The following is a 288,358-nucleotide window of genomic DNA, read 5'->3' on the forward strand; positions in this document are numbered from 1 at the left end:
TTGATGCAGCCCAGGATACGGTTGGCTTTCTGGGCTGCAAGCACACATTGAAGCCGGCTCATGTTCAGTTTCTCATCGACCAGCACCCCCAAGTCCTTCTCCACAGGGCTGCTCTGAATCTCTTCTTTGCCCAACCTGTAGCTGTGCCTGGGATTGCTCTGACCCAGGTATAAGACCTTGCACTTGGCATGGTTAAAATTCATGAGGTTGGCATCAGCCCACCTCACAAGCGTGTCAACGTCCCCATGGATGGCATTCCTTCCTTCCAGCGTATCAACAGAACCACACAGCTTGGTGTCATCGGCAAACTTGCTGAGGGCGCACTCAATCCCACTGTCCTTGTCACTGACAAAGATGTTGAACAAGACCGGTCCCAACACAAATCCCTGAGGGACACCACTCATTACTGATCTCCAGCCGGACATTGAGCCATTGACCACAACTCTTTGTGTGCGGCCATCCAGCCAGTTCTTTATCCACCGAGTGGTCCATCCATCTGTCGTGGTTTAAACCCAATCAGGTAACTCGTTCACTCACTCCCCCCCTTCTTTCCCTGCCCCTACTCCCGGAGGGACAGAGAGGAGAATCAAAAAGAATGCAACTCCCACAGGTTGAGATAAGAACAGTTTAGTAACTAAGGTATAACACAAATCACTGCTGCTACCACCAATAATAATAATAATGATAAGGGAAATAACAAGGGAAGAGAATACGACATCTCACCACCAGTCGACCGATAACTCGCCCCCCCAGCCCGACCAAGCTTTGCCCAATACCTCCTCCAACCCCGCAGTCCCAGCCCTTCTGGCTCACTCCCAGTTACATCCTGGGCATGACATGCTGTGGTATGGAATACCTCTTTGGTCAGTTTGGGTCAGGTGTCCTGTCGCTGCTTCCTCCTGGCTTCCGCTCCTCCCTGGCAGAGCATGAGGCTCACAAAGTCCTTGGCCAAACCAAAACATCGCTATCAGCTCTGTTCCCAGGCTGAAAGTCAAAACACAGCACTGCACCAGATACCAAGAAGGAGAAACATGACTGCTACTGCTGAACCCAGGACACCATCAAATTGATGTCTCTCCAATTCAGAGACAAGGATGTCACGCAGGACAGTGTCGAACGCTTTGCACAAGTCCAGGTAGATGACATCAGCTGCTCTACCCCTGACCATCAGTTCCATAGCCCCACCATAGAAGGCCACCAAATTGGTCAGGCAGGATTTCCCCTTAGTGAAGCCATGCTGGCTGTCACCAAGCACCTTGTTGTTTTTCATGTGCCTTAGCATGCCTTCCAGGAGAATCTGCTCCAAGATTTTGCCAGGCACAGAGGTGAGACTGACTGGTCTGTAATTCCCCAGGTCATCCATTTTCCCCTTCTTGAAAATGGGGGTTATATTTCCCTTTTTCCAGTCGTTGGGAACTTCACCTGACTGCCATAATTTCTCAAATATGATGGCCAGCGGCTTCGCAACTTCATTTGCCAGCTCCTTCAGGACCCGCGGATGGATCTCATCAGGTCCCATGGACTTGTGCACGTTCAGATTTTTAAGATGGTCTCTAACCAGTTCCTCTCCTACAGTGGGCCCAAGGTCTTCATTCTCACAGTCCCTGCATCTGCCTTCCAAGACTTGGGTGGTGCGGTCAGAGCCTTTGACAGTGAAGACCAAGACAAAGAAGTCATTCAGAACCTCAGCCTTCTCCTCATCCTGTGTAGCCAGTTCTCCTGAGAGCTTCCTGAGGGGGCCTACATTGTCCCTAGTCTGGTTTTTATTTGCTGCGTTCCTATAGAATCCCTTCCTGTTATCCTTAACATCCCTAGCCAAGTTTAATTCTAACTGGGCCTTGGCTTTCCTAACCTGGTCCCTAGCTTCTCGGACAACATCCCTGTACTCTTCCCAGGCCGCCTGTCCTTGCTTCCACTTTTTATAAGTCTCTTTTTTCAACTGAATTTTCCTCAGCATCTCCTTATCCATCCAAGGAGTTCTCCTGGCCCTCCTGCTGCACTTCCTTCTGGTTGGGATGCAGCACTCCTGAGCCTGTAGCAGGTGATCCTTGAATATCAGCCAAGAGTCTTGGGCTCCCCTGCCCTCTAGGGCTGTATCCCATGGAACCTTCCTAAGCAGGTTCCTGAAGAGGCCAAAGTCTGCTCTCTTGAAGTCCAGGGCAGTGAGCTTGCTGCACGCTCTTCTCACTGTCCTGAGGATCTCAAATTCGAGCATCTCATGATCGCTGCATCCAAGGCTGCCCTGGAGAGTCACATTTCCAACGAGCCCTTCCCTTTCCTGGATTGCTTGTGCCGGGCCATACCGTCCTTCCAACAGATGTCAGGGTGGTTGAAGTCACCCATGAGAACAAGGACCTGTGAGTGTGAGGCTTTTCCTATCTGTCTATGGAGTGCTTCATCCACAGGTTCTCCTTGATCAGGCGGTCTGTAACAGATCCCCACAGTAATGTCTCCCATAGCTGTTTTCCCTTTAACCCTGACCCACAAACTCTCTGTGGACTGCTCACCTGTCCCCAGGCAGAGTTCCGTACTCTCCAGCCTATCCCTAACATAAAGGGCAAGTCCCCCTCCCCGCCTGCCAGGCCTGTCTTTTCTAAAGAGCCTGTAACCTTCCATTCCAGCACTCCAGTCATAGGAGCCGTCCCACCATGTTTCTGCGATGCCTATTATATCATACCCCCGTAGACATGCACACATGAAGCCCTCCTTTTCTGTAATGGTTTAGTGACAAGATCAGGCAGTCACAGGCTTCTGTGGGAACTGAGGAAGTACAAGCACAGTTTTATCTGTATTTCTTGTGTTACACTAGGATCAGACACCAGGAAGAATGAGTCCATGAATTTCACATGAGTGATACTTGTTGAGCTGGGCTCAGGGTCCAGGAGCTGGTGACCGGAGTGCTGCTGAAGGCTGCCACTGAAATGGTAGCAGAGGGGGACAAGACTGGGGACAAAGAGATGGGAGACGAGACAACTGTTAATTTTATCTCTCTGCTGTAGGTGGATAGTTCCTAATGGCACTCTCTTATGTGTCTCTTGCTTGGATCTTGGAGGAAGTCTTCTTTGGAGGCAAGAGTAAGCAGACTAGCAAAGATACACCCATGCTGCTTGTTGGAGCTTAAAATGTTAACGTGCCTCACCCAAGAAAGTACTGGCCTAGTGTCTTACTGGGGCTGCTTTGCTTGCCTGGATCCAGAGCAAGTGTAGTACTGCCACAGGAGAGGCTTGCCTCTGTCTCCCTGAGCCTCTGTGTTCACAGCCAACAGGCTGCTGGAGTCACTTCCCTGTGAAGACAGGATGCTCAGTCAGCTGACCAGGGATTGCTGCTACTAGCCAGTACCCAGACCAGAAACGGATGAAATATCCAGCCCCTCACTCCCAGCCTCCAGCCCATGTCCCAGCTAAACATCCTTGCTGTGCCAGTGAGCTCCTGACTCTGCCATGCTCCTCTCTTGCCTGTGGAGGATTTTCCCTGGCCACACTGCACATAGGGGATGGTGCAGGTATGCCCTGGGGTTTCAAGGAAGAGCCTTGCCAGTGCTCTCCCCTCTTGCGTGGACAGGTTTGACACCTTTGCAGATGGTAGTTGCACAACATAGTGTAGTTGTCAGGGGTGTCTGGGTTAAGCAGCAGTGGCCTCAGCTATCTGAGGGATCCCCAGGGTTGCTAGTACTCCTTAATAAGTGAGAGAGATTTTGGAGTATTAAATATTGTTACTGAGAAGCAGCACTAACTGAATTCTCCAGCTTGTGCACTGCCAGAACCATGTTGGGCTTTTCCTGTGGCTTGAAGTTGTAGGGGATCAAAGGGAGAGTGGGTTGTGACTAAAATGGCAAGGGTTTTTTTCCTGACTAGAAGAACAAATGGAAGGAAGATGGCAGTTCTATGAACACTGAAAGTTCTGAGTTGGGCTCTGTGTTTCATACACCTAGATTCATTGCTAGCTTAGATTTTCAAAACCTTCAGCACTTTTATCTCTCTGCATTCAGATCTCTCTATTATCTGCACTGGACTCCCAAATTACATCCCTCTCTCACTCCCAAAGCTTAAGCACTGCTTTGTCTTCCCAGATACTGTTTTCCATGTTCTAATTTGATTAAGGGCTTGCCTGCACAGGAAAGTTGCACTATTAATTTGCAGTTTGCTTTAAAGAAATTATGTTAAACCTGGGCAAAAGGCCATGTGGATACCCTGGTATTTCTTTGCAGGAATACAGACAGTTTCTTTCAGGTTAGATCAGGTCAATTAGGAACAAGAAGAACTTGCAAAGCAATAAATTTTCCTGCACCAGAACAAAGAGAGTCCAGCAGCTTCTGCAGATTATGTCCTTCAAATGTGAATAAAGGCTGGCAGCATGGTCTTGACCTCAGCAGGAGCCACAGTCTGATGGACAGAGGTAAAATACCACCAGTCAGTCTCACCAAAGCAGCAGCCATTAAGTTCTGGGACATGCTGTGGAGCAGGCTGTTTCACACTGCAGCAACTGCCTTTTTCCTACCCAAGCCAGGCTGGTGCGCAGCACTCATAGAGCAGGAGCAGGGACTGCTGCCTCTGTGCAAGTATTGGCCTCCACTGCTTTACTACAGGTATTAAAATGTAGTCCTTTGCCAAAAACCTACAGTACCATCTTGCTCAATAGGAAAAAGCCATGTGTATCTGCCTACTGCCCCTCTTTCAACACTGCATGAATGCCTTGAGTTCACTGTGTTGGTTTACAAGCAGACCGTAATTTTATGAGTGTGCTTTTAACTTGTAGGCAAGCTCAAAGTAACAGAAGGTGAAGACAAAAGAAGAGAGATTTATAACAGCAAGAAGAAATGAGAGAGACCCATCAGTAAATCTTGGATGCTGCACATTCTTACTGTGAACTGGTTTGAACTGGTAAGCTGGTAATTGCATAAATCCAAATAAGCACGTAGTCAAGATGGCTTCTATATTAAGCAACATTCATACTATACTTTGAAGAAGGCAATAATGTTTCTCACTTCGGTTTCTGTAAGCCTTTTCTCTTCCAATCACCATTTCTAAATACCAAATGTAACTTTTATGTCACATTAGGGTTTTCTTTGGAAAAACATCTAGAGGGTCACTGACCAAATATTAGAGTGATTATAGCTCAGAAATTCCTATGGGATTGTTAGGGCCCTGAGGGCACCACCAGCCCCGACTGCCCTATCCTTGTCAACCTCCAGGGCTTCCCCCCCCTGCTAGTGTCCCAGAACCTTATGTCACCCTGTGGGGCCACCAGCCCCTGCCCCAGCAATGTCTCCACCTCCCCACAGCCCTGCCATGGGTCCTGCTGAGCCAGGCTCACCCATGGGCCAGCAGCTTGGCCCACCCTTGGCTGTCCTCGAGCTGGAGAGGTGCCTGGGGCTGAGGCTGCCCTGGTACCCCCAGGTGGTCCTGACTGGGGAATAGGATGGGCCCCAGGCTGCCAGGCCCTGCTCTGATGCCTTGGGGAGAGCCCCTGGAGTCCCAGCCCCAAGGGAACTGCTGCCCTTGCTGTGCCCTGCCAGGAACTAAAATACCTAAATCATGAAGACTGAGGGACAAATTAACCAAACCCAATAGTGGTTTTCAAGAGAAGGGGGAAAGAAGGCCCACCTGCCCAGTTCCTGTTGCTGTTGAGTATTGATTAGGTCTGTCCCTTAGCCAGAGAAGGATCTCCAGGGAGATGGAAGTAGTGTAGAGGTTTATAATACAAAGGTTCATACAGGTGTGAACAGAAAAGGAGTGGGAAGGCTTGGGTGTTGAGGCACCAGCAGGAGCACTCAACAGGGGAAGGGCTCTCTGAATGGCCTGCAATGACACCCAGATTAGCAGGTCATCAAGACCACAGGGCATCTGTCTGCTGTTTCACAAACCACTGAGATCTGGAGACAAAGTGATTAGTCCTGCTGACTGCCAGACCTGGGACAGGATGAAGATACTGCCAGTTCCAGAAACATAACAGAAAGACGTCCAAAACCCTGTGCATGGTCACTGACCCAAGAATAACCCAGGAGACATGAAGATGACTTGATAGCTGGCATCCCTTGTTCTCCGTGGCATTTCAGCAGATCCTGGACCTATTACCTGGGCACAATCTTCACGTTGCCTGGATTTTGGATGGATGGCTTGAATGAGCTAACCTGGTGCCTGCACCTGTGAGACTGTGAGTGCGGCTGAATGAAAGCTGGTTTGTTTCTGCTTTTATTTTAAATGAAATCACTTTCCCCCCCACCTGAATGTTTTCTTCATTGTTGATATGGTGCTGGAACAGTATTTCCTACAGAGGAACAAGGTGTAGTAAGTAGGAGCACCCAGCTGCATAATCTTTCATATCTCCGTGATGGCAGCAGAGAAAGAACCACAAAAAATTATGTCAGGAGAAAAGAGTCTTTTCATTCTAGATGGGTTCTTCAAAGACCACACTATCCCTTTTGCTGACTTTGGTCAGCAATGGAGGTCGTGCAGCTGGAGCTCTGGCCCACTCCATTGGGAAGATTAACTCAAGCTTCAGTTTGTACATTGCAGCTTTTCCACTTAAATCATATATGGTTAAGGGGTTTTGAGACATTTAGTCCATCACACTGTTTTAAGATTATTCATCCACTCTGGATGGGTGCTCATTGGACTGGATCTCCAGAGCACAAACTACATTCCCAAACTGGGGGAGGCTCCCAACCCTGGTAGCAACTGGCTTTTCCTAAGAGGTGGGTCATCAGGCTGTCATTGTGTCAGCACAGCCACCACTTCTCAAATATGAGGCAGGAACCCCTGCTTCAAGCTGAGACTGAAAAGCCGATCATCGAGCCAGGGCCCCTCAGCTCCTTTCAGACACCCACAGGCTCCGCAGAGGCGTAACCCTCCCACCGCATTCAGAGGCAGCCGGTTCAGTGCCTGCAGGGAAGCAGGAGCTGCCGCTGCCTCCCTGTGAGACAGCAGATCCCACTGACTTCCCCTTTGTCTAAAAGATCTATGATGCTGCTGTTCAGCTCCAATACGTGGCTGCATGGCTTGTTGTTGCATGTCACCTCACCCTGGAATAACTTAAGTCTCCTTGTACTGTAAGCATATTGCTTTTTAGCCTATTCATAGTAAACAGGAAGAGTAGTTCATTTCCTTCCTCTTTGCAGTTACTTTTTATATATTCATGTACTGCTATTTTGGCTCTCCTCAGACTTCACTTCTTGAGAACAAATTGTTTTTCATTGTGCCTTACAGTTTGTGTCTTCTGAGCTTCCAGTAGAGCAGCAGTTTAACACTTAAAATGAATATAGTGTTTATGAAATGAGCTGGACTAACAGGTATGGAAATGGAAATTTATGTCTTCACAGATTACATGCCACAGTGGTAGGAGGAGTGAGAACTCCATACCTAACTTGTGATCTGGAACATCTCTAGAGGCAAGAAGATAATACAGTAATGAAATTTATCTAAGTGGTTCAGATTTCCTCTTCAATTAGTAGCCTCTAGGCTGTTTCAGCCTGCTGGGAGTCATTTGTGCCAGATGTGGTAGTGTTTTTGTGATACAAACAAGACATTGCAATAGCAATGAATGGCGTTAACCAACTTATTTCACATAAATCACCAGCCTTTTGGAGGCAGGGCATCCAGGCAGAGTTCATCTAATCAGCTGTAGTTGGCTACATGGAAGACTCTCCAGCCAAGCTAGTCACCTCAGCCCCCTATTTATGGCCACAGTGGAGAAAAAGGCACTCTAAGGTCATGAATCATCTCATCTCAAGGTAGATATTTAAAATAGATCAGATAAGACATACCTTTAAAGTGCCTATGGGGCAGCAGGCTCAGATGTAGAGATAGACACTGTAGATATCTAAAATTAGCTGAGCTGAATCTCACCTGTGGAGTCCCTCAAACTGATGACACACAGGTCAAGTGCCCCACTTCCTGTGGTGCATTTTCAGAATACACCTCCTGCCTTTTCTAATTTACAGCCAGATGTAATGGGTGCTGAGAGACTTGTGAGGGTCTTCCACCAAATGGATAAATCTTCTTACGGATTTAAAAAGAAAATCCTTAATTTTTTAAATTTTTTTAATTTTTTTTTTTTTTTTAGTTTAGTATTTAAATAGCCATTTTTCAGAACAGGAATAGTTGCTTTTCCACTTCTGCTCATGCCACCATGTGGAACTGGAAAAGTAAATGCTTCAATTAGAAAGCACTGATGTTTACTATGGCTAAAATAATGATATTCACGGGGAGGGGTTAGGCTGATTCATCACATACAATTACACTGTAAAGATTAATCTCACAGAATCCTTGGAAAATATGTACTTCAAAACAGTCTTTTTTACTACCACAGAATTTCCCCCTCCCCCAATTTTTATTCCAGAATTAATAGTTTGTAATTAAAGAAAAAGCTTCTCTTGATACTATAGCACATCCCCTGACCTACTTCAGTGCAAATGCAAACATAACCACTTGTTTGTTTGTACTTCTACAGGTGATGGTGCTGTTCAGATAGGAGCTGTGGTTAAAGTTTCATAATGGAAAATCTGACAGGCAGTTAACTAATCCATGAGTCATATTTCGTAATAGCCTAAAGGTCTCTGATGTTCGACCTTCATTTGATACCCTTGCCATCAGGGAGTTATACATAATCCATCTGAAGAACATTCTTTATATAGATGACTGCATGCTACCCTTTTATACCTGCAGGAATGGGCATGGCACTTACTGAAGCAGAGAAGTCTTATCTGTCCCTTTCCACCTCTCTCTCTCTCTCTGTTTGAAGGGCTGCAGAAGTGCAGTGGAGGAAACTCACCTGATGAATGAGGACAGCACTTTGCTTAAATCCTCCATAGGGCCTACCAGAAAGGTAAGGAGAAGGGTGGAAAGTTGATTTTGGATTCCATTCTCCCTACCCCTCAGAAGGGATTTCTGATCTGTACAGCTCCAGTAATGAAAGTATCAGTGGAACTACCAGTACTAATAGAGCTTTGCTGGTTTCACCTGTGCATGGCTCATTTCTGCTTAAGGCAGGCCAGACCGATACAGAACAAAGCATCCTTTTGTCAGACCATCCCAAATGGGAATCCTACCCTTGCTGACACCAGCGGAGTTGAGCCAGCATTAACATGCCAAGGTGTTTATAGGAAGATTTAATGTGGAGAGGGCTTGTCTGGTGAATCTACCCCTCTATGTTCTAGCCAAAGAGTGAAAAAACAACAAAATTGCTTATTAGGGTACCATAATGTTGTCATTTGGGAAATCTCAAGTCCTCCCTCAAAGGCAACAAGGAATCTTGGCATTGCTGCTGTTTCCAAAGCTAAAATAAGGCAGACACATGACTTCAGTAACTGCATGTGAAGTTTACATACTATGACTCATTGTAATAAACCTAAATAAAATCCCAGTGTGCTATTAAAGCTGGAATGTGTTTTCCATACTAAATTATTTTAGGTTTGATTTGGCTTCTTTTTTACAGCTGTAGAGTAGTAGAATATCTCAGGGATATAAACTCTTTGCCATTGCAGCATATAAAGTTCTGGTCTTTGTGAACAGACCTACTGTAAACTACAGCAGAAGATTGTCTTTTTTTTTTTTTTTTAAACTATGGCACTAGAACTTTTACAGCAGTGCCAAATGCTAGACAACGAGAGCAGCTGGGAAAACAAATGGAAAGAAGAAAGCATCTCAAGCTTTAACCTAGGCTGTCTTTTCAAGAAACTGCCGTTTCCAAATAACTATTTTATAATTGTGCCATAAGATACCAGCAGATGCCATGAGTGATGTATGTGTAGCATGTGAGTTGCCTGCTGTATATGAAGAACCACCTAGTGAGGATCTAGCACAGTGGGAGGGGGAACATGACCAGCCTGATTGTAGGCATCAGTGAGGTTAGTCATCCCGGTGAGTCAGCCAGAGACACAAGCACCTCTAAAGGGTGCTTCTGCCTACTTGTCATCTAACATTAGACAGATAAAGTTACATGGTATAGGCCTATCATTATAGACTCATTTTCATGATCATTTATGCATGAAATTCATCTTAGGTGGATGATCTGGATTACCAGATCCACATCTCTTCAATGTGAAGTAAAGCTGGTGTTGGACTGGGCAGGGTATTGCAGTGGGTGTTCTTTTAGGGCTCTCCTTGCAGCCCCTCTCAAACAAATGCAGTAGGTAAGAAAAGACCAAACAAAGGTCCCAGTAGAATTCATGTTAATGCAGATCTAGTACCAGAAGTGGGCCACCAGTGTTTGAATTCTGACAAGAAAGTTTCTAAAAAGGGGGTAGGAGAAGGGAATGGATTACACAGCAGATGTATCCAGCCCACTGTGAGCAGTTCTACCTCTTCATCCACCTCTGCCTTCAACTTGCATAAGAACTAATTCTTGGGTGGTATTTCAGTGGTGTGAATTCCCACTTACCAGGACATGGTAATTTTTAATACTCCTTATTTACACAGGTATTGTAAAGTTTCTGTCTAGTCAGTCACAAATTTTCAGGCATCAAGAGTCTGTTCCAACAGGCAGGAAGAGTTGGGTTTCTTCTGTCTTCACAGATAACTTTCCAAGAAGTCATCACCTGAAGTTTGATAAGCACGCAGTTATGCTTGTCACACTCCAAGCAAAATGACAACATAGCTAAAATCAGAAAGTCAGAGTTGTTTATTGTATTTTTTCTCTGATGTGTATGTATGACTAGTACTGAAATAAACCTGGCAGAAGCAGTGTAGTTTAGCTAGTTTAGCTTTCGCTATAGAGGACTTTCCATCCTGTTCAAATGCTTACTGTGTTCCACTGCCTCAGGCCACAACCTCGTAGTGTCACCCTTACTCAAAGATTTTTGTTGCTATCATTTAGGGTCCCTGCAGGAAGAAGGGCCCAGCTGCACAAATCCCACTGTAGGGTTAGGGATGTTAGGGATGCTGTAACAAAGGTAATACAATGCATGTAAAATGCGTTACAGTCTTGTACAGCTCTTGTCTGATGATCTGAGGGACTCAGCTCCCAGTTTGGCATGCAGTACCCACTGAAGTCAGTGTAACTATCATCTCTAGCAACTCATCCTGGCACTGGATCAGGATATTCATAACACAATTTTGGTTTAAAGTGCCAAGAGAGGAACCGTATTGTATGACTGTTCACAACTCTTCTTGTGAACACTCTGCACTCTTGTTTTGACTGATTTTTTGTTTCTTTCGAAATATTTTTCTTTTGTAAAAGTCACCTGAATATCAGAAGAGAATTTTCCTTTTGTCCATCTTTCCTCTTTTTATTGCAGTATTAGCTGTAATTAAATGTCAAAATACAGGGACATCTTTACCTGACAGTCTTCTCTTTCCAAACAATTCCTGGAACTGAAAATTAATAAAAAGAGATATACCTTTCTAGTTCATTGTCTTGTGGCTTATTTTCAGCTTTTGACAGTGCTTTCTGTGAGCTCAGTTTCACTGCTTTCTCTCTGGTTTTTGGTTCCCTTGCTTGCGTGGAGCCTTTGATGCTGAAACAGGATAAAGCACTGAAAAAAGAAAAGTAAAGTACTGTGACAAAAGGACAAGCATCGCCCCAGGGATTCATGTACTGAAATATCTTTAAAATTCTGAAAAACTGATTAGTTGGGAGTTGATGGTATCTATTTATAAACAGTTTATGCTAAGAAATCCTGGTTAGTCTTATGAGCAAGTTCTGGCTGAGCAGAAGTGCTGATGACTTTTTTGAAATGAAAAACATTTCTAAAGACAAAAATATCTGGTACTGAAATCTCTCACAGTCCTTGTTTACAATTTCTGTGTGATCCCTTTTCCAGGTTTATAATGATTGCTTGCCTTGCCAGCAGAACTTACAACTTTGTGGATTTGTCTTTAATGCTGTAATTAAACCCAGGATGATTTTCATGGGCCCAGAATAATCTGTAATTTTTGTGAGAGCTCTGTCTTTCAAGTGGCCTTGCATAAGATACAATCTTCACTGACCTAAGCATGCAGACACTATTTTTTTTTATATACTCACTGATGTTTTCATCAAAGACCCCTGTACCTTTGGGGTTCTTTCAGCCTGATACGTTTAGGTAAAAGTACAATTTTTCCAGCCTTTCTCATGATGTTTTAGCATGTTTAAGTTATCTTTCTAAAACACTCCTTCTTTTTTCTTCTGCCAGTGTGCCTCCAAACAGCTTGTCTCTTTTAGTCCTTCTATAAGAGTTACAATCCTTTCATACTGGTTTTCCTCCAGCATGACATTTTCCATTGCACTCTCCACCCACTCAGGACACAGGCTGGGGACCCTGCAGTGACTCCTTAGCATTCCCAGAGCTCGGCAGTCTAAAGACCAAAACCTTCTTGTTCTTATTAAATAGGGGATCATTATGTAGTGTAAGACCCAAAATCCGATCTCCTACTTTTTCTCCGTATTTATAGAAGGAGTGGATATTCCTTATCGCACAACAAAAAGATGAGACCGGAATCACACACACACTCAGCAGGGCAGAAATGTACTATGGCAATAGTCACTAAGGGGTAGTAGAGGCAGAGAGTTAGCTCCTTAAATGTGAATTTATTCGTCTTGGAACATGTAGCTATTTTTGAAGTCTGAAGTTTCATTAACATGATTCCTCTACGGATAACTTGTCCTTTTAACTTGTCCTTAAAGCTTTTGTTCTGGGAATATTTCATGTAAGGAGTTTTGAGTCTTGAACCAGTTTGTGCCTGGTAGTATTAATAACCCAGGGCAGAGAATGTTTATATAGTACTGAGCGCCATGACAGCTCTTAGAAAATAATTAAATAAATCACTGGCTTTGTTTCTGTTTAAATACAGTGTTTGCCCTCTGTAGATACAGATCTTCTGGATCCTGCTCAACAACCTCATTTGGGTAAACCTGAATACTGTGCCAATTTTATTCCAGCTCCTTTAATGCATGGCAACGGTACAGACAACCCATTGGAGTTCCCCATCTAAATGCCTAAGAAAAAGCCAAAGTCCCTGGAACCCACACTAAAATTATCTACCAGGAGTCTTAATTTTTATACACACACACAATTAAAGTAGCAAATGAAAGGGGTAAATACATCCAAATCAACAATTACAGTACGCAAGAACCATTAGGGTCCAAAGTGACTGCCCATTCCAGACTTCTAGAAGTGTGCTGAAAATAATCAGGACTGGAAAGTTACTCTGGCTGCTACTGAGGGGATGCCCAACCATATGAGAGCCAACATAAAACTAGCAATGTCAAAAACCCCACACTAGTTTACAGTTTTAAAGCACTGAGCAGAGAGAAATTGAGAAGACTGGAGCTATTGCAGTCTATGAACTTGGCTTTTGCGACCCACACACACATGCAGAACCTGTGTGCTATAGAGAGAAGCTGTGTGTTTTACTTCAGAACACCTTGAAAGCTTCTCAGGAACCTAAGCACTTAAGAGACATTTCAGAGAATTCATACTGTGGTTGACTGTGCCTAGCTCACATACGTTTTCAATAGAAACATTGAAAATCGTTTCAAGAGTGAGGTGTATCCACGTTAAACTTTGAGTATAGGCTGAAGAACATACAGAGCTATGCTAGACTGGTTTCTGGTACAACCTGGCAAAATACTTAAGATGCTACCTAATCCCAAATGATCCCATAAAACCCACTGGTATCTGTGTAATCTCCTACCACCAAATCAGTCTTAAATTAAAATATGAATTTTCCATCAGGAACTGGCAAAGCTGAGAAATACTTTATGGCTAAATTCAGCATATTTTATGTATTTGTGATACTTGTAGTTTCTGATTTTGAATATAAAATATAAGCAAAGAGAATCCCTATAAATAGTAAAATCATCATGCATTTAGTATGGTATCATAATACATTAATCAAAATATTTGTAACATTTGTCTATAACTTCGTTACTGCAGAGTGAGCTGCACTAAGGGGCTTTGAACTGGTACAGAAGACAAGAAAGGACAAAATTCAACTCCAGCAACCAGGGAATAAAGAGTTCAGGTATTACAAAGTGAAGGTTCTGCAAAACCAGACCGAAATGCAGAGTTAAAAGTCTCTGCCAGTTCTGGAACAGAAATTTAGTCTGCTGCTACCACTAGGAAGCAATAGAATCTGGGGGAAAATGGGAAGGGATCAAGAAGTGGGGTGAGAGACAAAAACTATGAATGATGAATTTGCTATCCAAGACATAAAATGAAGGCTGCATGCCCTGTGAATTTCAAAGGTCCATCGTAAGTTTTTAGGTCCAGCAGTGGGTCTTTTAGTCAGTTACACAGGAGGCCAAGCTAGACAATCTGGATGGTTTAGGATGTGCAGATGGAGTTTCAGCACTGCCTGATGCTTGCTTTCTAACAGTACTTAGCAGTATTGAATGGTAAATTGGCAACTGAATAGCAGCATGCTGGCAGCACAGCAGTTGTAGTGAGAGATATATGTTTATCTTGGTGGTGCAAACATGCCCCTTGTCAGCAGTGGATTCTAGAGTTTGCGTTAATAGTAGAAGTAACACCCATGGGGGTGGCCAGCAGTCAGGCAGCCTGTGTGAATGGTAGTTGTGGGGGCACTGAAATGAGGAGCTGAAGGTATCATCTGAAAAGAAATCTCTCTGGAAAGGATAAAGGGAGTTACCATTCTGCATGCCTGGGCTAGTGTGAATTCATCAGGCTCCGTGTTTGAATGGGAGCCAGGTATAGCATGCAAGTAACTCCTGTTTGCTGTGCCTGACCTAAATCCAAGTGTTGCTTTGTCAGGTTTTGTCCGACACGCGTTCTGTTTCCCTACTATGTAGGAACGCTGCTGGAGACTGGGTGTTAGCATTGGAAACATGATGATTCAAACACACAAGTATGAAGGCTGTGTTGCAGCAACAGGGAGGAAGTGGGGACATGTAACCCTGCCTTGTATTTTATGGAGGTCAGAGATTTCAGTTCATGTTAAAAGAATTCTTATTTGGGAAGTTTCAAAGGATTAAATATAGACCATGTTCACATGCTAGATGGCAGTGAGGCTCCGCAAGCAACCCGCTTCCCTGCTAACAATGCTTGTGGGGATATAATGTGTTGTTTGTTTGTTTGTTTGTTCATTAAATGGTAGTTTTTCAGGATTGACATCTCTCAGAGCCCAGCCATGCAACTCCATTGCCTCCCCATTCCTTGGCAACATTACCCCTAGCAAGAGCGCACAGCTGGCACAAGTCCTTGAGCTGCCCTGATTCCTTCCTTATCTTCAGTCTCACTGGTTTTGAGGAAGATAGGAGCATTACACAAGGGGCCTTAGGGTGATAAGATAAGCATCTGCTATTTGAGCCTCTGCCTTAAACTACCACATTGCCATAAATGAATAAGTTCCCAGTAGCAAGAAGACAAGAATTACACTTGATAGGAAGACTGCCAGCTGCCAGCTCTTCTGTGATACCTGCCTCTGGGGATGAGAGGTGTTTCCCTGGTAGGATATCTGTGTGAATACTGAACCCTACTCACCGCTGATACTGATGACAAGGCTGAACAGAGCAAATGCACTCTACCCCCAGATGATGCCAAGGTCCTTTTCTCAGTGGAACAGTAGGTGAGCTTGGTGTTTAGGGCAGAGAGGGTGATGGTATCATCAGTGAGAAATAAGAAGACAACATCTTTTTATTTCAAAGATCCATGTTTAAAGCCTACACACACAAACAAACAGACACATAAAAAATAAGCAGTAATTAAATGGAAAAGAGAATCCACAGGCCAAAAAAGGGATGCCAAGAGTCAGCATGGGGAGGGAAAAAACCAACTTTTGGTCTAATCAGGTGAAAATTGCATAAAGTTGCTAAGAAGCAGTGGTTTTGGTGCAGCAAGAAACTCTGTCTCAAGTTATGAAGTAGTGGAAGTAAACTCAGCTTGGTGCACATTCCCCCTCATGCTCTTTGCACCAAGCATGGGGTACCGTGTATGTACAGTTAGCCAAGCTCACACACCCAGAGTGCATGTGTCACCACAGTGCAGTGGTTACAAATGCTGTCACTCAAAGAAGAACAAGGAAAAATGCAAAAAATTACCTTTTTGGAGGAGGGGTGACGGAGGAGGCGAGAAGGAGGTGACTGTATCTTGACAACCCCAGCTAAAACTGACCTACTGTTTGGACTATCAGCATGACTGTCTATTCCCTCACTTACAGAAGATTTCAAGACAACATGACAGATGTGAATTTGTGAGAATGTGGAATAGTCTAAACCAAGAAACAGTCTTTGGCTTTAATTAGGCCACTACTCTTGTCCTGCTGGGGGGTCATCAGGGCTCTGAGTGCACCAACAGCTCTGAGGCACCCTGAGAAGACCACCCTGGGGCCCCCACCCTGTCACTGGCTGGCCTAGGAGCATCACGCCTGGGGCTACCTGGGGCTCCCAGCTAGTCTTGCCATGTGGAACACCCTGCTCCTGCTGCTCCCTGACATATACCTGAAAGGAAAAAACAAAACCATCTCAAAAGCAGAGACTGTATTTATGAATGAACGTGAGACTTGCAAAGCAAAATTAAAATCAGTGCTATTGCAGGATGACAGACATGAAATAATAAGATGTTGTGGTTTAAACCCAATCAGGTAACTCGTTCACTCACTCCCCCCCTTCCTTCCCTGCCCCTACTCCCGGAGGGATGGAGAGGAGAATCGAAAAGAATGCAACTCCCACGGGTTGAGATAAGAACAGTTTAGTAACTAAGGTATAACACAAATCACTGCTGCCACCACCAATAATAATAATAATGATAAGGGAAATAACAAGGGAAGAGAATACAACATCTCACCACCAGCCAACTGATAACTTGCTCCCCCCCCCCCAGCCCAACCAAGCACTGACTGTTACCTCCTCCAACCCTGCAGTCTCTCAGCCCTTCCAGCTAACTCCCAGTTACATCCTGGGCATGACATGCTGTGGTATGGAATACCCCTTTGGCTAGCTTGGATCAGGTGTCCTGTCTCTGCTTCCTCTCCGCTTTGCCTCCTCCCTGGCAGAGCATGAGGCTCACAAAGTCCTTGGCCAAACCAAAACATCATTGTTATCAGCTCTGTTCCCAAGCCGAAAGTCAAAACACTGCACTGCACCAGCTACCAAGGAGGAGAAAAATGACTGCTACTGCTGAACCCAGGACATAAGCCAAAACCAAATTGTGAAGGAAGAAGAATACATGCTTACAGTACCTGAATCAAAATCTCAGTGTATAAGGGTACAAGCAGAGAGGCTGTACAAAATCTTTAGATATTTAATCACTTGTGTGTTTCCCTGTAGAAAGGAAATAGACAGATTAGTTTTCCTATGGAGAATTCATTAGTATTCTATCATTGAAGAGTCAGTATTTTTAGCTTAGTGAGTTTAAGATGTATTGTGCTTTGGGCCTCAGAAGTTACCAGCTCTGAGTAACAAAAGAAAAAAATGGAGTGTGTTAGGAACTGTACAGTGATTTTCTGAGATCTTTTATGAACCATCCTCCTTGCTTGCTGGTTAGCATTAAGTGCCTCAACTCCATTTCAGGAAGGCGGTAATTAAACTGGGTCAAATGGAAGTGATTAGATTGGATTACCCATGTCATGGAAAAAAACACTGGAAGATCCAAGAGGGAGGAAATTGACACACACATCCCAGCAAGTTCTGCTGGAAGGTGTATGAATTTACTTTTCCGTCTGCTGAAGAGCTTTGGCACACCCAGGATCCCTCTAAATGCCTCAGACTCAGTTTAATGTAATTGTTTTCATCTTGGAAATTCCTTAGGACTGGTAAGGAAAGCAGTTGTCCTAGCATCACTTCCACTTGTGTGGCTCACCCCAGGTCTACCTGTGCTGGGTTTTGGAAGTGTCCTTGAAGCTGCCTTTACTTAGGGGTCTTTAATGAATAAAACTCTTTTTCATTTCTGGTGCTAAAAATTACTGTGGAAATGTTCAGGTGGACAAGGAAGAATAACACCATGCCTGCTGGGAGGGCAACCTCTGGAAGGCCAGCAAGAGGACCCAAAATGGAGAAAACAAATCTTGTACTTGAGACTGGGTTGAGAATTGTGAATGCGCAGGCTGCTGTGGGTATTCACCAGCACATCTGCAACACCTCCAGTGCTTTGGATTTGCCCAACACAAATGCCCATTGGCCTTGAGATGGGTCTGTGTGTAGCCTGTGTAGCAAGGCCAGATGCAGCAGCGTGAACCTCAGATTTGCTGTGTGCTACAAACAGGCTCCTGAGAGCCCAGGTCAAGTACAGTACCAAGTGTTGTACTTGAAATCAGCCCTATAGAAGCATCTAACCTACACAGGCAACTTGCACATGATTTGTGCAGCACTCCTGAGGTCTGGGGTAGAGCTCAGAGTACACAGATACCCTGGCAAGCCTCTCACTCAGCACAGCCCCAATTTAAGGCCGCCCTCCATTATGTGATCCTGCCACAGAGAAGCAAATATTTGGTGACTGCTGTAATTACTAAGACATAAGCAGTATTTTATTGCAGGGTTTCCTGTTGGCCAGCAGCCGAGTGGTTGCTTCCTCCTGGTGACATCTCTGAGTGCTCTCTGCATGCCTGGCTCCACCACTCTATTTTACTGAGATTTTCAGCAGACACCATGTCACCAACCCCTCAGTCATAACCCTTCACCCCTTGTGCCACCAGAGAACTGATGGCCCTGGGGGAATGGGGCTGAGACGTGTGCATGTGTATGAGCATGTGCATGTGCATCCGCTTGTGCACACAGCTGTGTTTATTTGATGTTGCATATAGGAGAAAAAGAGTAGTATTTATGTTCTAATCATGATGTGTTCCCAAGCAAAATATTTTCTGCTCTGATTTATTGCTCTCTTTAGGCCTGCCCTCAAGCATTGTTCTTATAGTTGGAGCCAGTCACGTTTTTTCCATTTGGAAATGGAAATCTTAAATGGAATGGCATATTTAATGAAAAAACCACAATAGTTTCACTTCTCTGTTTTCCCATTTTATGTTTGCTTTCTTTCTCCCGTCTTTCTTTTTACCCTTTCTCTTAATTTATCTCTGGAAAAAAGAAAGAGAAACAGTATCTGGAGAAAAGGCAGAAGCAATTCTTTTTTCCTCATTTTTGGCTAAGGAATTAGAAAAGTTCAAAAGGTTTTACTAAGAAAAAGTCCACATGAAAAGTACCTGTCATTTTCTGATTAGCCCTGTTGTACTGCTGATCAAAAGTATCCAGCCAAGAAACCAAATTAAAAATGCTTGTGCGCTATACAGGGCCAGCACTTCTTTACTTTATAGTGCTTCACAAAGCTTACGCAAATGGCCTTAGAGCTTGGTTTTCTTTTTATCCCACAGATATCAAAAAAGAGAGGTCCCCCCTACCCCCAGCCTTCTTTTGCTAGATGACTTCTCAGAGAACCAACAAAATCAAATTAGTTTTGTAGGCTGCTCTTAGAAGATACAGGAGAAAGCAGATCTTTAACAAATTAAGCTTTCTTCCCATGTGCTGTTTCTCACTTTTGATTCAAACAATCTCAGAAGAGTTTTTACACAGTCAGAATAAAAATTCTTTTAAAATCCTGTTTAAAATCTCCACTTTTAATTACCCTCAGTAGCTTAGGATTCATTTCTGTTTTGAGGCATGAAATCCCTTCAGCTCTACTGCCTACACGGCAAAAACAGCAAGAACAAAGCAGAGATTATGAAAAAAAACCCAACAAACAAACTCAAGAAAATAATGACATTTTTAAAAAAGCTCATCCATCCTTATGCCATAAAAAAAAAAACAAAAATACCAAAACCATACACTTTTTTCCTCCCTTGTGCATCTCATCTATCAAGCAATAAAAAATCCTGTGCTATTGTATTTGGTTTCTAAGCTGGATGCACAAACTATAGTGGCTGTAACCTCCAGGGATGTTGTCACCAAACAAATGTTGCCATTAAAGTGTTAGTAGGAGGTCCATTAGGAAGTACAAAGAGAAGAACAATTTTTTTGGTGGGGTTTGGTAGGAAAAGCAACTAAATCTGAAGTACAGCTGGGTGCTCTTAAATTAGAAATCTTAAGGAGGTCTCCCACACATCCGTGTAAGATGGCAAGTTTGAGCTGTGCATTGCTGCAGATACGCTTCACCTCCTCCAGCTTCTCTGTTTCTTACTAAGCTTCTCTGGCTGTAAGCCTCTCTTGGTTAACTCCCCAGTGGCTTTCTGGGCAGCGTCTCACTGCTCTTCCATCTCTCCTTCCAATTCTCTTAGTTCCTCAGTATGGTTTCAATCCCATGTCTCAGCGGCTCAAGAGGAATGAAAATCAGCTCAGTAGATTCCTCCCCTTCTCCATTAGCTGCCCCTATTATTTATCTCATTAAGAAAAAAAAGCTGGTCCAGATGTGTAACTGAAACAACACAGTCTTTTTCTTTGACATTTCCTTGCATTGATCTTCTCTCTGGGTAATTTTATTGTTTTACAATACAGGTGGAAGGTAATTTTCCAACATAGTGTGTTGCCTGGCCCCAAATCTGGTGGGTTTGCTGTGAAAATAATTTTCAGAAACCACAGTCATAGTCCAGTTTGAGAGGACTGGCACAGTATTTGAGCACTCCTTTGCAAGGGCTAGTCCACAAAGGCTGTGTTCTGCAAAGGCATCTTAATGCATGTGTAATGCCTGTATCTTAAGCACATGAAACTTACATGTACATAAGCAACTGGATTATCTCACCAGATAGGTGGGCATTTTTTCCAGATCCAGTGGTTAGTCGGATATATCATTTGAGATAATGAAGAAAGAGAATAGTTCCTCTCTTATTTGACAATGGACAAAGCAAATGTCTTGCATAATAGGAATCTCGGGAATAGCTACCACAATGACTGTGCAGACTTTGAGGTTGCTGCACAAAGAGAATTATTATTACAATGTTTAGTGGGAGGAAAAGAACACCCATCAATTACTATTCTCCAATACCTTCCCCACTAAGGCTAAAATTAATCTTGATTTGAAACTAAAATATAGCAGAACTCGTGTGCTCGTTGTTGTGGAACAGGAAAGCTCTTCAGAAATCAGGTGCTTCGGGCTAGAGGCCTCTAGAGGTCACCAGAGCCTAATTAAAAAGCATTGCTAAAGCCATCTGTGAAATGTAAATTGCTTTGTTTTGATTGGGACTTTCCCCCTCTGCAGCTCTGGGTCTCCCCTCTCGCAAGGAATCCAGATTCTCATTAGGTGGCGATTAACATAAAATGCTTGCAAACCCACACTGTCCTGGAAAAGGCCGGGCCATACAGGAATCCTCTCCTTTTTGAGTACGAAAGCAGAGTCTCCTGATTGATTTTCTTATCCTCTGTGCACAGTTCCAATCTTACCTTCGTGCTTCTGTGATAAAATCTGTCCTGGCACAGCTGGAGCCCCTTGTGTCCCACAGGCAAGAGCTTTGCCACACCTTTGTAAGTCCAGAGAATGCCATGAGCATTACCAAAGTGAGAGGGATGACAGTTCTTTCTCTTGTGCTGAACTCAAATGGGAGCACAGGCCAAGTGTGCACATAGGCAAGGATTTTTCTATGTACGTTTTTGCCTTGCAAATTATGACTTGCAAACACACAAAACCCTGTAAATCAGAAGGTATCCTTTTGGGTCACCCAGTGCTATGTCTACAGGGAAGGTTTACAGAAGAGCTGCAATTTAATTATGATTAAGGGGTTGTCATGAGGCCAGAGACCTCATCTGCTTCATGCAAGAGCAGAAGGGAAAGCTCAAGTAATTTTCCTGGAGCTCTTTCCAGTGTTTAGGAATGAGACAGGCTGGGGCGGGGGGAAAGGAAGCTGAATACATTTGAGGGAAAATATTTATTTCAAGACAGCAAACAGAAGCTGGTCCTTTCAGGAGAAATTCCTCAGAAGAGAGCAAAGTTATTTATTTTAGGAGCAGTCACTGGAATGCAGGTCTGTGGTGTCTCAGCCAAGTGATTTTTGTCTCCTGTGGAAAGCCAAAAGAGTTAAATACAGATGAATGGCCTGTGGCTTGCCAGGATGCTGAATGGGAGGGGGGCTACCGTGGGGGGATCCTCCTAAACAGTTCCTTTGCTTTTATATACAGGATACCGCAGGCCCAAGATGTTTCCTCAGAGTCCAGGGAGTTTTTCTGGATGCACAGCAGGAGCCAAGGCTCTGCCCCTTCTAATAAGTCTATGCGGTAGCTCCTTCCCGTGAAACTTCCTTTGCCATAGTGGCAGCGGATGGCTTGCACAACTTGTGGTCTTCCCTGGGAGCAGCAGCCCAGGGTGATGGGATCACCCTGAGTGTGTTTGCTGGGAACGGTGACACTGCAGCCTGGCTGGAGTCCACACATGGGCTCCTAATCCCACGCAAAGACCTAGAAAGGTCAGCAAGACCATAAACAGTATGTGCCCACCTGAAAGGAGGTCAGGGATCACTGTCATTGTAGCACAGCACTCCCAGAGAGGAAACCCTCATATGAATCTTACTTTTAAATCTTTATTTCCTTTCCTTTCAAAAGATGCCTTGTAGACCTAGGGCCATCCCTCCTTGGTTCCCTTCTCAAGGCTACATCCTAGAGAAACCTTGCTCCTTCTTCTTTCCCCTCTCCAAACAGCAATCTCATCAAAATTTCTAGGTGGTTGCCATCTGTCACAAGCAAAACACCACCCTTTTTGCTATTTACAGTGCAATTAACCTTTACTAAATTAGCCTCAGACTGTCATGAGAAGATTTATTAAGGCAACACACCCTTGACTAATTCCCACCATGGAAGCAGTGTGCTGCATTTGCAGCACCTTACCCACGACACTGACAAAACTCTTTCAGAATTGCATTGTGGCAGGAGGGGGCAAGGTGGTTTTATCCTGTCTGCGTCATCCCAGCAATTTTGCTAGCCCTGGGGAGACGTGCAAGGAATGGCTCCAACAGACAGAGTGCTGTGGAGGTACCTGTGGTGATGTAAGACCTGGTCTTCCCCAGCAGTGTGTGTGGGTGTTTCCCCACTGCTGAGTGTTACTGCTCTGGTAGCCAGGATGCGGGACCCCACCACACGCAAGTGGTGTAGTTTAAACTGCCAAAGAATGAAGTTACTGCCAAAATACTGGGCTGTGATATGCAGCAGCTGTGCTTTGGAAACATACCCTGTTTTGCCTAGCACCATCAGACTTCCATCCAGACTTCTGTACACATGTCTAAGAGGCATAAATCATGCATAATTCAATACATAGTTCAAGGCTTCCCAAGAGCCTCAGACCTTTGGCCTTGTATAGTGGAGCTGATCTGTGCAGGGTGTGCCTGGGTTATGTGGACATCCCTGTGCTTGCTGCCAGGCCCTGGAGAACCCAAGGCAGATGAGCCAGTTCCCCCAGGCCCAGGACAGCATGAATCCTGGTGGAAAAAGAGGTCTTGGCCAGGGAAATCCAGCATGCTGGCCCTGCCTCTGTTGTTCTTCCCACACGGCTGTAGCTCCTGGCAGAGAGGCAGCGCAGCCAGTAAAGGCGGTGATGTCTTAAGCCAAAGCAGCTGCAGTCACCAGAGATGGTATCCTGAAGGCCAAAATCTCAGGACTCAAAGCTGCAGCAGAGAGCAGCCGCTGCACAGCAGCACTGTTGGTAAGCAACAAGGTTACAATGCAATACCTATATTGGTGGGCAATGCTTTTGTTGTGCTATCAGTAGTTCCAGGTGTCCCACCGTGTTGTCCAGCACAGGATTGTCCTGCTGTACCTATGCCACTGCCACCTTCTCCTCATGCAGTGAAACCCCCCATGGATGGGTTCTGGGGAGACTGTGTCAGCCCAGGGAATGGGGGCTTAGTGAAGAAGAAAACAGCCCTGTTTCACACCATGGCACTGCCTCTGCCTCCTGAAAGTTTAACAGAGTAAGTGATCATTAGTAGTGCCCAACACTTGCATTTCTTCAGCACAAAGATTCAAAGTGTGTGACCCATAGCAGCACTGTTCTGACAGACCCAGGACAGTACTTATTAATTGCAGTCAGGTGTAAACTACTTCCTTACATTTATTTGGTTTTGTACCCATGTGTGTACCTAAGGAACTCATGGATGGGTACAGAGGCAAGACCTAGGTGCATACTACTGCCATCCTCCTCCTGCTTTACTCTGATGGGAAAGCACTTAACAACCAGCTTGGATGATACCAGCACTGGAACCCTGGGCATGCAGCATGCTCTGATCCAGAGGTACATGCAAACACAGTCTGAGGTAATCACATTCAGCATTACTGGGAGGAAAGGCTGAAACAGCATCTGTTGTGATGGTGAACTCCTCACACTGTTATGGTATGGACACTTCTAACAACATTCATAACATCCTAAAAGCTGTCAGGGAGGAGCAAGGGATTATTCGTTTTCCAGCCTTACCTTCCATGTTGCAGCCATACCTCAGCAGCAAGGAGGCTGGCCAAGCCCATGATACACCTGAAAGGCTGCAGCTTCACAGATGGTGACAGCAGTATGCAAGACTGCACCATCCATTAAATAAGAATAAAATTAATACAAAGTATAGCTGATACAGGATAATAAATGACTGTACTGAATCATCAGACAGCCACTTATCTTCTTATGTCCTTGCTGAGAACATGAAAAAGGAGTGACCAATGCAATCTGCTGATTAATGGGCATTATTTGGAAATTCAGATATTCTTGATATGTCTGATTCTTGTCAGTTATAGTAGCAAAACACTCCTGCCCCAACTGAAGCCAGTAGGAATTATAAATCAAAGACACTCACAGTTTATCACTGTAAAGTGAAGTAAGTGGCAGTCTATCGTAAGCTGAGCTTTACCATGTCAAGCAGAGCTCAGGCCGAGGAGCTGACACAGCAGCTGTTTGTTGGTGTGACAGTGATCTCCAGCAGACAGGCAGACTGGGCAAATGGCTATACTAACCTCTTTACCTGTGGCAGCTGATTCTCCCAGCCCTTAGGATGAGGACTTTTTGCCTGTGCTGAGGGCATGACTCCCATTTGTCCCAAGAAGAACTATCAAGAAATGATGCTCAGGTTCTGCTCAGTTCAAGGCAAGGAGAACCACTGCCTATATGGCCTACACCGATGAGCTTGTCCTATTCCCATGAGTCAATCTAGAGCCAATCCAGTGAACTAGGTCACCAGCAGTGACCCACATCTTCCGCAAGAAGAGCCTCTGATGCTGAAACCCCAGCGGGCTGTTAAAGAACTTAAAGCACTTTTCGCTTCCCCTTCCGGGGCGCAGACGGGCTGAGCAGGCGCACTAACACGATTACCTCCGCTTTGCGCTGCTCAGTTACGCCCTAATCAGTACGGATAAAAGTCTGACAAAAGCAGCTTAGAGCAGCGGTCTCCTCCTCAGGTCTTGCCGGAGCCTGGGGGCGTGGCAGCGGCGCCGCGTGACGTACGTTCCGGCAGCGCGACAGCCGTCAGTGCTGCCCGCGCCGGAAGGCTTCTGTCGCGCTGGTGACGTTGGCTCTTCCTCTTTCCGGAGTGAGGCCGGAGCGCAGGTATGGTCGCTGCGGGCGCGAGCCCCATCCGCCGCCATCCGCCCCCCGCCCGCCGCTGGTGCCCGCCCCGGTGCTGCCCTCGGCCTCTCCCCGGGGTTGGGGGCGGGCCGTGCGGGTTCGCGGACCGCGGCCTGATGCGGCCGAGTCGGGCGCTGAGGGCTGCGGGGACTGTGGGGGCCTAGGGGGAGGGAATGGGGAAGGGGCGTCCCCGCTCGGGACGTTGCTGACGGCGGGTGCCGGCGCGCTGCCCTCTGCCCGCAGGGCGCCATGGGACGTGTGATTCGGGGCCAGAGGAAGGGCGCGGGCTCCGTCTTCCGCGCACACGTGAAACACAGGAAAGGCCCGGCCAAGCTCCGCGCTGTCGACTTCGCCGAGAGGCACGGCTACATCAAGGGCATCGTCAAGGTAGAGGCGGGGGCCTTTCCGCGCGTGCTCTGGGCCCCGTGCGAGGGAGGGTGGGAGGCTGCAAGGGCTCTTAGCGACCTTGTCATCGGGTGCAGGGACCCTGAGGTGCGCATCGTTCTGCCTTCTGCAAGGTAGCTGAAGTCCTGTCAGCTGTGCTGAAAGCCGTTTGGCTGCTCCTTGTTGGGGCTTCTCTTCGGTCGTTAAATAAGTCACATTTCTTGAAATGCTAACCTGCTTTGTGTTTATGACAGCGTTTAAATAAACTGGCAGCACATAGATAGCAACGTGATCTGGTAAGAATTTTGCTAACGCAGGAATACCTGTGCTTTTCTATCACCTAAGAACTTCTCTGTACCTCCTGAAACATGAGGGGGGAGAGTTTTCCACATAGTTTCATCTTTAAAAAAATAAATCGATGTTCATTAACACTAGGTAGTATCCATCATCTTAGCCCTGAGCAGTGGGGGCAAGGCAGGACTGTTATTTGGGGTACAGTGCAGTGTTTCAGGTGTGCTGTAGGTATTTTTCATGCATCAGTGACTTAGACTGCAAGCAGTGCCACTGGGTACCTAGCTGGGTGCTCTGAGCATCAAGCTGTCTCTTCAGCCTGTCAGAGCGGGGTCATCTTCAGGCTGGAGAAAAAACTTCCTTCATGCTCACTGTAATTGAGTTTTACTATAAAAAGTACGTAGGTACATTTGTAGGTATGTAATGCGTGGGGGGGGAAAGGGAGGTTGGGTTGCCCAACAGGGTTGAAAACAGCAGAAAAAAAACACTAATACTGCACATCAGCCACATCTGAGCTTTCCTAGAAAAGACACATATTGCGAAAACCTTGAATCACTTGGCTGTGGTCTAAATATGTGTTTGTGTGTTGGAATGCTGGTGTAATTAAGGATTAGAATTAGCATATTTTTCCAAGAAAAAAAAACAGTAAGCCTGTGGTACCTCGCTTTGGGTTTGGGTAACTCCAGTGTACTTAATACCAGAAGGTGAGAAACCCTGCCATTCTAAGAAAACACTTGGAGAAATTGCTGCTGGTGTCCAACTTTGTCTCTCCCCAAAGGTGGTTGGGCAACTAGTGGTTGGGGAGTTCAGGTTAGATATAAGGAAGAAGCTCTTTCCTGTGAGGGTGGTGGGTCACTGGTACAGGTTGCCAAAGAAGTGGCTAATGGTCTATCCCTGGCAGTGTTCAAGGCCAAGTTGGACAGAACCTTGGGTGACATGGTCTAGTGTGAGGTGTCCCTGCCTATGGCAGGGGGGTTGATCCTAGATGATCTTAAGGTCCTTTCCAACCCGAATCATTCTAAGATTCTAACTACTGAAAGTGGAACTATTCTAAGGGGAGATCTGCTATCTGCACAATGTCAGAAATAAGCCAGTTCAGACTCAAATTAGTTTCAGGCAGCACACTGAACCAGAGTGTGGTACAGATACTTGTTGTATTCTTACTAAATGTCAATCTTTAACTCATTCACATCAGGAGAAATCAAGACCCCCCCCCTGAGAATTACCTCAGTAGTAATCATCTCCAGTTTTCCCAGTTCTTTGATTTCTGCAGAACACATGACAAATGCTGTCCACTTTTCTAAAGCACTCCTGTGTTCCAACAGGACATCATCCATGATCCTGGCCGAGGCGCTCCACTGGCCAAGATTGCCTTCCGTGATCCGTACCGGTTTAAGAAGAGGACAGAGCTGTTCATTGCTGCGGAGGGTATTCACACCGGGCAGTTTGTGTACTGTGGCAAGAAAGGTGAGTTAAGGTTGAAGCTGTGTGCTCAGTGTTGCCTGAGCAGTTTCAGAGTGCTGAAAGAGATGTTGTCTGAACTGGGATGGCTGAGTGTGGTTGTGAGCTGTGACACTGGAGCAGCTTCCACTAGCTTTAAGCAGACCTGGATATTTTTCTTGGAGATTGCCATCTCCTCATGCAGCCTGTTTTGACTCTAACAAGGCTAATTGCAGTCTTCAGCAAGTTTTTGGGTTGTTTTACCCAGACGCCCTGTTACCTGCCTTTCTGCTGCACCAAGGGTGGGACTTGGGTTTCAGATCAGACACCAAAAAGTGCTTCTGCTTGTCTCTGCTGAAGTGTGTGTGCGGTACCCTTCTGTGTACGTTGCCCATGTTAAATAGAATTGTAATTCAAGTAGAGGAGCCTGAATGAGGCTGTGGATGCTCTGATTGCTCTTTGCAGCTCAGCTGAACATTGGCAATGTCCTACCTGTTGGCACCATGCCAGAAGGGACCATCGTGTGCTGCCTCGAGGAGAAACCGGGTGACCGTGGGAAGCTGGCCCGTGCTTCTGGAAACTATGCCACCGTCATCTCTCATAACCCAGAAACAAAGAAAACGAGGGTGAAGCTGCCTTCTGGCTCCAAGAAAGTGATTTCTTCTGCAAACAGAGCTGTTGTTGGTAATGAGTGACAACTATGCACTTCTCCTGTACCTGAGTTGGCATACTGCTAAGCAAGCTTTCAAAAAGGGCCCCAGGTTCTAATCTTGTCTTGAAAGTAGCATTATTTACAGGCTGGACTGGGATTATGCACCAGTACGGTCTGTGCACAGGTGCCTGACTTGTATCTTTTGCCTGCATTGCTTTTGGTTAATGATAACTTAAGTCTGGAGATGGTTTGAGCAAGTGAGAGGACATAAAAGTAGATTCCCATTGTCCTCAAGCTGTAATGGAGCTGCTCAGCCTGTAAAATCTACAGTCCTTGGGAAGAACTGTAGAAAGTGTTGATGATGATTTCCTGCTTTTGGTACACTGAGCTTTTGGGGTAGTACTAGGGAGTGTTGTCAGTAGCACAGTGTTCTGGAAGGTCTGGCAAGGAAGTAAAATAACCATTGTCGAGAAGCAGAGGTTTTAGCAGGTTTGTTGTACCCTTGACTGACAGCTGAGATGGAGGCTGTGCTCAGCCAGCAAGTGACATGTGCCTGCCTCTCAACAGAAGACACCGAATTTAATGGCCTGTTACTCTAGTAAAATTGACTAAATTAACCATGAAATAACTAGATATTAAACCTTAAAGTTCTTGAAAGGCCCCTGAACTCTTTCAGTTCACATTTTCTTTAATTGAAAAACTGTTGTTTCCATTACCCAAGAAATTGCAGCAATAAACCTGGTAAGGTCTCAATCCTGTACGTATGGATGGAGAAATGGTGATTAAGGTGTGTGTCCCCTTGCAGAGCACTAGGTGTATGGCTCGTGGCTTGAGTCCCATCTCCCTGCTAGTGTTGGCTGGAAAATGAAAGTTTGAATACACACCTGGGATTGTTTGGTATTTACTGCTTTGGGTTTATGACAGCATTTAAATTGGCAGCACATAGATAGTATGAACTGAGATTTAGAAGCTCATTCTTAGAACCTGAATATTATTAGGAGTTAGTCTTGTTCTTAAACACTCTTTTGCATTCCTGTCTGTTGTATTTGTGTGTTACTATTCCTGCATGCATTTTCCCCCCCCCCCCCAGGGATTGTTGCTGGTGGAGGTCGTATTGACAAGCCTATCCTGAAGGCCGGCCGTGCCTATCACAAATACAAGGCAAAGAGGAACTGCTGGCCACGTGTCCGTGGTGTGGCCATGAATGTGAGTCCATTCTTCATTCATTTTCACTTTTTTATGCTTTAAAAGGGATGTGTTTGCTGTGTGAAGCAGCCTGCCACATATCTGAAAGAAGGCTTTTTTGTTCCCTTAAATCAATTTACTGCTTTTAAGCATCATTACTAGTTTCTGTTATTTATATTGACTACTTGCTTTCCTTTTCCACAGCCTGTAGAACATCCCTTTGGTGGTGGTAACCATCAGCACATTGGCAAGCCTTCAACCATCCGGAGAGATGCTCCTGCTGGGCGCAAAGTTGGTCTCATTGCTGCCCGCCGTACCGGAAGGCTGCGTGGAACAAAGACTGTGCAGGAAAAGGAGAACTAAAGATCCACTGTGGAGTTTACAGAATAAATTTTTAAAACATAGCTTGTGTGAAGTCCAAGTTACCTGTTACTGAAGTGTGGCTCAGGTAGGGATAATGCTCAGTAGGGGAAGTCGGTGAGTGAAGGTAAAGTTGGGTTTGGGTTTGGTTTTTTTCTCCCCACCTTGAAGAGTAGGAATTCTTTCAGCCAGCAGTTCAGTCTGTGAGCTGATGCTGTAAGCTGGAATAACACTGTAAATGCTCTTGTGCCCATGTGTGATGTAAACACTGGTCTGGTTACGTGGTTACTTAGGTCTGACAGCATTACAGACTGATCAGGTAATCCTTTGGTTACCAGGTTTATTGGTATCAGGTTTATTGGCTGAAATGGTTGAAGGGTGCTCAGTTTTCCAAGTTCCTAGACTCTTAATAGTTTTCCATTTTTTACCTGCTGTGTTTTGGAGGAAGAGCTTGTGAGAGTTGTAGAACTTACAGGAGATACTTTCAACTACTGTTAACTGTCAAGTTTGGGACTCTCCTTGGAACCATCCATCTTCAACAGAATCAAAGGTGCTTCCCTGTAAAACTCAACCTGCCTTTACTCAGCAGTATTTGGAATTGGGAAACAGCTTCAAAACCCTCTCCTTTGCAGGCCATTCTGCAGAGTGGGGTCCAGCTTTTCCTGACTGGATACTCCTAGGTATTGTGATAACAGGTAATGGCAGTGCTGCTTCACAGTAGGGAGCTGTATTCTTGATGGCTCAGCTGAGACTGGTGCTGCAGAAGCCTGGGTGTGTGCGTGGGGTGACAGCACACTTTGTTGAGGGGGGTACCCAGGGGTAAACCTGCCTGCTGCAGCTTCAGCAGAGTGCTCAGCCCTAGCCTACTGTCTTGACTTCATGCAGCCCCACTCTTGTTGCAGGCCAGCAACAGAGGCACATGGTCAGGTCCAAGTGCTGTATGCTGACTTGCTCACAGACCCTTTAAAGGTAACATTTCTTCTGTTGTGATTAACTCCTGCAGAACTGGAAGTGTTACAGGAAGACGTGGATTCTTCTACTGGCTAGATATTCCCAAACAGTAAAGCAACGATCCTTTGGAATATCTGACAATATACATGGAACACAAAAGCCTATTTGCTCTTTTGAGCAGACTATTCCCTTGAGGTGTAGGGTAGCTCATGTTCACATACAGAATCAAAATAATGCCTTTGATCCCAAAATGCTGGTGCCAGACCTCCACATATGAGTACAAACTTGTACTGATAGGAATCCAGTGGAATGAAAAGCAAGAAGAAAACCTACCTTTATCCACCCATTATAACGTAGCTGGCCACGCATGCCTAGGGAGGAAAGGGATTAAAAAATCAGAGCCACATACCTTGGAAAAAAAAAAAAAAAGGACCATATCAGTTGGGGAAAACCTAAAATGCAATGGCAAGTGTTCCTGTTTATATGTACCCCCAGTGCCACCAAGGTAAGTGAAAGTGATCTTGTGGTTTTGCCATGACATCAGAAGCTCTTGCTTATACACCTGTATTTTCCTGACATGGATCTAAATATAACCCTCCCAAACTATTGGAAGAACAGTTAAAGTACTTAATGTTCAGATTGTTACCTTGATGAGAGCCAGGTTAAGACAGATTCCACAATGCATTTTCTCCCATGAGAGCTGTACTTTCAGGCTGTCGGTACAAAGAACTTCCGGAATAATTTGCATTCAGTACACCTAAAGGACCTGCTGAAACCATGGTTTCTAGTGGCTGTTGGGTTTGACTCCATACACTTCCTAGAAATGGGGAGATCCTTGCTGACAGCACTTGCCTCCTTTGTTGCCGATCCCAAGCTTTGGCTGCGTTCACAGCCAACAGTTGTGAGTAACAGTGCAATCTAGAGGTACGTAGTAATTGCACAGGTAAAGAGGTACCATGTAACAGTGCTGAGTGCAGCTACAAACACAATATAAATACACAGGATGCAAGATCTGAAGTATTTAAATTCATACAGCAGTGAGGATTTTGAAGGTTTGATTCCATTCGCCAAACAGAGGTACAATTGCTTGTGTTGCAAGTAAGTTACTAAAGTACAGTCTCTTGTTATGAAGTGTACTACAGATTGGAGACTTGCCTTTCACATTTGCATCCCATAGGCCTGGTTGCGCAGCAAGTTCTAACCTCCCCTTTGGAAAGACTACCTGAAAAGTGAAAGCCAGGATTGTGAAAAAGCCCAGGGCATGTTCTAAATGTTACCCCATAACTGCTGAGCAGGGGGTTCATGCCAGTCAGCTAAGGGTGCCTATCTGGCCACACATGGAAGATTTAAGGGCATAAATAGGTAATAACATGGTGCCTGGGGCAACGCATATTCCATTTTAGAGCAGGACAGGGCTATGCAAACTGAGTTGCAGGAACAGATAAAGCCAGAGGTGGAATTTTACATGAGACTGTGTTTGGAAAAATTTCAGGGAGCCCAGGAGCGCACGTGTACATGCAGAGCAGGATTTACAATTGCAAGCATCGGACTAGAAACCCTCATGCTGATGGGACTGCACCACAAGCATGCTGATGGTGGCACAAAGGCCACCAATATCCATGGGAATCCAGCCTCGATGGTGTTGAAACGGATGGAACAGCCAGGCTGCTAAACGAGCTGACAGGGCAAAATACAGAACAGCAATACCAGAACTTGCTTCAGAGGAGAAATTACTCTAGACAGACACTTTTAGTCCGGTAACGTAACTTACATTAAAAAAGCCACAGTGATCTTAGCAAGCAGCACAAGACAAACATTCTCCAGGGCAAAATGCTTGCCAGTCCTAGCACTAAGGGTGCTAAAAAGTTCATGAAAATAAATGTGAAGGGAGAGAAAATTAAATAAAGTGAATTATTAAAACAGCTCTAAAGAAACCAATCTACAAGGAAAAATTGCAATGAACTGAAATCTGTTTTCCAAACTGAAGGCCTAATTTAAGACAAGTGGGTGAACTCCAGCAGATTACACAACAGGAGAAATAACTGTTATTATGTTACCTCTGTGTTATTGAATTAATAATGTGATAATAATAAAAACCCAAACATAAAAATCCATCACTCAGCATCAACGATCTAATTTCAGCCTGTAAGAGCACTGAATGGAAAATGAAACTGTGATTGAAGTTAATGTCAGTCACTGGACTCTGCACGGGCCGAATGGAGCATCAACCACCTGCAGCAGGCAGGAGATTCAGCTGAGCAAGGTGGTGGCTCCTTCTGGATTTACACCGTAAAAAGTGGAAATTAAAAAAGATGGGGACAGTGCAAAGATGCCAGCGCCTTCCTTTACCATCTTGTCTGGCAAGATCCTCAATGCAGGCTTACTGCTTTCACACAACAAAGATGCAGTGCAAACATGGCAATATTGAGTGGGACAGTGTTTGGACACTTGATAAATGAAGAGCATTAAATACACCAGGATCTGCCATATTTAACCGTGATCTATGGCTGGTCCTGGGATTCACAGGTGAGAGATTTACTGCAGAGTAAAGTAAACAGATTGGAAGTAGCCCCCCTAATTTCCAACCTTGGTTGTACACAGATGGCTGCTGCACTGTGATGTTACACAGCCTGGGTACCACTGAACCCACAAGGTGCCAACAGAAGAAATGAAAGCTGCCTCCTTCCCCTGTGTCTGCACGAGGCACCAGCTGGCAGGGAGGTCCCTCCACCTCAGGCTCCAAATACCCCTTTGTAGTGAGAAGTTGGTGACCACAGACAGTAGGAAAGAGGTCTGCTGATCTGGTTGCGAAGCGGATGGACATCTGAGCTCCCAAAACACTTTCAACTGTGAGTTAACAAAATAAACCTAAACCATGGCTCCGTAGAAAGCACATGGCATCCTTGCATGGTCCTGTGCTTCTCCTACCCCCATTATTCATCCCTAGTAATTATATTTTAGATGTGTGTCATATTAAACAACCTTTTGCTCAAACCAGCTGTTCTTATCAACATGACAGAATACACAGCTGATGTGCTTATATAGTTTATATCAAGGATACTTACTTCATGGATGGGTGTCTCAATTCTCAGCTCTTATGCTGCACAGAGGACACGAGCTACTATACATACAGTCCAACTTCAAACATTACAGCCAGGCTTAGTACTAAAATAGTAATAAAAATCATCATCATCTCCGTGAAGATTAGCATTGTTACAGGGACATCAGAAACCTTGGAAACGAAGCAAACTGTTGTTTTACAGAAAGACGTTAAGTGTTCTTGAAGGAATTTCAGTGGTTGCTTCCAGTGTAAGGCTTTGTTTGCTAAAAGAAAAAAGAAGGAAAAGGATAAAAGAAATAAAAGACAAACCAGTGAAGCACTGAAGTCTTCCTTTAGAAGGGCTTCAATTTCCCCCCTACTGAAAGACCAGCCAGCATTTTCTTTATACTTTAAGGGTGTACTGAGATCCATCAGATCCTACCTAAGCATCGACACGTATCACGGATTCTTTCATCATAACAGAATGCTCTCATTAACATCATTATCCCTTTCCCACCTCCTGCTCCTCTGATACCTCAGCAGCCTGGCTAACGTGTGCCCAGACTCACAGGGCAGAAGCCAGACTACACCCAAAGGCGGACAGGGCTGAGGCTCACCCTCCGGTGCCCTTCTCACTGCCACCTCACCAGGACACCCACAACCTGAGTGCCCACCCTGCAGAGGATGCACAGCCTGCCATGCACCAGTGCAGGGAGGGAGGAAATACGAAGGGAGATGTGAGGAAACCATGTGAGATAGAACAAGGTTGGAGCAAGCCCATACAGAGAGTTTTTGCAAAAAGAAGAGAGGGGAAACAAGCCTCAGCAATAGAACTACAACGCTGACCCTTGTGTTGAAGTTATCAGGTAAGCAAGTACTAAACCCAAGAGAAATGCTTTGGGTCATGAAGTAAAACCCATAGGAGCCTACATTCTAAAAGGCTTCAGGTGATTGATGAATCATGGCATGTTTCACAGTCACCGTGGAAATTAAATTGAATATTAAATTAAAAATTGGGAGAAATGTGAGTACAGAACACATCTGTGTGAGGCACTTTTCACCTTTTTGCTGTCCTCATCAAAAGCTTTCTTCTCCCAGTTTATAACAAACCTCCCAGCCTGTAATGATCCAGTGGGATGCGTCCAAAATTTTTCTTGAATTCTTATTTTTGCTAACACATTCACATGCACATCCATCTGTTCAGATGGGTGACATCAACTGAACAGACCTGTAATAAACTCAGGTGTTACCTGCTTCCTTGGGTGTCTTAAGTAGTTTGTTATTTGATGGTAATACTATAAATTCCCGGTAATTTGCCATTGTTTTGTATTTTTCCTTACGTCTTCAAAACCATGCTAAGAGCAGACAGTAAACCAGAGGCTTCCATTAGTTCTCCATTACACCCACTTTGAAGTCCTTTTATGTGGTGGCCCTTGCTCTGGTGGAGCAGAGCAACTGGATCATTGGCACCTAGAGTGTGAAAGCGCACCTCTCCCTGGAATAACCACTTGCTACCAAGGAGAGGCAAGTGCAATTTACAGGAGTCATTGGCCCTCAGCAGGCATGAAGGTGGAATGACCCCTGGGAATATTCACAAGCAGCCAAGTCTTCTCCAGCAGCTACAGTGCAGTCGAACCAGTCCTTATGTGCTATAACAGATTCAAAGGCAACAGTGAACCTGATTCCTTTCCCGAATTGAGGACATCCCAGCTTTATTCCCCTGTCTTCACCACAGCGAGTCTCTTCCATCCATAACTTCATTACATGGTATTTTAATAAATTCAGCACAAGAGGCCTCCGGTGGCCAGTTCTTCAGTTAAGTCCACATTTTATTTACGGTTTGCTGTTGGTACTTCAACCAGATTTGTATATACACATAATCCAAAGCCTACATCAAAAGTCATGTTGACTGCTCTGAAGACCGAGAGAAGTGACACGACTGGAGTTTTCTTCCACAGCTACATGGTAAGTGTACATTCCCACTGCAGGTTTTTGGTGCAGGCTGCAGAAGTGTCCACAAGGACAATGCCAGGTGTCGCTCAGCCTCGGCCTGGGAGGGTTACACAAGTCTCTTTCAGCATTTCAGTCTTACACACAACCACAGTAGCAACTGGAAACATTTCTTTCTGGATGAACACCTGGGCTGATCTGCAGAGTACTGTCTTTTCACACTGACCTCTCATTTCTAAACCCTCACTGTATCAACACAGCTACAAGCTGATACACCTCCCTGCACTTGCACTGCTTGAACAGTATTGGTTGCAGACAGATTTCATGCTACTTTGCATGGGTAAGGAGGTAGCAAGAGAGACTGAGCAGAAGCATCTGTGAGTCCACATGGTGCCACCTGAAAAACACCAGTCCCTTCGCTTGGATGCAAACCATCAGCACCTACTCTGAGTCACGCTCCAGACCATTGCACACATCCCCGGGGAGGGCAGGGAGCCCTGTGCCAGCCTGACCAGCTATTCCTGCACCCCCGCTGGCCTGACCCAGAAGCTGTCACACTGCTAAAGCCGCTTCCTGGCACATCAGCCTGCAGCAGCTCGGCAATGAACGTTAAGAGGTATAAACGGAACAAGCTCGCAAGGCCTCTCGCTCAGCTCACTCCTGTCTTTGTTCGCCCAGAGGATTCAGCTTGGTACAGATCTTAGAGCAGAAGGATAAAAAAATGCTTTACATGCTCCTTAACTTCCTGCCAGAAACCAATTCTTCAGTGCAAGGGGGAGGCCTGAGGTTCAGGAGGGCTCACACTCGGTGTGTGCAAGGCCAGACAAAGCATGTTCAGCACTTCCAGTTCCCCAGGGGCTTCACTCGGTGTGACCTCCCTCCCTTCAATGAGACATCTCCATTTCTGCCCTTCACCTGTCCCGAGTCACACAGCAGGACAGGTAGGTGGAATTTGCGAGTATCATTAAACCCTAAAGACCTGGTTTTGTGTTTCTAAGCTTTTGAATTGGCTTCCAGAAGGACTCTAAAGCACCTACCAATTTAAATACAATCAAGTGTATTAAGAAGTGTCCAAGTTTTCAAACAGCCTTATTTCCAAAGTAGATTCCAGTGAAACCTATTGGTTTTATTCACCTGTAGGAACTAACTGTCCAAGACAGAAAATGAAGCAAAAAAACCCAAACCTAAACCCCAGTAAGTTACAAGCTGTTTGAATTCAAGACTGCCACCCACAGCATAAAGCTTTCATATCCTACGTATGTTCTGAGAAGATTTAAGTTCACCTTGTCAAGGCTGTGACTGCTGCTGTTGCCCTGTAAAAGGCTCTGCTGCCTGGTGAACATGGCTCTTCTGTAGCAGCCAACAGCAGAACAGCAAGTGTTGGCAGAAACAAAGGTAAAAGCCATCATGGCAAGTGAAGGGATTTGATTCCAAGAAAATACAAAAGTATTACATAGAAAATGATCCTGGCAATCCAGAGTGAAAAACTTGGTAAGAAAGAATCCTAAGAAGTGATTGACAGGAGTTTAGGAGTGAAGGACAAGAACTGAGCAGAATGTCAATAAATAAAACTACAAAAAATGCAATCAATGCCTTCAAAAGCTGCATCCACAGAGGTATCAGTACCAGAAAAAAGACTATAACTGCTTGTTTCATGGCTTAGGTGAAATCACACTTTGACAGCATTCATCCAGCCCTGTGGCCATGTGGCTAGTATGGGAAAACCAGACATTTAAAGACTTTGCTCTGGTAAGGACCAGAGGGGACATAACTGCAAACACATGAGGAAGCTGCAAACTACACAGCTTGTGGCAACATAAACCAAGTTACTGGAACAGCAGCTGTAGGTTAAGAATAAAAATTATCAGACATTTAAGATAGTATAGATACAGAGAAGAAGGGAATGGTCTTATTTTCCTGCACTGGATGTTCTTCTATGGTTAGATTTTGGCCAAATTCATAGAACCTGTTTTCTTTTTCCTCCTATTTTCATTATTCAAGGTTAGCTCATTGTTAAAAACCAGAAGACATTTGCACATTATTTTGACCACTGAAGAACGATGCTGTTGTTTCAGAATTGTGCTAATGTAATTAAGGCTACATGAAATTCTTCCATGGAAACAACCTGTAGGCCAGTTTTATTATTAAGAAGCAGCTTTAAGGAATTATAAAGCTAAAAAATACAGAGTTGGGTATTTAAAATCTGATGAAAAATTAGCCCTTACTCAGGAGTGGTTTTCTCCCTCAGAAATAGGCTCTCCTGTGCTTGTTTTGATTTCATTGTCGCAAACAACTGTAAACAAAGCCAAGTAAGACAGCCATCTTTTGTGCTACCTGCTGACTTATCTGTCCTGATCACTTCAAACATCACCAACTTCAACTCTTAGGGTGTTGAAATCAACAAGACTCATACAAACACAATTGAAATCCAAAGCTCCACCACAGCTTGCATTGGAAAAATCAGATTACGGGAGTTCCTCTGAATGTAAGTGCTGGAATCTGTGTCAACAGTTCTGAGAACAACCTATGGTGAAGACGTGGCAGGGGCAGGACTGAACACTTCTCTTGTATAAAAAGACAGAAGTATTTGATGCTTTAAAAGTTAGTCCCAAGGAAATTCTTATAAAGGACATTTATAGTATGAAACTTAAGAAGTTGCGCACTGTAAAAGCGACAGTGCTCAGACTGAGTTAAAGCCCTTCTAGTGCAGCAGAGCTGCCTGGTGTGTGTGTGGGGGGGCAAGTTTCAGTGTAAATGAATCTGTCAAGGTGACAATCCCCACAGAGCAATGGAAGGAAGGTAAGCGAACACCCTGGAACAGTATGGAGGGCATAGAGGGTGTGCTGCCTGTGCTGCTGCTGCCCAGGGATCTTTACTGCACTACTAGAGATCAACTCTAGCTGTGAGCCAGAAATGTACATGCACTGCGCTTTGAAGAGCTGTTTGCTGTCATGTTCCTCAGGAGACCACTTGCAAGAGGAACAGAAATCATGCAGAAGGATGTAGCTGCGTTTGTTTCACTTGCTTTCTGCTTGTTGTAGTACCACTGTCCAGCATGCAGCATTTTTACAAGATGGTTCCTACTTCTCTCCCAGAAAGCCTCGCATGTCCTGCTCTAGAGAGAAGTCAGGTTTACTTTATTCCTAAGATCTCATGGCTGTGACAAAAGCGGTATCATGAACATGATGGAGAGCACAGGAGGCAAGAAGACAGGGAGCAACAATTAATTGTCTTAATTATGCTGTGCTGGAGCAAACAGGAAACTCCCACACCTGTCATCAGAAATGTACAGTCAGCATCAGCATCTCACCCTCCCAAAAACTGAGGTTTGTGTCCTTCATCACAGAGGTGAACTTGCTTTCAGTGTGGGTTTGCAAACGTGGACCAACAAGGTTTAACAAAGATATTTAAACACTTAATTGGTTACCCTGCAGATCTCCCAACATGCCACTTCTTCCTCTAATTTTTATAGTTAGCCTTTAACTTTTGTTTGAAGCTGAAGTCATTGCATGGAAAGCCTCACTGCAATCAATGCCTAGTAACTGAAACAGCCCAACAAAAACGCTGAGCCACTTTGCCTCGACACAGTTCACCAGCCTATTAGTTTCTGGCAAAAGACACAGAGGTAGACAAAACTGATTGAAACAAAAATGAAGTTCATTGCTACAGCGGCCAATTTTTCCCCTTTTTAGCTCTGGCAGAATGGCCGATACCATTTTCTCCTGGAACTTAGGAAATACACAGAAAGTTTTGGAACCCTAAGTGCTTTTTCATGACACAAGCTAAACCACACAAGCTAGGCACAACAAAGTGGCTGAAAAGGCATAATAGCAATGACTGTAACATAATTTTCTCATATTGTCTACAAGTCTCACTCTGGAGAAAAAAAAAAAGGAGTGTAATTGTGGAATTTCATTTCTTCCTGGCTCAATTTCAGCAAGAAGCACTCAGCTTTAAAAACACAGAACCTCAGTTTTCAGGGCTGGTAAGTTAGCAGGGAAAATAATCTGAAAAAAATTTAAGTCAAGCTGAGTCCTTTCCTGCTTGTGCATCACCACAGAAGTAGGTTCTGCAGGGCAAGTAAGCTTTGACTGAACCCTGTGCAATCCCATTGTTGTCAGTAGGGTAACACAGGTGTAGGTGACCAAAACTTAGGTCAACTATTGATGCACAAATATTAACTGAATTCCTTTCATATATGGCTGTACTGATTTTTTTTTAACACTAACAGCAGCAAGTGTTAAAAGCTCACTTTAGTCACTAAACAACCTAAATCCAAATGTAGTAGAGGGAGAAATTCTGCTTAGCAAGGCTATAGTCAAACTACACATTAGCCACCATACACCACCACCTAGGAATTCTCAGTTTCTATGTATTTGATGTTACATCGTCAGAAACATTACTATTTATTGGCTCATTTTGTGGAAGACCAGAGATCCCCTAGTAACTGTTCTAAACAGAAGAGAGGACTGAAATTAGTAATGGGGAAATCAAATCTTTAGGCACTTTGAGGACTAGTATTTTAAAGTGTGCCATCAACACTGAGGTACTGTGTAGTGCCTGAAAATGACTGCTGCCAAAATGCTGTGACAGTAACGTGCATATGAAACTTTTTACTGGTACGATATTCATCAAGTACAATTCAAACTTGTTTTGCCCAGAGTGAAGAGAATGTTGCACCCCTCACTGTAGCCAGCCTTTTAGAAGCAGCAGCTGCGACAAAGAATACAAGGCTTATCCTTCTTCAAAGTCACAAAGATGCACAATATTCTCCATTTGCCGCCTGAAAAACAACTGCCCCTGCAGTCATTCTCAACTCAAGGACTGGGGGTGTATGACTGAAGAGTCCCAGCCTTGAAGCGTCACAGGTTTGACGTGTCTCTACAATCACTGCACTGTTAAAAGCAAACACATGTAGCAAGGCTGAACTAGCACTTTACATATTTTACCTATTAGTAAAAAAATACAGAATAATCACCTCTAAGATAGCTTGTTTAACAATTACTGGTCCAAATAAATATGAACTCTTTCAGTTAGAGCACTTAGGGTAGAACTTTTGAGTTAAAACCTCCAACAAGCATTCCCAAACATAAGTGGGGGTGCTTTATCCAGATTTACTAAGTCCAGGTAAAATGGAATCACCAAAAAAACTATGAAAAAAGAATTAACTTGAGCACGAGGGAAACACAGAAGCATAAAAGAGATCACTGAAACACAGCGTATTCAAAAACCTTCTGTGTCCCTTCCTTGTTACACTAAATGCGTAAGAATTAACTTGCAACCGAATTTCCCTTTGTCTATTTCAAAACTAGACCTTTAATTTGATAAGCAACTTTGTTTCTATCAACTTTTTTGTAAAAAACACCATCAAGCTTGTGCTCATTAAATATATATATGTATATATAAAAACATACAAAAAGTACAAGATAAATCACATTAAGAAACTTTTACAGTGTAATTGTCCTGGTTATTTTATTCTTAAGGGCCAATTTTTTTTTGTGCACAGAATCTCAATGTGACTGTTGTTCCAGAATTCAGCATCGTGCCACTGCACAGAATTCACGTTTCTGTGCAGTCCATTAAAAAAAAGCCAAAAACAAAACAAAAAAAACCAACACACCACAGGACAAAACATTCTTCTTAAATCAAATTCTATTTGTGAATTCAGCAAAATAATTTCTATAAAATAAAACAGCAAAATATTTAAATAGTATAGGGTGGGCTGTATCTGTTTTGCAGGGGTATTTGGTTTTTAGACAGGTTCCAAAAAAATTACACACATTCAAGTTACCAATTTTCATTTAAATACAGTATTTACTGATGCGGTTCTTGAAGTCTTTAAACAAATGTTTATTCTGGAACAGAGATACCTCAGAATTGTATTTGACTAACCAGTAGTTTCTTTTATAATTAAACCCTGCTTCTAATGTTAAGATTTCCTGTATAATGGATAAAGAGCTAAGACAATTCTCGCTTTCAAGTAGAACTGTGAACGAGCAGAAAACCAGCAAGTTAACTTGGTGCAGTGGCACTCACAAGTACTGTGTGATTTCGTTGACTTCCACTTCACTGGGATGCAGTAGAAGGAAAGTGTTAGAAGTTTATCTAATAAGCTCTACCAAAGAAACAAAACAAGCACACCAAATACAGTCTATTATGCTCCAGGCATCCTGGCATAGCAAATTTTTGCATATTTGTTTTAAATCTTTTAAATTCCTATTACTGAAAACTAAGTGTTCTTTATCCCACCCAGAGACAGAACTGTCAAACATCAGATGTGAGGAACATATGTGAAACTGAAAACCACTTGTTTGTCACATTTTCCCTCCCCATTTTATAGTCTAGGTGTAAGAAGAGAAAGTTCTGAGCAATGCAGTTGTCACACTGGGACAACTGCTGTCACCACTTTTTTTTTTCCCCCCTCATTGGCTACACTAACTTGGTGTGAAGCCATGCTAAATGTTACAGCATAACTATAGCTTCAAAGTGATTAACCTAATACCAGAATGAAAAAGGCAATGAAAAAAGATCTAGAAACAATGTTACATCACCAATTTTCCACATCAACCAAATAATTAAAAGGTTACCAGCCATTACGTTGCTCATAGTAAAATCGACTCCAGTGGCAAAGAATTAACATGAAACTATTCTTGTGGTTGACATGGATAGGCTTTTTCTTAAAGGAGTTGATCCAACTGCCATGAGGCAGGCAACACTGGTTGCAGAGCGCAGCAGATATATCAAGATTTTTTTTTTTGTTGGTTTTTTTTTTGTAGATCTGTGAGTCTCATCAAGACAAAAAAAAATGTTTCTTGCTCAAGAATTAACAGTCAAACATTAATATACTATATACACCTTTGCCATTTACACATTAGCATCAGGCCATTTATTACAAAACACTATACACTTTCCACTGCAGGCGGGTTATATATTGACAGCAATTTTCTGCAGATAAGACAGTGAATAGACTCTCCACTCCATGTTGATTAGGAATAGTTTTTCTAGTTTTAAATATTAGCCAGACACAGAGAAAGGTTGGACTGTAAGGCCTGGGTGCACAGTCTTGATGGAGCAAGTTAATTGATTATGTGCATTTCACTAATCTTTTGTCTGAGGCGGGGAAACTTCTTCACTGCCCTCATAATTTTCTTGTGCTCGTTGGCCAGTTCGCTGAGGGTTGTTCATATGATGTGCTGCTGGGCCTGTATACGGCTGTCCATGCACGTGGTTATTCTGCAATAAAGCATAAACATTTTAAAGGGACATTAAACTTATGGGCTGTTCCCAACTAATTGCTGTGTTTGCTCCTTTACATTCAGACCATTGAAAAGTATCTTCAAGCCCAATGAACTTCTCATGTAGCAGTATCTGTATGTACACGCACTACAGTTCCCTTCATTCCCCTGGATGACGCTTTTCACTTACCTTTTTAATTTACACTGAAGGAAAACAAACTTTCAACTTGTAAAGATAAAAGGATTTACTTGAAATAGTATTATCTGCTTTAGAAATAGCAATCTCAGCTTTTGAATAACAGTTACATGCAAAGCAAAGGCAGCAAAAAAGAAAAAAAAGGAGATGGAAAGAGGCTGCCCATATGCTGTGGACATTAAACTGCACGTCTATCAAAAGTTTCAACCACCCTGAATTCTTTTCCTAAGTCAATGGAAAAAGCATACCTGCATCGAATTTTTGAGAGGAAAACTTTAATACTACAGAGTTGAATGAAATCTAGACCAATAGTTTTCTGCAGATGTTCTGCCCCAATTTAAAAAGTCATACACACATCTGGCAAAAGAAAACAACTCATCTATCTACCCCTTTGCAGAGTTTAACTAACTGTGGAGAAACCAGGAATACGAGGATTGTGTGTGTTAGTGAGAAATGCCATCTCTTGCAAGAAGGTGAACACATCAAACAGGTAATGGTGAGGTTACGGTATATGTCTGGATTCAGGAGCTCAGGAGTGGGAAAATCTGCATGACTTACCAACTGCTCTGCTGAGAACATCAAGTAGGGGAAGCAAGATGGAGGGGAAAATGCATTTGGGCAGGAAAGGAAATTAAATTAGCAGATTTGGAATATATAAAATGAATTGGAACAAAAAAAAAAAATCACAACTAAGTGGGGGATCTACTATTTTAGTCAATTTGGTAAGAAAACTGGTTACGATTTTTTTCAGATCTGTCTTTCCACTGAAAGATAGTAACAAAGCAACCATTCCACATAAAACCAGGTTTAGATTTTATATGTACTTAAGATTTAGAAATCAGTGTTCATAGCACAAGTCATATGTAACAGCCACGTGGATTTTTCTGAAAGCCTTCCAATTACCCAAACTGAAATTCAGACCTTGAGGCTTGATTTTGTATTTAAAAACAAGAAAGCAACTCTCAAAATATTACCAACAGCAACAAATATGACATAATCAAATTCAGTCCACACTAGACTGTGATAGCATCTGTCCTTCTACTCTTTCTATGGACAATTAATCCATGATCTGATAACATTAAAATTTTCATCTGAAGCTCTAATGGTGAAACTGCTGCTGGCAAAATGGAGGTGCATTTATATCTTTATCCCTCCAAGTGTGACAGTGGACAATAACATGCTTCTGGCTAGATGCCAGTAATTTAATTTACCATAAATGCTAAAAAAAGCTAACCTGGAACTCTGAATAAATGGTTCAACTATGAGCTTTTACCTGTTGATACTGGGAACCAGGTGAATGGGGATACAGTGGGGCATCTTCAGGTGGAGAAGATTCATGTTCATCTGGGGCATCAGGATCATCTGGTTCCTAAAGTTTGAAAAAACATTTTATTTACTTAGATAAGATGTAGTTATTTTATCCAGAGCCAATTCTACATCCAAATGATCCTTTCACTCATGCCTGAAAAATGGAAAAATCTCCACCCCACTGTGTCATCCACAGCTTGCACTGTACTACATAAAAATTCTCACTATCAACGTATTACTGGAAAAACAGACCCCTTCATAATCTACTTTAAATGGCCACTTTCAATTTTATACTGCTAATTCTCTAAGTGGTAGATGCCTACAGAAACAGTAATAAAAGTAAATGAACATAATGAAATTATGTGAATGAACCACAAAAATAGAAATCCAGATTTATAAAATTTGGTACCTCTATAATGGCCAGTAACTGTTACTAAGGTTCACAATTTATAGAAGCACTTTACTCAGATTTATTTTTTTTTTTTTTAACAAGTCAAATGAATTCCTTACCTCCTCTGGACAGAGTTCACAAGCTTTTGCAAGAGTCATTCTAGCACTGTGTGATCTCTCTAGGAAGTAGCCATTTGATGTTTCATTGCTTTGTATTGGTGGAGACCAATTATTATAGGTGTATTGGGGATTCCCAGTGTATGGTCTACGCTCAAGTTCATCTCCAAGCCATTCTACTGCCCACGTCCATTTTCTCTTCAAGTCCCCATTGCTCTGCAGGTGGAAAATTAACAATTCAGAATGGTTTTCTGTATTCTTCAAAATAGAAGGATTTTTCTCTTCCTATACATCAGCTATCAGAGAACAGACCACTAACACACATTTTGCTGTTTAAAAGACTTCCTGAAATATCCCTCTTTTGCACAAAGAAAACTTTGAATTTGAAATGAAATCTATGGATTTGCAGCTGCATCACAAAATCATGAGTCTGAATTTAACCAAATTGCTTTCAATCCTGTATACTGAGCTTCTGATACAGGAAGGTTCAACTGAGTTGTACTCAAAAGTCATAATTTCTTCAAGGTGATGAAAACTTAATAACGGTGGGGTATTTTTTGCAGGGCTTAGATCATTGATAGATTGTTGTTTTTAACATAGAACTGGGAAAAAAAGCAGCAAGAAACAGAACAAAAGGTATCACCTGAAGGATCTGGTAGGCTACAGGACAGTTGCTGAAGAGAGCTACCATGCACTTTATGCACTGGTAAGCTCTTTTCTGATAATGGTTCTTAGAGCGCTGAATGGTGTCAAACAGCCCATCCCTGTCATCTGGGATTCCTTTAAGTGCATTGTGAATCCTACAAAAAAGAAAACCAAAATAAACCCCCAAAACTTCAAGAGTTAAAGAGTTTTAGTATTTAAATTAGTCAGTATCTACAATAATTAAACCTTTTTAATCTCAACTTTCAAAAGCCTTATTCCGTAGACATATAAAAGTTAGGTTTGAAACCAGATGAATATTTAATAGATTTAATATACTAAAGTTAAAATTCTCTTGAAATGTGATTGCATAGAGAACATTTATGTATTAAATACACTTTTGCCCCCAAGTTCACACTTTTTTCATGTCTTAGTATCACTGCTACGACTGACATGCTGCTGAGTCAGTCCAGGCTATCACTGGACTCTCTCGAATGAGATGTTTCTATGAATCAATCTAAGCACCTCACAGTAAATACCAATGAGTTCAGTCCAGGCTATCACTGGACTCTCTTGAATGAGATTGTTTCTAAGAACCAATCTAAGCACCTCACAGTAAATACCAATGAGTTTAGCCTAAATGGCACACTCTTGTATGTGAAAAATCTTGGGTTTACGGGACTAAGAAGTAAATTTCCGACTACTAAGGAAGGTCAAGGTGAAAAATTGTAGGTTTATCATAAAAACTGAGGTTTCTGAATTATCTCAAAAATTGAGATAAAAGTGAAAAAATGCTTTATTAATTTAATATAGATTTTGAACAATCCTCTTGAAAGGATGAGCACAAGAACCACTGGGGAAACAAGCTGTACAAAACATAATAATGATGAATTATAAGAAAGACAGGTACATACTAACCTGTGAGTTTGCCAAGAGTCCTCAATTAAAAGGATTTGTAGAAGCAGATCCAAATAAGGACGAAGCTCATATGTATATGAATATGCAACCTTAAAAAGTAAAAGTGCAGAGAACGTAAGAAAGCATTCCTTGAAGCATGCAAATTACATGGTGCAACACAAGAATACAATTAATCTGAAGTGAACTTCACTGTAATTTAAATGATACCCCAAGATATGATGCCTACTTTTCTTTTTTTACGTTGATTGTGTCAGTTTTTCCAGGGGTTGTGGTTTTGCTGGGTTTTATTTGATTTTTCAATACAGGAAGTTTTGCAAAGGACAAAATGTTTTCTGATGAATTTTTAACACAACTAAAATGAAGCCCCAAGTATGTCCATGCTGAAGAAGCTACCTTAAAAATTATCTTTAGAAAAGCAAAATTACAAAACAGTGTTTTTCCCTGATATTGCTACTTTTAGATATTAGGTTCAAAGGTTATCCTAAAATGTAAAACACATGGCTATCAAAGTATCAGTGAAGCGATTTTTATTCTGATTCTTTCAATTGCCAAACAAAAGGACATAGAAAAATGTCACGTTTACATGGGGGGGGGGGGGGGGAGGAAGGGTGAATGTAAAGATGAGCAATAGTAAAGTTTTATTTGGTGTGGGAAAGTGTAAGTACTTTATAGAGATTGAAAAAGGAAAAAACAAGACAGTCTAAAAAGGCTTTCCTGAGTCTGAAGCCAAGCATGTTCTGCAGACTTGTAACAAAGAACCTTATGAATGTACTTAAGCACAAAGGAGATCTTATAAAATTATTCTGATTTTCCACACAACGTAAGAAGCTCTTTTAGGGATAATGATGGAAAAGGCTGAGGAAATGACACTTTCACAACACATAAAGAGCACCTCAGCCTAGTTACTTTCCATCTTTAACACAGCGTTCCTAACTCAGAACAGGTTGACTGCTTTCCTAAACTTGTAAAATGACTTCCCGTACTACTTCAAGTACTTAGTTATAGACCTAAGAATGTAAATACTGACAAAGGATGCCATCTTCAGAAAAGTTTATCAACCACCTGTTAATTATTTAACATAACATTTCTATATCTAAATACAGAATCATGTGCCATACACATATGTATTCCCATCTTTCTCCTAGTTTTTTATTTTTACCTGCCAGAGAAGCTCACTGAGGACAGTTGAAGAGAACTGAGGATTCTCCCAACAGCAGAAACGAAGCAACTTGATGGTCTCTTCAGAGTTGCTGCAATCTTCAATAATTTTCTTCACATAACTAGTTCTCACAAACAAAATGTCTGTTACGTTCTGCTGAAGTGCCATTATAGGCTGAGATAAATTAGGATCACCATAAGGGTTGGCCAGTGGGGGATTACCTAGAAGAGACAGTTACTACAGATGAAAAGGTACTGAAGCACTTTCAATGTAGACACAATAAAATATAAATTGGTGTAACTTAACAAAAAACAACAGATAGAGGAAGAAAAACCAACCAACCACACAATCCAGCTGATTTTCTTTGAAAGATACTGTGGTATGAAATAACTAAGTTTTCCAACTGTGAAGCTAGACACCTGCTGCCTGAGAGAGCTACTTCTCCTTCTCAGGCAAGATTATGCAGGGACAATCAAAGCAATCCAGCTGAAGGCATGTTCATATGCAAGATGAGAAATTATGCAGTTTTCTTAGTAAAATCATCTCCTGAGTTTATCTGCTTTGCTGATTGTGTAACACAGCAAAAATCTATCATATTTTAGGACACAAGGTCTATTTGCTGCACAGGCAATGGGAAACAGTTCAGAGAAATATGTATGTCAGAACAGCCCTGTCTGAAGCTCTAGAGCGCAGAGAACATACTCCTGAAACAATAATAAAAAAGAAGTATCTTATTTAGTAAGCTTCATTTTGTGGAAGGCAAGACTGCTGATTTGCTCCTGATGTTCCTAAATTTAACAGTGTTTTGAGTTATTATTTGAAGATGCCCAGAAGTCCAAGACAGAACTTTTCTAGCTTAGTACGTTGAAGCAAAAAATAACTTTACTCTGCCAATAGCAATTATAATTAGTTACAATAATGTTCATACAAACTAAATATTTCAGTACGACATTATGAGTACAGTGAACGTATTTTCATAGGTAGAATACCTTTCAAGTTAAGTCTCAAATAGTGCACTGGAAACAAAACCAAATCAAAATTGTCAAATGGTTCTGAAGCTTATTATAGCAAATAGCTATAGTAAAATTTTCAGTTTGTTAATCTTACAATAACACATTCTAGCCCCCACTGACTTCAACAACCTGACACATCAAGCTGTAATGAGCCTGCCATTAAACAGCTTCTCTACAAATTCCTAATTAGGTTTTCTAGAATATGCTTAACAGAACATGTATATGCTAGCTATAAAGCCAATGTAGGCCAATATTCTGTCACTGTTTCTCAAAAATAATAGCACTACTGGGTATATTAATGCTTCATGCTATGGTCAATCAATTTCTAGCTGATTCTTTATCTGTTTTAAGTTAAAGTGCTGGCGTGCTGGCTTCTTTGTTGTCTTGAGTGCAAACAAGCACCAAATAATTTTTGAGAGCTCTCCACAACAATGCAAGGTCTCTTTACTGATAAGCAGTATTAGCTGTTTTTAAAGCCTGCTCTAGTGTTTCTCCTGTACAGATTACTTTTGTACTGGTAACATGAAAGTGACCTATTATTTCATTTCCTATTCAGAATCAAAAGATCTTTATGCAGTTCTTTAAAATGAGCTTAAACTATTCTAAAATCATTACTATTTTATAATCAATAAAATACTACTTTACTACTTGGTTGTCTTCCTGTATCTTTAAGGAATAAGCCAAGAAGCATAAGCTACAGAACAGATTTCCATCTTGTGCATTAGTACAGCAAATCAGTTTTGCTAATGACAAAGAGTTTGGTCGTTATATAAAAGGAGTTGCTGAACATGAAAGGCAAATATTTTCCCAGCTAAATATGCACAAAAGACATTTACTGATATGTTCAATTAATCTAAGGAAACCTTAACATTCACTATACCATTGATAGAAGACTGCATCCGTGATGACACATTGCAACAACGGATCAGTTGCGACACAACAGTGTACAGCTTCCCCAATTCAGCATACTGGTATTTAATTGGAGGACCTGGACCTTCATCCAGAGCCACAAGCATGAAGGTTGCAGGAACACTTAATTTCAGAAGTTGTGTCTTCTCTGCTACACCTTTACAGGGGTGGGGAGAGAAAAGAAAAACAAGATGTATCTTATTTGTTTACATGATATTGCAGGGTTTTATCATAATCATTTATGTTTTCTGAGGAAAAAAAATACATCAGCAAAGATGCACAAGAAAATTATGTTCAGTTGAAATATCACACTGAAGGAGAGTTGTAAATGACTACAATTTGTTAACTGTGCTCATGAGCACTTTAGTAACTAACATTTATATTAATAGCAAAGCCTCAGAGAAGTCTTTTGGACAAAGAATTAATCTTATATTTGCAAGGCCCAGGACAGGATGAACAACCAACCCCACAGTACATTTTGTTATTTTTCTATCACATCCTAGATACTTCAATTACAAATTTAAGACATTTCCAACTGTGCCATACTATGCAGTAAGTGTAAGGGTGACAAATCAATTTAAGACAAGACATAAAAGCAAATGAGAAAGCCTCCAAAACCAGCCAAAAACCTAACCAAAATATCCAAACCATACAGCTAGTTTCATTGCAAGAACACCTTGCATGTACTACATTAAGTACTTACTTAAATTTGGTATGTCCCTTCTGATCTTGTATTCTGTTTCTCAATTAGGTAGAAGTAACGATTTTTCATACATATCCAAGTTTTTTCTTATTCTGAAATGCAACTGGGCCTTACCTACCATCTCTCTGATAAGGAGGAATCTAAGCACTCTTTTATAGGATCTTTCTGATCATTAGATAGTTCTGCGGTTACATCCTTTGTATAACTGATCTCTCACTTGTTCCGATGTGAACAATATATTGATTTCTCAAACTATCAGACAACTTATAATCTTTTTCACAGAACATGAGGTGGTGCAGGAATGATGCATTTGTTGATTTTGCTGAATCAACACCCTACACGCGTAGAGAAGCCTCCAGGTAACAGTAGTAAGACAAGCACAACTGCTTAATAATTTCATGCTTTATCTTTGCAGGTAGATAATGATCAGACCCACAAATATAATTTAGTTACTCTTTTCCATCTGGCTTCTGAGTGCTTTCCTAGTCAGAAGCTTCAACTGCACTGACTGACTATGAAAACCTAGTGAAGGAAAAAAGGTAGAGTTAGAAGATCTCTCTTCTCTAATTAAATCCATTATATCCACTTTGGGGGTCATAACAGACCTCTGGCTGACAGAGAATGCTTTGGCAGATGAAGTATATGAAAGCAACACGTATTGAGTGAAATCATGTTAATTTAATTTCCTAGATTAATTTTACAGGTAGGAAATTAAATTACTTTGAAACTGTCTACCCACACAAAATAGCTTCCAGAGGAGTGAATGAGAGAGTGTGTGTGTCACTGAATTCTATGTGGAAATACTGAAATAACTCCCATCTGGACTAATGCATATGCTTAATATTTTAGCCACAAAGTAATATAACAGAAATTCATATTTATAACTTGTCTGTATGAGCTGATAACCAGTAATAGCTGAGCTGCTCAGTATTATGGGCATTCTGTAAAATTTCCAAGGGAACTGGATCTTCTAGTTTCATACCCTTTTATATAAAAGGATTAAAATACCTTGTATTAGAATATGAGGAGAGTGTAATAGACTACCACTATGGAAGAATATCATGTCTTGTTTAGAACTTGCTTAAGAGGACGATGCTTTGTCACTTAAGCTACCATGTGTGAAGGAGAAATGGGCCTCCAATAGAAGACACTAGTATCTGGGGAAAGTAAGAATGTAGAACTCTGTGACTTATCACTAGCTATGAAACTGTGACTACCCTCATCAACCTGAGAGAGCAAAACCAACCCTTTATTCATTTGACATTTATTCATACGATGTCTATGGTAAAAGCATTCTGCAAGCAATGATGTCTAAGAACATATACAGATTGACCTATTTCCTCAGCCTCCCAGAGAGTCTTTAACAGGAAGAGAGATACAACATCGGTGTTCTGTATTCATAGCTATGAGCTTCAAAAGTGAACTGAAGAAATTAATATTGAAAGGACACAGTAGGAATATATAGATAAAGCACAACCATCCCTATCAATATTTTCATAAAGGAAAACCATGCATCTCTCTCTTATCTTCACCAACTTCTTCAGGTTCAAGCCAGGTGAGAGCCCCACATGCTTCTGGGGTCTCATGACCCCCTGTGAATGAGCCCTGAACAAAGCATCATCTCTCTCGCCATTTTTTCACCACCACACCCTCCCAGATGGACACTGCCTTATTCCTCCAACCTTATCGTGTTCATCTTCCAAGTATGCTAGGAAGACTCAAACCTCAAACTCCAAACTGGAGGAAACAGACGCTCTGGTGACCATTTATATGACACTTAATCATACCAACCTGCCTGAGGCTGAAAAACTGGATTCTCCTGCTGTTACCTGTGTAACTGGATTATTAATAAAAACCAGTTTATTACAGTGTCATCAGCAAAGATCTGTGTAATTTCCTTACCTAGATTGGCATACATCACAAACAGATTGAAATACTGTTGCAAATGGCGCCCATGTTCAGATACTTCCCTTCTTAGAAGATTTAGTACCGCTCTCAGCAAATGATCACTTAAACTCAAGTTATCATATGCCTAAAAGAAAAAAGAAAAAAGGTTTTCATATTCACAGCTGAACCTATCAAATCTTTACTTTGTTTATACTTTTTACTATGGCAGAAAACAGAACTGGTTAAAAGGTACGGGATTCATACAAGCTCCAAAATACTAGCAGCTGGTTAGTCTTCTGCATCTCACACAGACAGACATACAGAAATGACTGCCATCACTAAATACCATGCAGGACCAAGAAATTACGCAAATACAGAAGCTTTTAATTGAGCTTTCTCTCTAATTGCAGCTAGGCTTAAATACTCCAAAAAGCATATGTAGTTCCACTGTGAACTTCACAGAGTAAGACAGACAATCAAATCACCTTTACAAGTGTATCTCTAATACCTTGGGAAACAAACACTGTCAAAGCATATGTAGCTTTAACTTAATACAAATTCTTTTGCTGCATACAAGAGCGAAAAACATTCTGAGAAGGGGAACAGTACAAATAAAAAATGTCTTGCTGTGGACATTAAAAATACGACAAAGCAAATGCCGCAAAAGGTTGATATTTAAATTTTAATACACTACAAATCTCCCCCACACCCATTGTTATGACAAGTACTACATTAAGGTTACTGGGGGTTTTGGTGTCGGTGGTTCGGGGTTTTTTGTCTGTTTTGTGTTTTTTTGTCAGTTTTAGGTGTATAAAATTAGTCAAAGTTTTCAACAATTTCAATGTTGCAGGATACGGGAAGAAAACTCGGGGACCTTCTGCGTGCTTTCATAGGGTTTGTTTGGTTTTTTTTTGGTTTGCGGGGTTTTGTTTGTTTGGCTGGTTTTTGTTGTGCTTTAGGGTGTTTCCATTTGGTTTGAATTCTAAATGAAAAACAAGGGTTCACTCCATTCACATTATTTTATTGTAAGCCACTGCTTTTATTTTGCAGATTTCACATGTGCAACCCAACTCAAAATTCTCACTACTTACTTTTCACAGAGATTTACAAATGAGGTGCAAAACGGACTGTACAGATTTCCTGTCAACACTGATGTATCTAATCCAGAATTTACATTAAATGCTTATAACGAAGAGGAACAGGTTTTTAAAGTTTTTCATTAGAAAATTAAATACCTGACTGGAAGGTCCAGGAGAGGCAAAAGGTGAAGGACATGGTCCATCTTGCAATGAAAAATGTGCAATAAATACTATAAGTTTTGCAAATGCACCCCTCACTTCTGCACTAGGGCATTCCAGAAGATACTCAGAGAAGCGGTTTGAAACATTAAAAAGGACATTGTGTGCAAACCAAAAGCGTACATTCTTGCTGTGACGAAGAAGGATGCATAATGCATCATACCTGAAACAGAAGATGATGCAACTGAGAGATTACGACCACATGTAGACATTGATGAATTTTGGCAGACATATTCTTTTGCAGAATTTGAAGAAAATACATATTAAGGGTGATCCCCAAACATATTTTCTCACAAAAACAATCAGATAAACTATAGTTCCTATAGTGATATTAGCTATCACAAATTAAAAACATCCTTCAATTAAAAACCTAACATTTAACTGTAGCACTTTACTTCTGTCACCCATAGGAACTAAGACAGGATGATGATCCCCTAACAGTAAAATAACTGTTCCAGAGAGGCTCTTGTGTGACTCTGTCCTCTTTCCTGCAGCAATATTTGAACTTCTCTTGACATCTTAAAATAACAGGAGTAACTTAGCTACTCTGCAAGTTGCTCTCTCTAATAAGAGAAAAACTCAAGGTATATATTTGCCATGTATTACACAACTGCTTATTAGTAGTAGGTAAACTACTGGTCATCATGAAGATCATGTAAAGACTAGTAAGCTACTGGTCGTCATGAAGATGTGGTGCTATAAGTAAGATGGTATTGTTTGTTATATTACAGATTTGAATTACAGGCCCTGTAGCAATATATATAAAAGCACTCTGCTAACAGTCTAGAATACTATTACATACATGTTTCAGAAACAGAATATAAATAACAAGCTACAAAAATGGGTTGAAAAGAGCTTTGTTTAAAACTTCCCAAACCATGAACAAACCACTCTGATTTAGTCAGAACATATAGCCTATTAGTTCTGCACTAGTAATAGACTCTAATCCTTTATTCTTAAAAAACAGATAAAAGGTAGATTTAGGCTCTGTCTGAAAATGAATTTTGAAGCTGTTCAGCTCAGCAGCTTATTTTAAAGCTGTTTCACCCCTGTATTTTCTGTTCACATTTCCCCCACTTTTCATATTCACCCTGACCACGCATCTGGGGAAGAGGGGAAAATGAGACAGACCACTAACACCTTTTATTGTCAAATGCATATAACTGGGATTTTTTAACAGACATCCGACTTTCAAAACTAATTGCTCTTAAAAGACAAAATACCAATCACTCGCAGGGCCACGGACTATTTTCTTCGTATGAAATCCTGTGGTAAAGAGAAATCTGGCAGCGAGCTGAATACTAATCATAGTTATTTCTTCTGCTTCAGGCAACAGATGATCTTGTCCTAAAGAAAAATCAAAATACTGACATGTAGACAAAGTAAAAGCAGTGTACTTTTATCAATTTAACTGATTCCAGATTACTGTTTTGTCTTGACATCATCTTCCAATTTTAACCAGAAACCTGGATCAAAACAGCCTCTAACTTCTATAATGTATCATTTGAAAATGTAAGCTTTAAAACAGGCACCTGGGAGGCTAACCAGTGTTTGATTTTTAGAAATTCAGCATCTCACCTTAGAGAACTGTCTTCAGCAGAACACTGCACAAACTGAAATATTTTAATATGACTTAGTGCATTAACTGAGTCACAGTTGATAGTTTATCAAAGTATTATTTGCTAAATATTCTGGGATATATCACTGATGAACAACTCAGCAACAGATGTTTAACTGCAGAAGTCTGGATGGACAGAGTATTCAAAGCAGATCACTCAAAATTTCACTGGCAGACGAATTGTTGACAACACAAAGTTTCCTTCAAGAAATTAATCCATAATTACCACACTAACATACTAACCTGGAGGAGGATTTAAGTAGACACTATTACAAGTAAGCAACTTCTTTATGAACTGGAAATATTCTAGGCTGTACTGCATACGATTATGCATGAATTGCACGTTCTGCTTCCGTACGCTTCGTTCAATGGCTGATGGCATTTTAATCTGATGGGGTTTAATGGTGATAGAGAGTTCTGAAATATATTTTATTAGTTCATTGTCTTTGTCTATTGTGTCCATACGTTCATAAAAAAGAATATAAGCATTCCACCACCTCTTCTGGCGTCTGTAGGACATACGCTTCATCATGTGATCAAATACTTCTCCCATGTATTCTCCACCAAAACACTGATTTTTCATTTCTTCATCATCATCCATTTTACACTCTGTCACATCTCCATCATCAAATTTATACCACCGATTCTTCTCACCATCTCCACCATTCCTCTGGATAATGTAGGAGTAATAATGTCCACCACTGGCCTGGCCACTGTGTACAAGTACACCAACAAGCCTGTATTTTGTGCTCCCAGAGTGCTCATTTTCGGACTGCTCATTTTGTATTATCTGATTTTCAGGATTTACATCATCTCCTTCCAGTTTAGCTACACCTGCCACTGTGTAAGGCTCCATGTCCAGCTCTCGTGGAAATTCAAAATAGTCATTGAACTTGATTGCACATTCCCTTTCCCAGTCATAATCAAATCTTTTCAACTGGATTGCAAGAACTGGAGGCAACTTCTTAATCAACAAGCGTTTCACTGTATCGACCTAGAAAAGGAAATGAATAGTTATTAGCTCTTAAGTTTCCATTCACATACTCCTAGCAACAACTGAATTCAGTAATTAAAGGATTTTATTTTCCCTGAACATGAACTAAGACTAACCTTAGTACAGCTGTAACATCACAGTTGTATGCAACTGTAATATGTAAGGAATCATTACCTTTTTGTTGCATTTTTCACAATGATATGCATTTGCTCCTTCCAATAAATCTCCTTTGACGTACTGTTCCAAAGAATCAAGAAGGTTTTGGTGATTTCTTATATCTACATTCAGAGTTGTGAAGGATTCCTCGCATTCGTACCTACCAATGAACAGACAAGTGTAAAAGAAAGGTAGTAACATGCTCAACTTTTATGTTTTACAGTTGCTACACAGCACCTTACTACAAAAGTTTTATTCAGCACTTGATGTCAACTTCTGGCAAAAGTAGCTAAGAAGTGAAAAAAGAACTCTTTTTTTTATTGCAGTCTTCCTACAATTACCTTACAGTATCTGCACACTGTACTTTTTGATCTGCATTAATTATAGTTATTTTATGAACATCATAGAAATTACCTGTATGCCTCAAATTCACTGAAAAGATCATGGAAATTAAATCTCTGGCACATCTTGTTTTTAATGCAGTTTAAGTAGCATGACAGACTCTTGGCTAACTTAAGCTGGTAGAGAAGCACAGACAGCAAAGTAGAGTATTTTTTCCAATCACTTCACATATTCTTGACTGACTGAATTTAATTTATTGTGTTATGACACAACCTTTAAACCATTGCCTAGCAATGAAACAGCAATGCTGGAGACAAAACCAGTTAAAACATCTTGGAAACGTTTTTTGGTTGGTTGGTTTTTGTGGGTGTTTTTGTTTTGTTTTTGTTTTTAAGGCTAAAGAAGTGATAAATAAACTTTAAAAGTTGCATCTATTCCAACATAACCCTGCAGGGCTTGTTTCTCGGATATGCAATCACACATATAAAGGGTTCTGTAACAGTGAATAAATTAATATTTAGAAACACTTCAACCAGAACAGCATTATTCATTCATCTATGAAATAACTTACAAATTCAGAAAGGCTTTGTCATACCCCAAATCCAATAGTTTAGTTTGCCATCAGTTCTGTCCTCCCTAAACTATCAGGGTAAAATTTTTATTAAGAAGTACAGTTACACAAATCCAGCAGAATTCTGTAACGATAGATAATATTTGTCTATCATGTAAGCAGCAGAGAGGATCTGAAAGATGTTGTGAACAGTAAGAAGGCCAACTGTTAGTGATACAAAACACGATTACAAAAAAAGCCAACTGCTGAAAAAAAACAAGTCCATCATTAGGCCATCTTGAACCTTGCACATAATTTTAATCATCCACCTCAAGAAGGACAGAAGAAAGTCTAGAAGTACAACTGTACAATGCCTAGTTCTATTCCTCCAGAAAGCATTTGTCATTGATCACCATCATCAAGATGGTGCACCAAAGAACTTCAGTCTGATTCGATACAGGTGGTTTTTTACATACCCTGTATGAAGCTGAACTTCAATGTTCACATTTTAAGTTATTTAAACATATAGCAAAAACCTTAAGATAAACTTCTTTACACTATTATTCCTAGTTACAGCTTACATAGTGAGTATGAACAGGGTTTCACTCATTGGAATTAAAGATTCATACTTGGGTCAGCATTATCCACACACTGTGGGAGACAGAAGCCAGCAACATCTGTTTCCTACGTCTTAAAACTTTATACACTGCATGGTCCCTAAACTGTTTTCACTCTCAACATGGAAAAACTTTATCTTTTCCTCTGCTGATCAATACACAACACTTCACATAGAACTGTTAGGTAGAAGTAATAATCAAGTATTTCAAAGCACCTGAAGCCAAATCAATGTAGAAAAATCAATGCTGTAGAAAAAACATACCGAATTCTATTAGCTTTAAAAAATCCCCAACAAAACAACAAACCAAACCAACACCAAAACCACACAAAGAACCTACTCTTGGCTCTTTACTCATTTTCATAAGGATAAAAACACAGGTTGCTTTTCCTGGAAGAAGAATCTTAAACACTTACCGATGTGGGCATCCTTGACAAATCTTCTGATCAGCAAAGGACCCTCCTAGAACTTTACTTAACATTGCTGGATGGCCCAAAGCTTTTAAAGCTTCATCTAAACTGTCCACTAAGGAATTAAAAAATTCTAAAGCATCATGTTGTTCACGTAGATTTACAGGTTCACCCCAAAGTCTGAAAACAAAAGCACATTCTTGTCAAATATTTTTGGGTTTGTTCCCCAACAATTTATTAAAAAAAAAAAACCAATCACTATTCACACTATTCATCCCTCTTTCTTACTGACCAAGACTATTTGCTGGTTTGTGATGTAGGATACCACCTCTTACACTGTCCTCAACACTTACTGATAAGTAAAAGCAAGCTTTTGTGTATAACATCATAGCTAATTCACTCTCGATATCAAGCTCAAGAACTACTAGAATTCCAAATAACCATCTTGCTGTAAGCTTTGGTTTTTCAAGAGACTTCTACAGAATGGTAAAAAGGTAGGATAACAGATGCAAGGCTCAACAAGTTCTGCTAATTTACACTTAATATTCCTGTCATTTCTTCTATTACAGTTAGTTTTGTGGCATTTCAGTGGCCCAGTGAACAAACATCAATACTAAGTTTTCTATTTACCTAAATTGTTTCCAAAACCCTCTTGGTACATAGTACTGTAGCCTGGAAGCCGCTAAATGACCAAAAATTACTTGGAGATGTCTCAGAACTCCAATATTGTACTCTTTTCTATCTTCTGTTTTACTCAGTGCTGGTTTGTCTTCATACTGATGTGGATAACCAAACACATCATCTCTTGGGTCAACATTGCTCTGAAAAGCAGAAGAAAATTTGTGCTATTAATTTTGATACATAGCTGTCTTATAGCCAGTTGTATCCCTTGTTTAATTTAACAATCTAAAGCGCTTCATATTCTCATCTGAAGAAACAAGTGTCTTGGTATGCATTAACGGAGTTCTGTTGGCAGAATTAGTGTATGGTGCTTTCAAGTGAAAATCCATGAGGAGGAAGTCTGCAAACCCTGCTACCTGGAACTTTTGAACTGCCTCTCTGGCAGTGAGCCTATTCAAATAAGAAACATTATGCCACTGCCCCCACTGCCAGCAGTGGAAAGAAAAGTGATAAGAAACCTGAATTTGTTATAACCTTTTCCTAAAAAAGAATTCTATTCCAAAGATAAGCAAGTTCTGAATAATTAAATTTACCTCATTGTCCTGCTTTTCATCCCCAGACATGTCATCATCTACATCACTGCCTGTGCCTTCAATTGCAAGAATCCCATTCCTGATGGCTGGAATCATGTACAGCTGCTGAATGACTGAATTCATGTAACAAGTGGCACCAGCATTTTTTAGCCCTACAAATCCCTTTGGTGGTCGAGGCCCAACAGGTGGTAGATATTCCCATTCTGTGAGCGCTTCACAAGCTAGAAGAAAATAGCAGAATGTGATTAGAAACAATTTTATTACAAAAGAATCAGAATATCAATGCAATACAAAGGGCAGTTGCACAATATTAGTACTAGTCTGTATCACTCTGCAATTCAGTAAAGCAAATGTTTCACCGGACAACTTAATTGCTAAAATAAACACAACTTCTATGATCAGTATTTCTACCTGTAATCCTACCATTAAACTATTTTACCAATTGCATAACTCAAAAGGTGGCCAGACAAAAATTCAGTCTATTTTTGTATCAAACAGAAGTCTTCTCTCAATACCAGCAAGTTTCTTAGCTGAAGAACTCAGCTGAATGAATCTAGAGTGTATAGCCAATTTATAATGCCTTTCACAAATGTGCAATGTTTTTAAAATCGGAAAATTTCATGTATGCCTCACTTTCCCTTGCCAGGATAGGAAACAGTGTTAGATAATGCTATTTATATGACCTTGTGACAGATTTTTTTTTTTTTCCCTCCTGATTCTTCTCCCTCAGACCTCTCACATCTCTTCACAGTACATTTACAATCACAGGTTTACTACATTAACCTTTTGTTCTGTGGTTTTAACACAAAAATAATACGAGATCATGCACATTTGCAAGCAAGCTATATTTGGTATATGACAGACAGAGCATGCACAGTTCATACATGTGTTCCCTTTTCTGTCTCATACCATGGAGAACTGGTGTTCTACTGTGCTTACCAAATAACTGAGTGCAAGGAAATGCCATAAAATCTTTCTAATTGTGAGGTGATAGGAAACAATTCCCAAGAGAAAAGGATGAAGAAAAAAGGATGAGGCAGGGGGATAAACCATAAAGCTGCCCATTTCATTTATTCATTTGAGATGGAACTGGACAGGGAGATTGAAAAAACCTCAGATGACTCAGTGATACCACCAACTGGGTAAGTAGCACTGCCATTCTGAGAGGTAGCGGACAATTCCCACTATGGGAAACTCTTTGTAGTTGCTTATAATTTTGCTAAACTCTAAAAGTTTAAATATATTTTAATCATAGAATGGCTTGGGTTGGAAGGGACTTTCAAGATCACCCAGTTCCAACCCCCGCCATGGGTAGGGACATCTTCCACTAGACCAGGTTGCTCAAAGTCCTGTCCAACCTTAAACGCTTCCAGGGATGGAGTAGTCACAAGTCCTCTGGGCAACCTGTTCCAGTGCCTCACCACCCTCACAGTAAAGAACTTCCTTCCTATCTAAATCTACCCTCTTTCAGTTTAAAATCATTGGCCCCTATTCTGTCACTACAGGCCATGATAAAAAGTCTCTTTCCACCTTTCTTATAAACTCCCCCTAAGTACTGAAAAGCTGATCTCCCCAGAGCCTTCTCTTTCACAGCTGAACAACCCCAACACTCCAAGCCTTTCTTCCCAGACAAACTTGGTTTTGCTTGTTTTCAGTTGTTCCACTCACCTCTTCCCCCTCTCCCTATCTTTCTTTCTCTTTTCCCTGTCAATATTACAGCCAAAATAGTTACTTATCCCATTTAGGGCTGCAGAAAATACTCTTTTCATTCATTTTTTAAGAAAGAAGCAAGTCTTACATGCTTTTTATTGGTAACAAAAATCTACGTTAAGTATGAGCCTTTTGTCACCCTTGTGGGTATTAGCTTGCCTCATTTGAATACCAGCTTTTGAAACACTTAATATTTGCAAGTTTCTGTACATACTGCAATTGCTATAATCTTTCTCCAGTGAGGAGAAAGTTGCTTTGAGTGCAGAGCTGTGCTGAGACAAGGCCAGAACCGAGAGCACAAACATCGGAGGAAGGACCACAACAAGCAGAGAGTAAGTAAAGAACTAAATAGGACAGTGGACCTGTGTCTGTGTCTGGACAACGATGACAAATTAAGTGAACAACCAAGAGACTGGCACTAAAACTAAGCCAAAGATACCTGATGAGTTTCTTGGATTGGTTAGGCAGAGCCTGAAATGATGAGGCAAAAGTAGAAGATACAGACAGAATGAGGTTCCTGGGAGCTGGCACAGACAAAGGGGAGCAGCCAGGTCGGGGTAGGTGGGGGTCTGACTGCAAGTGACTGGGTCTGGAACTTGGATGCAACTGTGTAATGCAAGTCAGTACATTTGCCACATAAAGAAGAAAAGAGAAAGGCTACACTGACAAACTTTTCTAGATTTTTGACAGCTTGATGTTGCAACATTAAAGCAGCCACAAACATGCCACAAACTAAAACATATAGCATCTAGTTCAGTTGACAATATAAACAAAACCTAGGCATAATATATACATTAAAAAGTAGAAAACAGATAATTAAAAATATTACATACTAGTGATTGCTGTACCTATGTAATACATTTCAGTCAACGTGTCTACTATCTGTTTGAGATTTCGTACACATCCAACTGCTAATGCAACTAGTAGCTCAAACCCAGCGTTAATAGTAGCTGGTGAACTACAGACTGGTATAGCCTGCTCAGCAGGCAATTCTCCATTTCTCATGTATTGTAGATAAACATTTGATGCTGGAAAGATGAAATCATCTATCAACTCCTGCAGGGAAAAAAAACAAAACAAAACAAGGAAAATAAATCACCTGTTACTGTATAAATTTGTATTAGCAACAGAGTAAGTATTATTATGTAAATGAATGTCTGAGAAACAGAGTAGTACTTAAAACACTCGAGTTAAAATTGAGACCAACACCATCATAAGCTTTTAAATTTAGAACAGAATAACTCCATTTTAATGTGGTTCCCTGCAAAACCACCCCCCACTACAAGTTAAAAATACATCTGTTATTTTTCTTGATTGGTAAAATTTTTGTTTTGTCCAACCAATATTATCTACAAAGCTCTTTACCAATTACTGTTGGAAAAAACAACATTCCTGCTGTATAATATCAAAGGTACAAAGAAGACATGACTGTTGAAAGAGACACTCAGACATCATGCATTTGTTCAAACCTGCCATAAACGTTAACAGCACTAATTAGGAACATGTGACGAAAAGACAATACAGGGGTAATGAGAGAAAACAGTCCTGTACAGGACCATCCTGTATCTAGCTCACTATCCCTGTGTGATGTTTGCTCTTGGGATAACAGTTCACAAGGTCACAGCGACTCCATATGCCATGGTTCCAAAGAATGAGAATGTTAAGTGCTCTTATGAATGAAACATGTATTTTAAAAAAAATTTTAAACCCCGACTGGAAGCCCTTTTCAAATACTTAAACTGAGATCTTTTATGGTTACAGACCACAAGACGCAAGGCTTGTTTTTACCTCTTTGTATTTAACACCCTCCCCAAATATCATCAAAAAACTCCATACATCAAAAAGTCTGAACCTACTTTAATGAGATTTGCACCTCCTTTTTCACAACCAATATGGTATTTCTTTTCAGGTGTCTGGAATGCTAACAACTCTTTTGTTACTCCAAGGTGACCCTCTAAGATAGTTTCTTCGACACCAGTTTCCCCTGTTCTTTTCACTTCATCCTGTAATTAAGGCAAAAGTTAGCATAATATATATATATAAGCGTAAAACTTATTTCACATCAAAGTAGTAAAAAAATGATTATTAGAAATAAATTGATCCTGAAACTTACCCTAATCCTCTTAAGCCAGTCAATTTCATTATTGAGAAGAACTTCAGCATTGGGTACGTTAATACTACTGTTGTAAGCATAGTTAAGAAGATGTCTTAAGAGAGTGAAGTAATCTCCAGAATGCTTAGCTCGCTCTCTTGCAGTACTCTATGTAAACAAGAAACAAATAATATGCAATTCAAACATGCTTCTACTTAAGAGTGCAACCCTAACAGAAGCCTAACTCTACTGAAGCCTTTACCTCTAAAAACTTACCCCTAGGACAGTAAACAGCAGGGTAATGAAGAAAAGGAGAGGTCTCTGCCCCATGCAACACCTGGTAGCCATTAAAAAGAATTGCTCCTGTGCCATCTGACGAACAGTTCTGAAAAATCATTTAACAGAAGCATTAAACTCAACCTTCCGATCCAAACAGGATATTAAAAAAAAAATAATATTTCTGCTTATCTGCTCGATGCCATTCTCTATAACTGCACATAATGTAAGAAATGGGAATGCTTTAATTATTGTCCATTCATCATATTGTTTTGCCTTGCAGTGGAATTTTATATAATTTGAATTACTATTACAAAACCTGTTCCACAAATCAAATATTTAAAGGTAAAAAGACATTTATTAGCAGCTAACCACTAAACCTTCACAACTGCCACCAAATACTGCATAATGCAACAAGCAATATGCAACCCTAAATAATTCTTTTCTGTGTTTTTTTAATTTTCAAGCACCAGCTGTGCCTGAAAGACACACTAGAACTGCCCTAGTAAAACTGCTCTTACGTATTACTTTGGCAGCCTGCTCAGCATCTGAAGCGATCAAAATTTATCATTAGTAAGAAATCAGAAAAGATGACCCCCTGAAAATTCAAGAGGCTAGAATTAAAAGACATTTTCCACCTATAAACTTAATCTAAGCACTGGCATAATATAGGAACAGATAAGCTTGAGGAAAAAACGTAATTTAAGGCAAACCCTATTCTTTCCAGTTGCAAGACTGCCTCAGCATTGTATCTTGTGAAAATTTAGAAACAACTCTGCTTGTGTGGGGAGAGAACACAAATTAATGCTGTGCTTTATGAAGTATCTCAACATAAGAAACCGAATTTTACAGTGTACTTCTGGTTGCGGCTGTCATTGTTTTCTACCCATGAGGTCCCCGTGGCAAGCACACAAAGAATCCTATTTCCCTCAGAGTTCCTTCACCTGCAGTTAACTTCACCATGCTTCAAAAGACATGCAAGCATGATCAGAGGTCAGAGCAAAAGATGCAGGTAGCTAAGCACTCTGCCTCTGGTACACACCTAGGAAAGTGCACAAGAACAGGGAAGCATGCAGTGACAGTTCTCCAGAATGTTCTCTCAGCTTCTAACAATCTGTGGTTCAGGAAGACTAACCAAAGCAGTATTTCATAGCCCTCACTGGACAAATTAATGAACAACCCCTCAAACTATTTCCAAACTAAAGGTTTACACTGCTTACATGTTATGCTCATGAAATTCTCATACACAGAATGTTCTCTTTCTTCTCTCTGCTACGTCTGACTTTAAAAGTCTCTGTGGTATTCTCCTCCCACCATGGATCTCTACACCAATACTAAGTGCCCCAAGCTATTCACCTGTTCCTCAGATGGAAATAATTTCAGAGCTTTTATCTCCCTTGTCACCCTTGCCTGATCACTGCAAGTTCTACTACATTTCTTTGAATTGCAGAAGGCCATGGGATGTATGGGGTCTGTTTTGTTCTTCAGAATAATTGACATTTTATCTGATCTGATTGCTGAGCTGACATTTCCATAAAACTCACAGAAATTTATTTTCAGATATAACCCTTCAATTGCCTGGGACAGAACACACAGACATTCCTCAGGTTCATGCATTTCAAGGCAGAATGAAACACATAAAGGTGGTATTTTCCTAAAGTAGAAATGTGACCAATGAAACACAGACTTCACACTGTTATGTCTCTAATTAGCATGAAATATTTGAACACAAGTATTAAACTTTCATGAGGCTGTAACAATCTAAGTGCTCTTAAGAAGCCATGGGATGGATATAGCTGCCTTAATATAGGCATTTTGTGCCACGTTAAGACACCATGACAACAGCATAGAACTGGCAGGACATTTGCATGGTGAACTTACACTCATCCAACAAAACAGCTGAAGGCCAAATGCCTCCGATCAAGGCAGCAGGCAATTTGAATCCCATCTCATTGACAGCCCCAGGATACAGACTTCTGCCTAGTTAGCAGAAGTCAGCCTCTTCAATGGATATAGGTGCCACTGCTTTCCACAGGCAGTAAGAAATTTTATTTATGTGGGCCACATATGTATGACCACTGAACAGTTTGCAGCCATCAGCTGGAACACTTCTGGGTTCCAGGGTCATTTTAGGACTAACTGTTCAGCTGCCCAAGTCATTCTTATATTCAGGCGTTACCACTATAAAATCAATTACCTTAGAGTGCAAGAACTGCTCTAGTATTCAGTATTAAGCATTTTGCATTATGTTTCTCAATTTATAGGTAGCATGGTTATGCTATGAGGAAACAGCATTAGGCCCGTAAAATCTTGAAGTCTGAAATAAACAAACAAAACCCACCAGTCCATCCAAATCTTTTCCAGAAAGACTGTATTTGTGAGATCTGAACTTGACCATCTTCCTTGCCTTTTATGGTTCACCAAAAACATTTTCTCACATGCATATTTTTTCTCACATTGTTTTTCAATTGATGATACCAGATTAGAGAACAATAGTTGAAAGGATATTCAGAATTCTGCCCAGTATTTGCTAAACTTTCTCTACACTGTAAACACTGATTTGTTTCCACATTAAGTCAGAAGAGCTTTTTTTTTTGATTACTTCACAGTCTTTATTTTCAAAGCAGTCTTCTGTTTCTACTCATATTTAATGCTGTTCTATCATGTACTAATGAACAGCTGCATTCAAAGTGAGATTATCAGATGTATCAAAAGTTTTACAAGCATATGAGAGAAGACAGCTCAAAGGTTAGCTTCTACTGACAATATGAAGCATTTCTCCATACAATAAATTCAGCTCATTTCCCATTCTGGTAGAGGGAAAAAAAAAGCAGAGATAAGGAGCTGAGCAGCAGTTCACTTGGAGAAGAGAAGCCCTTAAAAATTTTATCCCCTCCGACAAAACAAACCAACCACATCTATTAATGCTACTCTTATTATTAAAGGGCAAGAAGCTAACATATCCAGGGAATTAAAACACAGCTGTTCAGACTTGGGCTGACATGCCAACACACACGCGGAAAGAGAAGCCCACACAGATTGTTTCTTCCAGTATTTTAGGAAGAAAAGTACAACAATTAACTATTCAGTAGGCATAATATCATCATACAGCTGGGGTTCAAATTCAGTCAACAAAGCTCAAATCAGCAAGAGTAATCATCAGAAGAAACTGGCAAAACCACAACAGATATTCCAATCTTTAAATCAAGACTAGGTTTTGCTAAGATGCCGTTCTATCTCCATCACAAACTGTGTTAGATGCAATCTGCAAAATGAAATTCAGAGACTAAACTGTTTAAGACTTATAGAAGTTCTGATTAGAACCAAGAGTCCACTTCATTAAAGAAATACAACCAGAATAGAAAAATCCTCATGAAGAGCGTCTGCAGTTTCAAAGACAGAAAGAGTGGTAAGTGTTGATACCAAACACTAACTGAAATATAAATAAATGCTGGTGAGCACTTGAGAAATGTCACCTTAACTCCAAATATAAAGCACAAAGTCAAATAACTACAGTGACATTTATTATAGAAATTATCACTCATTACTTGTATTTTCACAGTTAAGATTATGTTAAAAGCCACAGATCTTATAAATCTTCAGACAGATACTAAAAATTAAAAAATAAAAAAAGAAAAAAAAAAATCAAAGGATGGGGCACTGACACTTGCCCATGCTATTCAGTTGTACTGGTGCTCCAAATGTGACATGTGGCCAACATACACTTACTGTCAAAATAGTAACTTGGTATCAACTGTTGATGTTTTTAAAAATAAAATGTAGTGATTTCTTACTCATCAGCCTTGAAAGTTACCAAAAATAGTGAAAGACAGCTTGTTCCATTTAATGTGTAAAGTTACAACGTATATTTGCCAGCATGTTTTGTTAAACTTGTCTAACTTCAATGATAATAACAAGCTTCAGTGAACCTGAAAATTCAACATCCTATAACACAGGTTGCAAACTAATAAAGCTTGTGAGATTCCAATAACAACACTCCACGGTTTCACCAGAATGTGCAAATAATTCATTATAAAGAGATATTCTGATGATACCACTGATTATTTTGTTATGGTGAATATTCCTGAACATAAGACTTATCAACCTATTTTACCTAGAAAAGTAAAACTGCAAAACATGTTTCTTGCTAGAATTTATTCAGCACTTCACTGTTTTTTCAGAAACACAAAGTAGCTGAAACAATTTTCAAACATAGTTGCTGTGGTGATTTTTAAAATAGAATAGTATTTCTAATTGGTACACGCGTTACTCTTTCAATTAAAGATTTGACTCAAGCGTGTCGATTTTGATACATTTCTCTAAAATAAATACTTGAGAATAAAAGCAAGGCTCTTCCTCCATCTAAGCCAAAACTAATTAAATAGAAGTTCTGAAAAAACTGAATGTGAATATTCCTGAACATGAGACTTAGCAACCTGTTTTACCTAGGAAAGTAGAAACAAGAAAACATGCTGCTGAAATTCTGACCCTGTTCACCTGAGAGCATCACAATCTGACTCCATTTAAAATGTACTGAAAGGCTTATATAATGCCACTAATTTCTGATCTCTGTCATTTCTCAATGAAAAGTTAACATAATACATATCTGACAAAACTAGAATTAGATCTTTAGTAACAATTCAAAGCACCAGTAACTAAGTTTAATAGCAACATACCAAAACTTTCCACCCGGATAGCTTTGAAAAACACCCCCCTGCCCAATACTCCACAATTTTAGATGGGCTAAAAGTCACAAGACGCACATTGCACAGATGCTGTATTGCGCAGATGCTGTCTGAGCAGATGTGTAGGAAAAGCCTGGAGATAACAAGAGATCCCCTAACTCCAAGGGGCAAGACTGCAGGGCAACAGACACACATAGCTCCTGGCAGCTCCTGATAGTTTTTCCTGTCTCTCCCCAGTGTGACAGCTCTATGTAAAACATGTGTCACATGAGAACTCAGAAGTGTGCCACTCCAGTACAAAAATCAGAGGATTAATCTTAAATTCCCCCTCTCCTCAAACTGCTAGTACTTAGTACTGTGTTTTGCCTTTATTTAGCAGAAGTATAAGAAAGTTCTTCTATACCTAAGTTACTTAAATGTTCTAATGTAGTGAGTATTCACACAACTTCTGAAAAACAAATTACCTACGATTTTAAAGTTGTTCTAAAGCCATCAGTAACACATTATCTGGCATCCATCTTGCTTCACAATATCCTCCTTATGAGCACAAAGAAGATGGAACTGATACAGCTGCCACTTTAGGACAGGTATCCAAATTACAGATTTATATTGCTAAACAATAAATTAAAACAACTGCAGAGAAAAATCACTTAAATAAGAAGTCACTGCTCTGTGTTTAGGCTTTATATTAATTTTGAATTGTAAAATAATTGCTCCTCATCCAGCAAGAGGACAAGGAGAGTTGTGCATAAACTAAAACACAAGACATTTCGCCTCAACATGAGGAAGAACTTATTTACATTGAGGGTGGCAGAACACTGGAACAGGCTGTCCAGGAGGAGTCGTGGAGTCTCCCTTTCTGACAGCATTTAAACCCCACCAGGACATGTTCCTGTGTAACCTGCTCCAGGTAGCCCTGCCTTGACAGAGGGGTTTGGGTTAGATGATCTCCAGAGGTCCCTTGCAACCCTAATGACTCTGTGATTTTGTGATTAAAAAACCAACCAAAACACCAAAACTTACTTGCTGTGACAGTGCAATAGCAAATCAATGATAAATGTCTGCCATGCCTTTTCTTTACTGAGTGCATCCAGTGCTGTTGGAATCAAAGCAAAACACAGGGTCATCACCTCCAGTGCTTCACAGCAAACCTGTTCATCTTCTATGTCTGGTTCATTTCCTGCATTTGTCTGTGAAGATAAAAAAGAGAACACAAAGTGGGTATAGAAAAAAAATATTCAAAGAAACCCAACTGGCTCCAAGGTACATACTCTTAACACAAACACAAACCACAAATCTGTATACTAAGTGATTATCAGTGCCAAGTATTCTATGCACTCCACTCAGATGTGATTCAGAGCACTCTGTGGAATGACCTGAACTTCCAGTACTGTGCTTCTCAAAGGAGGCTTCCAAGCATGAACTTAAGGAGCCAGAAATGAAATAGGAAGCTCATAGGCAAAAGTTACAACAGTTAATAATGTTAGGGTTGGTTTTTTTTTTTGGTTTGTACTTGGGTTAATTCTTAAATAAGATGTTTTTCTTTACTACTCAGAACCTGAAGTTTAAAGCTTTGGAAACAGTTACTACTTAAACACAGGAAGGCAACAATGCTGTAAAACTCTTCAAGAAGTTCAGTTTTACAAAGCTTTGACACTCACAACTTATTTAACAGAAGTTTCTTAATACTGCTAGAATTTATTCAGCACTTCACTATTTTTCAGAAACGCAAAGCATCTGAAACAATTTTCAAACAGATTCTATGGTGATTTTTGAAACAGGAAAGAATAATATTTTTAATTGGTACATAGGTTACTCTTTCAATCAAAAAACTGAATCTAGCAAGTTGATTTTAGTACATTTCTCCAAAATAATACTTGAGAATAAAAAGCAAGCCCTGTCCTCCATCTAAGCCAAAATTAATTAGCTTGAAGAAGTTCTGAAGAAACTGAATGTGAGTAGGTTTCAATCTTAACTCACCAGTAATCCTGGCTGCAGGTTAGCAACATTAACTACAGCCATTAAGTGTTTTATACATGGAAAGGTATCAAGAATAAGTAGGCAGAAAGAGGTGATTACAATGTAGAAGAGATAACTAATTGTAAACAGCAGTAGAAGAGAATGAAGTATGTCTCAGTCTGGCAATAGACACTATTTTATCTTTGTGCAACAGCTAAAAATCAGGGACAGTCACTACCACGGCAGCAGGAGGCCACTGTAATTCTGACATAATTCTGACATATCTCAAGACAGGAAAGTAAAAGCAAAATGTTTTCAACAAGTTCAGGACTGCACCTGCTTCTGTACTGAAGCTCTACGTAGAAAGAAAATAATTTTTGCATGGGTGCAGAGATCTAGTAGAAAGGAAAAGTGAATTTTCTACTCAATGAAGTACTTCCCTATACACAGGCACCAAGAGCTCATGAGTTTGTGCAAGCAGCATAGTTGTGGTATTTCAGGTGGGTATGAGCCTTCTCTGAGATAATAAGAAAATGGCAGTTTGACACCACTGAAAGTCACACACAGCCTTTTTCAACCACTGAGTAGACTCCCATACCAGAATTTTTAGGCAGAAGGCAAAAGAGACTCCATAAAAGTTATGCTCTCAAAATAATTTATCTTGGCTTTAAAGTCTAATTGAATTCACCAGTTAAGTTCAGAAGCTTCTTAAAGCGCTCACAACACTGTTGCATAAGTCATACTTAATGAGACTACTCTTAAGTGCTCATAGTAAAAAAGTTTACCATAGTTGCCTTTGATGTTTTCAGGAATCCTGACATGACATTCCTGACTTCACAAAGATAAGTCTGCTTTTGTTCTTAAACTAACATTTAATGATAAATCTCTGCACCATAGACTCAGCAAAATACTCCTATGACCTAAGTCTAAGATTTAGTGGTAAACTCAGGAAACTGAAAGCATTTTTCTTGAAACACTTTTTCCTCTAAGCCAGTGTTTGTCAGTCACTGGTTTATTCAATCTTTATAAAATACCACAGGAGATATTTTCTGTCATCTACAACCAAACACAGTTCTCTTATACTGAAAGTGTGTATTTTCATGCCTCATATTCCTTTTTTTCTGCAATAATTTCTATGTTATTTTAACAGTGTTCTTTATCCCCCCTTATTATTTCTGCATTTTCTTCCTCTTTTTATATTTTTCACTACCATTTTTACTTCCTTTTGCCTAGCATAAATCAAATGCAGCTGCCATTTATTACAAATGTCAAGTTAAGTGTCAATAATAATCATAAAAAATAATCATAATCATAAAAAAGTCATCTGAAGGATGACTGATCATGTGCAGCTTAAACTTCAACTATTTTAAAACTTCAATTGTTTGAAAGTATTCTTATAGAACTTAACTGCAAAATTTTCACCCAGAAAAATACCCGGAGGACATTTAGGTGTATTTTCCTTTAGGTGTATTTTCTCTAGAACAATACTGCTGAAAACACTGGGGCTGTTCAGCCTGGAGAACAACAGAAGGCTGCGTGGAGAACTGAGAGCAGCCTTCCAATATCTGAAGAGGGCCTACAGGGATACTGGGGGAGGGACTGCAGTGATAGGACAAGGGGTAACGGGTTAAAACTTAAACAGGGGAAGTTCAGGTTACATATAAGGAGGAAGTTCTTTACTGTGAGAGTGGTGAGGCACTGGAATGGGTTGCCCAAGGAAGCTGTGAATGCTCCATCCCTGGCGGTGTCCAGGGCCAAGTTGGACAGAGCCTTGGGTGACATGGTTTAGTGTGAAGTGTCCCTGCCCATGGCAGGGGGGTTGGAACTAGATGATCTTAAGGTCCTTTCCAACCCTAACTGTTCTATGATTCTATGGATGTGTAGATGTAGGAGCACATCTTCATATGCCTGGACTGTCATGCTAACTAAACTACATTTTATATGCAAGTTAATCACGTCAATTAAAAAAGAAAACAAACCAACTCACAGAAACACAACCACCCCACTCCAACTTATTTCATGAAGCTGTCATTCCCACAGCAATCAAAGCAGATACCATTATATCCCTATGTAAGCTAAATGAAAAGGTGTTGCAATTTGCTGAAGTAAATATTCTTCCTCTAACTGATCATTTAAGCACAACCCTAGATATTCCTTTCCCTTTAACTCTGAAGCATTAATTGATTTTACAAGATAAACAAGAAGATACTTAAACAACAAAATTTATTTCTTAAATCACTTTCAGAATACAGATCACTATTTCCTAAAACTGTAAGCAAAGTTCATTAAACATGAGGTATGTCATAACATACATACAACTCCCAACTCCAAATGATTTGCATAAGCCACATGTGAAACCATGAATATGTTTTACACATCTACATAATAAAAGAAAAAACCCATAAAGGATTAGCACTGAACTTTCATTTTACCAGTGTTTCAGCGCTGATTTCAAATCAATTACTTTGTTTCTCATTCTAGACTGCACATACACTTTACATCAGCTTTTGAGGAATATACCTTTAAGTTCAAAGACCAGAAAACATTTGCATTGCAAGAAACGCTTATTCCTTATTTCAACACAGAATCTAACTGGGCTGAAAATATGTTAGCAGCTTACAGAACTGGTGCATTTTTGAACTGACATCAGATTTAGGTTACAATTAAATAGTTACTGAGAAGAGTAATTTCAAATAGAGAATTAAACTGTGGTATGACAAGCGACATGTTCTAGACTACAAGTACCAATTACTAGACTCCATCACGAAGACATCCACCTAAAAGCTCATCACACTAAGTCTGACCTGGTTGATACTGTCTCTTCTGTAAGAAAAACACCAGTTAGAAAAAAGAAGTTGCTTGGGAGTTCTTACCTTTTCATAGATTTTACTAATTTCCTCATTTGAGCTGAAAACCAGTTGAACTGACCCACAACCTGATGCCCAAACAATTTTTTGTACTGCCCTAATAACACAGATATCAGGGATGTATTTTGAAGCCTGAAAAAAAGAGAAATAAACCAAAGCAACATTAAAATGCAGTTGCAAATAACATTACAATGGATTCTGAACTCTTACAAACATATTTTATAGAAAGTTTAAAGTTTTAAAGTTTAACATAGAATTTTTCTTTAAATAGAAAAAAGATGATGCATCTTGAAAAGCATTTGTATGTCATATTTTATTTTTTAATAGAAGTAGCATGTAAATTAACATGTGAACTTAAAATCTGCAGCAGTTTTCATAACTTCAGAAACTTACAGACACAGTGATAATACTGTCAAAGAAATTCAGATTTTGTTTGCTTTGACGTGCCTGGTGAAAGCAGAAACTTATTTATTAGAAGTCCTCTAAAAAGGGCAAAGGCACAATTAAAACCCTTTTTTCATACCTTACTTCAAAGACATTTCTTCTGCATAAGGAATCTAGTTAAATCAGAGTTCAACTGTCTGATTTTACAGATAGAATTCACTAACCTCATCAGATATTTGTTGTGCAAGACGTATTGCTACATTTCTTAGCATGCATTCTGAAGTTGGATTAGGAATGTTTTGTAGGGCATTTTGTAGCACCACTGCCTGGTCATGCGTAGCCTGATTTATCTGGAAGAAAGTATATTTATACATAGAAAAAAGAAAACAAGAAGATATGAAAAGCTAATGTTACTTGGAAAGGTTTGGTAGAATTAAGAAAGATCTTGGAAGGACAGAAAATGCAAACACCAAGAAAAATAAGCCCCCTCATTTTCAAATAGATACCATCACATCTGAAGACATCGCATGCTATCCTGGACAATCACAGAACACAAGCAGTTAAGAGGCACTTGCTCAAAACTATGTTGTAGGTTTGGGGGTTTCTCTACTGATCCAATTATTTCAAGTTAACATTAATATAACGTTTAGATGCCTTCTTCCCTTCCTGATGATGTAGGAAAGAATGGGTATGCTAAAACAGTGAGTCTCCCTCTGGATTCACTACTAGTGTCCAGGAAGAACATAGCTGTAATTTTCGTTATAGTTAAGTATATTTTACGCATCTGTGTTAAAGCCCTGTTGAAGAATTCTGTTCCGAATTATCCCTCCCATTCTTTATCACACTTTCACAACACGAACAACAGCAAGACAACCGTTTTTTTTTGTACTGGTTTGAGCATGGAGCTCGTTCTCATGAAGTTCCTTTCTCTGACAGAGCTTCACAGTTTTAACAGGTCAAATCCAATATGGTTGTTTCCTTCCCATAGACAAACTTACTTGAAAGGACTGTATGCCATGGTCTTGCACAAAAGAGTTTCCTCAGTTTCTATTACCATTTCAACCAAAACCCCTGTCTCAAATGCTGCTCAAAAGGTACTCCATGAAATTGTTCTGTAACACCTGACGCTGGTCATATCCCTTTGCTTTAACAGGTTCACTAAAGACACTTGATTCAGGGAGCAAAATTACAGAACTTCCACTGATGACTGACAGAGCTTAGAGTTAATTTAACTATTGGAAGCAGGCTGTAAATAATCAAACAATATATATGGGGGCAAATCAGGACCTGTGAACCAGAATACTATGCTTAACATTACTGCTTCAACTTGCTATGAAAGCAAAAAAAGAAAATAAAAATCTAAAAGGTCCTAGTGACAGCAGCAGACTGATAACAGGAAGACTGCAGACATGTAATAATGGTTATCTTGTTATCTTAAGTACAGATGGAAAGCCAAGACAAAGTTATGATGTGGTACTTATGTTTTAGACAAGAAAGATGCAAAGTGTTTAAAAATCTCACCTCCAACCCAATGCGTAAGCTCACTGGTGCTGCAGCAATAAAAATTATCAAGACCAAAGTCCTTCAAACAGGATGACGATGACAGCAAGAATAACAGGTTTTTTTCCAACAAAGCAGTTAACAAATTGGGTGTTTGAAACATTAAACATTGAATGTCAGTAGTCATGGACAAATGCTGCTTCCTCCTAAGTGGGCAGCATTAATCTGTTTCAAACAGTACTTCAAGACTGTTGTTTCAAACAGTACTTCAAGAATCAACTGTTATCTGTGTTCCAAATAATCGTAAGAAAATAGGGCAGTAACATTTACTCATTTTAAATAGATGAGGGACAGGGCAGGAAACATGTTTGCTTGAAGATGTTTTTTATTATATTCTAACATGAGACATAAAGAGGGATATTCACATTTTTGCAATCAGGACTTTTGATTTCCTTGAAAAAGAATGAATTAGGTATCTTCTAATAGATGCTGCTAACCAGAACAGATACTTATTTTTCAGACTTAAGTGGAATGTACTTCTCTGATTCAGAGATGGATCTTAGTACAGATACTGGAAAAAAGTGCTCTGAAGTGGGGCCCTGTTATGTATTGTTAAGCATAAGTTGATAGCTCAAGCAACTATCTGGGACAAAATCTCACAAAAAAAGAAAAAAAAAAACAAAACAAAATAAATAGCTGGAATACCTGGAAGTAATTGTCCAAGAAGGAAAGCAGCATTTTTTTCTTTTTGGGTCTACACTGTACGCCTTCTTTAACAGGGCAGAAATAAAATCTTGGCCCACAACATATTTGTCCAGATGCAGACAAGCTAGCCAGCCATATTAAACATCAAAAAATCTATTACTACGGACACGTTAGATCACAGTTCAGAACTTCCCTTTCCAACTCCGAGAAATCTTAGGGTAGAACACCTTTCAACTATCAACACTCAACTTTGCAGTGTACCTAGCTGGTCTCTGCAAGAGCTTTCTACGAGCAATGGACAGAATTAAGAATCTAGCAAGCCAGGAACTTATTTTTGTGTACAAAAAGGGCTAGCAAGACTCAGTGTCAATTCTGTTGTTTTATGCTCTAAATAGAAGATAGAAGAAATTCAGAGGCACATCCAATGTAGACTCCACAGCTCAAAAAAAAAAAAATAATCAGAATTCACATTTATGGGATAGACGTACTTGCATAGTAAGTACATACATAAAAGCAAGTGGATCTCACATCTAACTTTTCTACAGTCAGAAAGAAACAGAATTTGTTTAGTAAGTTGATTTCTTTTTTTTTAGAATTACAAGATAACATTATCTGAAAGTACCACGAGTTCTTGATAGGCAACTCAAAGATTGTCAACAGAGAGTAGAGAAATGTTGCTAGAGACAATATAAAACCAAAGTAAGCTGGTATTTGAAGCAAGGAACATTTGTATTACCGGTGAAATTGTACTTGTGCCTTCCACAACTGGCTGACAAGCTTCTGCCACAGCTCGAACATGGCCATATCCAATTGCTGTTAGCAATAATTTGGCTATTTTTAGAGCATTAAGGTAGGCACCCCTTCGAGTTTCCATATCTGCATTTGGGAGGAAGTTATTTCTAGTCAGCATGCTCAATACAAGAGGCAAGCCACCACTTTTTAAGAAGTTGTATTGAAAGTCGCTGGCATCTTCTCCCAGAGGTGCACTGGCAGGCATTAACAAGGCATAAACCACCTGCAGAACAAAATACAGAGTTAACAGAAATGCACTAAACTGAATACAGATGACTGAACATGAGTCTGTGGTGGAATATTACTTAGGCAATGCTTTGACAGCATTTGTCATACACCAGTTTATTTCAGTAAATTGTTAGGTATCTTCAATTGTTAATTTCAAACCAGAATTTGGTCTTAGGCTTCCATAATGTTACAAAAAGGATTTCCAAAGACAGAGTTGAAAATTTTTACATAACAGCAAAGCATCACAAACCTCTGTTAGATACAGCACTTGTGAGGCAGAAGGACCAAAGAACAGAGAATCAAGGGATGGACTAAGGCTGCTTTCCCCAAGCTTTGCATGATCTAAACAAATAGCTCTTAGTTTCTCAACGGTAGTGTTATCTGCAATAAAAACACAACTTATAAATATTTTGAACAAACCTAGAACAAGACAGTAATAATATTTACGATTAATTATTTACAATTGATTAAAATCTGAAGAATTTTAAGTGTAAGGTTGCACAAAGTGTAACTGATAGAAGATCAGACTATGAAGTGTTCTGCAATGATTTTTTCTGACAGTACAAATGTGATCCTATTAAAGCAGTGCTACAGAAACATTTCCAAGATACAATGCTTCTCCCCATTTTCACTGCACCGAACCCTACCAAAACCAAACTTTACATACAGGAAATAACTATCTGGGAAATACATTTATAATCCCAATTAGAATAACAGTCATAAATTACATTATCAAAAAATTACCAAGAAGTGGAACATACTACTCTATCCTCATTTTTATACAACAGGTGAGAAATTATTACACAGGATTTTGCAAGATAAAACAGGATAAAATTAGGTTTTACCTGGTGGCATGAGCTTCATAAGTACACGTGCTCCATCTCTAAGAGGTGGCATATTTAGGCTACTGCCCAGGTCTGCAACTTGCCAAAGAAAAGAGATGTACCGAGGATGCAGGGACATGATCTTAAAATAAGCAAATAAGAACAAAAAAAACATAAAATAACTGAAGACAAAGTATAGGGAAAAAATGCTTTTAACTGTTCATTTCAGAATATGCGTACCACTCCAGGCAAACAGCTTTCAACTTCTGGATTTGGACCATCACTGTAGTGATTGCCATGGTTGCCCGGAGAACCAGTTGAAGAGTCAGAAGAACTATCTGGACTTGAGGGCATATTAGAATTTATCTGTGTAAGCTTCGCAGTAATTAGCTGAAAAACACAATCAAAGCTTTAATACTACTGAAAAATGAAGATTCTGTCCTAAATAAGCACCTGATACAATGCTGATGGCATAATACAAGGAGGAGGAATGGAACTATTTCACATAACTAAGCAATCCCATGCATGGTATTTTTCAAACGTTTACAAAAGGGAAGATGTAAACAATCAACCTGCAGCACTTACCGTTTTATCTTTGAGATTCAACTGCCCGATTAATTTTCTATCGTCTGCAGGGTCCACCAGCTCACCACCAATGAACAGTTCTACTTTTGTATGTGCGCTATTGGCTTTAATACGATTGAGAATGCAACGCCGTACTTGGCCAATTGTGTCGTTTGTATGAGACCAAATATCCAAATCTTCCACTTGTCGGCCTTGGTTTGGAAAACGAACCACTAGTGTGATATGTTTACCACGGAAAGCTCTGAAAACACACAAATCAGATAAAGTAATTTTCATCCTCACAAATGAAATTACTTTTCCTGCTGAATTTTGTGCTGTGGATATTTCAACATCAGATCTTTACACATGATGATATACTCCAGCATGAGATTTTATGCAAGCCCCAGGAACTATGTGGACATAACACACAAGAGAAACTCTGAAGAAGCCACACTCCACACAACTGCACTACGAATATGGTCAACTTTACAGACAGATTAGGAACTTTAACAGAATTCTGGGAAGTCTTTTATGGAGTTTTAGACCTTTTCTCTGGCTTGCAATTTCCTTATGAAAACATGTAAATAAAGCTCAATCAGACTGGCAACTATGTTTTGCTCTTTTAGCAAAACAACTTAGTTTTTAACACACCAAGATCAGAAAAAGCCATCAGGACACCAATTCTTAATGCCTTCTGTCAAAAGCCGTCAGAAGTTTTATATTAGGATTTTTTTTTTTTTAAATTAGAGTCCTTTTAAAAAATTTAAAGAGGTCAAAAAAAGAAGAAACGCTTTCACACTTAGCAGTGATCACGCTTTGCACAATGGCAGAGAATTCATTAGGAAAGATGTGCCCAGAGAAGCCTAACAAACTACTCCTACGCAAAAGAAGAAGGAAAAAATTCCTCATAAATGCTCCTTGCTAACAAGACCTGTGAAAAAGTTAGACTAATCAAATAAACAGCCTATATAAAAGAGATGCTCCTGTAATCAACAAGAGAAGTTCATCAGGACTAATCAATTATATAAACAATAAAAATGCTGTAGGAGTGCTGCAAATTACTGACACATCACGAAGAAACAGCCATCTCTTCAATTTTCTTGACAAAAAGGGCATTTAAAGTAAGGGGACAACAAACCCCCATCATGTCTAAGAATATATTAGATGCATCATAAACCCATAGCAATCTCAGTGTATTCATCATGTATTTTTGAGACTTGCTTCCCACAGAAATCAGCTACCATCACTGGAGTATTTAAACAGTTTTCTGTTCTGCTTTTCTCTCTCAGGAAATAAAGTATTTTGCCTGTGAAGACAACCACATAACACTAGATTTAAGCGTTTCCTTTTCCTTTGTACCAAAGACAGTTTTGAAGAAGGAGCAACTAGGATTTAAGCTGTTTTTACTCAAGGATATATTTAAAAAGAGTGAAGGTATACAGAAAATAAATACATCTCAGAGTGCTATTCTCATCTTTCTCTTTTTATGAGCAACTTACACAGAACATTTCACTTAGAAATAATGCTAAATTTTAGTTTGCAAAGTAAGATTAGCATCTCTGTAAACAAATACAGAGGAGGTTGAAGATATACATTACCACCACCTTTTTTTGTGGTTGACATGACAGGAGTATGAAAAATAAGGAAGCTTTGCCCACGGTAACTTAGAGAATGGTACTGCTTTTAAATAATTATCGGGGGGGGGGGGGGGGGGCAAACTTAAAAAAAAAAAAAAAAAAAAAGCCCATCTAAAACTATGTAGCCACAAGGTACACTGGTGCTAGCTACAGAATAAACCACCAGAAACAACTTTATTGTCGGGTCTGCTGTCCCTCTCATATATGCCTGTGTTTGCCTGATTTTTCAGATTTATTATTTTTTTAAACTACAGACCAGTTTCATGTGTGAAGAAAGTAGGATCCTGAAACTCTATAAGTTTATTCCCTTAACAGATGCCCTTTAGACCACAGAAATCATAAAGAGATCAGTAATATTCTGGTTAACAGAAATCAAGATCATAGTAGTGCGTTTTCACACATACCTTGACATAGGTAGAATAGTTCTCTCTTCATGGTAATCACTGTCACATTCATTTATATACTCTCTTAAAACAGTCAACACTCTCACCATTCGTATGGCTTCTTGTCTTGCACAATTGATACTGTCTTTATCTCCATCCAACACACATAATGTATCATAGGAGGCTTTTAGACGATCAAAACAGGACTGAATGAAGTCTTCATGAATCACTACCTAATTACATTGAAAAATGGTCCAATTACAAGAAATATTAAAAAACATCATTTCAGCTGGATAAACCAATGGCAGATGTAAAGAAAAAAAGCAACAACCAAACAAAGCCAGGTACATGACTCTGGTTTTATTCCACTTTAGAATAAACTCCTGTTGATAAATAGCTCTAACTTCGTGTGCGCCTCAAAAATCTTGCATGTCATCAGTAGCTGTAACTGTACAGAAAAAAAACTTGCATTTACACAGAAAAAGTGAAAATCTGAACAGAAAACACTAGAATTTATTCTCTCTTACTTCCTCAGATGATGTTAAAGAACCTGTAGCTGACAATCTAGTGTACAGGTTAATTTAAGGAGTGAACACAGAACACTTACAGACCACTATGTCCCCCCCCCTCCAAATCACATAACCCAGTTCCAGATACACTCTATGCATTCTTCTCCTGAATTAACTCAGAAGTGAATTTTGAGCTAGATTCAGTATAGTGGCAGCTGCAGCTAATCTTTTCCTTCTGTCTGATATCTAACATCTCCTTGCTCCTGACAGATAACCTGTACTTTTGCTATAAAAAGTTTGCAGTGTCTCCAGGTAGTAGCCTGCAACAAAACATCATAGCTATGGCAGTAAACCATAGTCCAGTATGCAGTTTTCTTACAGGCAACTCAGGAGCAGAGGAATTACCATCACACTGAAACAAAATACTTGTGTGCATGTTATATAAATCCAACACCTCCTGTATGTCAGATCTATCAATGTGCACATGGACAGATCTATACATGCTTAGCAAGCACAGACCTATAGCAAGAAGGAAGCACAAAGCCCATTTGCCACTACACTTAAGTTATAGCTCGAATGGCTGCAAATGCACTACCTAGAACAGCTGTGCTATATCTATCAGACTGACAGCTCTGAAGCCTGTAAGAGTGTTTTTGAGGACAGTACGAAAATTGGAGTTTTAAGAAATACATATGAAAAGCTACCAATTGAAGACTGCCTGAAGGACAATATCCCCCCTAAAATTTGTGAAATCCCAACACTTCATCTCATCTGAACTTTCAGAAATTCAGCATCTCTTTTCCCTGTCCACTGAAACATATCTCCCAGAAAATATTAATGCAGGGAGGTAATGCCTGGTTTGCTAGAGCTCAGCTTGACCATTATATGGAAACTCTGTGACCCTTTGTAAGGGACATAACATAAAGATTAGGCGAGCTTATGACAACACTCAACAGACCCACCCACTGAACATACTGCAAATTCAAGTCTTATTACTTAAGCATACTTACGCATATGATACCAACTTTTTCTGAGTAGAAAGAGCACATGACAGATCAATTAAATGTAAAAAGTTTATCAGAATTCAGTCTGAAAGTATCAGAAAAAACTCTCAGTTCTGCATCTGACCAGAACCTGATGGCTGGACTCAGGCCCATACTCTCCAAAACATGAAAACTCTTCCGTTTTCAAAGCTTTCAAATATGCAAATATCACCAAACTTTATTTTATCACTATTTTTCTATCTCATTACATCCCAGTTTTCTTGTTGCTTGCTTTTTTTTTTTTACCTGATTAACTTGTAACCTTGGGCCAAGATTAGTATAGATCTCTTTAAGAAGATCTATTGCTCTGTTTGCGATGTCATCATTTCCCTGAATCACAACCTAGCACAATAAAAAAAAAAAGAAAAAAAAACTTTTAGAACAACTTCCAAACATCTAGAACATCTAAACATTTAGATTAGAACATTCTAAACATTTAGAACATCTTAAAACTTTTTGGTGTAAAATTTAAAACCAAAACATCTATGTAAGTATCCTGATACAACAGTACCTCTACCTATTTTATGAGACAAAAGTGACTAAAATGCTAGGTTGCAAAATACAATCAATACAATTTACACAGAAGTTAACTACGTAAGAGTTAAAATTAAGAATTAACTAGTTTAAAGGAGTTCAGAGGGAGCAAAAAAAGTTGATGCTTTATAAACTGAATAAAAGCAGTGTTTATGTATTAATATTCACATTACATTTCCATTTTCACTAGTTTCAGAGAGTAAGACAACTATTTTTTCAGATGCTTGAACACTCTACATTACCAAAGACTTAAACCCAGAATTTTAAAGTATTTAAACGGCTGTGAGTGGGGGGCAGGGGAACAGGCAAATGAGTTCTGTTTCTAACCTGATAATCTAAATTTTGTTTATTAGCCACCAGGTCTGAAAGCAGCCCTTACAGACACGCCCTGCAGGATAGTGAGCAGAAGCTTCGCAAGTTCTGTCATACTGCCAGCAGCAGGGCAGATCTAAGTTGATTCCCATAACTAAAACATGCTAGCATTAAGTGTGCACTTTGTAAACAAACACTACGTGAAAACTTACTTGCATAAAAATTGTGATCTTCTTTGGTTTACCTGTCATCACCAGGATTAAAATACCTAACCCTTCAACAAGCCACAACCAAAATTACTGAAGACCGCTGCTTTATATACAGCACATTTTACAAAACACAGCCATGATAATCATGCCACAGTGTGGTACTGTGGGTTCCAATGCAGCTCCTGAAAACTAGAAATATTCTGAAAAAATTAAGTATCAAATTAGATATTGGTGTTTTTCACTGATATATTTGGCAAGCTACAAAATGCTACAATGTTTCCGTTAAAAACCTATGACCATGTTCAGGTGAAAAGCTGGGGATATAAAAATCAGACCAGTCATCATTTGGTCTGATCTAGAATCATTCCAGTTTACCATACTAGAATGAATGACATGAATTAGCTTATGAAGTACACAAAATAAAGTTTATTTCTAATATGCATGAGAAGGAGAAAGGAAAACCTACAGATAATTCAAATGGAACAAGCCTTTCTTCTTGAAAAGCGTACGTAAATTTTCAGTCTCATGCACATACACAAATATACTTGATGTTTCAAATAACCTTCCATTAAACATCAGTCTGCAAATGTACCAGCTTGCATACTTGCTGGAAAGACACTAGACTCAACATCCAGGCATTTAGTAGCTTTTTTACCAAGCAAAGGAGCTTTTTTTAATTTCTGTCTCAATTAACAATTTATTAATAATTTTATCAATATATTTATTAATTTATATTTAAGTATTATTTAAATTTTATTATAAACTTATTAATTAAATTACACATTCCCCAAAACACAAAAAAGAGACTGAGAAAGACTTAGGAGTTAACCTTTCACATGTTTCCTCCAGTTAACTCACCCTCCAAAGGTAGTCTAATCCTATTAATTCCAGATCGTCCATCATATAGGCTCGCCTTTTTGCTACTAGCTTTCCTTCTCGACAGTTCACAGCTTTGAAGAAACGTTCAAAACATTTCATTCCATTTTCTGTTAATAGGGAAGGATCCAGCTGAAGCACATTATTTTCAAAGAAGTCCTTATTAATGTCAGGGTCTAAGTCTGGTTCATCCCCCATTAGTTTGGAATACCATTTAAAACAGGCTTCACGATCACAAAGATAAACTGCATTTTCAGCTAAACACTTCCATATTTGCTTCGCCTGCGGGGCACAGAGCCACAGCTGACCATCCTTCAATAAAAATCTTGAGCAAAACAAAGAGACAATTAATAGCACTGTCTAACAGACATCTAGAGTTACAATTCAGTAAAAAGTACAGGCAAAAAGGTGAATATGCACATTATACACATATGTATCAGAAGTATGACCAAATAATAAAAAGCTGAGAGAGACACAGCTTAAAGAAAACGCCAACATAGTGCAGCTCTGTGATGAGCACAGGTCCTTTGTTTTCTTGCTTTACTCAAAGAGCAGCTGGTCAAGAGCCATTAAGTTTTTTTACTCCAATCTCTTTTTAACACTCAGTTTCTGACAACCTAACATCAGTGTCTGACAAGAGTGTTTGTTCGTTTATGATCACGGAATTAAATCTGACGTGGTAGAACACATGGACATATCCCCACAGAAATATTTTTAATTTTCAGCTAAGTTACAGCAATATGTATGTAACTGTATTCACATGCTAACTGTATTCAAGTCAGTAGGGTTCTGCACACTAACAGACAAAGCCTATACAAATCTTAATGCATAACCACTAGCATGGATTGCAGAGATCCTAGTAAATTCTATTTGAATATTCCAATAGTAGCATAGAAGACCTTGGGGGAGGCGGTGGGGATGACAACAACAACAAACTAAAACAAAAACATTCAGTGCGTTTTTGCATCTGTGTTTTGGAAGAAGTTAACACAGGAACTTAAAGCTAGATAAAGATACAGAGTTTAGGGTTTTGCTTCTCTTTAAAGTTAACAGAAGTTGAACACATGATAAGTTAAAACTAACCGTAAAAAGTTAAGTCGCTCCTGTACTTCCTGTACATGACTGTATCTGCTTCCTGGTCTTACAGTTTGAGGATCATATTCACCATGCTCTGAAAATATAAAAAGTTTTATTAGACAATACATTCAGAAAAAGACATGCTGATCCTAACAGACACATTTGAAGACTTAAGTCTTGTAATTAAAACCACTCAAAACCCAATAAATTTTCAGTAAGGTGTATGAAAACAGTTTTCAGCAGCCTGCTACCAGTTGATATTTAATCCTAAATTAAATGCAATCCTGAATACAAGCAAAGACTAGGAAGGTGTATAATCAAATCAACAAACAATTACATGCAGATACATGTGCTTATCATTAAGTATAACCGAAGTGTTAAAGAACAATTAAGAATCCACATTCTACTTATTCAGATCAATTTTCCCTGATTTCAAGTAGTCAGTTTGAAGTCAGAAGTCAGAACAAAAGTGTACCAATCATATAATTCGTATTACCCAATGCTTTTTTTTTCTGAGGATGCTTTAGTTTCATTACAGAGCATCTTTTCCAAATTTCAGTTTTCCCTCTTTAGGGTTTTTCCTCTCCAAACGAGATAAATCATGACTCCAGTTCTTTAACACCTTTTAAGTAGCTATGTATGCAATATCACTTAGAGGAAAAAAGTATATGACAACTTTATTTACTGCAAGTTTTCAAGTACAAAAAACCAAATGCCTTTAATATTGAAAAGCTTTAAACAGAAGCCGAGTAATTTGAAAGTAATGCTAAAAGTAAAACTTTTACCTGCATGTTATCAATTCTCAGCATAGTATTTTATTTAATAAACAGCTGCTTGTTGCATAGGAACTTTGTTTTGGTGTTTTGTGTTCATTTTGCTTCCTGTTGTTGGGGTGGTGTTTTTTTTAATTAGAGATACAAGCTAGATCTGTACTTGCACTACCTTGACCTGTACTAGTAATATTTCACCATGACACATTCATTATGACAGTTCTGTTAAACTAATTAATGCTGTATTTCTTATTTGCAAATATATTATCTGTACCACAATGACATCTGGACTCAGTAAAAATTATCTTCAGAACTGAAAAATCAGTATCTCCTTTGATATCAAGGAACAAGGAAAACAAAACAATAAAATCTAACAGCCGATCTATCATCATCAATGTTTCAAAATTAGGAGAAAAATAACTGTAATAAATGCTGCTCTCTACACTAGTGCAAAACGTACATTAGCTTAAAAAGATCAAGTAAAAGGAAAAACAGAAGTGTAGTAGTTAACTGATGTCTACAACACTGAAGAAATTAGGTTCACCAGAATTTAAATCATGAACCTTATGAAGTAAGCATAAATGGGCAATTATAAAAAGAAGACGTGAAAGAAATTCTGAGGAAAGAATATAAAAGTAATAGATAAAAAAATTATTTAAATATTAGAAGCAGAAAATCTGAAAAATATGCTGAGGTCCTCGCAGAAGAAACAACTGCAGTACACAGGCAATTACAGTACTGCAGAGAAAGGAAAGCTGTTCACTTCAAATGTTGGGGTTTTTTTGTTTGAATTTGTCTTGGTGGGGGGAGGTGGTGGCGGTGTTCATTTCACTATGGGGACTAACTGGGCTTTTTTTTTTTTCCTGAGTAGAGATTAATTCACAGACACAAGTGTCAATAGTGGCCACAAGAGAAGAACTCAAGTACTAAAGGTCAGTCAGTTGTTCAAAAGCAGCATGTACTTTATAACTCTGAAAAATTGTGAACTACAAAAAAAAAATCAGTTTCCCTAAATATTCTCCATCTCAGCTTTTTTCTACATTTGCCCAACTTATTTTCTACACTGTGCATCCCACAGCAAGTTCAAGTGTGATCTCCTTAAAAATTCTTTCTACATACAGAAGCAGAAGAATGAAGAAATTATACATCAGAAAAGGACTGGTTGAAAATTTAAGTGTAACTAGGGATAAACACATATGGCACAATTTCTACAAATAATTATACTTCATTAACACTCTAGATTTTATTTCTTCAGAAAAAGATAAGAACTGGCTAGCAATCTTCTAAGATTTCAAAAGGCTTTGATGAGTAACCAAGGAGATTAACTATGACCTCCTCCTTCAGGACTACACAATGCAGTAGTAGTTGCCTCATCTCCTGGAGGACTTCGCAGATTTGGAGGAAAGGGTAAATTCAGTAGAAAGTCACAGAAAAATATGAATCATAGATTAGGCTTTTCTTCAACTGTAAAAGGGCAAACATATAAAAGGTAATATGATAGAAAAGAATATGCATTAGCAAGTAACAGGAGCACAGGAACAGTCTTCTCTGTCACAGGACACAACTATGGAAGTCTTCAAGGAAAAGGAAAACATGGCAAAATCAAAATTAAAAATGTTAACTGTAAATAAGAATGATGCCAAGTGAATTCTTGGGTTTGTTTTTTTTTTGTCTGTGGCATTTGTTTGACCTGTGCTATTTGGACCTTTGCCTTGAATTTTCTCCTTCTGTCTCATTCACCTTCTCTAACTAAGCTTAATTCTACACATGTCCAGTTCTTTCTTCTGGACTCACAATCACTATCTTCCTTCTTCTCCTTTCATTATTCTCTTCCCCACTTCTGGAATCTTTTCTCCAGGAAGGCACGGAAGGCAATCTTCACAGTGCTGTCTCTGTGTTCTGCTCTACTTAATATATAAAACTGAAACTGAAACAGAAGTTGCACAGAAACTGTATTCCAGTTTAACTACATAATCTGAAGGATTAGGAGGTATTTTCTGACTGCCTTTAATCATGTACTAAACTATCTAATTAAAAAAATCCATAGTATTGCTCATCTGGTTTTGTACTTCAATGCAAACAAGTAGAAGTTCTGTAGCAAGTCTGTCTCAAGAAAGCACAACATAACTGCTTTGTAATTAGATTCCATTAAACTCTACACACTTGTAATTCCTACTGCGCTGAAGATGTTTATATTACTGCTTTACTGAGTCATTATAGTTGGGGAGGGGCAGGGAATGGGATGTGTCTTTTGGCACAAAAGAATCATGCAAGACAGGCATCAGCCTAATTCTTCTGCTAAAGTCATCAATAATTTGATAGGTACACAATAGTATAAAAAATGACCTTTTGGCTTCAGAAATCAAAATTACTGAAATTAATGATTAATAGTTCATACATTAATAGTACATACAGGCTACTTTTGGACGAAGATAACACTGCATTAGAATATAGTTGCTGATTATGTTTCCTTCCTAACCCTGAGGCCAAACCCTGGATTTCATATGTGGCCAAAGTCCAAAAGAAAGAAGAACCACAGATTCTAGCCTATTCATTTAGTTAAGATGCAAACTTTGTTACAAACGAAAGAGCATTTCTGCATCACTTTTGCAAAATTACAGAAGTTGTAAGAAATCATACTTGTTTTATTCTACCTTTCTGAACAAGATTAAGCCTAAGACTGTATGGCTTCAGAACAGACCAAAGCATTCATTTTAACATTAATTAGTGCAATGCTGTGATTAATTAAGGAACTTAAGGTAACCCCCCTCATGTATTCCTGAAGAGAGAAATATAGCTGCAGCATACAGATTTAGCTTAAATGTCATTCTCATTGACCTATTCCTGGCCGAAGCTATCATCTTCATACAGCACCACTATTCAAACAAGTCTTCAAGAATGTATTTTGGATACCTGTTATCAAATACTCCAAAATCAAATGAACTCCAAAATTAAAGGTGTCTAGGCAAATTACGCAAGCATTGCACGACATGCACATGTGCTTTACAATGTGCAAGTATCTTGTCCTCTGAACAATCTACACTGAATTCCTGCATAACATACTGTGTCATTTTTGAGATTTAACTGGGAAGCTGGCAGGATGTTAAAATGCCAGAGCAGTATTTATGTGTGTGTGTGTGTGTGCGAATCTCCTCACTTCTGTTGACTTAATTCAGTATATAAAGCACTGCGGTCTAGTGTAAGAAGTTTCCTGGATGACCATTTTCCTTCACTTCCCTACTCTCATCTCAGCAGCTAGAAAGCTAATCCAGAGTAAGAGTATAAACTCATCAGTGAAAGGTTGAGTTTAGCCTGAAATACATAAATACTAACACGATGTGCTGCAAAAGGGTTGCTGATAATAAATGCAGTGAGAAAGCAGCTGAACAGAAATGAGAGTTGCATGGCAAAAGAAAACGGCATCCCTGTGATTTAAAGTTCTTCTCCCTGACAAATTCCAGACACTGGCTTCAAATTGAGGTGATTAAAAAACTTCAATTTTGAACTTTTGTAGGCTCATTTGTGAAGTGTGACAAAATCCAAGATGATTATTAGGCCTTTCCACAAAAATAGTGACCCTAGCCTCAGTAAGGCAAGATGATGTTTACCAATCCACAGATAAACAAGAGCTGCCACTTCCCCATATTCTGCTGCTAAACACAAATAAACTTGACAAATAAAAGTTATTTCATTATCAGAATTTGCTTTTAACTCAATTTTCAACTGGAGCTTACATGCAATCTATTTCTGAGGCAATTCTTATTTGAAAACTTACCTTTAGCATACTGCCTCATGCTTTCCATATAGGCAGAGAGATTTTCTGCAACCAATGTAACTAGGGCGTGATTGTGCTGAAGTTGATTGATTAAGTCATGCCGGTAAAACACATGGGGACTTCGCTGGGTTTGACTGAAATTAAAATACAAATATTGTAAGATATGTGGAGAAGTCTTGCACCTAATAGTTCAGAAATCAGTTTAAGAAACTCATCTTTGATACAAGATCCAAATTTTCCTAGATCTCTAACAGAAAGCATATTAAGTCTCTTGCAATATTTTTTTATTCTGACACATCAACAGTTCTTACCAGTTATTAAAAGTAGTTAATTTATGAGGATTATACAGTTACAGTATGGATGGAAAAATATCAAAGCAATCCGAGAAGCTCAGTATGCTGGAGGGAGAATTAGCTGCAACAAGACGGGAATAGAAATACTGGCCCACAAACTTGATAACAAAGACAGAACATAAACTGTAGTATACCTACACTATGCATAATCACAGTTTCTTCCACATCACCTGATATTGTTTTCAAAATTTAATATGAAAACACTAAATAAAACTAGGTCAATTTTCAAATCGAAAGCCTGTGGTCTTAAAACTATAGTGAAAGAATACTAGCTAATAATCACGTCATTTCTCTCAATACTTCACACACAGCTCTGCATTAGCGTTTTTTAATACTATCTATATGAAAAAATGTTGTTACAAACATAAAAAAACCCAAGACTGTTATGCAGAGCATACAGCCTAAGAAAAATCACAAAAGTTCAAGAAAATAATTATTCTAAATAATCAATCATAATTTTAGCCTATTAAGCAAGATCTGACAAAAATGCTGCTCTTAAACAATACTAGATATATTTAGATTACAGAAGTAAACTCCACAAGAAAATACAGTGCTTTGGTCCAAAACCCACACAGCCATGAACACTGTCAATTTCTACTAATTACTTCTGCACAACAATCTCAAAATGCTTCAACTTGTGTAGATAAGAGCACTGATCCCAGCTGCATAAACAATGCAAATCTGCACTGTTCTTCCACCATTAACAAAGGAGGGGGGGGGGGGCAGAGAAGAGGGAAGAGCAGCATTCCTCATTGTTTGCCACTGATATGATACTGTAGCCTGCCCTGAAGAGATAGAGATGGGATTTCAGAACTGTTCTCCTTTCCTTCAATACTTAAGAAGGCAGACTCCACACTCAGCTGAATGGATTACAGGTAGGAATTCTCACCCTTCTTAGGAAACACAGTCTCCATACTACAGGACCTAGAGTACTCTACAGTATCTCCACACATTTTGAGAACAGTAGGGAAGGCAAGAAATCCCAGTTCCAGCACCAGCTAACGATCTTGCTGCAGCTGACAAACCACATTTCACTGCAGATGTAACAGGAACTGATAAACCGATTCACTGGGCCAAAAAGCACTTTCAATTTGAGCTTAAAAGACAGAAGCCATCAAGACCCTGACAATAATTTTATAATCTGCAACCAACAGAATTTGGCCTGCTAAGTACAGAGGTGTTCAAAAGATTAAATTTCATAACATGCAGAGCTTTCCAAAATAGCTTAAGAGGCACTTAAAGCACAAACTGTGCTTAAAAAAAAAAAGAAAACAAAACAGACAGAAACATGAAAGAAGAAAATATACAGGACTTCAGAAAGCACATCCTTGGTTTTGCTTTGAGAAACTTTCTAATTACACTTTATTCCATCTCTGCCAACCGTCCTTGCTCAGCATAAGCCAGCAACAAAACCAGCAAAAGACTGGATGTGTCTCTTTTAATGGCTATCTCTAGAGAGATGCATTTACAGAACATAACAATAAATAAGAACACTGACTATTCAGGAAAAACAAATGACAGAACAACTAAAGGAACAAACAGAAGCAAGACAGGATATTTTGCAAAATCAAGTTATTGGAGTATTTATACATACATAATATTACACATTTGTATCAGTCTTACAAAGCATAGAAAAAAGCTTTACTGGCAAATGAAGTTGCGCAGCCGCTGGCCATGATATTTGAAAAATCATGGCAGTCAGGTGAAGTTCCCGATGACGGGAAAAATGGAAATACAACCCCCTTTTTCAAGAAGGGGAAAATGGATGACCCAGGGAACTACAGACCAGTCAGTCTCACCTCTGTGCCTGGCAAAATCTTGGAGCAGATTCTCCTGGAAGGCATGCTAAGGCACATGAAAATCAACAAGGTGCTTGGTGACAGCCAGCATGGCTTCACTAAGGGGAAATCCTGCCTGACCAATTTGCTGGCCTTCTATGATGGGGCTATGGAACTGATGGACAGGGGTAGAGCAGCTGATGTCATCTACCTGGACTTGTGTAAAGCGTTTGACACTGTCCCACATGGCATCCTTGTCTCTGAATTGGAGAGACATCAATTTGATGGCTGGACCACTCGGTGGATAAAGAACTGGCTGGACGGCCACACACAAAGAGTTGTGGTCAATGGCTCAATGTCCGGCTGGAGACCAGTAACGAGTGGTGTCCCTCAGGGATCGGTGTTGGGACCGGTCTTGTTCAACATCTTTGTCGCTGACATGGACAGTGGGATTGAGTGTGCCCTCAGCAAGTTTGCCGATGACACCAAGCTGTGTGGTTCAGTTGATACGCTGGAGGGAAGGAATGCCATCCAGAGGGACCTTGACACGCTTGTGAGGTGGGCTGATGCCAACCCCATGAAGTTTAACCATGCCAAGTGCAAGGTCCTACACCTGGGTCGGAGCAATCCCAGGCACAGCTACAGGCTGGGCAGAGAAGAGATTCAGAGCAGCCCTGTGGAGAAGGACTTGGGGGTGTTGGCTGATGAGAAAATGAACATGGGCCGGCTTCAGTGTGCGCTTGCAGCCCAGAAAGCCAACCGTATCCTGGGCTGCATCAAAAGGAGCGTGACCAGCAAGGTAGAAGGAGGTGATCCTGCCCCTTTACTCTGCTCTCATGAGACCTCACCTGGAGTACTGTGTGCAGTTCTGTTGTCCTCAACATAAAAAGGACATGGAACTGCTGGAACAAGTCCAGAGAAGGGCCACGAGGATGATCAGGGGGCTGGAGCACCTCCTATATGAAGACAGGCTGAGAAAGTTGGGGCTGTTCAGCCTGGAGAAGAGAAGGCTGCGTGGAGACCTCCTAGCAGCCTTCCAGTATCTGAAGGGGGGCTATAGGGATGTTGGGGAGGGACTCTTCATTAGGGTCTGTAGTGACAGGACAAGGGGTAACGGGTTAAAACTTAAACAGGGGAAGTTTAGGTTGGATATAAGGAGGAAATTCTTTCCTGTTAGGGTGGTGAGGCACTTGAGTGGGTTGCCCATGGAGGCTGTGAATGCTCCATCCCTGGCAGTGTTCAAGACCAGGTTGGACGAGGCCTTGGGTGATATGATTTAGTGTAAGGTGTCCCCTGCCCACGGCAGGGTGGTTGGAACTAGATGATCTTAAGGTCCTTTTGAACCCTGACTATTCTATGATTCTATGAAAACTAAAAACTTCTGTGCTAGACATTTTTTACTTCTGTCTCAACAATGCATATAAACAGTAAATTTGTACATGGATTTATCTTGGTTAGCAACTACTTCTGAAAGTTGAATAACTGTAATTACTGGAGTTATCAGCTGTGAGTTGTTACACACAGTATTTCTGAGCAAAATTTTAGACGCTATTTTAATCCTTTGCTGGATGAAATCAAGGGCAAGACGATTGTCTTTAAGCACAGAAAAAAGCCTGTCTGATAAGACTTTCTAGCATGCTTTCTAGAATTAAAGCAAACTCCATACTCAACTAAAGAATTATTCCTTAAGTATCTGAGGTTAAGCTATATGATGATGTTGCCACTGGAACATATTGCTTTAGTAGTAACTGAGGAACATGAAAAATTTAAGTTAACAACAAAACTCATCTTCTCACCATGCTTCTACGAAATGGATATCAAAAGCCACTGTATAAGAAAAAAATATGTTTTGAGATGGATGACAAAGTACTTTGGAAATACTAAAGACGACACTTCATAGTTAGAATGCATGCTTATTTGCTAGGAAAAAACTGGCAAAGTGACAAAAGCAAAATTCCAAACTACTTCATTTACATGAATTTTAAAATAATTACCTCTGCACAAACAATTTGCTCAACACAGTACTGCACATGTAACTCATGTTTTGAAGTCATGAGTTCTACTACATGAACAGATGTTATATACCATGAAAGCAGACATTAAAGATGCAAACAGCAAGTGAGTAAACCCTGCAAATTCTACTATTTGGGCTAAAATGTGACATGAAGCTAGCATCACTGCTGCTTTAAAACACTAATGAAACCCCTAAACACTTACAGAAGGTCCTCTCAATGCTCAGTTAATTCTTCTTGGAAAGTAATTTAGAAGACCAATCTTACACTGCTTGAGTAGATACAGGTCAAATTAAGTGCTTGAAATTAGTATAAAGGAGGCTCTACCTTCATCAGCTGACACAGAGAAAATTAAGATGATTCATTATCTGTACATTAAGAGTCAGTATGTTGAGTAATAAAGTTGACTATTCCCTACAAGTGTCCTCGCACCCAAAGAGGAACTATTTTTTTATGCTGTTATAATTGTGGTTAAGTTAAACTTCCTGAAATATGCTGCATTTCTTTGTGATCAGGGAGTTAAGTTTTGCCAAAGCTTGTGTATAACCTCTTTGTCACTTTGCTCAACTGCATGAATAACCAGCAACAATTAAATCCTCTTCCTCCTCTCAAAAGGATCTCTACGGTGCCAATGGCAGAAGATAATTTATACTTATTTCTGCCAAGAATAAGCCACCTTAGTTGTTCTGAACTTCTAACTGCTATTGACAATCAACTGAATCACCCCAAAAGAGTCACATACAGATTATAGGATTAATGCTGCACACAGAAAGCTCTATGAAATATTTTTGAGGCACTTGTCAAAAAACATCTGGTTTGATCTACTTTCAATCCAAATTCTAGAAGGATGTTACAGATTAAAATTTAAGTCAGATAAGTAACCTGATAGGAACAGGTGCTAGATGGATGCGTTGCAATTTCCAAGCCGCATCAAGGTTGTAAGAAAACATCACATTTTACTTCAAAATGATGTTTTCACTTACTAGGTTTCCCAGTTGACTGGGAAACCTGACTACCTGACTAAAATAACTCCCTCACCAATATCTTGCTAACAAAGACTTCTCCACAGAAAGAAGTCTTTATAAGACCCTTGAGTAAAACCTTTAAATCGTTGCTTAATTTCCTGCAATATGTGTTTTAAAATTCTGCATAAAAGAAGAGGTATTATCACACACTGCAATACGGACTTCCTTGAAATGTGAGCAATGGAAGAGATGATCTGACAAAAAGATATATTCAAGCCATCTTGTACTGTACATATACCATACTGGGAACCTGCATTTCCATAATCAGAAGTAGTTAGGTTCCTCCCAAGATTAACTCAGAGCACAAAAATAATAAAGTGCCTTGAATGAGCTCTACTTCAATAATTACTTAAAGTAAAGCCTTTTGTTAAGGCATTGTTCTAAGAAGCATTCAACTTAACAAGTACCATGAATAACCAGGTGGCTACAATCACCTAGACCTTATAGCATGTAAAAGGTTATGGATTCCAATACACACAAGGGAGACTTATCTACTAAATAGCAAGTACGTTTGTGACCTTACTGGAAAAGCCTCAAACAATAATTAATGTGAACCTTTAAAGGATTAAAATATCGTGAAACATTAAAAAAGATGTGGCAAACTAAATTAATAAAGAAACCTCCAAAAGCCAGGAATGCAGTATTATCACTGCTCCTTAAAAACGCTCTTTATCATTAAGTAGATAGTGTTGAGTAAACTGAAGGCTTACTTTGCCCATCTTTTCCTGCCTTGATCCTTCTTGTAAGCAGCCTGTACTAGCAACATTGATCTGACTAGTTTAACTTCTTACAAGAAATAAAACAACCCAGTTATGCAACACTGATAAGCAAACAACATTTTTCTAGCATTTATAGAAATTTTGATGAGGATATAATAACTTTTGGGGCGCAGAAACTCGTATTTCTGTTGTGAGACGACATTTAAAATAATGAAAACAAGCACATGTATTTTAACAAATCCAAACAGACAATAGCTTTTCTTTTTTTTTCCTTCCTTTTAAAAACAAACAAAACAAACCGCCATAAACCCAGAAAAACACACCCAACACATTCCTAATCTCATTCATTCAGGAGAGAATCAGTATTTTTCCCCCAGACAAAAAAAGAAGTCACCTTTGATTTCAAGTATATAAACTGGACCATATATATAAATTTATCATCAAAGAATAGGGATGGGCGGGTATGTTTGTGTGTGTGCCTACATACATACATGCACATAAGATGTATTTGTACTTCGTAAGTGTCCTGGGTTCAGCAGTAGCAGTCATTTTTCTCCTTAGTAGCTGGTGCAGTGCTGTGGCTTTGACTTTAGGCCTGGGAACAGCACTGATCACACCAATGTTTTCAGTTACTGCTTAGTAATGTTTACCCTGACCAAGGACTTTCTGAGTCTCATGCTCTGCCAGGGAGGAGGGGAAGCCAGGAGGAAGCAGAGACAGAACACCTGACCCAAACTAACCAAAGAGGTATTCCATACCACAGCACATCATGCCCACTATATATTATGAGGGCAGTTACCCGGGAGGGCTAGATCACTGCTCGGTCGGGCTGGGTATCAGTCGGCGGGTGGTGAGCGGATGTATTCTCTTCCCTTATCATTATTATTATTGGTGGTAGCAGTAGTGGTTTGTGTTATACCCCAGTTACTGGACTGTTCTTATCTCAACCTGTGGGAGTTACATTCTTTCGATTCTCCTCCCCATCCCTCCGGGAGCGGCGTGAAGAAGGGGGAGCAAGTGAGCTGTGTGGCTGACTGGGCTTAAACCCCAACAATAAGCCAATTCCATTCACAGGCAGGGAAGTCCACGGATAACAGAAAAAAACAAACCTGGATTTTTTCACAAATTGGGCTACTGTTCTAAAAATGAATAAAAGCATGTTTGAGGAAACAGTTAACTTTTACTGTTCAGTTCTCTTACTGATCCTGGGCGTCTGAATTTTTAGAGTCTATTTACATTAAATTCAAGAACATCTTTAAACACAGGTTATGATTTTACTTAAACCTTCCCTCCCTCATGTAAAAAAGATTTGAAAATTTGCCTCATTCCAACACATTCAACTTTTAACAGACAACATTTTTTTTGCATTTCATTCTTACCTCAAGTTTTGTGGCGCTTCACCAAATAAACTACAAATTTCTCTAATTTGTTTCAGTGCAGGAATGACCCATTTGTCATTTGTGCGAAGCTCTTCTATAAAACGATCTATCCACTGGATCTTTTGTGTATCTCGATCCTTAAAGAACAACCATTTGTAATCAGAATCAAGTATATTGCAGAAACTATCATTATTCCCTTACTTTAGTTCCAAGACAGGACAGAAAGTACAAAGCCACACAAATACTAGACCAACTGAGTTCTGAAACATACAAGCATAAGAAACATATCTGAGCAGCACTACATGTTGGCAGAAGCCATCAGTGTGTTTCAAACTCTCTGCCTTCAAGCACTCAAGCCTTCAGTACTTATTTAAGAAAATCTGTAATTAGACAGAATCATCAGTGTTTAAATAATCCACTCTTTTCCCTCTTTCATTTAATTCTACTCACTGGCACTCAGAGTAAACTGCTATCAAATATATATTTAAGGAAAAAAAAAAAAAGAGAGAAACTGTTTCTTAACAACTAAGAAACAAAACCTGACAGTGGCTACCAAGACAGATAATGGACTATTCTGAACAACAATGAATTATTATTCTGGCAGACTTCTACAGAAATTTGGGTGGGGAAGGAGAGCATGTAATAGTTTTCACTGTCCTTTGCTAGGTCCTTTCTAATATTACACAAATAAAAACCCTACCCAAACGAATCAGACTGAGTTCAGAAAACACTCAGACAGAAGGGAGATGCTGCTTTTCCTTCCTATTTACTTTGGTAGGGTTCTTTTCCAGTTCCTTCAATATGGTCATTACAGTATGTCACCAATTGCAAGAAGACAGGAAAACTGATGTCTTTCACTCCAGTAAAAGTGCAAACTGTGTTATTTAAAATATATCCCATAACATTTTAAAAGTACCAGAATGTTGATAAAGTAATACAAATCTATAAGGAACACTTCTGTTAAATTACCAAATCCGCTGAAATTTTTATGGGGGGTGTAACTGACCGTGACTGATTTCACAACAGAACATACCAGATTACTTACCTGTGAACAGCTGTAATCTAAGATTTTAATATGGGCGCTAAGAGCCTGGTCCATGATATCAACTGGTACATCATCACTATGAGCCAAATTCCACAAAAGGTTCAGCACTTTGTGTGCCATCACACCATCCTTGTCATCCTCTGCAAGACGACGAATTAACTCAAGAAGCTTCTCACGCTGTTTCTTGCTTGCATTTGTCCAACTTGCCTGAGAAAATATTTTATTTGATATGAAAGTCAGTCTTATTTTTTTTAAATTCCACACATAACCTGCACCATTAACAAATGAAGCAACAATAAAGTGATACAACTATGTAAAGAATGTTTACCTTAATTTGATTAAAAATAAGTAGTACATTAGATCAATACTTAATGGAGACACAACTGAGTGGGTCTTTTAGTGTTTACAACTAAAGTATTTTCAACTTGGGCCTTAAAAAAAAAAACAAAACAAAGATCTTTAAATAAAGACCACAGATGTGCTCATAAAAGTTAACAATGCTCCTGACACGTTCGTCAACAGTCAAAGTAAGAGTGGCCTCAGCTGTTTCTTGGAAAAGCTATGTCAAAACACCTGTGCTTACACTTAGACAACTTCTTAAATAACTTACAATCATTAAATGAGTAAAACTTTAGTATCACTTGTGCCTCTGAAACTGACTGAAACAAATGTCCTCTGCAATAAAGTTAACCTTTTTCTAAGTTCTGAATTAACATTACTTCATGACCATAAGGTCAGACACAACTCATGACAGTTTACACATAGAATTTCTGACCTTTTAGTTCAGTATCTGGATTACAGAACATTAGATTTCACCAAACTAGAGGACTCCCATTAATCAAAGCATGAATTGCATGTAAGCCAAAACATGACTATAATGTATTCATCCAAAACCAGAAAACACAAGTCTACAAAGGCAGTTTGCAATTTCTAGTACAGCAGCTTATCTGCTAAAGGCGAAACAATAAAACAAGTTTGATCACACCACTACTGGCAGCTATAACTGTCTGCATCCATTTCGTATCCATGTTAACTGGAGAAATATTATTACACAATAAAGAGGAAGTCTGGGAATAGGGTAACAGAAGTCCTTGATCTCCTCTATTTAAAGATCAAAAGTAGCAACTTGAAACCTACTCTAATGCAGAAGGAAAACATTATTCATTATATCACCAGCACTTAATAATTTGACACAAATGCAAAAAAAGTATAGAATAAATTACTTACTTTATTTGAAAAATTAAATATCCCTAGGATTGCTAAGTGTCACTTTAACATGAGGGGCCTTCACAGACATGCGTTACTACTCAAAAGTTGTTAAACCAGAAAACAAAGCTAGTGATTAAGCTAGCAATACTAACTAGTCTTTGCTTTAGACAAGAAGTAAGAAAATCTCTCAATGTATACTCATTAAATAGCACAATCTAGCATTCCTAATATTAAATAATACAGACAGTTGCTACACATTAAGAACACAAGGAAACTACCCGTATCAAAAAAAAAGTGGAAAGTAGATGCTGGTAGAGTCACAAACTGTATCCAACTTCACAATCCATTTCCTGAATACAGTCAAAACATGCACAGTTACCTTAAAACAATCAAACAGGTGATCAAGCTGTTCAGGAGAGAAATCCCAAGCTAATTTTGCAAGGAGATCATGTACATTTTTTACAATGGCTTCATGTTTTCCTGCCTGTCAAGAAGACAAAAAGAATCCACCAACATTTGCAGCAATCCATATTGAGTTAAGCAGCAAGACATCCTACATCATTTTTAAAAGAAGACTGTTTGAGGTGGCCAGCAAGAAAAGCTGATGCTGTGGGAACAGCATGGCAAACTGAGCATTTCACTGGGAAGTCACAGTATTTAGCTTCCTCTTGTATGCTTTAATTTTCTGTTCTTTAAACAAAATCAAGCTTTCATAACAGACAATAAAGTCTAAAAGTTTATTTTAAATTGCAGATAAGTATTTTAATCTAATGCTGTTGTGGTTTTGCTTGTTTTGTCTTTTTTTTATGAAAAACCTCAAAATCTACCTCCTCAATGAATTTCATTGGGGTGCCTTAAGCTGCAAAACAACTTTTAGTACTTCCACATAGTTTATCAGGTTGAAGTACTTCCTTCATGCAAGTCGATTCATGGGAAACTAAAGCTTTCTATTACAAACAACTTATTGGCAGACATTTTAAAGTCCAACAGTTTATAAACTTATGAATTCTAACAATCAAACAACTAATGGCAAGCTCCTGAGTCATATATACTAGCCACAGTTTTAAGAGAGTCTGGTGTATATCACAATTTTGACATTTAAAGAAGAAGAGAGTAAGAAGATACCAGCAAGCTCAGTTTTAACTATGAGTGAGAAGAAAACTTCCTTCCTACATGCCCAGGCGGGAAAATGCATCCCATACTTTAAATCTGCACTTGAAACCAACAATTTTGGACTATGTGAATCAATAGCTGATCTGCTGCAAAAAAAGTTCCCTGTAAGTGTAGAATAAAAAATGCAAAACAAACACACAGAAAATAAACTCTGATGTAACCTCATACAGTATTAAAAATACACGCATGAGCAGTTTTGAAATGTATTTCCTTCTAAAAGCTTCCATCAGTAGTTCACTTAAAAACAAAACAAAGAGACTAATAGCTGTTACATGCTGTGCTGCAAATTCTTTATACTGTGCCATAAATCCTTCAAGAAGAATTTAAGCAGTTACATTCATTTTCATATTATGTGTCAGATTATGAGAGGGGGAATTACTAAACCACTTGCATCACTTGATTTTGCAAAACATAACATAATTTTTTCCTCTGACCAGACCATTTCCTGGCTAGACAAGAAAAGCAGAGCATACAGGGCAAGAAAGAGCATCTACAAAACAACAAATGAAAGAAGCATGCAGAGCTGCTGGTGGGGTGGGGTAAGAAGAGTAATAAAAAGTCATATAACAGCACAAGATAGAGGGAGGTAAGGAAACCTGGTGTGTGAACTGTCATCTTGCTGTGCAGAAACACAGAAGGGCTGTGAAATTCTAGTTAAATACTCCAGAATGTAAGTAATAAGACTGCAACACTAATCTCTGCAATTTTATTTCTTGTCCAGCTGGATCTTTCCCTGCAACTTCAACAGGCTGCAACTTAATGCTTGTCCAGAGATTTCCAACATTATTCCCTCAATCAAATATACTTCTACATTGTGAACACTGGCTAAGACATGAAAACACATCAAATAAAACTTAAAATATATGCTGCCTTCTAAAGGGAAAAGCAGTATGATTATATTATTTTCCATAAACTACTTATTTTTATTGTAGCTGTATACTGAGATTCTCACTGAGATTCTACACTGTCAACTGTAAATTTGCTCATGCTCACTCTCTAAACCCAGGCAGCAACATAACAGCTCTAGCTTAAAAGCAAAACCACACCATTGCTGCACGGAGCCAGAGCTAAAATAGCCTGCCTGTTATATAAAGCCACACAGTAAATCAACTCTTCACTACTGAACTTCATGCTCCAGCTGCTCTTAGAACCAGTCATTTAATAAGAACTTCTAAAAACTACTAAACACAGGGAGTAGCAAAGTTGGTAAAAATCACTCTGTATTAGCAGATTTTGGTATTCTTATTTTTTAGTCTACCTTAATTTCAACAGTTTGGCTTAAGTGGACTTGCCCAGGTGTCCCTATTTTCAGGCATGCTGTTTTCAGGCTGGCCAAAGCCACAGCGAAACCATCTTCAGACTTAATGAATTCAACTTTCACACAAAAAATGAAAAAAATACAGGGTAAAACTACAGCAGGTGCAGTGTGGCAACTACCTAACTGAAAGCATAAGAAGGGAGCAGAGTAAGCTGGGTATCTGAGCACATGGCAGACTTATTCCTCAATTTTTGTTTGCAGCTGTTGGGTAGACCATCCCTATCTTTAAAGGATGTACCACTTTGAACACTTTTCTTGGAAGGGTAAAAGGTTTGGCCTAAAGTAGTTTATCCACATGTTCCAGTTCCAGGCACTAGGAGTAACATAATTGCTTGGATGACTTTTTTTTCCGGATTTCAAGATTCCCCCCCCCCCCCCCGCCTTCCTTATAAAAGGTGAGGCTCTAATATTAATATAGTAATACAAGCCTACCAACAGCAAACTAACTTCTCAAAGTCTTTTTTATCTGCACAGACTTCTTACAGTTTGGAAAGATTTACAGACCACAAGCTGAAAAATAACAGCATGACCACAGAACTTAGTTCAAGTAGTCTGTGCACCGCTGTTACATGTAACTTTCTAAACAGGACGTAGAGGTAATGAGAAAATAAAGGCTTTCTTGAATTTCAGCCTGTACAGTTACTGTTGTGCCAGAATTGAAGTCTAGAGATTATAATGTTAGTTGAAATATTGGAGATCTCAAGTCAACCTTCCACTGCATCACCTGTCATCTCAAAGTGTTTTAAATGCAACCTGAAAACAGCATGCCTGAAAATAAGAACCCCTGGGTAAGTCCCCTTAAGCCAAACCGTTATTTCAGAAGAGTGTGAACACACATAAGATAGGGATATAATACTACCCAAATCCTATATTAGCCCTTGTAGTGTAACCCCAGCTGGCAATTAAGCAGCACAGAGCTACTCACTCTCTAACTCGAAAGTGGGATGACAGAGTAAATCAGAATGGTACAAATGAGAAAATTCATGGGTTGAGATAGAGTTTACAGGTAAATCTTCTGCCTTACCTACACAGAACTATATAAGCTACTACAAAGAAATTTAACTCTATCTCTGCCAAAACCAGTACATAGTTTATTTTGGAAACCACATTTAGTCTTCCCACACTCAAAAGACTGGCCTGAGGGCTTACTTTTACAGTTAAGTTAGATTTTCACTACCCATTACTGATGAACAAAGATATATGTTCTCATGATTGTTTCTACCCTAAAACGACCCTTTATTTTATGTCTACTCATTAATTAAAGATGATTTTGTTTCTTCAGCTGCCCATTATGTGTGCTAAACTCATGCAGCCGACAGCTAGGAAGTCCAGCTTCGCCAGTCATTTAAATAAACAAGCCAGTATTGCAAAATGCATAATTAAAAAAAAAAATAAAAATCACTACAACACTAAGGAAAGAATTTGCTGTTAAACAACTTCTAGAACAGTCATTATTATTAGCCTTATTAACAGAGCTCTGCCCAGGAAAAATATACAACTGTGGTGAACTCTGAGATTAGCAATACATATTCTAATGCATTCTGACACATTAACTCATCATGTATCATGTTCTTTCATAATCCAGACTTTGTTCAACATTGAGGGTTCCTTAGTACTTAAAATGGATAATCTTCACACCATGTTCTGAACTGCTCCTTTAGACTTTACACACACATGTAGTTGACCCCGTTTCCACTAGACATCCAAAAAGACAATTTGGAGATGCAGGACCCCCAGGAAGAACACTATTTGATTTCAAATTTTCTTTAGTTTTATCTAACACCAAGCAAAAGGACAAGTCATCTTCTCTATATATGACATACAACAAGATCCCTCCTGCACAGCAGCAGAGAAGCAGTTGAATCCTTTACCTGTGCAGCCCAAATGTTGTCAAGATCCTGCAAAGTGAGGGCTTTCTCTTTGATGACAAAACGGAGGATTTTCTCTAACTTCTCTACATATTGAGGTTGATGAAGACTATCTCTCAACACAATTGATAAAATATTATTCTGCTGGATCCATTCCTGAATATAAAAAGAAAGTAGTGCCATCTCAAATTACTGAAGTGCTATCACTGCTATTTAAGCTAAAAAGCAAAACGTCAACCTGTTACAGATTTTATATGCAATATTCTAATTGAGAAAAGTGAGGAAGATGTAGCATAAGAGGAAACTATTTACTTCATTTATATTTCACCTTAGAAAAAAACCCGGCACTTTAAATAATCCAATATGCTAGTCATTGTGATACCTTTCAGGCATATTAAAATCATGAACTGAAAGCATAAAAATGTTCAAGCAACTTCAAACCTAAAAAGCCAGTGGAAAAAATATTTCCTATTCAAGGAATAAAAAAAATTTCTCTTCCAGTTCACAGTCATTAAGTATCAAAACGAAATTGTTGAAGTCACTTCTAGCTTTACTGGCATGCCTACAGCACATCACATAAAAAGGGCATAAGCAAGGACTGAAATACAAAAGGGTTAGATTATCCAAGTACTGCCACTTACAGGTTTTTTTAAAAATGCTTCCAACTAATTAGAGGCACATATTCAAGCCATAATTAACTAGATGCAATTTTTTCAGTGGTGTCATTGACACAGTCAAGTAGTGTACTGTATTTTCTTCTTTTGACCGAAGCAAAGCAGTGTGTGCTTTGAGCAGTGAAAAACAAATGTGCATAGTATCATACCTTCCAACAGAGTCCTTGATTACAGACTTAAAATATTACAGCTAGTCTCATGAAATACTTAAATCTAGAAGTTTTCATTTAAAAACAGAGTTCTTGTCTGAGATGCCAAACTACAGGGAATATGTAAAAAAAGAGACCTATTTCCTCCTAGTGCTTTAAAAAGTCAAACTGCAGTTACTCTATTTTGTCAGCGATCCTTTTGCAGATTATAAACCTTACATCAGGTAGCCAGTCACACAGATAAATGCTCCTTTTAATAGTTCCCTACATACACACTCAAGCATGTAACAGTATCACAGAATGGTGAGGGTTGGAAAGTACCTTAAGATCATCTAGTTCCAACACCCCTGCCATGGGGTACTGATCACCTCACACTAGATCAGGTTGGTCAAGGCCCTGTCCAACCTGGCCCTGAACACTGCCAGGGGTGGGGCATTTACCACTCCTCTAGGCAACTAGTACCACCCTTACGGGAAAGAACTTCTTCCTTATACACAACCTGAACCTCCCCTGTTTAAGTTTTAACCCATTACCCCTTGTCCTATCACTGCAGTCCCTGATGAACAGTCCCTCTCCGTCATCCTTATAGGCCCTCTTCAGATACTGGAAGGCTGCTGTGAGGTCTCCACGCAGCCTTCTCTTCTCCAGGCTGAATAGCACCAGCTTTCTTAGCCTGTCTTCATGTGGGAGGTGCTGAGAGCGTGTGTGCATATGGGAGATGCTCCAGCCCCCTTATCCTCTGGACTTACGATAACAGCTCTATGTCCTCCTTATGTTGAGGAAACAAGAACTGTATGAACTACTAGAATTGGGGGAATCACAAGAGCAGAGTAGAGGGGTAAAAATCACTATTCCAAGTATGTAAATATTAAATAAAATAAAAATGTGATAACTAGAATTTTCTGTACCAAAGAATCCAGCTTTTTAAATGTGAAAAGCAGAGTAGTCACTTAAGAACTCTGAGAAAAATTTACCTGAAGCACAAAATCTAGACTACATCCTTATTTAAATGAACATTACAGTATTTAGGTACAGTGGCATGAAAGTTTCAAATGAATCACACCTGTTTTACACCAGTGTTTTGGGGTTTTTTGGGGGGTAGGGTGGGGAGGAATACTGTTCAAAAACCTAACTATTCAAGGATTCCTTTTTGAGAAATCATTTCAGCAGAACTGAAAATAATTTTAAACAGCAGCTTGGAAACAAATACAGCCTTTTTTTCCCCCCACAGAAAGACTACTATCAAAATTACCTATTACCATGACATGATACCTACTGTTCATAACACTAGATATGAAAACAGCAGTGCATGCAAGATGCATAATATATAACAACTCCTACAATTAAAGTAATAAGGAGAAGGAAAATCTAGTCAGTGCATTTCAGTGAAGACGAGAACTTACTGCCATTCTTTCAGCTGTAAGCCATTCTTCCTCTTCAGGATTACCATGCCGATGAGTATAATATGACACACTGGATATTACTTTGTTAACTTCATTTAGTGCATTCATTTTACCATTGAAAGAAGAAATTTGTAACAACCTGTAAGAGAAATTAAATGTAAGAAGTATGAAAAACTTGTCAGCAGCAGCCTATCCCATGAGGCATATCTTACCTAAGTATCATTTTTAACCTAAATATTTCTAAGTTTTTTACAGTTTCTTCTTGTCCAGGTACTCTTGAAGCTAAGTTCTTTAGAGATTTGATTATCATTGAGAGAGCATCATTTTTGGCTTCATTCTTTGCTTCTTTTTTCAGTTCATCATCTGTTAAATTTTCTAAAAATTGTGGAACCATTTCTATAATTGGAAGGAAGTATTTCTTCACTGTATGTAATGTTAGAAATTCATAACATTGTCCAAATGGCCTAAAAAGAAAGAAGAAAAGGGATCAAAGTGCTGTAACTGGCAGTTGTGTAATATTATGATAGTAAGCAGCAACTAATTCAAGGATCTCAAGTCCATTTACAAGTACATGAAATGCTGAAGGTAAACAGGTGCTAAAACTAATTAAGAGATGGAGTGAGGGGAATTGCCTCAAGAAAAGACTAAGCTTTGCACTCACATATTTTATACTTAGTCCAACTATTCCAAATATATAAATTAATAAGAAAAAAAAACAAACTTACTTGATGAGAGCTGCAATTATCTGAACATTCAATGCTGATCCACTCATGAAGCGATCATGTAAGATCTGAAATCCATTTAATGTGCCAAACTTGTTGATAAGATCTACTAGCCAACCCTACAATACAATAAACAGTTATTTTCTGGCATCTACAATATCCGTTCAGGAACACTTTCAAGTACCTGTTAGTAACAAAGTTTGTCTTAAAAGAAGTCCTTACACAACTGTTAGGAGGCAACAGATCTGACAGTGGGCTTGCCTTTATAGTTTAAATATTCAGTTTTAAGGAAATGCTCAGAAATGAGCAATAAGATCTTTCCTGTTATGTCAAAAAACAGATGCTGTATATTAGTTATTCAGAGAAATTTATCACATATATAGAAATAAGAATGATTATACTTCAGGCTCAGCTTTGACTGCTAAGTTACTACAGAAAGCATGATGATTCTGGGCTCTTTTATTCCTCGTCCTGATGTGATAATGCTTCATATAAAAGCAGTCAGAATGCAAAACAACATTCTTCTAAGCACAGTAAGTAGTGCAAGGAAGTCCAAGGACACTGGAGTTCTTTATCCGTGGTTCTTATGTATCAATAGCTAGCAGTTCTACTAAAAAAGGAGGAGGGGATTAAAAAGAAAGATAGCAACAATAATATAATTCAGCTACATCCTGAAGTTGTACCAATGCCATTTGGGCACAATTCCGAAAAATTCAGACCCAAGAACCAGAACAGATTACTAGTCTGCACTGCTGGTTCAAAAAACCCAAACCAAATAAACCCCACAAAATCAAAACCAAAATAACCCAAACCCCCAAAACCACACTAACTGTAACATTCCATGTCCAATTAAAAACATTTCTCCCATTACTGGGAGCTCCAAGAAAGGGGAGAGAAAATTCCTACTTTATCACATAATCTCCCTCTCAAAATATGCCACCTACAAAATCATGTTGAGTAAGAAGGTAAATCCATCAACTAGCAAATACAAGCAAGCCAATTAGCACAGTAGGAACAGCATTCCAATAGAGCTGTGCCAGCTTACCACAGAAACACGTGACAGTTTGACTGTGGACCAAAGACTGAACGAGTGAGAAGGAGAAATGTGCATTGTTTTCATTATTGGTCAAGAGTCAAAAGCAGCAGAACATCTTAGTGATATAATGAAGGGGTTTTTCCCCTCCTCTAAAACCACCTCTCTACAGCTACTATGTAATTAGCTAACACTGCATAAAATACAGGCCTGAAAATGGTCTCACACCTTTGGTGATCGTGGGTCAGGAGGACGGGCATAAAGTTCATCTTCAGCAAGCTGGACTCCTGCAGGAACTGTTTCTGAGGGACGAGTACCGTTGTATAGATGGAATTTGCAGTGAGGATTTAAGGCCATTGCAAGAAGTTCAAGAAGGGGAAACCAATCCTGGGACAGCTTGGCCACACATAGTTCCACTAGTCGATGAGTGTTGTTAATAATGCATCTCTATTAAGAAAAAACAACAACCAAGAATGTGGTGACTGTACAATGAGTATGAACTAGAAACTTTGAACCATTTGTACTCAGTGTGCAGAGCTGCATAAGAGTTTTTACAGCACTGTATTTTAATTTGTACTTCTCCCAATAATGGCTTTAAACAAGCTTTAAACAATCTGTTTTCAATTAAAAATTAAATTTAGGAAAGAGACACAAATATTTTTGGTGGAGACATTCATGACTTTCCAATGAACTATTAACTTCTCCTTCTTTCACCTATTTTTCTCCAGATACTGATTTTCTTATCAAGAACTTTACAGTTTCTCACTAGGCACTTGACTAGCTGTCCAACAGGCAGTTTTTATATTCAAGGAGCTGCTACAAACATTCAGAAGTTAGCAGACTGCTAAAAGCTTTTACTAACAAAACCAAGTTTTCATGCCCTAGCATGCACATAAAAATAAGCAGGTCGCTAGACATCTGACCAAAGACATCCTGCCTAACAAGAGCTGCACTACTGAACATACAAAGTTCTGGTCCTCCCCAGATCATCTCTGCCATTTTATTTCCTTCCAAAAGCACCAGAGACAGTAAGGTGAAACAAGAATAGAAGGATGACTCCCCTACCACCCACCCAGAGCCACGTGTAAGAGTTCTCCCAGTTCTCTGGTGAGTTTCAAAATTGAGATTCAGTCTCTGCAACCTCTTCATAGTCACAAAAGCAGTCTCCTTCCTCATTTAAATTACTATGCTTCTCAGAAACACAACTTTAAAAACTCACATGTATCTCAAACTTCCAGCCGCTAACTGCCTCATCTGTAAGGATTTTTGTGAAAGATATTGTCAACCCATCTCGAAAAAATCGCTGGCATGCTTCACTTTTGACATCAAGGCCTATTTTAAAATAGAAAAGAGAAAAACAAACTATTAGATATGCAATTTCATTAGTTGGTACATGAACTTTTAGATATTGAAAGCAGTGATCTGGTGTGCTGGTTTGGGCTGGGACAGAGTTAATTTTCCCCACAGGAACTGGTATGAGGCCATGTTTTAGATTTGTGCTAGAAACAGTGTTGATAACGCAGGGATGTTTTTGTTATTGCTGAGCAATGCTTACACAGAGCTGAGGCCTTTTCTGCTTCCCACACAACCCCACCAGTGAGCAGGCTGGGGGTGCACAAGGAGTTGGGAGGGGACATAGCTGGGACAGCTGACCCCAACTGACCAAAGGGGTATCCCAGACCATATGGGGTCATACTCAGCATAGAAAGCTGGGGGAAGAAAAAAAAGGGAGGGGTGTTTAGAGTGATGGCATTTGTCTTCCTAACTAACCATGATGTGTGATGGAGCCCTCCCTTCCCTGGAGATGGCTGAATACCTGCCAGCCTATGGGATGCAGTGAATGAATTCCTTGTTTTGCTTTGCTTGTGTGTGTAGCTTTTGCTTTACCCTTTTGTCTTTATCTCAACCCACAAGTTTTCTCACTTTTACCCTTCCAGTTCTCTTCCCCATACCACCACAGGAGTGGCTCTGTGGCACTTAGTTTCTAGCTGGGGGTCAAACAACAACATTTGGACTTCAAAGGTTTGGTGTTTACAGTTTCAGAATTACTTTAAAATAATAAACCTTGGATGAAGACAAACTTAACGTACTCCTGAATAGACTAAAACCTGATGGATTCATGTTCTAGGAAAGCTACCTCCTTGCACTCCTTGGATAATTTTAAAATTATTTTTAAAACATGACAGGATTGAGAGAAGTTGGAGAAATGGGTTATGCAGCAAGAAAAAAAAAAATGAACAGGAAAGGAGAAGGTGATGTGAAACATAAAGTATATGGGAGCTCCAATTAGGGGATTGAAGAAAGAACAGAGGAACACTTCATTTCTGTACCTGGGCTTAGAAAGTGGTCAACCTGCCAGATAATTCTGTGTGGTTTAACCCTGCCTCAAGAGCATAAACACCCTGGTCCATAAAACTTGTCAGTCTAGATACAAATGTTTATGAACAGACACTGATGCATCTGAGTATTCAACAGTAAATGGTTGTAACACTAAGGCCCCATGCAAAATCACCCACCTTCTCTTCTCCATGACTTTGGACTACACAGTTTCATAGCGCAACCCCACAGCTGAGCTGGCTCCATGCACTGGTCATAGAGCTGTGCCAGTGATCCCCCCCCTGCCCAAGACCTGGAGCCTTAATAAGGGCAATGCAGAAAACCTTATGGTGGGCCGGTAAGGGCTGGCTCAGACCTTGTAGAACTGACAGTGACCTGGGGCTAATATTCCCTGGTGAAACGCACGCTTGCCCATGGGCACAGTGGCTACACATGGCACTTACAGATTCTGGCAGGCTTTCAATAACTCTTACTGATCAAATCATCAGGAGTTTAATAGTTCTTCTACAACAAGACACTGCACTGACCCTACTGTAGTTAATTTTCACTGCATTGATTCTAGCCCAAATACCTGGCTAAGAAACCTTGGAACATAAGGACAAATACGCTGTCCTTGCTTTAGATACATGGCAAAACCCAACCATTTCAAGAAAACGCAGAAGATACCTTTTCAATAAGAAACTCAAGAGTGGTCCCACAGAAATGCAGACAGATCATTCAGAGAGAGATGGTCTTTAAAGGATACTCAATTCCCATTATAGGGCTGCCCAGCTTTTGAAAGCACATGGGCTCATGCACACAAACTTTGTTTTTTTAAGACTCTAGAGCCTGCCTCTTTTCCACTCTGTAAGCCTTTCAATTAATCAAAAATAAAGACTTGGGACCAAGGCTGATCAAGGGTTTGGGTTGGAAGGGACCTTAAAGATCATCTAGTTCCAATCCCACTGCCATAGGTAGGCACACCTTCCACTAGACCAGGTTGCTCCAAGCCCCATCCAATCTGGCCTTGAACACTTCCAGGGATGGAGCAGTTACAATTTCTCTGGGCAACCTGTTCCAGTGTCTCGCCACCCTCACAGTAAAGAGCTTCTTCCCAATAGTTAATTTATACCTTCTATCATTCAGTTTAAATCCATTCCCCCCTGTCCTATCACTACATGACCTCACAAAAAGCCCCCCTCCAGACTTCTTACAGCCCCATTTAGGTACTTGGAGGCCTCCCTGGAGCCTTCTTTTCTCCAGGCTGAACAAGCCCAAGTCTCTCAGTCTGTCCTCATAGGAGAGGTTCCCCAGACCCCTGATCATCTCTGTGGCCTCCTCTAGACGCGCTCAAGCAAGTCCACATCCCTCTTCTGTTGGGTGCCCCAGAGCTGAGAACAGTACTACAGATGGGGTCTCACAAAAGCAGAGTAGAGGGGCAGGATCATCTCCCTTGACATGCTGGTCACGCTCCTTTTGATGCGGCCAAGCATACAGTTGGCTTCCTGGCCTGCAAGTGTACACTGAAGCTGGCTCATGTTCAGCTTCTTGTCAACCAACACCCCCAATTTCTTCTCCGCAGGGCTGGTCTCAATACATTCTCTGCACAGCCTGTAGTTGTGCTTGGTATTGTTGCACAGTGAAATCACATTTCAGTTTAAATAAGCTACAAATTGGAAAAGTTGCCTTGCATCTTGCTTGCGTGTATGTCACACTGGAAAGTTTCAGCAGCATATCAAAAATTGAATGAAAACATCAGAAGCAATAACATCCACAATAAAGATGGAGCAATGCAGAGCTGTTTAGGGAAATTTGAAAGAAAGAGCGGAGAATATTCTTGCCTATAAAAAAAACCCAACAACTAAAACAAACAGCTTTTTTTTAAACTTTTATATTTATAGCATCCAACTCACTACAACATTTCTTTCTGGAGCAAATCTCACTACTCAAAACAATTCATAAGTATTGCAGAATTACTGTGAATATAAATATCAGTCTTGCTATTAAATACTATTTTTCAAGTAGGTTTTCTTCTATTAGCAAGTAACTCCAGACTATGGTTTGATACTCTCACAACTTGCTTAATGAAGACTAATACATCTATGCCTACACATAAAAAGATAATCTCCCATAAATAAAGGCATCTGCCAGGAATAATGCAAGTCACAGTCTAGACAAGATTCATACTACTCTGTCATATTTGCTCCTTGCACTTGAAGGTGGTAATGATGACATTTAATTCTGATGACTGTTTTCAATTCAGTGATGTCTCTTTCAATTTCAGTTGCTGAAAAGATTTATAGAGGATGCAAATACCACTTATTTTATAGACAGGGTCACAAAGACAGCAGCTACACCAAAGTCACTCCAGAATGCTGATGGCAGCTGGCAATGGTAGGAATAGAAGCTATTTAAAACCCCCAAACACTGGAAAACTGTGCTTGGGAAAAGCTTTTCTTAGGTTTTGTTGCTTCATAATACAGATGAGTTACAAACTACAATATAAAATGTAAGTAATTCAACAGCTGGTTGTTTTTCTATTTCTGCTTTAAATTCTTCCATTTGAAACAGAACTCCTCAGATTAAGAAAAATGCCCACAGACAGGAAGCAAGGTGTCCTATTTTAGATCCTACTGAGATAATGGAACACATATTTTTCAATCTATTAACAACGGTATCATTTATATTACTTCTCTCTATATAAACAACTCTGAAACAGCATCTGCCAAGTTTTGAGCTACCAGAACGGTGTCAGTTACTCGGTTGAGTACCCTATCATTCCCTCAAGCACTGAAAGGTATTTAAAGAAACCCATCTTTTTACAGAGAAGACCTCAGGCCACTGCAGAAGATCAGGTTCAAAATCAATCTTAGGAACCAGAAAGTGCACAAGAGTCCATGGGACCTGATGAAATCCATCTGCAGGTCCTGAGGGAGCTGGTGGATGAAGTTGTTAAGACAAAGTTGTTTGGGAACTTTTAACTAAGTCTGATACTTTGGAGATGTACACTGATGTTAGAAGCAGCTGAAAAGCTTGTTGTGTTCTTATTACTTCATTCCATTGACCGTTTTTTGGGGTTTGGTTTGTTGTTTTTTTTTTTTTAAGGATGACTTAACAGCTGGCAGTACATACATCTCTCACAAGCAGAGAATTTCTTTTTACTGCACTGTTCCATTAGCCCAGACACATAGATGGCTGCATTCTTCTTTCATAAGTTGACATTTCTTTTGCTCCTGAACAGATGCACTGACTTGCAAATTCTACAGTTACCTGAGGATTCCTGCCAGACCTAGCTACATGCAAAGAAGCAAATTCCAAACACAAATACCAATAAATCAGTGTTGGCAACATCATGTTATTATCCTATCCTGGACCACAAGGATGTACCCTAACTTTAGTTTCTCCAGAGAGTGCTCTGAAGCAAAAAAACTTACAGAAAATATTCAAGATAATCCAGAATATTATGATCACAATCAACATTTTATTCTTAGAACTCTGTAAGAATAACCTTTATTAACATGAAATTGAAGTCATCCTTGTACAGCTATGCAAAAGTAATGAAAGGGTACTCTGTATGTCATTGTATTTAAAACATAACTACCCGGTAAGTGTAGATCCCCTATAAGAATATTTTGATCTGATTTCTGCTGTTACTGAAATACTAGGGCAATAAATACTGACTGGAATAGGGGACCAAAGCAACTTTCAGGAGAACTTTCCAGAACACACAACAAACTTGTCAATCTGACTAGTTTAACAAACACATACACAAGTCATGTTTTTTAAAATTCTACCTTTTCTCTGATCTCAAAAGTATGTGTGTGCAAAATTTGAACAAAAATTTATGGCAAGACATTTGGAAAACTATATAAGTATCTTAATTTAAAAAACCTAGAATTCTTTGAGTTCTAGCATCTATTAAAAAGACCAAACCCACTAAGTCTGATATCAAAGAGAATACAGAAAACAGGTAGGACAGGAATAACATGATTTTTATTGCTGTGAGCTTATTCAACTTCCCCACTCATGCTAAGGCACCTAATTTCTTAACTACATTGACGGCTTTCTAAAATTTCCAATCTGTGAGGGTTCTGCACACCATTCTGACACAATACGCAAGACCAGGGTTATAAGAAATAATTAAGAATTTTTAAGCCTCCTCCAGGGATTCAACAGAACAGGAAAAGACTTTACACACTGGCCCGATAATCATTAATTGTCTTTTCAGCTTACCTTTTTTACTTAGTTCAATAGCAGCTTCTAGAAGAACTTCTAATTCCCCTTTCGGCAATACAGGAACCACCCATCGAGGCCTATATTCAAAAACAAAACAGCTCCTTTGTTAATGCTTGTAATATAGGGTAAAAAAATAATTTTTTAAAAGCCTTGATGAGTACTCCATTAAAAAAAAAAAAAAGGGAACAGAAAAACCTCCCCACAACAACAAACAACCCACCAAAGCCAAACCAGGCCAAAATAAAACAAACCCATGATTTGAGCTTCTTTTTCCAATTCTAACCCAATAAAATAAGTATTTAATGAAATCCAGCAAAAAAAAAGGTGCAAGAACCCTGATTCCACTATCAAGATATTTTGCACAAATAACCTACACCCTCTGAAAGAAAGTGCGAAAATACCTGTTAATCATGTCATCCAACTTTGCCAGGTCTGTGTGTGGAAATGCAGGCTCCTCATCTTCAAGCTGGGGTGGAGCATCTGCTTGGCCCTGCTCATCAGGCGGGGTAGCTGGGGAGTTCTCATTGGAAGAATCAGGGGAGGAAGTCTAAAATTGGTATGGAAAATACTTTAAATACTGCCTTTTGGCATTTTTCCTTCACACTGTGTTTCAAAGAATCACTTGAAGTAAGTACCTGTCATCATAAAATATATAAAATCATTTGATTTCAGATTAAAGAAAAACAGAGCATTAAACGTGCTATTTGCATTCTATCTTGACAGTTTAAAAATTACGCTACTTTCCCAGAAAGTGTGGGGCTTTTCTGCAACAGTCTTCTATTTCAGCAGGCCACCTATACAGAAAGTGAAAATAAATCCAATATTGATGTGCCAGTTTTTACACATCTTCTCCAGGAAAAAATGACTATTTTTACAGAGAAAGACAAACTTCAGCAACAGCACATAAGAAAGCAATCATGAACAACATCTAAAGAAGTTTGCTAAAAATGAGTAACAACAATTACAGCTGGTTATTCACCAACCTCCAAGAACATGATTAGTTAAAGCCCATTTTGATGGGCCATGCAAAATACACTGAATTCTATAGATACAGACTTATCCGTATACAGAAATAGTATGAAATGACAAGAATAGATTCAAATCAGAACAGCAAGATTTAGGAGGACAAGGAAGGACCAAAACCTCAACAATATTTTTCAGATGTCACACCATGTCTGGTTGACATGGAGTTTTCTTCACTGCACCCTGTGTGGTGCTGGGTTTTGAATTTCTGACCAAAACAGTACTGGTAACGCACCAGTGTTTTGTGTGCTACTGAGCAGTGGCTGCACAGATTCAAGGCCTTGTTTTTTCTCACTCTGCACCCCAGCCATAAGTAGGCTGCGGGTGACCAAGACGCTAGGAGGGGATTCAGCAAGACAGCTGGCCTAAACTTACCAAAACGATATTCCATATCATACAGTGTCACACTCGGCAATAAAACTGGGGGGGGGGGGGGGGGTCCAAAGGTAGCTGTTGCCTGGGGACTAGCTAGGCATCCACTAGCTGCTGCTCAGTCACTGCATTTGCAGTACTTGTTTCTCTCCCATACCCCTTTCACTTATTAAGCTGCCTTTATCTCACCCATACAATATTCTACTTTTCCCTTCCTATTCTCTCCCCCATCCCACTGAGGCGGAGGGAGTAAGCAACAAGGTGGCCACTTACCTGGTAGTCAGAGTCAACTCACCACATGTGTTCCAAAGAAAATTAATTCTCAGGAAGTAACAACCACTAAAACCTTATAGTATTTAACAACTGTCACCTTCATACTGAACTAAATGACAAAGTGTAGTTTTTCTTCCAAATGGGTTTGGCTTCACTGTTTAAAAGCATCTTTTCTGGTATTTTTTAATCAACAAAAAGAATCATAACATTATGATACAATATTTGAAAACTTTTGCTTCTGAAAGCAGGACAACCTGTTCAACAAACATATTTTCAGGGAGTCTAGTACAATGTACTTAGATGACGCTAGTCTTAAAGATCTGATACCGACATACAAGCTGCTTTATCTGAAAAGTGCTTTTGAAGAACTAAGCATAAACTGAACTCAGAGAGTAGTTTTATCAGTCAGTAGCAGATAATTCTACAACACAGTTCTGAGGAAGCTTCTAATACTACTCCAAGAAAGGTTCTTATCCAAAGTACATACACCTTGAAAGGGAGCATCTTTTTTCAATGCAGAGCTCCCCAGCTGTATTTGCTTTGCCAACAGCACTGCCTTCATCCCTCAGAATCTTTTTGGGTTTTCAGACACACACAAAAATATCAAACTTAACAGACATCTCTAGAAACATAAAAACACAAACAACTCAGAAACACTATTCTAGAAGAACCCCTGTTAATATCATACCTGATTCTGCTGGAGGGGAGGCTGTGACTGTCCATCAGGAGCCTGGCCCTGGCTATCATTCCCTCCTACCGGAGAGCCACGAGTCGTGGCTGTCATACTCGACACAGGGCAGATTTTTGCAATTTTGTCTGCTTATGTAGTTGTTGCAAGAGAAGAAATTATAGTCCACTTAGTAAAGCTGAAGTACCAGCATACGCTTGCCTTAAAAAGCTCCAACTCAAGAACACGCCATCTTGCAGAGACCATTGCATAACCTGAAAGAAAAAAAAAAAGGGCAATATGCTATATTGACACATGCATATGAAAGTAATCCACACCTGGGAAAGAGCACTACAAAACCAAACATCGCTGCTACAAAGAATCCTTCATTTTAGACTTAGTATTTCTTTTTATTGAGTACACTGACACCCGAACATTACATTTGAAGTATTTAAGACGATTTTAAATGTTCTAAGTAAAAATTACACTGATATTTACCTCTGTACCACTGAGAAACTGACAGATATCCAAAATTCACAACTCACTCTTCTCTGTTGTGTCCGAACTGCTACAGTAGGTTTTAGATTTTAATTCAAGGTACTGATTTAGGTCTATACAGAAATTATCTAGTTAAGAGTATGAACAGCCAAATTCATAATCTTTTCCAATACTATTCTCGCGACACTATCTAGCTGCAGATGCCTGAGAGGGAGCTAGAGATTGATTCTACCTCAGCCAAGCCTCTTCTATTAGCATATCCGTTTTTACCCGGGGCATTTGACCTGTATTCCCTTCTTCTACCACATGTCTGGGTCCATTGGCCTTTCAGGCCCACTGCAAATCCCATCACAACTCCACAAAGTACTTCAGTAGATTATATTAAGAAAATTCTAACATCAGGTTTACTTGTTGATCTTGTAACCATGATACACAAACAGTTCAGTAGTCACTATGTGTTTCAACTTCACTGTGTTATATACAGAAATAAAAATTGTATTACTACAGCAATTCCACTCTATGCCACAGGGCACTGTGTAACCACAGAAGACACAACGCAAATTTTCCAGAACAACTCAGGCTTCCAAGGACCACATAAACACCAAGCTTTTTGAACTCAGGAAGTTCAAAAGCCAGGTACAGTGGTAGACTGTATGAGCTTTCAGCAAGATTCACTTGGCAGTGCCAAGTTTCTGATTCAGTCAGCAAAGGTTCAAATTATCAATTTAGACTAAAGTTTCTGCTGTAACACTATGCACATTTTTAAGTGTTTAATTATGACATCTCATCTCAAGGTATCTTTCTTCTCCAAGACACTTAAAAATCCTTTCCTAAATAACACAGATTTGCAAACCATTACATATACAATAAAAATTTTGACTGAACACACCACTATCCCTCCTCTGTGCAGTCTCCAATATTAACAGCACCAACAAACTCGGAGATCTCCACTAAAATAATGCTCACTTTTGAACAAAACTCTATTCTTTGAACACAGACAACTGTAATCCACCCCTGTCCTTCAGAATTCATATTCACAGTGAGCCTCCTAAGTCCAGAACAGACATTATAAACTCCAACTTTCTTCTGGGGAGAAAAGATAAAAAAGAAATAAAATAAATTAAATGCAATTTTGAAAATGAATATATTTTAATTGGTATTCCTTTTTAAATGCCCTCCTGCATATTTAATATTTTCTATTGATGTTTAGAAAGATCACTAGCCAGAAAGTATTAGCAAGATTAAGTTTCCTGTCTTTTATATATATATACATAAACACACACACTGCAATCTAGCAATCTACTGCAGTTCAATGCAGTCGATTCCCCACCACTACCCAACTGAGGCTTCCAGGTAGTTGCATAAACCAATGAAATCAAACTTCTGCCACCTTACATTGTATTTTTCAACAGCCCTAAACCAACTAACACCAGAATAAACCTTCCTTAATCACAATCATTCTTCCTGCGCAAGGAAACGATGTAGCAGAGAGGCCAGAAAAGGGTGAAAATGCTCCTTTCAGAAGCAATCCTAGTCTAGGTTTGTTTCTATTGCAGAAAGAAACAATCCCTGGCAGTTATGGTTCCACAAAATCTTACATCAAGTGCAAGCAGCTTCAATTTCATGTCTTTCTTATTCTGATGCTTTTGGCTGAACTATCATGAAGTGAGCCAGTCCAGAGTACTAAAGGAAACAACACCACAGAAAACTCCAAAAGACTGTGATGATCTTTCAGTTTTTTAATTACCTGAGCTGGTGTACTACAAGGCAAGAGAGTTCTCATCCTAATGCCAGCTAGGGAGCCAGGACAAAACTGCAGCTCTCCTGTTAGACAGACTTACACTAATGTGAATTTACCTTTCAGATATTGTCTGTGTTTAGCTGAAGGGTCTGGGCGAAGCATTCTTGTAAACTCATTTCTGCTCAAGGTAAGAGACATAAATTAACTAGGACGTACAAGAAAACTACTACTGAAATAGCCTATTTATTCAAAAGCTTGTAAATTCACAGAGTAAACCAAAATCTGTATAACAGAAATATGCAGAATTTTGTAGATGCTAGTAAATACAGAACATTTACAGGCCAACTTCTTAAGTGAGTTCATCACTTTTCCCCCGCAAATTTGTGTGATGTCTTCAGTGATACATAAGTAACTTCAGGTTATGCTGCAGCTAACTAAAATCACTCTAGTAAATGGTCTCACTGCTTCTTGTAGTATCTATATATTCTAAACTGCAAGGATATCCTTTTCAGGTATTTCCCTTCTAATTACAGAGTATACAAACATGTTTTTGTAATGACAAATTATATTCCAATTTATGGTTTTAAACAGCATTAGAAGGGAGTAGTTCACCAGTCCTGTTTTCAGCCACTGATTTAACCATTTATGTTTCAGAGAAAATGCCAAACTGCACGCCCACGGAGAACACACTACTGCTTTATTGACTTTAGAACTGATTAACCATGGAATTTCAAATTCCCATCACTTCTCTAATTCAGACTAGTCAACCTTTTACTTAAAACTCACCATGGCACAGTTTGATTCAGCTCAAGAATAGCCTTTATACCTGTTTAAACACTGATTATTTCTAGACAAATGTGAACTGATACATTGACACCTTGCTTTTAAGCATACAGAAAGGACAACAGTATATCCAGCTGAATTCTAATGGAGACTCTATTTTAATTTTTATATATGGCTCATCTCTACTATATTTGATTCTGCATTCAGCACGCTAAGACATGTTAAAAAGAACCCTATCTTCTTTACCCAAAGCTTTGAATGGATGTTTTGATACAGTGTCAAGATGGAGACAGATGCCTGTTAAATGACAAACTAACTACTCCATTGTTCATCAAGCGACATTACGAGGCTACAAAGACTGAGCCAAATGAATCTCACTGACATTTGCTTTCGATTACCAACCAAGCAAATTCCGATTTGCCATGCTTCTTCTATCTCCTTATGTCACCCTGATTCACCACTAAATTACAAGCAAAACTCAGCTTCTGCTTTACCTGACTCCTTGTAACTTTAGTTAACACCAGGCAAAGCCAGCTATGGGGTTTTTGACTCTGCAAGCTCCCCACTTAGAAGACACCCCTTGCTGCAAGTAGCGTTCCAACACCACCAGCACACCATGCAGAGGATGCTGGATGTGGCACTGCCCTCCGGGAAGGGCCTCTCCTTCCAGGCTCAAGCATTTAGTACAGCTGCACATCAGAGCTTCACCTCAGCTTCCAATGCCAGCAACCTCCTGCCTATGTGGCAGATAGGTTAATTTTGTTTGGGTAAGGAAAGTAACCAAGCACCCTCTCAAAAGGCAGGAAAAAAAAACAGCAGACATAGGTTCCCAGGTAAGTGCTAGACAGGAAGCAAGTATGTACATATTGCTCTGTTACAGGATTAACATGTAACAGCAAATACAAGGGATGGCATTTAAGCATATAATGGCCAAGAGACACACTCTTCTAATCCAGCTTACTTCTCGCACAGCTTTCATCTGAGTCCCTCAACGTCATCTCTTCAAAAGTAAATAAAACACCCCAACACATACAGCCTTTCTCCTAAATTAGCTACTTAGAATCATCGAATAGTTAGGGTTGGAAAGGACCTTAAGATCACCTAGTTCCAACCCCCCTGCCATGGGCAGGGACACCTCACACTAAACCATGTCACCCAAGGCTCTGTCCAACCTGGCCTTGAACACCACCAAGGATGGAGCACTCACAACTTCCCTGGGCAACCCATTCCAGTGCCTCACCACCCTAACAGGAAAGAACTTCTTCCTTATATCCAACCTAAACTTCCCCTGTTTAAGTCTGAACCTCTTACCCCTTGTCCCGTCACTACAGTCCCTCCCCGGCATCCTCATAAGCCCCCTTCAGATACTGGAAGGCTGCTAGGAGGTCTCCATGCAGCCTTCTCTTCTCCAGGCTGAACAGCCCCAGCTTTCTCAGCCTATCTTCATATGGGAGGTGCTCCAGTCCCCTGATCATCCTCGTGGCCCTCCTCTGGACTTGTTCCAACAGTTCCATGTCCTACACAATACTCCAAGTGAGGTCTCACAGAGCAGAGGGGCAGAATCACTTCCTTCGACCTGCTGGCCACACTCCTTTTGATGCAGCCAAGCATACGGTTGGCTTTTTGGGCTGCAAGCACACACTGAAGCCGGCTCACATTCATTTTCTCATTGACCAACACCTCCAAGTCCTTCTCCACAGGGCTGCTCTGACTCTCTTCTCTGCCCAACCTGTAGCTGTGCCTGGGATTGCTCCAACCCAGGTGTACCTACAATACCAAGTCTCAGAAAAAAAGCAAATGCAAGGTGACAGGTGACAGCAGCAGATCTCAAAAGACATATTCCTGTGTATTACGTAAGCCCTATGTAGGGACACAAACCCATCTTCCTTTATTTCAAGTTTTCTGGTTATATATAAGAGAAGATATGGGCCACAAAATCTACTTTAAAGTGTGGTAACAATGTATGCCGGGATACTAGTCTACTCAATATGTAACAATAGAGCTTTCTAAAAATCACAGAATCATAGAATAGCTAGGGTTGGAAAGGACCTTAAGATCATCTTGCTCCAGCGCCCCCTTGCCATGGGCAGGGACACCTCACACTAAACCATGTCACCCAAGGCTCTGTTCAACCTGGCCTTGAACACCACCAAGGATGGAGCATTCACAACTTCCCTGGGCAACCCATTCCAGTGCCTTACCACCCTCACAGTAAAGAGCTTCCTCCTTATACATAACCTGAACTTCTCCTGTTTAAGTTTGAACCCATTACTCCTTGTCCTATCACTACAGTCCCTAATGAAGAGTCCCTTCCCAGCATCCTTATAGGCCCCCTTCAGATACTGGAAGGCTGCTATAACATCTCCACGCAGCCTTCTCTGCTCCTGGCTGAACAGCCCCAACTTTCTCAGCCTGTCTTCATGTGCGAAGTGCTGAGAAAGTTGGGGCTGTTCAGCCTGGAGAACAGAAGGCTGCATGGAGACCTCATAGCAGCCTTCCAGTATCTGAAGGGATCTATAGGGATGCTGAGGAGGGACTCTTCATTAGGGACTGTAGTAGTAGGATCATACAACTGTGCTAAGAAAAAATAATTACTAAGCATTGTTTCCAGAAGAACATTCATATCTTAATGGGATCTCACAGAAGATGTGCTTTTTCATCCTAAGTGCTGTACTGCAAAGAAGTTTAACTGCAGCAACAGAAATTTTCAGTTGAAAGGTATCACAGATCTGTTTCATACAGGATTATGGGAACTGCATTCTTAAAATCCAAATAAATACTGACTCATCACAGTGGTTATGACTTGATTTTAGTCTAAAAATTCTAGATTTGGGAATCTAACCTTCTACCCTATTCCTTTATTTTAACCAAAACGCCTTCTCATCTAGAAATACCTCCCCCAAAACTGTAACACTGACCTAATTCAGTAGCTATATCTATGCACACCCCCACACATTTATCATTTTCTTTCTTCTCTGTTCCTTATGTCTTTCAGGAAGAGAAAATTATTTATATAATTGGAATAGAAAACTGGTGGCCTCAACAATTCGCTCATTAACACTGGCATGCACTGAAACCGAAATGTATTCAATAATTAATGAAAAACTTGTCATTAAGCTACTATTCAGTAGAGCAAGAAGTGTCTAACTTTAAATATTTAGAAAATACCTGATAAGCAGCAATCAATTCAAATAGCAGCAATTAGTTCAAATAGTTTATATTACAAAGACAAGTAATTTAGGTTCCTTCTCCTAGTAAAGAAGTGAATGTAATGCAACTTAACTGCATCAGGTTCCAACACATTATTTCAAAGCAAGAAATTTCTAAACAGTAACAGCAAAAAAAGACAGATTCTGAGTAACTGCAATTGCTGCTGTTCTGACTGAACAGAACTAAAACTGTTCTGACTGAAAAAACAGGTTACTTCAAGCAGCCTTTTTGGTTTATCTTTCCACATCATACATCTCAAGCTAACACACTTGGCAGCGTAAGTTTCTGGAACACTGGAAATATCCATGAAAACATACAATTTATTTGCCCCCGATATCATATAACACAATAGAGGGATGCCCTGCAACACAATAGAGGGATGCCCTGAGATCTTTCAGGATTATTTTTTAACTTCAAAGCTTAGTGTTGAGACGTAGTTTAGCTAAGATATACCTTCTTAACAGTATGTGACTTCACTTTGTACAAGATGCTCCTACACCCACCATTCATGTGAATCTTACTGCATGTTCTATGCAATAAAAGCACAGAAAGTGAACTTCCAAGAGAAAGTATCACCACATGTTGTCAGGTCAAGGACAAAGCAGAAAGACCACAACTATCAAACCCATAAATTTGGTCTCAAAGAAGTCATCTGCATGCATTCAGTATCTTCAAGTACCAGCTACACAGCATTCTAGGCTGAAGTCTGTAGAGAAATGCTGCAGAAAATGGTAGCTTTATGCAATAAGGCTTCCTCCTCTTTGAACAACAAATTATGGATATTACCTGATTAGAGACTTACTGTCTTACTTCAAGGCAATAATCAATGAAGGTCAGCCCTTGAAAGGGAACTGGACAGCAGCAACAAGTGTCTTTCTCTAAAAGACATTCACTTGCCAATAACTGTTGAGGCATGTGATGGTTAGATAGTGTACCACTGGTTACTTAAGGTACATGATGTTTTTTCACAAATAATGTAACAACAGGTCAGGTCTTCAGATCATACGCTTAGTTCTGGCTACCAAACAGGAAAGTCAACTGCAGGTCCTATTTTGACGGTAAAGTGCTTTGCTTACGTGACAGAGAACATCATCAAAGATACAGCATCAAGAAACCAAGCAGTCAATGCCTTACATACAAAAGCAGCAAATGTTAAGTCCATTAATGGTGTTCCCTGAAGTGAGCTGTGGCCTTGCTGCCATGCTTTTCCCTAGGCATACGTTCCAGGTCACTGTCATGGACAAAACACTCAGCAAGACTGAGTGTCTCATCCAGTATGACCAGTCCTTCACTCCCAGGAACCTTCAGTGGGAGTTACATTGGCATGAAACTGTACCCTCAATGATACTCAATACATCTCAATGACAGGAGGAGAAGGGATGTAGAACTTACAGCCCCTGCAATTGTATTAGTTAAATTCTTGTTTCCAAGTGAGTAAGAAAATACATTCAAAGATAATGTGAGGTTTTATGTTAGGAAATCAGAATTCAGGTCACGACAGTAAAACAAACCAGGCTTTCCAAAAGCGAGAATGAAGTATCTGTATCAGAAATAGCGTGGCCTGCAGGACCAAGAAAGTGATCATCCCCACTGGCGAGGCTGCACCTCAAATACTGTGTTCAGCTCTGGGCCCCTCAATACAAAAGAGATATTGAGGTGTTGGAGCGGGTCCAGAGAAGGGCAACAAAGCTGGTGAAGGGTCTAGAGAATAAGTCTTACAAGGAACAGCTGAGGGAACTGGGGTTGTCAGCCTGAAGAAGAGAAGGTTCAGGAGGGACCTTACCACTCTCCACAACTACCTGAAAGGAAGCTGCAGTGAGGTGAGTGTTGGTCTCTTCTCCCAAGTAACAAGTGATAGGACAAGAGGAAATGGCCTCAAGCTGTGCCAGGGGAGGTTTAGATTGGATATTGGGAAAAATTTATTCACAGAGCAGGTAGTCGGGTATTGGAACAGGTTGCCCAGGGAAGTGGTGGAATCATTGCACAGACAAGGCCCTAGGTGATATAGTTCAGTGGTGCTCTTGGCAGTCCTGGGGTAATGGTTGTACTTGATGATCTTAAAGGTCTTTCCCAACATACTTATTCAATGACTTTAAGTCAAGTGAATGAAAAGCACATCAGTAAATGTATGCACTAAACTAAGAAATGCAAACTCAACAAGTCATTTCTATCTGGAAAAATGCCGAAATCTATTTTAAAAATTGCCTGAATGTTTTGAACCATAACTTTCACTTACTATGCAGCCTTTTTCTTGAATTCACAATGAACATGCAAAGAAGAGGGCAAGACTTTCTTTCACCTTGGATTAAAAGAAAAAGCTACAAGAAACAACCTCAAAACTAAAATTAAAATAAAAATCAGATCTAAGAACTTCAGTATGCACGTTTCATACAGAGATCCAATCTCATGCTGCTAAGCAACACAATGCTGTACTTTTTTCCAATTATGCTACAGTTCATTTATGCAGGAGACTGCCATTGGGCAACCCAAACTCCATGTTGTTGCCAATATAGCCAATCAGGATTTTGATATTGCAGGTAAAACTGCAACCTCAGTCCTTTACAGGCAGGCACAGAACACCAGAAAGCAAGGACAAAGCATAGTTTAATATTTAAATTTAAATAATGTTCTAGATTAAAACTAATACGCACATTTTTAGTTGATCCTCTATCATCTGTGGAGTAATTATTATTGTATCTTGTCTACTTTTCATTATTTCAAGAAACTAGCCCGCCTAAATTTTGTACCAAAGACTGACTAAATGCTCTAAATCTAGTCTGGTCATGGCTATACCAAACACTTCAAGCCATTCATTCCTTTCTAAAATGGATGTAATACTTACACCTCTCCAACCTGTATAGCAAAGTCTACTGTCCAGAACACTTTAAGAACACTGTTTCTTCCTTAAAGCATTAATCCAAATGCCAAAAATTGAAAGATGTGACACTATTAAGACTTTATAAAAACATTCATTCTTACTTCATTTTTAAAAGGGATAATTAACTTTTAATGTTACTTCATGTTCAACTTGACTGCTCTGCTTCTTCTGCCAGAAAGAGCATTACTGTATGCTCAAAAGTCAATGGGGAAAATCAAAATACATTCTCAGTATTATGGGTGGCAGAAAAATACAGGCTTAGTTTCACCTAAGTAATAAAGGCTTTTCTCAGCAAGACATGAATTTTTACAGCAAAGCAATAAGAAATAGAGGTAATTAAAACAAATTCTGAGCACCGAGGTATCAACGGCTTCCTACTAGCTGCCAAAGCATACTATAAAAGTGGAATGAAAAGCTTTGGGAATGTACAGAATGGGATGAATTACAAAGTCTGAAAGAGACAACAGACCAGAAACCTAAGTTTACACAGTAGTACTCGTTTTCCCTACATGAGGATGCATTCAATTCTTTCCAATTCACATTCCTCATATGAGCAGACAAACTATACCTCTGTACTGACATTGAAAGTTTTCTCTTTTGTTTAATTATAATAGCAGTAGTTCAGAAAGCAACTAGACAATGACAGCAACAGGTTCAGTTTCCTGGTGGAGTTATGTCTTTAAAACTGTTTCAGACTAATGCAGGTAGAAAGCAACACCTCATTTTTTTTGTACTTACAATCTAGTTTTGGATGAACATGTTGCAATATACTAACAAAACAAAATGATGTATCCCAAATGAATCTTTTTCTTCAGGCAATTAATTTAATACACGGCCTTCAAATTTATTCTAATTGATTATTCCTATATTTTTATTTTTTACCTAATATGGATTTCTTAATACACACATATGATTGACATTCATAATACATTAAAAATACCCAACCACCATATAAATCATTGAACAAATGTTAAACATCTTGGTCTCTTCTACCATGTTATTAAGAAATATTTCTGCTCTGATTCTAAACACAAAAGATGCATCAGTGTCACAACAAAAAACCTCAGTTCCCAATATTTATAATGTAATACACTAGAAAAAAGTAAGTATTTTAAAATGAAAAACCCAGAGAAGCTACAGTTAAGTTTTACGATCTAATAAAGAATCAAGAGAAATCTACAGACATAACTTCTACTAGATCTTGAAAAACAGGATATATTCCAAACTAGTGCAGAAAGGAAGGGGGGAGGAGTAGGGGGAATGGAGAGAAGAAATCAAACCACCATCTCTGGACAAAAACCTCTTTAGTGAAACTCATAGCCACTCGTGCAACTTCTTACAGTCATAAATAAAATTAAATGAATACTTTGTCATCAATGTGAAAGATTTTACGAGACCACCTGAATTTCTGTACTGTAGACTTCCAAGAACAGAACCAATACATATAAAATGTGTGTTTTGCAAATCTTCAGCTAGTCAAGAAAACATTTACTGGCTGTTTGAAACAGCACTCAGTGCTAAGAAAACCAGCTGATACTACTACAAAGTATATATACCTACCCTTCCAATTAAAAATAATGCCCATACACAGAAACCATCTTTAAACATAACTTTTAAAGTGTAAATGATAAAGATTAATATATTCAGTAACACTAATCTTCATACCAAGTACTTCCATCTATTGCAATTCTCTCACTGAAAGGGGTTAGGAACTGTATTTTACAACATATTGAGGAACTAAGTACCATGACGTTGTCGTTTTGCACTGGAAACTAAAGCAGACAGCAGATGAAGACTTAGGCAAAATACAGAACTAAATGGGAAGGAAGGTCTAGGTTTTTAACAGGTTAGAAACAAAATCCATAATAGGACAGTGTTAAAAAAATTATTACCAGCTACACACAAGAAAGAATAGTAAGTCTTCAGCATTAAAAAACAAAGCCAAAAAAGCACTTCATCAGAAGGCTCTTAAAAGGAGTTTAATCATGCCAGAGAAAGAGCAATAAATACCATTTTTACCAAAGTCCAGGTTTTTTAAAAGCAGTAACTCATCAAGAAAATCAATTCATATGAACCAAGAAGTATACCATCACCTTGTAGAAGCCAGTAAAAAAAAAAAAATCACATCTGATTTTGTTAACATGTAACCCTCCATGTAACCCCACTAACCTAAGAAAATGGTCTATTACATTTATGTCTTTCTGTTGAGCACTATTTTTTAAAGTATTAAAGCAAACTAAAACAAGGCCAAAAATGTTGTTTGTAAAAAGCTGTGTCACTTTTGTTTCATTTTTCAGAGATTAATATCAATATTCTGTTTTGCAGTAGCTTAAGCCTACTTGATTTTGTGCTTGGGCATCACATCATTTCACAGCAAAGCATTTTTTTTCCCCCGTTTTGCTTAGATTTGGCATAAGAAGTCTGCAATATTCACATTTGGATCGACAAAAATAAACAAAATATTGATGCATCTACACAGGTTTTTTTCGCCCAAAATGAAACCTCCAGTTCATCAACCACTTCAGAAGCTTCTTCAAAATTCCATCTTCAGGCATGGATGTTCCTTTCTTCTTTCATGATCAAAGCTTTGAGTTTTGCACCTGATATTGTGAGGGTAGCTGTGAAACCTTGATAGACACCAAGAACTTTCATTCTAAGACTTAAGAAGAAAGTTTTCATTGTTATTTTAGGTTGCAACAGATTCTGTAATTTCTCTCTAAATAGGGTCCTAAGGTTAACAGGAGAAGAACATGAGTTTTGCAAACTCCAAAAAGCTTCCACAAAGCATCTCACTTCTCTTTGGGAGCTGGGCTCAAACCCTAAGTAATTATTAAGAACCTTTATCCTCCAGCTCCATTGACCTTTGCAACTTCCCTGGAAGTTGTGTTCTTTTGCTGCAGGACTCAGAAAGAAATCTCAGATTCTTTCAGAACAATTTTGTAGGCAGGACTGATGAAGCTAAAACTATGAAGTATCCGCCTCCTCCTCCAATGAATATTTAAATAGAATTATTTTTCAGCTGGAAGGGACCTACAATGACCATCTAGTCCAACTGCCTAAGGATTACAGAGAACATTAACTGCTGACAAAAATTTAAAAACTTCATGAAAAAAGTTTAAATCAAAAAACTCCCTTTGATCCACTACACTGGAGCAATTTAATACTACTCACTTCAACTCTTCCTGGGGAACAAAGCAAAAACAGAAATAACACTTCAACGTTCCGTCCTTGGAAGATCCCACCAAACCATACATATGTCCAAATCATAACTTCTCACGTTCAGTGGCATCCCTAGTCTTTTTTTTCCCCTGAGATACATAAATACATTGCGGCTTCTGTTCTGAGGAGGTTTATGGATGCTACCAGGCTACTGGTAGGTGCTGAATGGCTTTTGCGACCTTCATTCTTTCTCTCGTATCTAAAGGAGAACATCATGCCATCTTCCAGGTTCATTCCACCTGTGGCTTTAAAACACGGAATTATTTATAGTATACTGCACTTAAGGTTTTGCAAAACTCAGCACTATAAATATTTGAAATACTGTCTAAATCCATTCAGCCAATAAATTATGGATAACACTAGAATGTTATAGCTATATTTTCCTTGTGTGTTACTCTTTGTTAAATCATGCTTAGACACAGCACCTGATGTATCACTGAAGCGTGCAGCACCCAATACCACCACCTCAATTATACTATAAAGCATCTGTTAGAAAAGTGAACTTGAAAGTAAGCCTGCAAAAATTAGCCTAGCCCCTTCTGATTCTCTTCATGTTTGCTATGGAGAATTTAAAGACTTCTCTAAACTATGCTAAACACTGCACTAAAGAAAATTATTATTTAACTAATTAATTAATAATTATTACTATTAGTCTAAACTCCAAATTCCCTGTGACATTATCACACATTACAGAAGTTTTCCCTTAAAATATAAAATTAACACAACTTATTGCTTGGTTAGCTACAAATAAATAAAGCATGGTATAGCATCTAACCCAGATATTAAGTTGGAAGCATTTTATATTCTTGGAACATGACAAAAGTAACTTTGTGAAATTCCAAGATATTTGGAAGTGCTTTAAATTCAAATAATCTAAGCATTTCCATTACTGTACTAGCTTTAATTTAATCTTTTTTTTTTTTTTCCAACTCTGCTTTTCATGTAATCTTCAATCAGAAAGCACAGGAACTCGAACACAACCATCACCATCAAGCATAATTTAAAATGTCTCAAATACACAAGAAAGTGATGTCAGCATTAAAATTCATGTTTCAATAAGCTTGTGTTAAGTGCTTAGCAAACTTCCGCAAACTTCCACAAACTTCCAACTAGTTTCCAGTGTACCAACTGCTTAACACAGCCTGGACATTTGCGTACAGTTCCATACTAGCTAACTGCAAGTAAACATTTTGTCATTTCCTGTTGCCTTACAACCATTTCAGTCAGAAGATACTTGCTGTGAAAAAAATCAAGTTTGCACAAGCTCACCAGAAATGTTATAAGCTGATAGCTAGGGTTTTTTTAAGACCGTCTGCCTTAAACATGCTCCATTCCAACTAAGCTCATACAAGCCATTTGCCTAAGCAGAATGAATGCTCAAGAAATCACTGAAAATTATCTGTCTGCTTTTTTTAACACCCCACACCAAAAACCAAAACCAACCAAACAAAAAAAACACAACCAGACAAAAAGAAACAAACACAAAAACCAAAAAACAACAACAAACAAACAGGCCAGTTACGAAACTGTACACAGGACTGCTTTATTATCTGGAGATCCAGGTCAAAACACTGGAATTAGAGATGACACAGTATGAGTGCAAGCAACAACTGTATCCACTGTGATAGTAAATGTCTTACTACTTCTTAGCGAAATAAATTTTCAAGTAACAAAATTTTGTGCCTGTGTGAGAGACAGAGACAGAACTTGCTCTCTAAATTTGTCAAAGGCTGAATTTGTCATTTTTCTCTTGCATAATTTCAGATTTTCAGATTAATCTGGTTTCCACCGTGATTTCATTTCCATCAAATGAAAGCTCGTTTCCATCAAACTAAGTCCCCTGGGCAAACAGTAATCAACTGAGGCACCAGGAAGAAAAACTGTCCATACCTTATTTGTTGCAGAAGTCAAATGATGTTTTACAAGAAAAGAAACAGAACTGCGGAAGTCAAAGGGAAATCTGCAGGTTATAAAACAGCAATATATGACCCCTGATAGGTTAATTCTGACTGCTTCTTTTTCATATACAGTGCTGGAGAAACCACAGATTTCTCAGATTAACCTCTTCATCCTCCTCTCATTTTTCTGGGTAGTGAGATCAAGGTAAAACTGAGGAAGAGCGAGGGAGCACAAGAGCAACTTAAGCCAACATAAACTGTACCTAACACCTTAAACTTCTAACACAAATCCATTGAGAAGGTATGACAGGAGGTACTTTTGAAGTTTACAGCCTCTATGCCCCAATTCTTCATCAGTAAAACAAAAGACAAGCGTTTTAATTTGCAAAGTGGTGTGAGAAACAATACATTAATGTTTGTGAAATGCACAAACTGGGAGTGAAAAGCGCCTCTCGCGTTTATTAAGAGTAGTAATTCCACTCAGTATGAGATTCAGACCAATGTAACACATGCATTTACAGCACGAATTCTAAAGATAAAAATACTGAATGACAATCCAATTTAATCCATCATCTAGGCTGAATGAGTCAAGGATCCAATGAGAGGAAAAGTTCATAATTAAGGGGTGAGGGGGAACCCCACTGGTTTAATGACTAGTTTCATTCTTGTATTTCCCCCTTTTCTGTTTTTATGTAAGCTTAGAGGAATCTTCTTAAGTTACCCAAGTGAAAATATCCACCTTTACAGCGTAAAATGCTTAAATAGATCATGACTTGTGCATTTTTTCCACGTCTCTTTACAGCATTTGCTTTCCACCACACACATTTTTTAAGCAACTTCGCTGAGCCATCAGATAATTCAACTGAAAAATGAATAATGGAAGCATTTTTTAAAAATCAAGCTTTTAGTTCCGCTGAGGAATCCAATCAAATATTACAACCCCCAAGTCCTAATGAAATAGTATGTACTGTAAGTGGGAAAAACAAATTTTGCTCTTGTATTTGTCAAGCATCTGAACAAAAATAAGGCACCTCAAACATGAGCCTCATATTCACCAATTCAGCACAGAAAAAGTACCCAACTGATATACACCCTGTGGGCAAGTTTTTGTCTGTAAAGAAGATGCTTTAGTCTGTAAAGAAGACATTTTCTTCCAGCAAGAAAGTCTTTGCAAAGTATACAACTAACCTCACCAATTTTGGTGAAACAAAACATTAGTTGTTCAGAAGCATTAGCTATCTGGAAGTATGAGAGAGGAAAGAAAAAGGAAGTACAAAGGAAGATACCTACTAAATCAACTGGGCACTCTTGAATTTGTAAGTAACACTTTCAACCAAGAACGGCACAAGAAATCACAGACTGAATTAAGCAGAAGATACTCAGGAAGTAAAAGAAAAAAGGTAAATGCATAGACAATCATTTCACCAGATCAATAAAATCTCACCACAGCATTTCTTTAGAGCAGACTAACACCACCAGACCAAGCATGCAAGTAGGAACAAACTACAAAAAAAATAAAAAAATGTTCATTTCTTATGAAGGGAAAGTTTCTTAAAAAACATAAACTATCTTAAGAGCTTGTGAAAGAAGCAAAATGGGGGTTTATATCTACAGAAAAGTACCCCAATAATGTCTTCATAATTCCTGTAGATGAAAAAAACACTGCAGCTGAATTACTTAAACATCAACGTAGTTGTTAAGGCTTCTTCCTCCCATCCCTCATCCCCAGCACACAAGTTCTGAGAACTCTGTCAAATGCACTAGAGAATCTTATTATACTAAAAAGATATGGAATAAAGAATTCTACTGGACAATTGTCATTTAGAAATTAAATGACATACAATAATAAACTCACATATAAAGCAAAATTTTGCTGTTGGAATAATCAAAACTGAAACTGAAGGGTTTGTCTGCATTTTAAGTGTGAACTACTGTGAAGAACCACAGCAGGTCATCAACACTGAAAATCACCCAAACTGTAGGTGTAGCATAGTCTAAGCACATAGTTAAAAGCATGAAGCAGCTCTCATAAGAGATTCCGATTCTCTGCTTTGAAATGTTAGTTACTTTCTGCTGGTCTAGGTAACATATTTAACTGCTACATCTTCCTGTGTGATACTTACACCTAACTAAATATAAGCATATAAACAAACAGCACACCAAGTATCAAGGACAATTTAAATTTTAGAAAAAGATGATCTTCTGAAGTACCAACTAAGGATCAATCAGCACAGCACACGTGAATCTCCAAATCAAACTCTCATTTTGGCTACTGCTTGCCAGCAACAAAACTAAACTAACAACATGGTCATTCACTATCCTAATCTCGCTGCCTCCAGGCACCAAATTTGCTACTGGTTCTAGATATTCATTTCAATATCAGGGAAATGATATGAAGAAAAAGGGAAATTCATTAAGGCGGGTTTGGTAAAGCATCCTGACATCTGGTGAAAAAAATAAGGACAGGGCAGAGAATGACAAACCTGCTAACCAGAGGCTGATACTGATCACATGGGGTTTTTCCATGGCTGAAGACACATTATCTTACAACAAGGTTTCACTACCACTAACACAGCATAGCAGCGCTACCTTTCTGCATCCACTGCCACTGACAAAAATGAAGCTTTTCATTTCACTATAAAGCTTTTCATTTTATATATACATATATATTAATCTAAAAAATTTTAAAAAATTTTAAAAAATTAAAAAAAAAAAAAAAAAACAAACCTGTTTTCCCAATCCTAAAACATGGAAGTGAAAGGAATTAATGGTTTCTCAAATGCCATAAGGGGAATTCATGTTTTAAGTTACATCTTCACTAGACACATTACAAACTGTCAACCACAGCAATCTGGCCAAACTGCTACAAGAAAAAGAACATCAAAAATTTTTGGGCAACCTGTAGGTTATCTAATTACCAGAACTATCATGAAGAAACTCTGACACAGCAAGAGAGCTATAAAGCACTTCAGAAATTTGACATTACTACCTCACCTAGGGGGAAAAAAAGTCAGTACATCAACTCAAGAAAATGTTCCATTGCATGAATGTGTGTTCTCATATGTCTGTGTGTGTGTTTATATACACACACAATTAAAAACAGTCAGAAAAAGCACCTGGGATTTTAAGGTCCCACTGTGATTAATAAAGCGCTGTCTGAAAGACACATCAAGGCATATGGAGGGCTATGCAAAACTGGAGTCTGAAACTGTAGAACAAGTCACTGGAGTGTCTACCTTCAAGGTCCAGAGAATTTACATAACAATTTACAAAAATAAAAAGAAAACCTAAAGGATTCAGGAAAATGCATTAAAAGAGAACATCAGAAATACACAAAAAAAAACCCAACATTTTGTTTCTAAATTAGAAACATACAAATTCTAATACATAATATAGTTTAAACTATAGTTTAAGCTTTTGGTTTATCAAAATTTTGGTCTTTCACCAACCTACTTACCTAAAAATTAAGCTAAGCAGATCCACCTTTCTTATTTAACTTTCAAATTCATGGACTTTTCAGTTGAAACATGTTCAGAAACACACTTAAGTACTCAATTGCCAAGACAGCAGAAAATTGGAACACCAAAGATGCAAGGCTCATTTACTGAGATGATGGTAGATTTTGACAACAATATTCATTCTCATCTTGTATTAGAAAAGTAAGAGACTTCTTTTCCTCACTATCAATTTTCATTTCTGGACAGGAAAACTGAAAGTCCACCCACAACCAATACAGGCCTGTCACCACTATCCCCACACCACAGTGCTTGCAAGGACACCCCTGTCCAACCAAAAAAGCCTGTCTGGTAACAGAGGGATCCTACCTGACACACATCACTTTTTTCTTTACTGAACACGTTTCTAAACAATCTCCTTCTTTCATCATTTCAAAGCGTAATAGCTAAGACCACACAAACACAAAACACTACCTTTTCCTCTTCCCACACCTCGTCCCGCTGAAGCTACAGAAAAGGTTAAGCAGCATTAAAGTGACTTAAGGATTGAAGTCTATGGTATTTACAATGCACATTTTAGTGTCATTTCATGTTACCATTCAGCTGCTTGTCTTAAGCAAAGGCTCCTCTAGGCACAATTTTCTATTACTTGAGTTTTGGATAGTTTATATGAAACCTAAATGAAACATTAGTCTTGAACTTCCCTCCAAGTACTTATTTTGAAGTACTCATTCGAACACTTCTGCTAAATAAAAATACTGGAAAAGTCTTTTACAATTTAGAGCAGGAAGGAGAAGAGAACATGAGCAAACATTAAGGAGTCACACACTTGTGTCTTGCCTTCTACAAAAAAAAAAAAAAATTGGAAAAAGGTTTCTTCTGTGAGTTTTTCATTCACAAACATACATCCTAAGGGAATACCACATTGCATCATTCCTTACTTAAGAGTGAATTCATGACTGAACACTAACTACCAAACAATATGATTTGCTATGATGCCCATGCAAAGATGTATATGCAAGAAAAACACATTTTCTCTTGCCAGTTACATGTATAACTAAATCACAAAAAACGGCTACATAATGGTTTTATAAGCAGATCAAGGAGGCTACAGATAAGTTTCCCACAGTAACATTCCTGATAGCTATCCACTACTTCTAAGCAGGCTTCATTTTTAACTTCCTGAAAAAAGCTGAATATACTAGCATTCAAAACATAACTAGACTTTAAATCTACATCCCATGGACCTCTTTAGAAGCTGTACTAGCACAAAGATGTTAAACAAAAGCAAGTAATCATTCTCACAGTTAATACTAACTAATCCTTTAAGAAAACCATACATCAGTAAAGTTTACATTAAAAATCTGCCTGTGAACACACCTGTATCCAAATGGCATTTATTCTCACCATTTTAATTTTTATTTGAAAACATGTCAACAGCTGGCAATCAGAAAGCTTTGATACCAAGCAGACTGAATTCAGCTGTCAAAATAAAATTAGTAACTAATGGCTTCTTATAAAATGGAGTCTCAGAAAATTCACAACAGAAAATGCAAAAGGAACTGGCTGTGCTGTTAAGCTCCTTTAAGAAGGAAAAAAACAGCAAAAAGATTTTACATTAAGTCACAAGTGGCCACTTTAGGACCTTACCTCTCTTGGTCCTCTCCTCTACTGTAAGGAAAGTTCTTAACAGCTCCCCTGTAACCTTACCAACACTCAATATTTTAAATTATTTTACCAAACCAGATCTACAGAAAGTGCTCAAAGCACCAATGGGCTCAAGCGGACACCGTAATGTCTCAGAAACGCAGAAGCTGACATTTTGAGGATGTCAAGTCACAACAGAATGGCTTTCTGCCACCACCTATCTATTCAAGACTCTGAACAAGAAGATCTAAGTCAAAACACGGTTCTGTCATGGAGTACAGAGAGAACCTCTTTAAACAATATTCTCAAATCACATTACAACCTTAACAGAGACAGCCAATACAACATAACTTTCAAAAAGATACCTCAACTCATTAAAACCAATTCTTTGTAAGAGTGGGAGAACTTTACCATCACTGCCTTTTTCTAACACACAAATCCAAAGCAGCTCAAACTTTACAAGCAGAAAAAACAAGTCTTACTGCACACAATCATATACTTATGAAAGACTCCCTCTGCATCCCTGACCTCTGCCATGGAAAGACTGTTTAACTACCATTCTGCAATACAAAGGTTTACCAAACTGCTCTTCCTAAACATAACCAACTGCTTGGCAAGACAGCTAGGCAACTGACATGCATCACTAGTCAATATTGCAGAGTTGTGAACCTCTTAAGAAAAATGGAATAACAAGACTGTGGTATAGCAGGGCAGGTACAGCAGTACAGTATAGTTTAATTTTTCATTCTTTTTTTCATTAGGTTTGTGTCAAGGAGATGGTATGCAGTGTATTTATACACCATAAGCACCTTGTATGACATAAGACAAGGCTACAGCAAGTACACACAGCATTGCTAGCTTTGCAAAGGCAAGGTACTACAACAAAGAACAGACATTATCAAGCTCTGTTCTCAAAACTTACCCTTGACTACAGCTTGAGACTTTTAAAAAAGGGTGATATGGATAATAAAACTGGATGCAACCACAAAGAGTTTCAAGAGGAGACATATCCATGTCACAAGAAAAACTTAAAGAGACCAGGAACAAGAGAAACCATGTCCCCCCATTCAGATTGATACTAATGATAACATTCAGAAAACAATTTTCTAAAGGACACAAAAGCCTCCACATGTACAGCCTTTCAAGTGAACAGAAAAAACAGCAACGTTTCTTACAGCTTCAGACAATCACCTGACATTGGTCTCTGCAAGCGCTGGATAAGCACGACTACTGGTTCAATTAAACACTATTTATGATTACAAATTAAAAAAAAAAAAAGTTTAAGAGTTTTGAGGGCTTTGGCTTGCTGCGTTTTTGTTGGGTTGGTTGGGGTTTTTTTGAGGAAAAAAAATAATAAATCATTCTTTAAGTGAAAAACAGTAAGGGACACTTGATTCACTTACTTCAGAAATGAGGCTATCCTGTTCAGGATGTTTTCAAAACATACCTACAGTTTTTAGATCTCTTAGGATATACAAAACAGCATTTCTGGGATAAATAAATGTATATACACATATACACACACACTCAGAGAACTGCCTAACACAAAACTGCTTGCCATTCAAATACCTGAAAAAAGTTCTGAACTTATTTCTAAGCTGGAGCAGGAAGGACAGAAATATTTCCCATGGAACTTTATATACCTTCAGTACACACCTGGCAGAAAAGTAACTTTAAAGCCATTTGAAAGTTATGTGTTCAAACTAGTGAGTAACTGAATTCCTATCCTTTTTACCCAAAGTTGCATTTATACTGTGAAACCTAATTTCAATTTTAAATAGAAAATGTCTTAAAGGTATTACACATACCATTACTTTCTTAAAAGTCTGATTTTTGTTGAACAGACACTAATCCACTACTTTTGTTTACCCCGAGTCTCGCTTGTAAGAATTCCAGAATATTAATAAAACCCATAAACCTCAAAGTGTGTGTTTAGAACAGAGAGTATCTGCAGTTGTCTATTTCTGAGTAGAAATGCACCACAATGTGGGAAATGTTTATCTAAGTTTATGTAAGACAATATTCCACAGATACAGAAGGAGTAAACAGTTTTGATGTCACTATCCTCATGATTACCACCTTCAGATGTAGTCTTCCTGTCATTTCAATGGGCAGAATTATTGCCAGAAGGGAAAATTCTGCAAGACATGAAGCAGCAGCCTGGAAAGATTAAGAGAGGAGCTACCCAAAAGAAGTACCATTAAAAAAACCTACATGCAAGAAAAGTACAAAATATATTGGAGAAAAGGAAACAGTTACTGAGATACAATCTTACATTTATTTTGCTAAATTCCTCTCCCTAACTTCTCACCCCCAGAAAAAAAAACAACATGCTGATGCTTGAGTTTCTTCCACTGCAGCTTTATGACTGTTTATGCTTTTCACTCAAAGCTATCACTAAGCATCACCACTGTCCAGGGTATTGCAACAGAATAATCAATATATGTATTTTACATGCTTCCCCAAAATTCTTAATTTTAGCCACTGTACTTTGTTGGTTCAAAGAATAAACATCACTTACACTCAGAGAATCAAAAGCATTGTAAAAAAAAAAAACAAAACAAACATGCCACCATACTCATGTATGACTTAGGTTTTGTTGAAATAAATGGGACTTGCTCAGGAACATTTATAGTGAGAAGTTCTGCCAATACTTCAAAGTAAAACTAAAAATATCAAACATAAAGTTAGCTATCTACAGATTTTAGCCACCCCTAAATCCTTCCTACTAGAGATACCCTTTCAATTCCATAATCAATAAAGGCCAGCCTTCCAAATACCCTTCCTAAACATAGTAATTTTAATATCTATTTGTCAGGCATTTGAGAAGCCTCATGAAAAAACACAGCTTACCTAGTCCTTCTGTCACAAGTGTTGCCACCAGTATACTTAACACTGCATATTAACATCTAAATTCAACAACTTCTTAAGAATACAGGTCCCAGTTCTGCAACTAGGTCAACAAAAGTGGGCCTTGTGCTAGCTTTGGATCTGTGACTTCAGAGGGTCTCCTCTGGGCTGATACAAACGCCCAGTGATTTGAATACAACTGCAGAATTGTGAATATAAATCAAGTTGTACAGACAACATGAAGACAGCTGAGACAGACACTATACGTCTACAGTGAGACAGGGAGTCTTTTGAACATTTAAACAGAACAATTCTTCTCTGAAAGATTTCCCCCCCCCCTGTACAGCTGTGTCTTGTGTGTTACTGTACATCTTCAAAATACTTAACTGGACTTCAATGGAGAAACTTGAAAATAAAATATGACATCTTAAAAACCTCATCAACATTTTCAGATGCTTGAGTATAAAATCGCTTAAGAACAGAATAATTTTCAAATGCTACTCTCTTTGCATACAAACAATGCCGCACAAAGTGGGCTAGCATACATCAATAGCGATTTCCAACACACAAAAAAACCCAACAACCCATCCAATTGGTGAAATCCCTCAGTTTTCTTGACGATAGTTAACAGAGAATAATTGTGGCCGAACTGCATGCAACTACCTCGCTCCTTATCGCACACCTCGGACAAGCGGAGGGGGCTATACTGCCTAAAATAAATCACAACAAACAAGCTCCAAGACATAACTCCGAGAAGATACATCAGGGCGAACTAGAGGAAGACGATGCAAAAAGCCACAAATGCTTTTTGTGCATCGAAATAGGGTTGCTAGAAGCCGAGACCAGAGGAGTGGCCTACGCGTTAATAATGTTTACAGCGGGCGTGAACGAGCTGGTGCTGGTGGTTTTCATTGAGACTGTAGGAAAAGCGTCTCAGCAGGGCCTTATTTCCAGGCGTCGCCCAGGCCTACACTGCTCCAATCACTCCACCTCAGTAATGGCGTTCGGTGCGAAAGGAAAGGAGAACCAGAGGAGGCAAACCTGGGTGCAGTGCTGCGGGCAGCCACCGGGCCCTCCTCGCCAGGCCGCACAAGGGTGGACGGCGGGAGGAGCCGCCCGGCGCCTGGCAGAGCCCCCCGAAGGGCGGCGGAGCACTTCCACCCGCCGGCAGCCGGGAGAGGATGAGGAGCCGTCAGCCATTTTCCCCTGCCCTCCAAAACACCAGCGATGCAGGGCCACATGCCTGGGGCTGCGAGGGAGGCGCTGCCGCCGCCACCCTCCGCTCACTGCCCTCACACACGCCAAGCCCCCGCTCCCTCCCCGCGGGGCCCGACTCGGCCCTTCCTCCCCGCCGCACCCCGCCGTCCAGCACCCCGACCCGGGAAGCCCCATCCCCGGGGAGCGCCTCCGGCCGTTCCGTTCGGCGGCGGCCGACGGCTGCAGTACCAACAGTTGCCCCCACGCAGCCGCTTCGCTTCGCCGCGTCCCGGCCTCGGGCCCGACTCCAGCCTCCGGCCCCCGACCCCGACTTCGGCCCCCGGCCCCGCCCGGGCACGGCGCTCCGCCACTCACCCCCACACGGCTTCCCCTTGTCCCGCGGCTGCTGCTGCTGCGACGGCCCGGTGCCCTCCTTGGTGCTGCCGAAGAAGCGCGACCGAGGACTGCCTCATCCCAGGCGGCCAGCAGGGCAGAGTCTCATGCCAGGCCCGCGATCCCGGACGTGCAGCCGGCTGCCTGAGGGGGCGGCTCCGCTTCCCCGGTTCCCCTCACACACACACCCCAGGCGGACGCCGTGTACTGCGACGGGAAGCGGGAGGGCGAAGCTTCCAACGCTGTCCGCGCTTCAGCTCCCGGACCCAGTCGCTTCGCTTTCTCCGGCGCCGGCAGCACCGCCGGGGCGTTTTTCCTGCGTCACCAGCTCCTGCCCCGCGGCCCTGGGCTTCGGCTCCGGTTGGGGCTTGGCCGGGGCCTGCGCGCTCCGCCCCGTCCAGGGACCGGGGCGCACGCGGGGGAGGGGGGGCACACGCACCGCGCTCCTATCGCCAGGACCCGAGGCCCGGCTGGGCGGCAACGTCCGCGGCGCGCGGGGGCAGGCAGGCAGGCAGGAAGGAAGGTGGCAGCGGAGGCGCCGGCCCGGACGGCTGAAGCGCTCTGCGCTTACGGCTCCGTGCGTGCGGGAGGGGGAGGGAAAGGTGGAGGTGGGGAGAAGGGAGGGAGCGAGGCGAGACGCGGCGGCGATTCCTCGCGCTCCCGGCGGCAGCAGCGCACCTCTGTCTGGCGGGGCCTTGGGCAAGATGGCGGCCCCGACAGAGCCTTCCGCGTCCGGCTCGCGCTGCAAGGCCCCGGCCTAACGCGGCGGCAGCGGATCCGCCACCCGAACGGCGTGACGCGCTCCCCGCCCCCGTCGCCCCCCCACCCCTCAGGGCTGTCACTCACGCCGCAGCGGCGAGGCCCAAGCCGCGGCCCGCTGGCCCCCCACCCCTACGTGTGCGGCGAGGGAGGGAGGGAGGGCGCACGAGGAAGGCGGCGGGGGGAGAGTGAAAGGGGTGGGAAGGGGAACAGGTAACGAGGACGGTGGCTCGTATGAGCGCGCGCGGCCGTTTCATGCCGGTTGGGCTCGGGCGGGCTCCATTGTGACCCGCCGGGCGAACCGCGCGGAGGGCCCGGATAATGACGTCAGCGCGGCCGCTGCCGACTAAGGCCCAGCCTTCCTGTTCGCCGCTGAGTGCTGGGCCCCTCCGGGGAGAGGGATGGCAGCTCGGGCTGCCCTGCTAGCGCGTCCCCTTCGGCCTGGCGGCCGCGGCCGGGACCGGTACCGCTCCACTTTTGGGTCACTCTGCGGCACGGCGGGCGGGCGGGCGGACAAAGCTGGGGTGGGGGCGCAGAGGCGCACTGGCTGCTGGTCACGTTGTGGCGTGGCGGTGCGGGCTGCCTGCTCATTGCCCCGGGCCAGGAACAGCCTGGACAAGCAGGTGGAAAGGTGGTGTTGCCCGGTACCTGCACCAGTCAGCTCGTCTATGGCTGAGCCTTCCCTAGGGCTTCATCTCTCTCCAGGCCGCGGGCCCAAAGTTTGGCAATGGGCTTTGGGCAGGGCTTCGGGGCTCATATAGGTGCAGGCAGGGATGTCTTCAATCCCCACCAAAACACTGCCTCCTCCCTACCTGATTAGGGGGGGACCGGTATTATAAAAAACAGATGGATCGTTTGTTGCTCTTTTTTCTTGCCTTTGATATTTAGGTGACTGCTTTAGAGCATGATGTATCTGAAGTATCTTGAAGGGGGGATGCTGGAGAGGGCCTGTTCAGGAGGGACTGTAGTGATAGGGCAAGGGGTAATGGGTTTAAACTGAGGGGAAATTTAGGTTGGATGTAAGGAAGAAGTTCTTTACTGTGAGAGTGGTGAGACACTGACACAGGTTGCCCAGAGAAGTGAAAGCCCCATCCCTAGCAGTGCTCAAAGCCAGGTTGGACCGGGCCTTGAGCAAGCTGGTCTAGTGGAAGGTGTCCCTGCCCGTGGCAGGGGGGTTTGAACTGGGTGATATCTAAGGTCCCTTCCAACCCAAACCATTCTATGAAGTCAGTGTAACCCCAGTGAATGTAGATGCTTTATGTAGCAATCCAGGAGACTTTAAACCTGTCTTTAAAACCGGGGTGGGGGCAAACAGGAAGGGAAATGGGAAAGCATGCCTTGTGAAAGGACAGGAGTTTGGCAGATGTTGGGGACTTGGTGTAGGAGATTATCTGAAATGGTGCTTAATGTTTTGTTTGTCTTATTGCAAGGTCAAAGTCTCATTTTAATAGCATCATTGAAGAATTTCAAGCAGGAAGTGAAAAATATGGTATCAAGGCAAGAACACAGGAGGGATTTAGATTGCATGGGTTTGAATTTGCTCAAGAGGCTGGGGCTAACAGCCTTAGCTCTTGTGCAAAATGTTTTATCTTTTGGACCACGCAGTGACAAAGACTAAAATACCGGTTGCTCATTGCAAGAGCTGTGGGCGGGTGTTTTTCTGTAAAAAGCTGGAACTCCAAACTAAGTGGTGATATCTGCTGTTATTTCCTATTTTAACAAAGTTAGAGTTGGTCCTTTTTCTGCTGATTATTTTTATTTTTTCTATTATTTGTGAAGGGAATCTGAAGTACATCTCAATTGCATTAACCATTCATATAATATAATAAAGGATGCAGCTGCTTTGTTACTGTACCAATGCAACAGTTTACTGAAAGAATAGTTTTACATGCATTTTCTTCACCAACAATAAAACCAAGCCATAACCATGGTGAAAATCTGTGTAAGTCTGTTCATGTTTGGGTTAGAAGTCTGTAACAAAGAACAGCCCTGTTATCTCAGTGATTTTCATGACTCTGAGCACGTTATTATGACCTCCTTTTTCTTTTTTTGCCCGTTATTGGTTACTTTGGGTTTTTCCTCCTACTTCAAATTTGTCCCATTTGGTCCTTCTGGGAAAGCATTTAAAATCACTGCACCTATAATGTGTTTAACTTTTCTTGCCTGCCGCAGTATTCTCCTTCAAACTCGTCACTCTTTATGGTGGCTTACAGGGGCATAGCGGCAGCTCAGACTATTGTAGTTGTGTACTTTTTGACACTTCTTGCCCTTAAAAATAAACTGCTATGTTTATTGATGGTCATTTCTTTTATTGTTCAGTAGATCCCTCTTTTAATGACAAGCCAAATACTGCGTTCCTTCTAACTGCAGTGGCTTCTTTGGCAGAGCTGAACAGTGACACTTCAGTGCGTTTTTATAATGTGGGCAATTGTCCACCAAGAAACTCCCTGCCAGTTCACATAAAAATCAACAACGAAAAAAAAAATACGAGTAATACTTGTGGAAACAGTACTGGTACAACTTGTAGCAAGTTTTCCCTCTTGCGAAGAGGGGTTCCCTCAGCCAAGAGAGCGTAGAAACTGAGTACTTTAATTGAAAACTTAGGTTTGGAACAAGCTAAGAAGTGATTCCTCCTCAGCTTTCCAGCACCTTTGGTAGTACTCTTGTGATTTTAGATTGTACTTCATGTACTTCATTTGCAGAAGCGTAACAAGATACAAGAGAAATTTTGCACTTGGGTGCAGGAAATAAATACATTACTTTGTGTTTTTTCTCTGGCTTATGTATTTGACCTCCTTTCTGTTTTAAAAGTATAATCTGAAGTGCTTTGACAGACCTGCAGTTGCTCCTGGCCATGCTAATCAAAGGTCACGATAGGCTGAAGTCGACAGCTATTTATGGCACCAAATAAAAGAAGATACTGGGACAGTAGTGGCACTTTGTGGTTACTGAACAAGCAAACTGCACACCACACTTCCGACTGGGGAATTCTTCTTGCTCCCCAGACAAAAATCTATGCCTCTTTGGCTTCCAGAGTTTTCTAGGGGCATTGCTGTGGTTCTTCTTGGATGATACTGTTTTGCCTTTGGAAAAGATTGGCACTTCCCCCCCCCACCCTGATACTGCAAATTAATGTTACCAGTTTATCTTGTAGCAACTATGGAAACAAAAGGATGTAATTGAGATAATTTGCTGATTAAAAAGTATCCATAGTATGAAGACAGAAGTCAGTAGGCGCTCAAAAAACTCATTAATTGGTCCAAAATAAGTGTCAACATAGAGAGCTATGACAGACTAATTTATTCCTTGGTAGTGCTTCCAGCTAATTCCCCTCTGTACACAACTGTTGGTATGATTAGAAATGCTTTTGCAACATTTTTAATTCAGTGCAAAAACATGGGGCATGGAAGCATTTTCCCTGCAGGCTTCCCAGCTCCCGCACGACAGTCAGCCTGTCAAACAAAAAGTGAAACCAGCTGCAACCTGGCTGGTTGTGGTGTTCATTGACTAACCCAAAAGAAATCAAAAATGAATCATTTTGGTGAGGGAATGATTCAGAATTTAGAAAACCTCTTACATTAATAGATGTGTTTATCCCCAGTTCTTCAAGTCTGATTGACGTCACACTGTTCCATAGACAGAAATGAAACTTAGAATGTTGCTGAAGCAGAGTAATGCTGTGGAGCTTTGCAATTGGGTAGTATAAAAGAACAGCAACAGAAGAGAGAAAGAATTTTACCACAAACCCAAGAACATTTTTTTTCCCTTCCTGTTCAGCCCATTGTACGCGGCATTAGGTGGTATCCACCAACTCTCAGAAAACAAAATAGGCAGCTTAACAGATCAGGAAAGTATCTTTTAGAAAGAAAATAAAATGCTGCTTGAAGCTCAAACAAGCTACTGCCTGAACATTAAGATTTGTTCTAAGAGATCACATAAAGGATCAACATTTTCAGTATTTTTGGGCCCACTCCAGTAAATCACTTAAGCACATGAGTAGTAGTGCTCTTGGTTTACATAATCTTTCATTGACTTATTTAAGCCTGCACTTGAGCACCAGTAAGGAAAAGAGTACTTTGCACTTGCCTGAGTCTTTAATTTATGCAGCGCATATTTTGCGTAGTATTTTGGCAATAATGGTGAGCGGTGTATGTTTCTTTGTACAACATCGAATCGTAGGATGTCATCCCTTTCAGAAAAGACTGTCTTTCATAGTTGTCATTTCTAATGTAAAGCATAATTATATCGTTGCGGTCACAGAACATTACATTGATGATTAAATGATATTTTCATACTGGGAATAATAACAAGTCCCAAATACAACACACAGTGTCTGATACTGTCGCACTCCCGCTCAGTGCACATGGCGGTGTTTACTATTGGCTGGGTAAGGCATGACAAAAATGAAAAACGATTCCAGAGACGTGCAGATGTGTTCCCCACAGGAAATTGGTTTCATCAGGGCACCCCAGAGACCAGCGTTTCCCCCGGGCTCAGGTGCACTGGGGACTCCCCAGGGCATCCAAGCAGGACCTGGCAGCTCTGGCCCTTCCCAATGCCTCATCCAAGAGCAGCCAGGGTAACAGGGGCAGACCCAGCCCTAGGCATTGGGCACCTCTTATGGTTGGCTAGGCTGAAATGGGGTCTTGGGCAAGGGTGTGGGGAGGCCCCATGGGATGCTGCTGAGGGGCCCTGTTAGTGCCCTTAGAGCCCTGTTTCACATGTATTTGCTAACCAATATGGCAGGAGATTAGTGTATCATCTGATGAGAAAATGTCAAGCAGGTCAGTGAAAACTTTGCCCTCTGTATCTCTAAATCAGTAAGCAAAGCACAATAAAGTTATTCCAATAACAAATAATTAAGATGGGTTTAAAATGTTTAGCATGTAATATTATACCTAGACACCATATATTTAGGCTTTTCTATATGGAACAAAACCAGAATCCGAATTTAAAAAAATAGCTATTGTGTATGTATTCCAAAACTCAGATGTAATTTCTACCTTCCATACTATACTGAGTTCAATAAAGTTGGGGTAGGGGGGAGGATGATGTCACTCTGAGGTATCAGACAGTAATTAAGTTTCAAAATTAGGAATAAAACCCACATAAAAGTAATGTATCAGGAAGTTGGAGTGATGCTACATCTCTCATCTGTTACAAATAAAAGTAGAGTGTAGACATTCCATTTTAGTTTCTCTTGAGATGGCTGCTTCAATTACCAGTCCTCACATCTATATAAGGCATCTTTTCATAGTCATAACTTTCCATTTTTCATCTTTTGATTTCTGGTTGTATGAAAAGTTAACAGTGATGTTGGAGTGATCATGATGTCACTCTTGTAAGATTCATAGATGCAGTTAAATCTCATTTGTGCTCCATACTTAGAGGTACAAAAGAATGCACGCTTGGGTAGAAATCATAGGAAGTTGGTAAGAAAAAGATTTTGTAGGGACCTATGTCTCTTATGTGGAAGAAAGAATGGTATCTGAGTAGGAACAATTCTTAGGATAAGAAAAATATGGTACAGCATTTTCCTGTTATTAATTTAGTTGCTCAAATAAGGGTTAAATGATTAGCAAGACAAGAAATTCTTTATATGTCTACCAAATGTTTAGAAGATGTTGCAGAGATTGGTTGTGAAAATGTATATTTACAGGCCCAAAAGTGCATCTTTTCCATCTTTTGGAGGGGGAGCAATTCAGAATACTTCATCTTTTCTGTCAAGTTTGTTCCTAGCTGAACTGTCCTCGGATAAACCATGCGCTGTCCATGTGAAAAGCATCAGTCTCATAGGATTTGGACTGAGTTCAACAGATTGATTTGACAACCATATGGTCCTCTTCATCCACATGAACCTTGAAGAAGTCTGACTTCCTTCCAGCCTTAGGAGCAGAGTGGGGGAAGAAGGAAACTGTTCTTAAAACTTGTCAATGTTATTCCCAAGTGTGCTAGATGAGAATTTTGTAAAAAAAAAAAAAGCAAGAAATTCTGTAGATTTGTGAACTACTGCTATTTCCTCAGTTTTTCTGAATGCATCTCTGCACACAGAGCATTTGTCATTGCACCAGTATAAACTTGGAGACTGTTGTTCACAGAATTATATCTGTTACATATTATGTGATGGTCATTTTCACTTACACAGTGTTACTAAACACAAGAGTTGCTATGCGCAAAGCATAAATGAAGCAGTTTGTTTTCCCAAGGCTGAGCATCTTACACCCATCCAACCCTGATCCCCTTCCAACCTTAAATTACTTCCCTCACATGCCAAAGTGTCTGGTTTATGTTAAATGTGCTGGACTAGTCAGGAGCTTAATTAACTACCAGCAAGCAGGAGGTATAATAACTGAATTGTACTTCTCTTTCCAGCAGTGGGTACTACTTTGGTATTTCTTCTTCCAAAACTTTGTAGGAATTAAAACTCTTTGAAAGCCCTTTTCCCTCATTCAAAGTTTATTGAAATTAGTTGAAAGGCTCAAAGGGAACTGATAGGCAGATGAACAGTTAGAGAGCAGGATCACGTGAAACCAGTATCATTAAGAAACCATGAAAAGCTTCAAAACAGGGTAGTCTGAGAGGAGAAAGGTTACTACTGCAGTTTGGGGGGGGGGGGGGGGGGAAGGTGATCCTAGAGAAAGAAACAATATAAAAAGATTATTTAAAAGTAAATCACATGCTAACATGATTTGAAACGAAGTGCAGATCCATTTCAGATTTTGTATCAATGGTTTTATCCCAGCTTTATAAAATAGCTTGTCAGAAGGCCTTAAATCTAAAAAGATGTACAGGAAGGAAATTTGTTATTTTGTAAAGCCAGTTTTTCTTTGTTGGGATTGAAGATTTCTAATTTTTTTTTTTTTCCAGTCTGAAGAGGATTTAACAGTGTAGCGTGCAGAGTAGTAGGATTTTGGAACCTTTAGTAATGTGTTTGTCACTCCACTCTCTCTTTTTTTGCCTGAAGTTTTTCTTAGCTGTCTGCATTTTATTGCCACTTCCGTGCAAAAATAAGTCCCATTGTCAGAAACTTCTATAAAAAAATCCTTTTTTTCTCTTTTCATGAAACAGTGTAGTAAGCAAATGTCAGATTACATTGCTGATTTGTAAAGACTGAATTTTGGTAACTGCTATTATATTGCTGTTTCCATTATCTCATGGTGACAGGTCACTTCAGAATACAACGCAGATTAACTTTATGCCATGTTGTATTTTACGTAGCCTTGCAGCCTTTCTGGGAGATTACAGACACTAAAAATATGTTTAATAAATATGAAGTAGCTCATACTAGGACTTTTGAGGTAGTAGTGTTGTTATTTTACCTGGGAGGTTAGTAGTTGTAATAATGTTTGAACAATGGCACTGTCTTTGTAGCCAGAATAGTATAAGGCAATAAGCAAGCCAGAACTTGTAAGAAGAGGTAATATCTTTTATTAGATCTGAAAACAGGCTTGTATGCATCAAAGTCTGTATGTTTTTACTAGACATATCAGTTGGTCTTTTGAAACAATATATAAGTAGATCCTTTATCATCCAAAGGCAATCTGCCTTTTCTCAGCACACTAATTTTTTTCCATTAATTTTTTTTATTCCATTAGTTTGGGAAGGTAAACATGATTCAGGATCTAAATGTATAGACATAGGGTCAAAAGATAAAGTTTATGCTGCAAACAAAAGTATATTTCTGTGTTTTTGCTTTTTCTGAATATTAACCAAAACACACTTTAAAAGTCCAATTGACTTGTCAGTACTTCTGTTTTTCACTGCTCTCAGTTTTACAAATTGAGACCAAATGGGCAAATCTGATACCAACAAGTTACTTTTCTTTTTGAAAGCTAGTAGAATTTTGTAGTTCTTCTGCTTTTAAACTTATTACTGGTTATTTTCTAAGTTAAAATGAGAGTCAAGTTTCAGATCATAATGTCCCTTTAATTATTTGCCTTGTGTTTGTACTTTTTCATGCATGTGTAGTAATACTGTATGTATTTAGGTGTATGTCTGTATTTTTATATCTTTAACAGAAAATACAAAACAAAATTGATCAAAATAATGTATTTTAACTTCCCAGAGATGAAGTAGCTCCTTTATTTTCCAAAACGATGGGGGAAAAAAAAAAACAAAAAAATCAATGTTTTGCACTGTTGTTCTTGAGGTTTTTTTCCTTTTCTCTGAGTAAGATTTTTGGTAGATGACCCAAAATGCCAGCAGTTCTTAAGGATTTTATTTTGTGACTATACATCATTACAAAAGACTAATTCCTTACTCTGCTCAGGTGGAGAGTCCAACTGAAGTGCATGGATTAATGCCATTAGTAGTATTCATTCCACTGAGCAATAGGAGACTTGGAAGTTTTCCTTGAACCTTAATTCAAGGAATGTTACAAGTATCAAAAACATATGGCTGAAAGACTGTGGCTGAGTGCAGTTTAGCACAGATCTAGCCCCTACTTAATAGGCTAAATCCATAGTAAGTCTGTCTCTATTTCAAAGGGGAATGAGGCTCCTAACATGTTACACAATAGTGGTTTCAGCTGGATACATTTCACCGGGTTGTAACCACCTACAAATGGGGCACCTTGTCGGATGTGGCTGTCTGGTGTCCCTGGGCAGTCCATAGGGAAAGGCAGACGCTCCCTGAGCATGACTCATCCTGCTCCACCACTGCCCTGCGGAGCTGCTTTCCTGTCTCCCATAGCTGTGGAGAAAAGTGTGAATGGCTACATAACTTGCAGCCTGCTAATGCTGGGTGATTTCAACAAGTTAGGTGATTTCATGTGCCCAGAAGCCAGTTTTGCAGTTGCAACCAGGCTGAGCAAGGAGCCCAATAACATGCTAGCGCCTGTGGTCAGGTTAAGGAGGAACCCGATATTGGGTGTGCATGGCAATGTTTTGGTAGCAGTGGGGACTACTTTTGTATGAAGCTGTTGGAAGCTTCCCCTGTGTCTGACAGAGCCAGTGCCGGCTGGCTCCAAGGTGGATCTACCACTGGCCAAGGCCTAGCCCATCAGTGATGGTTGTAGTGCCTCTGTGATAACATAGCTAAGAAGTGGGGGAAATAAAACTGCACAAGAGCAACTGCAGCTGGAGAGAGGACCGAGAATATGTGATAGCAACAGCCCTGCAGGCACCAAGGTCAGTGAGGAAGGAGGGGAGGAGGTGCTCCAGATCTGGAGCAGATTTCCCTGCAGCCCGTGGTACATCCCATAGTGAGGCAGGCTGTCACCCTGCAGCCCATGGAGGACCCACAGTGGAGGATGCCCAAAGGAGCCTGTGGCCCCACAGGAAGACAATGCTGGAGCAGGCTCCTGGCAGGAGCTGTGAACTCAGGAGAGGAGCCCACTCTGGAGCAGGTTTGCTGCAGGACTTGAGACCCCACGGGGACACAGGCTGGAGCAGCTCATGAAGGACTGCACCCCATGGAGTGGGGATCCACACTGGAGCAGTCTGTTCCTGAAGGAATGCACCCCATGGAAGGGATGGACGCACACTGGAGCAGTTCATGGAGGGATGTCTCCTGCAGGAGGGACCCCAAACTGTAGCAGGGGAAGAGTGTGAGGAGTCCTTCCCTGAGGAGGAAGGAGTGGCAGAGACAAGGTGTGATGAACTGACCTCAACCTGTGCTACTGGGGAGGAGGAGGAATTCAGGAGTTAAGTGAAGCCTGGGAAGGAGGGAGGGATGGGGGGAAGGTGTTTTTGAGATTTGGGTTTACTTCTCATTACCTCACTCTGATTTGATTGGTAATAAATGAAACTAATTTCCCCAAGTCAAGTCTGTTTTGCCTGTGACAGCAATTGCTGAACGATGTCTCCTCTTTATCTTGACCCACAAGCTTTTTGTTATATTTTCTCTCTTGTGTCCAGTTCAGGAAGGGAGAGTGATAGAGCGGCTTTTGGTGGGGGGGCAATGACTGAGCAGCTTTTGGTGTGCACCTGGAGTCCAGCCAGGGTCAACCCACCACATTTTCCCTTAGTCAGCATGCACACAGCAAGTGGATTCCAAACTGCCCAGGCCAGAGGAAGAGAAATGTACTACTCAGAGCATCTGAAGTATTCAGAGAGCAGATATAATGAGTAATTCATGTAGTGGGGTTGATGACAACCACTTATCTGTTTTACCAGACGTAGATGAAGTGCCACAGCAGCTAATGAGAGAGAAAGATAGGGTGAGAGAAGAGATGTGATAATGGCAGTCTGAGCAGAAACAATTATTTCAAGAGAACGGTTTCTTTAACTTACTCTAAACAATGGGATACACAGTCCAAATATTACCTACATAGTACTTGAGAGCACTCATTCTAATAGCAAACAGCTGTTTAATTCAACCACTTTTATGTCCTGTGCTTAGTGTTCATGGACATTTGTATGACTCGAGTTCTGGTCAGCTGTTCAGGAAATGGCTGATCTTCTCAGAAAGTATCTGTCCTGCGTATGAAGATACTCACTGTTTGACTTCAGTCAAGCATTATTGCTCATTTCCCTCCTTGAAAGGAAAGGCTTAATTCATTATATCAGGGAGCAGAAATTGCAAGATGACCATTATTTCATGTATGGATTGAAAATTTTGGGTTCAAATTTTTCTTAGGAGCCAGACATATATTTATTCTTTGAAGAATTGTTTTAAAATTGCAGCCTGGACTCAAAGAATGTGGGGTTCATGACGCTGCACACATTTTTCAGATGCAGCATCTTGAAGTTGCCTTAAGGATGCCGAATTTATGTTGCTGATGGTGCTTGCAAGAAGCAATACGTGGCAGGCTAGCTCAGTCTCATGCATGTGAAGAATTCACCAAGATTATATTTTGGCAGGGGGTCAGTTTCTCTACGTGGCTGATACTTTTTTGTTCACTTACATTTAATGGTGAGTAAAGGTCATCCTTGAAAGTTATATAGATGCCCTCAATGGCAAAATTTGGTATCAAGTATTTTTAGTCATGTTAGTATATGTTACTGTCTTGGATAAATACCAGATTAGGTCACAACCATTTGGAAAAGAGCTTTCTGAAACTGTTTCTTCATTTTCTGGAAAGAATATTGGTAATCTCTAACTACATAATCTCCTAGTTAAAGACCAAAGTGGAAGTCAGAAGTTGAGGATTACTGTTGTAACTCTGTTTAACTTGGAACATGTACACAGACTTAAGATTGCCTTCATATTACACAGAAAAACAGCAACAGAAGCAGAGAAACAGCAAGAATTGCATTGTTACCTTCCTCATCTTTCATGTGTTCATGAAAGACCATCTAAACTTCTGATTGATAATATTCACTTTCATATTGGCCGCTACAAAAAATATAAAGTAAGGATAAGTTCTTTTCAATTAATATTGCTTGGATTCTCTCATCCCATGTTCCAATTTGGTGCACCAGAACACAACATGCTGAAGTTTGAACATGCTAGAAAGCTGTGTTGTTCTTGCTAAATCCCTTATTTCTTTATCTAATTAAAGAAAAATACAAGCAAAAACTTTTAGCCTTTATGAAAGCTTAAGCTTAATAAATATTACAATTACCTATCTAACTTAGCTGTAGTAGCTGTACAACTAACATAGCTGTAGTACACCAGTGTATTTTCCTCTCTTCTGGTGTATATCTCTTAAGGAAGTTTCTCCCACTCAAACATTCTGTAGATTACAAGGGCAAAAATGACTTACTGCTTGTTGAATGCATTACACAGCTTCTATGGGCATAAGATTTTAAACCTACTGATCTGTAAGTGAGAAAAAGTATTATTTCCACCTAAGTAAGCACTACACATTCACTTGGGAAACTACTGCACATTAGTGTGGACCTATTATTTAGAGCAAATTAAAATATGTGTATGATCAGCCTTGCAGCTTGTCACAAACCACATATTGCTTGATCAGCTTACCCAGGATGTGGAAAATTTCAAAGACAGTAAGCCAATTCTGCTTCCAGATTCTCACCGCACTCATTAACTTTGACTTGCTGTTCCTTTTGTGTATTTAGGGAACCTTCTTTGACTTCATAGCTATCCCCAGCACTGTATGATGTAACAATCTATAAACTCTGCTATTTTGTATAGTTAAAAATGGGTTATGTGTTTAACACAGGCAAAGTACAGTTAAAATATCTATCCCATGGTAATCAAAATATGAGCTATCTGTCAATTTCATTAGAAGTATTAAATAAATATATACAAGTATATAAAGTGATGGTAAAACTACACAGCTGTTCACATAGGAGTAAATGCGAAAAAAATACTCATCCTTAAGTACCCCCCTGTCAAAGACATGTATGTAGTGTATCATTAAATGGTTGCACACTGTGCATGCTTAATTACAAGCTAAAAAATAATTATAAAGTATGGCTTTTCTAGCACCTTAACAATTCATAAATACATTGATTGTGGAATCTCAGATAAAGATGATAGAATATTTCGCTGAAGCTGTGAGGCTTGTAGGAAGAGGAAATACTTTTTGAACATGCCAACTGTCACCGCTGAAGAATTCAGACAACCTTTTACACATATGAAGCCATTCTTCAGGACTGAAATAAAAGCAACAGATTTCAAAGATGTGGGGGTTGAAGTGGATGATCTTTAAAGGTCCCTTCTGACCCAAACTATTCCATGATTCTAGGAGTCTATAAAATAAATATGAATTCAGGATGATTACTCAGAGTTTAGCTGGTTATGTATCAATTAGATCATTGCTTTGAAATAAGAGTGATTGTTGCCTGTGAAGTACGGGGCATATACTGCAGGAGTGGGGAAAATGTGTACAAGACAGGAATATCAGGCTTGCTACCTCCCAGGTTTAAGAAGAGAGACTAATACTTTATACCCTGTAGAGCACAGAGAGGTTAGTGGTGGAGAAAAGAGTTTATAAAGTGTCAAAAATCTATCTCTGTTAAGTCTCTGGCTTCTGGGGTTGTGCAGAGTTATAAATGAGCCCGTAGTTCCCAGGTTCATTTTCTGGAGATTTCTCCTGAGGGTCTGACTGATGGATTAGGTTGAAATGACCCTTTTGCAAGAAACAGTCACCCACTGGCAAGTAGGTACTTTCTCTATAGAGTTCCTCATAGAATTCCTGTGTGTGTGAATTCTTCCTGAGGCACAATGATTATTTACTTTACTTTGCTTGCTATCGTGTACTGAATGAAGTCTATTACATTCCTGGACACTCAGGGATAGGATCCAGGATTATTCTGCTGTAGCTGGTATTTCCTCTGCAGTTGTGATGGACAAGAGTTGCCGAGTTTTACATTGTTTGATTAGATGCAGTCTAGAAGTGATTATTATACTTTAGGCAAGGAGTTTGCTTCTGATCACATGCTTGGTGGGACTGGAGAATGGATTGAAGTCTAGGATGGAAACCTCTGTCCATTTTTCCCAGTAAAATGTTCTGTGTGGAATGTAAGGACTTAATGATTTTCTGAGTAGATTACAAGGTGGAATGGTATGCAACAGAAGTGTATCACCAAAGGGAACTCCCCACTTAAATGCTTGAGTGTCTCTTCAAATAATGTTTATTACTTTAAAGAGCTATTTCTGCATAAAGATAAAAGAAAAAGTGCTTGCTTAAAAGACCCTAAACTCCACCAGCTACACTCTTGCTGTATTTTTGACGGTGATATAACACAGTGATGAGAAACAGTATCTAAGACGAAAAGAGTGCATTTCTAGTAAGAAATGAGATAATGAAGGAGAAAAGGTTGTAATAAATGACAAATGCAAAGGGTAAATCCTGCTAATTCAACCAGCAAGAAGGTCTGGTTTTGTTTGTTTGGGTTTTTTAAATCCTGGATAAGTCCCTCAACCTGGAAGTGCATCAGGTTTTGCCTTCTATTAATGAAAGCATTAGTGTGTGATGAACTTGCAGATGACAAAATTACCTCACTTAAAATATAAAAGCTCAAAATGTAGGGTACTAGAAATGAACTGAATAACAAGCAAGCAAACAAAAAAAGAAGAAATTTGTTCTAAAAATCTCCTTGACTCTCACTAACACCGGAAAAGCTAGAAGAAAGAAATGCATGAGTTATTTAGGTTTTCATTAAGTTGCGATTTTATTTTGTGGGAAGGGGCACTTGTATTTTTCTTTTTTATGACATAAGGGTTACAAAGCTAATTTCCACCCTGTTTGGCTTAATTTTTTTTGAATTCTCTAAGGAACTCAAATAATGTGCAATCTCTCTGTTAGTCCCCAGCTCCCTCAGACGTGCTTGAAACCCATGGCCTAAAGAGGTCAGGAAGATACCTTGTTCCTGCAGATATCATGAATGACTGGGACAATAGCTGGGGCGATAGCTGGTGGTGGCTTGCATGCAGGCCCACTGCAGGCTTCCTTGTGCTCAGGCCAGCAAGGCCGGGAGGGTGGCAGGGTTTTTAGGGTGAAGTAATGAGGTGTCAGTGGTGGAGAAAGCTGAGCATGTGATGGTGAGGACCACAGGCTACATTTGCATTATCCAGTCACACAGCTGTCCTTCGAGACGGGCACATGGCCCCATCAGGCCTGCAGCCCATCAGGCAGTCCTGGGGAGTCCCTTTAGGAGAGGATGTATAGACCAGGGGACTACCTGCACATAAAAACACGGTGATGACTGCTCATTGCCTCTACATGCTGGGGTAGGGCTAGCAACTTCCTGTGATCCTGATTTGAAAGTGGAGGTGCGTTAGAAAGATCTAAGAAGTTGTCTTAACAGATGGGAATCTAGGTTGGAAAGGGGAATCATATTACATTATGAAAACATAAACATGTTTAATATTTAATGCCATGTTAGGAGTGCCTTCCAGCTTAAACAATAATTGAAATAGTCCTCAACAAATATGCAACAAAAAGATAATGAAAATCAAAACAAAATAGTAAGTAAATTAAGAAAATGACATGCTGGATTAATTAATTGTCTCTAAGATGGATGTTATGTACATGCAGCTATTTCTCATCCTTAACTTAAAGGCCATTTTAAAATGTAACACTGGGAAAAGCAGCAAAATAAAGAAAAAATATTGGAAAATAAAGGGCTTGCTTTTTTCTTCTGTGTTGACAAGGAGGATACCCTATCAAGAGCATAGACTGTGACTTAAAAAATTAAGTTTCTGAGAGTCTTAAGTGCTAAGATCAGTCACTCCCCAAAGCGCGTGCTAAGATTCTTCAGCCATGAGTAGACTGTGCAACTGATACAGTCATATTTCCCTATCTTATCTGTGAGGAGCTAGCTCGACTAATGAGCATTTGAAGAAACTGGAATGTGGGATGGCGATGCCAGAGTGACTCTTGGGTCTGCAACAGTACTGCCACTGTGCCTCTCAGGCTTCAGTTGTCAGAAGTAATGTGGAGCTTTTCTGTGATTCTGTGATGGCATAAGGAATATATCATGTTGGTGATATTTTGCCTCGATGTTTTGCCTCCTTTTTCATGTAACCTACATACTGTACGATTAGATGACAAGTGGTGAATGTCCTAAACTGTTGTTAATCTAATGCAATTTAAAAGAGTGATAAAAATAGTGTGATGGTGTTGCTTTACAGGTGCTCACTTATGGTAGTAAACTTTGCCCAGTGCACATAAATCAGAGTGGACAATTCCAGGCTTGTATTTCTTACAACCCAATTCTTAGAATTGATGTCTTTGAAAATAGAATATTAAGATGGTGTGATTCTATAGGCATGTCTTATTTAGTGGTTCTACTGAATCATTGAAGTAAATATTGATTTAGGTGACTAAGTCTCCTGAGATAAAATTAGGCACTGGCTACCAAAAAACTAAGATCTATTTAAAAGTTTAATAGTGCTTGTATTAAGGACTGAGATTGCTTTTCTGCGGCTTTAATATTTCTTGGTTTATTCTGTGGGGCGGCTGGATGTTTTGGAAATCTTTGTAGGAAGTTTAGCGCTGCAGCAGTGACTGAGGTAGGTCACTGGCTCTCCAGGAGTTCTTTTCAATTCCTCTGATCTGTCATGGCCTACAGATGTGAATTCTTGGGTACAGTCTTGAGGATGAAGATTTGGGTTCTGCATTAGGATCACGATACCCATCGCATTTACCAGACACATCCAGAACACACCTGAGAACACCTCTACACAAAAATGGGAAAAGACTGTTATAAATGTAATTCTGGAGTGGTTACTCTTCTTCTACTGATATTTTAAATTTTCATAGGCAAGCACTTAAGTGCATTATTTAGCTTTGTTGAACAATTTTATTAGTGATATTTCATATTCTTGCTTGCAAGCAATATAAATACAATCTTTTTTGCATATCAGAAAGGTATTTTCTTAAAGAATAACAGCATATGTTAGAAATGGGGTGACAAGTTAGGAAAAGAACCAACAATGCTTAATTTCTGAATTGCTGGTGAAATAACTCCTAACAGGTGTCTTTGCTTTTAGCCTACTTTTGCCTGCTCACAAAGAACTTGTCAGGAATTTTAGGTACCTACTCTTCAAGTGGAAAGAATAGATGGCTTCCAGTCTCTCACAGGGACAGCTGAGAATTAAAAAGATCTTTTAGAGAACCTAAGAATGGCTTTAGCTCCTTCAACGGCTGAACAAGGATTTGTAATAAAAGTGCGAATGCATGTGCTACAACTCGTAGTGAAAAGCAGTCATGATACTGCAGTATTTGCAATCTAAACAGCAGCTTTCCCAGGCACCCTCCTGCACTTTAAAAATGCTTTTGACGTAGAAATAATTTCTGGCATAGCTCTTGATTACTTTTGACAAAAAAAATAAGATTATAATCTCCCATTACAAATGTGAGTTAAATGTGTGTCCTGGAAGCTTTCTTTTCAGCACGTAGCATCAAGCAGTATGGGCAGGGGCTGTCTCAAATGAGCTACAGAATTGTTAGAAATGAATATTACATGCTGTAAGCAGGTTTGCGCTGGGCTGCCTTAACTGTCAACTTCCTTGTGTGCTCGGGTACTGTCGGTGATGGGGACCTTTATAAATGCACACGATACAACTACTGCCAGTACCAAATTCCTCAGCGTGAACACTTAGAACTTCTGAGATTCTTTATTGTCCAGAAGAAATAATTGCTACTTGGTAGACATAGGTTTGTACTTCTAAGGCAGTGTCCATCATCAGAAAATGCAACTTGTACAGCTGTAAATCAAACTTTCCTGCCCAGAGTGCTGTGAAAGGCAGCACCCCAACACCATTCATCTTTCCAAGGAGATATCATTGCCCAATTCTTCCTGCACATTCTCCCACTCCTGATGTCCTCTTGGCTTCTTTTTGAACTTGCCCTTTTCTTCACTGGCCTTCAATGACACACTGAAGGTCAGAGATACTATTCATCATAACTTTATCTCCCTTTCTCCCCCCTGCCCCATCCTTTGTGCCCTTCTGCCTCCCCTACATGTGGTTCACTGAGGGGATCCCTTTTCTCTCTTTGGTTTCCCTTTCTTCATACCAGCTGCCCTGGACCTTTAGTTTCTCATGTCCTTCTGGCCCCTCTTGCTGGGGGGAGGGACTTTGCTGAAAAGGTCTGTCTGTTTGAAAGGACAAGGGATAATAGCTGTTCTGACTCCTAGATTATAGCATGCTTTAAGAATGCTATATTCTTAGGACTGAGGTATTTAAATCATACATATTGTATATCGTTAGGAGTATGTCTAACCACATTACTTGCTCATACCTTGCCTTCTGTCCTGGCAGCTTGAACTGGGCAAAATTTCCATTTATCCACATTGCATCATCCCATATGTTCTCTGCCTGGTCTAGCTGCAGCCTCTCCCTGGGCTTGTTCACATACAGCTAGAAGATGTGGGAGCATAACCCAGTTTCCTGCTGTCCACCCCAGGGAGAAGAAAGGCAAAGCTGTGACCAGAGTGACTGCACAGAGGATTCAGTGAATTCCCAGCCTCGCACCTTCCCACTCCTCCCCTGTTCCAGGGACTCTCCAACTGTCTCTGTGTTTACTTCTTCCTTTCCTGTAGCATCTTCTTATAGTCTCTGCTCCTCTTTTGCATGCCAGAGAGCATGTTATATGCAGCCTTCTTGTTTTCTCTTTTGTTGCACTGAGCATGCCTAGGATCCTTCACAGCTCTTGTCCTGCCAAGGCTATGAAAGACGGTGCATTCATTGCTTCTCCTCGTTCACGCAGTCCTTAACAACAACAAAATCCCCTTCTCTGTGCAGTTTTCAGCTTATATTTACTAGGCTTGTGTTTGTGATTTGTGAGATCAGCTGCACAAAAACTGGTGTAAATTTAGTAAAACGACATCTGTAAACATTACTGCATTCAGCACTATGATTATTTTTAAATGCAGAGTAGCAATTGCTGTCTGTAACACAGGTGGTGCTAAGCAAGGCTTTAATTTTAAGGTTAGGATCCCAGATCTTCTTCCAGGTGAGACACTAAAGACCAATACCCATGAAGTTTCTGAAAGCAAGAGGCATCTCAGACTGGTGTGCAGTTCCACTGTAATACTCACTCAGGATTTTTCAGAGCCAGATGAAAGCTTGACAAATTGGTGAGGAGAAGGGTCAGTCAGCTGCAGGGGAAAAAAACCCACAAAGTTTGCCCTCCCAGCTACCTTCATGGACTCGCTGACATTCCTGCTGCATGACAAATGTGCCAGCATCATCTTCCCAAGCTGGGAGGAGAAACAGCAAGAATGTGGGAGAAACGTGAGGAAGCCAAGAGCATGATGGAGGGATTTAGGAAATAATCCTCTCATTTATGGAAGGATCTGGGCTATTGGTAGATTTCCATAATGAAAGTAGTGGTAAGGGAACAAAAGACATTACACTAGGTGGGCAATACGTCAGGCACGGAGAGAGGAGGCAGGACAATAAGACATGGGATACAGGCTCCATAAAAAAACCCTTGTGTAAAACATTGCTTGTCTATAAAGGCTTACATGACCTTTTATGATTCTTCCCCATAAACATTGCTGTATCATCATTGATGAAGTCTCCATACTCTTGTATTTGTCCTCTTTCTATATTTTCTGGGCTATCTGTGATGCTTTCGTGTTAAGAGAAGGAAAGCAGCCCAGTTTATGGCTTCCACCTTGCACTGTTGCTACTCAGCATATTTAATCTTCTACCAGTGCTGACAATTAGTCCTATCAATATCCAGGGGTGCCAGAAATGTCACCATAATGGTGAACAACTGTGGTGGTGTGGCAAAAAAATTAGGTTCCTGGAGTCTTCCTTCTACGCACTCTTGAGAATCTTTGCATGGTCTCCTGACCTGTGCATACCTGCATGTGCTTGACAGAGCACAGATCAGTCATGGAGAACAATGACCAGGATTTAGACCACATATGGTAAAATAAAGTATCTCACCTCCCAAGAAATACAGGCTAAGGAGGAATGTACAGTAGACAGGCAGCTGTGCTGAGGAAGCATCAGCTGCATTTGAGTCTATCCTACTTTCACAAATAGAAAGAAATCTTAGACATTAGGAAGAAATTCTTTACTATGAAGGTGGTGAGGCACTGGAACAGGTTGCCCAGAGAAGCTGTGGCTGCCCCATCCCTGGCAGTGTTCAAAGCCAGGTTAGATGGGACTTTGAGCAAACTGGTCTAGTGGAAGGTGTCCCTGTCCATGGCAGGGGGGTTGGAACTGGGTGATCTTTCAGATCCCTTCCAACCCAAAACACTGTATGATAAGGAGAAGGCAGGTTACAGTGGATATGCAGTCATTATTAAAGGAAGGCTTGCAAGTTTAGCTTGTGTTCATCTTTAAAAAAGGGAGGCCAGTTGCTTTTTGATAGTTGGGGTTGACTGTCTCACACATCTCTGTCTCCTCCCTCCTGACACACCTGTGTCCTGAGAAGGACACAGCTGTGAATGTCTGGAGAAAGCTGGGAAAGGAGAGAGGTTGATCATTAGGCTTTCTACATCCCTTATTGCCAGGCCCTCAAGAATCTGCCTTGACAGTCCCTCTTGGGCAGCATTCTGAAAGATGGCAGTGGAAAGCTTTAGGTATGGAAGGCAAACAGCTATGGGCGGCAAACAGCTATGGGCATGCAAGCAAAAGCACCAGGTTAAGCCTACACTGCAAGCTGAGCTAAAGGATCCTTCAGGTTGCAACTGCAGATAGGGGTTTCGAAATACCAGAAACATGGTTTTTCTTGGCAATGCAAGTATGGAACAATATCATCAATTTTGTGTATGTCTTCCCTGAGAAGCTCAGTTCTTTAAGGCAGATCCAGTGTGTGATGCTCCTTTTGACTCTGAACAAGTCCTTCATGCACATGCAAAAGAATTATCAAAGACTTACAAGTCTGTCAAGTCTATCAATGAGCTTTCTTACAGAAAGCAAAAGGTACTTTTGTTAAGTTCACAGTTGTTTATTCCCAATTAGAAATGCTTAAGCAAAATAAAGAGGGAAATGGTTAGTATTAGTTATGCTGCTTGCGTTTCAGCATTTTGAAATGGTTGAGCTGTTTGTGGAGTTTTTGTTTGGTTTTGCTGGGGTTGTGGTTTTGCCTTGAAAGTGGACTTCTACTTGTGATCTCATGTAAAAACTGGGAAACATTTACCCAAGTCACAGGCAACTGAAAATTGTTATAATAAACAATTTTAGGAAATTGTAATATAAATGTTTACGCTACTTGGCGTATATCTGCAAATATATTTATTTACATTGTAGGCTAAATAAATCAAAGTGCCTACTGTAAAAGAGCTCGTAAACACGCAAGTAGCCCCTGAGATCTGCAGCAAGGTAAAGCAGTGGAACAACAGAAGGTTTTCTTAAACTTACCAGCAATTGGCCCTAAAATAAGAAGTGACAATCAATAGATTTTAACAGTTTACACTGTTAAAATGATACTAAAATAAACAAAGCTCTGCATGGCTGTGCGCTTGATTTCCTTGTTTACTGCAAGGCTGTATCATGAACAGTCACATTTCAGCTCTATTTTTAGACAACATTTATGGAGAGGAACTGTGATACCCAGAGCTCCTACAAGCTGTGCGTTTCCCAGGGAGACCTCAGGGAGCAGCTGATGTCTTGTTTGTTCTTCCAAAGAGGGTAGCTCCGAGCCCCCTCTTTCTGCAATGTCCTCCTGAGAAAGGCGAAGGGGGACATTTCTACTTTGGGATGTGGCAGGGGCATCCTTGCTAGTGGGCAGCCCTGCCAGCATTGACTCTGTGCCACACAACCCTATAAATGAGCCGCTCAGAGCTACTGGATGAAGCAAAAATTGCATTTTGCAAAATAAGCCTGAAGTTTAATCATTCTTGAGGCAATGTACATGAGAAGGAAATGAAACTCCTCTCTAGAACAGCGATCCGTTTGCTTGTTACCTGAGGAGCCAAATATTGTGGAAAGGAAAATGGGGTCTATAACATATTGTATCCATTTTTTGTGCGGCTCAGAGGGTAAATTTGCCTTTTACTGACTATAGATGTAGTGATAGAAACAACCCCTTGTTGCAATACTTGAAACCAAATTTAAAGTGAAAGAGTTGATGTGATTATACGATAATTTTCAGTCATACTGAAAATGAAAGCAAAACCCATGAAGGATTCACATGAATCCCTCAAGTGACATTAACCCTATGAAAAAAATCTGCTTTGCTATCATCTGTAAGCATTTCACAACCAGGAGGATTTAGTGCTAAGGAAGTACACAGTTTATTTAAACTTCCCCTCCAGCAGCTGTCAGTGGGTTTGAAACTTCCCCATGTCCCCTCAGGGACTCCTGGGTGATGGTGATGATTTTGGTTCAGGACCTCAGAGGACGTGCACTCTCACGGCCCTGTTAAGAGAGGTAATCTGACTGCCGGGACTTTTATGTGGCACAGCCAACACAAATAAATCAATTTAAGAAACACTGCTTTTCCCCTTCCCTCTAAATGTGTTCACGGATGCCTGTAGCAGCATTTACAGAGGTCAGGCCAAGCAGCTGTTGCCATCATAATTTCGTATTTTCAGTCACACTTGACAAAACTGTGTTTTTTCTCTCCGCTTGGAAAGACCAGTGTCTGATCTCTGCTCAAATTTACCAAGTCAATAAAACATTGGGTGGTGTCCCTGGGGACATTTAGGAGTGTAAAAAGTGGCAAAGTAGGCTCATTTGAGAGCTCTAAACTGAGGGCAATCACTCCCATGGCACCACCTCTGTGCTCCGTGGCATCGGGATCTGCAGTGATGGACATTAATCTGTCCCAGATAGAGGAAGCAGAACACCCCACAGTAAAATAAAGCAATTATTCTGCTACTAGAAAAATGCTGTCAATTACAACTAAATGTAGTATGCTGTATGTAGCGGCAATTTCTGCAAAAATATGGGCCTCTCCTGGCTATTTTTATACCTGTTTTGTTATAACAATATCTTATAACTGCTGTGGAGTCACAGTGCGTTTTTCCTTTTCTTGGTGGCAGTCGTTTTGCACCTGACAAGCCAAAGGCATATACATTCTAATCATGTCCAGAAAGAAGATTGTACCAATTTATCTTAATCTTCTCTAAACTGAAGCAGTTAAATTGATACATGTGTGTGTGCAGCTGATGGTGCTCATCTACACTTCTCTTTCAATTAATCTCTCTGGCAGTTGCAGCACATCCTGCCTAACAACCAGTCGTTGTGTGGGCTTGGGAGAGGTTCAAAGACCCTAACAAGAAAAGGACTGGGCTGCAAACAAGACAAAGCAGAACTGAAAATGAAGTCTCAAAGTGTTTTGCTTATTGCTCAGACCTCCCTTGCAGTATGAAGTCTCACTGTGCCCCAGATTAGGAGGCTTGCCAAGAGGCACTGTTTGAAGCCTGTTCGATAGACCACATTTTCTAATGCTGTTTAAATACATTGCCCTTTTTAGGGCTGCAGTGCAGAAATAATTAACATTCAACAAGTTATAGCAACAATTTGTCTTTATTACAACTGAAGCTTTAAAGTTCTGCTGACAGTTATTCTTACCTTTCTCCTTAGGATTCAACTTGACCAATGTTTAAGCACACAGATGCTGGCACTCTAAGTGACACTGCTCACTGCCCGCATCTTGTCCCTGGGCTCCCCTGTTTCTTCATGCTACTGTAAATATTTGTGCGGTTGTTCAAATAACTGATACAGTTGGGGAAAATAAAAAGAAAGAGAAAAGGTTGCCCTCAACCCTATCAGTCTTGTGATACATCCACTTTGCCTTGTGTACATAGAAACAGTTTTGCCAGCAGAGGGGAGGAGCTAGTTTGGCTGAGTAGGATGGTTGGAGGCAAGGGGGGAGAAGGACAACATTTTTTCAGTGGCTGTGCTGACTTAGGGTGCTTGTCAAACAGTACAGCCTTCAGTTCAGCCTTAGACTTCATGTTGATGCCTCCTCCTAAGGAATTCTTCACAATAACTGGTATTTGTCATGTTGGCAAAGTACATCTAGGGGCATCTCACTCTGGGAGCTGAGCACATGTGGGGCTGACTCTCACTGCCTGGGATGCCACATAGGAGTCCTGGCCACTGGCGTTCAACCCACCGTTAGCATCAAATATTCAACAATAGCAAACGGGCAGCAACACTTTGCCATGGCCTATCTGAAAGACAGGAGTAAACCAAGAGCTTGTTTGTGCTTACACGTGCCTGTAATTAAACCACTAGGATGCTAAAGTCCTAATCCGATTGAAAGTTCTTTGATTACAGTATTTTGAAGTGTGCCTTCATTACAAACTCAGTTGGCCCACTTAATTTATAATTATAAACATTAATAAGTGGTATAGGAAAATCAGGGCAGCCTGGAGGATTTGGAGATGGGAACTGCTCCTGAGAAAGATATGAATGCCAGAGAACCAAGTGTTGGTAAATGACTTCCACAGCAAATTTGGCTGAAAGTCTTTCAGGCTGGCTTTATCACACAGAGATACAGGGGAAACTGGGCCATCTCATTTAACAAAAAAAGGCCCCAGCCTCTGGCTTTGTGTTGGTGCTCTTTGGGTAGGGCAGAGAAGTCCTGATGGTCATGAAAATGACCATGACAACAGAAGCCTGTCTGATTCAGCATGGTCTTTGTTCCCATACCTGCTTTTTTGTTGAAGCCTTATTTGAGGTCCCTGGGCTAGGATTTAGGCTTGACTCAACTAAGCCTTGGCTCTTGCATACAATTTTCTCACCAGCTACTTCTCTGGTTTATTATTGGTTCCAAATACCAAAGTAACAGGTCAACAAAGTGGACCACAGTCTGGTGACCCTTTCAAGTATCACAAAGTAATCAAATCAATCTCCTTTTATTAGGCCAAGAATGAAAAAGTGGTAATAAAGCAACTTGAAAAGATTATGGATTAATCATAAATTAGTATTAAGGGCACTTAGGAAATCACAACTCATTTTGGTAGAAGAAAGGTCTAGAGATCACTGTTGTTTCATGGGTCACCTGCTAGCTCTACTATATTGCCATCTTGAAGTGGACTTTGAGCTGATGGCTGTCATGGTTTAAACCCTAGCCAGACAGCTTGTTCACTCACTCTCAGTGAGTGGTACCGGGCTGACAGCAATCGAGGCCCCCCCCCGGGGCTCTCCCCTTCCCCGCTCCCTTAGGGATGGGGAGGAGGATCGAAAGAGTGCAACTCCCACAGGTTGAGACAAGAACAGTCCAGCAACCAATGTACAACACAAATCACCACCGCTACCACCAACGACAACAATGATAAGGGAAAATAACAAGGGAAGAGAATACAATACCACCAGCCAAAACGAGTCCCACCTGGAAGCCCGTGTCCTTCCGGGTAACTCCCAGTTACCCCCCACCCCGGGCATGACGTGCTGTGGTATGGAATACCTCTTTGGCTAGCCTGGGTCAGGCGCCCCGTCTCTGCTTCCTCCCGGCTTCCCCTCCTCCCTGGCAGAGCATGAGCCTCACAAAGTCCTTGGTCAGGGTAAACATCACTTAGCAACAACCGAAAACATCGGTATCACCAGCACTGTTCCCAGGCTGGAAGCCAAAACACAGCACTGCACCAGCTACCACGAAGGAGAAACATGACTGCTACTGCTGAACCCAGGACAATGGCCTAGGCAGGGTTTGTAGGCATCTCCTGTCAGTGCAAGCTCTGAAGTAGAAAAGGCAGATGATGAGCATGTAATAGTCTCAGAGTTTTGAACTCTACCTGTTCTTTCTGTCTTAGAGAAGAAAGCCATGCTCAGTGGGAACATGTCTAGCGCATTAAAGGGCAGTACTAGCCTCCTTCAGAGGGAGTGCTCTAGTATTTTAGGATGCTGGGAAGAAGTTCAAGGTAAGCGACAAAGTTACTGTAGTTGAACACGTTACTTCCCATCACCTGAGGTAAGGTAACTTGTTCTGAACATGCTTCAACTGAAGGGTATCATGCCTCAATGGAAGACCTCTCCCCAGAGGTTCAGCCAGGGCACTCCCTGCCCTTTTCTATCCTTCCAGCCTCATCTGTGCTTCCCTGCCTTCTCCATCAGCACTCCTTTGGCACTGATGTTAGCCAGACCAGGGAGACAAAATGGCAGAAAAAAAAATCTCTTCTTCCTAAGGATGAGTTTTAACAAATTCCCAACAGATTGGAGGAGCCCCAGCATTAGCAAGGAGGAGGAGGAAGGGTGGGAGTGGGAGCTGGGCACAGCAGAGGGGAGCAGGACTGCCTTTTCAGCTGCACCAAGTTGTTAGACAGGCTTTGCTGTAATGCCACACCACACCTTGAGTTACATCACACCTCCGTTGAGTCTGGCTGTGTGTGTGGGATGGGTTACCAGCAGCTACCTGATGGGTGGTACATGGCCTTCTGCCATTGCTCCATTATCGACATACTGTTAGTGCAATTGCCTTCTCATTCAAGGCTAGCATTACCTGCAGCCTTAAAGGAAGTGTTCCCATTACCGGGTGACTCACATTAGCTGCAGGTGTAAACCTAAGAGCTTAGACCTCTTTGTGTAGGCCAGCCTGCAGCTGGGCTCTTGTCAAATGCAGCCAGGGATGTTAAACGAGAACTACAGAAATGAAGCACATGCTAAGTATGTATGTCTGTTCACCGGTGTTACAGAACAGGCTGAGGTAGAAGGATATTTTGGGGCAAGACTGGCCTCTTCTAAGTTTAGACCTCTACAATGTAAAGAGCTACACTGAGGTACCTGCCAAAGCTCCCTTTGGAGTCACCTTGAGAGAAGCAAGCCCTTTTAGGACACTGTGCATCCCATCCTGGTGTAGATACGCACATCAAAAGGTGATAAATACTTCTCTGAAATTTTAAAGGGGCTAAATTCTCCACAGGCAACTGTTTTCAAATGAGGGTGTCTTGCACTATGAGGGACTGTTTTGTTCAGCTGACAGTGCGGAATGCCTTGCTGGAGTGTGCACTTGGCCAGAGGAATCCCACCATTTCTCTCCCAGGACCTGAGAGATGAGAAAACGTGAGCAACATATTTCTCCATGTTTGCAGAATCATAAACACATTCTCATTGCAAAGCAGTAACTAAAAATTGCATCACACTTGGAGGGAAAGGTAGTGATGAAAGAAGGAACTGCATTCCATTCTCCAAAGGACAAAGAACAAAAAGCTTTTGAAAGAAGAAGAAAATAGCCACAAATTCAGCTTTGTTCTGGACTGACACAGATATTTCTGTGCAGTGTGATGCTGACCACACAGCTGCTTCTTTACAGCTAAGCCTTGACACCTGTAATGAAGTTTGCTTTGGCTTGTTTTGCTGTTACAGTCTTAAGGTATCTTTTTATTCACAAAAGTATTATTTGGCTCTCTTTAAAACCAAAGGTAGATGCTACTTGATTTTTATTCTGAACCTTAGTCTATGTTTAGGGCTGTGTAAACCCTCAAGGTGATAACTGTTCAGAAACTGTACTGTTCAGTGTGGAAACCCAATACACTGACATCTCCTGGGGGTATAAAGAGGCAAAGTATTTTTTGCTGCCAGAAGAAACCCCTTGTGCACACACAACTACACTAGCAACATAACCCTTTCATTGATCACACTCATTTTCTGCAAGGGGTGGTGGTTCTGCTATAGCAGTGAGAAACAAAGGTTTGTCGGTTTAGCAGTATCTGCAGTAGGGATGTTTTGTCAACAGAGTACACAGGTTAGAATTCTATACAGCTGCAGAAGTGGTCCCTACTGTGCTAGACCTTGATGTCTGTACATTTTATTTCTTTCAGCAAAGGTTTTCACTGCTGATTTGCACTCATTCTGGAGCTGCTGGTGATGGGCTATATAGCATATTAAATTGCAAAAAACACTCATCAGAGAGTTTTTTTAACAGTCATACTTCATCACAGATTGCAAAACTTCCCTTGCATTATTTTATGAAATAATACACAGTCTATTCAAATTATGTTTATTCTTAATATGTCTGAGATGCTTATATAAGTGTAAAGCACATTTCAGTTATTCTCCTGCCTTAAATCTGGGCTTTATTCACTGTTTTATTTAAATGAGGTGCCACAACTGTATACGGCATGATAACATTTACCTGGTTTTGTGAAAAGAAACATGCGCTTCTGGAACGCGTTTGAAAGGAGGTAGGCATATACTCTGGCAGCTTCTTTCTCCTTAAGAAGAATGCGTATCCGCTTGCATCTGCTTCTGCTTGGGATGAGAAAGCATGCCAAATTTGCTATCATTTAAGCTAGACTGCTAATATTTGGTTCTTCAAGGGTTAAATGTTGTCATTGCATAGTTTCACTTCCTCTCCATCAGAGACAGAACTACACGGTATGAAATAATGTGCTTATATTCCTCTCCTATCCCAGGCAGACTTACGGAGCACATTAATGTGACTACTGCGTCAAACATCCTTGCATTCCTTTAGCACAGAGCAATTGAAAACTAATTTTTTTAGAGGGATTTTTTTTTTTTCTCTAAATGGAAGGGATGCTCAGGAAATTTTGCATTAGGTAAGTAATTGGCCTGAATATAAGCCTTTGCCCTGTAGAAGCATTTTCAAGTGTTTTGAGTGATAAACTGTGTCTCTGGAGACAAGTAATCCAGCAAACTGCTATGATTCTGTCTGTGGCAGATGTGATAGATGCGTGAGTTGGGGTATGCATTTCAAGTAAGTAAATTTAGGCTACTATTAAACAATCACTTTGGATAATGTAAAGGAAAATCCTTTTAAAGAAGTTCTATGAAGTCTATATGCCTGCTGGATCATAGATAAATGACTGCTAGAAGTAAAACTTGACAGCTCTCAGCCGCAAAGTGTGAAACCATGCTATCGATAGATTCAATCTGAAGGACCTGAAGGGGTCAAGGTGGGGACAAGAGGGTAAATGAGTGATGTACAAGTTTAGTTCCAGACTGTGCTGTAAGATGCTCAGCATTCATGCTCAGGCTGTGCTGTCTGCTTGGTTGCACAGGAAATAGCAACAAAATTGGTGACAAACTACAGGAACTTTTTGAAATTTCTATAAGGAGTGGAAGGAGGACAGCAGAGCCAGGGGAAAGGTATGGGAAGGGAAAATTGATGCTGGGGGAAAGGGAGCAGAAAGAAGAATTTCTTCTATTAGACTAGCCTTCCTCTCCTCTATAGTCTTCTTTGGGCAGCCTAGTCTTACTCTAGGGACAGCTGTACAAGCTGTAATTTGACACAGATCTTTTGCCTGACCCTTTTGTATTCCCTGCTACCTTATTTCCTTTAGCCCAAATAAGCAGGAAACATGCCTGCAAGGACTTTATACGTATTTAAATGGTACAGACAATGATCCTGTGAAGAGAATGGCCTCACTTCTTGACTCCACCACTCCTTTGCCACAGTAGGTCATTTACATTTGACATTTCAATGCCGCACCTCTCCCTCAGTATGAATTGGCTTCCCTCTGCCTACCTTGCATTGAAACGGGGCAGTGCCCAGCCCAGGATGGCAGACTGACACTCGGGTTGTGCTAGCGGCAATTGAAAAGGAAGGTGGGCACTTTGTTGTGTGGCAGGACTGGGAAAGGCTCTGCAGTTAGAACAGAGGTGCTGCAGTAAACATTTCTTTGCAGTGGAGAAATACTTGAATGTTCTTAATTTCACGGAAACTGCTGGTAGTTTTTGTGGGTTGTTTGCCAGAGACTATTATTATGCATGTGTATTAAAATAAAGGCCATGATATTTGCTTAGCAGCAGGAGAGCATTAGCGTGTCACAATGCTCTTTTGCACCATTCCCTAGTATCCGGCCACAGGAACCTTTCCATGCACTGTATGAGAAAAAGTCCCTTGAGCTAACTTCTCTTAAAGATGACAACTCAGACCTTTCTTCTGCAGTTTCCTCTAATGTTCTTGCTTATCTTCATGCTTATTTTCTCAAGTCATCTGCTACAATCTGCCTTTCATGTGCGTGATCTTAGCTTCTAAGTGGTGCAGCGTTTACAGCCAGGTAGAAATGAAGACACCATCACATGGCATTAACTTGGTTCCTCCACCCCAGGAATATGCTTCCAATTCAGGCCGTGCTCAATAGGCACAGATTAAAACTACTGAAGAAAGGAAAGTTTTGCTTAATGATGAATGGGGAGTAAATAATAAAGTCCATATCACATGATGATTCAATGGATGAGAGAAACCCCTAAAGCTTATAGAGACCCTGTGGAGGAAAAAGCAGACATGAAAGACTGATGATTGATGCTTAGTACTTGAAAGACATATAAACAAATCCTAGTTAAGTCTCTCTACTAGGTGAATCACTGCCACCAGTATTAAAATGTCAAAAGATCCTAATGTTCAAAATGATTGCTGAGATGGCAGTTCTTTTCTAAATCCCTGTTTTCAGTTGCTCTTTATCTTTCCTTTGGAAGTGAAATTTCTCCATCAGCCTTGACTTAGAAATGAAAAGTTGGAGACTTTCGAAACTCAATTTTAAACAATGCTGCCCAGCGTAAAATAGAATCTGTTGTTCTGAAAAAATGTGTGGCTGCCTGACATTTTCTAGCAAAGCTGCTGGCTTTATAATTTTCAGTCTTTTGATTTTGACAGCTTGGGAAAAATGTGCAAGGAGAAATTCTATATAGATATTAGGCTTGGGAAAACCTGCTCTGTATTTGGAAAAAGTTGAATTTTGTTTTTTATATTCAGAAAAAAAAGAATTGCTGGTTGACACGGATACTCTTAAGAAGAGTTTCGAAACTATTCTTTCAGCTGCAAATAATTATCTGATTTTATTAAAAGGGTTATTTGGAAGCATCACAGAGCTCCTGTATAGGCATGATAATACAAGTCATATTGTGAGTGAGTGCTCACTCAGATGTGCTTCCTGTGAAGCCCAAAGCCCAACCGTCAGTGTGATTGGGTTTGTACCACTACAGCCAGGGGGAAGCAAACCCTTGGCGTGTGGTGGAGACAGGACCACAGCCTGAGCAGAACTAATTGCAGGCCTTGTGGTGATGGGGGGCTTCAGAGAAGGTGCTCAGCGTAGCCCAGAATAAATGGCTCCAAACGGAATTTTTAAAAATAAAGCTTTTTAAGGTCCATGAATATTTAGGTGGCATAGAGATAGAGCTGTGGTTTTGTGCCTTTGCATGGGAAACGGCTGTTTGATAATGACGACTCCATCCACTGAAATGTCAGTACCTGAACTGTTATTAACAGAAAAGTAGAACTTTTGTAACAAGGCAGGTATCTCACTTCTGGCACAGGGGTTTACTACCCGTGACCCGCAGGCTCGCTGAGCCCTGTAAGGCAAAGGTGAGCAATCACCCCCTGCTCTGCTGAACCTGATCAAAGTGTTTTCAGTTAACAGCTGGATAGTAATGTGGGGGCTGCAAGAGACTGTAAAGACTGACAGCAGTCCACTTCTCCAGTCTTCAGGAATGACCGCTTTCACAGTAGAGGCGTGTCTTTTAGTTATGTTTAAAATTAAACCCTTTTATAAACAGTGAAGGACACACGGTTAGGCAGCCGACCAGTTCTCCACCTAGGAAGTAACCTCTTTCTGGCACAGACCCATTTTGTTTTAGCAAAGTACTTAAGTACATGCTTAACTTTAAGCACCTGAACTGTCCCACTGGAGCCACAGAGATGACTCATCAACTAAAGTTAGGCCCCTGCTTGCGTATCTTGCTGACTGTGGGCTTCTGCAGCATCTACTGCCAGATGTTTGGGAGAGGAAATGGAAGAAACTCTGTAGTGGGCAGTTAAAGGAATAATTTATTAACAGAGAAAACTTTGTATTGCTTCCAAATATCTGAAAAGTGATCTAACGTGACTGTAGCTATTTTGGTAGTTCAGACATAGGTTTAAACCATTTTCAGTCCAACTCAGGCCTTGATCTCTTATGTTTATTAGCATGTTTCTTCTTTAGTGCTCCAGTCTGTCTTCATTGGGCTTTTTCAACTTTGCGGGTTTGTCCTAAGTTATGTATGCGCTCTTCATGCAGTTACCATTAAATACAAAACTGCTGTATAAGAACGTATAATAGAAGATAGGAGAATGCTATGCTCAGAGAATGCAACCCTGCATTGTAGGAAGGCTAGAGTAAAAGATGGTGCTGTCTCCAGTATAACTCTACTTTTGCAATGCATACACTGATTTTCTTTTCTTTTTTCCTTTCCATCATACTCATCTTCCATTTGGATTGTGACTTCCAAAAGCTCCTTAAGGGGAAAGCACAATCTTCGCACAAATAGCATAGTGTTGGGATGGTGTTAACAGGAGTCTTCAGACTGAAAATCTCACAATTTTCTGTGCCATAAGCAGCACTCATTAAAATAAGGTCTTTCATTCAGTTTATACAACCCCACACAATGCCCCACACCAGTCAGTTAATACAGACCCCAGTTTTAAACACCACCCTTCCCACAAACCAACACACAGGCAGGATACCTCTGACGTATCCTCTATACATCTCTGTACATGTATATATACATGTATATATATATATATACACGCATAGGGTGAACGAGACAATTGCCGCTTCCCCTCATGCGTTTTGTAGAAGTGCTGTTGGTTTGTTTAGCTCTGGGTTATGTGAAGTTTAGAGAAAGGTACTGCAGACTTGCAGCAGGCTGACACAATCTCAGAGAGAGCAAATGAAAGATTTATTAGGGGAATCTCCTTCTCCTTGAACATAGATTTCTCTGAGGGCTGACATTTCATTTCTTCCCGGTGCCACCTCCAAGGGCTTTAATTCCCCAAGTGACGGTAATAGAATAAAACTTGCCATCTCCTGTCTTTGTCACCAGTGTGGACATAGCCCAGTGCCTCCTGAAATCGCCCTGGACTGTTCATGCACAGATGACCATCCCAGATCTTAGCTGAATTACTTCCACTGGGACAGATTGTCTAAGTTGCTGTTGCATTTGCTGGTAATTTCTGCAGAGAAGTCAATCACTGACTGGGTCTAATGCTTACTGTAAAAGCAGGTTGCTTCAGCAAAGGCCTGAGACAGGCTAGAATGGGATTGCATAGGAAGCCTTGTCTTGTTAATGCATGGCCAGAGGGTTTTCTGCAGGGAAATAGGGGCCTGCTAGACAGCCCTTTCTGTGAGTACCAGCTTCATTTTGAAAAGCACTAGAGAAATAGTATACAAGAGGCCACACTCAAAATATATCTGACTGCTTTAAATTCTTTCTGTATGAATTCTGCCTTTCCTTAATATCTATGGGAATTCTGCCAGTAATCATCCTTCTGCTATGGTTTCTCCCTTTGTATTAGTGTCCAGCAAAAACTGATTTCCACATTAACTCAGATGGCATAGCACTGATTTCTAGTCTGAAACAGAAGACAAAGGAATTGTGAATATGTACTTTATTCTTGACCTATATGACCATATCCTATATGACAGATACTTTTAGTACATCCTATATGACAGGTACATCACATCCTACATGGCAGACCTCTTTTCATTGCTAACACTAGAAGGGAAACAAAGGCTTGTTGTTTCTCTGAAGTACTATAGTTACTCTTAGTTTCCACCCAGAAAATCCCTTCCCCACCATTTAGTATGTCCCGAGAAAAAACACAGCAGTGGATGAAACATTGAAAACATTAGGAAGTTCCTCCACTACTGTTTGAGCAGTGGAGACAGGAAGGCAATAAATAGCTACAATTCTCCAGTCCAACCAGGTAGCCCTAATTCCCTAAAGAGTCCTTAGGGTGTATCCTTTTTGAGTTGTTACTTAGCTTGCAGTCTACTTACATGCCTATACGAGATGCACAGCCACCATCAGTGTCATTCCATACTGAGCCTAGACTATGAGATACTCAGCTGAGCAAGGCGTTCAGAAAGGTCATATGCTGTTTTTCTCTGGTGGAGAAGGAGAGTTCTGTGGTTGGTAGTTCCTCTCCTTCATGGCTTTGAGCGAGGTTTTAGTGAGGAGCTGTTCCTCTGAGGAATTCTCACTATTGATACTGAGCTATTAACCTGCTTGCCCAAAGGGCAGATGGGTCAATAACACTAAGAACTTAACGAAAAAAAATACCTAGGTTCAGCAATATAGGCCAATATAAAACTGTTTCAGGGCACACGACCTTTCATAATGTATTACCTTGCATTCGGGACTGCCTCAGCTTCCAGGACACTAAAGTATCTACATAACGTGCAAAGCCACCATCGATGTTGCTTACACTGGACCAGCGGCCTCTCACCCTGTTATGAATGTGAAACAAGGAAAGGGAAAGGACACACAATCTCCTTCGCTCCTTGTGCAAAGAGCAGTTGCAGTCAGACTCTGGGTACTCAGGACTGGGTCTGTGGGTCTCCCCTGATGGGCCTTCCATTAGGGTTTACTGTGTATTGCAGCAGGAAACTTCTTACTCTGAGCTGGTAAGAGATAAGAGTAAAGGTAAAAGGCTTGTTAAGAATCAAGAATACCTTCATACAGAAAAGCTACAGGTTTCTAAATAATGTTACAGCACCCATCCTGGACTGCATCCTAAACCTTGCTGGGAAATGGGGCCAGGGCAGCTGTTGCCCCTGTACCAGGTCCTGATGCCAGCTGTGTCCTTGGCACTGAGGTCTTAAGGCACCTCCCTGGCCTTGGGACATCCTATGCCCAGGGAGTAGGTGGTATCATTTCCAAGCGAGCTCCCCTTTAGCTCAACTCAGCTGATGTTAGAATAAGGGCTTTGTCCCTCCAGGGATTTGAACAAACATTTTGCCTACTGTGCTTTGTCTGACAAACCAGAATGATTCAAGTGGCCCCTCCCCTGTAAGGAGAACTGAAAGAGTGATGCATGGAGTTTGGGCTGCAGAGAGCCCCTTCAGCCCTGTCCGTGAGGATGGTACGCACCTTGAAAAGCTAAAGGTGATTCTGGATTTGGTTGTGGGTAGGTTTTAACCCCAGTAGCTTCCCAACTCCATGTTCTTTGCTGTAGGCATTGAACATACGACTTTGCTACTCTTTACAGGCTGACTCTGTGTTGTTTTGTTTGTTTGTTTTTAATATTACTGTATACCTTTATGGGTGAATTGTTTCATATATATTTCTGAGAAGAAAATTAGTTTTTATAAATACATGTATGCATGTAACAATTTAAACTGGCGTACTAAAAATAGCAACATCAAAAGGGCTCTTATCCAAGTAAAGAGACTACACTACAAAATGGGTTTATTGAAAAAGTGTCTTGTAATGCTCATTTCATTCTTGTAAACAATGCATCTTTTTAAATGTGAACTGCAAAAAAATTACACACAATGCTTCAGTTCAGGAATCTGCTAGCTGATTTTCTGAATCACTGTTTTTAATATTGGGACTGTGGGTGTCTAAAAAGGGTTCTATATATAATTCTGAAAAGCCATCTCATTCATTTGCTGCAACTTACTTTACCAGTTTCTCCTGATTCATTTTTTTTCTGTATGCTGAGCATTTTAAGAGTACAGACTGAGCAAAATGCTCTATATAGATCATTATAGTTTGCAGCTCCATGACTTCCCAAGAGATTATTGTATCTCAAGCAGTCAGAAACAACTCTCACCACGTAAGAAATTATTCCATTGTGCAGTATTATTCAAGCAATTAGAAATCATACTGTGTACAAAACATCGTATCTCTAGGTAGCAATTTCTGGTGTTGTATCATGCCTGCTTATCTGTGTAGCTGCAGAAAAAGAAGCACTATGTTAATAATACAACCATTTTTAAACCAATACACTAACAGATTCAAAATCCAACAATATACTGTAATTGCAATGCATCTTTCCACTGGTTTTAGACATCCCAGTTCCCCATTCCAGAATCTCCAGGATTCATAATTTCCCTGCCATTCATAAACTCCATTAGGGCAAGGAGAATGATGTGTATTTCTTTGAAACCCACCACAGCAATATTTCATAGCATGGAGAAGTCCGCAGGAAGCAAGAGGCAATGTGCACTTTCCTTCCACAGCACTCCTGACTCTAACTGTTCCAAAATGCCAAAAACCTGGTCTTGTAGTTTCTTCCCTTGTCTAGTGCAATAAACTGCCATAAAACTAGTTTCTGAAGACCTGTAGTCAGCTTTTATCTTTAGAAAATTAGGTTGCAGTACCATATTAACTTGAAGCATCCTGTTAAACCTAGCTTTGCAAATTATACAGATGTGGGTTAAAAGGGCAAAAGCTTAACACCCAACTCTTAGGGTGGATCTTGTTTGTAGGCAGAAGCAGAAATAGACTAATTTGTTTTTAAAGTCAGTTTGGACAATTTTATTGTTATCAGATTCATTCAATAAGCTCGCAGGCACTTTACAGTGATATTAATGAAAAAAAGTTTCATGACATGTCAGTGAGGCATGGAAGTACAAAAGCATGATTAATACCTACCTAAAATTCACACAGTCAGTGCCAGATGTGACCTCAGAAAGAAGAGTTCCCATCTTGAATGATTCTGGGATGCAGCTGTTTAAATCAAAAATGTTTTCTCTGAAGAAGTGGGAGATCCATGGTCCATGCTGGTCCAGAGTCTGAAAACTATGCTCGGCTGTGTAGGGTGAGTGCATCCATGCTGTAAACCATTTTAAGGCCCAGAGAGCATCATGGCATTACGTCAGTTTTCCTCAGGGTAGGAGTGAGTACATGACTCTTGTACCCACCCCTTCACAACTGCTCAATACATCTGGCAGATAGCCCATCACCAAAGTCTGAGGTCAGTGCATCCTGCCCTATGGCTGCTGTGTCCCATGTCCCTGGGGAGGCAGGAGACACATACTCAGTTAAGTCTTGGTGATCCTTCTCCATAGCTATGCCCTTCCAGTATTGTTGAGGGACACTGAAATCACCAGGCACACTCAAGGGGCTCAGGAGCACCTGTGATGGGTGGATGGATGCAGGACTGGAGGATCCAGTGCTAAAGGGCACAGTCCAGGGTACACATGATCAGTCTGGCCCAGGAGTTCCAAGGTTTTGGGAATAAGTGCAGGTCACTATCTGATTCTGGGCCTCCTCACTATAAAAGCATCCATGAAAGCTCCAGTGCTGGAGGGGAGGGAAAGAGCAAGTGTGAGAGAGGCAGGAAAGCACAAACTCTTCTTGTATGTAATGTCTACATTTCATAAGGCTGTTACCATGGCAATGAGCATGGTATAAATACCTAGACAGATCTCCCTTGTGGCAGTCCATTCTGCTGCTCCTGTGCTGCAGGGCCAGTCTGTGTGCAGACATTTTGACAGGCTTCTTCAAACCCTCTCTGGTATAACCGTCCATGATTTTGTTCAATCTCAAGCCAACAGTCCAGTGGGCAAAAGTGCTCTGTCCACTTCATTCACCAGAACTTGCATTCTGGCCCTTCCAAATAAGCAAATAAATTCTTTTTAAACATGGAGGATTACATCCTTATTAATTGGTATTCAGGCTAAGTAATCAATAGGAAGAGCTACATTCTGGGTGCATTAGTTGTATTTGAAGTCAGACTCAGCACAAGCATTTCTAATGAAAATTTAGCACAATCAAACCTGCTAATGCTGTTGAATTCCGAGTTGTAAAGGAGTTTAAACAGATGCAGGTTAGCCAGTCACAGAGAAGCATAGCCTTAAGCTAAGTGCAATAATGAAAAAGAAAGTGCATATGTTTCACATACAGAAGCCCTTCAATTGATTTTTTCCAGGATGTGTGTAGTCTTGCATGAGATGCAGACAACAAGAGGTGAATTTTGTTTTAAAATATCAAGCATGATCCTTATTTTAAAAGGCTCACTGCCTCTGTATTCTTTGGCAGGTATGATAACAGCAATGACCAGATTTCCCAGGACATCTCTTTTCCATTCACCCCCTGGTTTTTTGAGTGTACAACTGAAAAGGGGAAAATGAAACATCAGAAAGATATCTATGTTCTCATACATTACATCTATGCAGGAAGACAAGCTACTTCAGATGGGGAAAAAGCATCTCCACTTTGAAATGAGGTTTGCTTTTACACTGAGGTAGCTAATTCAAACTCAAAGCCAGGCTAGGAGAAGGGAGCTGATATTCTGCACATAAATTAGCAGCAAGTTAACCCACAGAGTTAACCCAACCTGTTGTGTGGAAAACACAATAAAAATGTCAAGCTGCCTGATTTTATTGTATGATTGTTAACAGAAGATCAAGACAAAATAGGAGTGAGCGAAACATGTCTTGAAAGAAATCCATACTAGGGTAAATTTATTCCCATACTCTTCCAGTCCCTGGTAACAAGCATGGAATATGGAAACAGATGGGGCTTGGAGCAGGAGGAGAGTCATGGAAAAGCCAGGCAATGGGATGAAAGACGTCTTCCTAAAACCAACACCACGTAACTTCTGACAAGCTGAGGTTTTCCAGAGCAGCACTTACTCTCCCTTTAACTTCTGAATGATACAGGGAAGAGGTCAGTACCACTCAAAACGTGACGGAGAAGCAAAAAAAGTGAATGCCCCTCTTAGCCTAACTGGGATGGGTTTGCAGCTGATTTTATCATAAGCAGTAATACTTTATTCATTGCAATTCTTTGGTCCTCTTGTCTGAACCTCTTCCTCCAGCAAAAATGTTGTTTTCTCTATCTCCTCACTCTTCATTTCTAAGACAAACAATTTAAAGTAGCAAGGCAGAGCAAGAGAAATCACCAAGAGTTTGGAAGAGGAAAATCTGTGTTGGCAGAGAGTGAGAGCTAGTCAAGATATATGCTTATAACACTAAATGTATTTGAGACAGAGTTCTAACAGAATTATACTGTAATCACATGCTAAAGCTGAATAAGAGCTTGAACAGCTCTCCACACCAAATAATGTCCTGATCCTGCAGTACTTTTAGATTGAAAACTCATCCAAGAACTGAGAAACTGCATTGCCTTTTCCTTGGGCACAGGTGAGATGATTTGTGTAGTGACTGGAGGGGGAAGGGGACATTGCATGAGTCACTTCTGTTTGTTATATGACAAGAACCTTCTCCTAATTGGTTGCTTAACCAACTTTCATTTCCATCTACCATCTTTTGACCATGACAGAGAATGCAATCCACAGTACATGATTTACACGTGGTTCTTAACAGTGAAATAGATTATGGAGTCTATTCAGTGGAGTCAAACAACTTGAAAAAGGAGAACAGAAAATAGTTGCTTAGAGACAAAACTCTCCTCAGCCATTGGCTTGATTCTGATCTGAGGCCTATTACCTCAGCTGAAGCCAATGAAGGCAAAAAAATGCACAAAAAAAAGGTTTCCTCATCACCTGTTTTCTTCAGGCATTAACCGCTTCTAATAACAACAAATGTCCCACTCAGACATACAGTCTATCTAGCCCAGCATCCATTTCTCTGATAAAGTCCAAACCCAGATGCCTAGAAAAAATTAGAAAAAGAGAGCAAGCATATTCCTAACATTTCCCTGTCTCTATCAGTCTTTAGTTCAAGGATCTGCCTGTTCTTATATTCCTGGGACAGATTTCCCATACCATGGGGATATTCTTTTTACAGGGACAAGTATCTGAAAACTACAAGGACTACCGTTGCTCATTGCTTTTCCCTGTATGCACTTTCACATGCTCTCCTGAAGATCAGAGACAGCTTTTGCCAAAGAAGGTGAATCCTGCTCTGTAACTCTGAATGTTCAAGGAGTGCTCCAAAGAGACTTACCGGCTGCAAGGATCTTCTCTAGCCATTTGTCTAATGGCAGAGGAAGGGCTGGCCCTGAGAGCTGAGACTGCTGCTTTCATGCACAAAGTATGTATATGTTTATGTATTCATAATGGCTCCATCATCCCAGGTGATGCCCACTGAATTTGGGCATAGTCCACCAGAATGAAACAAAGTTTGTTTGCAAATTAGGATATGCTAATGGGAAAAAACACCCTTAAAACAATCTGAAAACCATACTACACTTACTTAGGCAAGTGTTACAACTTACGAAGTGTACCTTTGATGGATGATAAATAAATACTAGGAATGACTCAAAGGTTTTTTTTTTTAACATTTCCCTTCCACAGAAGCAAAATGTTAATTGTGTCCCTGATGTGCCAGTATCAGTTATACACTGACAGAATCTCTCTAAGAAGCGTTTTTTAAGGCAGAACACACGCACCAAGATGAACATGCTGTTGATATAGGAACACCGTCACTTTCCTAAGAGCGACAGTATCACCACTGTGTATCAGTGACACACTCTGTAAAAAGATGTATTCTTCCACAAAGCCTTTGGGAAGCTGCAGGCAGGATATCCTCTGATGTCACATACTTTGATGTGCCAATATCAAGGGCATAAAACCCAGGATGTCCCAGATATGGTCCTGCGTTAGCTTGGAAGCTGGACAAAGTTACCTTTCGCAGGCTTTTGCATTTCTATCAGGAACGGAACATAGAGCCCTGGAGTGTGTCTGAGACAGTCTCACAAACAGCAAGAATGGGAAAAAAATGCAAGTCTTTCCTCTTCTTCATTTGATTTCAGGACTGTAGGTGAGTTGGGCAGGCACTGCCATGATCTTTACAGGGCGTAAAGACATTTTTTCTCTGCTATTATCACCAAGAGGTGATATCCATGTGACTCTGCATTCAGCTGGCACCTCTGACAGTCTCGCCTGCACTCTGTCCACCAGCACTTGAAAGTGGCCTGTAACCTCAGATTAAACGGGTGATTCTAAAGCATCTGTGCATGCTCCTGCCTGACAGCTAGCTGCTCCATCGAGCCTTGCCTACATCAAGGCTGTGGTAGCCTTGAAGAGTACTACTATAGGTAAATAAGCACATCCAGAATAAGAGTTTGTCATTCTGGGAGAAAGTCAGGACACCTAGCAGAGAATCCGCAGCAAACCAGGACTATACCCTTGGGGATTGATAAGGGAAACATTTTGCTTAATGCCAGAGGAGATTTTAAAATGGACAGAGAAAGAAGAAATATTTTTGCAACATACTAAAACCTAAAAAAAAAAATAAAAATAAGCAATGATCCTTTTGCAACAGGATCTATAAAAATATACTCTATAATGCATGGAAATTTGGTATAGTTCTGTGCTTCCTGTGCTGTTACATCCCCTGATATTAACTGTAAACGCAGTGGTGTATGTGCGCATATGAGCAAGTGTGGCAGCACTTAGGATGATGAGAATGGAGCTTCTTTCTGTCTGCCTTTTTATGAATGAAAAATGAAAATTCAAAGCCTTGATGTGTGATACTGATATCCATATTTGGCATCTGGGATCGATTCTGCAGGCCTGCTGTGTGCAGAACCCCCTCCATGTGCCTGACAGAGGCACAGGCACTGGGAGGGCAGCATCGAGCTCCAGGTGCTGCTGTGTTCCTGCTTCCTGGAGATATGGTCTCATGATAGCCAGGAGGGAAAACGAAACAAAAATCCAACCAGGAAGCTGAAAAATTGCCTTACAGAGTTAAAATTTGGTATAGATTGCAGCAATGCCTGACTACCAACCTATTGCATTTGCTAAATATTTTAGCTAATAATAGCAGCTAAAACCAATTATTTCTTAAAAAGACTATGGAGCAACAGGACAGGATACTATTTGGCTTATGTCAGGCATATTAAATGAATCTTAGCTGGTGTTGATAAGTCTGTCAATTCACAAGAGGGAAAGAAATGCCTTAAAGGAAATAAACATAGCAGGAAAGTAGAGTTCTGTGTCTACATGACTTTTATTATTTCTGTTGTTTTCAGCCACCTGAAAAAGAGATCAAACTGAAGATAACACACATAATCTTTAACAGTCCAGCATTTTAACTGCTGCTTATACCTGCAGCCTATGGCCAAGACTTACTTTCTCTACCATTGCTTCAAGACTTTATGCTGTGAGGATGGACAGAAGATGTTCAAGGCAAGGAAAGATACAGAAAGGTGGTGGCACATCCAGGGTGGCAAGAAGCATAGCTCCTGCATCAGTACCAGCCATGGCCTAGGGTCAAACCCACTCATAAGTGCTGGCCATGCTCCTGCACAGCCCCAGCACAAAGCAAGCTCATGCAGTATGCCAGTGACGTTGAACATCAGGTCCTATGCAAAGCAGTGCTTTCTGCAGGAATGGAGGGCAATGTCCCCTGACCTGGCAGAGACATCCACAAGTCATTCTGGAGACTCCCAGACTGACAATAATGAGGTTTTTGGTGCAACTGTCCAAATCTTCCTTTTGTTTCTCTCCTCCTTCTTCTTGCATTAACTTAGGTAACCTTGGACTGTACACACATCTGCAATCAGCTCTAGACTCAGTCACTGGACTAGCTGTCAATAACAGTCAGATGATGGCCAGGCTTACTTTACATGTTAACAGTAGCTCACAGCTGAATAAAAGGTTGATTAAGAGCAATCACTGTAATCTGTAGAGACTGTTCTGCCTGTGACTGATAGGCAGATGTGTTCCTTTCTTAGCATCTCAGGGATTTGCACTTGACCAGAGTTATAAGTGTATTTATGAATTCCAGGCTTTATTATTGTAATTCCCTATTCCTGCACATACAATTGTGAAGTTTAAAGTGAAAATCAATTCAGAACATCACATCTTCTCAAAGGCATACCCTGCAACCAACAATACCTCATCCTTTCTATCCTATTCTCTACTCTGCTGCTACCCTGGATACTGCAAAAAGTTGAAAAATCCTATTTTCCTTTTCAGTGCTCTCCAGGGGAGCGGATAATCTACCCAAGGGCTGGCTGCATAGCATGTCACTTGGATCTCCCACAACAGCTCCAATGGACAACTGTAAAGAATAAGTTCACGTCAGGGAAACATCTGGATCTTTCAGAAATGATCCAGAACAAGCTACACTTGTTTTGAAGGGAAATTCGAGACAATGTCTTCAGCTGTAGTCCTACTATTTACCATTTGTGATGGATACCTGGACTCCTACGAAGAGTACTACAGAGCAACATACTTGAATGCTTACAAACCACACAAATATGGACACGCACCTCCAAGCATTCTTTAAAAAGTTGCTCAATCTACCAGGTACAATAATACAATCTTATAGTTTGGAAATATCATACACAGGTTTGAACTCTTTCAGAAAAAAAAGAGAGGACTGCTGCACTGTCAGGATTATTACTGATTATTATTATTACAGGATTATTTATACTTAAAGCACCACTGATAATTCCATTGATAATTAAACCACTTTTCCCCTATCCATTTATTATGCAAATGCCTTTCTGCATCCAGTTGAATTCCAGCTGTATATGTCCCATCTCGAAGGGCAAAGCTGTCAGCACGCATGGCTCTACAACACAGCACAATGGGCACATTTCATCTCTGGGGCAAGGTGTGATAAATCTCAAGGGAACATTGCATCCCTCCTGTACTGTGGAGTTCACCTCATGCTCTAATATAGAAGGTGTCACAGGGCTCAGTGGTATGTCAAGGGGCCAGTGGCTCAGCTATTTGATTAACTTAGTGGCTAGGGTCTTCCTCGGAGAAAAGGTTGTACCTGAGAGGGTACAACCCATATCAACTCTGAAATTGCACCTCCATCCTTGCTTTTGCAAGAGGGAAGTTTCTCCTGTGTTGCAGTATCTGAAAGCCAGCAACTCAGCTGCTCTTGAGGGTCCATTATTTTAAAAGGCTCCATGAAAGATAATTATGAAAAAAATCGTTACAGGGGAGAAATCCTCAGGGACCTGTAAACTAAAAAGAAAAAAGGCTGAAAATCACAGGTTTAGGTTGTTGCCCTCTTCTTCCTTCCTTGAGGCCCCTACTGGCAAGGTATGGAAATGCTTTCAATCATCTTCCAAAAGGACAGAACATGAAGACACTCAGCACCTTCCACAATCAGATAGTTAACGTCCTTACCCTCGCCGGGGCTCTGCTGTTGCTAGCAAATGAACTGATAACTCCTGCTGCTCCCACCAGCCTGGTTCTCTGTGTCATCCACCTACACACAGTCACACATTCATTCTCTCCCTCATGATTTATTCATTCCATTTATTTATTTATGTAGGTTATTTTCAGTAATAGTTTCACAAACAATGGCAGAAGAGAAAAGAGCAAGAGAGAAACAAAGTTAGGAAGAGAGCTAGTGGCACACAGGGAATAGCAAGGGATTCTCTATTGAAAACAAGATGTAAGACAGAGGATTATGCCTTACTTCCTCCTCGGGCAGAGCCTGATCAAATTCCAAGTCACACCAGCTTCACCAGCCTTTGCTCAATACTGACTTCACATAGTCAATTCACCTGATGCTCACGTTCTGGTCTCTGGACTTACATGGTCTTTCAAATGGTACTTGAGGCCTTTTAGAGCTCTCCAAAGACTAATTCTGCATCTAGAAATCATTATTTTGGTTTTCCATGCATTTAGGCATTAACAATGTTTTAAAATTTTAATCCACAGGTGTCTTTACAGTAAAGCATATAAAGACATGCTTATATTGCCTAATCTAATTTAGATTTTTGTTTCCTTTTCAGCCACCCTTTACAGAAACTCCCTTTTCTACATTGACTCCACAGGAACTCTAAGGAAATCATCTTCCTAAAGATGTAATCAGACAAGGTGAGAACAGTTGATCTTAAGGCTATCTGTCATTGAAAAGAGCAATCTTGGTCCTTCACCTTGCATGCTTTCCCCTGTCTTTTTCCTCTTCCTTCCCCTAATTCCACCTCTATGTTGGCCACCCATGCTTCCTTACAGAAGCATTGACACCCACCTGACCCCTCACTGAGCTGACTCAGTTCACTGGACTGGCAGAAGATATATCCAGAGAAGTAAAAACAGGACAGTTTTCTAATGGGTTAATGAGCTGAATCAGCTCAGTGAATATGAAAGTCAGCTCGAGGGTGAGTCAGGATCATGTAGGAGGGAGTGTGAAGAGCAAGGAGGATTGACCCTTTTCACAGCAGAAAGTGATCAAAGGAGCTCAGTTTGTCTCCACTAATGGTATCACTAGCTGGGCATATAGATGCCTGGAAATAGAGAGAATTCATCCTCACTGTTCTAGCTGTGCAATAATGAATATATATTTCATTTTCTTTCCATTCTATGCTCAGCTGGTATGTTCTACCACAATTCATAGCATGAGAGACCTCTTTCAAGCACAGCATCTCTATAAATCTCGTAAGTGGAGCCAAGAGCAACACAGTTGTCAACGTGTGAAAGTGATTCCTCTCTGAAACAAAACCATGGCTGCTCCATCTTTTGATATATTCTGACTGAGACTGGACACTTTCTTGAAGATAATGCTTTGTCAAAAACAAGGTATACTTCATTGAACATGTAAAAAGGTTAGTTCAGTGAAAACAAAGGGATGTAATATATAGGAGGTTAAAGGAGCTAATCTTACACTCCATAGATCTGTAAAGTACAGATTACACAAAGGAAAAAAGGAGACTAAAGCAAATCTTTTGGGGTAATGAGCACAACCAATTCCCACTGTTCTTCCAAAACAAAGAGGACTTCTGCCTATGCAGTTTGGATTAGTAGTTTGTCCCTACTGACACTGCCATCCTTCCTTACCTAAAATGAGAGCTCCCTTTCTTTTGATCTATGGACACAAGCACCAAACTAGCAATTATGGAAACTGCAGGTTCTCTCTCCGTTTAGAAGAGTAATTTTTGAATGTACATGCAGCATCTCAGCATTCTCCTAACAATGTACCGGAAATGCTTTTGTCATTTCTGCTTCTTCCATGGCAGTAGGAAATTATATGCTCTGCCCCAGCCTTTCACACTCAGTATGTGACGGAAGCACATCCAGAGTGCACACTCCAAAGGGTGCAAGATTACATACTAAGTGGAGACCTTTGAATCCCACAGAATGTAATCTTTATTCTGATTATGAAGTTTGTGGAAGATACTTTATTTCAGCAAGGCTCTCAGCCTTTCTTCATGTGCAAGCAGAAATACATTCATTTCATATCTTCATTACAACCTTTTACATTCAGAATGCATGCAGAAATATATAGGCTGAACTACAGATATTAAAGCCATAGGTGCCTGCCCTAGCAAAAGGTTTGATAAAAAGCACCTTCTTGTAAGACTCCTTAAACCAGAGACCTCCAGTGGCCTAATTAGTACCCTAGTAAGCTCACATTCCCATCATTCATGACAAGTTATGGATCACATGTCTCCTGCCTCGTAAAAGCAGTCTGGCTGCCTCTGGCTTCCTACACTTGCTTCATTTCTCTAACTTCTTCCCATTTTCCTACAACTAACATTGATTTTTTTTTTTTTTTCTGAGTCAAAATTTGTCACGTTTCTACCCATGGTCCAGGACTACTGTAAATAGCTTTCTGTAGCAAGTCTGTTTCCTGTTGTAGCATCACACATGTTAAGGCAAACCACATGTGCTCAGAGACAGATCCATTTTAAGAACAGTTATTTGTAGGTTGTAGATTATCAGTCATTGACAGAAAGGGCTTTGATGACCCCTTAAAAAATTAGGGAAGGCCTTTTTACATACTGAGACACTGGAATCAGATAGGAGAAATACCGTTTGCAGGTTGCCTCTGCTTAGGGGAGTTAACTTCAATATAATCAGTAACCTCAAGGTAGTTCAAGAGTTGTGTGCCTGAAAACGAAATGATGCTGTGAAAGGGAGGACTAAACAGATTACTGAATGAAATTTCTCTGGGATAGAAGGCAGGCTTTCCTACTTTGAGGGTGGAAGGGAAGGAAGGATGACTGCCCCCATCTTCAGTGTTCTTTACTACTTCTGCATTTCTTTTATTTTTCTGAATTAATTAAAGAAATAAAGAATTCTTTACTACTTTCTGAGTATTTAAGAGCAAATAATGGCCCTGGTGAGGTTCAGCTCTCATGCTGCTAAGTACTGTGTACACAGTCACCCACCTCCGCTACCTGTGCCTGTGCACGTGCACAGGAGCTCCAGTCACACCAGCTCCTTTGGGCATCAAGACTAAACACAGTTCAGAGTATGCGAAAAGTCTAAGTTCCCCCATGCAGGAGTTGTTCCAGGCAAGTGTTTATCAACTCTAAGTATTTTACAGGCACCCATGTGCAATACTAAGAGTTGATAAACACTTGCCATGTCATTCACTTGTCCTTTTACCTCCCTCTCCAAGAGGAACATATACAAGTTACCAGCACAGTGAAGTCCTAGAAACAATTTCCTCATGTCACATAATGTTACAAACAAAGCAGTGATATAATACAAACATAAGTTGTGAATCTCTTCAAGAAACGTTGGGGTAAAAATGAAGGGAGAGCTCCAGATGAGGGAACTCAGCACTGTCTGGGAAAGTTTTCCTTGTTTTCTTGTCATATTTTAGACCTTTTATGCATAGAGATTTGTTGCTCTTTTCTTACTCAACTAACTGCAATTAAGCTAGCATTTAATTGCATAGACAAATGGGTCTGACCAGCTATCCTGCAGCAGGTATTCTGCACTACGGGATCCTGTGGTCTCTTCACCTTTTAGAAACAGATTAAGCTAAACTGCAAAAGGACATTCAGTACAGAATGAAAGGAACTATGCAGAGAAAGGTGCAGAATGATCATGTTTTAAGTAAATATATGTTGGCTGATTACCCATCAGATTTCCCATTTACACAAACCCATTCCTAGAAAGATTGGTTTTCTTTTCATTTACATTCCAGCAAGCTGAAGGAAGAGGAACTGGGTTTGGTTTGTTTCCCTTGTTTTCCTCCAGAAAATGTTCAGTGGGGCATTAGCTGTGCTAAATTCTTACCTCTTGCTATACTGGCATTTTATGTACTGTACCTCAGACTACATCTACAAGATGATGAAGAGAGAAAAAGGTTGTTTTGTGTAAGTCCCTAAGTAAGCACATTATACATTTAGAAAAAAAAAAATCATTAAAAAGACCTCTGTAAGTCTCTCTCTGCTTCACAGCAGCCTTAACACAAACTACCTGATAAGTCCAGTTTGTATGCTTGTACAGAGAACAGGTTTCCAAAGGCCTGTTCTGGGCAGCCCTGATTAGATAATACATAACAGAGAGAGACCATGGTTTAGAGGACTTTGTTTTCATTTGCAGTTCATTAGAGGCAGCCCAAAGCTAACTGAAGCCTCCTGGCTGGGAAATACTGGATCAAGATAAAACCAGGCACAGACAAAATAGGACTGTTCAACCTTGATACAGCTGTATCCTCTGAGTTTCCACGTGATCAAGAAATAATAACCAACGAAGGAAGAGGCATTATCTTCAAAAGCCTCAAACCCTATACATTCAAATAGCTGTGATCCCATACTTGCAGGGGTACTTTGCACTACAAAACTGGTAGCCCTCTAGCAAAGCGCCCTAAATCTGTGAAGGTGACTTTATTCTCCTACAGTTTCCAATCGTAAGAGGTTCAACCAGACCAAACTCTCCTCCAATTGAGAAGGAGCAGACAGACAAGTGATGAAGGCAGGGCTTTATCAGTTCCAAAGACTGCAACAAAGGACACTATTTAGCCAAATTTAGAAGGCCACATTAGGGGGAGGAGAAGGAAGAGCATGCATGTTTAACTAATTCCATTTATAAATTAATTTAGTTATATCAGTGTAACTTTTTTTGTGAGCAAGCCTTATTGTTGGAAAACTAATTCTAAATTAAAAAGAGAAATAGAGCAGTGTTAACCATTACAAAGGCGACATGGGTTGAAAGTACTGATGAATTGCATACTGGCTTCTAAAAATATCAGAATGCAAGGATTAAGTACAAGTGAGTTAATAAGGTGTTACACTGCATTCTGAAGGCTGCTTAAAATTAGCTGTGAATGTGCTTTTGCTTGTCCTAAATACACAGCGGAAAGATGGCCTTTTTTATCTGTTCTAGTCTTCCTTTGAGCTGTCATACTCTGAAAAGTCTGGCTGTGTAGACACTAGAGGGAGAGGGATAGCTTTGCTGCTGCTCTTGTTTCTGATCATGTTCTCAAGCCTGAAGGAACCAATTTTAATATGTGACGTACAGAGGTGAAGCTCAGTCATTTCCCTATGCGATTTACTCACTGTGCATACGACACCATTGTACAGTGCTGTACTTGCTGGTGTGAAAAGGCATTTTGACAAAAAATGCCCATTTTCAGGATCAGATCATTTGCTCAAACAAACAAAAGACAGAAGAGAAGGGGCTATGGCTTTGCTGGCTGATCCTCCAAATAAAATGTTGCTGGGGTTTACTGAGATTCTACTATGTCTTCTGCATGCTACGGCTGGGCAGAATGGTAACAATTTTTAGCATTCTGCGGATTCCTACAGCATTACAACAAGCCACAGTCTGCCAGTTACCTTTGCAATCAGTGGGGCTGGGAAAGTCCTCCTTCTAAGCTAAAATGTTGAGTTGTATGAATTGTGGGCTATACGCAGATCTCAGTATGTGGTCTGTACTCCACAAAAACCTCTAAACGACTGCTCATCCAGGTGCTGCCTGACCCCACACAAAGCACTGCATATCCTTCTTGCACAACAGGCTGTATTTAGTTGGGAGTAAGAAGGTTGTGCTTCCAGAACTAGGACCCTTGCACAGAGGTAATTCCACCCTTAACCTACATTGTCTGATCTTCCAAAACTGGCACTGCTGGAATTGCTGCCTGTGTGCATGCCTCTATGACATCTGAGAGCAATCTGCTCCTCTTGCCCATATTTTATAATCCATCAGAGGACCAGTATTCCCGCATTGCTACAGATGTAACATCCTGGCTTTTCACTGTACTTTTCTTTCAATTTTAATGGACAGTGTGTAGTCACTGGATTTCATTAAGTCAATCCAGTTCGCAATCACACACGAAATCATGTAATCAGCTCTTCAGTTCCTGGAGCCAAAACTACTCTGGCATCCTCTTATGTCAAAGCTGACATCTCAGAGCTTTGTGACCCTAGGTAGGGTTTAGAAAAGGTTCTCCTAACTGCTACAAAAAGTGCTGTTTTATCCTTTCTGGGGGGGAAGATAAATAAATAAATATACAAATAAAAATAGCATTCCAGAAGCTCTCAAGGAAACTTCTTAGAAATCATCTTAGCCCAGAAACTTCCTTCACACCCAAAGTGAGGTTGGAGAATGGCAGCACAGGAGTAATCCTGTGCGAGCTTACCTCTGAGAGCGAGGGTCGGCATTTAAATGTCCTCTGACCACAGCTGCAGATCTACAAAGTGTTTGCAATTAAGCATGTTCTGGTATCCACCCTTGTCTTTCAAAGAGTGTGAGAGTTTGCACTGTCTGAATATATTAGTCAGGAGCAGTTAAATACAATCGAGCTGTCCACTTCTAAGTTTAGGACAGAATACTTCACAGCTGCAGTCCCCTCTCCCACTGGGTATGACTAATCAGATCTACTTCCCTGATACTCTCCCCATCTCTTAGGTGTTTGCACAGATAAATCCTCTTGGCCAAAAGTACTTTGATGTTTTAGTAAGTGCTCACTTAGTATTTTTCCAGCATATGTGTATTTTTTTAAATTCTGAGTAACACTCGGGGACTGTTAGGGAGAAATCACAGGTTAGGGTTGGTGTTGTCAAGTTGTTCAAGTCACTGACTGAACAGAGTCATTCATCACTGCCATACGTTAGATCAGGGGTTCTTTTTCCTTTGTTAGCTTTTCAAAGATGTGGGATGCATAAAGGATGTTACTGTTTTGCTCCTATTTCAGAATTACTTGTGAACAACGCATGGTTTTTTTTTTATTCACAGAAAAAAAAATGCAGCTTGTATGGTTGAAATAGTAAATTGAGTTGTAATTAACTGAATCACATTAATAATGAAAGTTCTTTTGATGATAGCAAGGCCTTTAGCTAGCTTTAGTTCCAGTCTGACAGAGACAAACCACTTCAAAATTTACAGTGGATATCAACACAGTTAGTAAACAAGCCCCAAAGTAACTTCAGACTAATACGGCTATAAACCATTTTGCATTATTATAAGAAAAGGGACTTTTGTAAATTCAAATAAAATCAAAGATTGTATTTTATGACTTGGAGAATGTTTCTTTTCTTAAGTTGTTCACAACATATAATTAGAACTGTAGTGTACTTTACTACACGCTGCACAAGAGATTCTCTGTCTCACAGTAGCATGCTGTCTCACACACCATGAGTGACTGACAGAGAACTCTCAATCTGTTACTGTATGTTTTCCACCATTCCAAAAAATAGTTGCCAAACTTAATCCTGTGAAGAAAGTAGATCAAAAAAGGGATTTAATGTATCATGCAATGTATCATTTTAAAACTTATAGGTTGGGTTTTTTTTTAAATTGGTTCCCTTTGCAGCCTTTTTAATAAATAGAAAAAAAAAAAAGAGCACTTGTGCAGTAACCAGCTACAACCCCCCTTCCTCTAACACACACGCATACACTTTTGCAAAGAATGCTCTACTGTAGGTACAACAGGCCTGTACAAATCACAAACCTGTGATTTGTGTAATGAAGTACAGAACTACCAACAAATAATCACTAATAAAGATACGGGCCATAAAAACATTTGTGAAGAGAAGGTCAGTGGTATTTTTCAACTGGGCTTGAATCATAACATTATAGAAAAAGTCTTATGTTCATGTGACTGCTACAATGGAAAACTTTAAATATTTTTTTGCTATTGGTATGTGTTTGATGTATAGTGATGCATGGTATCCCATTAGAATTTAAATATATACCTTAACTTTCATTGAAGACAAGCTTGAAACTTCCTAAGTTCGTAACATGCAGCATTGCAATAACTCATATTATGTGTAGGAGCTCTCTCCCACCATATCTGATTCTCTGATGCCTTCTGAAAAGCATGAATGATATAAAAGTTTTATTACTCATAATTTATATAGGCACTTGGATATAACATTGCAAAGTGTTGCAACACTTCATGGATCAAGTGATTGATAAGGAATCTATACACTATATTTGTGTATTGTTATCTTTTATTATTAAAAGAATGCTTAAATCCCAGGTCCACGAGATGCCTGTGTTTTTAAACTGTTCTCCAATAAGAAAAAATTGACAGAGAAATGGAAAAACCATGTTCTAAACCACACAAACAGAGGATAGCTAGCAGACTGTCTTGCAGAGTGCGATACGGTCTACCTCCCTCCCACTGAACATTTGTCCCACGGTTCCAAAGAACAGTAAATGTTTAACTTCTCTGGAAATAGAAAGTCATCTGCTGTCCTTCCCATTAGCTCTATTACACTATTAGCTCCATGGCTAAATATCAACAGGTTTTGATTGACCAACAAATTCCTACCTGAAAGTAAGCTTCCAGGCTCCCCACTACCGTAACAAAGAGGAGCCAGTTTAAAATATTTGGCTTCTTGGGTAAGTACTCATGTATGGAGGAGTGCAATCACTAATATAGCTATTTCACAAGTCAGGAAACTGAGGCATGTGCCTGGAGTCACAAAGTATATTAACAACGTTAGAAGGAGAAGCTGATGTTTTAATCCTCAGTGCCATCTGCACTGGAAAAATGCAGCAGTACTCCCAGGCTGGGAATGCCCAAGCCTTTCTCAATCTAAACCCTCCTTTAAGCCATACTAAGCAGCACATTACAACAGTACAGTCCTAACGTAGCAGAATACCGTGCTGCCTGTGCAAGCTGACAGGCATCTACCATAGGGCAGAGAACATGATGCATATGACGTGGAAATTTATGTATTTCCTTTTACACGAGTATTCTATAGGCCAGTCACCTGATTTTTGAACTCCTAATAGCCGTCTCCAGCTTACTGTTAAAACAACTAATCTTGCCAAGTCTCCCAGCAGCATGTTTGTTGTGTGCACACAAGCATAAGCCTTGAGCTTCTAAAACTTCCCTGTGGCTGCTCCTGCTTTCTTTGAAAACAGAATCAAGCACTTCTTCCCTATATAGCCATGTGAGACAAGAGCTCAGCATGACCCCTGCCATGACTCCAGTTAACCTCTCCTCTCCCAGAGAAGCGGAGAAAAGCAGCCAAGCTGAGGACATCCCTCCTCCCCAGCCAAGGCTAAAAAATTCACCAAGACCAGAGCTTCTCCAATAACAGACAACCCTAAGAGGAGCAAAGTCACATTCCACCACTATTTCCCACCTGCCTTTTCACCAACAAAACCTGAGCCTGTGCCATTAAAATCAATAGGAATTATACTGTCATAGAATCATAGAACAGTTAGGGTTGGAAAGGACCTTAAGATCACCTGCCATAGGCAGGAACACCACACACTAAACCACGGATAAGCTAAGAAATGCAGGGTAAGCATGTACTGGTAAGTTCTCAGAATGTTTTCAGAATGACTAAACTATGGACTAGATTGGAAGAGAAGAGATAGGAAGAAGGGAAAAGAACAATAAAAAAGTCTGCATTCTAAGTTAATAGTTCTCATAGATAGCCTAATCCTGTGCATGTAAGTCACTATTTTTTCAACAATGCAACTAGTTGGCCATAAAATGAGTACACTCATGCGGGGGGGGGGGGGAAGATTTTCATACATTTGGAAAAACCCATTTTTGCAATGGGGAGGCAAGAATTTACAATACACTAAGCAAATAACTTTTATTCACCTGTTTTGAAAAAAAATCCAGTAACCTAAAAAAAAAAAAAGAGCAAAAATTAGGTCTACAGGTCGTTTCTACTCTCTTCTCTCCTCAGAGGTGAGGCAGTGGCTGGCAGCCCATACAGTAATGTGGGAGCAGCTGTGCCAATGCAGAGTTAACAGTTCATCTTGCTCAATGCACTGTTTTATGCTCCACAGAGGGTACGGAAAAGCCTCTCCTTGTCAGTCAGCTCATAGCCTGGGGCAAGAGACATGCTCCCCGCAGGTATATAACTGACTATTCTTGTTGCTGGCATAGATGCCATTATTATCATTCTACTATTATCGCCATCATTAAATTGTTGATTCCACACTTCTCGGGTTGAAAAATTTTTTACTTTCCCCTTAGAGCTAAGAGGTTTTAAAAAGTCTACATTTAATACAAAACAAGTAAGACCTTTCCTTTTTTTTATTAAACTTTGAGGAGTTTGGATATTTATTGTCTACAATGTGCTTATTTCAGGGATTTCTTTGTAATCATATGGCAAGTATTTATCATTTAACACTCAAGTGAATCATAAAATTCTCAAGAGCAAAATACTGCTCCTTTCCTTACACAATCCACTTTGCTAACCAGTACACGAAAAAATCCATGTTATTTACAGACCTCCCTTCTCTCGTCAGAAGACAGAATACGCACAAATTCCCATGGTTATGTGTTTATCACCAGATCCCACCGATCACTCTCCTGCCCACTGCTCCTTTCCCTTGCTTTACCAGAGACTTTAAAGGAGGATGCACAGAAAGCTACCCCTAACCTCGACTGCCCGGCATCGATCTGCACCCTTCACACAAGGCCCGCCCAGCGCCTAACGCAGACCATCGTTCCTTGCAGCCTGAAGAACTGCATCAGCCTCTCTGAGACGCTAAACCAGTCATCTGGTTCTCCTTCGCCCTGTATTTCACCACAACGGGAGAGCCATCCCCGCTGCGTCCCCTCCCTTGTCAATTACTGACACTTCAATCGGGAAGCACAGCAGGAAAGGCACCTTCCAGCCCTTGTCCCGACAGCTCGCTCCCGAGCACGGCGCCATTTCCGCTCCCCGCCGTGCCCTACAAGGAGGCAGCCAGGCTCAGCCCCTTCAGCGTCCCCGCCGCCAGACCGCCAGAGGCCGCGCAAACCCGGCCACCTTCCCGCCCCTCGGTCCGCCACCTCAGGGAAACTCTGCCGCGACGGACACCCCGCGCGCGCCGCCGGCGGCAGCAGCGACAAACCCCACCCCCCCAGCTCCAGCCCCCCGCCCCCCCAGTGAGGCTGTTCCGGAAAGGTTCTCTTTCCGGTCCGCTACAGCTGTTCGCTTCCGGTTCCGTGCGCCGAACATGGCGGCGGCCCCTGCGTCCAGCAGAGGGGTTTGAGTGTTGCGGTTCTCCTCCAGTGCCGCCGCTGCCCGCCCTCGCCGCTGGGCGCCCCGCTCCCTCCGTCCGGGGTGAGTCGGGCTGCGGGCCGGTGCCTCCGGGAGCGCCGGCCGCGCTCCCTCCCCCGCCCCCCGGGCTGTCGAGCGGTTCCTGCCCGGGGTTGAGGCGCTGTCGCCGCCGCCGCCGCCATGGCGCCGGTGCAGCTGGAGAGCAACCAGCTGGTGCCGGCCGGCGGGGGCCCCGCGTCAGCCCCGGCCCCGCCGGCCCCCGGGGCTGTGACAGCCGCCGCCAGTCCCGGCTATCGGCTCAGCACCCTCATCGACTTCCTGCTGCACCGGACCTACGCCGAGCTCACCGTCCTGGCTGACCTGTGAGTGCCCTAAACTACCCCGGCTGGCTCCCGCGCCTCTTCCTGTCCAGCTGCTAGGGCTTACCGGTGCCACCTCCCAGCGTCCCAGGGGATGGGAGGCCTCGCAGGGGATCTGTCCCGGTGATGAGGAGCTGGTTGCTCCTTCCCCTTCTCCCACCCCGTGGAAATGCCCTGTTTGTGCAGGCTTGTATCTGTGTTGGGCCATACGCGGGGGGCTTAGTGAAAGTTGCTGAGTGGGCTCTCATAAAGAGAGTAAATTCTTCACTGTGAGGATGGTGAAGCACTGGAACAGGTTATGCAGAGAAGTGGTGCGTGCCCCATCCCCTGGCAGTGTTCAAGGCGAGATTGGATGGGACTTGGAACAACCTGGTCTAGTATGAGGTGTCCCTGCCCATGGCAGGGGGGTTGGAACTGCATGATCTCTAAGGTCCTTTCCAACCCAAACTAAGAAAATGATGGCAGGGAGTGGAAGGCAGCCTGATGCAGGTTGTTATCTTAATAGCTTAACTTTGCCTCCAAGTTACTGTCAGAAAACCCAGTGGTGGCGTTTGTACCGATACCAGAACGCACAAAACTGAAACAAGTGAAACAGAGATATTTTCAAATGCTGCAACTCCTTGAGTTACTTGTGTACTTTTGAAAATATCATCTGATTGTTTTGGGGAAATAAGTAAGTTATTTACATTTACTTTGTGATCTACTGTGCTGATGTTGTGTTTGAAGTGGCAAAACAAAGGAATGTGTTTGGGCCAAGAAAAGCTTTCCTGAAAGCATCTGTACTTTTAAGAAACCTGTTTCCCTTTTACTTTGTTTAACCTTGGATGTTCCTGTGGGGAACCTGTATGTTTTAAGAAGTGACATAGAGAACAAATAGGAAAAAAATAGGTATAGGTATTGTAAAATAACTATAACGTATCTGGTAAGAAGGCAAACACAGTTTTGCTTGACGTGGGGTTGAGAGTGTTCAAACTCTGGAAAGGATGAGGAGTTTTAGAATTTTAGAATTTTGCTTTGTAAGAACTTCTGAAATGCCATTCAGGAAACATCCTGTGTGCTTGTGGTATGTGCAGACAGTAATTGGTACTGTATGCATTCTTCTAGGAGCGTGTGCCTGTGATGTCATTTATTCTTGTCTTAAGGTGTAGAGGAGGTCCTTTTGACTTCAGTACGTAATTAAGGTACAAAATAAAATGGGTGGTGCGAACAACACAGGAATTCCTTGGGTGCTTTGATTCAGCAAGTAGTTTGTAAGCTATGTGATATCCCCTCCAAAGGCAGAGTAAGCTAGATTTTTCCCGTAAAGCATGGACTTGGCTAGTAGAAAGCCCAGTTGCAAAGTCTTCTCCTTATTTCCAACAAAATGATTTCTCATTCTTTTACCAGCACCAGCTTATTGCTATTTTAGTCCTACAGTAAAAAAATAACCTTTTTAATGAGATGCCAGTGATACCTGTGGAACATTACAGAAATATAGTACGCTCTCTGCAGTAGAATCAGTCACACAGGTCATTGATATTTCTGAAGGATGACATTTCTCCACTTCTAGATTAATTCAAAAGAAAAGAGAAACTCATTTCAAACAACTCAGGAAACAGCATATTTTGACACTTGCTGCAGATGTTCTGGGATTACTACCATGAATTATTTAACTCTAGTCATGGATGCTTAGTGGAAGTCATCAGTTACAAAGCACGGATGGTGGTACTGTGTGGCTCATTAGATTAGTACAACTCTTGTGATTTCAGCACACTTCATCAAGCTTTAAAATTAATTTGACCGGTTCCAGCTTGCCTGGCACACAGTAGCAGCAGGCGCCCTGTGGTGCTGTTCTACACCTGATTTTATCCCCCCCCCCCTTTAATGAGGCTGCTTTCTAGAGCTGCCAAGCTACTTCCTTTGTCAAACATGTAATTTTACTGCATTTAGGAAACGTTTTCAATCATAGAAATTTTGACATGCTCTTTATAGGTATGTGGAATTTCTTCTTGTACTTAGTTGAAGGGTACTAACGAGATTTCTAGTAGTCTGAAATGTAATAAACAATTTATAATATGGCTTTTTTTTTTTTTTCCTTATACAGGTTACCAAGAAAGACTGACATGGAGAGGTGAGTTACAAAAAGACAATCTGTAATGCATGTTAAAATATGGAACTTTCAGGATATTAAGATTAATATAGAGCTGTTTAAATAGAATATTTTTTTCTCCTACTTTTAGACTTTGTGCAAGAAAATAAGCCTTGTATCTGTGGCTGTCACTACACAGGTTCAAGAGTTTTCTCAGCATCAATGCCAATATTAGTTTTTGTTGGGTTATGGTTTTGTTGTTGTTTGGCGTTTTGTTTCTGTTGCACTGTTCAGTAACATACTGTTGCTGTTACAGTAGGTGAGCTCTGTTACAGGCATTTTTCTCTTAATGACTCTTGAAGCAATGAAGTGACAGTTAAATTGATGTGAAAGGGAACTGAAGAACCTAAATAGATATTAGTTAGTGTGATAAAGAAACTTTGTTTGGAGGAAGCAGTTCAACAATGAAAACAAGGTAAAAACCTCTCTTCTGCTTTTTTCCATGTTACCTGATCTTTCTTATCATGAGCACTGTTTTCTACTTCTATGTGGTTTTGGAGTGTGAAGATTATTTGAGAACAAATGCAGGAGACCAAAACAGGCCTTTCCCTCACCCCTCCCAAGACGAAGTATCCTGATTTACTTTTTTGTTTATCTGAATAAATTTTATGGAGCTTGTCAGAAAATTGTTTATTTATGTTGACATGCCAATTGACCTAGCTTTCTTTTGGAGACATACAGCAGCTATGATATTCTGAGGAATGCTAATGAAGAATATAAAAAATTCTGTGTAGCATAATGATCATTAATACAGTTATCTCAAATCTTCCAGAACTCTTATAACATGTTATGGAGTTAATCCCATTTTCAGGGAATCATAACCTGGGATTCCTTGTGCCCCTTTTCTTTATGTATCTCTTACAAAGAGAAACAATGTGTGTGGTGTTGTTTGTTTTTAATTATCACACTATTTGCTGAGGAAATTACATTCAACTTGGGTCTAGAGCTCCCTCGTACTGGTGGGGAGGCTTCTCCCATTTGGATGTTTAGCATTTCTTGGTAAAGCTGGAATCTACTTTGTGAGTCACACAGGTCTGAAGCAACAATGTATTACAGATAAAGGAAAACAAGGCAACCTTCAGTAATTATGAAGAATGTTCTACAGTTGAGATTGTCTTGAAATTAAATATTCGTATGCGTGTTAGCTTTGACTTGCAATTCTTCTTCGTGAAGTGGCTTTTCAGCTCTTGGAGGAAATCTGAAAGGAACATAGTTTAATTATCCAGATTATTCTGGTTTTCCTAGCTTTGAGAGCTGTAATGGCAGCAGTAGTTCAAGCCGTTTCTTCAGGCTAGCCTGGTGACATGGCATACATACTTCGGTGAAGATGTGATGGTATTATCCTCTAATAAAGTTCACATAAAATCTAAGTTCATTACTGCAGTGCCTAGCTAAATGCTGTGGGGAGAAAAACTGACAGGAAATTATGCATCATAGTGTATTTTTTCTCATCTTTCTAAAGGCACATTTATTAGTTATCAGTGTTAGGAGTAAATAACTCTTGCAACAAGAAGGAAGTGGTTGGGTTAAAAAAAAAACATCAGTGCCATTGTGTAAAATCAATAATTCTGAGTCCTGAAGTAAATCCAGGGACTTTTCGATAATGAAGACCTTTTTCTGCTCTGTATTCTTTCTTTCCCTTTTTATTCTCCAATAAAATGTAATATGTGGGAAACTCATATAAATACAGCAATGTATAATATATATATGGTTGGACTTGATGATCTTAAAAGGCTTTTCCAATCTAGTTGATTCTATAATTAAGTAAGATTTAACTGGAATTTGGATTATAATGACTTTGCAAGGCCCTGTCTTCTGTTTTAGGGAAATGTAAGGTAAAACTTTCCACCTGTGTTCTTGAATGAACAGTTCCTGATGAGAAGTATTTAAAAGAGAACTGTGGTTAAAGTACTTCCAAGAACTATATAAGCATACTGTTTTCCTAAAACCAGACAGTTTCCCTGATGGTTTTGCAGTAGTTAGTTACTTCTCAAACTCACAGTAAGGACTCTATCATCTATGCAAGATTAAAAAGAAAAAAAAAGCATTCAGAGCTGTTATAAAAACATGTTGTTCATGACTTCAGTAACCATGCAATTACAGAGACAGTTTTTGGAAACATTGAGTTCTGTTCTTTTCTAATGACAAAATGACTGTTATTTCACTCCTTCACAGACATGGATAATAATTTTGGTTCGAATAGTACTTTGGAGGTACCTAGTCCAACCCTCTGCTTAAAGTAAAAGACACTTTCAAAGTCAGGGTCGCATCCAGTTGAGTTTTAAGTATCTTCAAGGATGGAAATCATGCAACCTTTCTAGCCAACCTGCTTGAGTCTTTTACTGCATCACTCTGTGTTTCTTTGGTTTTTCTCATGTCTAACTGGTTTATTACTGTTTTAGTTTGTGGCTGTTGTCCCTCAGCTCTTTGCACTTCTGAGAAGAGTCTGGTTCTGTCTTCTTTATAATGCCCCTTTTGATATTTGAAGATGGCAGTAGCATCTCACAGTAGCCTTCTGAAGCAGAAGCAAACACAATTTCCTCAGCCCTATCTTGTATATCGTGTGTTCCAGCCCCTGACACACTTCTGTAGGGCGGTATTTTTCTTGGCTAGGGAGTGTAAAACCAGATATCGTGCTTCAGATGTAGTCTCACAAATGCTGACTCAAGGCAAATAATTGCCTTCCTTGACTTAGGCTGCACTGGTGCTAATGAAGGCTGTCATTGTTGCAGGGGCACATTGCTGATGCCTGTTCACTTATCCACCAGGACGCCCAGGTCCACTTCTGCAGAGCTGTTGCCCAGCTGCACCTTAGTACCCCCCTTGTGCCGTTACATGAGATTGTTTGTTTCCAGATGCAGGACTTTACATGTGGTTTTGCTGAGCATCATGAGGTTCCTGTCAGCCAGTTCCTCCAATCAGCTGAGGATTGTTTTGCTGTTTGCTCCTACCTGCACACTTCCAAGGGGTGCATTCCTTCACATCATTCAGGTTGTTGATGGAGGTGTTAAAGTGTATTAGTCCCAGTATTGACCCTCAAGGAACACCGCTAGTAACCAGCATTAAAGAAACCCAAGTGGTAGCTGGTCACAGCCTTTTGTTTGTAGCAGTCCACCTAGTTTTTTACTTACCTGCAGTCCACTTACCCATACCATATCTCACCAGCTTGGCTTGAAGGATGCCACGCGAGATCTGGTTGAAAACCGTGCAGAAGTCAATACAAATGTGTTTTCTGTTCTCCCCTTGATCATCCTGTTGAAGGTAATTGCGTTGATCAAGGATGGTTTGCCATTGGCAAATCTGTGCTTGCTGTTCCCAGGCTCCTTTAATGTCCATTATTTATGTGGACATAGCTTCTGGAAGGATTTGTTCTATAAATGTTATTAACTGAACTTACGCCAACTGGCCCATAGGTCCCTAGATCCTTCTTGAAGAAGGACATGGTGTTTGCTTTGTTTGCCTTTTTTCCAGTCATCAAGACCTTAGATCACTGTTGCCTTTTCAAAATGATATGGAGCAACTTTACAGTGGCATGGGTCAGCTCCCTCAGCACCCTTGGATGCATTCCACCCAGTCTAATGGCCTTTTGTATGTCAAGCTTGCTTAGGTGGTCGTCAACTTGTTATTCTTCTACTGTAGCTAATACTTCTCTCCCCTTGTTTCATCTTCCTTGAATAAAATCTTTTGTGCAGCCCAGCATAATGTCCTGTATCTATAATGAAGGACAAAGGAAGGCAGTAAAATCGATTCTGCAAAGTAGAAGTAACAAATCTTCTATAATTTCATACATGTGGTATTAACAGAACAGTTGCTGAAATACTGTGTATAGTTTTATCAGTCATTTTCATTATTAAATTGCTATACTTTTTCTGTTTGTTTGGTTTTGGTTTTTTTTAGTGGGGGAGAAAGGAAGATATACTTTTGATTCCTGGTTACAGAACAGCAGTTTGAATTTTTCTTGTTATTGTGCAATTTTCACCACATTGACTGATGTAACTCCTAGAATTTAGCAACTTCTATATGAAGTTTGTCTGAGAAATTAATGGCTTTCTTAAGTCTCACTGTAGAAGTCTTTCAGATCCCATAAAGTCTTTCTGAATCTGTTGCAGTTCTCAGCATCTTGTTTTCGTAGCTGGTTGAGCAGTATGTACACACAGCGGTGCGTCCACCACTTGAAAATTTAGTATCGGGCTGAATGCCATTTTAAAACTCATGCTGTAGAACACAGAGAAGTTAATGGCTTAATGCCCAAGTTCTTGGATGATGTTTGTAGTATGTAATGCACGAAACTGGACCAGATGGTATTAGTTGTGCTTCTGGCCTAAATGTTCATATGCTACAAACAGATCATGCTTTACTTACTACACAAAACAGTTAACATCATTATACCAAAACTTCCAGCAGAAGCAGGCTCTATCTATGTTACGAATATGTGTTTTCCAGATTCGGATCAGAAGGTGTGACTTCTGTTTGGTAGATGCGAATATCTGTTGCAGTGATTAGTATTATTTTTGCCCACATTTTTGTTAGTGCAGAAAACCCTGTCAGGAAAAAAGCTTCGGTTTGGGTCTTTTTCAAAGTAACTAGAAAACCATGGTGATACTAATAAATTGAGCATGTAGAAAGGGAGGAAAACTCCTATAAACGGTAGATGAAATCGTATTTCAGAGTGTAGGGTATTACAGATCTACATTGTAGATCTGCGTGTCTTGTCTAATGCATCTACAATATAGATCTGTAATGAAGGGGAAAAATCTGGGTGTGCTTCCTTCATGTTCTCTTTTATGAAAACTAACTCCTAAGACATGCAAACATACATTGCCTCATTTTGACTGCCTCATAAAAAGCAGGTGGAAGGAATATTGACTTTAAGTGATTCATTCTTACCCAAATTTCTTTGCAAGGTAGGAATGGAAAGAAATATTTGTGGTCTTCCCTACCCCCACCCCCCCCCCCCCCCCCTTTCCTGCCAAAATGGTAGTATATCGTAACATACTGTGTAAAGACATTCTGAAATTACTAGAGTGATATTTTGTACAGTATCTGATTTATTTCTGAGTTTATTTTGTGTCTTTGTAATATTACTACCAGGTCCTTTAACCCTTAGGTATATTGCTTTGTCTGCTTTAAACTCAACCATAAGCCCTGGTGAAATCCTGTAAAAGGTATAAAAATAATTCAATTGAGTTCACTGTGGAATTGTTTCTCTTAAAATTAGTAATTAATTCGTGTGAATATGCTTTTTTGTTTCCCCAGACTGTCTTGGTTGGTTAGAATCTATGTATGTTGTTAGCATTTAGATATTCAGAACACTGAGCTTTTTTTCCATGTTCTAATCAAACAAACCATATATTAGTGATGCCTTCATTAACACAATTAGCAGTTATCATTGCAGCTTTTTCTTTTATTGGCATAGTTTTAGTGCAGCTTTTTGTATAAATTGAGCACTGATTTTACATATGCTTTTTTTCCAGAAAAATAGAAATAGTGCAGTTTGCAAGTCGCACTCGTCAGCTGTTTGTTCGTTTGTTAGCCTTGGTCAAATGGGCTAATAATGCTGGAAAGGTGGAAAAATGTGCGGTAAGTTTGCAACAGAGTTTGGTATGAAATAATCTCTAAGTCATATGGGATTTTGGTACACCCGAACTTCTGCTCACTATAGAAGTTAAAAAGGAAAAAAAGACGATTTCATAGGCAATCAAATATTAAATTATAACCAGTTTCTTCCTATTTAAAGCTGTGTAATCTTTTTAACAGTTTGTGTTCCTAAAAACTCATGAGTGGCAAAAAATGAAATGCTTGTCTAGACAGAGTTTCAAGAGTGCTTTGGGGTTAGGTAATAGCACAGGGAAGATGATGATCAGTGTATTAGTCACTTTCATCCTGTTCTAGGTTAAATAAGAATAAAGTCCAGAATGTTGCAAAAAACAAACCCGTAGTGCTTACAAACAAGTATGGTTGCATTCCAGTAGTAATCATCAGATGAAGAGCTGTGAGGCTTTACAGATCCTCCACAGAATCAATAATGGCATGCAGATTTAAAGTGTCCTTGTATATGAATGTAAGAAATGGCCAGAATATTAATTCCATATTTTAAAGGTCCGATTACTTGAATTGGAAGTGGCAAATAAAATCATCTTAGTTAATTGCACTAGATGAACTGAATATAAAGGGGCATTGATTTCTGCATTCTTTTTTACCCACCTACTTTTTTTTTTCTTTTAATTTCTTTTTCCTCCTTGCCCTTGATAGATGATATCAAGTTTTTTAGATCAGCAAGCTATTCTGTTTGTGGACACTGCTGATCGTCTGGCATCGCTAGCTAGAGATGCTTTGGTTCATGCTCGTCTACCTAGTTTTGCTATCCCATATGCTATTGATGTTCTGACGACTGGATCATACCCACGTCTGCCTACCTGCATTAGGGTAAATAATGCTACCATACATCGGGGGTGGGGTGGGGAAGTTCCTTGTACAGTATTAAATGCATGTTAATGAAACTAATTATCTATGTGCAAATGGAACTGTAGTTTAATACAGGCCTAGTGCCAAGTCTCTGTAGAGACAGTTTTCTCATGCAGAGCACTTCCTATTTGAACAAGTTATGCTTTCCCAGTAAAACATTCTCTCCATTTAAACTAGTTCTGCTCTAGGATGAGTAGCAACTTTTCTTCCTTGGTTATTTAAATATTTGCACATGCTAAGCCACCATCCTAGAAAAATGAAGTGTGAAAAGGAGATACAGACATCTGTTGTTCTTAGAGGTTTTGCCTGTATTTAGAGATGTACTGAAATTCTTAAAAGTTCTCTTTAATGCTTCTGTCTTTTATTACTGTTAAAATGCAGAATGACAAGATTTTGTGAAGTAATATAAATAGTTGTGCCTGTGACTTAGATCTATAGCTACAGGTAAGGATTGACTTTCAAATCTTAGTATTTAAAAAAAGTTTAGCCTGATGTAAGGCCCTGAATTTATTTAATTGACCCAAGCTGATCAATTTTATTCAGTGGTCAGTCTCAGGTAAAATGTAATCAACTAGAAAACAAATCTGAGTGTAAGATACGAAACATCACTGTGTGTAAGCCTGTAGTATTTATATTTTCAGACTTCTAGTCTGGTTAGTTTTCTCCATTGCTGTTGTTGATGTATAGCACATGTTTGAGATATGCAGACTTATTTGTGTTTATTTTAACAGGATAAAATAATCCCTCCTGACCCAATAACGAAGAGTGAGAAACAAACCACACTTCATCAGCTAAACCAGATACTTCGGCATCGACTAGTGACTACAGATCTCCCTCCGCAGCTGGCAAATCTTACAGTTGGTAAGAACTGGAATGACCTTTTGATGAACACATTATTGCAGGCTGATTTAAAATTGTTGCTTTAGTGATAAAACAAATATAGCTTCAATGAGACCATTAGGCATGCTCATCTATTAAGGCTTCAAGCCTGTTTCTATATGACATCAAAATATGTTTTCCTCTTTTGAAAAATAAGAGCACTGATAATACTGCTGAAATATTATTTACTTTCAGGAAGAAATCCTGTGCAGGTAATGGCAAAAGGTTGTAGACATGCTCTTGCTCTTTCAGCAGATGTGTTATGGAAGAGTCTTAGGCCTAAAAATGTAACTGCTTTATCTTATTTTAAAATACAATTTAATTAAACTGTTAAGTCTTTATTTGAACTTTATCTTAAACATGTCACTCTAGTGTTGCTTTTTAAATCTGTTTCAGTGTTCATCTTCATGCATAGAATTGTTGGTATTTATGCGTGCCTTTTGTTCTGTGCCTCCCTACAGTGCCACATCTCTTAATCTGTTCTCAGATCCCTATTTTCATTTAGCCCAAGTAGTGATAGACATTAAGATGATCCTTTTTACAGGAAGGATGGCTATGAACCGGACTAGGTTATTGCAGAATCACAGAGAATAGGGCAGGAATGGACCTAGTCCATTGACCTAAGGAAAGGTTAGCCATGTGTAAACTGTATCTCACAGACTTAAATTGATGAGTATAGTTTTCATTGGTCCCTATGTGAATGTTTGCAGTACTAGCATTAGAGCCATTTTTGTCTAACAAAACCGTAAATGGATATGTCTGAGCTCTTCAGATTTTTCAGTTGACTAAGTATTTCAGTGACTATTAGTTTTTGGTTTGGGCTTTAATTTGTTTTAAAAGCGTGCCTGGGGTGATTTTGAAAATGAAACTGTGAGTTAAAATGTTTAACATTTCTATAGGAAGATTTCTATATGTCTGTAATTGCAGATGTATATGGCATGTTTTGTTAAGTGACTGAGAAGGCAGCTGGCCCATAGGTTATAATAAGGACTTGTACTAAATAGTTTGCTTTGCCACTCATTCTCTTTATGACCTTGCTCATGTGAATTGGACAAACTTTGTTCCCAGCTCTTGAAACTGATAGCACTGTCCACAGGTGTGAGGATGTATATATTGATTAGATAGCATGCATAATCTTTGCTTGTGTGCACATATATATGAATTATGCAAAATATTATCTTCCTCACATGAAAATTGAGTTATACTGTTGTAATGTTGAATAAATGGTTTGCAATGAGATGTGCTTCCAGGGCTAGATTTCAGCCTAGGCTGAGATCAGGTTCTGAACCTCTTTTGAATAGTGCTTAAAGTATTCATTATTGATGTAGCAAAGAACTGGAAAAATTAAGCCACACATTTTGTTTGTGTAATTTGTCAGGCTGGTACTCAGCTCAGTGTTACTCTGTCTTATAGTAGCACAAGTGTTAACAAGTTATTGTGACTAAAGTACTGCTGTTCAGGACCTTTTGGTACATGTGTCTATGCTGCTTATTGACACAGATTCTAATGCAGAAGCAACTGTGAAATCTTCAGAGCTGCACAGAAACAGGTGCAACAGAGCAGAAACCATAGGGCAGTAATCCATTGTGAGTGCCGGAAACTACCGCACTGATGTTCTGAGGCATCTCAAGGCCAGGTTGGACAGGGTTTTGAGCAACCTGGGCTAGTGGAAGGTGTTCCTGCCCATGGCAGGGGGTTGGAACTAGATGATCTTTAAGGTCCCTTCCAACCCAAACCATTCTATGATTCTGTGATCTTAAGAGACTGAGTGAAATAAAGCATTATTTTCTTCCTTAGCCAATGGCCGTGTGAAGTTCCGAGTTGAGGGTGAGTTTGAGGCCACCTTGACAGTGATGGGTGATGACCCTGACATCCCCTGGCGCCTTCTCAAACTGGAAATCTTGGTTGAAGACAAGGAAACTGGTGGTAAAAAAAAAAAAAAATCAATTGTTAACACTTCCTTTTCAACATGCTCATCTCTGATATTGTATAAGTCTTGCTTATACTGGGTCTTTTGCATATCACAACTTAGATAATAAGGCTGTATATACCATTCTTGTTTTAACCTTGTTCTATATGCTTTTAATACCTTAACAAAGGTAGACTGTGTTAGTGTTGTAGTCTGAAATATCTAGAGTAAACCAAGGATTTTGTTATTTTATTAGAAATTCTGGTATGGAAGTTGTTGGATTTTTTTCTTTTCAATTTATTAATTCATTTAATTATTTAAAAGCCTAGTTTCCTGATGTCTAATGGTTTGGGGTTTTGTTTGTTGTTTTTTTTTAATTCGTGAAAGATGGTCGAGCCTTGGTTCACAGCATGCAGATCAACTTCATCCATCAGCTGGTCCAGTCAAGGCTGTTTGCTGATGAAAAGCCACTTCAGGACATGTACAACTGTCTGCGTATCCTTCTGAAAGCTGCTTCTGAATAAGCTTTTTAATGTAGCCTTGCTCTTCCTAGTAGCTGGAAGGCAAGGAAGATGGATTCCCTGTTAAGCTAGGGGGAAACATCTGGATGTGGGCTAAAAATGATAGCCTTGGAAGCAGTTATACTCAGGTGCCAGCATGTAAAATTTGATTTCACACACTTAAATCAACAAAGGTAGATGTTTGGTACTCAGGACAGCAGGTTGTGGTAAGTCAGTCCACCAGCAGCTGGCTGGCTGCATGTCTTGTTTCAGAGACAGAGTACAGTACTGACTTGGAGGGCATGGGAGCTGACAATTCTTGCTGCCAAGAACTGCACTGAGGTGATGATGATGTGCTAACTGTGTTGCACCTGTGTGAAAAATAAGGTGAGATGCAGCATGTGCAGGAAGTTATTTGCTACATGCAAAGGGCATATTTTTTGTCAATGAGAAACAGTTTTCAGTGAAACAGCTTCTGCAGAAACAAAACAGAATCATGTTATTCTAGGGTGACCATGGGAGACGGGTTAGTGGTAACTATAGGGTGAATTAAATTTCTTTGTTAGTAATCTTCTTTTCCCTAAAAGATTATTAGAGCTAAAATCTATGAATCAAAACTATTGTGACACTCTTGTCTAACATCCTGCCTTAGATAAGAGATTTGATGTTTACACACACTGGATTAGTATCTCTGGATAAGTACTTTAGTGTGTTTTCAGACAGCATCCTGTCTGACTTTTATGGAATGTCTAGGGTTGGAAAGGACCTGAAGATCATCTAGTTCCAAGCCCCCAGCCATGGGCAGGGACACCTCACACGACTGTCACCTGAAGCCCTGTCCAGCCTGGCCTTGAACACTGCCAGGGGTGGAGCATTTTATACTTCTTTGGGCAACCTGTTCCAGTGCCTCACCATCCTCACAGTAAAGAACTTCTTCTTTATATCTAACCTGAACTTCCCCTGTTTAAGTTTAAACCCAATCTCCTTTGTCTTGTCGCTGCAGTCCCTAATGAAGAGTCCTTCTCCAGCGTTCTTCTAGGCCCCCTTCAGATGTTGGAAGGCTGCTATGAGCTCTCCATACAGCATTCTCCAGGCTGAACAGCCCCAACTCCCTCAGCCTGTCTTCATACAGGAGGTGCTCCAGCTCTTCTCTGGACTTGTTCCAGCAGCTCCATGTCCTTCTTATTTTGGGACACCAGAACTGTGTAGATCCAGTAGGGTCTCCTGAGAGCAGAGGGGCAGGATCACCTCCTTTGACCTGCTGGTCATGCTTCTTTTGATACAGCCCAGCATACAGTTGGCTTTCTGAACTGTGAGCAAACACTATGGCTTATGTTGAGCTTCTTGTCAGCCAGCACCCCCAAGTCCTTCTCCACAATGGTTGCTGTCCATTTTTGTGACAAATGGATTTATGTAGTGTACAGACCTTTGGAAAGTCTTACTTTCTTAACACAGTTCATTAGACTCCTTCTGCTTAGCACTTCAGTTGGAAGTCTTGCATTCACAAACACTAATGCTGATTCGGGAGCGCTGGGGCGACCTTGTGCAAGTGGAGCGGTATCATGCAGGGAAATGTCTCTCACTCTCTGTTTGGAAGTAAGTTGATTTTAAAAGGGCTGTTAGCAAACGATAAATTAAATAAAAGGAGGGGTTTCATTTGCTAAGCTTGAGCCTTAATTTCCAGAAATGTACTTTCTTTTTGATGTGAGACTCCTAAATTTTGTAATTAAGTAGCTAAACACGTTGCTTGACTTGCAGAGAAGTGAGTGATGTACATTAACATACAGTAGAAAAAAGATACACTTACAACTCAGCTTGTATTCACATGAACATCTAAATTAATTAGTTCTTTGTCAGTCTTTTACCATTGCTTGACTTGCACTTGATAAAATTAAAAAAAACCACCATAATCCTAATGATCTTCTGACTGTGTTAAATTTGCTGCCATCTAAAACTTCTTTATGTGACTACAGTTTACCAGCAGTTCTGCATTAAAATGTAAAATTAAACAAATTTGGGTTTTTTTTCAGTTCAGTCTTATATTCAACCAGAATTCTCAAAATCAAGTATCAGCTATTGAAAAACATATTTTCTACTGTTTCAGTTACATGGTTTAATTATTATCTTTAATTAAAGTCAACAGGTGCTTGGAAGGAAAACAGGGACTGCATCTGTTCATAAGGTCACTATTAAGATTGATGAAACTGATGTCTCAAAACCCTTACAAATATCTCATGAGCCTCCACTGCCAGCCTGTGATTCCAAACTGATGGAAAGAGCCATGAAGGTAAAGCTTTGTTTTGCAGTAGGCATCTAGTTTTAGAAATCAAAACCATAAAAATCCTTTGCACTGTCAGATTGTTTCTCTTTGATTCTATTTAAAGAGGTGTTTCTAAGAGTTCTAGTGAACAGTTCAACTAGGTTGTGTTGGTTAGTATTTATATTAGGACCTGAAATTGCTGTTACAAATTAATTGGCCTTTACTTAATCTTAAAAATTACACGTACTTCACAGTGTGTTATATACCACTTATGAGACAGAATGCAGAGGCTGGGGGGAAAGAGCAACAAAATTTCACTTATGGTTAGTTTTTGGCTTGAAGTGCTTTATAGACAGAAAAGGGAAGAGCTGGCTCTAATCTCCATCTTCCTGGAGATGCTGCATAAACTTCCTCTGAAAGTCAGCTTCCCCATGTCACTAGAGTTGGCAACCCAGTAGTGCTATTAGCTTTCAAAAATCTTGCATTATGATTTGGAAATCTTATGCGGAAAAGCTTATCATAGTTTGCTTGTTGCAAGTGTTAGGTGAAGGTTGGGTTTACGCTACTACTAACTAGATTACATCATGTGGCCTGTCTTACAGAACTTTCTACTGACAATAGCCTTTACCTGCTGTACATACTTTGTATTTGAGCCTCTTGGCCCGTCCTGTTTACCAAGTCTGACAGACAAGTCTCTATATGGTGTACGCAAAGACTTCATATGTTTGGGCTGCAGAGGCATGTGGGAAACTTAGTGGAGCATAGTAGCCTTTTACGATACTTGTAGAGTGGAAATTCTACTATTAGTATAGTAAACATACACTAAATTTACTCATTTAATAACCTAAATTAGCACATTTAGGCTGCTAAATACACAGTTAATTTAGTGAAGGTGCTGTATTTATGGCTAAATCTAGGAAAATATGCTTTATCTAGAATATCTGCTGAAGTTCTACTGGAGCTGATGCAATCAATCTAAGTCACTGAATCAGGCCTACAGTCTGTAGTTTAAGATATGAAGCTATTCTAAATTTGAGATTTGTCAAAGTTAATGCTGACTCCCTTTATAACTATTTACTCAGAGCTTAAAAAAAATATCAGTTATGGTATTTACGCTTCTGTTCTAGTGTTTGAAATATCTCAGCTGTGATGATGTAGATAGCACACTGTTTCTATTTAAGATACTGTATAAAACAGTGACACGAATAAATGTGTTTGTGTAAGGAGGTTATTATACATTAACCTACTGAAAATTGTATATAGCTATAGAACGTGTAATTGATAGTGAGGAAGATTTAACTCATAGCAGCTGCTGAGTTGAAATGCTCTTGTGGATGTAAAACCACTTAATTTTTAGGGCCTTGCTTTGGAAAGCTAATCTTCAGGGGAAGATCGTTCTGCTATATGCAAAGCATGTACTGAAATTCTGTATGATTCTGTTGTGGTGTAAACTTCTTCTGCATGTATCTCATGCTAGAATAAAATTCAAGTTTAATTCACCTTAAAAAGTTTCCAAAGCAGTGTGATATTAACTAGAGAAGTGTTTTGTAGTAATCTGTAGCTTTGTTTATTCAAAATGTGTAAATAATATGTCATATGAATGGATTTAAATGCAAATGCTTTAATTTAAGTTGCACAAATAAGCTACAGTGAATATAAGTGGTAGCATAAGCTTCAGCACTGACAGTGCAACAGCCTCTAGATGCAAGCCTTTAGATACTCCTGGGTTTAGTAGTGGCTGCTGCTGCATGGTTACCTTGTTAGCAGGACTAAGACTAGTGTGTTGTATTTCATGTTACAGCTACATATTTGTTTGTGTAGAGGCAACCATATTCTAATAGAGTGTTGTTTTGGGGGGGGGGGGGTTGCTTGGTTCTTTATCTTGTAACTGGATAAACAGATGCATGCTAAATTGGAAAATACTCCAGCCTTAATCCAGAACAAGTATGTCTACACATGCAGCTGTAATAGCATAGTTAAATGTCTTTTCTTTTGCATTTTCTTCTAGTCTACTGTAAAAAAGCCTCCCACTGCCTGCTGCACAATCTTATGTTAGTTTGTTGTATTTTTATAGTGATCCAAATACTCAAGCTAGTAGTTCGCTTGGTTCACCACAGTTCTAAGCAAATTCTTTCTGAAGTGATTCTGAAGTAGCTTTGTTCCAGCATGCTAGTGCATAAAGCCTACACATCAAATTCGAACTTGCTCAAGTGCACTCCTTTTTTACAGATTGACCACCTATCAATAGAAAAACTCCTAATAGACAGTGTCCATGCAAGATCTCATCAAAAACTCCAGGAGCTGAAAGCCATTCTTAAGAGCTACAATATTAATGACAACTGTATGTGCTTTCTACTGAAGTTGTTTCAAGTGTATTTGTGCCTAGGAATGGTTTCCTTTTTTCTTACTGTTTCTTGTTTTCAGATTTTTTTCATGTTTTTTATTTAAACTAAAGGGAGATGTGTTCAGAATTAACAGGGCAGCTTTAAATTGTTCTGTATTGATAACTGTAAAATAATTATACCTTTAAATGCAATATAATAGATGAACCTGGTAGAGCATTATAGCCTGAGCTGAAGGGTTAAAAGTTGTCTACTGTAAAACTTGTACATGTTCAGAATTGAAAGCATATCATGAACTGTCTTCAGCTAGCTTTGGATGAGACTTTGCTTAAACTGTTGTTGGAACTGTTGGGATTTGAGTTGATCTTATATCTTTAGTATCCTTTAACTCTTTGAGTTAAAGGATATTAAAGGATTAATAACCTCCTTCAAATTTTGTCTTTTGTTGGTTTGGTACTAGCACTGTTTTCACAGAAAAATTCTTGTATTATTTATGCTAACAGTGTAATAATGTGCAAGCGAAGATTGCTTCTATAAAAACAAACCGGGTTTGTGATTGTAATGGACTAATTTTTAATATGATGAGCTTGAATCTTGTGTAACCTTATTTGCATAAATTTTTGTTTAGCGTTCATTGAGACGGCTCTTCCAACTCTTGTAATTCCGATTTTGGAACCTTGTGGTCGATCAGAGTGCCTGCATGTGTTTGTTGATCTCCACTCTGGAATGTTTCAACTAATGCTGTATGGTGTTGGTAAGTAGGTATAAAGCAGGATGTGTTTAATATCTCACAAAAATTTTTCATTCTGAAGTAATTTGGTGTGAACAATTCTGTTAATCTGCAAAGTTCTGTAAGTAAATAACAATAATGCAAATGAACATCCCATTGGAGTCATCATCTAGCTATTTGAGTTTAAGGAACCGAGAAGTGAATCTTTTTGCTGAAGAGTACCGGTTCAGTTTGGTATGTTTTACAAGAACAACAGGCTAAATATTGTTAGGCATCATTGCAATGCATATTCTTTGTGACTTGGGATTCCTGGGTTGTGCTGGTAATGAATGCAGTCATTTCATATGGGCCTGATTAAGGATTGTATTATGTGACCTTACACATCTTGAGTTAACTGTTGAAGTCTTAACTTCAGGTTTCATATTACTTAAAAAAAGAAGGAAAGTGAGTTCTTTCAGTTTATTTGCCTAATAACATACTGCTGTGGTTTTACAATCATTATGGGTCATTTGTTTTATATTAGTCTCTCTCTTCACAATGAGCCACATAGAGAAGAGACAACAATTACAAGTTGCACCAGGAGAGGTTTCATCTCAATATAAAAATTTTTTTACAGTGAAAACTGTCATTCACTGAAACAGCCTCCCCAGGGGTGTGTGGAGTTCCCATCACTAGAGATTGTCAAGGTGTTAGATAATCTGTCATCTAGGCTCACTTTCCCATGAAAGGTTGGATCACATGACCTTTCAAGGACCCTTCCAGCCTGAGCTGTTCTATGATTAATTGTTAAATTAGATAAGACACATTAAAAAAGTCAGGTTTTTTTTACCTGCAGATGTTAAGACCGTTCACTTACCTGATGTTCTTGCAGATCAACTGACACTTGATGACATAGAGAAGTCTGTTAATGATGATATGAAACGTATCATTCCTTGTCTCCAGCAGCTCAAGTAAGTGACTCGTTCACTTCGTCTTCATAAAATGACCTACCATATTTGTAATTGGGATGATCACGCTTCTATGGCTTTGCATTTTACACAATAGGGCATATACTTTCTCATTATTCTAAGCAACCTTATTTTCCATCTCTTCTAAGTGGGTGGGGAAATTCTGGTTTTGCTTGGAGGTGATTCTGTAGCCCTCCTTTAGCCCCTTTATGCATAGCCTCATGCATTGGTATGCACATACTCTGCTGAAGTATTTTCACTTCAAGTCAGTAGCAGATGACTTGCTTTTTGAGGATCTCATTTTGTGTTCATGTTTATTTTCTATCTCCTCTACCCTGTTTCTACCACTGAACTGCTTGTTTCTCAGCAAGAACATCTCCCTTCTTACAATATAGTGGAAAAATAGGAAGTGGCCTAGGATGATTTAAATAATATCTGTTTATCTGCTAATACTTCAGCCCTTGCTGGTTTAAAGCTCTAATCTTCCTTCTATACAGCCCTGAGATTTAAGCACAAGATACATTTGGCTCCCAAAAGAGGTTGTAGCAAGTAATACTAATACAGTTTGCATCTACATGAAAACTTAAGTTCCACCTGCTCTGTCATTTTGGAAATTCCCAGCACTCTGAGTTAATTGCAGGGTGAAACCTCTATTTGAAGAATTTTGCTTCTAAAAGAAGCATGATGACGCATGAAGTGCTGGCACCCTGGAGAAACTAATCAACCTCCCTTTGTTATAAATTATGTACTTGAGATAATTGCTTGGGTAGTGCTGCAGTTTTTGAGGAAGCTAGACAGATCCATGAAATGTCTTTTAGGACAGCTATAACGTGTCTACAAGAATAAACATGGTGTGTCATGATGGAGGGATGCTCAGCACCCACACTTCCCCCTGTTGTCTTCAGTGGAAGGTTAACTGAAGAACCAAGCCACACATTTCTGTGTGCCTTTCAAGCTTAGCTAGGCTTTCTGGCCTTTCATTATAGCCAAAATCCATTAGAATAGAACAAAGTTTAGTTCCAAACGTTAGAATAATTTGGTGTCTTGCATGTGGTTCTTCATGTCCAAACTTACTCAGGTGAATGAGTTTGCTGATAACATAATGCAAAGTGATGTCCAGCTTTAGTTACTTTTTACTATATTGCTTACCAGTGTATGAGGGCAAAGATTTTCCTTTCCATACCAAAAAGTAATTGAAGATCTCCAATTGTAAAATAACTGTAATCTGCATGGGTTTTAATTTGTCCCTTTGTTTTCTATATTGCAATTACATATTGTAGTGTATAAAAATTTATGCATTCTTTCAGCAAAAAAATTCAGGGCTTTTCTTCTTATATTAACAGCTATCTTTTACTCAAACTGAAGACAAGATATGGACATAGTAATACAAAAATGCAAACTCTTCTCACAAATGATCTGTGTGATTTTTCTGTGTATAACTTATGCAGCAATGACAGATGTTGACTTAGAATATGACTGACTTAATTTGACACTAATGCTCTAAACAGCAGTATACTAGAATAATTTAAAACAGCCTCAGGGTACTAATGCCTTTCTTTCTACGCAAGGTTCTGGCTTGGACAGCAACGTTGCAAACAGTCTATAAAGCATCTGCCTACAGTGAGCAATGAAACTCTTCAACTAGCTAATTATGCTAGCCATCCAGTGGGAAACCTTTCCAAACACAAATTGTTTATCAAACTCACTCGCCTTCCACAGTACTACATTGTAAGTAGCTGAAAAATGCTTCTGTCTTTTTCTTCCAGTCATGGATATGCCAGACAGTTTGTCTGTTGCACTGTTAACTCTGTCATTAGGAACCAAGTCACCAATGTAATCCTCAGTTCTCCTCTCTCACTCCCTTCTCTCATTCTGTGGGTTTTTTAAGGAGTCAGGTTTATAGAGAGAAGGGGGCATAAAGTTTAATTACTCAGCAACCTTCTCAGCAACCATTCTCTTTATGTTTCCTGAAAGTTTATCATCTTTCTCTTCTTGGATCCCTTTCCTAGCCACAGTATTAATATCTTGAAAAAAACTTGTGTCTTTTCTCTGACAGGGAAAGGATAGGAACTGATGCAGACATACCCTCAGCTTCAGGGTCTTTTGAATTTGTTGTTCTGTTTTAATATAGGTTGTAGAGATGTTTGATGTTCCTGGCAACCCCACAGAACTAGAGTATAAGTACTATTTTCTCTCTGTGAGCTATGCTGAAGGAGATGACAGTCCTGCTACTGCACTTCTACTACAGCAGTTCAAGCCAAACATTGAAGAGCTGGTATTAGACACAAAAAGTGGGAAACAAATGAAAAGTGGTGTCAAGCGCAAGGTATGTGGTTCAAAAGCCATTGAGCTAGTTGTAGAGCATGAAAGCTAAACGCATGTTCTGAGCATCAATACCAGCTTTAGTAGTGGTGTTTCAAAAGTTTGTGTGGCTTACATCCTGCTTATATTACAGCTTTACTTTCTGGGCTGCTTCCCTAGGGAGACCTTGGGAAACTATTTTGAAACAGTTGTCTTTTAATTCATGCCAGGCCTTGTCAGCTGTTGTAAAGAGCCAAGGCAGAGCACTATATGCAGAGGTAGCAAGAGTAGCTTGCATACAGAGTGCTGGTATCTGTGTCATACGCTTTGTGCCGTGTAGGTGTAGTCTATGAAAGACTTGCAGGGGCTGATAAGTGTTAACTTCTGGGGTCAGCCTGACATGGGTTAGTGATATGTAAATACTGTTTTAAGGAAGGACATAATTTTAAAATTACTTCAACTGAATTGTTTCTATCCTGAATTACCAGATCCTTTCAGTAGACTGTGTTAAGGGTGTGATTCATTTAAAACTTGGATGAGAGAGATTATTCTCTGGTATCTTTTCTAAATGTGCAAGTACCTTTGTCTTTATTTTAATTCTAGCTATCTGGTGATCCATGTTCCATAGAACCTAAGAAACCAAAACGGTCGGGAGAAATGTGTGCCTTCAATAAAGTGCTAGCTCATATTGTAGCCATGTGTGATACAAATATGCCATTTATAGGGCTACGTATGGAGGTATGTGTTAAAAAATACCTTGTTTCCTTCTTCCTCTCTACTGCTCCTGGTTCTCTTGTCTAGATGCCCCTGTTCAGCAAACTTGTTCACTTTGGTGTTCCCCCGCCAGCTGAGCCTGGTTCCTCTGGTCTTGTTAGAGCTAGTTCTCTAATACCAAGCATCATAAAAAGCTTGAAAAACTTAGAGAAAAGGAAAAATGAGAATGAAGGACAGTCATGGGAGGGGTTGGGAGACAGCTTTATACCAGATTTGCATAGACTCTTTCGGATTTCTAATGCTTGAAAATGTGAAACATCTGTCACCCTTGGTGGTGATGGTGGTCGGGGAATCCTTGAAAAGTTAATTTGTTTGACTTTTTGCTTGGGATAACATTTTTCTTGTTCATTCCTAGTTATCTAATATGGACATTCCTCACCAGGGAGTGCAAGTAGAAGGAGATGGCTTCAGCCATGCAATACGTTTACTAAAGTAAGAGAATATGCTCCTGCGTGTTCATTTTATTACTGTACACATGCTTGAGAGAAGGAAAGGGTTGTTTGGAGGGTAACATTAAAAAAAATCAGGCGGGATTTTGGTTTGGGATTTTTTGTTGGTTTTGGGGGGTTTTGTTTTGTGGGTCTTTTTTAATTGTGTGTCTTGCACTCTCATATGAAGCAGTGTTAGAGAAAAGAAAATAAGAGTAGACACAGAGCCAACTATAATTTCTTTCATTAGCTTAAACTGGGAAAGTCTAAAAACAGTCTGGCAGTCCTCAATCCTAAAATCAAGGCAGTGCTAAGGAAGATACGGTGATGATTCTTCAACATGTAATTGCAATTTTAGATCAGATCAGAGGCCTACATACTCTGTATGTTATTTGACAACTACCAGTATGTGATGCTGCCAATGAAAATTCAAGGAATCCAAAAAAAGACATGATCTGGACCAACTTTCTGCTCAAAGCAGGATTGATCAGCTGTGTTTTCCAATCTTCAAGGGTGTTTGTGCCCTCCCTGGGCACAGCAATCTCAAATGCTTACTAGAGGAGAGGTAGTCACTTGATTGCCTGGCTAATACAGCCCAGGATGTATTGGTCTGTTGCAGCTGCAAGGGTATGCTGCAGACTCCTGTTCAGTCTGTATGCCAGGGCCCCAAGTTCCTTTTCTGCAGAGCTGCTGCCCAGCCAGTCAGTCCCCACACCGCTATTGCTCAAGGTTATTTGGGCCCAAGTGCAGGACTTTGCATTATTTTTGTTGAACTTCATGAGGTTCCTGTTAACTTTTTCTTCCACCCATTTGAGGTCTCTTTGAATGGAAGCCTTGTTCTTCAGCATGTTAAGTGCTCCCTTCAGTTTGGCATCATCTACAAACTTGATATTCTTTTGCATTGTGCAGGTTATTGAAATAGTTAAGTATTGGCTTCTGGTAACCCTGAGGAATGCTAGCCACAGCCAGCCACTAATTGCATCTACAACTATTGACCACAGTGCAGTGGACCTTGCTGCCCAGCCAGTTTTTCATACTTCTGTGAGCCTGCGTCAAGCCTCATCACTTAAACTTATTATGTTATGAAGTAAAACAGGCTATATCAGTTTAAAACATATTAAAAAACAAAAAACAAAACTTCAAAGACAACTTCTAGAGTAAAATCCTTTCGTGCTATAGAAATGTATAGTGATATAAAGGCATCAGTCTCTAAATGCACCAGGCCCTACCTTTTTAATTTTGCATATGAACAGAGTAGTGCCGAGAATTGTGAGCTGAAGTTAAGGGTGGTATGTGAAGTTTCTGAATAGATTCTCAAGGGACTTGAAAATGTGTGGGATGTTTTTATTTAAGCTTTATTTAGTCTGTCCACTGAGTTTGATTCTCACACTGGGATATGAATAAATTAGTGGGTACTAAGGTAACTGCCAGGTCATTCATTGCACTTGCTTGTTCTAGAAGGCAAACATTCTTGAATTCAGGTTGCCATAGAACTTACTTATTTTAGAATCATAGAATCGTAGAATAGTTAGGGTTGAAAAAGACTTTAAGATCATCAAGTTCCAACCCCACTGCCATGGGCAGGGACACCTCACACTAAACCATGTCACCCAAGGCTCTGTCCAGCCCAGCCTTGAACATTGCCAGGGATGGAGCATTCACAGCTTCCCTGGGCAACCCATTCCAGTGCCTCGCCACCTTTACAGTAAAAAACTTCTTCCTTCTATCCAATATAAACTTCCCCTGTTTAAGTTTGAACCCATTACCCCTTGTTCTATCACTACAGTCCCTAATGAAGAGTCCCTCCCCAACATCCCTATAGCCCCCCTTCAGATACTGGAAGGCTGCTAGGAGGTCTCCACGCAGCCTTCTCTTCTCCAGGCTGAACAGCCCCAACTTTCTCAGCCTGTCTTCATACAGGAGGTGCTCCAGTCCCCTGATTATCCTTGTGGCCCTTCTCTGGACTTGTTCCAGCAGTTTCATGTCCTTTTTATGTTGAGGACACCGGAACTGCACACAATACTCCAGGTGAGGTCTCACAAGAGCAGAGTAGATGGGCAGGATCACCTCCTTTGACCTGCTGGTCACGCTCCTTTTGATGCAGCCCAGGATATGGTTGGCTTTCTGGGCTGCAAGTGCACACTGCTGCCTCATGTTCATTTTCTCATTGACCAACACCCCACATCCTTCTCCACAGAGCTGCTCTGAATCTCTTGTCTGCCCAGCCTGTAGCTGTGCCTGGGATTGCTCTGACCCAGGTGTAGGACCTTGCACTTGTCATGGTTAAAATTCCTAAGGTTGGCATCTGCCCACCTCACAAACATGTCAAAGTCCCTCTGGATGGCATTCCTTCCTTCCAGCATATCAACCAAACCACACAGCTTGGTGTCATTGGCGAATTTGCTGAGGGTGCACTTTTCATCTTTTTTGTCTTGTTTTTCTGTTTAAAAGCTTTATATTGTTGTGCTTTTACTTCACCAGGAGATAAGGGCAATTCAAGAGATCCATATAAAAACTGGTCTTAACTCAGAGTGCTTTCCTAACACGCTTACTGCAGTCATTGAAGAGGAATAGGATATCTCACTATGCAGTCTAGCCGTCTTTGCTGTTGATTTGTTCATTCTCTCATGTCCAGACTTGGAAGTCCTTCAGGAAATGTTGGAGGGTAGTATTTTTAGTTTTGGAACTGTACTGTGTCTAATTGCGCTTTTTTTTTTAATCATAAATAGAATTCCTCCCTGTAAAGGTGTAAACGAGGAAACACAGAAGGCTCTCGACCGATCTCTTCTTGATTGCACTTTCCGATTACAAGGTAGAAATAATCGCACATGGGTGGCTGAGCTGGTGTTTGCAAACTGTCCACTTAATAGCACTTCATCTCGGGAGCAAGGCAAGTTTTATTTAGGAAAACTGGTACATTTTGCTTCTTTGTAGTTTACATTGTCTGTTCCAGTAATGTTTTGGAGTTACTGGACAACTGTCTGCTCCTAAGATTTCTAATAAAACACAATGTACCTGAAAAAAAAAATTTTGACTGCTGAGTTGATGCACTTTCATTATTTAAATATACTTCTTGGTCACTTGCTGCAGTTCACTCGTAGACTATAAACCACAGTTTAGGAATCTCTAGTTTAATCAGTATTTACGATCTCCTCACACTGTAGGACCAACTCGTCATGTTTACCTGACGTATGAAAACCAGTTGTCTGAACCAGTTGGAGGTCGCAAAGTTGTTGAGACATTCCTTAATGACTGGAACAGTATCGCTCGGCTGTATGAATGTGTCCTGGAGTTTGCACGGTCCCTCCCAGGTACAGAAATCACCTTCTGTTTATGAAAATTATGTGTTTACAGATTACTGTGGTTTTCTCATTGTCTTTTGCCTCCTTTCTTCAAAGACATACCCAACCACTTAAACCTGTTTTCAGAAGTTCGTATCTACAATTACCGAAAACTTATCCTTTGTTATGGAACTACCAAGGGGAGCTCAGTAAGTAACTCTTAAGTGCACTTAAAATGTATGTGTGAAAACACAATGGGTAGGGCTAGAGTTCTCAGAATTCTGCTGCAAAATATGTCTTTGTAATATGCGACTGTGGAATTAATATTGATGAATGTAGAAGAGAGCAGGAGAGTGTGCCAGCTTGCTAATTTGCTAGGTTACAACGTGTTCAGAATTTTTGAGGGTTTGTGTAAGATGCTTTAAATTGTGGGAAGGACAGTTGTGTGCCCCTGATTGATGAAAGCTGGTGTAGCAGCCCTTTTCTGATAAATTTATGGTGTTGCTGCTGGTCACTGCTGTACTGGGATATATGGATATATATAAGCTGAGTGCCTAATTCTGCTTTAGAAGTCCTTTGACTTTTAAATGTAGTATTTTGCTTTCAAAAGAGAAGATCCTTCATTATTTTGTAGTGGTGCTGTTCTCTTGTTTAGAACTCTAGCTTACTCTGTAGTATTTGAATTTACAGCTTATTAATTACTTTGTAATTAACTGACTACTTGCTCACACCCTTGCATTGAATGGCAAGGAAGAGGAGGAAGTAAATGCAGATGTGTCAGACTAAGAATATATTTTTGTGTGCAAATGATGCAAAGTAGCTGATGCACCTGAAATTTGCTTCCTGGAAGGTTTTTGTGTTCACATTCTAAGCTGAATTTTTAAGAGTATTTCTGTGTGCATTTTACTGGTACAGTTAATAAGTAACTAGAGTAGCAGTGTGGATTCTGCGTGTGACTTCCTTACATGTTAGCATGTCTAGTTCTGATTTTTGTGTGATATGACTGAGAAAACCTGTCCACTCCCAGCAGCTCATTAATCAGTTCTCTGCAGCATGAATCTCTCAAGTTTAATTTTCTGTATCTTGCCTGTGGCAGAAAAGGCTTTTTTTCTTTCTGTTTGACTTGCTAAAATAGTTCTCCAGTTTTGTGGTTGCCAGCAATCCAGCTAGCTAAATGGTTGTTAAAGCTAACAGCACTATTTTTTTCCCCATAACTTCAGCAACTTTTGAGGAAGGTAAATTAAGAATCTGTTGAGGTTTGATGAAAAATGGGAGGAAAAAAATTAAAGCAGACCAGCTTTCTTGTTACAACCTCATAATTGTTCTAGTTTCCAAGACCATTTTATGTTCTTAATATTGCAGATCAGCATTCAGTGGAATTTCATACTCCAGAAATTCCACATTTCACTGGGAACTGTTGGCCCAAACTCAGGTTGCAGTAACTGTCACAACACGATTCTGCACCAGCTCCAGGAGATGTTTAATAAAACACCAAATGTGATGCAGTTGTTACAGGTAAGGTTTTAAAACTTGTTTCAATCAAAGTGCAATATAATTCAGATTAAACTGTTCTCTTTGAAATTACATGTGTGTGTTACTGTTTATGGATCTCACTTGCAGAAGGTGGCGTGGGAAAGATGTATTCCCCCCCCACGTCTCCATTTTCCCTGACCTTTACTCAAAAGTAAGCTGCTTGATCTCTCAATGTCTGTTCTCTCTCAGGTTTTGTTTGACACTCAGGCTCCATTAAATGCCATCAACAAACTTCCAACTGTGCCCATGCTGGGTCTGACTCAGCGCACCAACACTGCCTATCAGTGTTTCTCCATTCTGCCACAGTCACCCACACATATCAGGCTGGCGTTTAGGAATATGTACTGCATCGACATCTACTGCCGGAGCCGTGGTGTTGTGGCGATACGTGATGGGGCATACAGTCTCTTTGACAACAGCAAAATAGTTGAAGGATTTTACCCTGCGCCTGGATTAAAGGTGACCGTTTCTGTATTTTCTGGCATATTGTAAGCAAATGAGCTTCCAACAGGAAGTATGGGTCTGATGTGAAGAGCTTTGTGGAACTTTTTTTGTGAAGAGCTTTGTGGAACTTTTTTTTTTGTGAAGAGCTGCAGTCCTAGACAGAAACTTCTCTTTTAAAATAGCTTCTGTCATTGTGTGGCAGGAGCCTGTGGCTTTTCTTCTGAATACACTACTGGTTTGCTTCTCCTGAAAAAAATCCCATTGACAGAATACCTTAACTGGGGACAGCTTGTAACAGTGCTGGTTTTACAGGACTATTGGAAAGTGGCACCCATTGTGAAACAGTACAGTTTGCTAGTTTTTTTTTTCTGACAGTTGCAACTGAATATTCATTCTCTGATAATGCATGTAGCTGATCTTAAACAGCTTTTTGATGAATTCCAAATGGAAGGTTAATGGGAAGAGGAGGGGGATTATAGATGCCAGTGGAAAGCATAAGTGAATTAAATTGGGAAAGTAAAGGCAGAAGTATTTCAGGAGGATGGGGAAATTCCTCTGGATACAACAGAACACTATGGAGGAGGCACCCTGGACGTTCTTACCCAAACAGGGCAGTTGTAGGTTTGATACAAAAGCTCAGTAGGTTCTGGATACTGCTGAGTTGTTCTGAAACGGCTATTTTTGGGGGTAGGCTTTTCTTTATTTTTCAGGAAAAAAAAAAAACGTTGGTATATGACTAGAGATAATTCATATTAATGAGCAAAGTGTCTTGGTTGGTGGTGATGCAAGATGGCCCCTTAATTAAAAGAGTAAGGGAATTAAGTTTAAATATCCACTGAGAAGCTCTGTTTATGAACTGAACTATTTTGTAAACTATTCATACTGCATATAATGAATGCCCCCTAGTAGTTAGTTCTAGGGACCTGCCTGTTTCTTACATGCTGTAGCTGATAAAAGACAGTATTAAAGCTCATCAAATACTTTGCTCATTTATGTAATAACATTTAAATGGGGAGTTGCTAACAAAAGTGATTTTTCTGCAGACATTCCTGAACATGTTTGTTGACAGCAATCAGGATGCACGAAGACGATCTGTAAATGAAGATGATAACCCGCCTTCTCCTATTGGAGGAGACATGATGGATTCTTTGATATCGCAGCTTCAACCCCAGCAGCCACTGCAGCAACCACAACAACAGGTACCCTCCAGCCAAAATAAGCAATGTTTATTGTCTTCCACAACTGCAGGTTTCTAAGAACTTCAGTTCTAAAAAGATTAGGAGTAAAAAACAGAAAGGGAGACTATAAAACTGCTTTGCTGTGGAATTCTGCTTGTGGCAAAACGTATTAATTTATTTTGCTATTTCTCATTCCAGTGTAAATAGCCCATAGCATATGAGCAGCAGCTTTGGAAGGTCACATGAGACTTGTTGCTTTAGGAGAAAAGGACTGAGGGGAGGGAAAATGACTGTTTAAAATAAAAGATGGGAGGGGGAGTCAGGAGGCTTTGCTGTTATGGGGTGGCAGATAAAAGAAGTGAGGTGTTAGAGGTGTTATGTCTTGAGGAGAAACTGCAAAAATTCACTGGCAAAAATAGTGAGCACTGAACAAGGTGGTGTAGAGAATAAAGCTACTATGTTGATGGACCTGTAAGATTTCATAGGTGGGGACCAAACTCTCATTAGCATTAGTGTGCACGTACTTAACTTTAGTTGTAGTACAAAATGATCAAAATTTTTGTTGTTCTGTGTTGACAATTTCAGCCATTTGCAAAACAGGCAGGAGCATCAGGAGCATACCCTCTTACTTCACCTCCCACCTCCTATCACAACACAGTAACACCATCTCCATCTATGATGCACACACAGTCACCAGGTAAGGTGGCTGAGAGTTTATATGCTAATCAGGTGCTGGAAATGTAAATGCAGCTCTTTGTGCATGCCTTTTTTGTTATTTGAGCTGTGTTTGGCTCCGAGTTAGCCAAGAGAATGCACCTTATATTGTGGAAAAATAGCGAAGTCTTGCCATACATGTTTTGGAAAGTTACATTTTGAAGCTAAAGCAAACAAAAAAAAAAATCCATGAAACTCATCTTTAAATGTGTCATATTTGGGACTGTTTCGTTCTTACAGCTTACAACTTGCTCAGATCAAAAGCTGTTAATTTTAAATACATGCTTCTCCAGAAAAGCTTTTCAACACCAAAGCTTTCTGCTCCCAGCTGTTACACACAACAGCTGAAAATACTTAAATTTGAGGAATGGCTGGGCAGGGGGAAATGCCATTCTTGAAGCCAAATATCTTGGAAGGTTTCCTTTGAGCAGTGAATCAGTCTGGACAATATAACGCTTATGCATGTACAAACTAAAGCCTTTGAGTGCAAACTAAATTCTTGTGAATCATGTTTGCTATCTCCAAAAAAGAAAGGAGATAACTGTGGCAATCGATAGAAAAGAAAAATTACACATTTCCCATTTTTCTGTTCTAATTTGAGTGATATGATGTCTTGATTAGGAAACTTGCATGCTGCAAGCTCACCTAGTGGAGCTTTAAGAGCACCATCACCAGCATCCTTTGGTCCAACTCCTTCACCTTCCTCTCTTGGAATCACAATGGGACAGACAGCTAACTTTGCCAGCCCACATGGTGAGTTTTTTACTGACATGTTTTTTACTGGCACGTGTATATATTAGTGACAGGGAGCAGATTTGCTTCTTGAAATTAAGTCCTTAAGAGCAGACTTTGGTTTTGTAATTAGCTTAAGTAGTTGTTTTCATATGTGTGGGTGTAAGCCTTAGCAGTAATCAAAAGTGGCTGCGTGGCACATTAAAGTGTTCCTAACAGTTTAAAAATTGACTGTCAGTCATCTTTCCTGCTTACTAAGGTGGGGAAATTCCATGTGGTCTTGTAGCAGAGCAATGGCTGCAGCTTTTAATCAGCGTTGTTTCTTGTTAGATTAGTTAATGTGTTTTCACTGCTTACATTTCCTGGAAAAGTTACTGGAACAGGTTAGAAATTCAAATGCCTTTTGAAAACATTGTCCAGAGTCCTGCTGGTTTGACTGTATGTGAGTAACATGCTTTTTGGTTGTCACCTTTAAGTTTTTTTGGAAAGTTGCCAAAACAATTGTTTGTTATAATCACAGTGCATTGGAAACCGTTCCATAGATCACAATAAATGAACAATTCAGACTGTAATTTTAGAACACCAGTTTAACTGTCAGGGTGAAGAAAGTGAGATAGATGTACAACAGACTGTTTAAGAAGCTTGTTCTGATCAGTCTGTGTAGCAGAGTACAAAATCAAAGCTACTTCTGAGGAGATAACTGCAAGATACTGAATAGATAAGGAATGGTCTAGCTGAGGCTTTCATTTGCCTAAGGAGCAGTTGAAGTTCAGGTCTATAGGCAAGAGCTCTTTTTAGTTTAGAACCTGTTACATGTTGAACAGGCCCATTTGCTGTAACATTCAATTATATTTTACTTTTTAAAAAATACAACCAGAAAAACCTTGACTCTGTATTTTGTGGGTTTTTTTATATCACTTTTTTTTATATATATCACTTCTGTGCTTTACAGATTTTGATAAGCCTTTTTTAGATTTCTACATTACAAAACCTTGTAATTTGTTAAAAAATAATAATAGTTTTGTAACATCTGTAGGTACGATAGACCCAAGCTCACCATACACTATGATGTCGCCCAGTCAGCGTGCAGGGAACTGGCCAGGATCTCCTCAGGTCTCTGGTCCATCACCAGCAGCACGGATGCCTGGAATGTCACCAGCCAACCCTTCCCTTCATTCGCCTGTCCCAGATGCCTCTCATTCCCCACGAGCTGGAACAAGTAAGCTTTTTTTATTAGTGTTAAGACTGTGAAACACTAATGTTTAACATTTCTAGTTCTGTTCTTTTTGATCGTTTTGTGCATCAGCCTAACGGCCCTTACTGCCTTGTGCAGTTAAATATCTAATGAAATGAAGCCTTAATTCTGTCCTAATTCAAACTGGAAAACTAATTAAATCATACAGCAGGATTGATACCTCTTGGTGCATTGCAGAAGTGAGTCTTAAGCTACTGAGCTCTGTGATTAAGAGAAAATTCTTTGGAATAGAAACAATGACAGGCTTATTTGCTTACCCAGATACTGACTTTTCACATCACAGAGTTGTTATGCTGCTTTTGCATGACTGATTTAGCCATCTTTGCATCTCATTGAGTTTGTTGTACAAGCCTGCTATCTGCTGGCATTTTGCAGAAAGAGGAAAAAGGAGTAGGATTTTTGTGTTACTGAGATTCTCTGCATGGGTGGAGGGTCGAAACACTAATTCTTTGTCTGTCTGTTGGATATCACTAGGCAGCCAAATTCTTAAATAGGAAGGATTAAGCTTTGGCTGAGAGAACTCATTGCTTGTATAGTGATGGCAAATAAAATGAACACTTACCTTATGCTATGGCTGAAATACTTCCTTACTACAAGTACCTTTTCCTTGTCAATAGGTTCCCAAGCTATTCCAACCAGCATGCCTCCACCTCGTAAACTACCTCAGCGCTCTTGGGCTGCATCCATACCTACAATCCTCACCCACAGTGCCTTGAATATTCTGCTATTGCCCTCTCCTACCCCTGGGCTTGTACCGGGACTAGCTGGCAGCTATCTTTGCTCCCCTCTTGAGCGATTCCTTGGATCAGTTATTATGAGGAGGCATCTTCAGAGGATCATACAACAGGAAACGGTATGATTTAGGTTGTTTTAATATTGAACTGTGAGTATGATTTCACAGCTGTTCTTCATGCTTCTGTACTCTGTGTCTTTCAAATCAGGCACAAACTGAAATGCTTCATATATAATAAGTATTTGCTGTATGTCCATTGGGAGTTAACTAGAGCAGCCACAGGGTTACTGTGGATGACATTACTTAGCAGGAGTGTCAGTGAAATTAGCTACTAGTTGACACTGACTGAACTACTCAGTCATAAATGTTGCTTTTAGGATTTGGGACAGACAGTGTGAACCTCTTCACTTCTTTGGCAATGATTCAGTGACAGAAAAGGAAGCCAAATCTTGCATAAACTTCATTCTCAAGGCAATTTTGCCTGTATACAACTATCACCTGTTTCTCTCTGTAAAGAGGGCAGATTGATCACTACAGTCTTGGACATGAATGTGTGCATGTACATGCTATTTACGAATTACTGATAAAATGTGATGCTTCCTTTTATGCAGCTACAGTTAATAAACTCCAATGAACCAGGTGTAATTATGTTTAAGACAGAGGCACTGAAGTGCAGGGTTGCTCTCAATCCCAAAACCAATCAGACCTTGCAACTGAAAGTAACACCTGAAAACACAGGACAGTGGAAATCTGAGGAGTTACAAGTATTGGAGAAGTTCTTTGAAACAAGGGTATGTACTCAAATCATAACTGTTTCAATTTATGTGCATTACTTTTAATCTCTGGTGCCGTTTTGAGTGGTACTGTTGATTTTCATTGACCATGTGTAAGGCCTGCAGAATATAAAATGAACAGCTGTGCATGCTGGTTACCATATCAAATGATACAGCTATTATCTAAATAGGCAGTACTAAATAGTGTCTTTCTTTAGGTTGCAGGACCACCTTTTAAAGCAAACACCCTAATAGCCTTCACAAAATTACTAGGGGCTCCAACGCATATCCTCAGGGACTGCGTACACATAATGAAACTTGAGCTGGTAAGTTAACTCCTCTATTTAGTTCACCCAACTTTGGTTAATATATTTTAAAATAAAAGGTGCAGTATCTTTATCTATAAACACATACATTACTCTAAATTTATATATATGTTATTTGGTGTTAATAAAGAAGTTTCAGTTTCACTACTAGCCTTCCTGGAAACTCTCAGAATTTCTCCTTTAAACTGATGATTTTGAGAAACCTCAGGCACATGACTGCGTGATAGGCACATACATAAGCTGGCTGGAATCTTTCTGATTGTATTCTTGTTTACCCTATGCTCAGTTTTTTCAGAGTCATTCTGAAACTTGGCAGCATCTGCAAGTTTAGCTGGAGGGACACATTCTACTTTCTAACACTGCCCTAGTTCATCGCCATGTATGTCACTGATGTGAGACCTTTGCTGGTCTTTCTCTGTGCTGCTGTTTCTTAACAGTTTCCTGACCAGGCAAGTCAGCTGAAATGGAATGTGCAGTTTTGTTTAACAATTCCTCCCAGTGCACCACCAATTGCTCCTCCAGGAACACCTGCTGTTGTGCTGAAATCCAAAATGTTGTTTTTTGTAAGTAGAGCTATGTGTTTTAAAATTCTGTGGGCTGCGTGTCTTTGAAATCATCATGGGTTAGTAGCCAAACATAAGCATGCTATGTCTGACAACTGCAATAGCTAAAAATGGTTTGCCATTTGGAAGCATCTCTTTTTTGAGTTCAGTTAGTATTCCAATTCTCCCTCCTATAAAAGCACAACTACTCTTCATGTTTTGTGTTCTTGGAGAGATGTTGACAGTATATAAACTTCAGTTCCCTCTGGGCTGCGGGTACCTTCAAATGTTCAACTGCTGGATATGTTTTTCTTGTTTGAGGCTCTAACCACACAGATTAAGTGATGCACAGATTTGCAGTGATAGGAAAAGACAGGAAGAACGAGATGTTTAGAACAGATCTACCTTAGTGCCATCTCTGAGGCAGTACTCACTGTAGGGTGCTTTTGAGAAGAAAATAGCCTACACCTGATTGATAACTTTCTTGTTACAGAATCAATGTCTGAAAACTGAGGGGGTGGAAGTGCATGCTGTCTGTAGGCCTAGAGTGTTTAACTGTATCAGAAGTTGCACTGGAGTATGTGGTCATTCGGTTTAACACACTTTTTGATTCTTTCCCACAGCTACAGCTAACACAGAAAACAACAGTCCCACAGGAAGCTGTTAGTATTATTGTCCCAATTATTTATGATATGGCTTCGGGTACAACGCAACAGGCTGACATTCCCAGGCAGCAGAACTCTTCTGTTGCTGCTCCAATGATGGTTAGCAATATTCTAAAGAGGTTTGCTGAACTGAATTCGCCACGAGCAGGTACTGTACATGTCCAGTAGATACATTCTCTTCACCCAGGCATCTGTGACAAATCTCCAGTGTCAAACTAAACCTCTCTTAAGTCTGAATTCTTCTTGGTTTCTATCATATTTCTTTAGTGATTATAAACTCCTGATGTGACAGGCAATATGTAACTTAATAGCAAGTGCTGGCAACACATCAGAAGGTTACACTGATGATGTAGGCTGAATTTTGCTGTTCTGCCTGAGTGATAAATGCATCTCTTGTTGGCCCAACTCTTGCTGCACAGCAGGAGTCACGCTTTTTAACAAATGGGCCCAGAATGAGTCACAAGAAATATGCTATGGTCAAGTATTAGTTTTCATGGCCAATTCTTAAGTTACTGAGCTTAACAGTAGAATATAAAGGGATGTTAAAGAAGTTATTGGAACTTGTCCATGTGCTGTGAATGATTAAAAAGTAAATGGAGTGATTGTATACACCTTTGTCGGTGTGTGCACTAACAGAGGCGCATACAGTTTTGTCCACCAAACGTGCTGTGAAGTGTTTGAGCTAAAGAGGTTGTTCTGAATGTTCATTGGCCCCTAGGTAATGCACTGTGAGCAATGTTGTGCTTTGATTTCCCTCTTGTTTGTCATGGGTTTTGTTTTTTTTGTAGTATCTGAAACATTGAACAACAATAGCAGGTTCTTTGGGCAGCATGTTGTCTGTTAGCAGTGGCTTGGGGTCTGTTAATACACAGATAGCTCATAAGAACAGTAACTTTCAGTTCTGCTGTAGTTACATGCTGATGAACAAAATCTTTTTCCAATAATCCAGTGAACAGATAGAAGTTGTGAATCCAGAGGCTGAATTCTATTTCTGTATAATTACTCATCTCGTTGTTATGCAGTAATTTTAACTATGCTTGATGGTTTATTTCGATTGCTAGAACATGAGCAATGTTCATCTCAAGTTGGTGTGGATATGCGTAAATTTCTTAAAATTGTGAAAAGATTTAAATTAACACACATTTTCTGTTTAACATATAGTAGTAGTGTGGGTAAATAGGAGAGAAAGTAGACTTGAGAATATGTGAGCTCACCTGTAGGAGTTCTGTATGTGGTACAGAACTGTTGTTTTTGTAGCACTTTTGTGTTGAGATAAGTTAACTAAACTTCAGGTGTTTCATTTGGAAGGTGCTTCCCCACCGAGTTCCCCTGCCGTGGGGAAGGGTAGATACTGGATTTGCTGTTTGTTATTGCACTAAGTTGTGTTTTAAGGTAAATCCTCCACAAAATGCTGCAGCATAGGGAGTAATTGCCAAAGCTGCTCTTGAGTAACCCAGTGAGATGTAGTCTGATGATTGTTATAGAGATCAGGACAGACAATTTTTGTTTGTCACATGTTTTGAAGTAGTTTGGGATTGTGGTACAGGGAGCAGAGAACAGACAAGGAAAGAAAAGCGTATCTAAAGAGCTTGTGGCCACAAGTGGGACCTTATCCAGGCAAAGAAGAATGTAGCTAACTGAGCAGAAGACTTCTCTAGTAGTCGTTCCTCTGACTTCTAAAAGAAAGAACTAGTCTGTATGGATTTTTTTAATTTATTTCCAACACCACCACCCAGCCAAGAGTATCTTCCCTGAGGACACTTGAAATGCATTTTCCTGTGTTCTTACTGTCAAAACTTGTATTATTATATCTGCTAAAAGAGAACAAGATACCTTCTTTTCTTTGCCATTGAAAGAGGATTGGAGACAGCAGATGAATGTAGATAGTTGGGAGACTTCTGTACATGGGAGATCCCAGATGCATATCCTTTCTCTTCTGATGCTATTGTGCTGTACCCAGGATTTTCCTACCTGTGTTAGCTCTTCTGTTGCACTCATTGCGTTTTGCTTGGTTAAGTGAACTTTGCACTGTTTGAGTAAGAAAGGACCAGGGCTTCCCATCATGCACGTATATTACTGGCACTTTCATTGTAACCCGTAATCAGTGTTGCCTCATTTTGGCTGTATCCTTTTTACCTTTCTCTCTTTGTGAGAAAGTATTTTGTATTCAGCTTAATTTTCCTCTTAATAAAATGGTAGTGCCTGAAAAGTAAGTTCTTCTGGAAGAGTTTTCTTTTCAGATCTGTGGGCAAACACATTCTGCTGTGTTTAACAGTAAAACGTTGATTCATTGTGAGTGCACTGGCTTTCTGAGATCACTTTACCTATGCCTCCATGGGAAAAAATATTTTATTTGGGGGAAATAATGATATGGACTGAGATAGAATCAGTGCTCTGAAATAATAGGGTTAAACTTGAGCTGTAAGTCTACAAGCTGTGTTACGCAGTGGACATCAATCTGGTAAGGAAATTAAAATCCCTGCAGATGCTGAAGGTGACCCTTAAGAGAGGAGCTCAAGGGTCTTGTGATGTTTCTTAAAGCACTTCATGACTAAGCATTTTTCATTGTCTGATTTTCAGTGATGCAGTGGATGGTATTTAACCCAGATGTGTAGCTTGGGTATGATAATGACTTGTCCAAAATTATCTTGGGAATCCCTAGTTTGGCAGTTAGGATTAACGCATCCCAACAGGCTCTGCTCCTATCTCTTTGCTCACACTGTTGCTCCTTCAGCAATAAAATTCAGTGTCTCCTCATTGCTGTTTCTTGACCTGTGCAGGAGAAACTCAGCCCACAGTGACCAGGGTATGATAGAAGCTATTAATTGTATTCTCTTACCAGGAAACAGTAGATGAAAGTCACACCTGTCTAATACTTCACCTTTTATTGTTCTAATTAAAACCTCTTGATTCTATTGGTTTTAACTTTTTTAAGCTATTTCAGAATGTCTGTTTTTGTCAAAAAAAATACTGGTATTCAAAACATGAGACAGCTGTGGCTGGGTTTTCCTCTCTGTATTGGATCTCAGCTGTTGGAAACAAAAGTCCATTTGTATTTTATTTTGCATTTGGATGTCAAGGGTAAAGCCAGAATAATTTGGTAGAAAGAAACAGTCTTCTGACTTTTGCCCAGTCTTGGAATTAGAAATGTTTCCAAAACTAGGCTTAGGACAGAAAACATCTTCCAGCTGTTTCAGACTTGAGTCATTTGAAATGTTTACTTTCTGCTCTTAATCAATACAAATAGGACTTGGAAAAGTGTTTCTTTTTCTTTAGAAGGTGTATGTAATTTTAATTAATAGCATGCAGAAAAATACGCATTGTAGTGCCGCATACGATAAATCCCAGTATAGACTCAATCTGATATTCAAAAGATTAAAAGTTAAAAGCTTCTTGCAATTTCATGACCAGCAAGAGCTGTCCTGCTGGGAAAGACGAAGCTATATCCCTTAAAATCATTGCAGATCCTGCTTGTTGGGGTGAAGGCCTGTGTGTGGAGTGATGCTAACCTGTTTCTTTTCCCTGTTCCAGGTGAATGCACAATATTTGCGGCCGTTCGTGATTTGATGGTTAATCTTACGCTGCCCCCTGGTGGGCGTCCGTAGACACTTTTAAAAGAAGGCTGAGAGACAAAACCGCAAAAAATAATAAAAAATAAAAAATAAAGCCTTCAGTTAAAAGAGGACGTTTTATTTTATTTTTTTTTTTAAGAGCTAACTATAATAAACTGGCAAACTTTCAGGGATGCACTTTCATCAAATGAGTATCACCATGACTTTTGTATAGTGCTGTTGTATAGTGTGTTTTAACAGGAGACACTTCAGACTAGGTAATAGGTTGAAGGATCAGCTTGCTGGTAATAGATTTAATATTCTGTTTTATACTATAAAGATTATGAAAATGCCAAACTTGTTTGTTTTTCTGTTTTTTCTTATGTTTTGGTGTAATAGTCTTTTTTTAAGGCAGGTCTGTCATTTTTGAATACTGTAAAACTGTGACAAACTTTATATTGAAGCTGTATTTTAATATGACTGCTTTGAATCCTTAAACAATTTATTTGGGCTTGTTGTAAACATGTCCCCAAAAAGCAATATTTAATAAACTGGATTAAAAAATCTTGAATTGGATGTTGTATAATCTTAAACTTTATTCCTCTCTATTTTAGCTACTGGCCAGACCTTCTGTATTCACAATTACCTAGCTATCTCGGTAGGTGTTTCCACACACATGTGCTGCTAACTTAAACCACAAAACAAAACCTTATTTATTTATTCTGTGGGTTTGATTGTTCCAAGTCATAGGATGCAGAGTTTGTTCATTTTCCTGGTTGTATAAATAACCAGTAATTAGTTAAAACAGTGCTTTGTTTCTTACAGACATAAGGAACTACATACGTTCTGTCCCAAAAGGAAAGGTTAGTGGAAGAAAGGACCTTCTTTCATCTGTCACGGAGTTTGTAGCTGTAGACACCTCTGTGTAGATTCTTATTTGGTTTATTGTAAAGGCAGGTAAGGTAGAGGCTTGAACTGTGTACTATGAAATAGAGGCTGATCCAAAAAAAGCTGATCCAGAGAAGAAATAGCCTCACGTATAACTTTTTGAATTGGATGTATGTAGAGAACTTTGTCAGGGATGAATGAAGGCTCTTGTAACTGAGTAAAATCTCCATCCTTAGGAATTACTTGATCATTTATCCATTTGTCCTCATGGATCAGTATTCTCAACTTTTTTATTGTGTTCAAGTTGGTCTCCTGACTTCCTGCTTTCTGCTGTGCTGCCTGACTCCCTTTGCAGGACTCTGTCAGGTACCTGCTCAGCTGAAGGATGCTTTAAACTAATTTTAAAAGCCTTTTGGTGGATGTATCCTAGCCTGCCTTGTTGGCATTAAGGCTGCCCATTGCCCCTACAGCTGTTGCAGCTCTTCCCTCCTTGTGAATAAATGAACCTCTTTCAAAGCTCTTGCCATTAGAAGGAATCTTTTAGTTGGTGTCCACGGCAGATTTCAGCCTTGAACCTGTGAGTTTGGGTATTGGTACTGTATCACTGCTTCTCTGACCTGTGTGTATCTAACAGGTGCTTATGCAGTTTCTGCTTCTGATATACAAAACCTATCCACTGGAGAGAGAACCCTAGGACTCTTTTAAATGTTTAATCTTTAACTGCTGCTACTCAGTTGGAAAAATTCTTTATTTCTACCATTTCAGAACTAAACTGATGTTTTAACATCAAGAGCTGATACAAGTATATCTGAAAACGTACACCACATCCTAAATAAGTTCCTAAGGAAAATGCTACTAGTAAAAGGAAGCATTTCCCACTGATACTTTCTCCTTTCAAAGAAACAACTGTATGTCATACAAGTGCAGTTTTAAGTTTCATTTTTCATGTGTTCAGGGTAGGTTTCTGGTAGCCAGATGTTATATCCATCTGCTGCGTTGGGACTGTTTCGTAGATTTTCATCATTACAAGAGATTTAGTTCTCCATTTATTTCACTAAGAGTGCCAGAGTGATTCTGCATCCTCTGGTATGTGTAGATTGTTTCTGATAAAACTGCCTGTGGGACAAGAAACATCTAATTACATGGAGGAATATAGCAGTCCTGAACTGATCCACATATCTGGCATAGCAATATTAGCCAGTGTCAAATGGGAACACAACTATCTCACTCTCCAAAAATCTCCCCAGCTGACAGCAGGGGAATGATGCATTCTGCATTGAAAGAGGCAGAAAAGCACTCCCATCCTCTGAAGCTGATTTTGCAGCGGAGTGAGGGACGGAGGGGGCAGCTCAGGGGCTGCAGGCCAGCGTGGGCCCTGCTGTGCTTTCAACACACACCTGTGTGGTGTTGATTCCCCCAAAGCGGGGATGGAGCCAGCTTGGCTCGGGGCTGAGAGCTGATGGTGGCGTCTCTGATGCTGCTCTGCATGGGATCTCCTACCTTGCTCTTCAAGGTAGACTAAACTAGATTGGTCTATGATGTTTCAGTTGGAAGTGATCTACAACAATCATCTACTCCAACTGCCTGACCAGTTTAGGGCTGACTGGAAGTTAAGGGCATTGTCCAAGTGCTTCTTAAACACTGATGGGCTTGGGGCATCAAGGACCTCTCTAGGAAGCCTGTTCAGTGTTTGACCACGCTGTTAGTGAAGGAATGCTTCCTAATGTCCAGTCTAAACCTCCACTGGTGCAGCTTTGAACCATTCCCATGCATCTTGTCAGTGGATAACAAGGAGAAGAGCTCAGCACCTCCATCTCTCATGTAGCCTCCTCGGGGAGCTGTAGAGAGCAATGAGGTTGCCTCTCAGCCTCCTCTCCTCCAGCTAGAGAAGACTGAAGTTCCCAGCCGCTCCTCACAGGACATTCCTTCCAGCTCTGTCTCTGGCTTTGTTGTCCTTCTCTGGATGCATTCAAGGACCTTCACAGCCTTACCTTGTGGGGCCCGGGACTGCACAAAGTGCCCCAGGTGAGGCTGCACAAGTGCTCAATACAGCGGGATAATCACCTCTCTTGACTGGTGGGTGACACTGTGTCTGATGCACCGCAGGATGCGGTTCACCCTCCCTGTCGCCAGGGCACACTGCTGAGTCCTTTTGAGCCTGATACCGACCAGCATCTGCAGCTCCCTTACTGCAGGGCTGCTCTCCAGCCACTTCTCTCCCAGTTCATACTTGTTATCAGGCCTCTGCTCGTGAAGTGCTGTAATGTTGTAGGAATGCACCATGATTTTCATACACAGCTGAGAAGCTGTGGTGTTCATTGTGTACCTCCACAGAAGCAATTCAACAGTACTAAACGACGTTGCACTTATCACATCCTTGTGCTGTTAAATAAGACCTAACGCTTTAACTTGCTGATCTGTTAAAACACCAGCTAGCAGGACAGACTAGATCTTGTTTAATTGCATCTATCCTTCGCCCTTCTCCCATCAAAAGCTGCAAAGAAAATAAGTGTTTGTATACATGTGGAATCAATGAGCATGTAAAACAAAAGGGGTAAAATGGATGTATGCCTGAACTATTCGGGCAGCCTGCAAAGCTGACTGTTTCCTAGAGATTTAGCTATGTTAAAATAGCTATTTTAATAACATTACTATGTGAGAACTGAAGTGTAACTTCAAATACTGCTGAGACAATGCCTCCCTTTCCCATCCTCCCAAAGTGCTTGTTGAGCCCATCTTAGCCACAAGTCCTGCTTAGCTGTCACCCTCAGTGCCCAGAGGAGAGCTGCCAGCTACCAGCTGAGACCTAACCTGTATTTGAACCCAGCTCTAACCTACCCACCTACTCTGCACTCTTGGGTTCAAGCTTTCCAGTTCAACTCTCAGCGTGTCAGGGTAAGAAGCTGCTCTCCCAGCAACACACTCCCGGTGGCTGCTGCCATGGAAGAACATCTCTTGTGTACACCGTGTTGCACTGCACCAGCGGCAATGCGGGAGTCAGCTGGGAAGACTGAACCTCAGAGCTTGGCTTTTGCTAAGCAGCTTTTGGGACCCTGCGGCATCCTGCTGTTGGATTTGCTGCTCAGCAGGAATCTCCAGAGGGTGGACTCTCTTTAAGCATGCTTTCCCCTGCTAAATAAAAGTGGACCAAACTCAGGCTTGCTGTGCTGACCTGCAGAGCTGGCAGCTCACAAGCTTCCCAGCCCTGCATGGGACTGCTCTGGCTAGCTCTCAGCAAGCTGAATTTGCTCAGGGTCGGTATGCACATATATGGGTGGGAGCCAGTCAGGGCTGTTTGTCCTAGGGGCCAAGGCCAAGTTCTGCCCTGTTTATGTAGCAGTGTAAATGGAATACCTCACCTTCATGGCACTCCATGTTGAATGGACAGGCATAACTTGCCTTTGTGATAGCTCTGGATGCTTGGAAACATCAAATACCTTTTGATTTTTGTGGGCTGGAATTTACCTTACTGTTGTGCTGGGTAGTGCCTTTCCTTTCATGGTGTCTTACAAATGGGGAACAGGGCAAGCTCTATAAATAAATTCGTTCTTTTCTATGCTCCATGTGCCTGGGTCTATACATAGTTGGTCAGTCAACTTGAATTCATCTTAGATTTGAAAGCACATTCACTGGTCCTGAAATCAGGTTTGTAAGTTGCTTTCCTCTCTACATTTCTGCCTTTGTTTTTCTGTGTTTGTTTTGTTGCAGAAAGGTGTTTTGAAAGAGGAAAGATTGCCCACGCACACCCTGCCTCTTGCTCACTGCACAGTTTGGCACAGTGTGGTACCATCCACATTCAACTCTTACTGAAGAGTCAGGTGCCCAAACAGGGAAAGATTTAAGTCTGAAGGGATTGGCCTTCAAACACACCATTGACTAGGAAACAGCACGTTATGGGCATCCTGGGAGAGTTTTATTTCAGTTTGTTTCATTCACTTCAGATGACATGACCTTGAAACATCAGTGGCATTCACGGCCTGGTAGTGAAGCTGGACAGAGAATGCAGCTGAAGCTGAAGGTCACCAATCAGCACTGTGTGTTTTGTTCTGCAGGTTTACCCAGCTCATGGACAGATGAAGGTTTCTGGACCAGCTTGGTGGCACAGACCTTTTATCTTTAACAGCTGCCTCAGAGACAGCCACCAGCAGAAAGTCACAGAGGTCATCCTCCTGACCAGAGCGTTTCCAGAGTCCTCTTTTCTTCCATAGCATGTAGTGCCATACAGCCCTATAGGGGCAGGGTATTTGTGGGCAGCAGCACTGCTGGGCCCAGAGCAGCTGTGGCCCTGTTGTGACGCTGCTTCTGCTCTTCACCTTCCCCTGAGGAGACTGGAGCCCTCAATGAACTGATGCATTCTGCAGAAAGGAGAGTTTCTTCTTCCTGCTGCCTGAAGGTGTTTGGAAGGGAGACACGAGATTCACTGTGCGCGTTGCAGAAGGTGCCAGAGGTCTGACTGCTTGTACAGCTATAAAAAAGGTAAAACAAGGGGTTCTGCTTTGCATTTAATGAGAAATATAGGGCTGGGCTTCCTGTGTCTCCAAACTGAGATCTGCTGCAGGCAAACATGCTGTAAAATGCTGTTTGTAAACTTGGCAGGCTCCATTTTAAAGTTATGTGCTCTTGCCTAAACTGAGAGTGAAGCTCTTGGAGATCCTCACTGCTCTGAGCTTTGTGGTGCACTACAGAGATTATGTCAGCCACAAAAAGCTGTGAGCATGAGGTGATATTTGTAAGCATCCAAGGAAGAAACTGCCCTTTTTCCATCTTGTTTCTGTGCTCCAGTCCCTTTGGGCACAGTTATGACCACGGTCAGGCAGCAGCTGTTGAATCATGATTTTAGAAGCATCTTGATTCATTCTCCTGCAAGAACAACAAAATCAACCCGGTGACACCTCTCATTCAAAGACCTGTATTAAAATAACTGGGAGGAGTGGAGGGAGCTGGAGGAAGGAGTGCAGCACAGACTGGCCCAGAGGTGCTCAGTATCCTGTGGAGAACCTACCACATGCTGGTTAGAGGGACTGTCCCTGGCTTCTTCCCTCCTTCTGCATGGCTGCTCTCCCAGCTGGAACCTTTCTCAGTGCTGGACCTGGAAATACACAGAGCCTTTTTGAACTCCATAAACACTTTGACTGTGGGAAGGACTTTTTCTTTTTTCTCTTTTCCTTTTCTTCTTCTTTTCTTCTTTTAATAAAAATATGGCTTTGAACACAGGAGGGAAGGAAGATGTGTTTAACCCTTAAGTTTCCAGCTGTTGGAGTGTGCTTAAGATACACATACACACACTCCTTTTACCTTAGGTGAACCCAGCTGCTGGACCTTGCAGCGTTGTTCCAAATTTGGCTGGTTTTGAGTACTTTGATAATGTTTTGCCCAGAGAAATGGGTTCCTTTGTCCCCCCCCCCCCCCCCCCCCCCCCCCATAACTCTTCTATTTCATTCTTGCACCCTGAAGTCTTTGGGCAGAAGCTGACATGGAAACCTGGGGAAGAAAAAAGGCTGGGGTTCAGTTGTGAATCACTGCCCACACTGGTAATTTCTGACCTTTAATTTTGGATAGGCACTTACAAGAGCTGTGCTGTCAGAACCCCATTTTTCTGCTCTAAATAAGGCTCTGGTTTTGACAGTCCCTGCTATTGTCTGGCTAACAACTTCCTCCAGCCCTCCTCCCTGTGCAGCTCTTGGTTGTTTTCTTCCATAGATCAGGAGTTAAAATAAAGCTTTTAGCAAATGCAGCATTTTTTCCTCCTCCTCCACTCTCCTATTGTCACAGATGACTTGATAGAACAAATCTAATTTTACTTTTTGCAAGTGGGTTTTTGTTGTTGTTGGGTTTTTCTTCTTGTTGTTTTAAACAGTTCTCATAAAGACAGTGGAAATGTTCTTTTAAATGAAGTGTTGATATTTTCTAGGGAAAAATATCCTCCGGACTACTTCTGTCTGTGTTCTGCATATTTCCCCATAATTTGTAGTAGGCTTTCAATTTCTGTGAGTACTTTTAACCTCATGGCTATTTGGACATACCTGGATCCATAAGAAAATGAAAATGAAAGTTTTCCCCTTTCTCTGTTTAATATATCACAGTTACTTGCTATCTGACTCTGCTGTGTACTCAGTAGGAACATTTTTGCTGTTCCACAGAATCACACAGAATCACAGAGTGGTTTGGGTTGAAAGCAACCTTAAAGATCACCTAGCTCAAACCCAAGATTTAGTATTGGAGGGGTTTTCTGCTTCTGTTCTCGTTGTCCACTTTAAGGAAGATTGCCCAGCCTGTTTGCGGTTCCCTTTCTCCATCCTTCCAAATCCTGACCTTCAGTGCTCCGTCACCAAAATGTGACATTTCATAGACTGTAACATGAGAACCTTTATTCTAGCATAGATTTGCTTCTGACATGGAAATTTAGTGCTCTCAGCACCAAAAAAAATCCTTCTGGTGTTTCAGTGTTGGACATGGCAGAAATTTTATTGACTCCTTGTTCAAACTCCCATGGAGTATGGAGGTGTGGTCCAGCACATGTGCGTTGCACAAGCTCCCAGGAATTGCCCTGGTAGTGGGAGTTACCACGTAGTTAATTTAGGCAACAGCAACCACTGACTCCTACACAGTGCTGGCTATGATAGCAACTGGGACTTGTTTTGCTGCTGCCAACAATCTGAGTTACTTCAGCAGCTGTGGAATTTCTTAAGAACAAGGTCTGTGGTGTGAAAGTAGCTAAACACAGGGTGGAAAGAAGAAATGAAGGTGATTCCTGTGTGGATGAACTTCTGGGAACTGCTGGGATAACAGAAAAAAAGAAAAAAAAAGGAAACGTTAAAAATAAACAGGAGCAGAGGAGGAACTGAAATGCAGAATGGTTGTTTGGGATATTTAAATCTGGACTGTCTGACACCCTTGTCTTGACAAGGAAGCTGGTCTCATGACAATGATCCCTGCTGCTATTGCGACATGTCCAAGGCTGCTTTCCCAAGTGAGATTCCTGGGATGGAGGGGTTTGTCCGGCAGCTGCCTCCTTGCTAGGAGCACAGGAGGCTTCGGCTTTACCCTGAGATGTCAGGGAAGACAGACTTCAAGAACTGCTGCCCTAAAATGACTTTCTAAAGCTTCAGTCTTTGCTTCTCAGCTGGGCGGTGCAGAAGGGAGAGGGCTGTGCTCACCCCCAGCTTCCTAAGTCAGGAAAGGTTACTTTGTCCCTTTTGTCCCTTAACTACTGCTTTTTATCCAGGGAATGGAAGAGTCTGTACTAAAGGGACTGGCAGCCACAGGCTTGGCACACATCAGCAGCTGCCTGCGGGAGATACAGTTTCTTTCAGTTCTGTGCCTGGCCCTGTGACTCCCCCTGTATTCCTTTAAATACAGACTCCTCCATTCCCCTGGATAAAAAACAGTAGTTAAGGGACACAGGCAAAATTAAAGTGTGCTGCAAAATCAAACCTGTGATGCATTTGCCACCGAGGCCATTATGCTTTGGTGATGCTATTTGTGCCCCAGCATGATTATATTCCTGATTCGCTTGTGCTTAGTTTTGAGATGCTTATTTTGTTTTTCTGCAAAGGTAGCACACATTAAAGCCAGTTTCTGGTAGTCAGCATCACCTTCGCGATGTTAGTTGTGTGGGCACCATTTTCCTGCAGATGTTTTACTGGGCATCTTTTTGAGTCAATTGAAAACAATCGGTACAGCTGGGCTTATGTATTTTTTCCTCTGTTGTTTTGCTGCAGCAGAGACTAAGAGTGACAGCTATAGGAGCTGAGAGCTGTTTTCCCTTTCAAAGCTGATGCTGTACATTAGTCAAGATTTTGATTGATGAGCTACTGTAGGATGCAGTTATAGCTCCCATGTAGCTCTGCTGTGTTCCAAATGCCGTAATTGATTACACAGGTATTGTAACAGACTTAGTTTTTATCAATTCCTTGGGTACTTTGACCATGGCATTTTAAGGAAGTACTTCAGATAAGGGGCTTGATCAAGTAGGTAGGCAGCACTGAAGTCTTTGAAGTCATTGACCTTACAGCTACCAGTTAAATTACTATGAATTCCTCTGAGCCATACTGCTTCTATCCCCATTGCCTCATGAAAAGCATATGCTTGCTAGATTAAGGACATGTAAATTTGTCATCATAAATTCATGCACTCGAGCATAATTAAAGTGTAATTTGACTGCCTTTATAAAAACATTTGGGGCAGCCATGAATTTTGTTTCCCTTATGAAGCATTCTAAATATTTTATGCTGTGTATTCATGCCAAGAATTTAGCTATGTATTTCTGGTGATGCTGAATGACATCAATGTCACTTTGATTTAGGATTGATTGCCAGAGTCCTTTAGTGTGAACCAGCTCTTCAGCAACAGAAGAATCTCTTTAAACTCTTGAAAGCATGCTGGTGGGTAAGTCCCTGTTTAAGGATGGGATTAATATTCTAAAACCTGTCCTCAATTACTCCCGCGTACTGATGGGGTCTGCATGCCTTGTTGACCTATTCTAGAAAAGAACTGCTGATAATTTTATCACAGAATCACAGAATGGTTTGCATTGGAAGGGACCTTAAAGCTCACCTAGTTTCAATCCCACTGCCACAGGCAGGAACACCTTCCACTAGAGCAGGTTTCTCAAGGCCCCATCCAACCTGGTCTTGAACATTTCCAGGGATGAGGCAGCCACAAATTCCCTAGGCAACCTGTGCCAGTGCCTCACCACCCTCATAGTGAAGGCTTTTTTTCCCCTAATACCTAATTTAAATCTACTTTTTTTCAGTTAAAGCCATTCCCCCATCTCTTGTCACAGACATCTGTCAGAATCTCTACAGTTTCAGAGCACCACCTATCCATTCCTGGGTTTAGACAGCCTTTCGGCAGATCCATCTCCTGATCTCCTGCCTCTTCCTAGGCAGACACCATCTGTAGTGGCTGATTTCCAGCAGCTTAGGTAGGCCAGAGCACTGGAGCAGAGTATTTGGATGCATGGCTTCATGCCATCCATCAGTTTCTGCTCCATTTATTTGAAAGGAATATGGTCACTTGGGCTTTCTGTACCCTGAACCTCCTCACTGGTCAGGCAGGTCACGCTTTACACAAGTCTGAGTAGAAAGAACAGGGCAGCAGTTTCACTACAGTTGCATTTTGCCAGGGCACATGTCTCTGAGCAGTATGGGAAATGTTGCATTATCTGCTAGCGCTCCACATCTCCTGAGACGCTTCCCCCCAAACACAGAGGGACCTGAACTGTCACTGGACCAGGAGATTGCAGTCATTTACAGCATGACCAAAGAATGGCCTGGGTCTGAGGTCAGAGACCTGCTTTCACATGTGCTTACAAGCTGTGCCTGGAGAGGGTTTGGCGGCAGCAGTGTCTGCATCTGTAGCGCTGCACAAAGGGAGTTGTTGGAGTCCTCACTCTCTGATCCAGTGACACACCACATACCAGCCCTGCTCCTGCAGGGAAACCACTTCTGTGTATGGTGGCTAGCTTTCACTCAGTTCCACCCTTCATACCGTGAGCTGTAGAAGCCCTTTATCGTTAGGTGCCTTGCAAGCGCAGCTCCTCTCTAGCAACACCTGGTGCTAATGGCAGAAAAGGAGAGGAAATAAACTTCTGGGTTTCCTGCTTATTCCAGTTTCTTTTGTTCTGAGAGATCTGAGATCCTATGGCTCCTCTTCTGCCGCCTTTGACCTGACTCCATTTCTGTCCTGCTGTACTTCTGTGGATCCCCTCACCCTCTTCTACAAAGGTGAAAATTCATGAGAATATGGTTTAGTGCCTGCAGAAAAGGAAATGAATAATACAGGACAGTCCTCAACCCTTCCTTGAGCACAAAATTTGGTTTTTTTTCTAGAGAATATTTGTAAATCTTAGCTCAAATCCCAGCACTCACTTGCAAGGTTGCTCAACATTTGCATTTCAACACGGTTTCTTCATTTCCACTTCCTTAGACTTGAACATAACACACATTTCAGATCTGCTTTAGGCTTATCTTGCCTGTTGCAACAACAGTGCACTGGCCAGAAGAACTCTGAAATTTGCCATGCCTGCAGCATGGCGAAGTCTGGACAGCTGAGGCATAGACTAAGCCTGGATTACACCTCCCTTCTGCCAAGTTTGGACTTGGGGGGATTACCTAGAAAGACCAGCACACTGACTCTTTTAAAAGCCCTTTATTGTATTTCTTATTTCCTCCTTTCAATCTAAATATCAAAATCAATGCCCAGGCTTCAATTCTGATGCAGAATTCTCTCCTTTTTCACAAATATCAGCACTTCATGAGAACAGCTACCTGGGCTCCAGTTATTCCCCAGTACAAATACCAGACAATACAGGACTACGGTCTAAAGCAGACCCAACCAAATACTTCTCACCCTTTTTGCCAAGGCCAAGCTCCCCAAGGAAAAGCTCTCCCTGGTGACCAGATCACCACTCCCTGCAGCAGTTGCATGGCAGATCCTACTGGCAGCACTGTATCAAGCCTTTCCCAGCCTGGCTGAAAGTTACTTCCTTCTAGATACTAGAATCATAGAATAGTTAGGGTTGGAAAGGACCTTAAGATCATCTAATTCCAGCCCTCCTGCCATGGGCATAATGACTGTCCTACACTTCCCACTTCAAGCAGACAGGATCCTAGTATAGGCTCAATTTTCCTCACATCCCTCTCCCTTTCTCAGCCTTGCAGGAATGCCTCAAAAGGTGGTGACTTCCCTCTGGAAAACGTTGTGGGTTTCTGCTCTCTTGCCTTCCTTCACAAAGCAAACATAACAGTTTCACTGCTTTCCTGGCAGCACTGTCCACAAAACCTGCTATTTCTATCATATCACAAATCTTTTCACAATTTCTGTTCTTGGGATGATTACATTTAAAAATCAATAGCAGGTCTAATGGTGGTGCTAGCACTTTCATTCAAATTAACTGAATTCTAAGTACAAAAATGCTACTCCTGGCACACAGATCAGTATTGTAATTGCCCATTTGATTAGCAGTTGAGGACCAGTACTGTTGTACAGTGTAATGTGTCTTGCTTACCGAGCTCAAACTAAAGCATAGTGGCTTTACAGTGGTTAAAAAAAACCAGCTTGTGCTGTACAAAGCACCTCATATTTAAGAGACAGCACACATTAGAGTGCTCAAAAGCCCCTTCAGTAGGGGCTGGAGGTCTTACAGCCATGAGAATGAACAAATATGGTACTAACATGAGAGGCAGGAATTCAAATGTGCCCTTCAAAGTAGTTAAGACTAGCTTTAAAAAGTAAAACTAGAGCCTACCTACAGCAGCAGAAAGCAGCTGGAAGGGAGCCAATAGGGATGACCATCTCAGTGGCAGGTCTTGCATTTAAAACTTTCTGGATAGAGGGGTGGAAAGAACTACAGAAGTCCTATCTGCCCTAAAGTACAGGTGTTTTAATTGGATGGGGCCTTGAGCAACCTGGTCAAGTGGAAGGTGTCCCTGCCTTGTGGTAGAGCTGTATTTTAATTGGTTTCATAGCGGTCCATCAGATGGATTTGATTCTCAAAGCAGTGCAGGTGTGTTACAGGATGTTCAATAATTAGAGAAACTGGCACAGCAACTCTTCTTATCTATTGAACTTACTCAAATTAAATGCCATTCAAATTAATTTCAAATTATTGTAACAGACAATAAACTGGATTTCCTAGACTTGGGTAAAGCTGCAGCATGTTAATCAATTCAACATGAAGCAGTATCCAGGATCACCACAACACAAATAACTTCAATCCCTCCAAACCTGACATTCCCAGTAAACAGGGCAAATTAATTCAATGAGCAGATCTTTTCTGGTAGTGGAACAAATATCTCCTAACAGTAGGGAAAGTTAAGTACAAGATGAAAAAAGCAGTTTCCATTCACACTGCTGTAGTCCAGAAGAATTCCTTTTACCACAAGAGCAAATGAGTTTCTAAAAAAGTAGGTCTAAAAAAGATTCAGGACAGAGATTAACTTGGTTTAACTATACTCATTATTTGGTTTAGGAAAATTAGTCCATACAAGGTGCTCTTTCAACATTTGCTTCTGAAAGACAATTAAAACTAAACTGTTACAGACTTTGGCCCAGTGTCACATGTAGGAGGCTGCCAGCACAAACTCTATTCAGCTGAGCTAACAGTAAATACAAGTAGCTACACCTATGAAGCCACAAAGAATAAATGGATTCAAGAACAACTGTTCTTTGTTTTATTGACTGGTTGAAGCAGGACTATAAGCCAGGTGTATTTCACTCAAGTGTTGGTCCACTCTTACCAAAAAGAATTTTTTTTTATAATAACATCAACACAAATGGAAGGAATATGAAGAGTCATAATAGGAACTTACAACTGTACATGACATGAGACCATTATCAGACTGTTGCTACTTCAATATTTATAGACTCTCCACTGTATAGTCCAGCCACACTAGTGTTATTTACTTCCAAATTATTCAAGTTCTAGGTAAAGGATCCTTCTGACTACAGCTCACATCTGAGCCATCAACATGAAATCAAAATGCCATTTGTGCCACTAGGAGTGTAGTCTTGTAGAAATATTTCTGTATTTAGTATATTACTAAAGAATAATTACTATCCTCTCTGAAGTTACATATCGCCATTATAAATATTTACATCAAACATTTACAACTGGTTCATAATATACAACACAACAATTCCGCTATAATTTCTAATCTTCCAGTGTAAAAGTTTCAAACAACATGTTGCTATCATAATTTCATCTGGTTTGCACACAGTCACAGGCAGTACATGGTATTTCAAAAACTCATGTTACATGATAAAAAAATGGAATGATGTTACTTTAATAACAATTACCTTGGGGATTGTTTATTGTTGGTTTGTTGGGGTTTTTTAACAAGCAGTTTTCAATTTCTAAGCCCCATCTGGTGCTACTACTAACATTTAAAATAAGCTTAAGAGGAAAAAAAAGTACTTAGAAATAAATACACCTTTAAAAAACTCCACAATTAACCATGTCAGAATATTTGTTTTCCAGACAGTTTAAAGGAGACCTTACTCTTCATTTCCTTGCACTGAAATAAGAGTGCAGTTCAATCCATTCTTATCTTCTGATTTGTCATCCTATAAATAATGCTGTCGTAGCCAGGATCCATGTTCCAGAGGTTGTAGGAGATAACTATCACAGCTAAAGCAAGACCTATCATCATCCACAAAATAATGTTGAAGATTACAGAGTAGTTGTAGTTATATGGGTAGGCAAGGTTATATGGATTGTCTGGTTCGCTCTGAAATAAAGAGAGGATGTATTACTTTAAAGTTAGCTTGCATACAAAACACATTCTGATTACACCAAAAACCTGAGCAATCCGAATATGTGAAATGCGGTTTTGTCTACGCAATCCTGATGTTAAGGCACAAAAATGCAAAAGTGATTACGGTGACTGACATCAATGGAATCCAAAACAGGCTGACAGAAGCCTCATGAAATTTTGTTAGGACAAAGTCCTGCACCTGGGACAGGATAACCCCACAGGCTGGTGGGGACTGACCACTGGCAGCAGTTCTGCAGAGAGGGACCTGGAGGTCCTGGTGGACAAGGTGCACAGGAATCAGCAGTGTGTCCCTGCGATGATGCCAGGCAACTGCACCCTGGACTGCATCTGGAATGTAGGCAGCAAGCCAAGGCAAACAATTTTCTCCCTACCTGGGAGACAGGTCTTACATGCACTACTGCACTGGGGAGAAAGGAGCAGACATGTAAATTCTAACAAGACATAACGGAAAATATTTTGACAGTGACAATGGGTAAAGCTTTGGAACAAGCTGTCCAGAGAGGCTCTGGGATTGCTAGCCATGGACTTTTCAAAAACTTGGCTGGACAAGGACCTGAGCAGCCCAATCTAACTCCTAAATTAATCCTGCTTTGAACAGTTGGTTGGACTAGATGATCTCCAGAGGCCCTTCTTCAACCAAAATTAGTATCTGATTAAGTGAAGATCAAAACAGGGAAGCTGACCTCTTCACACCCATGCCTAAATCGGTTAGTAGTCTAGTCCTTACAAAAAAAAGTTATGCTCAAGTGAAGCAGTGATGCAGTTTGGATCACTTCTAATAAATGAGATACAGAAAAACGTGCATCTACTACCTGTGAAGATTGGAGAATTGAGCGAGTCTTCCTTATGTTGGGAGAATTAAACGCCTTTACAGCTACCACTTCTACTACTGCATTCCCACTATACAGATTAAACATCTCGTCTGCAAACTGGAAAAGCAAGAATGATTTAATTTGAAACCTGCACTGTAGTCAGGAATTAAGCAGAGTTTTGTTAGCAAGATGTCTTATGGTTTAGTACATCAGCTTCAGGAATAATGCTGGAAAGTTATAAAAATTTACACTATTTCAGAATTGCACTCAGGAAGTGCTGACTCACCTGGTTTACAGCATCTCTTTAAACTGCCTCAAACACTGTCCAGGAAACTGGAGCTTATGACTGCTTTCTGGGCTGAACTCATTCTTTCATCCCTTTCACAAAAGGCCCAACAGCACATAGCTTCCCCATTGTATGTCTATCATCAGTTTCAACAAAATATTTCAGTTCTCAACCTTCCACTGGGAAACTATAAACCTGAATAATTTAATCTGGTCTGAAGACTAATACATCTAGTATTTAAATACATCTGCTTAACTGCAAAGAGGACAAAGAGTAATGTTTAGAGAAAAGAGTTATTTGACTTATTGGCCAAACTTATTTGGCATTATTCACACTTTCATGCTTTTCCATCATGCTTTTGAAAATCCCAAGACTGACTGGTCATAATAAAGATTTTATCTAACAATTACCTGACAAAAAATTACTTTGAGCACATTGACAGATGAGAGCAGTTATTTTAGAGGCTTGGAAATACAGATTTGTACAGCTTTGTGGGCAAGGGGAAACTAACCACTGTACCCTGAGATAAAGAGATTTCCACGTTTCTGAGAGCAGGTTTTTGCAAGACCTACTGCTGGTTTTAAATGCATGATATTTATTTAGGAAAAACAAACATACCAACTCATGTTTCAATATAACCCTACTCATTTACACAAAACATCTAACACATTGTAAAATCATGTCAACGCTTTCCAGAGCGACAAGTTGCAACATTCAGTTTTGTAACTGAACAACAGCATTTTTGAAAACCGAACAAAAACAAGCATCAGGCAAGCCATCACTAATGAAGTAACATTTCAAAGCAGAAACAGTCAATAAACTAACTCCCTTGTAGTTTACACAAAAAAATATCTCCTTAGTATTCCTGTGAGTTTTGCTCATTAGCTAGAAAGCATACCTTTTGCAAAGAGTCTACCAGAATTTGAGAAGCATCCTTAAACTGCTGAGAGTCTTCCCCGTATCGTTTTCCAACCTCTTCCAAACCAGACAGTTCCAGAGAATACAGGTCTGGAGAGTGATCTTTGGCTAAGTGCTTGTGACGAGACAGCTTTGGCACACCATTGAGGGCAGAAAGAAATCAAATCATACAAAGGTTACTTTAAAAATGTATTTCACAAAAATCAGTTTACTACTGGGACTAATCCAGCCTCACTTTCCAGTCACATTCCATATTGATAAGGAAGTGGAATTTTTTGCCAACTTAACTAGAAGTCCACAATTTTTCTATTCTACAGAAGCAAGAAGATGATCGTCATGCAGCATCTATTCCTAGCATGCTGTTATATACATGTAATAGCGAGCTCTACTAAAAGGAAACATTATACTTATTTACATCAGAATCCTTGTTCCATAATTGTTGTAAAAATAAAATTTGGAGAAAAAAATACAAATACATAACTCTATTACTTAGATACTACTAATCCCTCTGCTGAAGCTGGCCCTTGCAAAACTGACTAGGTTGCAACTTCTACCTTGCTGTAACCCATGTACAGAAGTATTTTACTTCAGTATTATCCCATTGTCGTAAACCGCAACCAATATAGTCCAAATTATCTCAAAGGACAGGAGTGATGTTCTTGCACTTCTACAGGTGTGAAGCTGCAGCACTGACATTTGCCTGCACAAGAGAACAGTCTCTGAAAGCAAGGCATTTAATCTGCTCATATCTTCCCATCTACTTTAACTACATGATTTCTAATTTGCAAGACACCACATTGTCCTACCTCATCTTCTCAAGAGCTCTATTTCTCTCCATCAGACCTTCAGCTAAAGGGAACTTCAAGCTCTTAATGCTTCTTTCATTTTAACTAGCTGAGGACTGCAGCATAAAGAAAAGCAAAAACCAACCCCCACAACCAACCTCAAAACAAACCCTAAACCACAGCAACAAGACAGTAGCTTCTTAGTAAAAAGACTGTAAGAATTACAAAGTTTGCCTGCCCATGGGAACACTTCTATCACCATCACTATTCATGCTGAAAAAGTTACCCCAGTCTTTTCAGATAAAATGTTATGGTGATCTTCTGAAGTAAAATTGTGGCTAGGGCAAAGAACATGTTCTTAACTACCACTATACTTATCAACTAAGAAAAGAAGGAAAGCCCTAGCACATTCTTCATTAATTACTTCCTATGTCTTCAGGTATGGAGAAATACCAGCTCAGAATTCCCACTGTTCTCACTGAACACAATACAAAAGAAATTACAAATGATTAAGGGTCTCATTTTCTTCCACAAGTGAAAGGGCTGATGAAAACAGCTTCAGAATGCATTATTTAAACTGATGCAGCCAACTGATGACAAACTGGAATATATGTATCACTGGTTGCCAAGTATCCTGGCTACAGCTTCTATACCTTTAAAGGAGATCTCTGAAGTTTTTGACAAAAGACAGGGAAAGTGTTTCAAAAAACCTTACCAGGCTTGCAATATCATGTAGGACTTGTACTTCTGACAGAAAAAGCAAGTCAACCTGGGGAAAGAGGCAGAAAGAAAGAGACAGGTATTTCCTTTGGTGAGACCAAAGTTTGGGAAGTCTCATTTTGTTGAAAGGCTCTGTATTTTACAACAGGTTAAGTCAGTTGTAGCATCAAAATACGCTAGAAGGAAATTACTCTTTCAATAAACTTACTTACAAAAACAAAACCCCAAAACCTCAAAGCTTAGTTCCTTAGAGTTCTTAGTTCCAACTGATTAAAAAAATTTTTACCTCATTGTTTCTGCTGAGGGAGTTGAGAGGAAGGGAGCCGAGAATGGAGTTGTCCTGGAATAAGCGGTTTCGCAGTTGGCGTAGCGTGACAGAGAGATCTTCAAATACGGAGTTTGCCTTACCCACCATGTACACCCTCTGCAGGAACAGCACCAAAGTAGTTTTCAGTTTTTCCAGTCACTCATTAATAACCAACCACACTTGCAATCCCTCTCCAATGCAAAATAGTTCATAAAATCAATTGGTTTTGCTCCAGCCACACAAGTGGAAAGCAGTTTATTATTTACAACATCTGGAATCAGAAGTGAAGCAATACTCACTTCCTCACTGGGGGCCAGCTGCAAGACCACAGGAGTTTCCTCAGAGAACAAAGTATGAATGGCATTTGCAACACTGTCAAGACTGAAAGGAACGGCCTGGAAGACAGTATCTAGTTAGATTTCTGATAAAACAGGGCCTAATGATACAAAAGGAGATAATTTGCTTAAGTACAGAGGTCTGGAAAAATAAGAAAACCTCTTTTTGAGCAAATGCGGATACTCACATTCTCAATTGGGTAAGAAACCCCTTTCACAGGCAGAGCCAGCTTGTCCACTCCCTTCACAGTTACCAGCACAGTAGCTCGTGGTCTGTGAAACAGATCACCCACTGCAAGGCCAGGCCAGGAAAGGTCCTATTAGAATATAGTAAAAAAACGCTTGTATTTCTAAGGGAGAAAGAAAGGACCCCTCCCCAACAATTACAGCAAAATAACTATCTTGTTAATATCTCTGTTCAGGACAGTCTGTTGGAAATTTCATGGGGGAGCAAGTTAATACTAGAACTCCCCTAAAAAAATGCTGTCTCAAGTGGAGAAACTGCTGGTTTAAAAGGTGCCAATAACTTAATAACAAAGTTTACACTGAGAAAGCATTACACATACTGGATAGATTAGGAGTTACTTCCCATAATTAAATTCAATATATCATAGTCTGTATTTAATAAATGAAAGCTCAATTAAAAAAACAACCACACATCCCCCACCTTTTCCAAAACACCATAGAAAACAATTTAGGCACATTAAAACACTAACATCTTCATATTTTCAGTACTAGAAAGAAATGAGAGACACACACACACACACACACAAAGGGAAGGGAGCATTAATCATAACAGCAACATACTAATCTAAACCATACAAATTTGCATGGAAAACATAGAAAAAAAGATTCCTTAGTAGCTTCCTGCAGTTATGTATTGGTAAGAGCACAGTGAAGGCTAGCTGGCTGGTTTATTCAGGCACAAAATACAAATTTATCCATTTAGACTGATTTCGGATTTCTTCATCTGTGTAAAGACATACCTGCTTCTTTAAGTTTTATGAAACTGTTTTATTTGGATTTATTTGGATTTCAGAACTACATGGCATTGACACATCACGATCTGTACCACCTCAAAGAAACAAAAGAAAAATCTTTCAAAGAACCATCAGGGACAAAAAAGAGGTTCCATTTTATCTGGCTTTAGCAAGAAAACCATTTTAGGACTGTTGTTCAGAATCCCCAGTGTAATGCAGCAAGAATTCTCAATTATATATAGTGCACCTACTGCACTGCCAATTTATGTTCCCAGACTACAGTCTTGATGTAAAGCTGAGTGTTTGGGCCCTCTGGTATCCTCCATACCAAGGTACGCTGCCTAGACAGTGATCAATGCCTTAGTGACAATGCTGGTAACTTTCAGTTTCAGAGCTTCACTGAACAGAGAAATTAAAACACTTCCTTTCCTGCCTGCTTCTAGGATTTGAAATAATACTAGTAGAGAACTACTTCTAAAGGATGCTATGGGCTATGGACCCATCACAGCAAAAGCACAGAGTGAGTACTGAAACGCTTTTTTCCATAAACATATCATACCTCTGGATGACCAGTATGCCAAAAGTCAGGTGTTCAAAATGGACCAAACCTCAATGTTTTCCTGGGTGTCTTTACATGTAATGCATACAATACCATCTGATGTATTGTTTTTTTAATTTATAAAATAATCAAAATAGACTTCTTGGGAATACTACTCATGAGAGTGTGTTACTAGCTTAATGACAAAAAAGCATAATTAACTGACAACAAGATATTTTCAGACAAATTCCAAGACACAGACCTGCATTCAAACCAGACTTAAAGGACCTTTAGCCAGCTGTAGTATAGAAAAAATGGGAACCAGCCTCCACCACCCCGCAGCAGTGTGAGCACACCCCAGCTTGTAGCTTTGAGGATCTAGAGACACCTGGGTATCACACTTTAAGATTCTGCTTCAACAGCTGATCATCTCTGCTGAAGCCCAGCAAGAAATTCAGTAGGCAAGAAAGAATCAATCCAAGGGCTCCTACTCATGTGCCCCACTTTAAATATCACTACAACTATATTAAAAAACCTGATCTGGGAAAATACTACCCCCAAGGTGAGTTTTCAAGTCTCTGGGTTCCTTCCTAAATATCCAGTCTACTTGGTTCTTATTATCTATGCTCAGCACACAAGCTTGCTGAACTGACAAAATGCCTGCCCAGCCAAGCCATTTCTTATCATCTTCAGTGTACCCAGGCGCACAGCCCTATGGATAGCTTGTAGGCAAGAAGTGACTAGTTTCAACAGATTCCCAGTACGCGATCATGGGTGGGGGGGATACAGCATAGGGGTGGCTCTCAGAGGAAATTAAAAACAGCACAGCAAAGACTCACAGGCATGCTTCCTTCTATAGCTGATGATTCAAATTAGCTGGCTAGCACAGCCTTTTGCTGCTCATATGACTTGGAAACCACACTCTGACAAGTCACACATTCCTCAAGAGAAACACAATGATATTTTATATATTCCAGCACATGACAGAAGATCTGCATTTTAAGTGAGCAGGTCTGTTGTTTTAGAGGCATTTCAAAAATCAAGAACTGAAACATACCTCTTCAACAGAAAAGCCCATGGACAACGCAGCTACATCTGGGATCCGTTCGCCAGGAATGGGCCAACTTCCATCTCGAAAAACAACCGACTGAGGTGATCGTAAGACACTAAATTCATCTCCACTTACACCTGAAAAACAAACATAAAAAGCCATCAGAGTTCTTGAAATCTTATACAACACAGAAAAAAACCAGATTTCATTCTTTCTTCTTCCCTCTCACACCTACCAGTTTACGTAATGCAAGTAATGCGAACCAATCATTTTAATGCTCTAGCATACAAAATAAGATTTCTATACAGCAATGGCTAAGGACATACAAATCCACATTAACAAAAGCAGGACAATTACTCAAGCAAAAGCACAGTACACTTCTGCATACTTACTAGAAGCTTGCAAGCAGTGTTACAGTTCACATCTGGTAGAACTAACCCTTAGCAGAGCCAGGTAGACTCCAACATCCTGTTAGCTCACAAGCAGCATCAATACAGCTCTGTTTGCTTCCAGGACTGCTTGGTTTACCACCTCTTTTCGTGCAAAAAGTCTGAGCCACTGAACCCAGAGCCAGGAGGATCAAGCATTTTGTCAGTGCTGGCTTGAACAGAGCACTGCCAGGAACAATCTGGCATCTGCAGCACAGCTCCAGTGTCTCTGCTCTGCCTTCTCAACCACATGACGTTGTGAGACATTCTTCTTCCTTGGATGCAGTACTAGACCTAAGCTAATTGTGTGAAGCCACAGTCTGCAACACTTCTCTTGCTGGGTTTTCACTTTCAGAAAATCGAGAAAACAATAAATATTTGCAGACTGTTGTAGTTCTAATTATACAATCAGTCTGACTGCATACTTCAAAAAAGATATATATATATATAACAGTATACAGGAAATAAAGGTATTTACTCATACGATCACTGAAAACCAGTTACCAATACAAGCAGCTACATATCATAGTTTTCCAGGGCATCTGCAAATCTAAAGGCTGTTTATAAAAATAATGCAATAGTAAACTGATGTGTTGTGCAGTTATAACCTTCCCTAAACAATAATTTAACGAATGTGACCTTGAAGATGCTGTTTTAAAGCCTGGCTCATGATCATGCATACAAATGTTGACAGTAAATCTGAGCTATGTTATGATAAACATACTAAAGGAACAAAGTACTGCAAGGCAGATCAGGGAAGGGTGGCAAAAGGAAACAGAAACAGGCCAAACCACTAGATGTATATGGAGCAGATTTAAGCATTCTGTGGTTTAAACCAATGTGTTTATTGGATCATCTGCTATTAACTTTAACAGTGTATCGACCCGCATTTTGAAGGGCAGAAATTTGGTTTGCAAACCAATTTAAGAAGGAATTTACAAAATTGCTACAAATATTTTTCCTCAGCCTGTAGGATTTCAGTCCACTCCCCACAGGGCTGTAAGAGAGTCCCATGTGTTACTTAGAGACTTAACTTAGTGGCTTAACTTAGGACAAAATTGCTTAGGTGGATGGGTAAAATTAGAGCATTACTTTTCTCAACAAATTTGCCTTGCTCGACTTGTTCAAGATCTCAGTGATCAAAACTGAATTTGAACTTGGGAACACAAGCCTTTTCTTCAGGTACATTATAATGACCACAGTACTAGGCCACCAAAGTGGTTAAGTCTAGAGAGTAAATGCTGAGATGCATTTAATCCTGTATACTGTTACACACATACACAGAGTATACATAATCAGACTTTCACCTTGCCAAAGCTGTACTTCTAGAGAACTTCACCTCTCAAAAGCCTTTGTGAGCTTGGACTGTAGAACTAAGGCAAACTGACTGAAAACTATTTGTGGGGCCTGGAAGCCTTAAGTACAGACAAGAAGTCCAACTCAAAACAAGTAACAGAAAGCCTCCAGATCAGCAAAACATGAAAAGCTGTACAAAGTAAGGTAACAATGTCTTCACAAACCACGTAGGTAAGGCCCTTACTGACATGGTTTAGTGGTGGCTTGGCAGTCCTAGGGTAATGGTTGGACTTGATAAATTTAAAGGTCTTTTCCAACCTCAACCATTCTATGATTCTGTAACACGTTTCATAAAGCCCTATGCTAGAAAGGGAATGCGAAGTCTTCAAGCAGAGTCTCTAGAGGAGCAAGGGTGTGTGTGGAGATAGGAGGCAGGGAGATGCAGCAAAAGACTGCCCTCAGCTCCCACATCTCAGTCCTGAAGCTGGCAGACAGACAAACAGACACATACGTGTGAGATAAGTCCCGGGTCTTTTCCCACCTACAGCGGCCGGAAGGGGCTCTCCGTCCGTGCTCCTTCCCCCTTCTTCCCCCACATCGCTCCCGCACCCCTTCCCCACGGCTGCGGTCGGTCTCGCTGAGGCGCGCGGCCGCCCCTTTCCCTTCAGCGACCCCTTCCCCCGCAGCCGCCAGGCAGCCCTTCCCGTTTCCCTCACCCTCACCCTCACCCTCACCCCCACCCCCATCGTTGTGGCTCCGGCTCCGGCTCCGGCTCCAGCTCCAGCTCCAGCTCCAGCTCCAGCTCCAGCTCCAGTTCCAGTTCCAGTTCCAGTTCTTTTCCTGTGCCCTTCAGGTGGTGTACCTGAGAGGGCACAGAGGGGAGGAGAAAAATCCATGTTAAAGGGGGGTTAGTGTCACTCGTGAGAGCGCTTGTTTCAGGAGGATGAGAGGGTTTCCGTTGGTTTGCTTTTTTGTTTGTCTCTTCAGTGAGGTTTAAATAATTTTAAAAAGTAGCCATGTGTTTATGGCTGTCATGTGCCTCAGCGCTTTACCCTTGAAAGAAGTTGTATCAGTGAGTTTGGCGCCTCTGTGCAGCTGCGGGCCTGGATGTTTGCAGGTGAAGTAGCCTTCAGGGGCTTGATTGCGTCCATTAAGCTAGTGAGGGTTTATTAAGGTGAAGGAGAGGGGCCAAGATGGAGTGTTCAGCTGGAAAATCCCTGCCTCCTTTCCGGAAAGTTTGGTCGTTGAGAACAGTTACAGTTGCTGGCCAGGCTCTGCTCATCTCACTTCAGCTGTTCTTGCTTGTGATAGAAATAGGCAGGTGGGTGTGTGCTACTCACTGTATATGTTGTACAATGCCATGATCAATAAAGTTGTGAGTAGTTCTTGTGGTCTTTGTACGTTTTTAGGCTCAGGAATCTTGATGAGTTCTATGATTCTCCTTTATATGGTTTCCTGGAACACAGCGACTGTGTCACATCCAGATAGCAAGACTATGTGCTGCACGTGTCAGAGATCACTAGCCATACAGCTTTCTGGCCAGAGCTGTTCTGCTGTGTTTAGAAATCCCAGTCAACTATAAGAATACTTTGAAAATTGCCTGAGCAACATTTCTCTACCAAAAGAGGAGCTTTGTCTAGGAGAGTCAGTGAATGAGTTGTGGAGTGGCAGGTAGCAAAATGAAAAGCGAGTGTACAGCAGTTGAGCAGTATTTAAGAGAGTAAAGTTATAACCCTGCATCTGCCACATGATAGTGAGTGAAGATGGGCAAATCACCTAAACCCAGCTTTTCTTAGGTGGCAATAATAGCCTGTTCCTTGTATGTGAAATGATTTGTGTAAGTGAATAGGAGCTGCTGCTCGCCGTGTTGTCAGGTGGAAACTATACTTTAAATATGATAACCATGCATGATGTGTAGGGTACTCTAAAATTTAACAGCCATGCAAGTTAGGAGCGCTTCAAATTAATACTTACTCTTTACTTTGAATTGTGCATCACCAGCACAACAGCTTTTGTAGAATGAATGCAAATAAATGTTTGTGAGATTAGCTGGATACTGTAGCAAAGAGTATGATCAGAACAGTTGTTTCCTTATAGGCTTTTCTGCCTTCAGAACAGGATTAGACGAGCACACAGGAGACAAGGCCTGGATCACTGAACAACGAAGATCTTGAATGATTGTTTTTCAAGGAGCTCAGACTGTTTGTGCACTGAGAAAGGCAGGATGATATTAAAAAAATAATATCCTATTTTGTAAGATGAAAATGATACCACAACCCATATGCCCATGGGCTCTGTTTTAAGTTTATGTGGGTTAACTTATTTTTGGCATTTACTAGCTCTTGGATGCTTGACTTTGCAAGTGCAGCGTGCTATTTACTGTGTATATTTTAATGTCATTTCACAAAGTTTTATCTATCTGGGAAAATATGTTTCCTGCACAAAGGAGCTTGCAGTCTGAATTAAGTGACCATAGGATATCAAAGACAGGTATAAAGTGGGTTGTTTCGTCACAGCAGCAGCTATAGTGCTGATTCATCCCACTTACCCTTCCTCCTCCCCTTCCCCCCCCCCCCCCACCCATGTGGTCTACGCCCAAAATCTGTATAGGAATAAGGCAAAAAGGGTGGCTCAAAGCAGTAAGTTTGGAAAGCTACTAGAGGGCATTAAGTGAATGTGATGGTGTTTCAGATGGGAATGTAGTGGGAGTGCAGAGCAGGGAAAGGAGCAGGTGAGGGAAGACGTTTGATCTAAATCAAGGATTTCTTACAAATAGGATGTGTAAAAGAAGGGGGCAGGGTGAATAAGACTGTTTCAAAGAAGTTGTTTCTTTTGTATCTGTTACTATATCTGTGTTTCATATCTATGCATGTTAGCAATCATTTCAAATTCTGTTATGATTACCTTCACACTATCTTCCATAAAGTGTTCATTCTGGAAGTCATGGTACCACTGAAGTCTGTCATCTTATTTTTTCGTATTTGGAGAAGGAATTGTATTTTTGAGACTTTAGAGTTCATGTTTGCCCTTTTTTCTGAGCTTTTGGTGCTGGCAGTACTATAATTTAATTCTAGAAATAAAAGAGAAATCAGTTCTGCATTTGGATCTTATGTCTTCTCTGCTACTTGAATTGCTTTTCTTCTGGAAATCACAGTAGAAACATGGTTTGTGGAGAATTCTTGATTCTTCTGTCTTATGTTTGCCTCTTCGGAAAAATAATAAATAGAAGCAATACATTTTATTATGAAATAGTAAGTCTCACTAACTCTCTACACTGGTTTTTGGTGCCCGTTGGGTATATCTGTCAGTGAAGCCCATATATACTTATACTAAAGTATAACAGAATGACACCACTGCTTTACAGGCTGGCAGAGTTCTAGCTATTTTCTCGAGGCTTAATTTAGATCCCAGCTGTGCTTTGAAGTGAGTTTTGTAATCCTGTAAGCAATACTTGTGACAAAACCTATATGCAGTAAAGTTGTTCTGTTAAACTGATTTCATTCTGAGCTTCCACTCAGGGCAAGTAAAAAATGAGACAACATGCACATGAGGTCAGAAGTAATTTTCATAAAGGTGTATACTGCTAGCAGCAGTCACAAAATTGGAGTGCCAGCTATAGGGAAAATACGCACATTCACTGACCGGTTTAATAGCATGCTGTGCAAAAATATCTTCGGCAGGAGTTGCTAGAGCCCTCTCTGAACTAACAGCGTTATGGGTGGAATGATTGTAGGAGAGACACTGTGAGAAATAGGCTAAATCAAAGAGCCAGCCATTTGTCTGTACTGGACTATGTTATCTGGTTTCATTCTGCCACTATTAAATCTAGTGTAGTTACTCGCAGAAGTAATTGTCTCAACCATCATTTCCAAAACAGTGCTTTAATTGAAGAGTTTTTGCCTGGCTGCTGCTAACACCAGGCCGGTCATAGCCTATGGGAAAAAATGAGTTCCCAGTGCCGGTACCATTTGGAGTTAGCAGGTCCAGAAGAACATGGGGTGAGCAATATTCCTTTTTGTACTGGGATTTAAAGTCTCATAGAAAATACATGCAGAGAAGCAAAGCATAAACTTTTAAAATAGAACTAAGAAGATAAACCGCTGTTTTCTGTGATGCTTTCTGACCTTGATACGCTAACAGAGCATGTGCTTAACACAGTATGACTAGTCAGACACCCCATGACCTGGTGTGGTGGGGGAATGGGATGACTTTGAAAGACTCCCTGTTGGGCAGTTGGTTTTGGGGCTGCTGACACAGTGGGAGACTGGGATGTGAGAGACAAGGCGATTGTACCTGGCTTGGCAACTTATACTGGCTGCAGCTGACAGACAGGTCTCATGAAAAGTTGTTAGTCCTTGCCGCTGAATTGCTTTCTGGTCTCAGTTCTCCTGTCCCCATTTGCAGACTTCATCTGTGTAAGCAGAAACAGTTGTAGTTCCTGCAGATGTGGACACCAAGGCTAAACAAATCAAAGGCAACTTAAATAATTTCTAAAGGACTTGAAAAGAAAACCCCCAAAACAAGTTAAAAAACGCAAACCTGTTTTTGCTGAGCTAAGTCTTAGGCTGTGTCAGAGCTGATTTCATGAAGCCTCAAATCATAAGCAAAATATTAGTGCTGCCCTTTCTAAAAGGTGGAGGTGTCTTCTATACTTCTTTGTGAAAGGAGAAGTGCCTTTCTCTTTTACTTCTGTCAGTCAATAGCTGACTTACTTGGTCTTAAAGAGGATTGCTAGCTTTCTTATCTGTGGGACAGAGCTATAGTTGAAGTCTCCAAATAAGCATGAGAAACCCATTTTAGGGTTCTTTTTGCTAGGTTCTATATGCACGTCATATAACGAGAACTCTACATCTTTTTTGTCTGTCAGTACAAATGTTGCAATGTCAAAATTGTGATCTTGAAATGCAGTTCCTGTAGACTCTTGACATTTTCTGACAGTTCTCTCCATGGCTTTGTCTATGACTTTGCCAGCAGCTACGGGCTTACTGGAGGTGAGAGTGCTGCTGTACGTGTGTTTTGTTAAAGGCAGTCCCCATCCTGCAGAGTTTGCAGTCCAAGTAGCTGTAGTGGTGGAACAGAGCATCATGAGGTGACTGGCTTGCCTGAGCTCCTACAGTAGATCAGCAGAAAGACAAGGAAGGACCTTGCATCTCTTCCCTGTATTTCAGCCCATGCTGCCCTCAGTCCCTGAGGGATCTCTCCACCTTCAGTGAGCATAGTTGTTTGTAACATACATTTTTAAAAATCATTTTGTTCCAGTACATAACACTGCAGGCTGCTAAAAGCATAATTTTGATGTAACAGTTCTGAACAAGATGGTTGTCTGTAATCCACATTTTAGTAGTTCCAAAGTCGCATTAATCACTATCTTTTAATTAAGTCAGCTTAATCAAAACACATTTTTAATGTGCTATCTTAAGGGCATTGAAGGTAGGAGGAGAGTATGGTTTTAAGGATATTTGATATAATTAAAGGTACATAGCTTCTCTGTGTTGAGGTTGTAACGCTAATGAGGAAAGAAGCCTGGGAGAAAGAAACCCAGTCTTTCCTGAAATTTTGAAGAAGAATTGAAGGGGGGGGGGGGGGGGGGGGTGATGCATATGAATCATAGCTGCTTTGTTCATTATGTTTTCCTTCAACTTCTCTTCATCATTTTAGTAGTAAGTAGTAAGGACTTGAGCAAAGCAGATTTGCCGGCGGCCTTTTCGTGGGTGTTTTGGATGAGCATCCCTAGATCGCAAACACTTTCGGCACCATCTGGTGGTCGAAAAATACGACTGCAGCCTCGCTGGGTTGGTATACCCACGCTCACACGGAAAGTTAAATGAAGCGCATCCTCTCTGGGACACTTCATGTAGTGTTCCCTCTGTAGGTTCCTGTTCTGCGACGCTACTCAGCCTTTTTAATAAACTAGTGATGCTAAGAGCATCACTGAAGTAGGTGAGAGAAATTGAGCGAGAGCAAAGAAACAAAAACATTTGGTGGGGCCTGGAGTGAAATAACCATTCACTGTTTCTTTCCAGGTCAATGGAGAATTTAAGTTATTCTCTCCCACTTCTTTGAGTTTACATGGTAAGAGGTAAGAAGGTCATTCACAACAATTTACTCCCTTATTAGGAGGAACTTGCCTTCAGTGGTGCCAGGCTAAATTTTACAAACAATCTGCAAAATCTCGTAAGATGCACCATGGGGAGCTTAGCACATTTTAGCTGACAATACTTAAAGCATCTCTGTTCTTAATTCTTGTTAAAAACCAAAGCTGGGACTTTAGTCATCCAAAAGCTAAAAGAAAAAATTAGACTGTGTTTTTATTTGACATAAAGCCATTCTTAGAGGTTCTGATCACCTTCTAGAAAGGTCTTACATCCTTCCTACATCCTTTCAGTCATGGCTCTGAGCTCTGGAAAGAAAAAACCATAAAGCAGGAGTGAGACCTTGGTCATATGCAGTAGGGAAACGCTGTTAATCCTCTTCTCCCCCAGAGCCTCTCTTCTACTCCAGTTCTTTCTCTACTTGGTTTCCCACCTACAACTTTGATATTTGGGTTGTTTCTGCATTTCCCCCCAATTTTCAAGAAGCCCTAGAAGCTAACTAGCTACAGAGAGCACACTGGCACATTGGGTGACTGGTTTAGTTACTGGCATTACTCCATCCTGTCCTAAATGCAGAATATACACAGTGTACCAAGAGCGTTATCTCTTCTCCATTACAGCTCCTAACACTAACATCAAAACCCAACCTGAGCTTGTAGGTGTCACACAGTAAGTTGGGGAGTGGTTCTCCAGCTCAGCAGCAACTGCCTGTGTACATACTCATACACACCTTTGACAGCACGGTAGGGTGCTTTGGCTCCATTTCAATGAAGGGTAAAGCTAATTCACACTTTCTCCAGAGGTAGCAGGTTTAAGAGCTGGCTTCTGAAACATACCTGTGTCACTTCCCCAATTGAGAAGGACAAATGTGGTCTTTTATACTTTTGGTTAATGAGGCCTTTCTTGTCTGACCTCTCATGTATTGCGCTCAAACTTAATATGCTGTTGGGACTACTAATCCTTTCTGGAAACGCACCTTTTCTTCCAGTTTGAGATTTAGGATGTGGTGAGAGAGAGAGTTAAATTTGACATTCTTCCCCCTATGCTCGAAGAGATTTAATTGAAGATCACCCAGGGGAGGAGTCATTACCAGCAGATAAACACCTTAGCTTGCTATTTCTACCAAAATGGTTAACAGTGGAGTAGTTAAGACTTAGAATATAATTTGTTGTCATTAAGCTTTTATGTTATCTCTGTCCTGAGCTCAATAGAAACTCCTGTTGAAGAGTCCAGGTGCTTTAGATATGTCCTATATTTTGAAGGTAATCATTGCAACCATTAGTGTGAAGGTTGCTGAGCTAAGCTTATAGCTTCTTGCTTTTGAAAGGGGTGATGATATTTCTATTCTCTCCCAAATTTGGTTATCCACCCCTCTGTATCGTATTGGCTGTGGTCTCCTGTAAGTTTACTATGTGATTATTCTGACCCAGCTCTTTTGTGGAGTTGGTTTTCTTAAGTTTCAGGAACGTGAACTGGCTTACTGAGAGGCCAGGTGAGCATCAAAGCTAGGGCAAAGGAAGAGGCAGGAGTGTGTGGATGGGAGCAGGGGGTGTGGGATTCTCCCTATTTCAGTGCCCTGATAGCATTCAGTGCCCAGATTAGCACAGGCTGCATCATGCCTCTTGGCCTTACGTCTAAGGTCAGGAGCCATGATTAAACAGTCATTTTAATCCAGTTGCTGCTCTTGACAGAAAAATTCCTGATTCTCTCCTCTTGTTTGTGCTGTCTCTATCATGCTAAAGCTCAAGTCAAGGGATCTTTACTTCCTCTGGGGTAGGCACTTTCAGTCATATCAGATCTGTAACCATATGAATATTGATATTGCGGCAAGTAGTGAGGCAGGAGTCACTGGCTGGAGAAGGGACCATCTCAGCACCCGTGTGGATTCATATTGGAGTTAAGTGAATATGTATCCACGGCTTTAAGCCAGATTTTTCTTTTCTGTGCCCTTCAAATCAGGCTTCCAAATGAGATGCCTAAACACAAACATGCTGACCATTCTCCTGTTAATCTCACTTTCTTTAGTAGTGACTTAATGTTTAGGAAAATCAGGCCAGTTCTACTCATACACAGTTGTGCTGCATCCCGGGTCTTGTTTATTACTGATACTTGTGGGAGGAGAGAGCATGCTTGAGAGCTGAAGAGATAGTTAACATCTGTAGGGCAAAACAGTGAACTTAAGGGAGATAACAAGAATGTTTTTGATAATATACCATATGAGAAAATGACCCCTTTCCCTTTGCATTTTACCTCATAGAATTTGAAACCAAAGTGTAGCTACATACACATTTAGGAGGGTAAAGGAGGATTCAGCATTTTGGGGGTGGGTAAAAGATGTTTTAAACTGACTCATCTGATTAAATTTTGCTTCGTCGGTTTCTTTAAACAGACTAAGTCTACAGTGAGACCTGTAAAAACAAGGACCTTTCTGATAGGAAGTTACTTCTGGGGGGACACTGCTACATAGGCACTGTATACTATTTTTGTGTATACTAATCATGTAACAGAGAATGTCTGTTGTGCACTTGCAGAATTCAGTGTCTTTTTCTTCAGCCTCTGTACTCTCTGTTCTTGGAGCACATTACAAATACCTCCTTATAAATAATTCAAAACATGAATAAAGCCCAGAGAACCAATACATCCATAAGGAGCAGGGTAGAAATGTCAGCAGCAACGTTAAGGTTGATAGTCTGTGATGCCATAGACACCTGCCTGAAAGAAGTGAGGTCAAAACAGAGGGTCTAAAGTACGTCACAGTGATTCTGGTGCTGAAAGTTTTATAATTGCCTACTTAAGTTGACGAACTATTCAAGTAACAAGAAATTTTTGTCTGAAATTAACATATGGGTAGAGACAGTGTTGTGAGGGGTGTCTGGAGGACTGCTGCTTTAGTGCATAAATCAAAGTAGCTCTGCTGTGTTTCTCTGCCACTATGCAAGAGCTCTGGATTTTCAACCTATTTCCATTTCTTTCTCCCATGTAAGTTTTCAAGGGCTCGGTCTTACGTCGTCTCTGGCGATTCTGCTGCAGACATCTTAATGTGGTCCTGCTGATGCTCACCCAGCAGGTTGGTAGTAGTCAGCATGAGCTTTGCAGTATTTCCCTGAAGCAGCTCAGCTTGCCACTGCTGCTTGCTCCAGCCTGTTTTACTGTCAACAGTCTCTTCATCAGAAAAAGTTACTTTCTGTTGACACTGAACAAGGAACTTTGTTCAAGTAAAGGTTGCCCCCAAAGCTACACTGTCTTTTTCATTGGAAAAACTCTGCAATAAACATGGCATTCCAGTGTAGTCGTGCTGTTGTGACACTGCATTGCACTGTACTGCATTTGGCTGTTAAAAGGAGACATTGTAGTGTGGATAAATCACAGTACTTGTCCCAAACACAAGAGCTCATAAAATTCTTGCAATGATGTCTTAGGCCAATGCTGTGGAACACTGGAATGATTTTTGAAAGTTGTTGTGGTATTAGCTAATCTATAAATTACTTGTTCTGAGATGGCATTTTTGTAGAGTTTATGTAATCAAAATTAAATAATGATAATCTTTTTTAAAAGAGAGGTATTAAAAGTGCCCTATTCTACATACCAAAGCAATAATACATTGGTCAGCATGAAAGCGTTAAACAAGATGGTTTGCATCATTAACACTAAATGAAATGGCTTAACAAACCAACAAATGATGAGAATAAAACAAAGATATCATACAATACAGCTTTGGAAAGTGCCAGAAAGAAATTTTCTGAAGGAAATAATTTTCCAATAAAACTAGATGGAGTTTAAAGGAACGTGTTTTTCTGATTACTGAATGCAAAATCAAATATCACAGCTAAATACTATTTTGCATATTCAGTGTGCTGTATGCATGGTCTTCATAGCAATTTAATGAAATAGAAAGAAAAAAAAAACATTATATTTCTTATTTTGTAAACCAGGCAAATGTAGGAATTGCATCAGGAAGACTGGAAAAATACTTGCCTCATTCTGAAAACCATATGGTAGTTAAATCTTAAAGTTAGGCACTTTTTTTTTGCCATTTTTCTTTTTCTTTCCTAAGTCTGCAGAAAGTCTTACACATTACATTCCAAAACCAAGGCTATGCATAGAACATATAGAAGTGTGGGCCATTTCAGAACCTATAGTATTCCACTACGAAGACTGCAGGTATTTTACAGTGTGATATATGTGTGCATTAGGCTTTGCAGTTATAGACAAGAAGATAAGGTTCATGCTCCACAAAGCTTCATCTAGGGCAAGGATGAGAAATACTAGCCTTTGGCTGGCTTTCACCCGTGACTTAATTTCACATTGTGGGATTCTTTTCATTTTTAGATAAGGTGAATGGTAATGGGGCTAGATGGGTCTCTTTGAACCTCAGCAAGGGAAAGATTTCCCACCCTTGAGCTAACATGCAGTTGGTCAGATTAACATGCTTCTATAGTTCTACTTCATATCTGCATGCAGGGCTACTGTTCTGGGACCTAAACATTTTTCAGATACAAAATTTATTACTCTTGCTTTGGAAGATATTTTTCTCTGTGCCTCTAAAAAGTACAGGGTGGCACAGATGAACCTGAGAGATTTTATCAAACTCATTACTGCAGAATCTGTGCACAGTGTTCTGAGATGAGAATATCTGTAAGTATACTAATTCTGTCCTTTTGACATTCTGGATCTTGTGCTTTTTAAACAAACCCTTGACATGTGCATGTGCTGAACCAAATTCAGCCATGGTAGGTATATAATGTGCTATATACTATTTTTTTTCTTCCAAACTTTGATTCAGGAAAACATTTGAGTAATTATGAGCATCTGTTGAAGTCCATAGTATCAGCCCACAACATATTCTCCGTAAGCAGAAGGGTTTGGGAATATTTCTTTATTTACTAAAATAATTTTCTGGGAAAGAAAAAAAATATTTTTGCCCCATTCTTAGAAGAGAAAACTGGGAATAGATTAAGTACAGTGGTTTCGTGAGTCAAATAAACAATAAATCCGTGCGAAGAAGTAGCTGAAAAGACTCATGGAAAGTTTGTGGATTATACTTGCCTTCAGTTAATTTTTAATATATATTTAACTTGACATTAAGTACCCTCTTAATGTTTTGCTGAACTGGTGTTTCCATCAGATATTATCTCAACACATTGCATTGAAAGGAATTTTGATACAAACCCGTCATAATTGCCCAAACTCCTCCAAACACTGTTCTTAGGTGATTTGACTGATTTAGATTGCTTCCTTCTCACAGCAAGCCCCACCCTCCTTTACTGATGGCCCATAGAATGCTCTGGAGCCCTTTCCCCTGGCAGAAACAGACCTTAGAAAATAATGAGTGAAAATTCTTTCTCTCACTCTAGCTGGTATCGAGTGGGCAGCCTGCAGCCCTATTGCTCCAGTGAGAGATGGCTTGAAGAGAAGTGCAGTCTCACTGCAGAGAGTTTGGTTGTTTCTCTTGCTGCAGGGGAAATTCCCATGGTGTTGATGACTTTCCCTGTGGAGAAGCCCCAGTAGAAACTGACAGTTCCCCATGGATGAGTTCAGGCAACGTTCTTTTTCTTCCTTGCGTCTTGCTCTAAGCTGTCATCCTGTTGGCAAGCACTTTTATCCTCTTTCCTTATGAGGGTGAGGCTGCCGTCTTTCTCTGAGGTGCCTAAAATACAAAGAGTTGGATTTGGGCAAGGTTGGGGGCTTGTCTGTGGTGGATATTCCTTGCAGCTGAGCATAATGATGCTCCATTGCGTAAGGTCTAGGTCATGGATACAAGCAGCAAAATTTCAAATAGAAAGAGCTACAAACAAAATTAAAAGTAATATGAAAAATTAAGCTTTAGAAAACAGTTATCCACACAAAATTTTGCAATTTATTTTGTTTAATTGATGTTTTCCCAAAGATACATTGCAGACCTACATCACCAAGCCCTACAATAATGGCATTTTCTTTCTGATTACAGGGGGCTTCGAGTCAGGCCCTAAATGCTTTGAACCTGTTCTTACCTGTCTTTAAATAATGGATTGGTTGTCAAAATGAAGAATAAAACAACTGGGACTTTTGGAGGTCCATTTCCACCCTAAGCTAATTGTCCAGAGGTGCTCAGATCCTGTTGGTGCCTGTCCACTGTGGTCATTGTTTTCATTGCAATGTCCTCGCTCTCATCACATTTCAGAGTGATTTCGCTGTTGATGAGTACAGTTGAGCTGGATTTTGTAAATGCTTTTAGGAACTTGGAGCATTGTTGGACAGCCTTCAATGGTATGTATGTGACAGCATGAGCATCTGGAAGGTTTGTGTGCAGATAAAGCATCTGTGATGTTGGGAAATCACTGTAGTGTTTTTGCCAAACTGAAGTGTCCATATCTAATTGAATGGCAGCTTTTGAATCACAAACTGGAACTTTCCATGCTACAACTTTCCAAATCAACACAGGGAAATTATGCAGCTAACTCCCTAGCACAATTAGAGAGTACTAAGGGCATGTGAAAACAAAAGTAATTTTTAAACTTAACAAAATAATCACAGGTTGAGGTTTTCTGCAGCTTTATAAAATGAAGCCAAGGATCATTTCAGTGCCAGGTAAGTTTCAGTCCATAAAGAGCAGCTGTGTTGTGCTACTTTACGCAAAACAAATAAGCCAGTGAAGTTTTACAGGTCATGGGTATACTAGACTCAACATGCCTAACAAAGAAGCCCTACTAAAGAAAAAAAAAGAACTGTGCTTCTGTGCTTTACAGAAGATGATTTAAGGGCTGATGTCTTCTTGGTTATGTGACAAGTTCAGTGCTCTGAGAGACAATCTAGCTGGAGAGACTGCATGTCAGCTGATGGATGAAGCTGATGTAATTAAATCCAGGTCATCATAATGTAGAAAGGGTTTCATTTAGATAAATACTGTCTGCATACCTCAGCCTTGCTGATTGTTGATTGTGCGTCCCCTAAAGTGCTAATCACGCTTGTTCTATCTGGAGCTGTGTGGAATGCCTGAAAAGGCAGTCATACTTAAAAATCTGACATCCTTTGTGAATTAGTAATGGTTTGGCCATAAATCATCCATAGGAGCTTTCTGCAAAATTCCTGGCGCTTTCCAGCTTTCATCCACAAAATACTAAAGTTTTAACCTGTTTGGTAGAAATGGGGTATATGGAGAAGAATTGCAGGGGCTGCAGTTAATTCTGAGTTTTCCTTAACTTTAGCATTTGCAATGCTCCTGTGTTTAGAATGGAAAAAAATGGAAAACTCCCAACTGTATCTGGCTGTTGTGAGTCCTAAACAACAATCAAGGCTCATCCTCAGCTGCTTGCGGGCTGGTGGTCTGGCAGTGGGGAATTCTCAACACGCCAAGGGAAATGAAGCTGGAGAGGGAGAGAAACGCTACTCTCCTGGCACTTATCTGGCTCCAGCCCTGCAGGGACCCTGTCCAGTTCTCGCAGATTTAAGCACCCTGTAATGAGAGAGCCTGGGTGAGGGCCAGCATCGTCCAAGAATCAGCATGGGCTCTCTAACATCCCATCCCTTCTCCTGGGCTCAACATATCTTGGCACGGGGAACAATCTGACCCCCTCCTTAGAAAGCTCATGTCACTTCTTGCATGTCCTGGATTAGCTGAGTCCCTCCCAAGTGAGCAGGCAGGTCAGCTTCTCGCAGTGCAAGACATTTTCACTTGGTTTTGCAGAGAGAGACTGTGTTTCAGCTGAATTCAAAGCAGCTGGATAGTCAGGAAAAAACATTTCTTCTCATCCCTTGTGTCTGTCTAGCTCTGGCAGTCAGTGTTTTAGCACATTATTATCTTTTAATTCCTGTAGTTATTGGGCATTGGCCAATTCATAAAATGAAGGCCTGCTTGGATCTGGGGTAAGTGTGGTGGAAATATAAAGGGAAAGGTTCTCGGTTTTGCTAAATTGTAGGCAATTATTTCAAGTTTGTAATAAAAGCTTTGGTTATTTCTTTTGTTATCCAAGTGTTGTGGACAAAATCAGTCTTGAGTTGGGGAATTTCACAGAATTTAGTTTATTGCAATTAATATAAACTTTTAATTCTTTATTCCAGTATTGAGACATAAAGAAGACAAACACTTAGGGAAAATACCACTTCCCTCTGAGAAGCCTGTCTTCCACTTCTCCATCACCAGTCCCCTCATGTCATGCTTTTGATGAGACAAAGGGTATCACAGGAGAAGGTGGTCACTGCATAGTTTTCCCTTTTACTGATCCTTGCTTCTTACTCAAATGCTCTGATGAGGTTCCTCTACGGGCCACTGTCCCCTCAAAGACATACCTGTTCCAGAGACTCCTCTTGCACCTGCTTTATCCCAGATCAGGCTCCTCTTGTTCCTCCTTTTCCTCCAGTGTCTCCGCTGCTCTGGTGTCTCTCTTGCCCCTGCTTGAGCACCTCCTCTTGGTCTGTGCCTGCTCTGGCACCCCTCCTTCTTATTGAGTGGTAACCACCTTTCTTGAATATGTATTTGCAGAGGCACCATATGCTCCTCTTATTGGTTTGGTCTTGGTACACAAGTGGGTCAGTGTTGTCCATTGCGGAGCCAGCTGGAAATGGCTGTAACCAACATAGGATGGCCCCTCATCTCCTCCTACATGGTTCACCTCTGTAGTCCCTTCACCTACCAAAAGTTTGCAATTATGGCCAATACTGCAAGTCATTCAAATTATCTCTGATGTATATTACACTAATCTCTGTGAGCACATCCATTCACTTGACTTCAGGTGCATCTGGCTACAGCGTTCAGCACCTTTCCAAGATGAGCCCTGAGTTAATACTATAATTGTAGCAATTTAGTCTAATAATTTATCTTGCATGTACACGTACCTGTATGCTTTATTTTCTGGCAAAGAAGCCTTAGAACTACCCATAGATAAGACCAAATAAATTAGAATATGTAAAACGGTTTAACACAAATGTTCATATTTTTTCAGATTCGGAGAAACCCAGCTGATTTTCAACATAAATTTTTTGCAATCCTCTAGTTTTTACATCTGGTCATGGATTTAGAAGACACTTCTAATTTAAACAACAATGAGAAATATATGGGTATATGTATTAATACACACATATAAAATACCAGTTTATAAGGTGAAACTCTGGGGTATTTGATCAAATCAAACTTGAATGTCTATGCTGAATGCAAACCAGATTGCTAGGTCCATATCTAAATAAATACCTAAACTATTTCTGGAGGACAAGGTAGCTGGGTGCCAGACATACATTCAGCAACCCTTGCTCTCATCTTCAGTTGCTAAAAGTCTACCAGTTCTAGTCATCCTGTCTGGTGGCCTTTTTTCTCACTGATTATGGCACAGTCTGAGGAATGGCTGTATCTGACAGGGAAAAGTGAATTTATGCAGACCTTAATTATGGCAAACAGCCAAATGCTCTCTATTTTATAGCTATATATTTCAAAGCTTTTACCTTTTACCATTCAAAGCTAGGTATAAAAAGTTAGACCTGCAGGAGGGCGTAAGCCACCACTTAGTGATTAAGTCTGCTATTTAGAGCCTCAGCCAGGAACTTACTAAAATGAGACAGCATTACTACCATCATTGCTTCTTCACCATTCCACTCTGGTCCTACACATGGCACTGGTGTTCACCTCACTGTCCCTGCATGTGTGGGTGCCCAGGGTACACCAGCCACCCCAGGCACTCACCAAACCACTGTTCTCTTCTGTGCACATCACCCTTAATGCCATAATGCTTGAGCTACATGACACTAGCTCATAGTGTTGCCTATGCCATTTAAAAGTGGAGGTCAATAGCTGCCGTAATTTCTGAATGCTATTACCTGAGCAGTCTAAAACCCAAAACCATTTACCTTAGAACACAACATACAAGACTATACTTTTTTTTGTTTGTTTGTTAACTCCTATAGATTTCATTTCTGCGGTGGTGGAGGCAGTTGCATGCAAAGCTAGCACAGCTCTATTGTCCCAAAATAGCCCTATCCATGCTGCTACTTATTTTGGGAACACATATGGCCTCTCTTTCTTTAGCATCTGAGCATCTCACAGTCCCTGTGAGACTTCTTTGCTATTGTCTCCCATTATACACATGGGGGACTGAGACGCAGAGATGAAGTGATTTAAAATAGTGTGAGGTACTTTGCATTCCCAATGAGGAGTTCTGTAGAAAATACAAGTACCGCTCTCGTGCCTCTGGGTGACATAAGAAATGGTCCCTGGACTTCCTGAGTCTGAACTTGCTGCTTAACCACTTGACCATACTTTTTCCGTAACAAACATTCTTTCATTTTTAAGGAAACATCACAGCTAGCCAGAAGCCACCTTCTGATTAATTTTCACCATAATAATGTGTAGGAGCAAAACCAGCTTTAACGTATGTATTGCAGGAAAAGCATCCTAGTTGCCCTGGTTACTTTCAGTTTAGAGAGTAATAGACCCTTCCTGACTAAGAAGTAATAGGCTGATAATTCTTGTTCCTTCCCTTCTCCACACACATTTGCAGCTGAATGCATATAAACACTTCAATCCTAGTTGAAAAACCTTGGTCCCACCTTGGGCTTCCCATCTTTGGCCTTGCAGCGGAGTCTCAGCTCCAAAAATCATGTTCTGTGTTAAGCCATCTGATTTACGGAGCTATAGTCCTAATGAAGTACAAGACCGGCCAGAGTTTTTGACCTCTGCTTCCCCTTCCTTCAAGGTACAAGGGGCCCCTGAGCTCTTGTACAGTTCACTGCCCCTGTGTCACGTTTGTTTCCTAGCAGGACAGCTGCAGAGCTCTCAGTTGAGCAAGACCCATTGGCTTGCATATGTATTTTCCCATTTGCTTTCTGTGAAAGAAGTGCAGCTTTGGTTGGCAAGTGCTGGCCAGAGGCCTGCTGCTCCAGTTCCCTCCCTCTGTGCGCAAGAGGTCTGGCATGCAGCCACATTCTCATTCCCCCAGCAAGGAAGGACCACTGACCTGGGAGCAAATGCTGGCTGCAGACCTGGCTTCCAATGCCTTTTCCATGAGAGAAGATCGCTTGAGGCTGGGTCATTCCTATTCTGTATTAAAAATAAGACCTAGAAAGTACAGTTTTATTTACTTACAAATGGTCTAAAATAGAATCCTTTGGATATGTGTAGCACTTCCATCTCTGGATCAGAAAGCACTTTATAAAGCATTGAATTAATTAAGCTTAAGAAACACTCAAGGGATACAGAAGTCTTATTACCCATATTTTAAAGATGAGGAAATGGAGACAGAAAGAGAATAAGGGATTGGTGTGAGAATGCAGGCTGAGTCACTTGTAAACTCAGAAATCAAACTTAAATTCAAGTTTTTATATTCTTTCCTGCTTGCAACCAGAATTGGCTAGAAAATGGTGATTTTCATCTGTGAAAGCATGTGCCCTTTTCTATTCTAAATAAAGAAAAAACATTTTAAATCTAAACATTTCCCAGGCTGGATTATACCTAATTTTTTTTATAATGGTCCTCATAAATATCATTCAGTTGTTTAGTGTCCATAAATCTGAAGTGTGTGTTCTCGGCTAAGTGCTGAGAGGAGAGCTGGAGGTAAAACTTCTGCAGTTCTACATAATAGGACCGTGTTCCTAGTAATGAAACCAAACCAGATAAAAGTTTATGTAGGCCCAGAAAATTCAATTAAGATCTGTCAGTAGTGAATATGAGAACAGTGATGCTTATTTTCGCTTATACCTTTGAATTCTAACTTGCTTACTTCCCAGGAGGTACCTTCTCCTAATGACTTTTCTTCTTTGCTCCTGCTGGTTTTGAGAATTAAACTAAGCTCTTTTTGGCTTGCTTATCATTGCTCATGGTAAAAATCCCCAGGGGCATATAAATTAAAGCTAGAAAATAGAAGTAGGTTTCCAGTCATGTAAATAGAGAGGTTCTGGAAAAGTGTCCCAGGAAGAATGGTGGTGGCAAAAAATATTATTAGACTATGCTTGGTAATTTTATGAAAGAGATTTTGTGATGTAGTTTCTATGATAAAGGACCTCAAATTCAATGACCCATGAGATCTTTTCTGCTCCAATGTTGCTAACAGAAAATGTTATTGATTGATAATGCAAAACTCAAAGTAGAAGTTAGCTCTTTTCTCAGAGCTTTCTCAGTGGGTTGGGGGTGCAGTGGCAAGCAGCTGCTCTTGTCTATAAAGTGGATAGATACAGGCTACATCTAAACCAAGAGCAAATCCTAAATTCTGCCTCTGAATGACCAACTTGGCAATGCCTTGACTACGTGTGGAATAGAATCATAGAATAGTTAGGGTTGGAAAGGACCTTAAGATCATCAAGTTCCAACCTCCCTGCCATGGGCAGGGACACCTCCCACTAAACCATGTCACCCAGGGCTCTGTCCAGCCTGGCCTTGGACACCACCTGGGATGCAGTGTTTACACCTTCCCTGGGCAACGCATTCCAGTGCCTCACCACCCTTATTACTAAAGAACTTCCTCCTTATCTCCAGTCTAAACTTCCCCTGTGTAAGTTTTAACCCATTACCCCTTGTCCTTTTGCTACAGTCCCTAGTGAAGAGTCTCCAGCATCCTTGTAGGCCCCCTTCAGATACTGGAAGGCTGCAATGAGGTCTCCACACAGCCTTCTCTTCTGCAGGCTGAACAGCCCCAACTTTCTCAGCCTATCCTCATACGGGAGGTGCTCCAGTCCCCTGATCATCCTCGTGGCCCTCCTCTCACTTTGTTCCATCAGTTCCATGTCCTTTTTATGTTGAGGACACCAGAACTGCACACAATACTCCAAGTGGGGTCTCAGGAGAGCAGAGTAGAAGGGCAGGATCACCTCCTTTGACCTGCTGGTCATGTGCCTTTTGATGCAGCCCAGGATACGGTTGGCTTTCTTGGCTGTGAGCGCACACTGAAGCCAGCTCATGTTCATTTTCTCATCAACCAACACTCCTAAGCCGTTCTCCACAGGGCTGCTCTGAATCTCTTCTCTGCCCAACCTGTAGCTGTGCCTGGGATTGATCCGACCCAGGTATAGGACCTTGCAATAGGCGTGGTTAAACTTCATGAGGTTGGCATCAGCCCACCTGACAAGCGTGTCAAGGTCCCTCTGGATGGCATTCCTTCCCTCCAGCGTATCAACCGGACCACACAACTTGCTGAGGGCGCACTCAATCCCACTGTCCATGTCAGCGATAAAGATGTTGAACAAGACCGGTCCCAACACTGATCCCTGAGGGACACCACTCATTACTGGTCTCTAGATGGACACTGAGCCATTGACCACAACTCTTTGCGTGCGGCCATCCAGCCAGTTCTTTATCCACCAAGTGGTCCATCCATCAAATTGATGTCTCTCCAATTTAGAGACAAGGATGTTGTGTGGGACAGTGTCACATCCTTCCCTGCATGGCTTCCATGGGAATAGGGCAGGGAGGGATTCATTTATGGTGCTCTGCAAGAGGGAGCAACTGGAGAATCACAATGTGCACTTCAGCCATGAAGCTTCCCTTGCCCTGCTGGTTTGGTGTGTGAGGAACGAGAAAATAACATTTTTGCATAGTCACTTTTCTGTACTGCTTTTATACTTGAAGTGTTCTCACTTTTTGGACACCCATATAGAACAGTAGTCAGATTAGCATCAGGGGGCCCTGAGCAATATATGCATTGGAGAAGTTAGGTTCAATTTCCACAAACAAAATTTAAGATTAAAGAAAACAGCATAAGAAACAATGATGTTGAATTTTTAAATATTCATATTGCCTTAGACATTTTTCTTTTAATTTACTAATTAATTGATGTTCCTGCCACTAATGTGTCTATGGAAATCAAGCACATATCAAAGTAAAGATCAGGAGATTATTGCCTGTTTTAACATACAGTGCTGAAAGAATTAATTTCAGCTAAAAACACTGCTACTCTTCTCACCTTCATTAGATTTGTTCGTTTGACTTAGCCTAATGTTAAAATGAAGTTAGTCCATGCAAATGACATCATTCTATAATCAGACTTTTACTACTTTAAAATTAATTTCAATTAACTGTTGGGAAAAGGCTTTTTAGTGTCTTCTTTAACTGCGGAAGTATTTCATTAGCTCTGAACTATGTATCTCTATTAGAAGAAAAAGTGTTGCCAAATGAGTTGGACTGTGGGCTAGACCCAACCTGTAAAATATGAATTTGAATCCAGATTTTTGAACGCTATGAAGTGTCACATTCCTGTCTTTCTTCATAAAAATTCTGTTAGCTTGGGTCTCTTCAATGGAAAAAATTATACACATTGTGAAAGGTATCAGAATCTGGCCTGAGTGGTTAGGCTTCAGAATTTGATCCAATGCGTAAGAAAAGTAAGTACCATGCAAAATGCAGAGCTAGGTTTAAATATGCCAGAGGTTTGAGAGCTTTAGTGTAATGTTTGGGTTTTGAATCTAACCCTATGGGTCCGTTAGTAAATGGCTTTACTCTTCAGTTTCAGGACCATCTGTGTTGTGGTGAAGGGCAGGTGAAGGTATAAATGACCTGTATTAATCTAAAGTTCAAAGCCTGAAATTCACAAGTAGGGCAGAGCGGAGATGTATTTTTCTCCATGGAAACATGGATGTGTACGCACCTTTTCATCTATGAAATAGAGAATGGCTTTAAATGCTTTGGAGAATCCTCCTTACTTTGGAAACATTTGGGCTTTCTTTTTGGAACAGTGGGCACAGATCTGTTGATTGAAACATCTTCCACCATTTCTCATTGTTAACCCTTCATATCTTCAATCCACACTGGGGGTGTAGAAGCATCTCTCTCTGAGTCACTCCACATTTTTTTCCCAGCTGGTAGCTTATGTAGCTCAAAGCTCCAAAAGTAAATATAATTTCTCTACCTAGCTGACCTTTCCCTGAGCGAGATCAGAAGAGGGACCATGCTGTTACTGTGCATCCTGAAGCTCAGTTAAGTATCCTTTTATCATATGCTGAGAACACAATCATCAACTCTTTGTCTCATTTTGCAAATAATTCCACCTCTTATTTGCAACTTTCCCTGAAACTAAAGCAATTGTTGATGTGCAGCTTGGCAATTTTAAAGATGGAAAGCAATAAAGACTTACTGCTAAATCTGGACGCAAAGTTTGTGTCATATATACTATATAGTGAAACAAACATACTGTTCTTTAAGTGCTTTCGGGTGGTTTTTTTGTTCTGTAAGGTCTTGAGCCGCAGTACTGCATGCTAAAGAACCCAGAGAGTTTGTGTGTAAGATGTGTTTGTTACAAGTTTATTTATACGGTGTAGAAGTGTCAGTGCTTTTGCAGTTACCTATAGTTGCTTCATTTTTCTGTAAACCAAGGAATCTGTGAATATAGCAGCTCACCTACACCAGGCAGACTGGTTAAGAGCAAGACAATCTTCCATTCAGATCCCTTTTTTGCTCAAGTAGCCCTTCAGTCTACTGGAATGTAAGCTAGGCTGGTATTCATGCTTATTCCCAGCAGAGGAGATGCTATCGCAAGAAGAGCTTTGTTTCTAACAAAGTTAGTTGCCAGTGCTGTCTTGTAGTCTCATCCCTGAAGCTCAGGCTTCCTTTCATTGTGTCCCACCAGGTACCTTCTTGAAAATCCTGGCTGTGCTGCTGTTGACTCCTTGCTCTGAATGAGACCGACTGAAGCCGCTGGCCAAGAGGAAGCCTGTATTCCTGGAGTCAGGGGTCCCAAGACTAAAAATCCCAGCAGCACTGCCAGCTCATGACAAGAGGCCTGGCATGGACACTGCTTTGGATTATTCCTCATTTATGCAAAATCTGTTCCAAGAGATGTCTGGCTACCCCACCACACACTAGGAGCCAGCCACTTCTTGGAGAGTCATTTCAATAGAGCCACCATCATCTCTTTTGAGGGGAATATTCCAGCTCATTGGTTTTTTGATTTTAGAATTCAGCTGTTACTTCTGGATTCTCTGCCTTCAAAGAGCTATGGGAGAGGGGCTGGTACATCACATATAGAGACAAAAAGGGGGCATTCATATTCTTCAGCTGTAAGTCTTTTAATAAACCAGCATCATGTGCTTTCATATTATTTTCCCATTTTTGTTCTATTTTCTGCTTCTTATGTATGTAGCCCAGAAAAAGCCCCAGAAAATTTAGTTCACTTATATCAAAGCTGATCCTCCCATGTGCTGAGCACTTACTAGCTTACAGGATTTTTTCCAATATCACCGAAAGATTAATATAGGGATATTAGTCTGAGGTGTTCCAGGAGCAACACTCAGGCCCCAGTAATGAAGACGTTACAGGTGAAGCAGGTAATAACTCTTTCACTTAAGGTTACCTGACACTTCCTGCTGTAATTCTTTTTTCAGACCTTTACCAAACTTTGTTGAGGCTGAAATTTTCAGTTCTACATATCCTAAGTTGGTTGTAATTTTTGTGGGAGGGAGGCAGGGATGATGAGGATTCATATAATTTAATTTTCCAAATGAGGCTGGCTATAAAACTTTTCCTTTTTCCATGTCAAATGTCTTCTGTTCGGTTTATATAAGGAATTCAGTACATCCATAGCAAGGACACAGTATTAAATGGGGGTAAGCTTTTTTATTTTGATGTAACAAAAAGTCACATTTGGCCAATTTATGAGCCCCTAAGTGTTTTATATTTCTGATCTGGGGTGTTCTGGAGTGTGAAAGAAGATACAAAGCTGAATTTTTCATGTAAAATGTTCTGTGAAATTACTTTGCTTTTTCTATGGTTGGGAGAGGTAAAAGGCTTTTTTCTTCCTGCTGAAAACTCATGCCTCTGATGTCCAGAAGGCAGGTGAGAATTAGAGGGGAATGTAGAATATGGAGATGTCAATTTTTTCACTTAATCAAGGTTCAATACTTGCAATCAGTGTTTGAATATATAAGTGTTGTATTTGTATTTTCAAATATCATAATATTTGAAAATAAGATGTCATTTAATATTTCTTGATTAAAAATATGAAAGATTTTACTGCTTTTCCAGGATGGAACATACCCCACTGAATTAGTGATAAATCTGAAAAAATAAACCCAAATCTAAATTAGTTTATCAAATACCTAGAAGAAAATGTTCCGGCAACCCAGTATTGACTGATCAACTAGAAGGATGACTATGGTTGTATGTTTATAGGGCTGTCTGGGGAGAAAGGAAAAGGGAAGAGTAGAGGTGATTAAAAGTCCTCTGAACTATAGTTCCTTCATTTGCAAATATGAGCAAAACCCTAGGTTGTGTCTGTCTTGCCGTTGTCCCATCCACCCCTTTACCAAAGGGGAATTTATTGTATTACATGGAGGGACTCCTCTTGCGTACTGTAGCCAAGAAGAGATTTCTGTCTCGATACATCATCTCTCACTGCTTCTTCTACTGCTTTCCATCTCCACTGGCAATCACATATCCAAAAGAAAGCTCAGCACCTCAGCTTCCACAGGTAGGACAGCTTCTTCACTGTCATACAAGCTCCCATCAAGAGACCAGGACCTGCTGCTTCAGTTGTTGCCTGCCATCTTCCATGTGCAAAATGCCAGAGTTCATGCGCGGCCATCCAGCTGAAATCTGCTTAATGACTCAATCTGTGCATGAATGTTTCTGGTGCAGTTGTAAAGGCCATCTTTGCAAATGTGCTGTATGTATTTGTTTACTTGGCATAATGCTAGGCCACACAGAGACACACAAAGTGGTTTCCAGTGGGGCTAGTGGGCCCAGGTGGAGCTTTGCAATACTGCAGCTACACTGTTGGTACTACTGTGCTAGCTCTCTTAAAACTAGTCTGGTGTGATGCAGGGCATCATGTTGTGTGGCACACTCAAACCCTTCATGTCTGGATTGACATTCTGGATGTCAGAATGACTGGATTAGCAAAAAAGGGACCTTTAAAAGACTCATGACCTCCTGTAGGTGGTGGGAAGCACGAGGGGTATGTCCTTCTGCAAAATGTTCTGTTCTTACGAAGAACAACTGAAGTGGATTTCAGCACATTCTGTGCAAGGCCACTCGTTAACACAGACAGATGTTGCAGCAGGCAGGGCTGGACAATAATCTGCCTATTAATCTTCTGCATGCTTTCACTGTGCTGTCTGAGGTCTGAGACAACTAGTAGACAAGATCCCCATTTCACATGGGGATTACTCTCTTTTATTCTGGGTCAGTTTTCTGCAATCAGATGCAGTCTGACATTCTTACTTCCTCTTTTACTGCTTTTTTTGCAAGAAGAGATCACTCCGGCTTTCAGAGCTGAAGCATCAAAGAATGTGAGTTGCATTCTCCCCAGTTATGCAGCCTAACAGTTAAAAGTGAATTATAGTTCTTTTTAAAATAAAACAGACGCTGCTATAAGGTTGAAAACAGAAGCTGATTTAGGTGCATGCTTCCCCACAAAATGAACTGCTCCTCCGTGGTTGTCTGTCTCTAGTACCTGCAGCTGGGACTCGGAAAACACATGCATTGGAAACTTAGCAAGGTAAAAGTAATGCTTCTCCTGGACTCTATATTCACAAATGGTACTTTTAGTGCATTGTAGCTTTATTATTTCAATGTTTTTAAAACTGGTATGTTCATAATATTTTGTGTGTCTTAAGCTGTTTCTCCTCCCTTTAATTCTACATGCATTGCTCCCCTGAAAATAAAAACATGTAAAAGTCAGTGCTGTGCTATATAGAGAAGTGTTAACTGAGTGTTAATGAGCTGCCTCATCAGCTCCAAGCCGTTTCTGTAAGCCAGCACAGTAAAACAGAACTCAAAGGCCATCAAGTCAATTTCATGGCTATGAGTCCTGACCATGTTTTGCAGTAAAATATATGTCATTATCTAGTTGCCAGTTAAATGCTGCCAGCTTAATGTGTGCATGCGAGAAGTTGCTTTTCTGTGTCTGAGGTGATTATTCTACTCTACAGACCTCAGTTAGGCACTGGTCACCGTGTGGACCACGTCTGCAAACTGGAGAACAGTAAAAGCTTTTGGTTCAAGAGGAGGTAACAGCAAGTGCAGAGACTACTGGGTGCTTAATGTGAAGTAGCTACATAACACAAAGAGAAAATAGCTGGCATGTGATGGTGGCTAACAGCCTTCAAACACATCTAAAAGGCCCTTTTAGCTCAGTGTGGCAGAAACATCTCTTCAACTAAAAGTGAGCCATGGAGATTCTGGAAACGCGGATAGTGAAATTAAAAAGAAGCCCCATTTACAAGCAGTGCCCCCTCCACGTTACGCTACTGACTGCCATGTTCACAACGCTGCCATTCTGCAAAGCACTATTGAAGGCAACCATGTCTATGTTCTTGTGAATATCTTTTCACATTTTTAATCAAAGTTGGAAAGATGGTAGTAATAACTGCACCAGACAGGAGAAAGATAATGTAAGGTAAGGCAGTATAAGAAACTAAGGCCAAACAAGTTGCTGTTCCTGGCAGCAGGTGTTAGGCCATTGAGCAAGATGTAGTAACTGCACTTGGATTTCCTTGCAATATCTCCTCTTCATCTTTCTGGGCAGTGCTCAGCTAACATAGTGATAAGCATGTTTGAAGAACCTACATAGGACACAATTCTCTCTCTTTCACTACAAGAGTTAGAAAAAGATGAAGAAGTCATCTTTTTGGACTCTTCTCCTTGGGAAAGACTATCCAAAATACAGACACTTGGTGAATCTGATGTACAGAGCTGTCAAACCTTAGTTTTGTTGGGGCCATCAGGTGGACATCACTCATAACTGCATCACTGCATTGGGTGGACTGTAAGTATGTGGTGGTGCAGACATAATCTACTTCTACCCATACCTATTCTAGTAGAGGAAGATCAGGTGAAGATGCATGAGTCAGCCATACCCGTGCAGCTTGTGTTCGAATCTGTACTGTCTTGCTGAGAGGTGAAGAGTATTTACTTGGGCTCAGTGCCATGAAAATGCAGCTGTACTGGTTCTCTATCCTAGGATACAGCACATCTTATATGCATCATAACATCTCAGTTCTTTAGCATCTTGGAGATTGCTGTCCCATGTTCTGTTGTACTGTGTGAATATGGCTGTTTAAATACCAGGGGGAGCTGAAGGAATTTGTATTTGGACAATGAGTTGGATGGATCAGGAGCTGAGTTGTGTTGCTCGTGAGCTGACTTTTCCAACCCACTCTGAGTAAGTAGACGTGGGATGTCTGCCTAGGCTCCATAACTCTGTAAACAGCCTTACTGGATCCATGCCTAATTTAGTTGGCTAATTTTATCCTGGAGGAGGTGTTTTTTCCTTAGTTCACTTTAGGTAGCCAGCAGACAGCTTGCCACTTAATATACCTTTGATGCTACATTGCTAGTGATAATAATGTTGTATAGTTTTACCTCTCTGCAGTGAAGTAGTTAAGCACATATGTAACTAAGATTGAATATTTTAACTTAAATATGAAGAAGATTACTTACTAAGACCTTGTTATAAAGCTCGGGGTTTTTCTCAGTTTCTTGCTGCATATTGAGCAAGAAAATAATCTAGATTCAAACACTTTGAGTACACTTTAAAGTAAGGGAGCTTTCAAAGAAAAGTTGAAAACTCTGAGATATACTAGATAAATGCAGTTGCTGAAATTCATCTTTTCAACCGGGAATGGATAGGGTGCTGTGCCAGTTTGGGTTAAGAAAACAGCATTCCATTATGAAGTCTTCCCCAAAAATGAAGGGTTAATTTTCTTTTCGCCTTTTAAGGAAAAAATAATTCCAGCCTGAAGAACCAGTTTTTAATTCTGTGTCTATCAGATTTTCCACAGAAAACAGCGATTGGGGATTTCTTGTACACACACTGGAGAAGTTGGTGTCATCTGGAGGACAGTAAATGAAATATATATTTATCTGCCTTGCAGCCCTTTGGGCTATGATTTTTCCTTACCACCAAACTGTAATTCTCAAATGGTTTAAGAATATAAAATAGTTAAGAGTGTGATTTGGGAAAGTGTGTAAGTACCTATATGCATTTTATTGAAAACAGCTGATTTCAAAGATATGCTTTTCTGAATAGGGATAGTTTTACACCTGTGCTTGGACACAATTTTGAATTAGGGCCTCAGGCTCATCAACACAGGACATTCAACTTAATTAGTCCAAATTCACTTAAAGGATTATTTGAAAATGGATTAAACTTTATACAGAGCTGAATTAAGACTACTTTAATTTTGAAAAGTCTTTACAGGGTTAAATGCATTTTAACTAATCTGCTTTAAATTAAGCCTTTAGTTAATTTGGATTAATTTTCCTAAATACCTTTGTGAAGACCAGCTCAGAGTTAGGATTCAGTCTGCAAATATTCACAGAAATACTTCATATTAAAGGAATTATTCCCATGCTTAAGGTTAAGAATGTGCATAATGTTAGGTATGCGGTAAGGTCAACACGTATTTTAAGAGCCATGCACAGGTCTGCAGCGTGCACTGACTTGAGACCAACTCAAATGTTTGATTATGAATGAGTTTTCACCATGACTGATCAATTTGTGTAGGACCAGCAAAGAATATATGGCCAGATTGCTTGCTTGCTTGCTTTGCCATTTGAACCTGGGGGACACAGCCCATTTATTATTGTCTCCACCCTCATTCAAACTGGACCTGGAAAGCTATACCAGAATATTTACTGTACTTTAATTTTGTATTTCCCTCTGAAGTTCTGATGTTTGTGATAATACATTTTGTTTCCACATCTTTGCTAGTGATAAGTTTATTTTAAATACTTAAAAAAAAAAACGAAAACAACCTTGTGCCCATGCTTTTGATATGATTGATATATTTTGGGCCTGTTTAATTAGTTGGATGGAACGGATGAGGTCTGCTTCATTCAAATCAAATAGTCAAATATACAGTGTTGCTATTGAAAGTGTCCCAACAGAAGGTTTCCCATGAATAATGCTCGGTCCACAGTTTGTCACTGAGGAGCTGACGTCAAAGAATTTGCTGCTGGCTAGTTTTGCTTTGAACATGAACACATTTTCTTGCTTAGGCTTAAAAGGGATACAAGTTCTGCAGTCAAGTGTCTGAAGCAAATAATTATTTCCAAATTCCAACAGATGACATAGGAGTTCAGTAAATGAGTTTGTTTGCTGGAATGGGGGAAAGCTTTCCTCTCCCTTCTTTGGAAACATTAGAGAGTGAGGACTCATTCTCTGCGCCCACCTGAGGAGCCCCGTGCCCTGAAAAGGGAGAATGTGTACCTTTTCTCAGCAATACATTTCCCTGACTTGGAGGTTTGAGCTCATCAATGTTCTCCACACATACGTTCGTCATGTACGCTGTGAAAGTGCAAAGCTCATGGCCATCTTTAGTAAATCATCACCCCTGCTCTTCAAGTGGCAGAGAGCTGCTGCACTAACCTGACAGTAGGGAAGTTTGCTGTTCTATGACCTTTGTGTCAAAGTATACTCCAGCCCTCCTGCTTGAGGCCATGCAGCCTTGCAGTGCACATGCTGCAAAACAGGTAGTGCCTACAAATAGAGATGGAGAGGGATCTGAGGGAAGGACATGGCAGGCCAGGGAAAGAGAGCTCCAGTGTCTCCCAGCAGTGAGCTTGGTTCCAGACTGGGAAAGGTGCACACCGCATAGGCTCTGGACTTACTGGGTATATCATTGCTTATCTCTTGAAAGGGACCCTGTGCAGGCTCACATGGTCAGATTTACCTGTTAGTGCTGAGGGTGAAGATGGAAACATAACCTCTGACAGGGTGGGAGGGTGCCCTGCTGCACTGTATCTCCAGGTGTTGGAAGCCTGTTATCCAGCAGACACCCCTGAACAGGCTGCACATCTTCATGTGACGGTGATGCTGTCTCAGTTTGCATTCAGCTTACAGGTTTTAAGTTACCCTCACAGTGAAAAGGCTAGAAGCACAATTAAAAGCTAAATGGAGATGCCAGAGCACAGTTGCATAGGAATGATTTTCACAACCATGGGACTGCAGAATATATATACAACACTCATTATAGTGAAATTGTAGCTAGCTGTAGTTCTCAGTTAAGATGTCTGGGGTATTTAAAGTCCTGTTCTGGCTGACAAACTCAGTGCAACACTGGCTCTCTGGCACTTGATGCACTTGAAGTGCTGCACGGGAGAGACAACCTTTTGATTGTTTGGATAGTTCTTTGCTTTTCTGCCTGCAGTTTTAGTGAGCTCAACACAGAAGTCATATGCAGAGAAACCTGTGCAGGGCAGGGCAGCCAGGAGCAAAGAGGAACAGAGTGAAGGAAAAGTCTTTACCAACTGCTTGACGTAAAAGAGAGGAGGATCTGTGGAACCTCATTGTCTAGTAAGAGACAAGATTTGGCTCTGATTGATCTTCGTTGTGTGGCTGCCAGCGTTACATCAACTATAACAGGAAAGATCTTGCTTTGTTCCTGCAATGAAGAGGTAGGCCTGCTCCTGATTCAGTAAAGCTCAGGATTTTCTCTCTGGGGTGAGGAGGGAATGCGAGCAGCAAAAGGCAGTTTGCCACAGCATGCCTCGTTTTTGGCCTACCTGTTGAGAACCAGCATTGCCAGCACCTCCTCCTGCAACTGCTTACAGGTGCAGAGTCAAACAACCCCAACTACTACTTCTAATACCCAACAGATCTCAGACCTAGACAAATTTGCACAATCTTTTAGGCAAATATTGGCAAGAAAGGTATTATGGGATGCTTCAGATTATGCTTTCTGGACAAAACCATATATATTTGTATCTATAGATATGGTGATGGCTGATAAACAGCATGCATTGTTTCAAAGTGAGGGTTTTCAGGGTGTGTAACAAAATCTGAAGCTCTTCTTTGAGAGTCCAAACTGATAAGCTGCTTAGTGTTGACAGAATATGGAGATACCCCACTTAGAGGTGATAGTAAGGGTATTATGATGTTTCTGAATTTCTAGACCCTACCAAATTCCCATCCCGCAACCTTGTAGGCCATATGTTTTTGACTTGGCTTACTTAAAGGCTACAATTTTGCTACATTACTTCCTTTAAAAAGACTGAAGTGTTCACGCACTGCTTTTTTTTCTCTAAGTGAGAAACATTTTTACTCTTGCGGTTTTGGAAGGCCTTTTATGAAATTGATAATATAGGAGAAAAGATTATTTTCAGAAAGACAAGGTCCCTTGTGTTGCTCTGGTTTTGATTAGTCTGTGTACTTGGAGACAGGCTTCATGGTGAGTGACTCGTTTAAATGCTACTTAGTTTTTAATATTTCATTTGTTCCCTTTAGAGAAAGTGAGATGTCCACCTCACTGAATAGGAACTACCATTAACATCCTTTACTGTGTTCCCGAAGGTTGCCTTCTGTAAGAGAGATTATTGATTGTGACTCTTCGAAGGAGAATTGGCCAAAATAATCCTTCTTGACAGGATTTCTTCTTGGGATAGGACCTGAGGGGGGAAGTTTAACAAAAATAGCAAACACAGTTACAAAAGAAACAGAATTTATTTCAATCTCATGAAGGAATTTTGTGGGTTTTGCTGTTTCTAACAATACATCACTTTGCTGTGCAAAATCTGCTTCTCACCACAGAGCAGTAGAGGAAAAACTGCTTTTTCATACCAGAAGCTTTTTACATCAGAAAATGGACACTGTTACATTCCTTAACAATTAGTGTTTCAGTGTGTTGATGCAGGAGAGAGGCAAATTAGATAATGATAATAATAAAGGCCAACTTTCATGAATCAGAAATTGTGGTAGATTGGTAGAATTGGCCTGTGAAGCAGAGACACAATGTTCAGAGCATTACATTCATTTTCATATGTCATTATGTGCCTGCACTGGAGATTGTCTTCAAGGATCTGTTCAACGTAGACAGAGTTCTTCCTTCAAAAACATGCACTAAAAATAGTGGCAGGTACAAGTGGGGTTTTTTCTTCAAAGGACACAGAGGACTGCCAGAATGATGAAAATGGAAAGCCAAATCCCTTGAGACAAAAGGAGACACAGCTTCCTAATTTCTGCGCATTTCTGAAACAGCACAATCAGAGACACTGTGGAATTAAAATCTGACCTCTGGATCCAGTAGGTAGCTGATCCTGAGCTAGGTTAGCACCATTATAATGATTTCCCTAGGCTTATAAATACTGCCTCTGATCTTTACCTCCCTGCCTCTACCCTTTTCAAATATTTGCAATAGGTAGTACTAGAAAAGTGCTGCAAGTCACAGGCTATTTTAAGCCTTTTGTGACACCCCCAAAAGCGAGGAAGAGAGGAGGAAATCCAAGCAAATGTGGAGGGGTAGGTTCCTCAAGTTCAGTTTGTATAGCTTCTGTAACTTCTGTGAAGAGAGGAACAGACAACTCAAAATATCAGTCCTGGGCCCAGGGCAGAGTTTGGTCTCTGCATTTGACTCCACAGTCCCTGTATATGTGTGAACTTGGGCACCACTGAAGTTGTGCTGCAGGAACCACAGTTTTCTCAGAGTAGATCATAGAAAGGTGGTAATAACAGTGTCAAACTGCTGATTGTAGGGTCTGAGCTTCAGAGTCTGCAAGGATCAGCCTCCCGATGCAAAATACTCTGAGTGAAAAACCTGTGCTATGTGGGCTCCTCACATTGTCCTTCCCATGCAAGGATCAGTTTCCAGGAGTTCCCTGAAAATGACAAACAAATCCATAATTCAGAGAGCTTGAGAGATAAAATGTGTGACATCTTCTTCATAAGCCAGTATTTATTACTGGGACTGTATACAATTAACTTAGTTTATTGCAGTCCTGCCTATTGAAGGCACTGCTAAAGCAGTTTTATTTAAAAGCATTTTTCTGGACACATGTTTTAGGTAAGAAACTGTCCTATGACCATCACCTAGTAGTTACCATAAAAATGAGTCATTACCACAGGTCTAGTAAATGCAGAGATTTCCAAACTCAGGCCTGCAGACATTTTGGTTTTTTAACGTAAATGTTTGCCTCTCATTTGCATCAAATTTGATTAATATTTACTCTCCCTTAGCATCTGAACACAAAGAGGAGAAGCAGATTCCATGCATATACCCAAGGTCATTTTATTCCAGGCACACCAAAGGGGAAAAGAATCACTAATGTTAAAAAAGGACAGCTCACTTCCAGCAAAGGCTTCATAATGCCATCATGTCTCTGTTCTTGCTCAGGAAGAAGTACTTGCTTCACCTGCCCTCACATACTGCTTTTTTAAGTTGTTTCATGGAATCTCAGATCTCATTTCTTTCTCACTTTTTGTGATTTCTCCCCCTCATTCCTTCAGTGATTCACAGAGCTTTTCATCCAAGGTAAATTTTGTTTATTTTGGATAAATAATATTCAGCTGTTCTGCCCCCAGAATCCTGTCTCATTTAACCTTTACCTCAACATGATGACTTCCTTCTTTTCAGCTTCATATCACTCCCTGAATCCTGTGGAAAAATCTGTGGCAAAGAGAAAAAGGAATAGTTCGTTCACCAAATCTGGGCTGGGGTGGGCAGGATGTAAGGGCTTGAGATTTTAGCAGCAAAGACTTCCTCCCAGCCTTGTGGTCAGAGGTCAGAACAGCAAGCATTACAGGAGATTACTTAGGGAGGTAGGTCTTAAAACAGAGACTAAAAAAAAACATGTCAGAAATGTTTGTAATTTTGCCTCCTGGTCCAAGTATAGATCTCTTGTGGTCTTTTCCTCAGCCCTATTTTCTATAAATCCATAATTCATCCAGAAATTCTTCTCAGCTTCTTCTGACCTGCTGTATCTTCTTTTTGCTAGGTTTTCCCCAATACCTTTTGACTTTTCAGTGCATGTTTGTGTCATAGTAATTGTATCTATATAGTCATATGGATTTATTATTAGAAATCATTGTATAGCGCTAATACTTGTGAAACAAAGCATTTGTAGCTGTGAGTAGGACATCTTTGACTGATCGATGAAATGGCAAGGTAAGTTACAGAAAGAAGAAAGCCTATCTTTTGGTGGAGATATTTCTGAGGGTTTTTATAAAATATTTGAGACTTTCCCTCATTGGCAATAAAATTCTAATCTACTTGTCTGCTAAAAAAGCATTTTTAAGTGATAAAAGTAACAAAATCCTCTTTTACCTTCCACTGACAACACTTTTCTTGAAACTAAGTAATTGCTTCAAGATTTCTCATATTCTGAAGTCTTCACCTAAAGATACTTTGGAGTATTTATCATTAAAATAATACTAGAATTATACCAAAGTATCAGAGGAGCAATTTTATATGTGTTTTGTGTATATATATATATATGTGAGTATTTTATATGCATTTGTGCAATTTTTAATAGTTATGTGTAGACTGTATGACACTATTGTATGACAACATGGCAAGATGATATATCGTATAGCAATTGCGTAATGTATTATATTTAGCTATGTTACTTTATTACATTTACAGAATATTTGTGTAAAGATGATAATACCTATTTGATTTTTGGGTTTTCATCCTTTGTGCATCATATATTGTGCAAATACCACTTGTCCCTGTTGTCATTTATACTTGCTATAAATATAAGCCTTACTTCACTGAAAAGAAGAATTTTTGCTCAATTTTGTTCAGATGTTTAAAATCTGTTTTCACTTGGACTCAGGATGAAAACGGAACTAAAATTAATTTCTCAGTGGGACGGAATATCCTAAAATATTTCAATTTAAAGTGTTTAATTTCAAAAAGTCTTTTCAAAAAGTCTGGATATTCCTGGTCTGAAGTGGTTGGTTTGCAGTTGGTGAAA

At 40.3% G+C, this 288,358-nt stretch overlaps 4 protein-coding genes and 2 long non-coding RNA genes across 8 annotated transcripts; 3 read left to right on the plus strand and 3 right to left on the minus strand.

Moving 5' to 3' along the window:
- The first annotated feature begins 3,817 nt into the window (after nucleotides 1-3,817).
- Nucleotides 3,818-14,095, plus strand: LOC130600472 (uncharacterized). The gene is made up of 4 exons (XR_008972460.1): nucleotides 3,818-4,880; nucleotides 7,319-7,729; nucleotides 8,740-8,823; nucleotides 13,855-14,095. It is a non-coding gene; the product is annotated as an uncharacterized LOC130600472 (long non-coding RNA).
- A 356-nt stretch (nucleotides 14,096-14,451) lies between these two features.
- On the minus strand, nucleotides 14,452-21,388 carry LOC130600473 (uncharacterized). Of its 2 annotated transcripts, XR_008972462.1 has the most exons (4): nucleotides 21,235-21,388; nucleotides 17,115-17,196; nucleotides 15,419-15,597; nucleotides 14,452-14,502 (listed from the first exon to the last, which is right to left on the minus strand). It is a non-coding gene; the product is annotated as an uncharacterized LOC130600473 (long non-coding RNA). The 2 variants fall into 2 exon arrangements; XR_008972461.1 differs by lacking the exon at nucleotides 14,452-14,502 and having other exon boundaries at nucleotides 15,027-15,597.
- Nucleotides 21,389-25,319: 3,931 nt separating this feature from the next.
- RPL8 (ribosomal protein L8) lies at nucleotides 25,320-29,737 on the plus strand. The gene is made up of 6 exons (XM_057411829.1): nucleotides 25,320-25,363; nucleotides 25,625-25,768; nucleotides 27,382-27,523; nucleotides 27,962-28,180; nucleotides 29,239-29,354; nucleotides 29,538-29,737. The coding sequence occupies exons 2-6, from the start codon at nucleotides 25,631-25,633 to the stop codon at nucleotides 29,694-29,696; spliced, it is 774 nt and encodes a 257-aa protein (XP_057267812.1). The 5' UTR covers nucleotides 25,320-25,363; nucleotides 25,625-25,630; the 3' UTR covers nucleotides 29,697-29,737.
- Nucleotides 29,738-41,268: 11,531 nt separating this feature from the next.
- On the minus strand, nucleotides 41,269-140,279 carry USP9X (ubiquitin specific peptidase 9 X-linked). 2 transcript variants are annotated; one of them, XM_057411828.1, is made up of 45 exons: nucleotides 139,519-140,279; nucleotides 115,789-116,042; nucleotides 113,834-113,979; nucleotides 113,430-113,509; nucleotides 108,100-108,212; nucleotides 107,109-107,327; nucleotides 105,851-105,966; nucleotides 105,338-105,589; nucleotides 105,126-105,264; nucleotides 102,903-103,055; nucleotides 98,920-99,024; nucleotides 97,332-97,538; nucleotides 96,287-96,423; nucleotides 89,021-89,154; nucleotides 84,482-84,569; nucleotides 83,381-83,723; nucleotides 81,714-81,809; nucleotides 79,937-80,148; nucleotides 77,917-78,157; nucleotides 77,572-77,721; nucleotides 77,353-77,473; nucleotides 76,758-76,888; nucleotides 76,224-76,502; nucleotides 73,507-73,632; nucleotides 72,905-73,030; nucleotides 69,096-69,262; nucleotides 63,388-63,496; nucleotides 63,133-63,279; nucleotides 62,876-63,022; nucleotides 61,868-62,075; nucleotides 59,310-59,530; nucleotides 58,726-58,916; nucleotides 58,102-58,275; nucleotides 56,196-56,337; nucleotides 55,271-56,021; nucleotides 54,633-54,756; nucleotides 53,347-53,572; nucleotides 52,127-52,256; nucleotides 49,493-49,678; nucleotides 47,600-47,820; nucleotides 46,441-46,529; nucleotides 45,524-45,680; nucleotides 44,884-45,096; nucleotides 44,339-44,434; nucleotides 41,269-42,867 (listed from the first exon to the last, which is right to left on the minus strand). In XM_057411828.1, the coding sequence occupies exons 2-45, from the start codon at nucleotides 115,882-115,884 to the stop codon at nucleotides 42,733-42,735; spliced, it is 7,644 nt and encodes a 2,547-aa protein (XP_057267811.1). In that variant the 5' UTR covers nucleotides 115,885-116,042; nucleotides 139,519-140,279; the 3' UTR covers nucleotides 41,269-42,732. The 2 variants fall into 2 exon arrangements, with proteins under 2 accessions (XP_057267811.1, XP_057267810.1); XM_057411827.1 differs by having other exon boundaries at nucleotides 61,853-62,075; nucleotides 139,519-140,278.
- A 54,162-nt stretch (nucleotides 140,280-194,441) lies between these two features.
- On the plus strand, nucleotides 194,442-232,194 carry MED14 (mediator complex subunit 14). Its single transcript, XM_057411892.1, has 31 exons — nucleotides 194,442-194,678; nucleotides 196,759-196,785; nucleotides 202,278-202,383; nucleotides 203,056-203,229; nucleotides 204,000-204,129; nucleotides 205,945-206,073; nucleotides 206,444-206,551; nucleotides 208,020-208,152; nucleotides 208,693-208,843; nucleotides 211,046-211,157; nucleotides 211,787-211,912; nucleotides 212,760-212,838; nucleotides 214,404-214,563; nucleotides 214,967-215,161; nucleotides 215,740-215,874; nucleotides 216,266-216,342; nucleotides 219,068-219,228; nucleotides 219,503-219,649; nucleotides 219,737-219,828; nucleotides 220,982-221,134; nucleotides 221,342-221,611; nucleotides 222,640-222,795; nucleotides 223,360-223,471; nucleotides 224,110-224,241; nucleotides 225,257-225,439; nucleotides 226,093-226,328; nucleotides 226,820-226,999; nucleotides 227,200-227,307; nucleotides 227,745-227,870; nucleotides 228,473-228,662; nucleotides 232,046-232,194. The coding sequence occupies exons 1-31, from the start codon at nucleotides 194,497-194,499 to the stop codon at nucleotides 232,117-232,119; spliced, it is 4,344 nt and encodes a 1,447-aa protein (XP_057267875.1). The 5' UTR covers nucleotides 194,442-194,496; the 3' UTR covers nucleotides 232,120-232,194.
- A 13,589-nt stretch (nucleotides 232,195-245,783) lies between these two features.
- Nucleotides 245,784-253,142, minus strand: ATP6AP2 (ATPase H+ transporting accessory protein 2). The gene is made up of 8 exons (XM_057411826.1): nucleotides 252,972-253,142; nucleotides 250,585-250,713; nucleotides 250,361-250,456; nucleotides 250,041-250,178; nucleotides 249,750-249,803; nucleotides 248,230-248,379; nucleotides 247,046-247,162; nucleotides 245,784-246,185 (listed from the first exon to the last, which is right to left on the minus strand). The coding sequence occupies exons 1-8, from the start codon at nucleotides 253,125-253,127 to the stop codon at nucleotides 245,991-245,993; spliced, it is 1,035 nt and encodes a 344-aa protein (XP_057267809.1). The 5' UTR covers nucleotides 253,128-253,142; the 3' UTR covers nucleotides 245,784-245,990.
- Nucleotides 253,143-288,358: the final 35,216 nt, after the last annotated feature.

The sequence above is a fragment of the Pezoporus wallicus genome, unplaced genomic scaffold (assembly GCF_028554395.1).
Source record: "Pezoporus wallicus isolate ANWC-B61680 ecotype Strahan unplaced genomic scaffold, APGP_CSIRO_Pwel_v1 contig_1438, whole genome shotgun sequence".
NCBI lineage: Eukaryota > Metazoa > Chordata > Aves > Psittaciformes > Psittacidae > Pezoporus > Pezoporus wallicus.

Excerpts from the sequence above, each read along its gene's own strand:
- RPL8 (XM_057411829.1), top strand. The coding sequence starts at position 25,631 with ATGGGACGTGTGATTCGGGGCCAGAGGAAGGGCGCGGGCTCCGTCTTC. Across the intron at positions 27,524-27,961 it reads TGTGTACTGTGGCAAGAAAG|CTCAGCTGAACATTGGCAAT; the intron begins GTGAGTTAAGGT and ends TGCTCTTTGCAG. Across the intron at positions 28,181-29,238 it reads TGCAAACAGAGCTGTTGTTG|GGATTGTTGCTGGTGGAGGT; the intron begins GTAATGAGTGAC and ends CCCCCCCCCCAG.
- USP9X (XM_057411827.1), bottom strand. The coding sequence starts at position 115,884 with ATGACAGCCACGACTCGTGGCTCTCCGGTAGGAGGGAATGATAGCCAG. Across the intron at positions 105,967-107,108 it reads CTGACCCACGATCACCAAAG|GGTTGGCTAGTAGATCTTAT; the intron begins GTGTGAGACCAT and ends ATTGTATTGTAG. Across the intron at positions 63,280-63,387 it reads TGCTGTTTACTGTCCTAGGG|AGTACTGCAAGAGAGCGAGC; the intron begins GTAAGTTTTTAG and ends TTGTTTACATAG.
- MED14 (XM_057411892.1), top strand. The coding sequence starts at position 194,497 with ATGGCGCCGGTGCAGCTGGAGAGCAACCAGCTGGTGCCGGCCGGCGGG. Across the intron at positions 194,679-196,758 it reads CTCACCGTCCTGGCTGACCT|GTTACCAAGAAAGACTGACA; the intron begins GTGAGTGCCCTA and ends TTCCTTATACAG. Across the intron at positions 211,913-212,759 it reads ACTAATGCTGTATGGTGTTG|ATCAACTGACACTTGATGAC; the intron begins GTAAGTAGGTAT and ends ATGTTCTTGCAG.
- ATP6AP2 (XM_057411826.1), bottom strand. The coding sequence starts at position 253,127 with ATGGCTTTTTATGTTTGTTTTTCAGGTGTAAGTGGAGATGAATTTAGT. Across the intron at positions 248,380-249,749 it reads TACATGATATTGCAAGCCTG|CTGTCTCGTCACAAGCACTT; the intron begins GTAAGGTTTTTT and ends GGTGTGCCAAAG. Across the intron at positions 247,163-248,229 it reads TGGTAGACTCTTTGCAAAAG|TTTGCAGACGAGATGTTTAA; the intron begins GTATGCTTTCTA and ends TTGCTTTTCCAG.